The 278,350-nt window shown below is 45.8% G+C and overlaps 3 protein-coding genes and 1 long non-coding RNA gene across 6 annotated transcripts in view; 2 read left to right on the top strand and 2 right to left on the bottom strand.

Annotated features, from left to right (window-relative positions):
• C3H2orf42 (chromosome 3 C2orf42 homolog) overlaps nt 1-167 on the top strand; it is a 357,660-nt gene extending 357,493 nt beyond the window's left edge. The window contains exon 8 of the mRNA XM_078773889.1: nt 1-167. This exon is cut by the window's left edge and continues 188 nt beyond it. Within this exon, the coding sequence (XP_078630015.1) occupies nt 1-30 (30 nt within the window). The 3' untranslated portion in view covers nt 31-167.
• A 16,266-nt stretch (nt 168-16,433) lies between these two features.
• On the bottom strand, nt 16,434-85,961 carry LOC137423663 (SH3 domain-binding protein 2). 2 transcript variants are annotated; one of them, XM_068111048.2, is made up of 12 exons: nt 85,673-85,961; nt 58,202-58,380; nt 56,601-56,703; nt 52,984-53,101; nt 47,145-47,215; nt 36,922-37,022; nt 36,681-36,725; nt 35,932-36,146; nt 25,492-25,562; nt 24,698-24,764; nt 24,508-24,567; nt 16,434-17,182 (listed from the first exon to the last, which is right to left on the bottom strand). In XM_068111048.2, exons 2-12 carry the CDS (start codon nt 58,350-58,352, stop codon nt 17,045-17,047), a joined length of 1,140 nt encoding a protein of 379 aa, XP_067967149.2. In that variant the 5' UTR covers nt 58,353-58,380; nt 85,673-85,961; the 3' UTR covers nt 16,434-17,044. The 2 variants fall into 2 exon arrangements, with proteins under 2 accessions (XP_067967149.2, XP_067967151.2); XM_068111050.2 differs by lacking the exon at nt 85,673-85,961 and adding an exon at nt 80,777-80,820.
• Nucleotides 85,962-89,263: 3,302 nt separating this feature from the next.
• LOC137423673 (uncharacterized) lies at nt 89,264-186,796 on the top strand. Its single transcript, XR_010983772.2, has 3 exons — nt 89,264-89,324; nt 182,319-182,385; nt 186,731-186,796. It is a non-coding gene; the product is annotated as an uncharacterized LOC137423673 (long non-coding RNA).
• LOC137423671 (SH3 domain-binding protein 2) lies at nt 114,076-186,878 on the bottom strand. 2 transcript variants are annotated; one of them, XM_078773897.1, is made up of 13 exons: nt 186,572-186,787; nt 181,028-181,062; nt 180,884-180,923; nt 178,826-178,965; nt 159,542-159,644; nt 157,950-158,067; nt 137,705-137,775; nt 137,452-137,552; nt 136,717-136,755; nt 133,356-133,410; nt 127,149-127,215; nt 126,889-126,948; nt 114,076-115,259 (listed from the first exon to the last, which is right to left on the bottom strand). In XM_078773897.1, the coding sequence occupies exons 4-13, from the start codon at nt 178,959-178,961 to the stop codon at nt 115,131-115,133; spliced, it is 879 nt and encodes a 292-aa protein (XP_078630023.1). In that variant the 5' UTR covers nt 178,962-178,965; nt 180,884-180,923; nt 181,028-181,062; nt 186,572-186,787; the 3' UTR covers nt 114,076-115,130. The 2 variants fall into 2 exon arrangements, with proteins under 2 accessions (XP_078630023.1, XP_078630022.1); XM_078773896.1 differs by lacking the exons at nt 180,884-180,923; nt 181,028-181,062 and having other exon boundaries at nt 186,572-186,878.
• Between the last annotated feature and the right edge of the window lie 91,472 nt (nt 186,879-278,350).

The raw sequence follows: 278,350 nt of genomic DNA on the forward strand, positions 1-278,350 counted from the left end.
ACCTATGCCATACAGGTGAACCACTTTTAGTTGACACCAAGTGCACCACAAGAAGAGCAAGAGACACCTGCAGGGTTAGGGGTTGTCGCATTTATTTTTAATCATTGAACAATGGTGACTGCACCGATTGGTGGTGGGGTGGTGCTTTTGATGCTCGGGAAGGGTGCTCTGCACGTTATTAAAGGCCGTCGGCCACAGAGCACTCGTGGGTTGGTGTATCGATGTTGGCAAGCGCGCTCTCTCTATGCATAACATCTGCATGTGTTCCTCCAAAAACAGGTCCTGGATCGTAGTGTAAATAGCAGCGTAATCTTGTAAATAATGCTCCCTACCGGCTGTATGTTTAGTTTGAGAATTCTTTCCGGATTCGGTTATCCTGTGGGTGTGTTTCTGTGAGGAGAAGGGTGCAACGTCGCAGGGGGACATATTTACTCATTTGTGAATATCTGTAAAACTGTCGCACTCAGGGTAGAGTTAATAGTAGAGGGAACTACATTGCGTGCCACACTAAAGTAGGTAAAAATTTATCGGGTCGGGACGCCCCGAGGGTAGAGAAGGGTGCGATGTTGCGAATATGGAATTTGGCCTCCATATCCGCTTGTAAATATTCCCCTATTTTCTCCAATACTCCCCAATTTTCCCCGATCCCCCATTCCCTAGTCCCATTGCATGTAAATAACAATCAGTAGAGCCGACCTTCCCCTTATTCCCCCATTAAATGTCGTGCCCAGGTCCACCGCACCACACGTAGACAACTTTCGGACATCTTCCTAGTTATTCTTATTCTATGTCAGTTAAGGTCTCGTCTCCATTAATTATGACTCTTCGTTGCACCAGAATGTGATTATATGGCATCAGTAGTGAGTTTAGGACCTTTCCCATACCTCCTCCCATCTTCTTCCCCAAACAACAACAATAACAACAACTACAACAACAATTACAACAACAACAGAGGGGATGGCGGCGGAGCGGGGGAGGATGCGTCCTCACACCGGCTCGATTAGCTCCAGACCATGCGCTCCACGGGGTTACCCCGAAGGGGCTGGCTGTCAGCTCCTCGTCGGGGGCGGAGCCAGTAACCCCCCCGCACGCACCCAATGAGAAGCAACGTGCCGATTCCACGAGGCGGAGCTAACGAGCCGAGGGCGTGTCACTCCCCGCCGGATATACGCGGCCACGCGCCGGATGTGACGTGAGATTCGCCCCCAGCTGGAGAAAGACGGACCTGCGAGCGCTGAAACAGATGCGCCCCCAGCTTGAGACGACAAGGTCAGATGCGCCTCAGCTTGGAGACTGGAGAGAGAAGCCACCGCCACCCCCAGTGCGACGATACCTCCCCGCATCTCTGGACCGGACCGAGTCGATTCTGCCTTGAGCCAAGAGTGCACCTTGAGCCATCGCGACCTGCCTTTCCTTTTCATCAACCCCCGTGTGAGTCAGCATTTTGTCCCGTGTGTCTGTCGTCTGTCCGGGGTTAATATAAGAGTGTGTCTAAGTGCCCGTCTTCCTGTAATATACCTCTAGCCCCTGTAATCTAACCTTTTTCCGTACGAATATACTTGAGAATCGAAACGTTGGTGTCGTATTGTGTCATTGTAATCCAGCCGGGTGTCTTCTTTTTCTTATTGAGCCAGCGTGGCGCGGCTTCGTCAACGTCGAGTATAGTCGGGTAATTTGTGCGGACACGACGGCCATTCCGCTCGGCCCACCTTAACATCAAAGTCGTGTCTGTAACAATGACTGTAATGTCCAATGTCTGTAACAATAACGTGTCCGATAAATTTTTACCTACTTTAGTGTGGCACGCAATGTAGTTCCCTCTACTATTAACTCTACCCTGAGTGCGACAGTTTTACAGATATTCACAAATGAGTAAATATGTCCCCCTGCGACGTTGCACCCTTCTCCTCACAGAAACACACCCACAGGATAACCGAATCCGGAAAGAATTCGCAAACTACACATACAGCCGGTAGGGAGCATTATTTACAAGATTACGCTGATATCTACACTACGATCCAGGACCTGTCTTTGGAGGAACACATGCAGATGTTATGCATAGAGAGAGCGCGCTTGCCAACATCGACTTGGAGGCAGTACTAAAGGAGCAGCAACGGGACCCTGAACTGCGTAACATCATCCAGAATCTGGAGAAGGCAGATATTCGGGGGGAAATCGGAGACTGGGACTGCAATTGAAAGGCTGGCAGCCCGGTTTCACTTGAAGGACAAGATCCTGTTTCGCTCTGACTATTTTCTGGTAATCCCGAAGCCCTCCAACATCCTGTGCTTGTCGAATGTCATACAAAACCCACTGCTGGACATCTTGGCAGAAAGAAAACACTTAACAGGCTGAGAAGTATGAAGGTTTGTTGGAAGGGTATGCCCCAGAAGGTACGTAGCTTCATACGCAGCTGCTCAAGGTGCCAAGAGACAAAACCTCTGTTTCAGAAAAAAATCAGGAAAGATGTTGTCGACCAAATCTACTCGACCCTGGGAAATAGTGCGAGTAGACCTCATGGGACCATTTCCAAAGAGTTATGCTGGCCACGAATACATACTCGTGGCTGTGGACCATGACACCAAGTTAACAGAAATACTGCCGTTGAAGACAGCGTCGGGTCAGACAGTTGCATGCGGACTAGTACGACAGTTGTTTTGTCGATTATGGGGCCCCAAACAAATTCCCTCCTTTCTGGCAATGGTCCTCAGTTCAGGAGTAAGGCATTGGCAGCAGTCTGTCTAGAATGGGGTGTTGAGCAAGTCTTCATCACACCATATCACCCGCAGAGCAACTGGATGGAACGAGTCAACAGAAACATCAAGTCGATGATTCAAGCCTTCACTTCAACAGATCATCGACAATGCGATATCCATCTAGCAAAATGTGCCTTTGCCTTGAACACGGCAACTCATGACGCCACAGGTGTTGAACCTGCTTTCCTGATGTTTGGGCGTCGACTGAGGAGCCCACTTGTGAGCAGACTAGGTTTCGAGGAGGAAGGCGTAGCAGCTGTCCCAAGCAAAGAAGTGCTTCATGGTAACTCTCAACATACAAGGTCGATGTCTAAACTATATTACGACAAACGACGAAAAGATGTGGATGTCCAAGTGGGAGATCGTGTCATGGTGAAAACCTACCTACAATAATCCAATGCCAAGAAACACTTCAGTGTGAAGATAGCACCACGATGGATGGGCCCATTTGTCATCAAGCGACAACTAACATCTGTGAACTTTCAGCTCCTGAATGTGGATACGCCGCCGCAAAAATCAAGAATAGTGCATGTGGATCAATTGAAACCATGTCCTGAGGGATGAGGGCAAGGCAAATGACTCAACATCTTTTTTGTGCTAGAACGTTTGAGCATTGCATAAAATGTGATATTAAGCACCTGCTTGGGGACAATTTTATTTGAACTTGTGATTGATTCTTAACAGTGATCCTTAAATTTGAACTATGAACTATGAACTATGATCCTTAAATGACAGTTTAAAATTGGATTGCAAACGTTCAAGTTGGAAGGTTAAGTTTTGTTTGTTGTGTTTTCTTTGTCGATATGATTGAAAAGGTAAAATAACCTATGGGTTGATTTTGGAGGGGGGAGTGTAAGGGGATGTTGGGACTTCCGGATGCGTTGGATGGGCGCGAAGTGTTGGATTTGTGCAGGCCGAGCACTGTGTGGTGCGTTGGGCTGGATCGTTACCCAGATTGTGATTAAACCCAAGGCTGATGAATGCACCTGCGTCCTGTTTGAATACCCCGTTTCTTGGTCCTCACTAATGAATCCTTACAATAGCAGGATATCTCAAAAGGTTGTGGACGGATTCGGACGAAACGTGGTGGAGAGGTTGGGTGTGTGACAAGGAAGAATTGATTCAATTTTGGTGAAGATCCAGATCTGGATCCGGCTAGTAGAATTTTTAAAGCGATTCTTCACCATTGAGTGATAGGGCAAAAACCGATACATAGCAGGATATCTCGAAAAGTTATGGACGGATTTGGACGAAACTTGGTGGACAGGTTGGGTGTGTGACAAGGACGAATAGATTCGATTTTGGTGAAGATCTGAATATGGATTCGGATACGAGAATTATTTAATTATGAAGTGATTCTTCACCATTGAGAGATCAGGCGAAAAGCGATATATAACATGATATTTATAAAAGTTGTGAACGAGTTATGAATAAACTTGGTGGGTGAGTTGGTTAGGTGACAAGAACAAGCCGATTCGATTTTGGTTCAGGTCCGCATCCAGATCCGGCCAATCAGTGGGATACAAAACATAAACTGTTCAGCCTGGCGGAGGTATGTGCTCCACCCAGTGCCGTTCTAGTTACCCTCGCCATAGCAGAGGTAGGGTGATCCAAAATGCAAAAAAATCACTTTTTTATCTGGATTTTGATGCTCTATTGGATTATTGTTAGAAATGGTCTAAATCATTCACCCAAAAAATATTTTGCATCTGAGTCATCTATAAACTCATACACACTCAACATATACATTTGTCATTTTGGTCAATTTTAATGACTTACAAAGACTTTAGAAATATTTTTTTCCTAAATAATGTCATTGATGGTACATACCCCTGTGAAGTCCTCATGGTCGAAACATGAGTCAGACATGTATGAACATGTTTCAAACATGTTTCAAGCATTGTCAAACATGTTTCGACCATGATGATTTCACACTCACAGGCGCAAGCGCAAGCGCAAAAAGTCATGAACCACAAAATGGCTTATAGTGCAGTGCCGTATGTCTCCAAAATGGCTCCCGTGGGCCGTTCATGTTTATTTCCTAATTTCTACTGGAATCTAATCTACGATGACCACTGAATCAAAAAAACATTGGCGCCAATTTTTTCGAACACTTTTTCCCGCCTTTTTGTGCATATGAACTATGACGCCATAGAATACACATAAAAAATGCAAAAAGTAGCATTTTGGCTGTCATCTACAATGCTATTTTAAATTTTCCTGCTCTCATACATACATTATGGTGTCAATACCTCTAGTTTAATATTTATCACTTATAAACTAGGAAAAAAGCATGTCTCAATCATCGTTTTGCTTTCTATTCAAGTATGATATGTCATACCTTTTAAAAGCCTATGGAAAATGTTCATGCTTCCGTTTACATAAAGGTATTTCCTTTGCTTTTGTTACTAAAGTCTTGTGCTGGGGTTTTCAATATATCTTCATTATATTCAAGGGGACCTATCAAACCATCATATGCAAATTAGTTATGATGTCATAGTAATATAGTGTTCACCATGCATTTGATGTATGCAATAGTGCCATTATACATGAAATGGTTTTAAAACAAGGAAACCAAAAATAAGTACATGGACATATCTGGAGCTGACCGCATGAGCTACGTTTCAAGAACATCATCATCATCGTCACTGTCGTCACCTGCAGTATGTATGTTAACAATTCTGTTCTCACAAGCTACTTCGCAGGTACACATATCTGTGATGCATTTGAGATTGTGCTTCCGACATGAGCAGATCATCGTAGAGCAACTTCCTTTACATCCACATTTGACTAGTTGAAGCACAGCCTGAGGTGCTGGCAAAACTGTTGGTACGGGAAGAAGCCGGTCACCTTCCAGACGCCATCCATGAGAAGTTGGTGGAGGTAGAGTTGAAGATGCAGTGCCGCATTGTTTCCATATCATGGTGACATAATTTGCTCTGTTGATCTTCTGTACTAGGGTGGCCTTTATAGGGGGCAATTTCTCATCTGTGTACTGGCGCTTACTGAAGAGGAACCAACGCATCTCGTTCACAGAAGAGATTGTTGTGCCAGGAACGTAGAGTTGACATACGTAGCGCTCCAATTCACTGACGTCATCTTCCTGTATGCTTGGAGTGTTTCCAAGGTTGCCAAATGCTCTAACAATATCACCATCGGCTTTCTGCAGTGTATTCCAGCAGGAAATTTTTGATTTCCCGCAGAATGTGCCAGTCTGGTCACAACCACTTAAGACGTGGAAGCCAGGGAGTGCAGAAGCTTTCTGACTGCCCAGGGCATCATATATAGGACCTAAATCAATAGTTCGCCATAGACCACCTGTTCCAACAAGCATCGATGTTGCAGGACACAAGTCCTTGTAGCACCACAAGGCGAGAACTAACACATCTGTATCCGGACTCTGAATGCAGATCGACGTGGCCCCCCTCTGCGAAGCGTCAAGAGCATGAAGTAGCATTCTTGTATCTGCCTCCTCTTGTGTACTGTTCAGATGATCTAATATGAGCTTGTTTGATTTGCATTCCTCACTGAGTGTTGTCACATATATCTTCTCAGATTCCTTGCGATACTTCAAGATGTGTGATGCTAGATAGAGAGTGAGTCTTTGCTTGTTGTCTTGGTTGTTCAGCAGTTGCTTTAGCGTCACATTTTCAATGATTGCCTCATCGGAGATATTGTAAGCAAGGCTTCTATGATCTCCTAGGCGCATATTGCGTGTTCTTTCCTTCAGGGAGTTAGGAATGTCATTGTGGTGAAAATGTAAGTTGAACCCAGGTGTGACGCTCACTTAAACCACTGGGCGGTGTCTATAAGACCTCGGGACGTCCGCGACTCGAGGCCACTCCTGCGACTTTATACAATGACATGTAGAATTGAATGGTACGTACCCACTTATATTCTAGGCTTGCTTGCATTGACTGATATATCCAATCTTTCTCATATGATGCCTTGATCCTGACATATATGTTGCATGGTGTATTTTACAGGATGATGTTTCGATCTAATTGAAATTAAACCTATCTATGGGACGAGTTGTGGATTTGGTTGATTTTCACAACACTTAATTTCAATTATGATCTTCGGAAATGGCGGGACACGAGTCTTGCGATGGCCGGATGAACGCAGATCACAGACGAGCGTTCCCGACATTCTCCGCGCTCCTGCGAGGCCCACCTCGGAGAAGAATGACCGGCGGAGGACCCGTCGAGCTAGCTTCAGCTACGGAGCTCTGACTACTCTCGCCGCCGGTCTGCCTCAAAAGGACCGGATGCGATGGGGACCTCGCAAGCCTTTTGCGGGACCGCGTCGTCAAAACGCAAACTGCTCTCCTGAGGCCCGAACGCCGGAGCAGGCATGACGGACTCCGGCAAGGCGCCTGCTGAAGGAGGCCACTGGGAAATGTCCTGGGCCGCAACCCCGTCGGAACGACGGACCCGCTTGGCGCCGAAGGTACGAATCTAGCCTCGGTTGCTCGAAACGCTAACGGCTCCGTCCGAGAGAATCATCCTAGATTTGCGTGCCTCGGCCCGAGATGAGATTCCCACGCGAGTGATCACGACTCCCATGTCGGCCATGCCTCCACACGGCCGGCACACTCCGACCACTCGCTGCTCGGTGGAATCGCCTCCTCCGCGCGGGCCGGCACACTCCGACCACTCGCTGCTCGGTGGAATCGCCTCCTCCGCGCGGATCGCGCACTGCTCGTCGGGATCACGCCGTGCCTCACACGGCCGGCTCACCCTGACCACTCGCTTCTCGGTGGAACCACCTCCTCCACGCGAATCGCGCACTGCTCGTCGGGATCACGCCGTGCCTCACATGGCCGGCTCACCCTGACCACTCGCTTCTCGGTGGAACCACCTCCTCCGCGCGAATCGCGCACTGCTCATCGGGATCACGCCGTGCCTCACACGGCCGGCTCACCCTGACCACTCGCTTCTCGGTGGAACCACCTCCGCCGCGCGAATCGCGCACTGCTCGTCGGAATTACGCCGTGCCTCACACGGCCGGCTCACCCTGACCACTCGCTTCTCGGTGGAACCACCTCCTCCGCGCGAATCGCGCACTGCTCGTCGGAATCACGCCGTGCCTCACACGGCCGGCTCCCTCCGGCTGCTCGGGCACTGCGCCCTTCGCGGGCACCACTCTGCGAGGCCGGCGATTCGGATCGCGGCTCGTCGAAATCCCACCTACATGTGGCTACTCAACGAGGCCGGCGAACTCCGCTGCCCGGAATCGCCTCAATGGAGGCTCGCTTGGCACCATGCGAGGACTCGTCGCAGCACGGATGAGTTTCTAAGGACGTCGAGCGGGACCTTCATAGCCTTTCACGACACTCGGGCTTATGCTTATGATAGATGATCGTATACCATGTGTATTCTATATATATGACTATCGTATCGGCATGTATCGGCATGGCATGTATCGGCATGCCGGCATGTATCGTATACCATGTGTATTCTATATGACTAACTATGTCTAAAACTCCGGACAAAACACGGCCCGAAAGCTAAACAAACGAGACGCTACTTCAGGTCGTGCAGTCTATCGCTGCCAAGCATGCTCGCCCTCTCGACTCGGCGTGCTCACCCTCTCGACTCGGCGAAGCTGCACTGATTCAACGGGCCGAGCTCAACTTTCGGTTTCCCTCGTACGCGGTGCGCCCTAGATAATACTTTTCGCTCGTCGGCCGGGTTAGTATTCCGTACACCGATCTCGAGCCCGCTCGAATGCTGCTGCCCAATGGACGCGAGACTTTAGATTTCGGAGTGCTACTTTACTCCGTCTGGGGATACCGCTCAGCTGGAACTCGCCGTCAAACCCGCCCGCACGCGCCCGAACCAATTGATGACGTCATCGACTAAATCACGCGTTTGCTTTACAGCACCGCGCCCGATCGATCCCGATTTAACGGGATCACGCGTTTTGCTCACGCGTTCGCGTTTGCTTACAGCACCGCGCCCGATCGATCCCGATTTAACTGTTTCCCGCGCTTGCGTCATCAGAGTTCGTCTACCTGGGTACCTCTACAGATAGCAGAAATCGCTAGCATCGAAATACTCCATCTGACCGCCCTGCCTGACAGTGCGTGTCATAACGTGGCGGCCTTCGAGGGCGCCTAGCCAACATCGCGGACTTATGCCGTTAATCGATAAGGCATGGGGCATTTGGGGGTGCACGGTGACCCCATGACACGGTGACATTGAGCGTTGCGCCCGACTCCCTCGTCTCCTGAGCAAGCCACGTGGGCACCGGCCCGCCCTTGACTCTGGGCTTGTTGCTTCTAGGACACTTGGGGGGTGCACGGTGACCCCATGACACGGTGACATTGAGCGTTGCACCCGGCTCCCTCGTCTCCTGAGCAAGCCACGTGGGCACCGGCCCGCCGGATCGCCCTTGACTCTGGGCTTGTTGCTTCTAGGACAGGTGTCCTGGCTCGTCTCCACACATTTCGAGACTGCGAGATGCCTCGCCCGGCTCATCGCTGCCTGATTGCGTTCCCTCTGACCCAGACTGTGAAGGTCGCTCGACTTCGGTGCGCGATGCGCAGCTGTTATCTCACACTTCACGACGGGGGGGGGGGGGGGGGGGATGGATGTGGGGGGGGGGGGGTGGATGATGATCCATCCATCTGGGCCATCCTCTTGGATGTCGATCCATCCATCTGGGCCATCCTCTTGGATGTCGATCCATCCTTCCGGGCCGTTCTCTTGGATGTCGATCCATCCGGGACGATCTCTTGGATGTCGATCCATCCGGGACGATTTCCATTTCTCGATCTCGACGTTTTCTCTCCGGGACAATCCCTCCGGCACCCTAACCGCTAAGCCATCCATCTGGGCCATCCTCTTGGATGTCGATGGATGTCGATCCATCCGGGACGATTTCCATTTCTCGATCTCGACGTTTTCTCTCCGGGACAATCCCTCCGGCACCCTAACCGCTAAGCCATCCATCTGGGCCATCCTCTTGGATGCCTCGATGGCATCTGGGCCATCCTCTTGGCGCATTTCGGTCGTTTTGTGCATCGTCGTAACTGCCATGCCAGTCGTTCGGGCAGCCTACGGAGGGCACTCGTGGCGAACGTTTTGCTTGAAACTATTTGCCGGAGCTTGTAATTCGTACGCGCTGCCGTCAGAGAGCGCTCGAGTCTCGTGATTTCAAAACAGGGGGACTCCGGGGTATCGCGTAACTCTCGTTATGGCTCTCGTCGGTTCTCTCCCTCGGCATGCGCATTCCATGACAATTCCATGACATGGATCTAATGTGGATCGACCATGTACCCATTCCATGACAATTCCATTACATGGATCTAATGTGGATCGACCATGTACCCTTGGGGGCCAAGGCAGGTACAGACTTACTGTAATGGACTTACTGTAGTGGCCTCCTGTCATGTAATCTTACTTACTGTTACAACTCCTAGGCCGGTACAGACTTACTGTAATTGACTTACACTGTCGTGGCCTCCTGTCATGTAATCTTACTTACTGTTACAGCTTACTGTAAAGAGGCTTACTGATTAATCTTACTTAGATGCACGGTGACCGTGAGGCGTAAGGCTTACTGATTTACACATCTTCCACATCGACACATCTGCCTGAAATGCGTTGCGTTGCGACGAAAGGACATTCGCTCTTCGACAAGGTACACCTTATGTAATGAGTTGCATATCGCAAAGGTACACCTTATCCAGCACATAGGCCTGTGAGACTAGACTATTGGGACCCACAGGCTCATCGTCTGCCAGTATCGGACATGTTTGCTAACCAGGCTATGAGTGCGCCTAGAGAACATCTGCCGTCCCTCCCTTCGCCTGATACACCCCTGCCTGAAGCGGTGAGGGCACTGAGGTGCCCCTCCCACACCTGCCTCCAGCGGCTACTCCGAAGCAGGGGACTCCGGATTTGGGGACGACGTACCCGGTAGTTTCCGAACCTGTGCTGGCAGGGTAATTCGCCACACTGACCTCTACGGATGGACCGACTGACCTGTACTACTGATAATGGATTTGTTTCGTATAGAGCTTTCCAGGAAGCCCTAAAGACGCTTTGACAGACTGACCTCTACGGATGGACCGACTGACCTGTACTACTGATAATGGATTTGTTTCGTATAGAGCTTTCCAGGAAGCCCTAAAGACGCTTTGACAGTGTGCGAAACATAACACAATGGCGCAAAGACAAGAATCAATAGGGATATTTCTTTGACACCCTAATAATGATATAATGACTTCCTCTACCTATTAATGCTGACGCGCGCTCGCTTCCTGCCTAGTGGCAGCATAGTTCTAACGGCGGGGAGAATGTGGTGAAAATGTAAGTTGAACCCAGGTGTGACGCTCACTTAAACCACTGGGCGGTGTCTATAAGACCTCGGGACGTCCGCGACTCGAGGCCACTCCTGCGACTTTATACAATGACATGTAGAATTGAATGGTACGTACCCACTTATATTCTAGGCTTGCTTGCATTGACTGATATATCCAATCTTTCTCATATGATGCCTTGATCCTGACATATATGTTGCATGGTGTATTTTACAGGATGATGTTTCGATCTAATTGAAATTAAACCTATCTATGGGATGAGTTGTGGATTTGGTTGATTTTCACAACAGTCATATCGGTCAAAAACGACATGAACTTCATGAAATCCTTGAGATTTGCAATCGAGGACATGCAAAAAGTGATTGGCGAGATCGTAGCAAGTTTTCACCCGTGTAGGTTTCCCCATTGACTGGACCACGGCCATTCCATCAATGATTGTGACTCTGCCATGCTGTGTTTGCTCTCCTTGTGCAACAACAAGCTGCTGTTGGTCAGGCAAACGTTCCAAGATAATCAGCTTACTTTTGGCAACACAAGACCGCAAGATACCATCAAAAGTGAAGAGTAAATGAGGATATTCTGCAAACTCAAACTCACTGATGCTCTCCTTCAGGTCAATATCTGGCCGTGACAGTATCACAACAAGGAGGCGGGCGAACAGTGCTCTTTCATTCTTAATTGCTGTAACAGCGACAGCTTTCTTGCTCTTCTTAACCATTCTTGCTGTCTTCCAAGTCTTGAGATTTGCCTTCTTCATAGGACTCCAGATATTCAGCTCTAGGTTTACAAGACGCTCTTGAACAAATTTCTCAAACATCTCTTCTCCAACACTATCTCGCTGTATTACTGCCTGTTTTACTACCTCTGGCATGATCGCTTGTGTGACGATGTTGATTAGCTCATCATCTTCAATAATGAATGGATCATTCACTTTCAGCACCTCTCTCAATTTGCCTACATTATCCTCATACCGTTCCAACTTAGCATCTGACAAATCATGATGCCTTACTGATCTCTGGGAGACTTTACCCACCAAATGTTCAGCTTCATTGACCAAGCGACTTAGCTCAGGTGCAATCAGAAACCATCTGGCCATAGCTGCCGGTTGCTGTGTTAGCCCTTTCAAACCTCCAAGGATCTTCATGACTTTGTTCTCCTGTTCAATGCCATGATCTGGGCCTATTGCGCAGAAAGGGACTTCATTTTTGTAGACGCAGAAGTTGCCAGCCATGAATTCTGTATAGATATCGGGATCATTTGTTTCCAATTTCTCCATCTGTGCCAAATACAGTGGAACCATGCGGGCATAGTTTTGTCTATCATGTGTGAAGAAGTACTTACACAATGCTCTAAGCGATTCTAGATGCAATTTCCAATTGCCTTCCCGTGTTGCACGAATGAACATCCATATCCATTTTCACATTGAAAGTAGGATGTGAAATTTGATGTGATGTAGGATGTGAAAGTAGGATGTGAAATACATTGAAAGTAGGATGAAAGTAGGATGGAAAAGTAGGATTTCACAAAGAAAGTAGGAATTGAAAGTAGGATGACTTGTTTCCATCTTTGCATCAAATTCATTCAGCTTGTCCATTAAAGAGACATCTACCACAGCTAGTAATTGCTTGTGTCGGTTGTCTAATTTGTCATACTTGCGCTCTTGACATGCTGAATTGACCATTGATGCAGCCACTTGAAGGTTATCAAGAACCAAGGTTATCGTATCGGCCGTTAATCGGATGCTTTTGGGCCCCAACGTCGGCTAATTCAGATTTTTCGAGTATGGCTGTAGGTGATAAACAAAGAGCGCGGTTCGTAGATCGTAAATCCATTAGTGCCGTGGGCATCGGGTGACTGGGTGCGGCGTAAAAGGGATAACAAAGTCGTGTCCTTACGCTATTATTATATAGATATGATACTGAATACAGACAATGTCCACTAAAATCTATGCATAGGGTCCACAAAATTTAATTTGTATCATATTTTGCAAAGAAAATTTACATCGTTTAATTTTTATTTACGAATTATGACGTCATACCTAATTTGCATAAAAAAATATGCAAACATACTCGAAAAAATTGGCGCCAAATTTTTTTCCCTTACTCACATCATCTATCTATAATTCCAGTAATCTCTGTGTGTCTGTGTGTCTGTGTGTTTGTGTGTTTGTGTGTTTGTCTGTGACCGCTGTTTCTCGACAACCACGGGTCCGATATACTTGAAACTTACCAGGTATATTGCTGGGGACCCGAGGATGTGCCTTTTCAAGGTTTCATATTAATCGGACAAGTAGTTACCGAGCTATGGCGATTTCTTTACCAAACTCCGCAAGCCGTTCGCTTTGGACCAAACCATTTCATGTAAATAGAGGGGGGGGGATTGTCACCGTACTCGCAAGCCGTTCGCTTTGGACCAAACCATTTCATGTAAATAGAGGGGGGGGATTGTCACCGTACTCGCAAGCCGTTCGCTTTGGCTTTGCGAATGGACCAAACCATTTCATGTAAATAGAGGGGGGGGATATAATTTTAGATATATATATAGTACGGGCATGCCCTAGTAATTAATGATTTCCCGCAAAGAATACAAAATAAACATCAAAATCCCACGGAATTACATACGCTCCCGAACTATTAGTACAATAGTGCATGTACTTTTTCCACCTAGGTTGCTATTGGATTGTTCTCATTTAGCCAAATTTGGTGAAAAACGCCATATTTCAATTGAAGTGTGTATGAGTTTCTAGATGGAATTGAGCGAAAATATTTGGTGGGTGAATGTTTTAGACCATTTCTAACAATAATCCAGTAGAGCATCAAAATCGGAGAGATCGATGTTTTTTGGACCACCCTAAGCAGAGGGTATTGCATTTGAGTCCGTTTGTCTGTTTGTCCGCACAGAATAAATATGATTTTCTCTGCAACCGTTGGTCCGATTGAGAGGGAATTTGCACCATAGGTGCACCTCCTCTTGTAGAATTTTAAAATTATAATTATGACGTCATACGTTATGTGGTATGGGTGCCATCTTGGAAAATCTGAAAAACTGCACCTCTACATCTCCAAACGTGCTGCATAGAAAAAATTGAGACATGGCTCATTGTAAAGAGCTCTCCATGGGGAATAACACAAGTTAATGATGATGCCATAGGTGCCTACATTATGACGTCATAATTCGACAAGTACGAAACTTCATCCGATGAAGATGAAATTTATTGAGCGTCTAGGGATAAATTGGTGGAGAAAAAAAAAGTCATCGGTCATGTGGTTTGGCCGCCATATTTGTTTTAACACAAAAGCCTTACAACCACTAAAACACGTCCTGGTGAGGGTCTACAATCTCTGATTGTTCTTTCTTGTTTACATTTGCTATTATAAGGGGTGGACACTTTTCCAACCAAGATAATCTAGTTTTGTATTACCAATTAATTTCCTGAAATTTGTAGAATTTGTTTTTCACTTGGAAGTTGTGAGTTACGATGTGTAAATAAAGGTGGAAAAGTCTGATTGAATGCAATTTAATTCGAGGCTATAAGGCAACAAAAGGTGAAAATTTTGAAAGGAGATGTAGACTTTCTGTTGGCACTATACATCCTCGTCCACAGGGGGAGAACACATGGTGATTATATGATTAGGAGGATGTGATAGTTAACTTCATCGTCAATTAAATCTCTCCAGCCTCAAAAAATAATAAACAAAAAAAAACTCACAAACAGGACGAATGAAAATTTTCTGATGCGAAATGAAAAACAGTTCAAAGAGATGCTCCAGCCACAGATTGTGAATAAAAGCAGTTGCTTATACACATACAGTAAGATGAATTATTAGAGATGTTTATATATTTGTTGAGGGCGTTCAAAATGCGTATACAACTCCTTAATTATGCAAGGGGTACAAACAAAGTCTTCATACTTTGTATTATGTGACAAAAAGGGGAAACATAGTATAGTTATTTCATTATTAAATGTTCAGCATAAGAGTATGCCATGTGTGTACAAGTATCATAACACGTCGAAGTAGGTCTAGACAGATTTAACTGTGATCCTTCCATCCTCTGTTATCTCATTAAATGTTTGTTTTAAAGTCATACAAGGTCTTGAGAGTGATAATCCGGCAATTACCATCCCTGCAGGCAGTGGAAAGACCGTTATGGCAGCTCTTGAATGGAGCTATTGGTCACTGCTTGCTTCATCAACCACACACTGAAGCTGCTAAAACGACGGAGTGTAACAAACACAAGTGAAAAGAACAGACACAGATAGATTTGCTCCTTGGAGTCAAAAGAGGAGTTTTTGTTTTCCCCTCGGTGCTGCTAGATCATGGATGTGTCAAGCCTGCAGAGAGGGCTACTGTATTGTGCCTCACATAACAAGCTGCATTTATTACATCTGATTACATTCAATTAACTTACTGGTTCATGGTTCATAATTTGGCTATTAACCCCAGCAAATTTGAGTACCAGTTCACTGGTAATTCCCTGCTTGTCGTAAAAAGGCGACAAAAAGGGTTGGCGGCAGGAAGGGCATCCGGCCGTAAAACATTGCTTCAAAAAGGGGACCAAAAAACAACAACAACCACGGTCCCCGAAAAAGGCCAATCCCCGCTTGTGGGGAAAAATGGCCTCTAAAGGTGGTTTTTAAAAAACCCCAGCATGGTTAAGAAGCACGATCATGGGAAATTGGTGTTATCCTGGAGGCTTTATTGTCTTTATTATTTATTCAGGAGGTTATCTCACAGGAGGCTTTATTAAAATCACTGCTGGATCGTCCAAGCCACCGCTCGGGCTTCCATCCTGTTTATAGGATGATCCAGATAGAGCGTCAGGTTCTTGTTAGAGCTATCTGTATGCTGAAAAAAACAAAGTAAAGATCTATTGGGCTTTCCTCGCGGACAGCCTACGGTCTCTTTTGATGATCCGTCACTAAATTGGTGATCTGCGGGTGGAGCGAGGATTTTTACCCCAGAGTTTCGAATCGGGACACTGATCCAAATCCAGCGACCGCAACAATATAATGGCACCTCTTCACTGGAATGGTGACACTAAACCCAACCCATCTGATCTGCCACCCCAGCACCTGCTGCAAGGTTTCTGACAAACACGGGGCACCTGTTTCGGCATCCATTGCACCGTTGAAAGGATTTTGAATTTTACCAAGGAAATGAGTCATTAAAGTTAAAATGGAACTTCACGGCCGGAATACACTGCATTTTTGGCATTATGGTAAACAAATGCAAATGAAACCAAGACAAGCATGGGCTATTTTGTCATGGTGTGGGTGGTGAAGGCAATTTGAGATTGAAGACTTTGTGAAAGCACAATACAAAATAAACTTGCAAATGAAACAAACGAACACGAATGATCATTTATTTTGATCAGAGAAGAACAACTTTATGTGCATCATGGTATGTATGAACCCGTTGTTTTTAAGTGCTGCGACAGGAAAGTTTATTTTAATGCAAAATAGTTCAAAATTATATAGTACAACTTCTGTTGACTCGTTGCAGTTTTAGAAACCTGGTTTTGTGAAAGAATGAATGAATGAATGATCGTTTTAAGGCCATTTTCCCCGCTAGAGCGGGGGTTGGCCTTGCGGGCCCCATGACAATCATGGTTCCCTGTTTTGAGGCAATGTTTTTATGGCCGGATGCCCTTCCTTTTTTGTGAAAGGTGAGGCAATAAACCTTTAAGAGCCATAAAATGGTTGTTGATTAAGGTGCTCATTTTACAGGGTATTTAACAGACCAGGCCATTCCGTTGTAGTGGAGTATCTTTTTTTTCTTATAGGTTGCTGTCGTTAAAAATGTTTCGCCATATTGGCATAATTATGATCATCACAATAGTTCATACACAATTCAACTTATCCCTGTACAATGTCTCTATGCCTAAAATGTCCAATTTAAAAACATATATGTACATTGTACACGTGCTTGAAATTTTTGGATATAAAGAAGTGCGTGGGTCACGTTTGGTACGGCTGGTGAAGTGCGAGATCCTTTTGGTTGGGAAGGATATGGTGTTTGTAGTAAAACACCAGGTCAGCCAGACATGAGAAGCGGGCATCCTCTTCTTTCCTGTCTAGCCACAAGCATCCAGAGTCCTGCAGAGACAAACAAGCAGTGTCAGACAGAATGTTGGGGATTTTGTACTTACAGAAAAGATACCAGAAAACTGGATGTGGGTCACTAAAATACACCATTGATTCAAGAGAGATCTGAAGAATTCCTTCAGCTTACTGACTGCCTGATTCAATGGTCATCTCTGTCATTAGCTGGGAATGATCCATCATCAAGATTTCAATCCTCAAATCATAGAACCCCACTGAACAAAGGGACTATTGTGAGGATCTCATTCGTAGAACCGTTTGAACACGCCACTTAAGATTTTAAAAGTTTCAAGTTTCTGATCTGCCCTCATATTCACGCAAGATTTTTTTTGTACACCAAATATGCGACCCGCAATGTACTCTAGTCAAGTGAAGTCGTTGCAGGGTGTAATGGTGTGGTAGCGTAGTCGAAGATGTGAGAGGAAGTCTAAATGTGGAGCATCGACACTGCGAATTACGTGGATGTAGAAGTTTAAAAGAGGAAGAGTAAAAACGAATACTAGACAGGGTAGCACTGAATGAAGTGAGGAAGCAAGTTCAGAAAATAATATAAAAAGGAGAGAAATGATTACCATACGGTACTTCAACCACAAGGTTTATCAGGTTATAATAAACTTTTAAAATAGGGGCAATACCCCTGGGTGCTCAACTCTTAGAATAAAGCAGTATACTACACTGACCAAAGGTATTTTAAACAGTATCTCGGTATTTTATCCCGGGATTCCGCTTCCGGTCCGCTCGAGCAAGGAGGCTTGCTTCGATCTCTCCACAGCATCGAAGTCCTTTCCAAGGGTGTGGTGCTGACAGGGCCGCCGTGGTGTTCGCATTACAGCCCGACCGAATATCGTCGCTTCGTGGCTGCTTTTCGCCGCCGAAATCCAGCGCGGCTTGGGTGATTCTGCCCCTGTTTGGAGAACACCCAGCGAGGCCTTCATCGGGGCCGAGCGAGCAAGGGCGTGTCGGGACCTGGTTTGCGCCATTGACCGAGTGGTTCGCACCAACCGGAGATGTTTTCGGATGACGTGCTGATGTCCTTGGACTTCGCGCCAGGCTCTGGGCCGACCGGGCCAACGTGCATCGAAGTCCTTTCCAAGGGTGTGGTGCTGACCGGGCCGCCGTGGTGTTGACCGGGCCGCCGTGGTGTGGTGCTGACCGGGCTGACGTGGTGTGGTGCTGACCGGGCCACCGTGGTGTGGTGCTGACCGGGCCGACGTGGTGCGGTGCTGACCAGGTGATGTGGTGTGGTGCTCACCGGGCCGCCGTGGTGTGGTGCTGACCGGGCTGACGTGGTGTGGTGCTGACCGGACCGCCGTGGCGTGGTGCTGACGGGGCCCCCGCAGCCGTGATGCCCCCCCCCCCCCCCCCCAGAATTTCCATGTTTTAAACGTTTCCCAGTGTGTACCCTGGATTAGAATAGGTACACCGTATCCCTGCGTGTCGTAAGAGATGACTAAGAGGGTTGGCGTCAGGAAGGGCATCCGGCCATAAAAACATTGCCTCAAAAAGAGAACCATGACAATTACAACTACATATGAGCAGGGCACAGCCCGAAGTGGAGATCGGTTTCTGAGGTTTGGGACATGAAATGTAGGGACAATGACAGGGAGATCAGGAGAAGTGGTGGAAGTATTGGTCAGAAGAAGAGTGGACATATGTTGTGTGCAAGAGTCGAGATGGAAGGGAAGTGGTGTGACAATGGTGAAGGGTAGGCAGGGACAGAAATACAAGATTGTGTGGCAAGGGTGCCTGGAGGGTGTGAATGGTGTTGGTGTCCTGTTTTCTGAGGAGTTTGTAGACAGAGTGGTAAGTGTGACTAGAGTGAGTGATAGGTTGATGATGGTGAAAATGACGATTGGAAAGCTCTTGGTGAACGTCATCTCGGGATATGCTCCGCAGGTTGGTCGGAGCGATGAAGAGAAGGACAAGTTCTGGTGTGCGATAGAGAAGCTGATGGAAAACGTGAAAGATGAGGAAGTTGTTGTGGTAGAAGGAGACGTAAATTGACATGTGGGAAGGAGTATGGACGGTTTTGAGGGAGTTCATGGGGGTTACGGATATGGTGTGAGAAATGGAGAAGGTGAAAGGATTTTGGAGTTTGCTGATGGAGCTGATTTGTTGATTTGTAATACACAGTTCCAGAAAGAGGATAATAAGCTTGTTACATACACGTCAGGTGGGTCGACGACAACCGTTGACGATCTGATGGTGCGTAGGCGAGATAGGGGGCACCTCCGGGACACAAAGGTGATCCCGGGGGAGGAGGCTGTTTCACAGCACCACTTGGTTGTCTGCGACATAAGGGTGAAAGGTGCGAGGAGAGCTCGGCGGGTGAAGTACCAACCGCTAACGAAGGTGTGGAGGTTGAAAGAGGTGACAGTAAGGGAGGCATTAAAAGAGAGGCTGAGTAGGGTAGAGGATGATGTGGTTGAGCTTGAAAGTGGTTGGATGTCAATGAAAGCTAGTCTGTTGGGAGCCGTTGGTGAGGTATGTGGATGGACAAAAGGACCACCGAGGCACTCGGAAACATGGTGGTGGGATTATGAAGTTGGAAAGAGGCTTGATGAGAAGAGGAAGAAGTTCAAGGAGTGGCAGAAGGCAAAGGGTACGGGAGCAGAAACAGCAGAGCATGAAAGTTATAAGGCAGCCAAGAAGGCTGCAAAGAAAGAGGTAGCAAAGGCGCAGGAGGCATGTAGGAAAATGTTCGGGGAACCCTTGGATTCGGAAGAGGGTCAGAGAGCAGTATTCAGGATTGCAAAGCAGATAGCAAAAGAGAGGTGTGATGTGATGGGGGTGAGTTGCTTGAAGGATGAAGTGGGACAAATCGTTGTGGACCCAGATGGAATTAAAGGAAGATGGAAAAGATATATGGAAATGCTGTTGAATACAGAGAATGAATTGGATGGCAACATAGAGAGTAACCCAGTTTTAGGACCGGCAGAGAAGATAACTGAGAAGGAAGTTGAGGAAGCGATAAAAGCAATGAAGAGTAGAAAAGCGGGAGGGCTGACGGGAGTTGTGGGAGATATGTTGAAGGCAGCAGGAAGTTGGGGTGTGAAGAGAATGACAGAGATCTGTAATCTGGTGGTGAAAGAAGGCCGCATTCCAGAGGATTGGGAACTGAGTACCCTCGTCCCTCTATACAAGGGGAAAGGTGACCCTCTGGACTGTGGCTCGTACCGAGCGATAAAGTTATTGGAGCATGGAATGAAGGTATTGGAAAGGGTGTTGGCGAGGAGGATAAGGAACAAAGTGAAGATCGACGAAATGCAGTTTGGATTTATGCCAGGAAGAGGAACGACAGACGCGCTTTTTATTGTGAGGCAGTTGCAGGAGAAGTACATGGAGAAGAGGAAGAAGTTGTTTCTTGGGTTTGTTGATCTGGAGAAAGCATTCGATAGGGTTTCACGCAAAGTGTTGACATGGGCAATGAGGAAGTTAGGAGTGGAGGAATGGTTGATCAGAGTAGTGATGGCAATGTACAAAAGAGCGCGCACAGCTGTAAGGACGAAGGACGGGAACAGTGGTGAGTTTGAGGTGAAGGTGGGAGTGCATCAGGGGTCGGTACTAAGTCCACTACTATTTGTAGCTGTGATGGAGGTGCTGGCTCAGAACGTAAAGGAGGGTTTACCATGGGAGTTGTTGTATGCAGATGATCTGGTGTTGATTGCGGAAAGTATGGATGGATTGAAGGAAAAGATGAACAAGTGGAAGGAATATATGGAGACAAAAGGTCTGACGGTGAATATCAGAAAGACGCAGGTGATGGCAAGTGGTAAAGCATGTGATGAGGTGGAAATAACTGGGAAGTGGCCCTGTGCTGTGTGCAGGAAGGGTGTCGGAGTGAACTCCATTCAATGTACAATGTGCGCTGAGTAGGTTCATCAAAAATGTAGTGGTCTGAGAGGGTTATTAATCAGTGTGGCAGCTACATTCAAATGTAAGGTGTGCACAGAGGGAGCTGCAGATGGAGGAAATGTTGAGTTGGATCTTGGAGACGGCGTGAAGCTGGAAGGTGTGAAAACATTTTGCTACCTCAGAGACATGCTGAATGGAGAAGGTGGATCAGACTCGGCAACGGTTGCTAGAGTGAGATGTGCATGGAAGAAGTTTCGGGAACTGAGTGGCGTGCTGATGAGGAGGGGAGTGTCGTTTAAGCTGAAGGGAAAGGTGTATGCTGCATGTGTGAGAAGTGTTATGATTTATGGGAGCGAGACATGGGTAATGAACGCAGAGCAGCAACGAAGGTTGGAAAGGGTGGAAATGCGAATGGTTCGATGGATGTGCGGAGTATCGTTGAGAGAGAGGAAGACAAATGATGAATTGCGAAAGATGATGGGAATAGAGCCTGTGATTGATGCTGTGAAGAGGAACTGGTTGAGATGGTTTGGTCATGTGTTGAGGAAGGATGAAAGTGACTGGTTGAGAAGAGTGATGGAAATGAATGTAGAAGGAAGTAGAGGACGGGGAAGACCGAGAAAGACTTGCCTAAGATGGTGGAAGAAGAAATGCGGGCAAGGGGGTTAACAAGGAGAGATGCAGAAAATAGGGCAAGATGGAGAACATTGTCATGGGGACCGCAAGGCTAACCCCCGCTCTTGCAGGGAAAATGGCCTTAAAATGCATGTTGTTGTTGTTGTTGTTGTTGTATCCCCGTATTTTAAATCTATTTTAATGGTTGCTAGGAGACAGGGCAGCATGTAGAACCATACTAACGTAATCATAAGACTTTAAACAAACAAACACAAAATACCTATTTTGGAAGGCAACTCCACCTCCCTCCGCCCCTATAGAGCCCATTCGAGCCAGATTTTTCTAATGCCATGAACAAATTTTGGTACATCACGAGTGATGAAGGTTGTGATCAAGTTTCATCAAAATTGTGTGTGTAGTTTCGGAGAAGAGAGCGAATACCTATTTTGGGGGGTCCAACCTGGATCCACTTTGACCCCGGTGGACCCACTTAAACCCAATTTTTTTTTTTATGCCGTGAACAACCTTTAGTCACAACATACCAAAGATAATTTGTGCCAAGTTTGGTCACAATCCCATCAGCGGTTTTGGATAAGAAGTTGCAAGTGTTTACGGACTGATGGACTGACAGACTGACCGACCGACGGAGGACGCGCCATCGCATAAGCTCCCTGGAACTACCTTCCGGTAGAACTACGTTCCGGTAGAACTACATTCTGGTAGAACTACGTTCCAGGTGAGTTTAAAATTAGGAATGTGTGTGTGTGTCGTCGGTGTGTGGGTGTTGTTGTTGTTGGTGTGTGTGTGTGTGTGTGTGTGTGTGTGTCATAAGTCCAACCTATCCTCACAGTCGTGACCAGATTGCGTAGAACTGACCGGCTAATGGGGCTATGGCATTGCAGGCAAGGTCCATGATGTGCACATGCATTGAGTGCCACATGATGGCACCAGTTTTCTCATTCCTTTTAATGCCCACCTGCTGAGAGTTTGCAAGTCGCCCAGGCACGAATTTGACCACGTGCATACAGAGCAAAGTAAAGTTTTCCAATAACGTTTATGGGTTCATGGATCCAATTCATGCTGGAAGCTGAACTTTGTTGCCCTCAAGGCGTCCCATGATCATGAAAATGGCAGAAAAAAACAATATACAGTGTATTCACAAAGTATTCAGACCCCTTCACGTTTTTCACATTTTGTTATGTTGCAGCCTTATGCTGAAATCGTTTAAATTCATTTTTCCCCTCATCAATCTACACTCAATACCCCATAATGACAAAGAGAAAACAGGATTTTAGAAAGTTTTGCAAATTTATTAAAAAGAAAAAACTGAAATATCACTGACATAAGTATTCAGACCCTTAACTCAGGACTTAGTTGAAGCACCTTTGGCAGCGATTACAGCCTCGAGTCTTCTTGGGTATGACGCGACAAGCTTTGCACACCTGGATTTGGGGATTTTCTGCCATTCTTCTCTGCAGATCCTCTCAAGCTCTGTCAGGTTGGATGTGGACCATTGGTGGACAGCCATTTTCAGGTCTCTCCAGAGATGTTCGATTGGGTTCAAGTGAGGGCTCTGGCTGGCCCACTCAAGAACCTTCACAGAGTTGTCCCTAAGCCACTCCTGCGTTGTCTTGGCTGTGTGCTTAGGGTCATTGTCCTGTTGGAAGGTGAACCTTCGGCCCAGCCTGAGGTCCTGAGCGCTCTGTTTCAGGTTTTCATTAAGGATATCTCTGTACTTTGCTCCGTTCATTGTTCCCTCAACCCTGACCAGTCCCCCAGTCCCTGCTGCCGAAAAACACCCCCACAGCATGATGCTGCCACCACCATGCTTCACCGTTGGGATGGTATTGGGCAGGTGATGAGCGGTGCCTGGTTTCCTCCAGACATGACGCTTGGAATCGAGGCCAAACAGTTCAATCATGATTTCATCAGACCACAGAATCTTGTTTCTCACAGTCCGAGTCCTTTAGGTGCTTTTTTGCAAACTCCAAGCGGGCTTTCAGTCTTTCACTGAAGAGAGGCTTCCGTCTGGCCACTCTGCCATAAAGCCCAGATCGGTGGAGTGTTGCAGTGATGGTTGTCCTTCTGGAAGTTTCTCTCATCTCCACACAGGATCTCTGGAGCTCAGCCAGAGTGACCATCGGGTTCTTGGTCACCTCTCTTACCAAAGCCCTTCTCCCCCGATTGCTCAGTTTGGCCGGGCGGCCAGCTCTCGGAAGAGTCCTGGTTGTTCCAAACTTCTTCCATTTAAGAATTATGGAGGCCATTGTGCTCTTGGGAACCTTCAATGCAGCAGGAATTTTTTTGTAGGCTTCCCCAGATCTGTGCCTCGACACAATCCTGTCTCTGAGCTCTGCAGGCAGTTCCTTCGACCTCATGGCTTGGTTTTTGCTCTGATATGCATTGTCAGCTGTGAGACCTTATACAGACAGGTGTGTGCCTTTCCAAATCATGTCCAATCGATTGAATTTACCACAGGTGGACTCCAATCAAGGTGAAGAAACATCTCAAAGATGATCAAGAAAAATGGGAGGCACCTGAGCTAAATTTCAAGTGTCCTAGCAAAGGGTCTGAATACTTATGTCAATGTGATATTTCAGTTTTTCCTTTTTGATAAATCTGCAAAACTTTCTAAAATCCTATTTTCCCTTTGTCATTATGGGGTATTGAGTGTAGATTGATGAGGGAAAAAATGAATTTAAACGATTTCAGCATAAGGCTGCAACATAACAAAATGTGAAAAAAGTGAAGGGGTCTGAATACTTTCTGAATGCACTCTAGAGCAGGACAGGTGTGTATGGATGCGTACAATGATATTAAGAAAGATGCAGCTGCTATAACAAACTCACATTTTTGAATATCTTGAAATTCCGCAATTTCTGGCTGACGTCATCCCACACCACAAGAACCTGAGGGAAGAATTTGCGTTTCGTTTCTCCGAGTGAAATGAAGCCGAGACATGAATGAATGTCGAACCTTTCAAAATAAGCATACTTTGGTTCATAAAAAAATTTTTTCCCAGAGTTCCCAGAGGCTCACCTGTCCCCCTCGCGAACACTGTCGTACGCAGTATAATCCGTGCTCTATATGATTCCTCCGCAAAGTGCTGTTAAAGAGCACAGGTAGCAAGCATTCAGCATTAACTAAAACTTGTGTTTAGAACTTTTTGCGAAGCACATACCCACATCCCTCTATGTCATTTATGAACTTCAGCAGTTGTGGAGATGAAGGGCCCATATCTATATATTATGTATGCAAAGATGGCGGAATATTTGATCATCTTTGCTCCGTACCTCTATATTACTGCCTCTTTCCCTGCACTCGGTATATGTTGGAACTTTTTCCACAATTTAATACCACACTGCCAGAGCATCCCGTGCAGCTGTTAAAGATGGTGCGAAACTATTAATATATTTTAATGTAAAATAATATAATTAATGCAAACTATTTTAAATCAATGTATAATTTAAGAATTTCACACGCATAACCATCGCCCATGCACAATTTCATTGGAGGTTCAAATCATACTTTGTTCCATAATTTTTTTTGCTTTTTCCAAAGTAAAATTTCAGATATGAAATCGTGAATAAAAAATGGTGACTTGTTCCAGACTTCACCAGTGAACTCCACCATGTACAGACGGCAATCAACAATTCCCACATAATGCCTAATCAGTGGACGTGGTATGTGGTTGTCGTGGCGGAAGCGAGATAAGAGAATCCTCTTCCCCTCCATTTTTCCTTCTTCACATGTACATAATAAATATATGGCCCCAAAATATGATGCGTGGCACCTCTAAGCTTTTGGATCTTGGTCTGTTATGCTCGCAGTACCTTTCAACAACGGCGGTGTCAGCAGTGGGAAAAAACATGGCGGTCGGCACAAGGGTATCTGTTGATAACTCCTGCACACAGTCAAAAAAAGGGGAAAATAGTCTGTGCCATGTGCTGGTCATTCTGTGTTGTGTGCACATCATTCTGTGTTGTGTGCACATCATTCTGTGTTGTGTGCACATCATTCTGTGTTGTGTGCTCATCATTCTGTGTTGTGTGCTCATCATTCTGTGTTGTGTGCACATCATTCTGTGTTGTGTGCACATCATTCTGTGTTGTGTGCACATCATTCTGTGTTGTGTGCACATCATTCTGTGTTGTGTGCTCATCATTCTGTGTTGTGTGCACATCATTCTGTGTTGTGTGCTCATCATTCTGTGTTGTGTGCACATCATTCTGTGTTGTGTGCACATCATTCTGTGTTGTGTGCACATCATTCTGTGTTGTGTGCACATCATTCTGTGTTGTGTGCACATCATTCTGTGTTGTGTGCACATCATTCTGTGTTGTGTGCACATCATTCTGTGTTGTGTGCACATCATTCTGTGTTGTGTGCTCATCATTCTGTGTTTTGTACTCATCATTCTGTGTTGTGAACTCATCATCTTATGTTGTGTGCTCATCATTCTGTGTCATGTGTTCATCATTCTGTGTTGTGTGGCCATCATTCTGTGTTGCGTGTTCATCATTCTGTGTTGCGTGTTCATCATTCTGTGTCATGTGTTCATCATTCTGTGTTGTGTGGCCATCATTCTGTGTTGTGTGTTCATCATTCTGTGTTGTGTGGCCATCATTCTGTGTCATGTGTTCATCATTCTGTGTTGTGTGCTCATCATTCTGTGTTGTGTGCTCATCATTCTGTGTTGTTTGTTTATCATTCTGTGCCATGTGCTTATCATTCTGTGTTGTGTGTTTATCATTCTGTGCCATGTGTTTATCATTCTGTGCCATGTGTTTATCATTCTGTGCCATGTGTTCATCATTCTGTATTGTGTGTTTATCATTCTGTGTTGTGTGTTTATCATTCTGTGCCATGTGTTTATCATTCTGTGCCATGTGTTTATCATTCTGTGTTGTGTGTTTATCATTATGTGTTGTGTGCTCATCATTCTGTGCCATGTGTTTATCATTCTGTGCCATGTGTTTATCATTCTGTGCCATGTGTTTATCATTCTGTGCCATGTGTTTATCATTCTGTGCCATGTGTTTATCATTCTGTGCCATGTGTTTATCATTCTGTGCCATGTGTTTATCATTCTGTGCCATGTGTTTATCATTCTGTGCCATGTGTTTATCATTCTGTGCCATGTGTTTATCATTCTGTGCCATGTGTTCATCATTCTGTATTGTGTGTTTATCATTCTGTGTTGTGTGTTTATCATTCTGTGCCATGTGTTCATCATTCTGTGTTGTTTGTTCATCATTCTGTGCCATGTGCTTATCATTCTGTGTTGTGTGTTTATCATTATGTGTTGTGTGCTCATCATTCTGTGTTGTTTGTTCATCATTCTGTGCCATGTGCTTATCATTCTGTGCCATGTGTTCATCATTCTGTATTGTGTGTTTATCATTCTGTGCCATGTGCTTATCATTCTGTGCCATGTGTTCATCATTCTGTGTTGTTTGTTCATCATTCTATGCCATGTGCTTATCATTCTGTGTTGTGTGTTTATCATTATGTGTTGTGTGCTCATCATTCTGTGTTGTGTGTTTATCATTCTGTGCCATGTGCTTATCATTCTGTGTTGTGTGTTTATCATTATGTGTTGTGTGCTCATCATGCTGTGCCATGTGTTTATCATTCTGTGCCATGTGTTTATCATTCTGTGCCATGTGTTTATCATTCTGTGCCATGTGTTTATCATTCTGTGCCATGTGTTTATCATTCTGTGCCATGTGTTTATCATTCTGTGCCATGTGTTTATCATTCTGTGCCATGTGTTTATCATTCTGTGCCATGTGTTTATCATTCTGTGCCATGTGTTCATCATTCTGTATTGTGTGTTTATCATTCTGTGTTGTGTGTTTATCATTCTGTGCCATGTGTTCATCATTCTGTGTTGTTTGTTCATCATTCTGTGCCATGTGCTTATCATTCTGTGCCATGTGTTCATCATTCTGTATTGTGTGCTTATCATTCTGTGCCATGTGTTCATCATTCTGTGTTGTTTGTTCATCATTCTGTGCCATGTGTTTATCATTCTGTGCCATGTGTTCATCATTCTGTGTTGTTTGTTCATCATTCTGTGCCATGTGCTTATCATTCTGTGTTGTGTGTTTATCATTATGTGTTGTGTGCTCATCATTCTGTGTTGTTTGTTCATCATTCTGTGCCATGTGCTTATCATTCTGTGTTGTGTGTTCATCATTCTGTGTTGTGTGCTCATCATTCTGTGTTGTTTGTTCATCATTCTGTGTTGTGTGCTCATCATTCTGTGTTGTTTGTTCATCATTCTGTGCCATGTGCTTATCATTCTGTGTTGTGTGTTCATCATTGTGTGTTGTGTGCTCATCATTCTGTGTTGTTTGTTCATCATTCTGTGCCATGTGCTTATCATTCTGTGTTGTGTGTTTATCATTATGTGTTGTGTGCTCATCATTCTGTGTTGTGTGTTTATCATTCTGTGCCATGTGCTTATCATTCTGTGTTGTGTGTTTATCATTATGTGTTGTGTGCTCATCATTCTGTATTGTTTGTTCATCATTCTGTGCCATGTGCTTATCATTCTGTGCCATGTGTTTATCATTCTGTGCCATGTGTTTATCATTCTGTGCCACGTGTTCATCATTCTGTGTTGTTTGTTCATCATTCTGTGCCATGTGCTTATCATTCTGTGTTGTGTGTTTATCATTCTGTGTTGTGTGTTTATCATTATGTGTTGTGTGCTCATCATTATGTGTTGTGTGCTCATCATTCTGTGCCATGTGTTTATCATTCTGTGCCATGTGTTTATCATTCTGTGCCATGTGTTTATCATTCTGTGCCATGTGTTTATCATTCTGTGCCATGTGTTTATCATTCTGTGCCATGTGTTTATAATTCTGTGCCATGTGCTTATCATTCTGTGCCATGTGCTCATCATTCTGTGGCATGTGCTTATCATTCTGTGCCATGTGCTTATCATTCTGTGCCATGTGCTCATCATTCTGTGCCATGTGCTCATCATTCTGTGCCATGTGTTTATCATTCTGTGCCATGTGTTTATCATTCTGTGCCATGTGTTTATCATTCTGTGCCATGTGTTTATCATTCTGTGCCATGTGTTTATCATTCTGTGCCATGTGCTTATCATTCTGTGCCATGTGCTCATCATTCTGTGCCATGTGTTTATCATTCTGTGCCATGTGTTTATCATTCTGTGCCATGTGTTTATCATTCTGTGCCATGTGTTTATCATTCTGTGCCATGTGTTTATCATTCTGTGCCATGTGTTTATCATTCTGTGCCATGTGCTTATCATTCTGTGCCATGTGCTCATCATTCTGTGCCATGTGCTTATCATTCTGTGCCATGTGTTCATCATTCTGTGCCATGTGCTTATCATTCTGTGCCATGTGTTTATCATTCTGTGCCATGTGTTTATCATTCTGTGCCATGTGCTTATCATTCTGTGCCATGTGTTTATCATTCTGTGCCATGTGTTTATCATTCTGTGCCATGTGTTTATCATTCTGTGCCATGTGTTTATCATTCTGTGCCATGTGCTTATCATTCTGTGCCATGTGTTTATCATTCTGTGCCATGTGTTTATCATTCTGTGCCATGTGCTTTTCATTCTGTGCCATGTGTTTATCATTCTGTGTTGTGTGTTTATCATTATGTGCCATGTGCTTATCATTCTGTGTTGTTTGTTCATCATTCTGTGCCATGTGTTCATCATTCTGTGCCATGTGTTCATCATTCTGTGCCATGTGTTCATCATTCTGTGCCATGTGCTTATCATTCTGTGCCATGTTTATCATTCTGTGCCATGTGTTTATCATTCTGTGCCATGTGCTTATCATTCTGTGCCATGTGTTTATCATTCTGTGCCATGTGTTTATCATTCTGTGTTGTGTGTTTATCATTCTGTGTTGTGTGTTTATCATTATGTGCCATGTGTTTATCATTCTGTGTTGTTTGTTCATCATTCTGTGCCATGTGCTTATCATTCTGTGTTGTGTGTTTATCATTCTGTGTTGTGTGTTTATCATTATGTGTTGTGTGCTCATCATTATGTGTTGTGTGCTCATCATTCTGTGCCATGTGTTTATCATTCTGTGCCATGTGTTTATCATTCTGTGCCATGTGTTTATCATTCTGTGCCATGTGTTTATCATTCTGTGCCATGTGTTTATCATTCTGTGCCATGTGTTTATCATTCTGTGCCATGTGTTTATCATTCTGTGCCATGTGTTTATCATTCTGTGCCATGTGTTTATCATTCTGTGCCATGTGTTTATCATTCTGTGCCATGTGCTTATCATTCTGTGCCATGTGCTCATCATTCTGTGCCATGTGCTTATCATTCTGTGCCATGTGCTTATCATTCTGTGCCATGTGCTCATCATTCTGTGCCATGTGCTCATCATTCTGTGCCATGTGCTTATCATTCTGTGCCATGTGTTTATCATTCTGTGCCATGTGTTTATCATTCTGTGCCATGTGTTTATCATTCTGTGCCATGTGTTTATCATTCTGTGCCATGTGCTTATCATTCTGTGCCATGTGTTTATCATTCTGTGCCATGTGTTTATCATTCTGTGCCATGTGTTTATCATTCTGTGCCATGTGTTTATCATTCTGTGCCATGTGCTTATCATTCTGTGCCATGTGCTTATCATTTTGTGCCATGTGTTCATCATTCTGTGCCATGTGCTTATCATTCTGTGCCATGTGTTTATCATTCTGTGCCATGTGTTTATCATTCTGTGCCATGTGTTTATCATTCTGTGCCATGTGCTTATCATTCTGTGCCATGTGCTCATCATTCTGTGCCATGTGTTCATCATTCTGTATTGTTTGTTCATCATTCTGTGCCATGTGTTTATCATTCTGTGCTATGTGCTTATCATTCTGTGCCATGTGTTCATCATTCTGTATTGTTTGTTCATCATTCTGTGCCATGTGCTTATCATTCTGTGCCATGTGCTTATCATTCTGTGCCATGTGTTTATCATTCTGTGCCATGTGTTTATCATTCTGTGCCATGTGCTTATCATTCTGTGCCATGTGCTCATCATTCTGTGCCATGTGTTCATCATTCTGTATTGTTTGTTCATCATTCTGTGCCATGTGCTTATCATTCTGTGCCATGTGTTTATCATTATGTGTTGTGTGTTTATCATTATGTGTTGTGTGCTCATCATTCTGTGCCATGTGTTCATCATTCTGTATTGTTTGTTCATCATTCTGTGCCATGTGCTTATCATTCTGTGCCATGTGTTTATCATTCTGTGCTATGTGCTTATCATTCTGTGCCATGTGCTCATCATTCTGTGCCATGTGTTCATCATTCTGTGCCATGTGCTTATCATTCTGTGCCATGTGCTCATCATTCTGTGCCATGTGTTCATCATTCTGTATTGTTTGTTCATCATTCTGTGCCATGTGCTTATCATTCTGTGCCATGTGCTTATCATTCTGTGCCATGTGTTTATCATTCTGTGCCATGTGTTTATCATTCTGTGCCATGTGTTTATCATTCTGTGCCATGTGCTCATCATTCTGTGCCATGTGTTCATCATTCTGTATTGTTTGTTCATCATTCTGTGCCATGTGCTTATCATTCTGTGCCATGTGTTTATCATTGTGTTGTGTGTTTATCATTATGTGTTGTGTCCTCATCATCTTCTATCTTGTGATTCCTTTATTTTTTTTAAAAAATGTCTCCACAAAAATGAACAAATTAGCCGTAGATCATGAGTTGTGATGTCGGTTGTGCTTGGACATGTGAGCACACGATACACATATCAAAGGAATCTTTTTTGATTGTTGTACCAAGTATTTGTGTCACCATCCATGACAACATTAACAAAATTTCAACCAACTAAACTTGAAAACAAATTGGGTTCCCAAGAATTCGCCTTGAGTGTCATTTATTTATCCAATGCCATTGTTTGACGTTTACGTGTGATTTTTACTGCTTAATGATCGATGTGTGATTTATTCTGTAGTTGTTCAGATGAAATGTGATAATGGGGCAAAATTTAACCAACAACAATTCAACAATATCTGTTAATAATTCATACAAAAAGATACACGGATGCAGAAGGAACTTTGACATAGGAAGAGGTCATTTGGCCCATCATGCCTGTGCTGCACCAACCCCAACATAATCACCTATCCACACACAAACGTACCTACCATGCACTAACTACCAACACTGTCCACTCTGCGGAAAAATCCTACTGCAGAGCACCTACTTTATCTGTACCCTTCATTCTTTTTAATCATTTCTATCAGATCCCCTCACAATCGCCTCCTTTCCAAGACAAAAAGTCCTGGCTCCTTGAACCGCTTCTCATCGCTTAGTCTATCTAACCCTTGAGTCAATCCATTAACTCGACGCTAAAACCTTCTCTATGGTAACTAACTATATGTCCTTCCTTAGATGTGGTGACCAAAAATGTACACACTATCCTAGATGAGGACTCAATACATTCCCATTCAGTGTTAACACTTCCTTTTTGGATTCATTATTTATCCCCTATGAATACAACCTAAAACCTTAGTAGATTTACCTATACCTGCCCGGCACTGCCCTGTCTGCTTACTCCCCCCCCCCCCCCGCATCTATTTCCACCCCAAGATCCTTCTCCTGTGTGACACGCTCTAAGATTGTCCCTTCATCGCATGACATCTACTTCTATTATTCCGAGCCATCCTCAGCACCTTACATTTACTAGCAACGGTGCCCGCCCTAAGGGCGGGGCATCAATTGGGAGGCCCAAATGAAAAGGCAAAATATCAGAAATTGAAGACTTTTTTTATTTTAAACGATTTATATAAACATCCGTTAAATCATGTCACACGCAAATCATCAAAATCTAAATAGTATTTGTAGAATTTCAATAAAAGCCACATCACTGTTCATATCAGTAAATATTATTCCATCGTGTTTGGAAAAACTGGAAAATTGGACAAATTGGAAAAAAATTGGAAAAACAATATAGCATATTTTACTCCAGGGGGTCCCAGGATTACCCACCCAAAATATCGTTGTGATCGGTTCAGCCGTTTTTGCGGTACCTGGGAACAGACGGACGGACGGACAGACGGACAGACATTTGGTGAATTATAGTAAGTTTAGCCTGTCCCCTGCGCAGTAACAGACGGGATTTTTCAATCACTTCTGTGTGTGTGCGTGTGTGTGTGTGTGTGTGTGTGTGTGTGTGTGTGTGTGTGTGTGTGTGTGTGTGTGTGTGTGTGTGTGTGTGTGTGTGTGTGTTGGGCTCTCAACGTTTCCAGGTGGGCGTGGTGCTCTCTCGAACATTTATTGGTTGGTGCATGAGGAACGGAACGCGAGGACAAACGGTCGGAGGACGAACGATTGGAGGACCAGGTGCGTGTGTTTCTGAGTGAGGCGTTGCAAAGCGAGACTCATACGATTGCAAGCCACGTTGGAGGTGCAACTTTGCCAGCACAGGAAGACTCATTTGGACTGTGTGTCGGGTGGAATACTTGCGTCTCCGGAAGAGCGCGAGGACGCCTTTTGAGCGCTGATTAAACTGAGAGGCCTTATTAGAGGATTATTCGTGCAACTCGAAGTGGAGCTGGAATCCAAGGCTGACCATTGGACAGTCCCAGAGGAGACTCATGAGCGTCCAAGAGAACACTGCACGCGGATGCCGATTCGGATCGACCGCCAATGACAGTGAATATTGTACCTACGTTTGCTACTCTACCTTTGCTTCAATACAGTTATTGTTTGAGTACTGCAAGTGCTGTCGTGTTCATTGTAGTTCGCCCACAAGTCAGACACCGGCTAACAAGTTCCCCTGGTTGGAAGGCTGGAAACCCCTTACAAATATAGAGAAGGCAAATTAATAATTTGGTCAAAAGGTCAAAGGTCGGCATCATATAAAATCATCAATTTTCATCACATTGACCTGAAATTTAAAGATTTTGCATCCTGAATTGGTTCACCAATCAAAATATAAAAGCTGATTGTTGGTTCACCAATCAAAAGGTCAGAGTTTTTTTTTCCTTGTATCAAAAGGTCAAAGGTCAGTGTCACATAAAATCATTTTTCATCCAATTGACCTGAAATTTTAAGAATTTACATATTGGGTCACAGAATTGGTTCACCAATCGAAAGGTAGAAGCTGATATATATATATATAAACTGTTTGCGTTATTTTGAGCATACAGAAGAAGAAGAAGACATCTGAACACAAACTGATGTGGATGGACTTTTCATTTTCAGATGCTTTCTAGTTTATGCTCACAATTCTTTGCCAAATCTAGCAAAGTATCTCACCCTCCCTGAATCTGATCACTACCTCTTCTCTGTTATCTACCTTACCTACAGGCTTTTTTCATCTGTAAATTTAGAGAGTTGACTGTTAACCCCACAATCCAAATCATGGATGTAAATTATGAATAATAATGGTCCCAGTACCGATCCCTGATGGACCCCACAGCTTCCCTCTTCCCAGCCAGACATCCTCCCAGTCACAGCCATTCTTTGCTTTCTATCACTCACTAATAAGCCAGTTTCCAGTTAGTTATTCTTCCAGCCATGCCGCAAGCCATTACCTGAGCTAACACCCTCCTACGTGGTACCTTTTCAAATGCCTTCTGAAAGTCAGGATATACTACATCCACTGCACGTCCCTCATCCACCCAATCAGAAACGACTTCGTAGATCTCCAACACATTTGTTAAACATGACCTCTCATTGGTAAATCCATGCTGACTGCCTTTAATTAGTTTATATTTATTCAAATTTTCTTGATCCCTTCCCTTATTAATGTCTCCAACAACTTTCCCACAACTGAAATCAAGCTAACAGGTCTATAGCTCCCCAAATCTTCTCTGGATTCTTTCTTGAACTAGATGGGATTCATAGAATACTTACCCTGCACAGTCAACTTGGTGCGAGTGAACTCTTTTATTTTTGAAGGTTTTTTTTCTTTTGGTCCAATATGGCTGCCAGACCACGTGACGTAAATTTATATTCTCTAATATAATTGTTGTGTAGATCACGCTCAATAAATTTCAAATTGATCAGACTAAGCATTGTCCCTGTCAATTTATGACGTCATAATGAAGGCAACAATGACGTCATCATTAACATATCTTATTCCCCATGGGGAGTACTTGACAATGAGCCATGTTTCAATTTTTTCCATGGAGTGGTTTCGGAGATATAGAGGTACAACATTTTTCGATTTTTCCAAGATGGCGCCTGTACCACGTGACCAATGACGTCATAATTATCATGAGAACAATTCTACAGGAGGAGCCGCTCATATTCTGAAAATTTAGTGTTCGTCGGACTAACAGTTGCAGAGGAATTTTTTTTCATACTGATCAGATCAAGCGTTGTACTTGTCGAATTATGACGTCCTAATGAAAGTACCTATGACATCATCATTAACATATCTTATTCCCCATGGGGTGTACTTGACAATGAGCCATGTTTCAATTTTTCCCATTAAGCGGTTTGGGAGATATAGAGGTGTAACGTTTTTCCAAGATGGCCTTCGTGCCACGTGACCTATGACGTCATAATTATCAGCAAACAATCTACAGGCAGAGGCGCTCCTACGGTAAAATTTCATGTCAATCGGACCAATGGTTGCCGAGAAAATGAATTTTTAAAATGCAGACACGGCACACGTCCAGCACACGGCACACATACGGCACACGTATGTAACCGATTGCTTAACCCCGTTTTCGCTCCGTGAGCGCAGGGTAATAACATTGTTACATTTTCTTCTCTCAATTCCTCCGGTACCTCTCCTGACTCCAACAAGTTGTTAAGTTAAAAGTATCCGCTCACATCAAGTTTATCTGCTCTGTCCCCTCCCCAATACTCTAGGATGCATATTTTATGTGGCCCTGGAGCTTTATCATCCCTTATTTTCGAGCTGCTTCTTCACCTCATGTACTCCTACATGGACATCTTCTAAAAGCCCTTGCTCACCTCCGAGATACATACCCTCCGCTTTTAGAAGGTCCCTGACTGTTCCTGTATAAATGCAGTGGAAGCAAAAAAAAACTATTTAATAATCTTGCCATCTCACTCTCATAACTCACCAAATCTAGAGGTACGCACACTCAAATTGATGAAAAGCACCTAGGGATTCATCCAAACAGGAAGATCATTTCTGCAGCCTCTAAGGTAAGATCTTACCGTGCACAGATTTATTATGCACTAGCAAAGGTACAATTAGATGTACAACAAACACAATTTAAGATGTACAAAAAAGTTCAGTTTGAGATCAACTCACAGTATTTGTATGTTTGGGAACTGGCCCAAGAGAAGAGAAAGTGAAGGAGCTTTGTGAAGATAAAGTATGATTGTTGGAAAGTTTTGGACTCAAGCTTGGGCTGGTGTTGCGCCTTGGAGACCTGTACAACTCTCGCCTCGTGGAATTAAAAGATGAAAACCACAAGGAGTCTTGTCTCTCGAAGACCGGAGGAGGAGGTAGTCTCCTCTCGTCTTCTGCAACCAAACAGACAAGAGTTAGATCTGGTCTCACAGTCAATTTGTCCAGGATGCTCATGGCGATACCATGTCTACTCCTCATCAAAAGCCACTGTGGCATCTTTCACACGCACCAGATAATTACATCAGATAGTTCCCAGTCTTAAAAAGGTCACCCGAGGGATGGCACATTCATTGAGGAAAAACCTCGCCTATTGTACACCAGGGTGGCCAGAGTAGGTGGCTCATTGGCAGGTGATTACCTCTGCGTCATCCTATTGGACAGTCTAAATTTAAACTCAGTAGGAAGGAAAGGTAGCACAAAATCTCTCACATCCATCGCAATACAGGTACAATGAACAACCAGCTTAATGCCATCTCAAAATAAGACTTGGGTTGCAACACGTTTCTAACTTTACTCCTTGTGAATCACAATGTAATTACATTGAGAACACAAGAACCAATGATGCTGAAGCGGTACAGTGGTCTTCCATCCTCATTTAACTGGGTGTTGTACGGTTGAGTTAAACGCAACAAAATAACCAATCTCACCATCAAAATCTTCTTCGCTGTACTCAAAGTCTCCGTTGTCTTCATCTGTGAAAAACAATGACAGCCTTTGCCATAACACTTCACTCTTGTGATTTTTTTTGTCTCTACTCCACTTCATGGGTTATTTTATCCCTCTAATGATGCATGCAACTGCAAACAATTAGGATTCATCAATCAGGTTTTCTTGTTCATTATTATAGTACATGCAACATTATGTTCAACCATTTTTCTCTCCTCTCACCTGTAGAGATGAACTCTAGGCCACCATCTCGGCTGAGGCTGATCGACACAGGTTTCTCCAGAATTCGATACAGACTCTTTGAGTCATCAGAGTCATCAAAACTGATTGAAGACAGAATTTTTAATTTTCAAATGGTTATTGTTAATGACAACAAAACATGTGAGAACCTTGTACATGTACGTTAATATATATACATTGAGATCAATGTATATATATTAACCCCATCCTCTGATCAATGTATATATAGATGGGTACTCCCATCTCTACTGCCTCTGACATAAATTCTTCCTGGGAATTCTTCCAAAGCAAACTGCTCTCTCTCATGCACAGATTTATCCCATCTCGTCTTCTGTTGTCATACCCTTCCTCCCGTCCATGGTACACGGAATCTTGTGGTGAGGCTATTGCCCAGAAACAACTTGCTTTTGTCTCCTGGAAAGCAAATCCAATGGAAGGAAATCTCATTTCCTTTAACAAAGCCCGAAACAAGTGTGTGTCCACCCTCAGGAGAGCCAGGAAACAATATCTCTCCGTTCTCAGGACCGAACTCTCTTATCTGTCCCCCTCTTCCAAATCCTGGTGGCGTCTGGTCAAATCTGTTTCTGGTGTTTGTTCCCCCTCCATCCCCTCCCTCACCTCAAATGGCCACACGGCTGACTCCGCACGTGAAAAAGCTGAATGCCTCAACTCTGTGTTTGCCTCTAAATCTTGTGTCCCAAACCCATCCCTCTCTGTACCCACCGTACCCAGTCGTACCCAGCTGCTCCTGGACTCTGTGTCCTTTCCTCCTGACAAGGTGGAAAAGTTTCTGTCAACCCTCGACTCGGATTCTGCAACTGGACCTGACGGCATCATCCCACGGGTCCTAAAATCCTGTTCTTCTGCTCTTTCACTCCCTCTCTCTGTTCTCTTCACCCTCTCTTTTGCTCAAGGTCATCTTCCATCTGCTTGGAAATCTGCCAACATCACCGCTTTGCACAAAAAAGGGGCAAAAACAGATCCCAGCAACTACAGACCAATCAGCCTTCTCCCAATTATCAGCAAAGTCATGGAATCCATCATTGCTTCAGATATGAAATCTTTCCTCTTCTCCAATGGCTTGATCTCTGATCATCAATTTGGTTTCAGACCTGGACACTCTACTCTGGATATGCTGCTTCTGCTTTCTCAACAATGGATGGAGGTCCTCAATGCCAAACAGGAAATTAGAGCAGTCTCCCTTGACATATCACGTGCCTTCGATACGGTCTGGCACCCCGGTCTGCTCACCAAACTCTCCTCTTTTGGTATCCATGGAAATCTCCACGCATGGCTGGCGGACTTCCTCTCTAGTCGTAGTCAATGTGTGGCCCTGAATGGGTTTCTCTCATCTCCTCTTCCTGTTCAGGCTGGAGTTTCACAAGGCAGTGTTCTGGGCCCTGTGCTTTTTCTGGTCTTCATCAATGATCTCTCTGACTCTCTTGAAAATCCTCTGTATCTCTTTGCTGATGACTCTACTCTCTGTCGCTCCATTCTTCATCCCTCAGATCGGCAGTCTGCAGCCTCCTCACTCTCTGCAGACCTGGACAAAATCACAGACTGGGCAAACAAGAGGAACATGTCTTTCAATCCTGACAAATCTCACACTCTTACGATGTCTCTCCGAAAAGACCGACTGGACAACCCTCTCATCCACTTTCTGAATAATCCTCTCCAAGAAGTTCTGTCACTCAAGCTTTTGGGTCTCACTATCTGCCATGATCTTTCCTGGGAAAACCACATTTCAAATCTGGCCTCCAAAGCCAGTCGCCGACTGGGCATCCTCCGTCGTGCGAAGTCCTTCCTTGGCACACCTGAGCTCCTCACCACATACAAGGCTTTCATCCGCAGCTCAATGGAATACTGCTCTCCCCTCTGGGCTGGTGCTCCTGCCTCACACCTAGCTCGTCTTCACGCTGTTGAAACCAAAGCATTCAGAATCATTGGAATCTCCCGCGATGAAGCTAACTCCAAGGGCCTCTCACTCACTCACCGCAGGCAGGTTGGTGGTCTGTCCGCCTTCTACCGACTCCTGTCTGGCCTTGCCCCCCCAGCTCTCTCTGGGCTCTGTCCCGCAAATATTCCTACAGGTCGCACAAGATCTGCCTGCAACCCTCTTATGGTCAAACTGCCATAATCAAGACTCTCTGCTCACCTTCACTCCTTCATTCCTCTTTTCTCCTGCCTCTGGAACAAACTCCCTCACTCTCTTCAATCCCACTCCACCCTCCAGGTCTTTAAAACAGCTGTTCACCACCATCTCTTATCTTCCCCCATCCAAAACCTTGATCTTTTCTACCCCCGCTAATTTCACCCCAATTCCACTTTTTTGAAATACCAACTTCTGTCCTGGAAGTCCTTGGTGTCCTTGTGTTTTATACTTCTCCCTCCCCCCCCCCCCCCTTCCCACGCCTCCTCCCCCCAAGCCCTCTCCCTTCCACACATCTCCCTGCTCTCAAATGTTGTGTTTGTGTGCTTCCCCTTCTCTCCCCATCTTGTTTTCCGCTCCCTCTTTTTATATATTTTGTTTGTCTGGTTGATTTGTTTGTGAAGTAAATGTTAGCTCTTTCACGAGCCTCGATTCAGTATACAAAAAAAATAAAAAAAATACCGTAAACAGTTTCTATAGAAAGTCTAGGCTCTCTTTCAAATATTTCACCTTTTGTTTCCTTATAGCCTGAAATTAAAATGCATTAAATCTGATTTTTTTCCCACCTTTATTTACACATCATAACCCACAACTTCCAAGTGAAAATCAAATTCTACAAATTTTTGAAAATTAATTAAAAATACAAAACTAGAATATCTTGGTTGGATAAGTGTCCACTCCCTTGAGTTAATACTTGGTGGAAGCACCTTTGACAGCAATTAGAGCTGTGAGTATGTTGGGATATGTCTCTACCAACTTTGCACACCTTGATTGGGCAATATTTGCCCATTCTTCTGTACAAAACTATTCAAGCTCAGTCAAGTTGTGTGGGGATCATTGATGGACAGCAATCTTCAAGTCATGCCACAGATATTCGATTGGATTTAGGTCGGGGGTCTGACTGGGGCCACTCACGACATTTATATTTTTGTTCCTTAACCCCTTCAGTGCAGCTTTTGCTGTGTGCTTCGAGTCGTTGTCATGCTGAAAGGTGAACTTCCGTCCCAATTTCAGCTTTCTTGCAGAGGGCAGCAGGTTTTTCTCTAGGATTTCTGTATTTTGCTCCATCCATTTTCCCTCCTATCCTGACAAGTGCCCAGTTCCTGCTGATGAGAAACATCCCCATAACATGATGCTGCCATCACCATGCTCCACAGTAGGGATGGTGTTCTTTGGGGGGATGTGCTTTGTTGGGTTTATGCCAAAAAGTTCCATTTTGAGGAAACCTACAGGAACAGCTGATTTTATTCTGAAATATACAGAATAACTCCAATTTAACACAGGTGGAGGCCAATTAACTTAGTGTGTGATTTTGAAGGTGATTGGTTATGCCTGAACTAATTTACAATTGCAAGACACTTGATTTTGCAAGATTTTGAAATGCAAGATTGACACTTATTCAACCAAGATATTCTAGTTTTGTATTTTAAATAGATTTTCTGAAATTTGTAGAATTTGTTTTTCACTGAAGTTGTGGGTTACGATGTGTAAATAAAGGTGGAAAAGTCTGTTTAATGCATTTTAATTACAGGCTCTAAGGCAACAAAAGGTGAAATTTTTGAAAGAGTGTAGACTTTTGTATTGGCACTGTATCTAAATTCTAATGTAACGAAGGGAGCACACTTTGTTTTGGTGTTTTTTTTGTATACAAGATTGAGGCTCGTGTAAGAGCTAACATTAATCACCAAAAAAAAAAACGTACACACAAAACATACAATAAAGGGAGCGCGAGACAAGATGAGGAGAGAGAGACGGAAGCACACAAGTACAACAGCAGAGAACAGGGACATGGGGAGAACTGTGGGAGGGAGAGGGCTTGGGGGGAGGAGGCATGGGACGGGGGGGGGGGGGGTGGGGGGTGGGAGAGGTATGAAACACATGGACACTGCCAGGACTTCCAGGAAAGAAGTTGGTATTTTTTAAAAAGTGGATATGTGGTGAATTAACAGGGGTAGAAAAAAATCAAGGTTTTGGATTTTGGATGGAGAAAGATATGAGATGGTGGCGAACAGCTGTTTTAAAGACATGGAGGGATGAGTGGGATTGAAGAGAGTGAGGGAGTTTGTTCCAGAGGCGGGAGTAAAGAGGAATGAAAGAGTGAAGGTGAGCAGAGAGTCTTGATTTTGGCCATTTCACCAGAAGAGGGTTGCTAGCAGATCTTGTGCGACCTGTAGAAATATTTGGGGGACAGAGCACAGATAGAGCTGGGGGAGCTAGGCCGGATAGTGGTTGGTAGAAGTCAGAAAGACCACCTGCCTGCCTGCGGTGAGTGAGTGAAAGGCCCTCACAATTAGCTTCATCATGGGAGATTCCAATGATTCTGAAAGCTTTGGTTTCAACAGCGTGGAGCCGAGCTAGGTGTGAGGCAGGAGCACCAGCCCAGAGGGGAGAACAGTATTCCATTGAGCTGCGGATGAAAGCCTTGTATGTGGTGAGGAGCTCAGGTGTGCCAAGGAAGGACTTTGCACGACTTTGGAGGCCAGCTTGGAAATGTGGTTTTCCCAGGAAAGATCATGGCAGATAGTGAGACCCAAAAGCTTGAGTGACAGAACTTCTTGGAGAGGATTGTTGAGAAAGTAGATGGGAGGGTTGTCCAGTCGGTCTTTTTGGAGAGACATCGTAAGAGTGTGGGATGTGTCAGGATTCAAAGACATGTTCCACTTGTTTGACCAGTCTGTGATTTTGTCCAGGTCTGCAGAAAGTGAGGAGGCTGCAGACTTCCAATCTGAGGGATGAGGAATGGAGCGGCAGAAAGTGGACTCATCAGCAAAGAGATAGAGAGGATTTTCCAGAGTCGGAGAGATCATTGATGAAGACCAGAAAAAGCACAGGGCCCAGAAAACTGTCTTGGGGAACTCCAGCCTGAACAGGAATGGGAGATGGGAGAAATCCATTGAGGGCCACACGTTGACTACGACCAGAGAGGAAGTCTGCAAGCCATACGACGAGATTTCCATGGATACCATAGGAGGAGAGTTTGGTGAGCAGAGCTTGGTGCCAGACCGTATCGAAGGCACGTGACATGTCAAGGGAGACAGCTCTGATTTCCTGTTTGGCGTTGAGACAGCAGAAGCAGCATGTCCAGAATGGAGTGACCTGGTCTGAGACCAAATTGATGATCAGAGATCAAGCCATTGGAGAAGAGGAAGGATTTGATATCCGAAGCAATGATGGATTACATGACATTGCTGATAATTGGGAGCAGGCTGTTTGGTCTGTAGTTGCAAAGATCTGTTTTTGCACATTTTTTGTGTAAAGCGGTAATGTTGGCTGATTTCCAAACTGATGGCAGATGACATTGAGTAAAACATTGAGAAACCTCTCCACCTTGTCAGGAGAGAAGGACACAGAGTCCAGGAGCAGCTGGGTTTGACTGAGCAAGGTGGGTGCAGAGAGAGATGGGTTCGGGACACGAGATGTTGAGACAAACACAGAGTTGAGGCATTCGGATTTGTCACGTGCGGTGTCAACTGTGTAGCCATTTGAGGTGAGGGAGGGGATGGAGGGGGAACAAACACCAGAAACAGATTGGCCAGACGCCACCAAGATTTGGAAGAGGGAGACAGGTTTGAGAGTTCATTCTTGAGAGCAGAGAGATATTGCTTCCTGGCTCTCCTGAGGGTAGACACACATTTGTTCCGAGCTTGGTGGAAGGAACTGAGATTGCCTTCAGTTGGATTAGCCTTCCAAGAGGCAAAGGCAAGTTGTTTCAGGGCAACTGCCTCACCACAAGATTCAGTGTACCATGGACGGGAGGAAGGGTATGACAACTGAAGACAATATGGGTTAAATCTGTGCATGAGAGAGAGCAGTTTACTTTGGAAGAATTCCCAGAAAGAGTTGATGTCAGAGGCAGTAGAGATGGGAGACCAGGCTGCTTGAAGACCATGCCAGTTGGCCTTAGTGAAATGCCAAACTCATCGATGCTGAGGAAGGTCTCTGAGAATGGCCAGAGAGATGTCTACTTTAACAAGCACATGATCAGAAGAACCGATTGGAGCAAAAGAAGGGCAGCAGACATTTGCAGGAAAGTTTGTCATAACCAAGTCTAGAAGAGAAGATGCTCCGTTGACTGAGATCCAGGTCGGGAAATTGACAGATTGTGTCAGTCCCAATGATTCACAGAAGTCCTTTGCTGAGATGCCATGGCTGGTGAGAGAGGTACCCACACCCAGCCAGGTGGCATGATGACAGTTGAAGTCGCCACATATGAGGAAGAGAGAGTTGGGATGATTGGATAGAAGTTGGTCCATGTTGTCAGACAGCGAGATGTAGATGGAGTCATCACTGTTTGGAGGACGGTACAAAACACAAATGAACAAAAGGTGGGAGCAGAGAGGAAGCTGTAGCCAGAGGAACTCCTGGGGATGGGGTGGAGAGATGGTACTGACCCTAGATGTGACATGACATTGAGGAGGGTGGGTACAGAGAAATGTGGGTTAAATGATGAAAATGGGGGTTGATTTGTGTATATAAACTGAACATCAAAAGAAACTTGTCACTTTCATTTTTTGAAATGTGCAGCTTTACAAACACGTTTCTTCAATTGTAATGGCTGATTATGTAACGAGAACTTCCCTTCAATCACCTGGTTGATCAACAATGGCATGCTTAAGTGGTTCTGTATAGGGATCTTTCCCTTTAAATAATGACCCTCATAATGAAATCCTTCGGTTCTCGTGGTTAGACATTCATTTACTGCTGTCTATAGTCACTCTAAAGTCTAGAGGCTTCTGACAGGGAAAACAACAAGAAACTTCAGATGCCATGCCTGACATCTGAACAACGTTTAAGGGCAATTGAGATGCTTGAGGCTGCTGTAAGCCAGCGAACAATTGCCCAACGTCTTGGTTGCTCACAGCCTGCAATTTCCATCCTGGCCAGGCGTTACGGTGAAACTGGAACTGTGAATGATGGTCCACGAAGAGGAAGACCACGAGTAACCACCCCCAAACCAAGACCGCTGGATTGTGCTGCAGCATCTTTGTGGTCGTTTCCACCCTGCGTCGCAAACAGCTGCAGTGACAAAAGGTCGCCACAACAACCGCATCAGTGTCTCTACTGTGCGGAGGCACTTGAGAAGTTGGGGCCTGGTGGCAAGACGTCCTTGCAGAGGTCCAGTGTTGAACGCAGTGCATCGGAAGAACAGATGAAGATGGTGTCTGCAGCATCGCCGCTGGACACAGCAACAGTGGAGTGCGGTCTTGTTCAGCGATGAGTCCAGATTTGGCACAGAGGTGGGTAAAAGGTATGCACCATGCTGTATTCGCCAGATCAATCGTTGGGGAGGACCCAGTGTGATGGTATGGGCCGGCATTTCCACCCGATTCAGGACACCTCTGGTCGTCATCGAAGGCAATCTCACTAGTCAGCGTTATGTCAATGAAGTTTTGAGACCTCATCTGCTGCCATTTCTCCAGGCTCATCCTGACATCGCAGTTTCCAGCAGGAGAACGCTCGACCCCATGCTGCTCGCCTGACCACCAACTTCCTCTAGGAACAGGGTGTTGAAGTGATGCCTCGGATGCCTTATTCCCTTGACCTCAATCCCATGGAGCATTTATGGGATGAGCTTGTTCGACGTCTTGTATCGGGGAGATCAACGGCTCTCAATCGGCAAATGCTCATTCAAGGCTTGCAGGAGGAGTGGGACAGACTTCCCCAGGACCGCATCAGACGCCTGGTCCAGAGCATGCGTCGGAGGTGTACATCCTGCATCACAGCTCAGGAAGGACACACACGATATTGAGGACTGCTGTCATTCTGTCCTTGACTGTTAGGAGTGTTGTATCCATTCCTGTGTCATTTTGTTTTGACTGTATTCAGGTGCGTGCCTTTGTGTTGCAGTGCTGTGACTTTTGTTGCACCACACCTTGTGATGTTATTGCTTTTTGTTTTTTGTGATTGAGGCAACCTCTTGTTTATTGACATGTGTTTAGTAAAGATAACTGAACTTTACCTCTGTGATGAAATATTTTTAATTTTTGCTTGGAGGATTTCAATGAGTGTCCTTCTAAAGATTTGATAAGTTTTTTTTGATGTTGAGTATATATATACAGTCACGTGAAAAAGTAAGTACACCCCATGTAAAGTTTTGACTTTTTCAACATATTTCAACATACAGCTATTTGATCTTCATTTCAACAATATTGATAGATAAAGGTGATATAATATAACAAATATCATGAAACATTTACATTTTGTAGTCCATTGTATAATTAAAATAAACATAAATGCAAATTTCGCATGTGGAAAAAGTAAGTACACCCTTGGCTCTAATAGGTGGTATTGCCCCCTTTGGCAGAAACAACCTCAAGTAGCCATTTCTTATAACTGTCGACCAGTCTCTGACATCGACTGGGAGAAATTTTTGCCCACTCCTCCATGCAGAATTCTTTCAGCTGTGCGATGTTTGAGGGGTTTCTTGCATGCACAGCTCGTTTCAAATCCCCCAACAACATCTCAATGGGATTTAGATCTGGGCTTTGACTTGGCCATTCCAGAACCCTCCATTTCTTTCTTTTCAGCCATTCCTTGGTGGATTTACTGGTATGTTTAGGGTCATTGTCATGTTGCAAGGTCCACCTTCGGTTGAGCTTCAACTTTCCGACAGATGGCCTCACATTATCCTCAAGCACCCTCTGGTACAATGAAGAATTCATAGTGGATTCTATGATGGTGAGCTGCCCAGGCCCTGATGCAGCAAAGCTGCCCCAAACCATAATATTTCCACCACCATGCTTTACAGTTGGTGTATCAGGTTCTTGTGGTCAAATGCTGTCTTTGGTTTTCGCCAAACATGTCTTCTAGTACTGTGGCCAAATAGCTCTACCTTTGACTCATCTGTCCAGAGCACATTGTTCCAGAAGTGCTGGTCTTTGCCGAAGTGTTCATTGGCAAACTTTAGTTTTGCCCTGATGTTCTTTCTGGACAGCAAAGGTTTCCTCCTGGCACACCTCCCATGTAGATCAAATTTGTGCAGCCTCTTTCTAATGGTAGACTCGTGCACTTTGACATCAACAGTGGCAAAAGCTACCTGTAGATCCCGTGATGACATTCTGGGGTTCTTAGAGACTTCTTTCAGCATCTTGCGGTCTGCTCTCGAGCTGAACTTGCTGGAGCGGCCTGGCCTGAACAAGTTGGCAGTTGTTTGGAATCTTCTCCACTTGTAGATGAGCTTCCGGAAAGTCGAGTGATTGATTTCAAATTGTTTGGAGATCTTTTAAAATCCCTTCCCAGACTCGTAGGCATCTATAACCTTTTTTCTGAAGGCCTCAGAGAGCTCTTTTGATCTAGGCATGGTGACGCCGCACACTTCTACAACAAAGAGCAAACCAAACTAAATGTCTGAGGTTTAAATAAGACAGGTTCCTCCAAGATCCTCTCTGACAATGTTCTAATCATTTGCACCTGAGCTGGTGCACCTGATTCTAATTTTAGGTATTTGAAGTAGTGATAAATGTAGGGGTGTACTTACTCTTTCCACATGCGAAATTTGCATTTATGTTTATTTAAATTATATAATGGACTACAAAATGTAAATGTTTCATGATATTTGTTATATTATATCACCTTTATCTATCAATATTGTTGAAATGAAGAGCAAATAGCTGTATGTTGAAATATGTTGAAAAAGTCAAAACTTTACATGGGGTGTACTTACTTTTTCACGTGACTGTATATATATTCATATATTCATATACATCGGGGCCCATTTAATTTTGGGGACGCGTGATTGTGCTAATACATTCTCGTATATGGTATGGGGGTGGGGGACTGGGGGAGGGAGTTCAATATTCAACCATATTGGTGTACATAATAAATAAATGTCCCTTCAATAATATGGAACTGGGTGTAAGCAGGAAGTGATAAAGATCACAGTTGACAGAAGATGGCGGCGACGTGCCACCTCAGAGGTGGGATATATACTCTTCATTCTTTCCTCGAAAGTAAATTTTTTTTTTTTGCAGAATAAGCTTCCTGTATGCATTTTAAGCTTTCCCATCACACATTCCAAAGGAAACATCATGAAGGAGCTGCGACCTGTAACTGTTACCTTGTAACCTTGTATGCATCCATCAGGATACAGTGATGTTTGATCTCACCCCGAATGGCTGCCATCCATCTCTAAAAGGCACAGACCAGGTCCTATTATTTAGTGAGGAACAAATGACATTTCATGTTTATTGGCAATTTAGATTCCTTGAGTTAAGACAAGGAATCTTGTTTGAAAGGTTCTCACGTGCTTCCTTCTATAAATCAACTGATCACTTATCGATGGAATGACTCAAATGTTCACATAGGGCATGACTATATTATTGAATGGGAAGGCTGGTACATTATTGGTATTGTATTATTATTGATGGTTCATTATTGTCCTAAGTAAAATACATTATTACATTGTTGGTATTGTATTATTATTGCTGGTACATTATTCGTCAGTGGAAATTATTCACCTTTTTATTTCCTCATAGTGGTTCAATATTTATAGGACAAGCTGTGATGTTGAAATAACAGGTATTTGTTCGGTGTGAGATGTCATAATAGTGGCAACCAATGGTTCAATAAATTCACTTACAACTAGAACTACACTCGGTAGAGCACATGTACCCCCGCCAGGCTGAACAGTTTGTTTTGTATCCCACTGATAGGCTGGATAGGGATTCGGTCCTGAACCAAAATCGAATCGGCTTGTTCTTGTCACTGACTCAACTCATCCACTTCAGCTTTGTCACAAGTCGTCCACAACGTTTTGAAATATTGTAGCGGCTGCCGCTGGGTTTTCACAATCGCCTTGCACCTATCAAGGACGCGGAGCGATCACCATGCCGGGCTCGTCCAGGACGCCCGGGCAGGCCCGCGCTCAACTTGCCAGGCCTCGGTCGGGACGCCCGGGCATGCCCGGGCATGCCCGGGCAGGCTCCCCCTCAACTTGCCAGGCCGCAGCCAGGACGCTGGGCCACGCCCCCTGGCGCCGGGCCTGGGCAAACCCCCTGGGAGAATAGATATATATTGCTGACCGATAAACGGGTTTTCAGAGTGCCTGAGTGTTTGATTTCATTAAAGCAACTCGGATGAATTCTAGCTTTTTGTCGAGTCCATTCTTCCGATCGACGTGGGAGCCCCAGCTCCTACATTGGTGACCTATCGACATGGACATGGCAGTCGCCCTTAAACTGCCTACCTTCTGGGAGGCTCATGCGGCGGTTTGGTTCGCACAGGCGGAGTCCCTGTTCGCCCTGCGAGGCATCACGGCCGACGACACCCGCTTCCACCATGTGGTAGCTGCGCTCGGGTCGGCTACCGCGGCCCGCGCCCTGAGCCTCCTCGAAAGCCCGCCAGCCGCTGACAAATACGGCGCGATTAAGAAGCTGCTCCTCGATGCTTTCGCCCTCCCATCGGCGGAACGCGCACGGCGCCTGCTCGAACTGCCTGAGCTCGGCGACACGCGCCCTTCCGAGCGAATGGACTACATGCTTTCACTGCTCGGCGAGCACTCTCCGGCATTCCTGTTCCGGGAGCTGTTCTTCCGTCAGCTGCCTAACCCGGTACGCCTCGCCCTGGCAAGCACGACGATCACAGATCCCCGGGCCCTTGCCAGAGAAGCCGACAAGATCTCCGCCGCAGGACAGCGCATCGCAGCGGCGACATGGGACCCACCGCCGTCCGACGCAACACCCATGGCGCCCGAGCACCCGGCACGGTCGACGGCCGAACTGCCGACGCAATTGGCGGCCGCTCTACCGAGCCGACCACCTCCAGCACGACGACCGAGGCCTCCACCTGACCAAGCGTGGTGTTACTATCATGCCAGGTTCGGACAGAAGGCCCGAACATGCCGACCCCCGTGCACCTTCGGCAGGCCGGGAAACGGCCAGGCCGGCGTTCATTACCAGCCATGAGCGCCGGCCACACGGGCAACTTACTGTTCATCACGGATAAAGCGTCCGGACGGCGCTTCCTGTGCGACACCGGCGCCCAACTGAGCGTCATACCCGCCTCTGACCAGGACAGGCAATCCGCGGTTTGCGGCCCCTCCTTGGTTGCGGCCAACGGATCGACTATCTGCACCTTCGGCCCGCGCAACGTCACCCTCTGCTTCGGCGGCCAATGCTTTGCTTGGACGTTTGTAACCGCCAACGTGCCCATGGCTCTGCTAGGCGCCGACTTCCTCTGCGCACACGGACTGCTGGTGGACGTCCAACGGCGTCGTTTAATCAACGCTGAAACCTTCAGCTCCCTGGTATGCACATTGAGCAGCTCCGCGCCGACCGAGCTGGCATGCACCGTCCCGGCGGCGAACGAGTTTGCTCGCCTGCTCGCGGAGTTCCCGGCCCTCACGCGGCCGACGTTTTCGGCCGTCGCAGTACGGCATGGGATCGAGCACCACATACCAACCACGGGCCCGCCGGTCTACGCCAGGGCCCGCCGCCTCGACCCAGCCAAGCTCGCCGTAGCGAAGGCCGAATTCGACGCGTTGGAGCACCTCGGCATCGTGCGGCGCTCCGATAGCGCGTGGGCCTCGCCACTGCACATCGTGCCAAAGCCGGGGGGTGGATGGTGCCCGTGTGGCGACTACCGCCGTCTCAATGACGCTACCACCCCCGACAGGTACCCGATCCCGCATATCCAAGACTTCTCCGCCCGTCTGGCGGGACGGGTCATTTTTTCGAAAATTGATCTCATACGGGGATATCACCAGGTACCTGTCAGAGCGGCCGACGTCCCTAAAACGGCAGTCATCACGCCGTTCGGCTTATTCGAATTCTTGCGGATGCCGTTTGGTCTCAAGAACGCGGCTCAGGCGTTCCAGCGCTTGATGGACGGCGTGCTGCGTGACCTGCCGTTCCTTTTCGTTTACCTGGACGACATCCTCGTCGCCAGCACGTCCCGGGCCGAGCACCTCCTCCACCTCCGAACACTGTTCGGGCGCCTCAGCGAGCACGGCCTCATCGTCAACCCGGCCAAATGCCACTTCGGCACGACGGCCGTTGATTTTTTGGGCCACCACATCACCAAGAACGGGGCCGTGCCGCTGCCCACCAAGGTCGAGGCCATCACCACGTTCCCGCGTCCCCGCACCATAAAGGCCCTGCAGGAATTCCTGGGAATGGTGAATTTTTATCACCGCTTCGTGCCCCGCGCGGCTCAACTCATGCGGCCCCTCTACGAAGCCCTCCGGGGCAAGCCGGCCAAGCACGACATCGCCTGGTCCGCAGCAATGGATGCGGCCTTCCAACGCTCAAAGCGGGCCCTCGCCGACGCAACACTGCTCGCTCACCCGGTGCTCAACGCTCCCATCGCCCTCACCACGGATGCCTCCGACTACGCGGTGGGCGCCGTACATGAGCAATGGGTGAACGGGGTTTGGCAGCCACTCGCTTTTTTCAGCCGGCAGCTCCGGCCGAACGAGCTCAAATACAGCACGTTTGACCGGGAGCTCCTCGGTCTGCACCTGGCCGTCCATTTCCGCCACCTCCTGGAGGGCCGACCTTTCACGGCGTTCGTCGACCACAAGCCGTTGGTTTACGCCATGGCCAAGGTCACGGAGCCATGGTCGGCCCGCCAACAGCGCCACCTCTCCGCCGTGTCGGAGTTTACCACGGACATCCGGCACGTCGCCGGCAAAAACAACGCCGTGGCCGACTGTCTTTCCCAGGCCAGCGCGAACGCGGTCCACCTGGGCGTGGATTTTGCGCTTATGGCGGCGGACCAAACCACCGACACCACGGTGCAAGCCCTCCGGGCGGCGGACACGGGCCTCCGCCTGGCCGACATCCCCTTCGCGGACACTGTCCTGCTCTGCGACGTCTCCCAAGGCCAGCCTCGCCCCATCGTGCCCGTCACCTGGCAACGCCGCATCTTCGCCTCCCTCCACGGCCTTTCCCACCCGGGCCGGAAAGCTTCCCAGAAGCTGGTGTCGGCGCGTTTCGTCTGGCACGGCCTTCGTCGGGACGTCCGCGATTGGACCAGCACCTGCACGGCCTGCCAACGGGCCAAGGTCCACCGACACACCCAGGCCCCGCTGGCACCTTTCACCGTGCCCGAACGACGTTTCGACCACGTCAACGTGGATCTGGTGGGCCCCCTCCCCCCGTCACGGGGGTTCACACACCTGCTCACCATGGTGGACAGGACCACCAGGTGGCCGGAGGCCGTTCCCCTCATCTCCACCACCACCGCCGACGTGGCGCAGGCTTTCATCGCCACCTGGGTCGCCCGCTTCGGCGCACCGGCGGACATCTCGTCAGACCGCGGACCACAGTTCACCTCCGAGCTGTGGGGCGCGGTCGCCCGCAACCTGGGGGTCAAGCTCCACCGTACTACGGCCTACCACCCCCAAGCAAACGGGTTGTGCGAGCGTTTCCACCGCTCCATGAAGGCCGCGCTCATGGCCGGCCTTCAAGACGGCGGTTGGACCGACCGGCTGCCGTGGGTCCTTTTGGGCCTTCGCACGGCCCCCAAGGAGGACCTCCAGGCATCCACCGCCGAGCTTGTCTATGGCCAGGTGCTACGCGTCCCGGGCGAATTCGTGCCCGACGCTACCAGTCCCTGGTCCGCAGCTCACCAGCGCTCGGACCTCCAGGAGGCCGCCCGACGGTTTGCCCCCGTGCCAACATCCCACCACGGTGACCCCCAGTCCTACGTCCCCCCAGCACTCCGCACAGCGAAGTATGTTTTTGTGCGTCACGACGCACATCGGTGGCCTCTCCAGCCGCCGTACGACGGGCCCTTCCGGGTGCTGCGACGGGACGACAAGTCGTTCGTCATCGACATCGGCGGCAGGTCGGACCGGATTGCAGTGGACCGCCTCAAGCCGGCGCACGTGGACGTCGACCACCCACCACGGGTGGCCCTTCCGCCGCGGCGAGGCCGCCCCCCGTCCACGGTGCCCCCCACTCGACCGCCCACCACCTCACCGGACCCCCTCCCACGACCCGCCAGGGGTCGCTTCGGCCGGGTCATCAGGACCCCCCTCAAATTGACCCTGCCGGTGCAAGTCGATTCTGGGGGGACGTGTGTAGCGGCTGCCGCTGGGTTTTCACAATCGCCTTGCACCTATCAAGGACGCGGAGCGATCACCATGCCGGGCTCGTCCAGGACGCCCGGGCAGGCCCGCGCTCAACTTGCCAGGCCTCGGTCGGGACGCTGGGCCACGCCCCCTGGCGCCGGGCCTGGGCAAACCCCCTGGGAGAATAGATATATATTGCTGACCGATAAACGGGTTTTCAGAGTGCCTGAGTGTTTGATTTCATTAAAGCAACTCGGATGAATTCTAGCTTTTTGTCGCGTCCATTCTTCCGATCGACGTGGGAGCCCCAGCTCCTACAATATCGTACTAGTTTTAGCCCTCTTACTCAATGGTGAAGAATCACTTAAAAAATTTATCTGTTCCGGATCTGGATTCGAATCTGAATAAAAAACGAATCGATTCGTCCTTGTCACACTCCCAAACTGTCCACCAAATTTCGGCCGAATTCGTCTACAACTTTTTGAAATATGCTGCTATATATCGTTTTTAGTACTTTCTCTCAATAATGAAGAATGACTTTTAAAAATTCTCAGATCCAGATCCGGATCTTCACCAAAATCGAATCGTTTCGTCCGCGTCGCATACGTATTCTCTCCACCAAATTTCGGCCGAATTCGTCCACAACTTTTCAAGATATCCTGCTATATATCGTTTTTAGTCCTTTCTCTCAATAATGAAGAATGACTTTTTAAAATTCTCAGATCCAGATCTTCACCAAAATCGAATCATTTAGTCCGTGTCGCATACATATTATCTCCATCAAATTTCGGCCGAATCCGTCCACAACTTTTTGAGATATCCTGTTCACAAAAGCCAGACGGACAGACAGACTGGGCTGAAAACAAAACCTCCAACTACATACCCGTCTCTCCTCGTCACTGGCTGTTGAGAGATACCAAACACGTTTCTTTTCAGAGATGTGGACGATTTTAAATGGGAAGACAGCAGTGGGGGTGATTTCATCCTCGGCACGAAGAATCCTGCATGTGGATCACAACACACCAGCTTTATATATGCATACTTTTGTTTTAGGTATTACTTTTTCAAAATTGCAACTTAGTAATTTATAATAAATTATATTTTTATATTTGGTGCGGGTGAGATATTTGGCTGCCTTTTCATCGGTTGCTTTGTTGGTGTCCATTCCAAGTTGCCCTCAGGGTATGAAGAACCAACCACGATGTTTGTGAAAGGCCTCATATGGAGACCAGACTTGGTGGGTCAAGCAGATTACCTTCTCCATGAAGGTCATTTATGAGCAAGTTGGATTTTCTTTTAATTTCTCAATTTTTATGCCTCCGCTGAGAAAGTCGCCGGAGGCATTATGTTTTTGGGTTGTCCGTCCGTACGTCCTAAACCTCGTTTTTCTCAGCAACCATATGTCCGATTGAGACGAAACTTTCAGGGTAAGAGTGACACCCATGCAGAATGTTTTATGACAATTGTGATGTCATAGGTCACGTGGTATGGCAGCCATCTTGGATTAAAAGCGAATAATTAAAAAAGAGATTTCTCAGAAAACCGCTGAATGGAAAACTTTGAAACTTGGCACATTGTCAAGAACTCCCAATGTGGAACAAAAGCATGATGATGATGACATCATAGGTGAAGTGGTATACCAGCCAAAAATGTTTTAATCAAATTCCTCATCCGAAAAATCTGAAATTGCATGCACGTGATCTATGACCCACTTGTATTGAAATATTAAATTTATGACATCATAGGTCACATGGTTTGGCAGCCATATTGGATTGAAGGGAAATATTAAATAATTATTTCTCTGAAATCACTCACCCTATCGATGCGAAATTTTACAAATATCATCTAACACTAACACCATTGTTGCATATAGTTTGGAACTGATGTCATAGGTCAAGTGGTTTGGCAGCCATCTTGGATAGAAAAACGAACCTTATCCGATCAACACTAAACTTCACAAACGTGACCCCCTACCCATACATGTGCAGAGTGATGGCATCTACCCATTGTGGGCCAATGCGGAGGCATATTGATGACGCACTCGCATTTTTCTAGTTTATTTTTATTTTTATTTCTTTTAATTCACAGGGTTAATGGTGGTAGAAAAAAAAATCAGAGGTAGGGTTAAAGGCGGTAAAAAAGTCACAGGTCGGAATGGTAGCAGTGAAAAAGGAAATCGCAGGTAGGGTTAATAGCGGTAGAAAAATCAGAGGTAGGGTTAAAGGTGGTAAAAAGTCACAGGTAAGAATAATGGCGGTGGAAAAAAAAATTGCAGGGTTAATGGCGGTAGAACATCAAAGGTAGGGTGAAAGGCAGCATAAAAATCACAGGTAGGAATGGTGGCGGTGGAAAAAAAAAAAAAAATCGCAGGTTGGGTTAATAGTGGTAGATAAATCTGAGGTAGGGTTAATTGTGGTAGAAAAATCACAGGTAGGAATGGTGGCGTTGAAAAAAAAATTCGCAGGGTTAATGGTGGTAGATAAATCTGAGGTACGGTTAAAGGCGGTATAAAAATCACAGGTAGGAATGGTGGTGGTGAAAGAAGAAATTGCAGGTAGGGTTAAAGGCGGTAGAAAAATCACAGGTAGGAAAGGTGGCACTAAAAGAAAAATCACAGGTAGGATTAATAGCGGTAGAAATATCAGAGGTAGGGATGACGACATAATGGTGGTGCACCACTTGTGGCAATTATGAGTGACAATGTGACAGCAACAAGTTAATTCTCTTGATACAAGCTCAGTTTCTAGAATTTGCACATCAAGCCTATTTTCATGAGACACCCCTTACTTACAAGTATCTAATTCTGGCTACTCCAATAAACACAATGCATTGATACAATTATATACTAAAGATATAACCGAATCATGATTCAAAATTTGTCTTCCTGGACCCAGATATGTTTGTGGGAAGCAAGACTGCTTGTTTGACCTTTTGAGAATTTCTGGCTCTTTATAAAATTTGCTTTCTGAAACCTGCTATAAAATGTGAGCATGTGAACAAAGAAAGGCTCAAACATATTTGTGTGAATTATTTGTGGAGCATATAGACTGTGCTTAATAAGCACATATGGTCACCATGAGATCTGCACACTCAGTGAGCAAAAAATCCCCTAAATGTTCAGTAATTCCTAGAATAGGAACTATAACCAAAAAGGGAGGAAAGAGATGTGTAATGGCTTCTTAGAAGAAAATAAACATCTTCTGTCAACACCCAATCAACTGCGTTATGACGAGAGGAAAACCCCATGGGATTTCCCTGAATGTGGAATATAACTGAAGGTAGACCCATTTATGGTTGTTTAGAAATAATTTAATTGAGTGATGCAATCTAATTTGATCATGTGAATGATGATGTTACCGATGACATGCTAAACTAGAACGTCACTCGATAGAGCGCATACCTCCGCCAGACTGCAGTTTACATTTTGTATCCTACTGATAGGCCGGAATTGGACATGGATCTGACCCAAAATCGAATCGGCTTGTTCTTACAACCTAACCAGCTCATCCACAAAGTTTCGTCCCAATCTGTCCATAACTTTTTTGAGATATCGTGCTATGTATCATTTTGGCTCTGTATCTCAATTGTGAAGAATCACTTTAAAAATTCTGATATCTGGATCCAGATCGGGATCTTCCTCAAAATCGAATTACTTTGTCCTTGTCACACATCGAGCCAGTGCACCAAGTTTTGGCCGAATCTGTCAATAAAGTTTGAGATATCCTCCTCACATTCAAATACATACAGACAAACAATCAGGGGTGAAAACATAATGCCCCCCCTTCGGTGACGGAGGTAATATTACAAATGTGGATACCAAAGAATACCCGTCTTCATCTGTGTCAGCACATAAGTTAAGCAATGGATTTTAACAACTCAAAGTAAGGAAGAGAATGTTAACCGCTGTGGGGATGGAAGTGTATTTGACAATTTAGGTGTTAGCCTTTTGATCAAAGCAAACCACTGATTGCTGTCTTATTGGCTTTCAATTTATAAAAGTCATTGCTACACAAATGTGGATCCTGCCTCGCATTGCTTCCCGGGTACCCTCCCCACGTTGATTAATGTTAAAACAAATCAGCTGCATGCTTGACATTCCAAGGTGAAACTTATTTTACAGATGGGTCCCAAAGGCAAAAACACCTGTCACTATTTGGTGTCAGAAGTGGGATCCAGACGCCATAACCGTACCAAGTCTCACTGACGCTTTATTCAATCTCACGAGAGTAAGAAAACGAACAATAACAACAACAACAACAACAACAACCGGAAGCTTGCCCAGGATCATGGAATATGATCTGGTATCGACACACAAGACAGGTGCTTAAATTGCCTTGTCTGCTCCCCCAAACGCTCTCGATTAAGGAGCGAATGATAACGTTGTGGTAAAACCAGCCACGACGATCATAACAATCAGACCTTTGTCAGTTGGTGTTAGTAGGTAATAATATAAACATACTGCATATCACAGCCTGTTTTGTGTAGGTAATGACGAGTTACCTGTTGTATCCCTTGAGTGAGAAGGCACCTTGCGGCTGGGCTGAAGAGCTCGTTTTAAAGTAGTATATGCAGCCGCAATACACTACGATGAACCGGATTTGCCCTAAGGAAGAGTGCTAAATAAGTGTGCTGCCAATCTGTAAGCTTAAAAGCAAGAAAAAAACCCCCATTGAAATTCCACTCATGGATAAGCAATAAATCATGAATGTTCATGGCAGCAGTAGATATAAGAAATAATAATTTAAATGATCTCCCCCTCTGCAACAATCCGCAGGGCTGAAGCCAACTTAGCTTCTTTAATCCGGGAAAGAGTTAAGCATCATGTTGGATCGAATGAATTCCTGTCCGAACCAGCAGAGAGGGTATTGCATCAAAGTGTAGACCATTTCGAAAGATACCAAACTGAGAGCATATAATATCCAAACTGAGACACGACTGTGTTGTAATGTTTCTTTCCAATGGAGGCATACTCCACAATGTTCCAACTACTCTGCTCTGTTCTTTGAGTTCTTCCCTCTAGGTCTTCAGTTTCCCACCATCTCAGATCTTCCTCAATTCAAAACCATGATCTTTTCTTCCCTCGTTAACTCCTCCCCTTCTCACCTCACCCCAATCCCTCCTTCCAAATTGCCAGTTTTTCCTTCTGAAAGTTTCCTTCTGTATCCCTCTTGTCCACCCCATGCGTCCTCATTCCTCCGTGCACCCATTTTTTGTCCGCCTCTCTCTGTCCTGGCCTTTGGCTTGGCTGTTGGTATTTCCACCCTCTCTCTCTCTCTCTGCTGTTCCCTTTGTCCTGTTGCCTCCTGATCCGTTCAGTGTACTCGCACTAGCTCTTCCACGTCCCTCGGCTATTTATACCCCCCTCCCAATTTTTTTCCAAAACCTATCAATGGTTGAGCACACAGCAAAACCTATCCACCTACCTCAATAAATAAATGTCGCTGTATACACACAATACACAACAGGCATTTTAAGGCCATTTTCCCTGCTAGAGCGGGGGTTAGCCTTGCGGTCCCCATGACAATCTTCTCCATTTTGCCCTATTTTCTGCATCTCCCCTTGTTAACCCCCTTGCCCACATTTCTTCTTCCACCATCTTTAGCCAAGTCTTTCTCGGTCTTCCCCTTCCTCTACTTCCTTCAACATTCATTTCCATCACTCTTCTCAACCAGTCACTTTCATCCTTCCTCAACACATGACCAAACCATCTCAACCTGTTTCTCTTCACAGCATCAATCACAGGCTCTATTCCCATCATCTTTCGCAATTCATCATTTGTCTTCCTCTCTCTCAACGATACTCCGCACATCCACCGAACCATTCGCATTTCCACCCTTTCCAGCCTTCGTTGTGCTCTACGTTCATTACCCATGTCTCGCTCCCATAAATCATAACACTTCTCAAACATGCAGCATACACCTTTCCCTTCAGCTTCAATGTATAAACAAGGAGAATGTTTGAAATGTCTTAAAGAATATTTTTCATAGTTTTAGAAAGCTGTAGTCTGTGGTCACCTTATAGTAATATGAAAATAAGTATTTAAGTGTACAGAGACTTTTAGCTTCTATATCTCGAGCCTAATCAACCCCTTGTGGGCGTACAGCGGTTGCGCAGCTGGGAATTGGACTTCTTGTGTAAATATCCATAGGCACTGATGTTTGCAGGTATCGCCAGCAGATGCTGCGCACTGATGTAGGACATCGGGGTTGGCCAGGAGGCATGGGCAGGTTTCTCGAAGCTTTGATTGGCCATCAAGGTGGAGTCACCGTGTTCTCCAGCTCTGGAGAAAAGAACAGGGGAAAGGGAAGTCAAACAAAATGAAATATCGAGGAAATATTGATCAGACTGTAAACCACATGAATAATCTAACCACTTCATCTCTGCTCATGTTATTTTAAAGTTTCTTATTTTGGAGGAGGTGGGAGAAGGCGTGGGGGAGGTTTGGGGTAAATTATTTTTTTTCCTCTTCGACCAACAAGGAATGGTCTTGCACCTGCAAAACCCAGGATAGAATATAGTATAACTTCCAGTTAGTGTTGCATATTATTCCCAGTGATGGCTGATTTTCTTGTGACCTTCCTCTCCCCACCCATGCCAGCCCTATACTACACATGATACTGAATTTGAAGCACTTCCTTCACATGTGATTGGGAGAGAGGTAAGGCAGAATTGAGGAACAGAAGATATCTCCACAAAGCAATAACATGGATCCAAAATTGAAGAAGTATGCAATTATTGCATGGATTTCTACAAGTTTGAAGTTTATGTCAACACCAGTCATATTTCATCGACTTAAAAAATTGCCAATTAAAGTGTTACCCAGGAAGCTCATTCTCTAATGCAGGTGATATGAAAAAAAAACTTTCAAGTGATAATTTAGCATAATAACAACGCAGCCTTATTTGAACTCTTATTTCCTTAACTCAACTCTAGTTTCTAGTCCAACTAGAAAGGTACTTGGTAGAACGCGTACCTCCGCCAAGCTGAACAGTTTACGTTTTGCATCTCACGGATACGTCGGATCTGGATCCGGATCTGAACCAAAACCTAATCGGCTTGTTATTTTACCGAACCAACTCATCCACCTAGTTTTGTCATAATCTGTCCACAAATTTTTGAGAAATCCTTAGCCCTATTACTCAATGGGGGAAGAATCACTTAAAAAAAAATCTCCGATCCAGATCCGGATCTTCACCAAAATCCAATGAATTTGTAATTGTCACATACCCAACCTGTCCACCAAATTTCGTCCAAATCCATCCACAAATATTTGAGATATCCTGTTCACAAACAAATGGAACAAACGAAGAAACGGACAAACAAACAAACAGACAGAGGTGAAAACATACCTCCGTTCACCTTTGGTGGCGGAGGTAATAATAGGAGGGATTGAAGCAATGTTTAATATCCACCGAGGTGGATGAAGTTATATTATTCTTTAAAGGCCTCACAGCAAACAGAGGAGTTGAAACACGTGGAATGAAACCCAGAATGAATAAAGAAGAAAGATGATAAGTGAGGATTGATGAAGAGATGCATAGAATGAGGGCCTTGTTAGATTGTGGTGGCAGGATGGTGGCTCAAGGCTGTGCAATTGGGCTGTCCATACACAACGTGACTGGTCCCTGGTACTTAGAGTATATAGAACTCTCACCTCGTTTCTGAATCTGCTAGGGCTATGTAGGCCTACTGTATGGGAGCTTCGACACAAGTGGCCAGTTTCATATCAAATACAAATGCCATTATAAGGATATGCGCCCAGGCCTACGTTGTGCACAGGGCCTGCTCAAGACATTTTGCCCCATAATGATTGGAGAGTCTGCTCCGACTCGAGAAGTTCAAACCCTGGCCGCGTCATACCAAAAACTGTAAAAATGGTAGGTGCTGCTTCCTTGCAGACAAAACCCCCAGAGGTTGGCATCCATGGGTTACAGGAAATAACCCCTTGATTGACCCACTGAATGTGGAGAGAAAAGCAATGTCATAAATATGACGTCACTGGTACCCAGAGTGCTCTGGGAAATGGTGTCACTTCCTCCAATCTCAGCAGCTGTGTTTGTGTAAAAGTTGTCGAGTGTTGTCTCATGTATCTCATGTATCTGCCCGGTCAACAATATCGCAAGCACACCAATGGGAATGCGACACGCAGGGGTCAAACAGTGTTGCAGCGACCCTTGCTCCCTGAACCCGCGCCTCTCCCAAGGCAAATCCCAAAAGATGGAAAGCACTGAAGTTTGGGGCTAATTCACGCCCAGGAGACTGGAGAAAGAACCGAGCTGCCTGCTTGCTGACTAACTGCCCACCTGTTTGCTTCAAGGGACGGAACAAACGAGTTACATTGGAGTGAGGCATGGGTTCCCTGGGGGCGCATCGGCCTACATACTGATTTACACAATTTTTCCTTTCTGTTTCTACCTTCCTAATTTGTTGACCTGTGTTGCACAAAAGAGAATGATACAAAAGAGCTATCAACTATTAAACCTCTTCACCCATTTTGGCAAGGTACCGACATGCATATCACACCTTTCCTCTTCAGACGACGTCCATGGTTGACTGGGCAATTAACCCCCTGTTCTTCTAGCCAAAGAAAACTGCATAAAACAAAAAAGAAAAGCTAAACAAGGTCAGTCTTTTGCTATTTCAAACACTACCAGAGTTCCTTCACAGCTGCAGCCATTCACATACATGACACATACTGTACATGAGTAGCACATACATGACAATCCCAATGTTACATGCCCACTCAGCCACTGGACCAGTTTCTTCACTTATTGCTGAGTCGTCAGTGATAGTGTAGACAGAGACATACACACACCAGCAATAGCGTAGACCAGCAATAGGGGAGGGGAGGGTGGGGGAAGGGGAGGGGGGCGAGGGGGGGCGAAGGGGAGGGGGGAGGGGGGCGAGGGGAGGGGGGAAGCGGAGGGGGGAAGGGGATGGGGGAGGCAGGAGAGGAAGGGGAGTAGCTCACGTTTCTGAGTGAATGTGGCTCACGTTTCTGAGTTAAGTGTGATGCCGATCAGGAAGAGGAAGAACCCCTCTTGTCCACCCCATGGCAAAGACCGACTGGACAACCCTCCCATATACTTTCTGAATAATCCTCTCCAAGAAGTTCTGTCACTCAAGCTTTTGGGTCTCACTATCTGCCATGATCCTTCCTGGGAAAACCACATTTCCAAGCTGGCCTCCAAAGCCAGTCGCCGACTGGGCATCCGCCGTCGTGCAAAGTCCTTCCTTGGCACACCTGAGCTCCTCACCACATACAAGGCTTTCATCCGCAGCTCAATGGAGTACTGCTCTCCCCTCTGGGCTGGTGCTCCTGCCTCACACCTAGCTCGTCTTCACGCTGTTGAAACCAAAGCGTTCAGAATCATTGGAATCTCCCGCGATGACGCTATCTCCGAGGGCCTTTCACTTACTCACCGCAGGCAGGTTGGTGGTCTTTCCGTCTTCTACCGACTCCTCTCCGGCCTTGCTCCCCCAGCTCTCTCTGGGCTCTGTCCCCCAAATATTCCTACAGGTCGCACAAGATCTGCCTGCAACCCTCTTATGGTTAAACTGCCAAAATCAAGACTCTCTGCTCACCTTCACTCCTTCATTCCTCTTTTCTCCCGCCTCTGGAACAAACTCCCTCACTCTCTTCAATCCCACTCCTCCCTCCAGGTCTTTAAAACGGCTGTTCGCCACCATCTCTTATCTTCCCCAATCCAAAACCTTGATCTTTTCTACCTCCGCTAATTTCATCCCAAATCCACTTTTTTGAGGTGACTTTTGACTTCTTTCCTGGAAGTCCTTGGTGTCCTTGCGTTTTATACCTATCCTGCCTCCCTCCAGGCCCTCTCCCTCCAAAAACATCTCCCGATGTCCCTGCTCTCAAATGTTGTGTTTGTGTGCTTCCTCCCCTTCTCTCCCCATCTTGTCGACCGCTCCCCTTTTTATATACTTTGTTTGCTTGTTTGTTTGATTTGTTTGTTTGATAAATGTTAGCTCTTTCACGAGCCTCGACTCTGTATACAAAAAAAAACCAAAAAAAAAAAACCCATACTACCAAATTCGTACACTTCCGGAATAGTTTGATTTATTTGTATTAAAATGTCTGGTAATTGTTTTGTATTTATGTATGCGAATGTGTACTTGTATATAACTATCATTAATTTTAAAAGGCTTCGGCACTATCGAGGGATTTTTTTTTTTAACTCCAAAAAAACGAACTTTTTTTTCTACAATTTTTATTTTATTTTTATTTTTGCCAAAAACACTCCCAGGCACTCACTGATGAACCTCTGAAAGTTTGATGAAGATCCGTTCTGCCATCTCTGAATAAAACGCGGACACACAAAAACTGTCAAGATCTCGCGAGATCTTGGAGACGACGGCAGGGATTTTCGAAGCTCCACACGGTCTCCACGTTTTCAAAGTTAAGTCTGTTCACAATTGTATTTTGTCGAAACTGTATTTATCTTTCGGTGTGTGAACTTATAGTGTGCCCCTTGGAAGTTTATCGGTGTTTATCTTTCATAAATTAATCGTTTGTTTGCTGCGTCCCGAGCGAGGCCTTGCAGCCTCAGGCTTCCCCCGTCGAAGGTTGTTTCTTCCTTCGCTGTTTTGCTAGGTTTTTTGATTTTACCTTCTCCCCCAAACTTCGCCAAACATCTACTCTTTGTCTGACGTTGTAACCCCGCCCCCCACCACCCCAAAAAACAAAAAAACAAACAAAAAAACCCTTTTATTTCCCTTTCTCCTCGTGTGCTTTTGTTCCATCGTGCGCCTCTGTCCATGTGCGCTGTCCTGCCCCGCCCCCATTATCGCCCTGCCTTCCACCTTTTGCCCTGTTCAAGTGACTCGTGGTGTCCCTCTTGGCTCCCTCTCCCCGTTGGTATTTTTGTGAATATAAGATTGTTCTTCACGGTTCTGTTTAAATATGTTTAAACTTTCCCCTTCAGTGTTTTATTCAGTGGTTTATTACAACATGCTGTTTTTCTTCCTATTTAAAAGGCTCCTTTCAATTTCCTCTTCAACTCATTCCATTTCAAAAAAATATTCAATCTCTTATAATTCTTTCTCACTACATGCTCTAAATTCTCATTCATTCCACCCCTCCTCCATCGTTCTTAAACGGATCGCTAACTTGAAAATCACAACAAACCCAATTTGTTATAAATGTTCATCTTTCATTAATCATCCACTTTCTAAACGTCCTCCTTGCCCCTCCCCTCCAAATCTCCCCCTTGCCCCTCCCTTCCAAATCTCCCCCCTTGCCCCTCCCCTCCTAAACTCCCTCCTTGCCCCTCCCCTCTGAAACTCCCCCTTGCCCCTCCCCCCAAATCCCCCTTGCCCCCCCTCCAAATCTCCCCCTTTGCCCCTCCCCTCCTAAACTCCCCCCTTGCCCCTCTCCTCCTAAACTCCCCCCTTGCCTTTCCCCTCCTAAACTCCCCCCTTGCCCCTCCCATTCAAAACTCCCCCCCAACCCCTCCCCTTCAAATCTACCCCCCAACCATCCCTCCCAAATTCTCCCTCCTCCCACCTCCTTCTCAAAGCTGCCTCCTCCCCACTTCGTCTCCCTTCAATCTCATACCTCCACCTCCCCCAACCTTCGACCTTCCTCTGCCCCCCCTCAAACAACCCCTCACTGTGCCTCATCCCATCACCATCAAACCTTTCATCCTCCTCATCCTTCCCTTTCTTGTAACTCTTCTGTAATCTCTGCCACACTATCAACTGCTCTTCCTACCTCCCCCTCTCATCCTTCATCTGACCTTACCCCTCCCCTCCCCTGTCCTGCACCCGATGCTCCCCCTCTCTCCTCATTAACGGTATGGACCTCAATCATCCGGGGCCTTGGCTCAAACCTGATTGATCTCTCCATTCAGGTTGCTTCTGACAATCCAGACTTGATCTGCTTAACAGAAACTTTCCTCCTTCAAGATGTCTCTGATTCCTTGGTATCTCTCCCAGGTTACTCCCTCCTCTGGTATGATAGACCTGAGCCTCGTCCTGGTGGTGGGGTGGCTATCTTTATCAAAAACTCTCTTCCTCACTCTCCTTGCACTGCCCTCTCTCCACCCCACCCCCAGGAGTACCTCTGGCTACGGCTTCTTCTCCGCTCCCACCTTTTGTTCATATGTGTTCTGTACCATCATCCAAACAGTGATGAATCCATTTACATTTCGCTGTCGGACAACATGGACCAACTTCTATCAACTCATCCAAACTCTCTCTTCCTCATATGTGGCGACTTTAACTGTCATCATGCCAGCAGGCTGGGTGTGGGTTCATCTCTCACCAGCCAATGCACCTCAGCAAAGGACTTCTGCGACTCATTGGGACTGACACAATCTGTCAATTTCCCAACCCGGATCTCAGTCAATGGAGTATCTTCTCTTCTGGACTTGGTTATGACTAACTTCCCTCCAAATGTCTGCTGCTCTTCTTCTGCTCCAATCGGTTCTTCTGATCATGTGCTTGTTAAAGTGGACATCTCTCTGGCCATTCTCAGAGAGCCTCCTCAGCGCCGACGAGTCTGGCATTTCACTCAGGCTGACTGGCACGGTCTGCAAGCAGCCATCAATCATCTGGACTGGTCTCCCATCTCCACTGCCTCTGACATAAATTCTTCCTGGGAATTCTTCCAAAGCAAACTGCTCTCTCTCATGCACAGATTTATCCCATTTCGTCTTCAGTTGTCTTACCCTTCCTCCCGTCCATGGTACACTGAATCTTGTGGTGAGGCAGTTGCCCTGAAACAAGTTGCCTTTGCCTCTTGGAAGGAAAATCCAACTGAAGGCAATCTCAGTTCCTTCCACCAAGCTCGGAACAAGTGTGTGTCTACCCTCAGGGGTGCCAGGAAGCACTATCTCTCCACACTCAAGATTGAACTCTCAAACCTGTCTCCTTCCTCCAAATCCTGGTGGCATCTGGTCAAATCCGTTTCTGGTGTTTGTTCCCCCTCCATCCCCTCCCTTACCTCAAATGGCTACACAGTTGACACAGCACGTGACAAAGCCGAATGCCTCAACTCTGTGTTTGCCTCAAAATCTTGTGTCCCAAACACATCTCTCTCTGTTCCCACCTTTCCCAGTCGAACCCAACTGCTCCTGGACTCTGTGTCCTTCTCTCCTGACAAGGTGGAGAAGTTTCTGTCAAACCTCGACTCTGATTCTGCAACTGGACCAGACGACATCAGCCCACGGGTCCTAAAATCCTGCTCTGCCGCTCTATCTCACCCTCTCTCTGTTCTTTTCACCCTCTCTTTTGCTCAAGGTCATCTGCCAGCATCTTGGAAATCAGCAAACATTACCACTTTACACAAAAAAGGTGCAAAAACAGATCCTTGCAACTACAGACCAATCAGCCTGTTTCCAATTATGAGCAAAGTCATGGAATCCATCATTGCTTCGGATATCAAATCCTGCCTCTTCTCCAATGGCTTGATCTCTGATCATCAATTTGGATTCAGACCAGGTCATTCTACTCTGGACATGTTGCTTCTGCTGTCTCAACAATGGATGGAGATCCTCAATGCCAAACAGGAAATCAGAGCTGTCTTACTTGACATATCACATGCCTTCGATACAATCTGGCACCCAGCTCTGCTCACCAAACTCTCCTCCTATGGTATCCATGGAAATCCCCACTCATGGCTTGCGGACTTCCTCTCTGGTCGAAGGCAACGTGTGGCCCTGAATGGATTTCTCTCATCTTCCCTTATTGTTCTGGCTGGAGTTCCCCAAGGTAGTGTTCTGGGCCCTGTGCTTTTTCTGGTCTTCATCAATGATCTCTCTGACTCTCACTCTCTGCAGACCTGGAAAAAATCACAGACTAGTCAAAGAAGTGGAACATGTCTTTCCATCCTGACAAATCACACACTCTTACAATGTCTCTCGGAAAGGACCGACTGGAAAACCCTCCCATCTACTTTCTGAACAATCCTCTCCAAGAAGTTCTGTCGCTGAAGCTTTTGGGTCTCACTATCTGCCATGATTTTTCTTGGGAAAACCACATTTCCAAGCTGGCCTCCAAAGCCAGTCGCCGACTGGGCATCCTCCATCGTGCGAAGTCCTTCTTTGGCACACCTGAGCTCCTCACCACATACAAGGCTTTCATCCGCAGCTCAATGGAATACTGTTCCCCCCTCTGCGCTGGTGCTCCTGCCTCACACCTCGCTCGGCTTCACGCTGTTGAAACCAAAGCTTTCAGAATCATTGGAATCTCCTGCGATGAAGTTAACTCCGAGGGCCTTTCACTCACTCACCGCAGACAGGTTGGTGGTCTTTCTGTCTTCTACCGACTCCTCTCCGGCCTTGGTCCCCCAGCTCTCTCTGTGCTCTGTCCCCCCAATATTCCTTCAGGTCGCACAAGATCTGCCTGCAACCCTCTTATGGTTAAACTGCCAAAATCTAGGCCCTCTGCTCACCTTCACTCTTTCATTCCCCTTTTCTTCCGCCTCTGGAACAAACTCCCCCACTCCCTTCAATCCCACTCCTCCCTCCAGGTCTTTAAAACAGCTGTTCACCACCATCTCTTGTCTTCCTCCATCCAAAACCTTGATCTTTTCTGCCCCCGCTAATTCACCCCAGATACACTTTTTTTTTTTCTTTTTGGAAATTCCAACTTTCCTGGAAGTCCTTGCAGTGTTCATATGTTTTAACCTCTCCCACCTCCCCCAAAGCCCTCCCCCTCCCAAATTTCTCCCGTTGCCCCTGCTCTCAAATGTTGTGTTTGTGTCCTTCCCCCTCTCCTCTCTCCCCTCTCTCCTCTCTCCCTCTCTCCCTCTCTCCCCATCTTGTCTGCCGCTCCCCTTATTTTTTGTTTTGTGTGGCGGTTTGACTTTTTGTGTGATTAATGTTAGCTCTTTCACGAGCCTCGATCTTGTATACAAAAAAAACAAAAAGAACAACAACTCGCGTTTTAATATATATATATATATATATATATATATATATATATATATATATATATATGTATATATATATACACACATACATACACACATACATACATACTGACAGACAAGTTTAAGCTTTGTACACATGCCTTTGAGCTCTCTACCCTGAGTTCTCTACGCAACCCAGCTCCAAACTGTAACCCTCGTGTTTTCCATGCACGGCAAAGCCAGTGTGTGCGTGCTGTTCCCTGGAAGAATGTTAAGCAAGAGAATCCGTCTGTAAGCATTGGATGTTGGTGGGTGTTAACGTTCACATGATGTCTTTTGCGAAGAGTAGGCAAGTTGTCAACCACCGTGAACAAATTTTAAACGAGAACAGCACTCGGTAGAGAGCATACCTCCACCTGGTGAACAGTTTGTTTTGTATCCCACTGATAGGCCGGATTTGGATTCGGACTTGAACCAAAATCTAATCGGCTTGTTCTTGTCACCTACCCAACTCGTCCACCTAATTTTGTCAAGTCATCCATAACTTTTTAAAATATCATGTTATATATCGGTTTTCGCCCGATTCCTCAATGGTGAAGAATCACTTAAAATGAAATAATTATCGTATCCAAATCCATATTCAGATCTTCACCAAAATCGAATCGATTAGTCCTTGTCAGACACACAACCGGTCCACCAATTTCGTCTGAATCCGTCCACAACTTTTTGAGATATCTTGTTCACAGACAGCCAAACAGACAGACAGACAGGGGTGAAACAAAACATCCACTTCAGTGGCGGAGGTAATTATTGGCACCTTCAGTCAAACATTTAGGCCTTGTACCCACTTCCAGAGAGACTTCTGCCAAAAACGCTATCGCCGGCACCATGACCAAATTCCCAAAATGTTACCTAATTATCGACATTTTAACATGTTTCAGCATAACTTGATTAAGGTTTGTCTGATCGGAACCAAGTTGCCCTTTCTATGTATCATAGCGCAAGGTGAATTTATGATGAATTTACATCATACCCCTCCGAGTTAACGGTCAAGGTCAAAGTCAAATGGCGTTCTGAAAAAAATAACGTGTTTTCTGTCAGCTGTCAATTTTGCCAATGCGGATTCTCAAAAACCGCTTGGCCTTTCAAGATGTTCTTTCATCATAAGAGAGGACATACACTGAAGTTGCGCACATGATATCTGATTAGTGCCCTTGACGTACGTTTTATGGCTTGAAACGAATTAAGAAAAAACAATTTTTTGATCACAATGGATCGATTGTAGATGAGGACACATTTTTTTAAATATACACTCTGTCCATAAATGTTGAAGGTCAGGGTCATATGGCAGTCTGAAAAGAATATATAGCCATCATTGGATCGTGGGCACCGGGGAGAGGCTAACCATTGGTGATTGCAGATATCTAGTTTTTGTCCCAGAAACACAAAATAAATTACACCAGATTTTTGCATCTATTGCTAAAAGTAAAGTGTGTGTGTGTGTGTGTGTGTGTGTGTGTGTGTGTGTGTGTGTGTGTGTGTTATATTCATTGCCCCTGCTCGCGTGTACTAACCATTCATTGCCCCTGCTCGCATGAAATTGCCACTCTTTCCTCTAAATGCTGAAAATTATGTTTAAAGGACAATTTCAATTCCAGATTTTGTGTTGGTAGCAGCAATGAGAAGTGCCCGGCAAGCCGAACCGAGTCACTGTTTAACACATGCAGCACATGCACAAAACTCATTTAGCATTCGTACATCATTTTGAAAGTCCCGTCCTGAACAAATAGACCTCTTGAATATCCTTAATGATCACAACTCGCCTACGAGACTCCCTCTTCACCCTCAGGACTTTCGCACATCCTCTGATATAACTGTATACCCTCCCATAATCAAGACTACCATATCCAGGAACACTACTTATGACCTTTCATCGGATATTGGCTTGTGTGGATGGGTAACGACACTGGGGTTGGTATAGCGCAGGCATGGTGGGCCGAATGGCCAATTCTTGCCCCAAGGTTCCTTGTGTGCATCACCTTTACATTATCATCACACATCAATAAAACCCCAAATTCATTACTAAAGATCACAGAAGAACACATATCAACCTTAACGAAACCAACTACCAACTGGCTTAAAACCTCACTCAATGTATACACAAAGAATTAAGTTAAGCACCCCCCCCCCGTTTTTTTACAACCTCGCACATTACAAGTTTGTTGTCGTCAAAACAGTGTAATATACCCATGATATTGCTATATTTTCTGGAGAAGTGATATTATGGTCACATAAAAACATAACAATCATGCCGTTTTCAATATTTTATTCTGAATAATTTAAGGTGAAATTTTTTGGGAATTTTAGGCATATTTTCACCTCAATTTAAGTATGGAGCTATAGGTCCATCACGGACAGTGTGGATGACGTTTATGTTTTCTAACGTACAGTCATTGTTCTGAGAAGACCTCTAGCGATCTTTGCGTCAATAACGTGTGTAGGACCCACGTGATCGGATCACTGACTCAACCAATCACTTTTTTTCACTTTGATCACTCAATTTCATCAATGGATAATTGCTAATGTCATACCAATCATTATTTGATCTCACATACCTTAGAATATATGCCAATGTATACATATACACAAAGAATATATATTAGGGGGTGCTTACCTTAATTCGTTGTGTAGGGGTGCTTAACTTCATTCTTTGTGTATATATGTACATATATATATATATATACATATATATATATATATATATATATATATATATATATATATATATATATATATATATGATCTTTTATATAAGCTTTTGTACATTTTGATATTTTTGGCTTCAATTCAACAAATACAGTAGTAAAACATTTTAACAAAACAGTAACTGATGCATCCAAAAATTTCATCCATTTTCTAAATTTCAATCCCAACTTCACAACAGGAATAAAACAATTAATTTTATAAACAAATAAATATTTTCAAGGAAAAGGCAAACCTTCACCTTCACGATTAACCGTAAATTAGTACTGTACCTTAAACAACGCGTTCATCCCACTGATCAACAGCCAAAAAATAAAAGTTGGGAAAGATTCATCAGCAGTCTTGACTATAGATTAAACAAACAGTAGAAATTTCCAGTGGAATATATCAAACATACACAACTCACACAACAACCCACCCCATCACACAAATCAGTAATTGATCAAGGCGGCACAATCGCCAACAAAAAGCAGCGATCAATGCCATCAACTACTGCACTCTTCAATCAGTCATAAACACAGCATGTCCACAAACAGGTCAATCACCAAAAGGCTAAATAAATTGAACCTTTACAATGAAGCTCCATGATCACCTTTCAATGCGTCGGGCACCCAGATTTTACAAGTGCTTGGGTTTTGCTTGCCCGCGGTTGGGCACCTTCAAAATCGCATAATGAACATCACTTTTGACCACAGTGCTTCTTTAAAATCGGCCTTTTTGGCAAACAATGCAAACAATGCCATTGTATATTCGATTATATTCGAATTGTATATTTGAGAATTATATGAATGAATTCCGGTATCAGTGTATGTGCTCTGTATTTTTAACATCGTGATGAGGAAGTTCAATCTCAATAAATACTTCTACTGTTATTGAAGAAAAGAACATTTTCGGTTTCAATCGATTCAACAAAGGCTGGTTGGTGTGTTTTGGCCTTTTAAATGATCGGTTTTAAAATCTTATTTTTTGAAAAAAAAGTGTTTTTTTTGTTTGAAATTCTTTTCAAACTTGAATATCGTAGAGAACAAGTTTTACAGTTTTCTCTTTTTTTGGGCACCCAAAATTTGACTTCGGGCATATCCTCCAAAAAAAAGTGTTTTTGGCAAAGAAAATTAAAAAGAAAATTTTGAAAAGAAAAATTCGTTTTTTTGAGGATTCTTTAAAAAATCGCTTCATAGTGTATTCGCTATATTGCTTTATAGTGCCAACAACTCCGCAAAAAATCGCTTTATAGTGTATTCGCTATATTGCTTTATAGTGCCAACAACTCCGCAAAAAATCGCTTTATAGTGTATTCGCTATATTGCTTTATCGTGCCAACAACTCCGCAAAAAATCGCTTTATAGTGTATTCGCTACATCGCTTTATAGTGCCAACAACTCCACAAAAAATCGCTTTATAGTGTATTCGCTACATCGCTTTATAGTGCCAACAACTCCGCAAAAAATCGCTTTATAGTGTATTCGCTACATCACTTTATAGTGCCAACAACTCCGCAAAAAATCGCTTTATAGTGTATTCGCTATATTGCTTTATAGTGCCAACAACTCCGCAAAAAATCGCTTTATAGTGTATTCGCTATATTGCTTTATAGTGCCAACAACTCCGCAAAAAATCGCTTTATAGTGTATTCGCTATATTGCTTTATAATGCCAACAACTCCGCAAAAAATCGCGTTATAGTGCCTGAACCTTTGTAGCTATATGAAAGATAATATTAAATTATCCCCGATTAGTGTGCATGTGTGTTTGTAATATTGTGGCGGACACGAAAGCACTGACGTGGTGACATCACCCCGCACACCAAGTGGGGATGGGCCACGCCAGGGAGAGAGGCGTGGCCTCACGATATTCACGGGGCGCGCAGCCCTGAGCAGCTTAGTGCTGCAGTTTGAGTACTTTGAATAAAGACTCTTTTATGAACCGCGTTGTCCGCTTGCTCCTTGCGTAAGCATTAGTGCGCGCAGCATCGCGCTTTATATGGTGACCTCGACGTTGGATCTGCCATAGCGATCCTTCCGAACACGACGCCATTGCAATGGCAAACGACAAGGCAATGGCGATTAAACTTCCCGAATTTTGGGAGGCCCAGGCCGAAGTCTGGTTCGTTCAAGCCGAAGCCCAATTTCAGCTTCGGCGCCTCACCGGCGACGACACGCGCTACTGCCACGTCATCGCCTCCCTCGGGCCCGGCATGGCCGCTCGAATTGTGTCCGTCCTTCGCCACCCACCGGACGGCCACAAGTACGAGGCACTGAAGCGGCTACTCCTAGCCACGTTCGGCCTCATGGACGACGCACGGACCGACCGCCTCCTGGATCTCCCCGAGCTCGGCGACACGCGCCCATCGGTCCGAATGGACCATATGCTGTCACTGTTGGGCGACGAAGCCCCCGGTTCTCTATTCCGGGCGCTTTTCCGTCGCCAACTTCCAGCGCAGGTTCGCCTCGCGTTGGCCGGGACCGGGCTAACGGAACCCCGAGCATTGGCAGCCGAGGCGGATAGGTACTTTGCGGCTTCGGATACGCGGGCGAGAGTCGGTGCGGCCGTCACGGACCTCGAGGCTCATGCTGCTGATGATGCTGATCCACAGCATCAGCTTACACAGCATACGCAGCATGCTGATACGCCCCTCGTGAACGCCGCCACGCCCCGCCCACCGCCGCGGCGAAAACCGCCAACTCCACCGGCCTGGCGGAGCCAGCCACACTCCTCCAGCTCCACCACCTGGTGCTGGTTCCACGCCAAGTTTGGCCACGAGGCTCGGCAATGTCATCCGCCATGCTCCTTCAACAGGTCGGGAAACGCCCGGGCCGGCGCTCTATAGTGGCGATGAGCGCCGGCCGTTCGAGCAGCCTGCTGTTCATAACGGACACCTTATCCGGGCGCCGTTACCTGTGCGACACGGGAGCGCAGGTGAGTGTCGTTCCTGCCGGCACGTCAGACAAGAACGCCGCGGGCGGGGGCCCCGCACTGCTTGCCGCGAACGGGACGCCCATCCGTACGTACGGAAAACGCTGCGTCTCTCTGCGGTTCGGAGGGCAGGTTTTCCGATGGACGTTCGTCACCGCCGACGTGCCCATGGCACTGCTTGGCACAGACTTCCTGTGTGCTAATGGGCTCCTGGTCGACGTAAAGCGCAGACGTCTTGTCCAGGCCGAGACATTCAGCTCGCTCGCTTGTGCGCTGCCCAGCTCGTCGAGCAGCTCAACGAGCGGCTTGCCAAGCGGCTTGCCGAACGGTTCGGTTCCGGCCACGTTGATCTGTACGCTTCCGGCAGCGGACGCATTCACCCGCCTCCTCGCCGGCTTCCCGGCCCTCACGCGGCCCACCTTCTCGGTGGGGGCCGTCAAGCACGGGGTGGCCCATCACATCCCCACCGTCGGGCCACCGGTCTACGCCCGAGCACGCCGCCTCAAGCCGACGAAGCTGGCGGTGGCAAAAGCGGCGTTCGCTACTCTGGAGCGACTCGGCATCGTTCGGCGCTCAGAGAGCGCTTGGGCGTCGCCACTGCACATCGTGCCGAAGCCCGGCGGGGGATGGCGACCGTGCGGGGACTATCGCCGTCTAAATGACGCCACCACTCCCGACCGCTACCCCGTCTCCCACATTCAGGACTTTTCCGCCTGTTTGGCGGGCATGTCCTTCTTCTCGAAGGTGGACCTCATACGCGGCTACCATCAGGTCCCCGTCAGGCCGGAGGACGTCCTGAAGACGGCGGTCATCACGCCATTCGGACTCTTCGAGTTCCTGCGGATGCCCTTCGGTCTGAAGAATGCGGCTCAGGCGTTCCAGCGACTGATGGACAGCGTCCTGCACGACTTGGATTTTGTCTACGTCTACCTGGACGATATCCTCGTCGCCAGCGCGTCCCACGAAGAGCACCTACGCCACCTCCGCACGCTCTTCGAACGCCTGGGCCAGCATGGCCTGATTGTGAACCCCGCAAAGTGCCGGTTCGGCGCCGCCGTAATCGATTTTCTGGGGCACCGTGTCACCAAGCACGGAGCCGTCCCCCTGCCGGCCAAGGTGGAGGCGGTGAAGGGGTTTCCGCACCCCCGCACGATCAGAGGGCTGCAGGAGTTCCTGGGCATGGTGAACTTTTACCATCGGTTCCTGCCCCGTATCGCCCAGCTCCTGCGCCCCCTGCACGAAGCTCTCCGAGGTAAGCCGGGCAAAGGTAAGCAGTAAACTGCTCGAGGTAAAAAAAAAAGAAGTTTAGGTTAGCAAAAACGGGAAAATAATGTAAATTGCACAGTTATATTGTAAAAAAAAAGGCCTTCTTCAGGGAACAAGTAATGGGTTAACAACTTACAGCTGTTCTGCAGCAATGTAAGTAAATTAAGTCTTGAGAGTTGATGCAAACAATTCCTACAGGTGTCCCAACCTCTGCTGATTACTTCATTTCAAACCCCCTGTCTGTATAAAAGCAGTATTGGAACAGACTGTTATTACACCCTCTGAAGCATTATTTGCACAATATTGCACTGCAGGAAGTAGTATGTTGGAAACTGGAGGAAACTCTGACAGGAAGAGGTCTGGCAGACCCAAAGCAACAACAGAATCAGAAGACAAGTTTCTGAGAGTCAACAGCTTGCGTGATAGGCGGCTCACAGGACAACAGCTTAACACTGGTCGAAGTAAGCAAGTCTCAGTTTCAACTGTGAAGAGAAGACTTCGAGCTGCAGGTTTGACAGGTCGAGTGGCAGTAAGAAAGCCATTGCTAAGATGGCAAAATAAGAAAAAGAGGCTTGCCTGGGCCATGAAGCACCGCCAGTGGATTACTCAAGACTGGAAGAAGGTCTTATTGACCGATGAATCAAAATTTGAAATCTTTGGTTCATCACGCAGGGTTTTTGTACACTGTCGCGTAGGCGAAAGGATGGTTCCTCAGTGTGTGACACCAACTGTCAAACATGGAGGAGGAAGCGTGATGGTCTGGGGCCCTTTTGCTGGATCCAGAGTCGGCGACTTTCACAGAGTGACTGGCACCATGAACCAAAAGGGCTACCACAGCATTATGCAGCGCCATGCAATACTCTCTGGTATACGCCTCGTTGGTCAGGGGTTCATCCTACAGCAAGATAATGACCCTAAACACACCTCCAGGCTATGTCAAAACTACCTTCAAGGAAAAGAACAAGACGGTCGGCTTCAAATCATGGAATGGCCAGCACAGTCTCCAGAATTAAACCCCATCGAGCTGGTTTGGGATGAACTGGACAGAAGGGTGAAAGCAAAGCAACCTACAAATGCAACACATTTGTGGGAACTTCTGCAACTGTTGGGAAGAACTTCCCGAACAATATTTGATTTCCATTTGTTACATATTTATGTGAATGTATGTGAATTACTATTCAGGGCTTTGCTTATCAATGTGTAGTCGATTAAAGGTTGTTGTGATTAACGGGTCAGGAGCCCTTCTGAGGAAAAGGAGACCGGAAACGGAAGAAGAAAAGACACGAGGTCCTGGAGACGCGACGATTCTTCTTCTTCCTCGCTGAGCTCGGACGCGAGCGGTATCGCTATTGAGCAACGTAACAGAATCGGCGTTTAAAAGCCCGTCTGGCGAGAGGAGTTACCGGGACGTGTAACTACCCTTTGACACGTCAAGTCACCGTGGGTTCGTGCACGGAACCAAGCAGCTGGCACAGTTCGCCTCACCGTCTACAAGGCCGCATACGGGTCGCACCTTGGGCCGCGCGCGCTGGGCAAGCCGCGTGTTGCTTTGCCTGCTTGGCTTTACCCACTTTGCTTGGCCAGGAGGTGCGCGCTGCAGCCGTTGTTCCCGGTATGGGACGTGCCCGGTGAAAGCACGTCAGGAAGGGTCCGTTCAACCGCCCACGTGCGGAGATCGAACTACAGGAGTACGGAGACATTGAGAGAGACATTGACCATGGAGGGAGTCGGGAGTGGGGCTCACGTGAGGAATGTATAAGATGGCCATCTTAGAGTTATTATGGATGAGTTTACATCTTTGTACTATTGATTGCTGATTGTGGATGGTTGTTGATTGCTCGGGGAATATATCATTGATTATTCCGGATCCTTGGTGTGGGGTTTCTTATTGATTGGAATTCATATTGATTGCGTTACGAAAGCGCATAAATAATATATCTTTCTGGCGGAGTTCCTCTCACGGTCCGGGGGTTACCGAGACCAGGTAGTCACCGGGAGGACCACGTAACAGAATTGGGGGCTCGTCCAAATTACGATTTGCGGATTCGCAATTGGGTCTACGTCCGGGATCTAAAATTGTATAAAATAATAAAATAATATTTTTATTAATTAAAATTTATTAATTAAGTATTAATTGGTAAATTTTTGGGGAAATTGGGGGTAAAGTCTTGGGTGAAGGTTAACAGGTGTTAACGATAGGCACCATGGCATTTGTGGCACAGAACTTTGTGGTAACCCCGAGTGAGGCACAGTTCCTAGCGTTACTAAAGTCGGACCCCTTGAAATTGGCCAAACATTTTAACTTGGAGGTCCGAACTAATTTGAGGAAGGCAGAGTTGCAGACCACGGTGATACAGTCTATGGTGGGATTAGGAACATGGGACGAGTTAGCCTGGCAGTGGCTACCCGAAGAACCAGAAGACGTTGAGCTCCGGAAACTGGAGTTGCAATTACGGAGCCAGGAACGGATCAAAGAAGAAGAAAGGAAAGCAGAAAAGGAAAGAGCAGAAGAAGAAAGGAAAGCAGAAAAGGAAAGAGCAGAAGAAGAAAGGAAAGCAGAAGAGAGGAGAGAAGAGAAACAAGCAGAGGAAAGGAGAGTGGAACGAGAACTCCAGGAAAGGTTAGCAGAAGAAGAAAGGAAAGCAGAAAAGGAAAGAGCAGAAGAAGAAAGGAAAGCAGAAGAGAGGAGAGAAGAGAAACAAGCAGAGGAAAGGAGAGTGGAACGAGAACTCCAGGAAAGGTTAGAAGGGAGAAAAGCAGAGGAGAAGAGAGCTGCCAGGGAACTCGAAGCAGAGGAGAGAAAAGCCGAAAGGGAGTTGAAGGAACGTGATCTGGCGCTTCAGCAAGAGATTAAATTCAAGGAGCTGGATTTAATGAGAGAACGGGGAGAGGTACCACCCTTGCTGACGGGGTCGACACCTAGCCAGAACACCTGGGATGTGGGCAGACATGTGAGGCTGGTTCCACCCTTCAGTGAAAAGGAAGTCGCTAAATTTTTTCCACACTTTGAGAAAGTGGCTCGACAGTTAAACTGGCCGGAGGAGGCCTGGACCATACTAGTGCAAAGTGTGCTGGTGGGAAAAGCTCAAGAGATTTATTCGGCGCTACCAATGGACCAATGTGCAGATTATGAGGTATTGAAGAAGCACATCCTCAAAGCCTATGAGTTGGTTCCGGAAGCTTACCGGCAAAAATTCAGGAATGCCAGGAAGAGGGAGAGTGAGACCCATGTGGAGTTTGCCAGAGTGAAAGAAAATATGTTTGATCGGTGGTGTGAGTCAAAAGGAGTCAGGAACGACTTCGAAGCATTGCGTGACCTGATGCTGGTGGAGGAATTTCAACAGTGTGTCCACGAGGACATCAAAGTGTACCTGCAGGAAAAGAAAGTACCGAAGTTGTGGGACGCAGCCACCCTGGCAGATGATTATGCCTTAACACACTGGATAGGGGTCCACGAACCTAACTCCTCGCCTAGATCTCCGCAGGGGAGGTGGGGAACAGCAGGTGCGGAGAACGACAATACATGGCGGCGGCCTCGAGAGGATTATGGGGACAACGCGGATACCCCACCTGTTCGAAATCAGAGGGCTGCGGGCCCAAGACAAACTTATTTTTCGGGGGGCCCGAGGCAGACCACGAGTTTTTCCTCCGGGCCTACTGGCGCTTTTTGCAAGAAACCTGGACACTTGATATCCAGTTGTTACCTCATGAAAAGGGAAGACCCAGAGCGGAGTCCGACTAGTACAACTCCGAATGCGATGGCAAACGTAAGAAATCGCCCACAGAAGAGTTACCAACCATTTATTTATGAGGGGTTGGTCTCACTCAAGGGAGACTTGACTAACCCAAGACCGGTTAGGGTTTTGAGGGACACAGGAGCCCATCAATCCTTAATGCTTGAAGGCATTTTGCCATTGTCAAAGAGTACCGCAACTGGTGATAGTGTTCGGTTACAAGGGATCGGTGGCTGTGTTAGTGCCCCACTTCATGTCATCCATTTGGAATCCGATTTGGTGTCAGGACCGGTCACCGTCGGTTTACAAGCCACGCTTCCTGTAGAGGGAGTATCTGTGATTATCGGAAATGATTTGGCCGGGGGGCAAATTTATGGTAACCCGAGGGTTGGTAAAGAGCACAGCAGGGAAAATAACACCCCACCAGCTCGGGATGGCGACAAAAGTTCCAAGTTATTTGTAGGGGGACTGAACTTCAACACAGAGGAAGAAGTTCTGACCTCTGTCTTCAACAGATATGGGCCGCTGGTGGAAGTGCGGGTGGTAAAAGACAGGGAAACGCAACGGTCAAGAGGGTTCAGCTTTGTCACGTTTGCAAGCACAAGAGACGCCAGAGAGGCAGAGAAGAATTGGAATGGTAAGGATTTGGAGGGTCGGACCATAACAGTAGGGAAGGCATTTCGTAGGCGTCGAGAGGTCTACAGAAGAGGACCACTTGGCAGGAGTTTTGGGGTTGGCAGCAGCCGATATTACGATGGAGGCTCCCAGAGTTACGGCACCTCCCGAAAGAATGAATGTCAGAGCACTGGCCGAGAAGGAGACCGCCAGTCAGGTAACGGCTGGGACAAGGGGTCCCACCGTAACTGTTAGGAGTCTGGAGAAGTTGAAGCACTATATACGGGGGAGCCGCCGAGCCGAGGCTCCTACATGGACTAACCGTGAACGCCACGTTCTTAAAGGCGTCCAGGTAGTGAACTTTCCTGCACGGACTAACCGTGAACTCCACGTTCTTAAAGGCGTCCATGTAATGAACTTTCCTCCCCGGACTAACCGTGAACTCCACATTCCTTAAGGCGTCCATGTAGGAATACTCCGCTGGGCCTCCCGAAAAAGTGCTATAGAGAGGTTTAAATTTGGGGGCTTTGGGTCACCACCTCTTAACCGTCATTCAAGAGAAATTAGAAGGGGTTGACACTTGGTCCAGAGGGAATTAATCTAGGGGATTGTGTGAAATTTTGTTGCTTTATTTTTAAGTGATGACTGTGCCCGGGGGGAACTGATGAGTTGGGGGGGGGGGGGGGGGTGAGTTATCTGGTTTGTTTATCCAAGTTGGCCGGCAAAGAAAGTTTTCGCTGGGTTCAAACTTTCGTTCTTGAAGGGGGGGAGTGTTACATATTTATGTGAATGTATGTGAATTACTATTCAGGGCTTTGCTTATCAATGTGTAGTCGATTAAAGGTTGTTGTGATTAACGGGTCAGGAGCCCTTCTGAGGAAAAGGAGACCGGAAACGGAAGAAGAAAAGACACGAGGTCCTGGAGACGCGACGATTCTTCTTCTTCCTCGCCGAGCTCGGACGCGAGCGGTATCGCTATTGAGCAATGTAACAGAATCGGCGTTTAAAAGCCCGTCTGGCGAGAGGAGTTACCGGGACATGTAACTACCCTTTGACACGTCAAGTCACCGTGGGTTTGTGCACGGAACCAAGCAGCCGGCACAGTTCGCCTCACCGTCTACAAGGCCGCGTACAGGTCGCACCTTGGGCCGCGCGCGCTGGGCAAGCCGCGTGTTGTTTTGCCTGCTTTGTTTTACCTGCTTTGCTTGGCCAGGAGGTGCGCGCTGCAGCCGTTGTTCCCGGTACGGGACGTGCCCGGTGAAAGCACGTCAGGAAGGGTCCGTTCAACCGCCCACGTGCGGAGATCGAACTACAGGAGTACGGAGACATTGAGAGAGACATTGACCATGGAGGGAGTCGGGAGTGGGGCTCACGTGAGGAATGTATAAGATGGCCATCTTAGAGTTATTATAGATGAGTTTACATCTTTGTACTATTGATTGCTGATTGTGGATGGTTGTTGATTGCTCGGGGAATATATCATTGATTATTCCGGATCCTTGGTGTGGGGTTTCTTATTGATTGGAATTCATATTGATTGCGTTACGAAAGCGCATAAATAATATATCTTTCTGGCGGAGTTCCTCTCACGGTCCGGGGGTCACCGAGACCAGGTAGTCACCGGGAGGACCACGTAACACATTGTAGAAGGAATGCCACGAGTGTGTTCGGCGGTTATATCTGCAAAAGGTGGCCACTTTGCTGAGTCAAAAATTGAAATAAAATTTTGTGAAACAAAATGATTCTATGATTTCTTTTTATCTCCAATTGTTTATTTCTTCTCTGCTTAATTTCAGAGTACATTGAGACAAACTGCGTAAATTTCAATAAAAACTGGAAAAATTGAGGTGTTCTAAAACTTTTGACTCGTAGTGTATATTATAAGAATTCACTCTTCCAACAGCCACGGCCTGGTGTTAGGTTAATGGTTAGGGTGCCGGCTTGGGATCCAAGGATCCTGGGTTCGAATCCCGGTCGATCGCTGAATTAACGCCAGTGGGGTTGACTCAGCCTGTCATCCCTTCCGAGGTCGGCAAATTGAGTACCAGCTTGCTGGGATGAATGATCACTTGCTGGGATGAACGAGTCCCATGGTGTGTACCCCGATTTAGAATAGGTACACCGTATCCCTGCGCACCGCAAGAGCGTGACCAAGGGTTGGCGTCAGGAAGGGCATCTGTCCATAAAAACACTGCCTCAAACAGGGAACCATGATTGTCATGGGGCCCGCAAGGCTAACCCCCGCTCTAGCGGGGAGAATGGCCTTAAAACGTTCATTCATTCATTCAACAGCCACATCATCCACACGAAGCATGGTCTTATTTATATTTTAGGGATTCATTCTTCGAGCAGGAAGATCATCCACACAGAGCATGGGCTTATCTATATTTTAGGGATTCATTCTTCTAGCAGGGAGATAATCCACATGCAGGGATTACTCCACTCTTCCACATGGAGCATGGTTCCACATCATTCTTCCAGCAGGGAGATAATCCACACGGAAGAATGTCTTACCGATATTATAGGGATTCACTCTTCCAGCAGGGAGATCATCCACATGGAGCATGGTCTTGTCTATATTATAGAGATTCACTCTTCCAGCAGGGAGATCATCCACATGGAGCATGGTCTTGTCTATATTATAGGGATTCACTCTTCCAGCAGGGAGATCATCCACATGGAGCATGGTCTTGTCTATATTATAGGGATTCGCTCTTCCAGCAGGGAGATAATCCACATGGAGCATGGTCTTGTCCATATTATAGGGATTCGCTCTTCCAGCAGGGAGATATTCCACACGGAAAAAGGTCTAATCGATATTATTGGGATTTTCTCTTCCAGCAGGGAGATATTCCACACGGAAAAAGGTCTAATCGATATTATTGGGATTCGCTATTCCAGCAGGGAGATAATCCACATGGAAAAAGGTCTTATCTACATTATTGGGATTCGCTCTTCCAGCAGGGAGATATTCCACAGGGAAAAAGGTCGAATCGATATTATTGGGATTTGCTCTTCCAGCAGGGAGATAATCCACACGAGCATGGTCTTATCTATATTATTGGGATTCACTCTTCCAGCAGGGAGATATTCCACATGGAAAAAGGTCTTATCTATATTATAGGGATTCGCTCTTCCAGCAGGGAGATAATCCACATGGAGCATTGTCTTATCTATATTATTGGGATTCACTCTTCCAGCAGGGAGATATTCCACATGGAAAAAGGTCTTATCTATATTATTGGGATTCGCTCTTCCAGCAGGGAGATATTCCACATGGAGCATTGTCTTATCTATATTATTGTGATTCACTCTTCCAGCAGAGAGATATTCCACATGGAAAAAGGTCTTATCTATATTATAGGGATTCGCTCTTCTAGCAGGGAGATAATCCACATGGAGCATTGTCTTATCTATATTATTGGGATTCACTCTTCCAGCAGGGAGATATTCCACACGGAAAAAGGTCTAGTCGATATTATTGGGATTTGCTCTTCCAGCAGGGAGATATTCCACACGGAAAAAGGTCTTATCTATATTATAGGGATTCACTCTTCCACCAGCGAGATAATCCACACGGAAAAAGGTCTTATCTATATTATTGGGATTCGCTCTTTCAGCAGGGAGATATTCCACACGATTGGGATTCGCTCTTTCAGCAGGGAGATATTCCACATGGAAAAAGGTCTTATCTATATTATAGGGATTCGCTCTTCCAGCAGGGAGATAATCCACATGGAGCATGTTCTTGTCTATATTATGGGGATTCGCTCTTCCAGCAGGGAGATATTCCACACGGAAAAAGGTCTAATCGATATTAATGGGATTTGCTCTTCCAGCAGGGAGATATTCCACACGGAAAAAGGTCTTATCTATATTATTGGGATTTGCTCTTCCAGCAGGGAGATCATCCACACGGAGCATGGTCTTATCTATATTATAGAGGTTCACTCTTCCAGCAGGGAGATCATCCACATGGAGCATGGTCTTGTCTATATTATAGAGATTCACTCTTCCAGCAGGGAGATCATCCACACGGAGCATGATCTTCTCTATATTACAGGGATTCACTCTTCCACCAGCGAGATCATCCGCACGGAGCATGGTCTTATCTATATTATAGGGATTCACTCTTCCAGCAGGGAGATAATCCACATGGAGCGTGGTCTTATCTATATTATAGAGATTCGCTCTTCCAGCGGGGAGATATTCCACACGGAAAAAGGTCTAATCGATATTATTGGGATTTGCTCTTCCAGCAGGGAGATAATCCACACGGAGCATGGTCTTATCTATATTATAGGGATTCACTCTTCCAGCAGGGAGATAATCCACACAGAGCATGGTCTTATCTATATTATAGGGATTCACTCTTCCAGCAGGGAGATATTCCACACGGAAAAAGGTCTAATCGATATTAATGGGATTTGCTCTTCCAGCAGGGAGATATTCCACACGAAAAAGGTCTTATCTATGTTATAGTGATTCACTCTTCCAGCAGGGAGATCATCCACATGGAGCATGGTCTTCTCTATATTATAGGGATTCACTCTTCCAGCAGGGAGATAATCCACACGGAAAAAGGTCTTATCTATATTATAGGGATTCGCTCTTCCAGCAGGGAGATAATCCACATGGAGCATGTTCTTGTCTATATTATGGGGATTCGCTCTTCCAGCAGGGAGATATTCCACACGGAAAAAGGTCTAATCGATATTAATGGGATTTGCTCTTCCAGCAGGGAGATATTCCACACGAAAAAGGTCTTATCTATGTTATAGTGATTCACTCTTCCAGCAGGGAGATCATCCACATGGAGCATGGTCTTCTCTATATTATAGGGATTCACTCTTCCAGCAGGGAGATAATCCACACGGAAAAAGGTCTTACCGATATTACAGGGATTCACTCTTCCACCAGCGAGATCATCCGCACGGAGCATGGTCTTATCTATATTATAGGGATTCACTCTTCCAGCAGGGAGATCATCCACACGGAGCATGGTCTGATCTATATTATAGGGATTCACTCTTCCAGCAGGGAGATAATCCACACGGAGCATGGTCTTATCTATATTATAGGGATTCACTCTTCCAGCAGGGAGATAATCCACATGGAGCATGGTCTTATCTATATTATAGGGATTCACTCTTCCAGCAGGGAGATAATCCACACGGAGCATGGTCTTATCTATATTATAGGGATTCACTCTTCCAGCAGGGAGATAATCCACACAGAGCATGGTCTTATCTATATTATAGGGATTCACTCTTCCAGCAGGGAGATAATCCACACGGAGCAAGGTCTTATCTATATTATAGGGATTCACTCTTCCAGCAGGGAGATAATCCACACCGAGCATGGTCTTATCTATATTATAGGGATTCACTCTTCCAGCAGGGAGATAATCCACACAGAGCATGGTCTTATCTATATTATAGGGATTCACTCTTCCAGCAGGGAGATAATCCACACAGAGCATGGTCTTATCTATATTATAGGGATTCACTCTTCCAGCAGGGAGATAATCCACACGGAGCAAGGTCTTATCTATATTATAGGGATTCACTCTTCCAGCAGGGAGATAATCCACACGGAGCATGGTCTTATCTATATTATAGGGATTCACTCTTCCAGCAGGGAGATAATCCACACGGAGCAAGGTCTTATCTATATTATAGGGATTCACTCTTCCAGCAGGGAGATAATCCACACGGAGCAAGGTCTTATCTATATTATAGGGATTCACTCTTCCACCAGCGAGATCATCCACACGGAGCAAGGTCTTATCTATATTATAGGGATTCACTCTTCCAGCAGAGAGATAATCCACACGGAGCAAGGTCTTATCTATATTATAGGGATTCACTCTTCCAGCAGGGAGATAGTCCACACGGAGCAAGGTCTTATCTATATTATAGGGATTCACTCTTCCAGCAGGGAGATAATCCACACGGAGCAAGGTCTTATCTATATTATAGGGATTCACTCTTCCAGCAGGGAGATAATCCACACGGAGCAAGGTCTTATCTATATTATAGGGATTCACTCTTCCAGCAGGGAGATAATCCACACAGAGCATGGTCTTATCTATATTATAGGGATTCACTCTTCCAGCAGGGAGATAATCCACACGGAAAAACGTCTTACCGATATTATAGGAATTCACTCTTCCACCAGCGAGATCATCCGCACGGAGCATGGTCTTATCTGTATTATAGGGATTCATTCTTCCAGCAGGGAGATAATCCACACGGAGCAAGGTCTTATCTATATTATAGGGATTCACTCTTCCAGCAGGGAGATAATCCACACGGAGCATGGTCTTATCTATATTATAGGGATTCACTCTTCCAGCAGGGAGATAATCCACACGGAGCAAGGTCTTATCTATATTATAGGGATTCACTCTTCCAGCAGGGAGATAATCCACACGGAGCAAGGTCTTATCTATATTATAGGGATTCACTCTTCCACCAGCGAGATCATCCACACGGAGCAAGGTCTTATCTATATTATAGGGATTCACTCTTCCAGCAGAGAGATAATCCACACGGAGCAAGGTCTTATCTATATTATAGGGATTCACTCTTCCAGCAGGGAGATAGTCCACACGGAGCAAGGTCTTATCTATATTATAGGGATTCACTCTTCCAGCAGGGAGATAATCCACACGGAGCAAGGTCTTATCTATATTATAGGGATTCACTCTTCCAGCAGGGAGATAATCCACACGGAGCAAGGTCTTATCTATATTATAGGGATTCACTCTTCCAGCAGGGAGATAATCCGCACGGAGCAAGGTCTTATCTATATTATAGGGATTCACTCTTCCAGCAGGGAGATAGTCCACACGGAGCAAGGTCTTATCTATATTATAGGGATTCACTCTTCCAGCAGAGAGATAATCCACACGGAGCAAGGTCTTATCTATATTATAGGGATTCACTCTTCCAGCAGGGAGATAATCCACACGGAGCAAGGTCTTATCTATATTATAGGGATTCACTCTTCCAGCAGAGAGATAATCCACACGGAGCAAGGTCTTATCTATATTATAGGGATTCACTCTTCCAGCAGGGAGATAATCCACACGGAAAAACGTCTTACCGATATTATAGGAATTCACTCTTCCACCAGCGAGATCATCCGCACGGAGCAAGGTCTTATCTATATTATAGGGATTCCCTCTTCCAGCAGGGAGATAATCCACACGGAGCAAGGTCTTATCTATATTATAGGGATTCACTCTTCCAGCAGGGAGATAATCCGCACGGAGCAAGGTCTTATCTATATTATAGGGATTCACTCTTCCAGCAGGGAGATAATCCACACGGAGCAAGGTCTTATCTATATTATAGGGATTCCCTCTTCCAGCAGGGAGATAATCCACACGGAAAAACGTCTTACCGATATTATAGGGATTCACTCTTCCACCAGCGAGATCATCCGCACGTTGCTGCCTTCGGCCTTGTTCTGCTCAGGAAGTGAAGTTTTGATGCAGATCAAGTTGGTCAGGCAAAAGGAAGAGGAAGTGGTCGAATGGGCAAGCCTTCACCGTTTCTACTTTATACTGCACGTCATTAAATTTTACGGAAGAATAAGAATACTACAAAGGCGCACACAACTCCTGCACATACTGAAAATCCACAAAATTGTTCCTCGACATATTATACAGACAGTTGCACAATCGCCAAGTGAAACCAATTTGTTTGAGCGTTTTAACATCATTGGGTGAATACCATGTATGTGCAGTTTACGTTGTGACTCAGATCTGAAAAAATCATGTTGTCGTTTCCACATCGCCAACGCTGAGCAGTTCAAACCGGGCTCTGGAAGTGATCTGAAAGATTTGGAAGATTTGGAAGCTCTGGAAGATCCAGATCCAGATCTTCACCAAAATCTCATCATTTCGTCCTTGTCACATACCAAATGTCTCGTCCAACCTTCGTCCGAATCCGTCCATAACTTTTCGAGATATCCTGTTCAGAGACAGACAAACAGACAGTCAGGGGGTGAAAACATAACCGCCACCTACAGTCACGTGAAAAAGTAAGTACACCCCATGTAAAGTTTTGACTTTTTCAACATATTTCAACATACAGCTATTTGATCTTCATTTCAACAATATTGATAGATAAAGGTGATATAATATAACAAATATCAAGAAACATTTACATTTTGTAGTCCATTGTATAATTTAAATAAACATAAATGCAAATTTCACATGTGGAAAAAGTAAGTACACCCCTACATTTATCACTACTTCAAATACCTAAAATTAGAATCAGGTGCACCAGCTCAGGTGCAAATGATTAGAACAATAGAACATCGTTAGAGAGGATCTTGGAGGAACCCGTCTTATTTAAACCTCAGACATTTAGTTTGGTTTGCTCTTTGTTGTTGAAGTGTGCGGTGTCACCATGCCTAGATCAAAAGAGCTCTCTGAGGCCTTCAGAAAGAAGGTTATAGATGCCTACGAGTCTGGGAAGGGATTTAAAAAGATCTCCAAACAATTTGAAATCAATCATTCGACTGTCCAGAAAATTATCTACAAGTGGAGAAGATTCCAAAGAACTGCCAACTTGTTCAGGCCAGGCCGCCCCAGCAAGTTCAGCCCGAGAGCAGACCGCAAGATGCTGAAAGAAGTCTCTAAGAACCCCAGAATGTCATCACGGGACCTACAGGTAGCTCTTGCCACTGTTGATGTCAAAGTGCACGAGTCTACCATTAGAAAGAGGCTGCACAAATTTGATCTACATGGGAGGTGTGCCAGGAGGAAACCTTTGCTGTCCAGAAAGAACATCAGGGTAAGACTAAAGTTTGCCAATCAACACCTAGGCAAAGACCAGCACTTCTGGAACAATGTGCTCTGGACAGATGAGTCAAAGGTAGAGCTATTTGGCCACAGTACCAGAAGACATGTTTGGCGAAAACCAAAGACAGCATTTGACCACAAGAACCTGATACCAACTCTAAAGCATGGTGGTGGAAATATTATTGTTTGGGGCAGCTTTGCTGCATCAGGGCCTGGGCAACTCACCATCATAGAATCCACTATGAATTCCTCATTGTACCAGAGGGTGCTTGAGGATAATGTGAGGCCATCTGTCGGAGAGTTGAAGCTCAACCGAAGGTGGACCTTGCAACATGACAATGACCCTAAACATACCAGTACATCCACCAAGGAATGGCTGAAAAGAAAGAAATGGAGGGTTCTGGAATGGCCAAGTCAAAGCCCGGATCTAAATCCCTTCGAGATGTTGTGGGGGGATTTGAAACGAGCTGTGCATGCAAGAAACCCCTCAAACATCGCACAGCTGAAATATTTCTGCATGGAGGAGTGGGCAAAAATTTCTCCCAGTCGATGTCAGAGACTGGTAGACAGTTATAAGAAATGCCTACTTGAGGTTGTTTCTGCCAAAAGGGGGCAATACCACCTATTAGAGCCAAGGGTGTACTTACTTTTTCCACATGCGAAATTTGCATTTATGTTTATTTAAATTATACAATGGACTACAAAATGTAAATGTTTCATGATATTTGTTATATTATATCACCTTTATCTATCAATATTGTTGAAATGAAGATCAAATAGCTGTATGTTGAAATATGTTGAAAAAGTCAAAACTTTACATGGGGTGTACTTACTTTCTCACGTGACTGTACCTTCGGTCTCGGAGTTAATTACAGTACATATTGATCGATAAAAACAATTCGACCTTTTTTGGATTATTATAAATATCTCATTAAGAAAAGTTTTTGAAAGTTCCAAGTACATGTATGCGGAGCATGTTGTGCACGGTTAACGTGCAACCTGTGAATAGTCACATGTTGTCAAACTTCATCATTGTTACGTCACAGTGAAATCATTAACTAAATTCTTTGTAACTTCGTTTTCCATCCTAGAAGCCATGTATTTGAACTTTATCATTGTTACGTCACAGTGTATTCATTAAATAAATTCTTTGTAACTGCTCGATTTCCATCCTAAGCCATGCTTTCGAACTTTATCATTGTTACGTCACAGTGCATTCATATAATAAATTCTTTGCAACTGCTCGATTTCCATCCCAGCAGCCATATTTTTTAACTTTACCATTGTTACGTCACAGTGTATTCATTAAATAAATTCTTTGCAACTTCTGGATTTCCATCCTAAGCCATGTTTTTTAAAACTTTATCATTGTTACGTCACAGTGCATTCATTAAATAAATTCTTTGTAACTGCTCGATTTCCATCCTAAACCATGCTTTCAAACTTTATCATTGTTACGTCACAGTGTATTCATTAAATAAATTCTTTGTAACCTTTCAATTTCCATCCAAGCAGCCATGTTTTTGAACTTTACCATTGTTATGTCACAGTGTATTCATTAACTAAATTCTTTGTAACTGTTCAATTTCCATCCTAGCAGCCATGTTTTCGAACTTCAATTTCCATCCTAGCAGCCATGTTTTCGAACTTTATCATTGTTACATCACAGTGCATTCAATAAATAAATTCTTTGTAACTGTTCGATTTCTATCCTAGCAGCCATGTTTTCGAACTTTATCATTGTTACGTCACAGTGCATTCATTAAATAAATTATTTGTAACTGTTCGATTTCCATCCTAAGCCATGTTTTTGAACTTTATCATTGTTACGTCACAGTGTAATCATAAAATAAATTATTTGTAACTGTTGGATTTCCATCCTAGCAACCATGCTTTCGAACTTCATCATTGTTACGTCACAGTGTAATCATTAAATAAATTCTTTGTAACTGTTGGATTTCCATCCTAGCAACCATGGCATTGCGTAATCAGATATTTGGCCTTATGTTGCGTTTTTGACAATTTTCCATCCTGGCTATTCACTTCCTGCTGCCTGGAAATATCTCTTGTAAATTGTTTGTTCCTCTTTTCTCACAAAATTCTGCACTTGAATGCCTCAAAAGGTGGAACTCATATTTGTAATAAATCATTCTCCGAATTTCGTGAAAACATCAGTAAATCAACTTAAATGGCTTGAAACGGTGAAAAGGAAACATTGGGAGGAAACTTGGACGAATAAAAATGGTAAGAATCAATGTGCCCTCCCTTGATGTATGTTCCCCCAACTCATCACCCTCTTCATTCCCCAACTCATCAAATAAATCTTTTTAATAACAATTAAATTCCAGAAAATATTCACAATGTTATTTTACCTTTTTACCCTCGCTAGAGGAGAAGGTATTGCGTTTGAGTCCGTTTGTTACTTGGCAATTTCTTTCTTTTTCTTTGCAAGTATGTTGATCACTCCGGTTTGTGTGTGTGTGTTTGTTTGTCTGTCCGCTCACTTATACTTGCCCACAGGAAATTTGAATAGGATTTACACATCGGCTAACTGAATTCAACCACCAACTATTTTTGAGATCAGCGTAGGCCAAAAGGTCAACGTACCCCAAGGATCAACCACTTTTTTTTCAAATTTCAAAAATCTTCAATTTTCATCCGATTGACTTGAAATTTGAATAAGATTTACATATAGGCTAACTCAATTCAACCACCAACTATTTTTGAGATCAGCATAGGCCAAAAGGTCAACATAGGCCAAAGATGAACCACTTTTTTTTCGAATTTCTAAAATCTTCAATTTTCATCCGATTTATTTGAAATTTGAATGGGATTTACATATCAGCTAACTCAATTCAACCACCTCAAATATATCTCAATTCAACCAATTCTGGCCAAATTTCTAAAATTGTCAATTTTCATCCAATTAACTTAAACTTTGAAGACGACTTGTATATCAGGTCACTGAATGCAACCACTAATTATTTTTGAGGTCAAAAGGATGCTCTACTGAGTGCCATTCTACTTTGTTCTGTTTTGCCAAGTGTCGCTCTGCGAGTGATTTTTCATTTATTTGTCTGTTTGTCTGTTTGTTTGTCCGCCCACCATAAATATGATTTTCTCTGCAACCGTTGGTCTGATTGACAGGAAATTTTCACCATAGGTGCAACTCCACCTGTATAATTTTTAAATTATAATTATGACGTCATAGGTCACGTGGTATTGGCGCCATCTTGGAAAAACCGAAAAACTTTGCACCTATATCTCTGAAAGCGCTGCATAGAAAAATTGAGACATGGCTCATTGTAAAGAACTCTCCATGTGGAATAAAATATTGTTATGGTTTTGCAATAAAAGAACACCCCCTCTAATTAATTACACGACAACATGTAGCCTGCAGTAGTCAGTTATTTCTTATTAAATGTAAAGATTAGCTCCCTTCCCATTGTGTAGTCATTAAAGCAGATATGCGTTGAGTTAGGCAGGATTCCAACCCCTCGTATGGTTGAACGAAGACGTTGGTTCGTGGGTGGGGAGAAACAGTCCACGTGATCAACCGCGACAGTGGTAGGCGGGGAATGAAAACTTCCAAAAGGATGCAGGGAATGAAACATTCCAAAAGGAGGCGGGGAATGAAACCTTCCAGAATGAGGTGGGGGGGGGGGGGGGGGGTAATGACCGCACATGACCAACCTCGGCCAATGGGAGGTCATGGAACATTCCAGAGGGAGGCAGGGCTGTGTGACCGCACGTGACTAAAAGCGACCAATGGGAGACCGTGGAATCTTCGAGAAGAGGACACCACCTGATAAAGGTCCATGCCCATCATCCTTCTGGCTCTCGCTCCTCGTTCATCCTTCAAGCTGGCTGTCCTACGTGCTGGTTCATCCGTGCTGCTCTTCTCCTTCGCCCTCCAAGCTGGTTCTTCATCCATGCTGGGTCGTCCTCTGTGCTGGGTCATCCTCCGCGCGATCCTCCTTCGTGCTGTATGCCGGATCAATCTGTGCGCCACGCGCGGGAACTGCCGGACCCAAGTCATTGTCGGCCCGCCCACCGGTACGAGTCTAAACGAGTCTAACTGGTGTGTGATTCACCCCATGTGTGAGTGTGCCAGGTGCCTGTGTCGGGATTAGATAGGTAAGAATTGTTAAGTTTGCTTCTCGTCCGTTTTTCTGTGCCATTGCAAATAAAAGACGTGTACATTTTGTTTCCTTTCGACCTGCTCGTGTGCATCCTTTTCCCCATTGACCCAGGATAGTTCGAAACCAAATCCGGTTGCTCAATTAGGCCCGTCGATCACGCAGGGTAAAGCCGCAACCCACACTGTGCGATCCGCTCGGCGCACTTGATTGGAATAAGGTATGGGGACGCGAGGAGTTCAATTCCCGGTCGTCCCGGCCACGTGCTCTCGCAAGGTATTCGGGTCATGATCGATAACCCTTCGACCCGTGATTGGTGGATTGGCGATTGGAGTTGCTACGCAACCTGCCGACCGCGTGTTTTGTCATGGTCGACGGCCCGTGGACCCGGCGTCTGTGGAGAAACGGGGTCTTAACCCCACCCTTAGCACGTCGACAGACCCGGGATCTGCAACAATATGTTAATGATGATGTCATAGGTGCCTCCATTTTGACGTCATAATTCGACAAGGACAAAACTTCATCCGATCAAGATGAAATTTCTTGAGCATCATCATCTTGAGCATCATAAATTGGTGGAGAAAAAAAATATATAATGGTGATGTCATCGGTCATGTGGTTCGGCCGCCATCTTGAAAAAACTGAAAAAAATTGCACCTCTATATCTCTGAAAGCGCTGCATAGAAACAATTGAGACATGGCTCATTGTAAAGAGCTCTCCACGTGGAATAACATGTGTTAATGATGATGTCATATGTGCCTCCATTATGATGTCATAATTCGAGAAGTACAAAACGTCATCCAATCAAGACAAAATTTCTTGAGCATCATCTAGCGATAAATTGTTTGAGAAAAAAAAATAACAATGACGTCATTGGTTACGTGGTTCGGATGCCATATTTGTTTTAACACAAAAGCCTTAAAAACCACTGAAAACACGTCCTGGCGAGGGTTTGCAATCTCTGATTGCTCTTTCTTGTTTTTTTGACCATGTTTGGCCCTCTGTATCCATAATTACCTCCATCACCAAAGGTTTATGGATGTTGTGTTTTCACCCCTGTTTGTATGTCTGTCTGTTTGTTTGGTTGTGTAGTGCCGTTGTACGGCCGAGTGAGACTGCTGTGGGCGGGGCCGACTGAGGCCTGTGTTGCCGTTGCCTGTAATAAAAGATGGTGCTTGATCCTCTCTGCGTGTCCGCATCTTCATAACAAAGACACTATAGGCTGTTTGTCTGATTGTTTTGCTGTTTGTCTCTCTGTCTGTCTGTTTGTCTGTCTCCTGTCTGCTTGCTTGTTTTCTGTTTGTTTGTGAACAGAATATCGCAAAAAGTTGTGGACGTATTCGGACGAAACTTGGTGGAGAGGTTGGGTGTGTGAAACGGACAAAATGATTCGATTTTGGTTCAGATCCGAAGCTGGATACTAGAATTTTAAAATGATTCTTCACCATTGAGAGATAGGGCAAAAGAAGAAGAAGAAGAAGATATTTAACAGGATATTTCAAAAAGTTGTGGACGGATGATGACAAAACTGTGTGGATGAGCTGTTTCGGTGACAAGAACAAGCCGATTCGATTTTTGGTTCAGGCCCGACTCTAGATCGGGCCTATCAGTGGATTCAAAACATAAACTGCTCAGACTGGTGTTGGTAAACGCTCTACCGAGTGTCGTTATCGTTACCCTGCACTCGCGAAAAGCAGGGTTAGGCATTCGGGTGCGTACGTGTCTCATTTTTAAAATTCATTTTCTCAGCAACCGTTGGTCAGATGGACACGAACGTTTACCATCTGAGCGCCGCCCTCTGTATAAATTTTTTTGGTCACAACTATGACGTCATAGGTCTTTGACGTCACTATGACGTCATAGGTGGTACGGACGCCATCTTAGAAAAAGGTTACACCTCTATATCTCCGAAATAGCTCCATGGAAAAAATTGAAACAAGGCTGATTGTGAAGTACTCGGCTTGGGGAATAAGATATGTTAATGATGATGTCACCGGTGCCTTCATTATGACATCATAATTCGACAAGTACAATGCTTGATCTGATCAGTATGAATTTTTTTTCTCTGTAACTGTTAGTTTGCTGCACTCAATTTTCAACATCGGAGTGTTTCCTCCTATATATATTTTTTATGATAATTATGACGTTATGGGTCACGTGGTGCAGGCGCCATCTTGGAAAAATTGAAAAACGTTGCACATCTATATCTCAAACCGCTCCATGGGGAAAATTTCAACGTGGCTCATTGTAAAGAACTCCATATGGGGAATAAGTGCTGCTAACGATGACGTCATTGGCGCCTTAATTAATGATGTCATAATTCGACAGGGACAACACTTAGTCTGATCACTTTGAAATTCATTGAGTATGATCTATGCAGCAATTATATTAGGGAATATAAATTTATGATGTCATCGCTCACGCGGTCTGGCAGCCATATTGGATCAAAGAAAAAAAACCTTCAAAAGTAGAAGAGTTGGCACGCACCATGTTGACTGCATCGGGTAAGTATTCTATGAATAACATCTAGTTTCATTAAGACATTCTTTCTGTATTTTATACATTTAAAGGATGATCAATACCTTACTTACCCCACCTGCCTCCATTTTGCAAACCGCTCCACCTGCGCGTTCCCTCTGCTTCACCTGCATTAGGATTGCTGCTCTTACGATGGGAGTGCCACACAATCGTGATGGACCAAATGTCCATTCCTAGTTACATCCTTTTGCCTTTTTTGGGGAATCATGTATTTACAGAACGTCCATTAGCGAGCATCGGTGGTGTAATGGTAAGAGCGTCCACTCTAAGTCGGAAGGTCGGTGGTTCGAATCCTGGCGGAGTCACATCAAAGACCCTTTTCAAACGGAGAGAGCACGGACACCCATAGGTTTGTAATGATAGCGCAGGTTTTTATGGGACATAATGGTCTCTTCCTGTGTCTTAAGTTCGTTATATTAAAGAAAACATATTATTATTACCTCCGCCCCCAAAGGTGGATGGAGGTTATGTTTTCACCCCTGCTTGTTTGTCTCTTTGCGAGCAAAATATCTCAGAGTTGTGGACGAATTCGGACAAAATTTGGCAGAGATGTACCGACAAGGACGAAATGATTAGATTTTGGTGAAGATTCGGATCCGGCTACTAGAAATTTTTAAGTGATTCTTCATCATTGGGAGATGTGGCCAAAAACGATGCATAGTAGGATATCTCAAAAAGTTATGGATGGATTTGGAGGAAACTTGTTGGACAGATTGTGTGTGTGATCAGGAAGAATCGATTAAATGTTGGTGAAGATCTGAATATGGATTCGGATATGACAATTATTTAATTTTTTGAGTGATTCTTCACCGTTGAGTGATATGGCGGAGGTTTGTTCTCTACTGAGTGCCGTTCTCGTCACAGTTTATTTGGTTTATTATTAATTGGATTACAATGATACTTTATAAAAAATGAACAAAGCAGTTGCCTCCGATTTACTGGATCGTGCTCATAATAATAATCTTCTTCTTCATCCTCCTTATCTTCTTCTTAATCGTCCTCCTTTTCTTCTTCTTCTTCTTCTTCATCCTCCTCCTCATCATCAATGGCCCATACCCTTTACAGTGTCACTGCTGCCGAAACACTTCCCGGTTCGTGGGTTATGCGAGGTGGTTTCCACCTCGCCTTCCCAGCAATCGGTTCAGGCAGGGATTTGTCATTTGTTCAGGTTTCCGGTAAAAACTCACCTATTTTTCGTAGACACCGTGGGACAGGTCCACTAATTAATGATGTACTTAATTCATTGTGGGCTGAGAGGGGAAAGGCGAGAGGACAAAACTGGGGCAGGAACAGGGACATCACCATCAGGTGTTTTTTCTTCTATCTTTAGTCCTCAAGCAGGTTTCAGCCAAGATGGTGGATCACGGTTGTGTCAGCGAGTCAGTGTGTCCGTGTGGAGTGTCCACTCGAAATGAACTGGGCACATTATTTTCATATTCGGTAGATGTATTTCAGTCATTCACACTCTTGGGTCTCACGATCAGCCATGATCTTTCTTGGGAAACTACATTTCAAAGTTGGCCTCCAAAGCCAGCTACTGTGTGGGCATCCTCCGTCGTACAAAGTCCTTCAAATTGGCACACCTGAACTCCTATCCACCTACAAGGCTTTCATCTACAGATTGTTGGAGTACTGCTCTCCCCTATGGGCTGGCTCCCCTGCCTCACATCTTGCTCAGCTTGACGCCATGGAAACCAAGCTCTACAAGATCATTGGAATCTCTCACGATGAAGCTGAGTCGATGGGCCTATCACTTCACCATCACAGACAGATCACTGCATGTTCTCCCTGTCTTCTTCCACCTCCTTTGTGGTCTTACACCCTCCACTCTTTCCCTGCTTTGTCCCCTCCAGGTTTCTGCAGGGCTCACACGATCTGCCATGAACCTCTTTCTCGGTTCTGGTGAAACGACCTAAATCCAGAAACACTGTTCATCTCCCTCCACTCATTCCTTCCTCTTTATCCTGCCTGCCAAACCAACTTCCACACTCTCTTCAATCTCATTCTTCCCTCCAGGCTTTTAAGACAGCTGCTCACCACCATCTTACATTATCCCCAATCCAAAACCATGATCTTTTCTACCCTCGTTAACTCCCCTCCCTCCAAATTCCCAGTTTTCCCTCCTTGGAATTTCCTTCTACATCCATATTGTCCACCCCATTCCTCACCACACCCTTTGTCCAAGTCTTCCTCTATCCTGGCCTTCTACTCTGCTGGTGTTTCCCCCTCTCTCTCTTTCTCTACTGTTCCTTTTGCATCCTGTTATTCTTGATCCCTTCAGTGTACTAGCTCTTCCATGAGCCTCGACTACGTGTACAAAAAAAATGTATGCAATAATAACGTCAAATGATTTTGTAGATTGGAGCGAATTTGGAATTAATTTGGAATCTGGAATCAAATATTTTTTTAAGGCAAATACAACAGAATTGCTTAGGAGGAACCATTATTTATTTATATACACAACCGTCTGCACGACAAACACACAATTTTGAATTATTTATTTTATAAACTTTACCATCAGTACGAAGACACAATTGCGAATTAATTAATTTATCTTTGTACATTTTGCCATCACCACTACCTGCACACATACCAACACGCAACTTCGACTTATTTATTTATATACACTTTATCATCTTCACTACCAACACACAACTTTGAACTATTTATTTATTTATTTGTCTGGAAAATTGTAAATTGGGTCTAAATAAATTTAACGTAATTTTGGCGAATTTATTTTTCTTCAAATTTGGCATGAGGGGTAAGAAATGCCATGCACGAGGATTGTATCCCATGGAAGGCGTGCATTTATTGTATGCGACAGAACCATAGGTAGGCATATAGAGTGAGCACACGGACACAATACCTTCTTCCCAAGTAACATATGTTACGGATTCGTCACTTCCGTTGTGGTGGTTTGCATCCACTGTAAATATTTCTGATTCCATGTACTATTAGGCCAGAAAAAAAAAATGAGTTGGTGATCGTCCCCGCCCGACCCTACGAAACACACCCGACCCGAAACTTTTTTTATTTTTTATTTTGAAAAAAATCATTAAAAAACGATCTTTTCACAGTCAAATTTGGCGCCGTTCTGCACCTCATGCGCAGTGCGTGCTGCGCAGTGCATTGTGCGCAGAGCGTCGCAAGTGCCTCGGGCAACTTCACCCATTTTATGTTAGCCATTCATGGCGGCTATTGTGTGAGATTTTTCCCGCTGAAATCTATCGATTCGTGCTGCTATGGACACCATTCTCTACAGCTGTGGAAGTGTGTTCACGGAGATGAACAACAATGGTGATGACGATCCTGAACAGGATACCAGACTCGCTGATCTTTATGTTCGTGCCAATCTGAACTGTGCTTCCCCTATAGAACTAGCGTACTACTCTGCTGGCTATGAAATGCTCTGCGTCCACTGTGGTACTGAGGAGAATTTGGTTGAAAAGGCTGGGCAATACCCTCAATGTAACATTTGTACTGCAAAGCCAGTACCAAAGCGTGGCAGAAATCTTGTTCAACATGCTCAATAGTTTCAAGGTGCCAAGGGCATGGTGTTTATCTGTTTTTCCGATGTCATGGTGGATATACATGTACAGGTGTCTTGCCCTTTCACTACCAAGCTCAGCTAGGACATTCAACATCATCCAAAATCACACAAACACTGTTTCATAGAGATTTGGGCAATGTCTGTAAATCTGTGAGATGAATGAAGAAATTAAATCATTTTGAGGAGAAAGGAGTCTTTATTCATATTTTTCCATGTCAACAAAACTCAATGGAAAGTAGGAAAAAAAAATAAAAAATAAAAATAAAAACCTCCCTCCCTACCCGAACTTTTGAGAAAAAAGGACGATCACCAACTCATTTTTTTTATCTGGCCTTATTGTGTTCAAAAGGTTTATTGTTCATGAACTGTTTTCAAAAGGTAAAAAAGTTAATGTTAAAAGAAACAGGAAACCGGACCTGGAACCGGACAACGAAGAGGAAGAAGAGGGAGAAAAGAAGGCGGAGCAAGTGGAGTCGGACAAGAAGCGTAGCTGCTTCTTGGTATGGAGCGATCGTTGGCGAGCAAGAGTCACTAGCGAACTTTCGGGTAAGTGGATGAGGATGTGCAAATAATACTGTGTCATGTGAACGAGTGACGACAGGAACAAGACGGACAGCTGGAGAAGATGGAGGAGAAGTGCAATGAACTGATGGACAGGTATGAACGGTTTGAGGGAGGAAAGGCCAACATAAATAGGTAAAAGCAGCGGGTGCTGATGAAACTCCAATATAACTCTCTCTGTATGGTAGTTGGGGAAGAGTTGATCAGAATTGTAACTACTGTCTCCACACACATCTGGAGAAGGATTGCATGGCCTAAAAAGTGGAGGGAGTCAGTCCACATATCAATGGAAAAGAAAGGGAAAGCAAAAGAATGTTCAAATAACTGAACAATTACAGTGATTTTACATTCTAACAAGATATAACTGAAGATCTCTCAATACAGAATAGAAGACTTAATTAAGGAAGAATTACCCGTTGAGTAAGCGGGAAACTATAAAACACATGGACACTGCCAGAACTTCCAGGAAGGAAAGAAGTCGGTATTTCAAAAAAAAGAAGATGGATTTGGGTGATTTAACGGTGGTAGAAGAGATCAAGGTTTTGGATGGGGGAAGATAGGAGATGGTGGTGAACAGCTGTTTTAAAGACCTGGAGGGAGGAGTGGGATTGAAGAGAGTGAGGGAGTCTGTTCCAGAGGTGGGAGTAAAGAAGAATGAAGGAGTGAAGGTGAGCAGAGAGTCTGGATTTTGGCAGTTTCACCAGAAGAGGGTTACTGGCAGATCTTGTGCGACCTGTAGGAATATTTGGGGGAGAGCACAGATAGAGCTGGGGGAGCAAGGCCAGGGAGGAGTCGGTAAAAGACAGAAAGACCACCAACCTGCCTGTGGTGAGTAAGTGAAAGGCCCTCGGAGATAGCGTCATCGCGGGAGATTCCAATGATTCTGAAAGCTTTGGTTTCAACATCGTGAAGCCGAGCTAGGTGTGAGGCAAGAGCACCGGCCCAGAGGGGAGAACAGTATTCGATTTTTTTATTTATTTATTTTTGTTTGTTTTGTATACAAGATCGAGGCTCGTGAAAGAGCGAACATTAATCACACAGAAAGACAAACCGACACATAAAACATATAACATCGGGAGCGGTAGACAAGATGGGGAGAGAGGGGGAAGGACACAAACACAACATTTGAGAGCAGGGACCGAGAGACATGGAGACATCGAGAGAAATTGCGTTGCGGATTGAGTTGCGGATGAAAGCCTTGTATGTTGTGAGGAGCTCAGCTGTGCCAAGGAAGGACTTCACACGACGGAGGATGCCCAGTCAGTGACTGGCTTTGGAGGCCAGCTTGAAAATGTGGTTATCCCAGGCAATATCATGGCAGATAGTGAGCCCCAAAAGCTTGAGTGACAGAACTTCTTGGAGAGGATTGTTCAGAAAGTAGATGGGACGGTTGTCCAGTCGGTTTTTTCGGAGAGACATAATAATAGTGTGAGATTTGTCAGGATTGAAAGACATGTTCCACTTGTTTGACCAGTCTGTGATTTTGTCCAGGTCTGCAGAGAGTGAGGAGGCTGCAGACTGCCGATCTGAGATATGAGCAATGGAGCGGCAGAGTGTGGAGTCATCAGCAAAGAGATAGAGAGGATTTTCCAGAGAGTCGGGAGAGATCATTGATGAAGACCAGAAAAAGCACAGGGCCCAGAACACTGCCTTGGGGAACTCCAGCCTGAACAGGAAGGGGAGATGAGAGAAACCCATTCAGGGCCACACGTTGACTACGACCAGAGAGGAAGTCCGCAAGCCATGCATGCAAATTTCCATGGATAACGTAAGAGGAGAGTTTGGTGAGCAGAGCTGGGTGCCAGACCGTATCAAAGGCACGTGATATGTCAAGGGAGACAGCTCTGATTTCCTGTTTGGCATTGAGGACCTCCATCCATTGTTGAGACAGCAGAAGCAGCTTGTCCAGAGTAGAGTGACCTGGTCTGAAACCAAATTGATGATCAGAGATCAAGCCATTGGAGAAAAGGAAAGATATGATATCCGAAGTAATGATGGATTCCATGACTTTGCTGATAATTGGAAGAAGGCTGATTGGTCTATAGTTGCAAGGATCTGTTTTTGCACCTTTTTTGTGTAAAGCGGTGATGTTGGCTGATTTCCAAGCTGACGGCAGATGATCTTGAGCAAAAGAGAGGGTGAAGAGAACAGAGAGAGGGTGAGATAGAGTGGCAGAGCAGGATTTTTGGACCCATGGGCTGATGCCGTCTGGTCCAGTTGCAGAATCAGAGTCGAGGTTTGACAGAAACTTTTCCACTTTGTCAGGAGAGAAGGACACAGAGTCCAGGAGCAGCTGGGTTCGACTAGGTACGGTGGGTACAGAGCGGGATAGGTTTGGGACACAATATTTTGAGGCAAACACAGAGTTGAGGCATTCAGCTTTTTCACGTGCGGAGTCGGCTGTGTAGCCGTTTGAGGTAAGGGAGGGGATGGAAGGGGAACAAACACCAGAAACGGATTTGATCAGACGCCACCAAGATTTGGAGGAGGGAGATAGATTTGAGAGTTCAGTCTTGAGAGTAGAGAGATATTGTTTCCTGGCACTCCTGAGGGTAGACACACATTTGTTCTGAGCTTTGCGAAAGGAACTGAGATTTCCTTCAGTTGGATTAGCCTTCCAGGAGGTGAAGGCAAGTTGCTTCATGGCAACTGCCTCACCACAAACTACAGTGTACCATGGACGGGAGGGAGGGTATGACGACTGAAGACGAGATGGGACAAATCTGTGCATGAGAGAGAGCAATTTACTTTGGAAGAATTCCCAGGAAGAGTTGATGTCAGAGGCAGTAGAGATGGGAGACCAGTCCAGATGATTGATGGCTGCTTGAAGACCGTGCCAGTCAGCCTGAGTGAAATGCCAGGCTCGTCGGCGCTGAGGAGGCTCTCTGAGAATGACCAGAGAGATGTCCACTTTAACAAGCACATGATCAGAAGAACCGATTGGAGCAGAAGAAGAGCAGCAGATATTTGCAGGGAAGTTAGTCATAACCAAGTCTAGAAGAGAAGATACTCCATTGACTGAGATACGGGTCGGGAAATTCACAGATTGTGTCAGTCCCAGTGAGTCGCAGAAGTCCTTTGTTGAGGTGCCATGGCTGGTGAGAGAGGAACCCACACCCAGCCAGTTGGCATGATGACAGTTGAAGTTGCCAAATACAGTGCATTCAGAAAGTATTCAGACCCCTTCACTTTTTTCACATTTTGTTATGTTGCAGCCTTATGCTGAAATCGTTTAAATTCATTTTTTCCCTCATCAATCTACACTCAATACCCCATTATGACAAAGAGAAAACAGGATTTTAGAAAGTTTTGCAAATTTATTAAAAAGAAAAAACTGAAATATCACATTGACATAAGTATTCATACCCTTTGCTATGACACTTGAAATTTAGCTCAGGTGCCTCCCATTTCTCTTGATCATCTTTGAGATGTTTCTACACCTTGATTGGAGTCCACTTGTGGTAAATTCAATTGATTGGACATGATTTGGAAAGGCACACACCTGTCTATGTTAGGTCTCACAGCTGACAATGCATATCAGAGCAAAAACCAAGCCATGAGATCGAAGGAACTGCCTGCAGAGTTCGAGACAGGATTTTGTCGAGGCACAAATCTGGGGAAGCCTACAAAAAAATCTCTGCTGCATTGAAGCAGATCTTGGGAACCCAAGAGCACAGTGGCCTCCATAATTCTTAAATGGAAGAAGTTTGGAACAACCAGGACTCTTCCTAGAGTTGGCCGCCCGGTCAAACTGAGCAATCGGGGGAGAAGGGCCTTGGTAATAGAGGTGACCAAGAACCCAATGGTCACTCTGGCTGAGCTCCAGAGATCCTGTGTGGAGATGGGAGAAACTTCCAGAAGGACAACCATCACTGCAACACTCCACCGATCTGGGCTTTATGGCAGAGTGGCCAGACGGAAGCCTCTCCTCAGTGAAAGACACATGAAAGCCCACAAAATCTTGTTTCTCACTGTCTGAGAGTCCTTTAGGTGCTTTTTTGCAAACTCCAAGCGGGCTTTCATGTGTTTCCAAGCAGGCTTTCTACACACGCGGTGTGAACAGAAAAAGGTTTTAATTATACACAAGTTTGCAGGAATTGCAAACCAAGTTTAACTCAAAAACACACAGTAACACATACACAATAAAATAACGAGCGGAAATTTGACAAAGACACAAATTGGAAAAATACTAAAATATAAAATAAATACTAAGTTCTGTATTGTTGAGGAAAGAAGAAGAAGCAGCAGACTTGGTATGTGCTGGATTTATGGGCCACAGCTTCGGTCTTTGCCACAGCTTCGGGAGGTGGTGCGGGATAGGGATGATTGGAGAAATCTGACATTGAATGTCATTTGTACTGTCTGTGTTCGACATGCGTTGTACAATTTCCTGTTGTTGCAGATGTTTTGGTTTTGGATGGACAGTTCTAAGCGAGGCCTGTTCATAAAACTAGGTCAAAATATGAATTACAGATGCTTCACTAACTATAATAGTGACATGTTATAAACCCAAGGCACCGGCAAGTTAAACTGGTACCTGGAGCTGCCCATTAGTCTCTGGAAAGACGTTTCGACCACCGAGAGGTCTTCATCCGGGATCATACCATACAAGCGACATTTGCCAGATGTCGAACACCCTCCAATGAGCGTAGACTAAGGGACGATCACGTGACTGCACTGTGCAGAACAGTGAGACCACTTCCGATATTTTTTTTCCATCATCGCCTCCAGTTTTTCATACCCAAGACATGGCGATTACCATGTAACGCATATGGATGGCTACATGGCACAAATCGCATTAGATACAATGGGGTGTCATACTACATACAGTTCCACGTACTCATAACGCACGTGATAATATGTGGATAGAGAGCGTGCAGTTGGATGAGTCATCACGCTGTTGTTTGGTCAACCACCATGGATGATTCAAAGTCAGTTAATGCCTTGACGACAACAAGCTTCTGCTTTTGCGTGACAACAGTATGATGTGATAAACTCGTGACCATGAAAACATTTTTAATAATCACAATTTCCACTGGAAAATACATCTTCATTTTTGACTTTGCTAAAAACAAAACCAAATTATTAACTTATGGATAAAGAAAAACAGTCAAGGAAAGGTTTGCTCAATATAAACAGTCTTATGGGAAATCCCTCGGTGGTTAGGTTTAAAGGTTTAAAGACCACGTGAATAGGGACAGCGAGGTGAACACAAACTGAAAAAAAGTTCGGAAACTTTTTTCGCTGAAAATTGATAACCATACTGATTTGTTGATATTTGGGTTGAAAGTGTTCTCTTGTTTTTTTAAGAATCGACTTATAGTTCCTATTAACCCCATATATGGGTTAAATAGGAATAAATAGGATTTTTATGGCTGTCCCTATTCACCCCGTTTTACGGGTGAATAGGGACGGTCACTGATACAAAAAAAAAAAAATCAAGAAATACGGACAGTTTGGAGAAACTTTTTATCCCATATTTTTTTTCATTGGCACCGTGGTTCATATTATGGGTGCATGTTATGTGCATCCATCTGAGCGATCAATTTAGCAATAAGTGGGAAACTCAGGATTGTTTCTTAATTATTATTTTTTTGTATTAGTGACTGTCCCTATTCACCCATAAAATGGGGTGAATAGGGACAGCCATAAAAATCCTATTTATTCCTATTTAACCCATATATGGGGTTAATAGGGACTATAAGTTGATTCTTAAAAAAACAAGAGAACACTTTCAACCCAAATATCAACAAATCAGTATGGTTATTAATTTTCAGCGAAAAAAGATTCCGAACTTTTTTTCAGTTTGTGTCCCTATTCACCTTGCTGTCCCTATTCACCTTGCTGTCCCTATTCACCCCATTTCACGGTACCTGGAATGCTGAGACCTAATCCAGCATGGCAACACACTTTGATAAATGACTATTTTCGACTCGGCCAAAGGGAATGAATGGAGGAGTTTGAAATAAATTTAGATGCCATGAGTGGAATTGTAAGTCTGTCAAATAACTGCAAAGGTTTGGCGACTATGTATGAAGCGGTGAGAGGAGGAGGTAAAAAACCGGGCAGAGATATCGGCATCGTATTATTACCTTCGCCACCTAAGGTGTACAGGGGTTATGTTTTCACCCCTGTCTGTCTGCGAGCAGGATACCTCAAAAAGTTGTGGACCGATTCGGAAGAAAATTGGTGGACAGGTTGGGTATGTGACAAGGATGACATGATTCGATTTTGGTTTAGGTCCGGATCCAGATTAGTGGGATACAAAACAGTGCGTTTGCTTCTTTGACTGCTTCACATGAGCTTCAAGCAATTTCGCCCGTTATTTGACGATAATGCATCAAGTCCGTAAGGAACTGATCCTTCAGAGCGTTCTTCAAAGCCTCCCAACAGCATGGTTGAAGATGGAAGATTGAGATGGCCAATCAAGTAACCTTACCAGAAAGGTATTTCTTCCTTAAAATGAAGACATGGGAGGCGAGAAAGGTAGGTATGGTGGCCTAGTGTGGAGTACAGGAGCATTCCAGAAGGTTTAATTCCAGCTGGAAGTAACAGTATTAACGACCTAGACTCCAAGATTCAGAAACTCAGCTAGTTTCAGAAAAATCGTTCTATCAGGAAGTTGGTAGACTTCCTATGTAGGGATGGAATGGACACTCCATAGGTTTAATACACCACAAATCCTCAAAAACATCTACCAAGATAGAAACTTATCGACCTAAAAGGAAGGTACCTACCAGTCATCTGTGGAGGATTTCACATCCAACACTCGTGAAACTTTTGGACAGCATCGCTGAGCTACAAAACGGACTGTTTGTGATTCTTCTTATTATTCCCGCCAGGGAGTAATGCATTCACTCGTGTCCGTGTGTGTGTGTGTGTGTGTGTGTGTGTTCGTGTGTTTGTGAACAAGATATCTGGAAAAGTTCTGAACGGATTTGGATGAAAGTTGGTGGGATGATTGCCCTTGGGATAAGGAAGAATTGATTAGTTTTTGGTGAAGCTCAGGATATTATTCTGGATCCAGGAATTTTTTGAAGGATTTTTTTACCATTGGAAGATAGGGCTCATTTATTTTTAACATTATCTTCTATATATTATATATTTAACATTGTGATATGAAAATAGTTTTCATATTTGTTGTAAATGTAGTTTAGACTCGTGGTTATGTGTTAGAGCGGTGTATATTTTTTAGCAGCGTCGTCTTCAATGTTCATTTTTTTTTCTAATAAAGACATATTCTGTCATTTTAAAACCACCAAAGTGTGTATTCGGTTTCCCCGTTTCATAAAATGTATCGTTTGATACGTATAATGCTTTAAAACTGTTTTTTTTTTTTTTTTAACCTCAGAAGAGATATCAACATTTAGTTCAGCGAATGTCATTCGCGGTGTCAGTATTTGATGAACTTATAAAGACTTAGTTCCAGATTTGTCAATGGCTGAGGTATATTAACAAACGAATAAAACAGATTTGGCAAAATTCCAACTTTTTAAAAAAAGATCGCATATTCACCCAGGGTAGTGAGAGGCTGAAGAAGAAGAAACCTCGCATGGGCTTCCCAGACCAAATAAATAATTCTGGTTCTGGCTCTGCGATTTTCAGGTTTATTACTCCCGCCATGGAGTAATGCATTCGATCGTGTCCGTCCGTGTGTGTGTGTGTGTGTGTGTGTTCGTATGTTCGTGTGTTTGTGAACAAGATATCTGGAAAAGTTCTGAACGGATTTGGATGAAAGTTGGTGCGATGATTGCCCTTGGGATAAGGAAGAATTGATTAGTTTTTGGTGAAGCGCAGGATATTATTCCGGATCCAGGAATTTTTTTGGGAAAGATTTTTTCTGTTTTACTGCATTAAAGCTTTTATTCTTATTCTTAAATGATGTTTTTCTCCTCTAATTCCGAGATATATCAAAATAAATTCTCTGACAGTTAGGGCTTACTTTATTTTTCATTTATTGTTTTGGGGAGAAGGGATGTTAAACAAAACGTATTATTCCAACTAAACCCACGGCGGGAGTATGCGCTCTACTGAGTGGCGTTCTCGTTTTTTATGTGAATTTCAGACAGTCTAAATCCAAATTGGTATGAGCTCCATACCTGGTTTTCTGTTTCATTAAATACGAATCTACTGTATTTTAGAGTGGGGATGTCCATGACTGTCCATTTTCACAACTTGAAAGGATTCCATAAATTAAGCAAAGTTGCATACCTACATGTAGAGCAATGAAGGCCTAGGAACCAGGATGGGAGGGCAGGACAATGCCTGTCAATCAACCTGTTGGGGGCGGGCCTGCCCTAACACAATTGGCCGACGGATAATCATAACCATATGGGTATGGTTAACAGTGGAATGTTATTGCTGCCCATTATGTAATTATTATAATAGTACGACTATTTAATGCAAAGTGTTTTCACACATAATCGACAACATGTTTCAAAGGGAAATCGAAATAAAATTCTCCAGCATGTACTTGTAGCTGGCCATTAGGCTAAAAAACGACACAAACAAATAATAAAAACTTTTTTTTAATGTAAAGGGATGTATGTATGTTACTCCAAAAAGTATGTCAACAATGTAGGGATGGTCACAAGAAATGATCATGTGAAACCATCCATACATCTTTCTTTGAATAATGGTTGTGCCTACAAATGGCACTGTGTATCTCTCTCGATTTGTGTTCACAATCACCACAAACGTGTGTGTGTGTGTGTGTGTGTGTGTGTGTGTGTGTGTGTGTGTGTGTGTGTGTGTGTGTGTGTGTGTGTGTGTGTGTGTGTGTGTGTGTGTGTGTGTGTGTGTGTGTGTGTGTGTGTGTGTGTGTGTGTGTGTGTGTGTGTGTGTGTGTGTGTGTGTGTGGCCATGTATGAACGGTTTCATATTTTACTGGACAAATCTATACATAAGAACAATCAACATACACTCCCATTGCTAATGGAATCAGGGATGGTCAGGGATCAGGGTTTCCGGGTTGCTGCACCTGTATTGGTAGAAGAAGAAAGCAGCAAGGATGGCTGTGGATAAGGTGAGGGATGATATGGAAGATGAGGTGTACAACAAATTGGAAGAGGATGATTGGAGGAAGATGATCTATAAGTTGGCTCATGACAGGTATTAGGATAGCAAGAACATGAAGGGAGGGGGAGCTCGGGCGGTGATCAAGGATGGTGGTGGGAAGCTAGAGTCAGGGAGGGGCGCGGTATTGAAGGTGTGGGAAAGATATTTCAAGCAGCTGTTGAACCAGGAAGGTAGCAACGGCGAGCTGGAGATACCTAGTTATGTGGAGGGGAAAGTGGAGTTGGTGGAAATCACAGAAGAGGAAGTGCGGATGGCATTGAAGAGGATGAAAAAGGTAAGGGGTCAAGCATTGATGAAATATGTACATAGATGATAATTGCAGTGGGAGAAGTCAGAGTCAAGTGGACGAAGAAGTTGTTAAATGTATGTGTGAGAGATTGTTCAATTCCGAAAGACTGGAGGACAGGGTTAATTGTGCTGATATGGAAGGGGAAGGGGGATGTTTAAAATCTGGGGAAGTACAGAGACATTACATTCCTTAGTCATGTCATGAAGGTGCTGTAGAGGGTTCTGGGCAGAAGGATACGGAAGAGTGTGGAGAAGGAGATCGAAGTGCAGCAACAGGGGTTTAGAAAGGGTAGCAGAACAACAGATGGGTTGTTTGTGCTGAGACAGCTGGTGTAGAGGCTGGAGGTGTAAGGTGAAATGGAATTGGGATTTCTGGATCTAGAGAACGCCTATATGACACTGTTCTGAGCGAGATGGTGTTGGCGACACCGAGATGGATGGGAGTGCTGGTGGCAGAAGTTAGATTGGTGGAACGAATGTCCAAGGGAACGCGAAGGGAAGAGTTTTGGTTGGTCCTGGGATGTCAGAGGAGTTCAATGTGAATATCGGTTTGAAGCAGAGAAGCATGCTCGGCTCACTCATGTTTATCATGGTAATGGAGCTGGTAAGCAGGAAGATAGAAATGAAAGATATTTTGGGGAGAATATTGTATGCGGATGACCTGGTTGTTGTGATGGAGAGTGGGCGGGAGTTGCAGGAAGTACTGGGGGAGTGCAAGAAGGCATTTGAGAAACATTGGCTGAAAATGAGCAAGGAGAAGACAGGGCTGATTTGGGTTGGGCAGCGGAGAAAATAAATGAATATCAGGTTAGAGGGAAGGAGATCAGACAGAGAAATAGGTTTGAGTATCTGGTGGAACAGTGACGGGGGATGGTAAGTCAGAGGCAGAGGTGCGGAGGAGGATTCAGGTGGGTGCGAATGCATGGAGGAGGGTGTAATGGCAGACAAAAATATTCCAAGGAGATTGAAAGGGAAAGTTCTGATGGCGTGTGTAATACTGTACGGTCTGGAGATGGTGGCGCTGACAGAGAGACAACAGAGACTGCAGGCTTGCAAGAACAACTGGGTCAGGAGGATTGCTGGAGTGAAGAGGGTGGATCTTGCAAACCTGCAGCGTCTGTTGAAGGAGAATGGATGAACTGAGAGAGGAGATTGGTGTGCACATGAGCTTGATGGGGAGATTGGTGAAATGTCCGCTGAGATGGGCTGGACATTTGTTGTGGATGTGGGAAGAGAGAATGGCAAAGAGAGCGGATAGGTTGAGGGAACAAGGTAGGAGGAAAATAGGTAGATACGGTTGAGATGGGAGGATTGTGTGAGTGGGATATCAGTAAGGTAGTAGGTGTGGTTGGAGAGTGGAGAGATTTGGCTGAGGGCAGAAGGGAGTGGAGGAGGATCGTGGTCAAGGCTAACCCTAACCCTAACCCTGACCCTAACAACTCAGGAGCTTGGTACCACCAGGCCTCACCCCTTATAAAAGGGAAAAGGAGGAGAACAACAACTAACTTTTGGTCTATTTCATGCAAGTTTAAAAGTTTAACAGCTGTAGTTCAGGGATAGAGGTATTAGCCAGAATATTTTGAAAGACAGGAGGGAAATAACCGAAAAGGAAGTTCTGGATTTGTTTAGTCATTGCCTCACTTCTCCAAAAAGTTTTTTCGTCAAATTTCCCATCAGCATGTTTGTTGTGAATATGCTGAAGTGTAGATTTAGATTTTTTCCTTTTTGGGGCAAAAATCTTTTCTGGCCCACCTCATAATAAGGTGAGAATAACTTGGGATGTTGTACAACTAATACATTATGAGCAGAGGGATGTACAAACTGTCTGCCCCCACTAATTTTTCATCACTTTCTTTTGGAACCCTCTAATGACCACGTAGGCCATTATCACTCTCCACGAAAGACTTTCAGAAGAGGCAATAAATATTGTAGGCAGAAGACTGATGAAAACCAAAGGCACATCAAGAGAGGACATTATAAGCGGCTAAATGCCGACTTAGGAGGACACATTAGGAAAGACAAGGAGAGGTATTTCAAAGAGGTGTGCATAGAGATAGAAAGTGACAACATGGTGGGAAAAACAAGAGATCTTTGGAAAAAGATCAGAGATATCACAGGAAAGTTTAGGTCCAGGATTGGGGTCTGAGTAGAACAGGAAAGGATCCAACAGAAGAGACACAGGTGAATGAATGATGGAAAGACGATACCAAACTATCTATAGAAACGAGATATCAATGTAATGGCAACTTTCAAAGAAAGAGAATTATGAGGAAGAACCAATAGTGATAGAATGTGAGGTACGTAGGTAGAGCCACAAAAGAGCTGGCAGATGGGAAAAGCACCAGGTTCTGACGAAAGTTCAAAATAACTCTGTAAGGCAGTTTGGGAAGAGTTGATCAGCATTGTAACAGCTATCTGTAGAATAGAAGACTTCATGAAGGAAGAATTGGCCATTAAGCAAGCAAATTTCAAAAGAGGAAGAAGTACTAGAGATCAAATCGCAAATCTGAGATGGATCATAGAAAAAGCAATGGAATGTCAAAGGAAGGTATATCTCTATTTTATAGATTACTAGGGCATGCCCGTACTATATATATATATCTAAAATTATATCCCCCCCCTCTATTTACATGAAATGGTTTGGTCCAAAGCGAACGGCTTGCGAGTACGGTGACAATCCCCCCCCTCTATTTACATGGAATGGTTTGGTCCAAAGCGAACGGCTTGCGAGTACGGTGACAATCCCCCCCCCTCTATTTACATGAAATGGTTTGGTCCAAAGCGAACGGCTTGCGGAGTTTGGTAAAGAAATCGCCATAGCGTGCACAAACACGCAGGAAAGCGAAAGAATCGCAAATTAGTTTTAATTAGTTTTAAAACATAGTTTAACGCCAACATAGTTTGCCAACGTGAAATAAATGAATACGCTCTCAAATGTGCCGTCCGAGGCAGAGTCTGTTCGCCACGTTCGGCACACGTGATAACTCGCTGCTCTCTGATTGGTTGAATCGTTTTTTGGACATAGCTCGGTAACTACTTGTCCGATTAATATGAAACCTTGAAAAGGCACATCCTCGGGTCCCCAGCAATATACCTGGCAAGTTTCAAGTATATCGGACCCGTGGTTGTCGAGAAACAGCGGTCACAGACAAACACACAGACATACACACACACACACACACACACACACACACACACACACACACACACACACACACACACACACACACACACACACACACACACACACACACACAGAGATTACTGGAATTATAGATAGATAGCAAAAGTACCTGTAAAAGTTTAAATTAACCTATCAATTTAAATGATTTCATGGTCTTCAAAAAGATTAATTGTGTTGCACTCAAAAAATCCAGTCTTTTCAATCTGTCTATGCTGTCGCTGATTACTCGCCAATAGGTTATGAAACCGGTCTGCTGACTGATGGGGACATGTGGCATTGGGGTGGCTCATGCATGTGTTCCGTGTAAATGCATACAGCTGTGGAGGAACCTGAGTAGGAGTTGAAACTGCAAAGGGCTTACCTGATGTAGCTTTTCTGGGTTGTTTTATGCAGTTTTATTTGGCTGGAAGGGCAGAATGGGAAATAATTAATTATAAAGTTCAAGCTGCGGCCGGGGTTTATTGATTAGGCGAAAGCTGATGGGATGTTCCCTCCAATTACAGATGAGAAACGTGAATATATTTCAAAGAAATAGGTGCCGAGTTGGAAAGTAACCTCATCATATAACTGGTTCAGTTATGTCTATTCTTATTTTGGGACATGAAAAGGAAATCGAGATGAAGCACAACTCCATAAAAAATGGATTAGTCCAATAACTAAAGTGCATTGATTAAATGTGTGAAGTTTGTGATATTTTACAATTAAATTTCTACTTTTCTCATCTTCCACCACAAAATCACCGCACAGTAGGGTTCGTTGACGATTCCAAATGTCCACAAGTCAGTGTTGCATTGTAGCCGGTATCATGGCTAATGCTTCCTAGGAAATGAAGGTTGGTGGGGGTGCAGGGTGGGGAAGGGGTGGGGGTCTGGAGGTTGAGTTAATCTTGGGTGCAGCCGCAGCTTCCTGCATATACTGTACTGGTTAATACAGGTTAACTCATACAGTCACGTGAAAAAGTAAGTACACCCCATGTAAAGTTTTGACTTTTTCAACATATTTCAACATACAGCTATTTGATCTTCATTTCAACAACTAGGACGTGCCCGTACGTGGCGTACCCGTAACCGTACCGTACCCGGTACCGTACCCGTACCGTACCCGTACCCGTGACGTGCCCGTAATGAATATGTACAAAATATAAATATGTATGTACTACAATCGATCGTGCCTTACAACAATCAACACAGATTACAACGTCAAATAAATGAATACGCTCTCAAATGTGCCGTCCAAGGCAGTGTCTGCTCGCCACGTTCAGCATCAGTTCAGCGTCACTATGACTATCCGTAAGTCCGGAAGTGACGTCCTCACTTGACTGTCCGGAAGGTCGCATATCGCAGGAAAGCGAAAGAATCGCAAATTAGTTTTAATTAGTTTTAAAACATCGTTTAACGCCAACATAGCGCCAACATAGTTTGCCGACGGGAAATAAATGAATACGCTCTCAAATGTGCCATCCGAGGCAGAGTCTGTTCGCCACGTTCGGCACACGTGATAGCTCGCTGCTCTCTGATTGGTTGAATCGTTTTTTGGACATAGCTCGGTAACTACTTCTGCGATTAATTTAAAACCTTGAAAAGGCACATCCTCGGGTCCCCAGCAATATACCTGGCAAGTTTCAAGTATATCGGACCCGTGGTTGTCGAGAAACAGCGGTCACAGACAAACAAACACACACACAGACACACACACACACACACAGACACACACACACACACACAGAGATTGCTGGAATTATAGATAGATATTGATAGATAAAGGTGATATAATATAACAAATATCATGAAACATTTACATTTTGTAGTCCATTGTATAATTTAAATAAACATAAATGCAAATTTCGCATGTGGAAAAAGTAAGTACACCCCTACATTCATCACTACTTCAAATACCTAAAATTAGAATCATGTGCACCAGCTCAGGTGGAAATGATTAGAACATCGTCATAGAGGATCTTGGAGGAACCTGTCTTATTTAAACCTCAGACATTTCGTTTGGTTTGCTCTTTGTTGTTGAAGTGTGTGGCGTCACCATGCCAAGATCAAAAGAGCTCTCTGGGGCCTTCAGAAAGAAGGTTATAGATGCCTACGAGTCTGGGAAGGGATTTAAAAAGATCTCCAAACAATTTGAAATCAATCATTCGACTGTCCGGAAGATCATCTACAAGTGGAGAAGATTCCAAACAACTGCCAACTTGTTCAGGCCAGGCCGCCCCAGCAAGTTCAGCCCGAGAGCAGACCGCAAGATGCTGAAAGAAGTCTCTAAGAACCCCAGAATGTCATCACGGGACCTACAGGTAGCTCCTGCCACTGTTGATGTCAAAGTGCACGAGTCTACCATTAGAAAGAGGCTGCACAAATTTGATCTACATGGGAGGTGTGCCAGGAGGAAACCTTTGCTGTCCAGAAAGAACATCAGGGCAAGACTAAAGTTTGCCAATGAACACCTCGGCAAAGACCAGCACTTCTGGAACAATGTGCTCTGGACAGATGAGTCAGAGGTAGAGCTATTTGGCCACAGTACTAGAAGACATGTTTGGTGAAAACCAAAGACAGCATTTGACCACAAGAACCTGATACACCAACTGTAAAGAATGGTGGTGGAAATATTATGGTTTGGGGCAGCTTTGCTGCATCAGGGCCTGGGCAGGGTTTGGGGCAGCTTTGCTGCATCAGGGCCTGGGCAGGGTTTGGGGCAGCTTTGCTGCATCAGGGCCTGGGCAGCTCACCATCATAGAATCCACTATGAATTTTTCATTGTACCAGATAATGCTTGAGGATAATGTGAGGCCATCTGTCGGAAAGTTGAAGCTCAACCGAAGGTGGAGCTTGCAACATGACAATGACCCTAAACATACCAGTAAATCCACCAAGGAATGGCTGAAAAGAAAGAAATGGAGGGTTCTGGAATGGTCAAGTCAAAGCCCGGATCTAAATCCCATCGAGATATTGTGGGGGGATTTGAAACGAGCTGTGCATGGAGGAAACCCCTCAAACATCGCACAGCTGAAAGAATTCTGCATGGAGGAGTGGGCAAAAATTTCTCCCAGTCGATGTCGGAGACTGGTAGACAGTTATAAGAAACGCCTACTTGAGGTTGTTTCTGCCAAAGGGGGCAATACCACCTATTAGAGCCAAGGGTGTGCTTACTTTTTCCACATGCGAAATTTGCATTTATGTTTATTTAAATTATAGATTGGACTACAAAATGTAAATGTTTCATGATATTTGTTATATTATATTACCTTTATCTATCAATATTGTTGAAATGAAGATCAAATAGCTGTATGTTGAAATATGTTGAAAAAGTCAAAAACTTTACATGGGGTGTGCTTACTTTTTCACGTGACTGTAAGTGTTATGAAAGCATCATTAGATTGCTTGCCAAAACGACAACACTCCATTCACTTTTCAGCCAAAAAAGTACCAACAATTTTTGCTTTGACTTTGTAAAAATGAGAAGATGAACAAAAAGTTTAAAATGGCAGGCATGGAGTTCAGGGTAAGAGTTAAGATGTCCAATTAGAGGACAGATAATGACTGTATAATTACTTAAACACATCAGTAAGTTTTGAAAATCTGCTGTAAGCTAATAACAGGCAAAAGAAAGATAAAAACCTAGTTCTTCAAGATGGATCAAGTCTTACTCCAAAGTTGAGCGAGAATGGCTTTAATACCATCTTTGGCCTTTCCGACAGTGTGAACACTTTATGTGACTCCTCCAAACATCCAATCGTATTTTTGATCTAACCACAAATAAGAACTGTGTGTAGAATTTTTTGTAAAGGAAGTAGAGAGAGATAATTGAATAGAAGGGGAAGGTTGCAGAACATTGCATGTGGGGTTGCAGGGAGAGATGGTTAGAATCCACAATGCTCTAACTAAGGTGATCGAGCAGGGGGAGAGAATAGAGTTTGTAATTAATTAAATAAATATGTATAGGTCGTGTCAATAAATATGTATAGGTATTTAAAAGAAAATTGTTCAAGTTCAACACATGGTACATTTCTTTGTTTATATATTCCAGATTTGTAGATGCAATTTCTCTTTTGGTCACAATTGTCTTTTGGCAATTAATCATCGAATGTGCCTGTGCTGTGTAATGTGGAATTACATTAAAAGCATCAAAACCTTTAAGATGCTGTTTAGATGCATTTTATAAATACCCAAACTGTGTAAGTTTCAGTCAATTTGAAAATAGCAGTCACTACACAATTTCTATCCCAAAAGTTGGTGGAAAGGAAATGAAGTAACCACAGACCCTGGCCACAAATAAAAGGCACACACACACACACACACACACACACACACACACACACACACACGCACACACACACATGCACACACACACGTCAGGTGGTAAACCCGGCTAAGTATAAGCAGAGGAAAACAGGATTTTTGAAATCACTTAAAGTCTGAGCACAAAAACAACTGCTCAAGAGAAAAAGGTACCGTATCCATCGGTGTTTACGTAGCAAATAACCAGTTTACGCGTATCTGCATTAAGGACAGCAGTAAAGCATTGCAATTGCACAGATACGACACGACCTCTGTTCCTCATTCCCTACTTTAGTCCAACCAAAGGCATAGAAGTAGTGCTGTGTTGCATGCTGCATGAAGTTTGTCCAAGTTTCCCTTTTCTTGGTGCAAGCTTGCTTTCTATGTATCCTCCGTGCAGAAATTCCACTTGATGACACAAAACCTTTCTTTTAGAAAGGGCATTGCAGTCTCAATCTTTTCTGGTTTGGGAGTACATTTTCCACGTAGTAAGCAAACAGCTCAGGCAAGCAGGAGAACCTCTGGCTGCTGCTGTTGTCCAGTGACAAGTCTCCAGTGGTCTGTGAAAAGAACGTGAAACTTCAGGTGAAAACACATCCTCGCCCACGAGCGATGAGCATTCCTTGCATTGTTTTTGTTTATAAAATCGAGACTAGTGGAAGATCCAGTCTGAACAAGAGCAATAATTTATATGCAATGTATGTCCACAATGGATGTGCTATTTTCGAAGTCCAAAAAGGGCCGTGAAAAATTGACAAAATGTCCTGAAATTCGAACTTGTTCTGTAACATCATAATAAAGCCAGGTACCAAGTTTCAGTTGAAAATGTTAAAGGATATGGGGGAAAAGGCTGAAACACCACAGGTGGGACGGACAGACAGACAGACAGACAGACAGACAGAGAGCAAAAAAACCTATAGTCCCCTCCGGTGAAACTGGTACGGGACTAATAAAAGCGGGGATATATGTATGAAATAATAATGCAGTGGGGAGGTGGGAATAAAAAATAAGAGATGTGCAAGCAAACCTCATCTGAATGCAAAGTTCATAATGCTGGGATCCCATCTTCAAATTCAGAAGTTGGTCCAACACTTGGAATATGTCTTTCAACCCTGAAAAAACCCACATTCGCTCCTTCTCTCTGAAAGGACTGTCTGGGAAACCATCCCATCTACTTACAAAACAAATGACTTGAAGAGGTTGTCACTGAAACTTTTTGGCCTCACCATCAGCCTTGAGCTTTCTTGGCAGACCATATTTCTAAGATGGCCTCCAAAGCCAGACGTGAATTGGGCATCGTTCGTCATGCAAGGTCTTTCTTTTACCAATCTTAACTTTTGACAATATACAAGGCCTTAATTTGCAGCTTGATGGAGTATGGCTCTCCTCTTTGGGCGGGCGCCCCTGCCTCACACCTCGTCCTTCTTGACGCCATGGAAAGCAAGGACTCAAAATCATTGGAATCTCCCATGATGAAGCTGATGTTTAGGTCTGTTACATTCACATCACAGACACGTTGTTGTTGTTGTTGTTGTATAGCCCCAGATAGTTCTCTTGAACAAGCCTGCGGCATGGAGACAGCCGATTGATCTCCCAGGAGCAACCCAGAGATTGCCCACATCTAGGATGGTGTACCTCCGCCTTCACGAAGTCAGGGCCACGACAGAGTTAGAGGGAGAGAGAGAAAGAAGAGAGAGAGAGAGAGACAAGAGTGAAAGGGCCGGTCCATGGGGAGTGATCGGCACTCTGACGCTGCCCTGATGAATCCAGGCAGCAGGGAAGAATGGGGAAAATTTGGCCCCCGACTTGTGTTGGGGGGGTACAACCGGTCTGGTACGGTCTGGCACCCCGCTCTGCTCACCAAACTCTCCTCCTTTGATATCCTTGGAAATCTCCACGCATGGCTGGCGGACTTCCTCTCTCGTCGTAGTCAACGTGTGGCCCTGAATGGGTTTCTCTCATCTCCTCTTCCTGTTCAGGCTGGAGTTCCCCAAGGCAGTGTTCTGGGCCCTGTGCTTTTTCTGGTCTTCATCAATGATCTCTCTGACTCTCTTGAAAATCCTCTCTATCTCTTTGCTGATGACTCCACTTTCTGCCGCTCCTTCCTCATCCCTCAGATCGGCAGTCTGCAGCCTCCTCACTCTCTGCAGACCTGGACAAAATCACAGACTGGGCAAACAAGTGGAACATGTCTTTCAATCCTGACAAATCTCACACTCTTACGATGTCTCTCCGAAAAGACCGACTGGACAACCCTCCCATCTACTTTCTGAATAATCCTCTCCAAGAAGTTCTGTCACTCAAGCTTTTGGGTCTCACTATCTGCCATGATCTTTCCTGGGAAAACCACATTTCCAAGCTGGCCTCCAAAGCCAGTCGCCGACTGGGCATCCTCCGTTGTGTGAAGTCCTTCCTTGGCACACCTGAGCTCCTCACCCCATACAAGGCTTTCATCCGCAGCTCAATGGAATACTGCTCTCCCCTCTGGGCTGGTGCTCCTGCCTCACACCTAGCTCGGCTTCACGCTGTTGAAACCAAAGCGTTCAGAATCATTGGAATCTCCCGCGATGACGCTATCTCCGAGGGCCTTTCACTTACTCACCGCAGGCAGGTTGGTGGTCTTTCCGTCTTCTACCGACTCCTCTCCGGCCTTGCTCCCCCAGCTCTCTCTGTGCTCTGTCCCCCAAATATTCCTACAGGTCACACAAGATCTGCCTGCAACCCTCTTATGGTTAAACTGCCAAAATCAAGACTCTCTGCTCACCTTCACTCCTTCATTCCTCTTTTCTCCCACCTCTGGAACAAACTCCCTCACTCTCTTCAATCCCACTCCTCCCTCCAGGTCTTTAAAACGGCTGTTCACCACCATCTCTTATCTTCCCCAATCCAAAACCTTGATCTTTTCTACCCCCACTAATTTCACCCAAAATCCACTTTTTTGAGATGACTTTTGTCTTCTTTCCTGGAAGTCCTTGGTGTCGTTGCGTTTTATACCTATCCTGCCTCCCCCCAGGCCCTCTGCCTCCCACACATCTCCCGATGTCCCTGCCCTCAAATGTTGTGTTTGTGTGCTTCCTCCCCTTCTCCCCCCATCTTGTCGACCGCTCCCACTTTTATATACTTTGTTTACTTATTTGTTTGTTTGATAAATGTTAGCTCTTTCACGAGCCTCGACTTTGTATACAAAAAAAGAAAAAGAAAAGTGTCCCCAATAGTTGTTCACAGACAGGCTGGTGGCCTCTCTGTATTTTCCTACCTCTTTTTTGGTCTTCCTTCCTCTGCCCTCTCTTGGCTGTCCCTCCCAGGTTTCTGCAGGGTGCACCCGGTCTGCCGTTACAACCCTCTTCTTGTTAAACTCCCACAATCTAGGCTCACTGGTTACCTGCACTCATTTCTTCCTCTTTTCTCTCGCCTGCGGCACCACCTGCCCCAGTCTGTTCAGTGCCATTCTTCCCTCAGGGCTTCGAAACAGCTGTTGACCACTACTTTAGGTCATCTCCCATCCATAATCATGATCGCTTCTCTAAACCAAATGATCCCTTTTTCCACGTTATTGTGACCCCCCTCCTCCCTCACTCGTTTTTTTTTGTTTGATAGTTGTTGGTTGGTTTGTTCTTTCTCTGTTTCATCCCTGCCTTCCCCTTCTTATTGTGTTTCATTATCGCCACACCTTTAGAAAAAGAAAAAAAAACGAGGGAATATTGTAACCGGCTCCGTCTGTCTGACCGTCCGTCTGTCTGTCACGTAATCTCCTCCTCAACTGTTGTGCAGAAATTCACCAAATTTGGTCGATATTATCACCACATTCTGAGAGCAGTATCATTTTGGCTCCACCCCATTTTTTAAAATGAAACTTTGTATATGCAGATAAATATTTTGGGAACATGAAATATGTAACAATTTTTTGATTTCACCCCCTGTTCATGATCTAGGTCTAGGGGATGGGGACTTTGGGTCACAGAGGTCAAATCAGAAGATTTTTTAAAACTCAAAGTTTGATATTGGGTCATTCCTGGTGGAACTGTTTGACATCATTCAACTTTGCATTGGGTGGGAAGTTTGGAGATTTGCGATGATGTGCCATCAACTTCACTCTAGTTCGGTTTGTGTACGGATTGTGCTCACCCCATGTGTCCTTCTCCCCCTTCCCTTGATCTCACTTTCACTCTCACTTCTACTCTGCTGTTGGTGTTTCTTCCTTTCCATTCTGCTCTAGCACTGTTCACGAGCCCTGGTTATGTATACACAAAATGACTTATAAAAAAGCCAAAAAAAATGTCCAGGAGCAATGAGGGAGGACAAGGCATGGTGGAGTCTCCTCTACCTGGAGTCAACCTATTTATTCCTGAACCCATCAACTGATTGAGGTTGGATGTCTCATCATTGCACTCTGATATTAAGGAAGTTGTGGAAGTAAAAGGAGTTGAAGGTTGTGCTCAACATAAGTATGGATTTGATTTGGGAGGTGGTGGAGGTGGTGGGCATCAGAAGAGAGGTCGCAGCAGGAAATACTATGCAGGTTATCTATAGCTGTCTATAAATGGAGTTTATACTGAGCTTAGTCATGCTTAGTGGAGAAGATACAACATGCTGAATGGAGAAGGTGGATCAGACTCGGCAACGGTTGCTAGAGTGAGATGTGCATGGAAGAAGTTTCGGCAACTGAGTGGCGTGCTGACGAGGAGGGGAGTGTCGTTGAAGCTGAAGGGAAAGGTGTATGCTGCATGTGTGAGAAGTGTTATGATTTATGGGAGCGAGACATGGGTATTGAACGTAGAGCAGCAACGAAGGCTGGCAAGGGTGGAAATGCGAATGGTTCGGTGGATGTGCAGAGTGTCGTTGAGAGAGAGGAAGACAAATGATGAATTGCGAAAGATGATGGGAATGGAGCCTGTGATGGATGCTGTGAAGAGGAACAGGTTGAGATGGTTTGGTCATGTGTTGAGGAACGATGAAAGACACTGGTTGAGAAGAGTGATGGAAATGAATGTAGAAGGAAGTCGAGGACGGGGAAGACCGAGAAAGACTTGGCTAAAGATGGTCGAAGAAGAAATGCGGGCATGGGCGTTAACAAGGAGAGATGCAGAAAATAGGGCAAAATGGAGAGGATTGTCATGGGGACCGCAAGGCTAACCCCCGCTCTAGCAGGGAAAATGGCCTTAAAATGCATGTTGTTGTTGTTGTTGTTGTATACTGAGCTTAGTCAATTTATGGCAATGGAAATATGCTGTCATTGATGCTAACAGAGTTTTGAAGGAGTGTGTTGATATTGCAATGAAAGATGCTTGTGTTACTCTTTGCTGGCTAAAGGCGAGCAGAGAAACAGAAAGAGTTGAATTATACTCCAACACATCAATGATTCCAGAAAGAGTTGAATTGTACTCCAACACACATCAATGATTCCAGAAAGAGTTGAATTGTACTCCAACACACATCAATGATTCCAGAAAGAGTTGAATTGCACTCCAAAACATCAATGATTCCAGAAAGAGTTGAATTGTACTCCAACACACATCAATGATTCCAGAAAGAGTTGAATTGTACTCCAACACACATCAATGATTCCAGAAAGAGTTGAATTGTACTCCAACACACATCAGTGATTCCAGAAAGAGTTGAATTGCACTCCAAAATATCAATGATTCCAGAAAGAGTTGAATTGCACTCCAAAACATCAATGATTCCAGAAAGAGTTGAATTGTACTCCAACACACATCAATGATTCCAGAAAGAGTTGAATTGCACTCCAAAACATCAATGATTCCAGAAAGAGTTGAATTGTACTCCAACACACATCAATGATTCCAGAAAGAGTTGAATTGCACTCCAAAACATCAATGATTCCAGAAAGAGTTGAATTGTACTCCAACACACATCAATGATTCCAGAAAGAGTTGAATTGTACTCCAACACATCAATGATTCCAGAGAGAGTTGAATTGTACCCCAACACGTCAATGATTCCAGAAAGAGTTGAATTGTACTCCAACACGTCAATGATTCCAGAAAGAGTTGAATTGTACTACAACACATCAATGATGCCAGAAAGAGTTGAATTGTACTCCAACACACATCAATGATTCCAGAAAGAGTTGAATTGTACTCCAACACATCAATGATTCCAGAAAGAGTTGAATTGTACTCCAACACATCAATGATTCCAGAAAGAGTTGAATTGTACTCCAAAACATCAATGATTCCAGAGAGAGTTGAATTGTACTCCAACACATCAATGATTCCAGAAAGAGATGAATTGTACTCCAACATATCAATGATTCCAGAAAGAGTTGAATTGTACTCCAAAACATCAATGATTCCAGAGAGAGTTGAATTGTACTCCAACACATAAATGATTCCAGAAAGAGTTGAATTGTGCTCCAACACGTCAATGATTCCAGAAAGAGTTGAATTGTACTCCAACACATCAATGATTCCAGAAAGAGTTGAATTGTACTCCAACACATCAACGATTCCAGAGAGAGTTGAATTGTACTCCAACACATCAACGATTCCAGAGAGAGTTGAATTGTACTCCAACACGTTGAGGCCAAATGATTCCAGAACCATCAGATTCCAGAAAGAGTTGAATTGTACTACAACACATCAATGATTCCAGAGAGAGTTGAAGTGTACTCCAACACACATCATTGATTCCAGAAAGAGTTGAATTGTACTCCAACACATAAATGATTCCAGAAAGAGGTGAATTGTACCCCAACACGTCAATGATTCCAGAAAGAGTTGAATTGTACTCCAACACGTCAATGATTCCAGAAAGAGTTGAATTGTACTACAACACATCAATGATGCCAGAAAGAGTTGAATTGTACTCCAACACACATCAATGATTCCAGAAAGAGTTGAATTGTACTCCAACACATCAATGATTCCAGAGAGAGTTGAATTGTACTCCAACACATCAATGATTCCAGAGAGAGTTGAATTGTACTCCAACACATCAATGATTCCAGAGAGAGTTGAATTGTACTCCAAAACATCAATGATTCCAGAGAGAGTTGAATTGTACTCCAACACATCAATGATTCCAGAGAGAGTTGAATTGTACTCCAAAACATCAATGATTCCAGAAAGAGTTGAATTGTACTCCCAAACATCAATGATGCCAGAAAGAGTTGAATTGTACTCCAAAACATCAATGATTCCAGAGAGAGTTGAATTGTACTCCAAAACATCAATGATGCCAGAAAGAGTTGAATTGTACTCCCAAACATCAATGATGCCAGAAAGAGTTGAATTGTACTCCAAAACATCAATGATTCCAGAGAGAGTTGAATTGTACTCCAAAACATCAATGATGCCAGAAAGAGTTGAATTGTACTCCCAAACATCAATGATGCCAGAAAGAGTTGAATTATACTCCAAAACATCAATGATTCCAAAGAGAGTTGAATTGTACTCCCAAACATCAATGATTCCAGAAAGAGTTGAATTGTACATCAAAACATCAATGATTCCAGAGAGAGTTGAATTGTACTCCAACACATCAATGATTCCAGAGAGAGTTGAATTGTACTCCAAAACATCAATGATTCCAGAGAGAGTTGAATTGTACTCCCAAACATCAATGATTCCAGAAAGAGTTGAATTGTACTCCCAAACATCAATGATGCCAGAAAGAGTTGAATTGTACTCCAAAACATCAATGATTCCAGAGAGAGTTGAATTGTACTCCAAAACATCAATGATTCCAGAAAGAGTTGAATTGTACTCCAAAACATCAATGATTCCAGAAAGAGTTGAATTGTACTCCCAAACATCAATGATTCCAGAAAGAGTTGAATTGTACTCCCAAACATCAATGATTCCAGAAAGAGTTGAATGGTACTCCAAATTGGAAAATCCTCTCTATCTCTTTGCTGATGACTCCACTATCTGCCGCTCCATTCCTCATCCCTCAGATCGGCAGTCTGCAGCCTCCTCACTCTCTGCAGACCTGGACAAAATCACAGACTGGTCAAACAAGTGGAACATGTCTTTCAATCCTGACAAATCTCACACTCTTACTATGTCTCTCCGAAAGGACCGACTGGAAAACCCTCCCATCCACTTTCTCAACGATCCTCTCCAAGAAGTTCTGTCGCTCAAGCTTTTGGGTCTCACTATCTGCCATGATCTTTCTTGGGAAAACCACATTTCCAAGCTGGCCTCCAAAGCCAGTCGCCGACTGGGCATCCTCCATCGTGCGAAGTCCTTCCTTGGCACACCTGAGCTCCTCACCACATACAAGGCTTTCATCCGCAGCGCAATGGAATACTGTTCCCCCCTCTGGGCTGGTGCTCCTGCCTCACACCTAGCTCGGCTTCACGCTGTTGAGGCCAAAGCTTTCAGAATCATTGGAATCTCCTGCGATGAAGTCAACTCAGAGGGCCTTTCACTCACTCACCGCAGGCAGGTAGGTGGTCTTTCTGTCTTCTACCGACTCCTCTCCGGCCTTGCTCCCCTCCCCCAGCTCTCTCTGTGCTCTGTCCCCCAAATATTCCTACAGGTCGCACAAGATCTGCCTGCAACCCTCTAATAGTTAAACTGCCAAAATCTACGCTCTCTGCTCACCTTTACTCTTTCATTCCCCTTTTCTCCCGCCTCTGGAACAAACTCCCCCACTCCCTTCAATCCCACTCCTCCCTCCAGGTCTTTAAAACAGCTGTTCACCACCATCTCTTATCTTCCCCCATCCAAAACCTTGATCTATTCTACCCCCGGTAATTCACCCCAGAGTCCTTGGTGTTCATATGTTTTATACCTCTCCCACCTCCCCCCAAGTCCTCCCGATGTCCCTGCTCTCAAATGTTGTGTTTGTGTCCTTCCCCCTCTCTTCCCATCTTGTCTGCCGCTCCCCTTGTTTTTTGTGTTTTGTGTGTCGGTTTGACTTTTTGTGTGATTAATGTTAGCTCTTTCACGAGCCTCGATCTTGTATACAACCAAAAAAAACAAAAACAAAAAAAACACCAATGATTCCAGAGAGAGTTGAATTGTACTCCAACACATCAATGATTCCAGAAAGGGTTGAATTGTACTCCAACACATCAATGATTCCAGAGAGAGTTGAATTGTACTCCAACACATCAATGATTCCAGAAAGGGTTGAATTGTACATCAAAACATCAATGATTCCAGAGAGAGTTGAATTGTACTCCAACACATCAATGATTCCAGAGAGAGTTGAATTGTACTCCAACACATCAATGATTCCAGAGAGAGTTGAATTGTACTCTGTTACATATTTATGTGAATGTATGTGAATTACCATTCAGGTCTTTGCTTATCCATGTTTAGTAGATTAAGGGTTGTTGTGGTTGGAGGGTCAGGAGCCCTTCTGAAAAGTGTCCGGAAACGGAAGTGACCGGAAACGGAAAAGGAAAAGACACGAGGAAGAAAGCGACGAGTGGTATTCTTCCTCGCCCCGCTCCGACGAAAGGTGGGATCGACCTTGCGCTGCGTGGAAAAGCGGCGTTCCGAAGCCCGTCTGGCGAGAGGAATTACCGGGACGTGTACCTGCCCGGTGGAGACGTCAAGTTGACGTGGGGCCGTGCATCGACCCCGCGTCTGGCACCGTTCGCGGCACCGTCTAAACAGACGCGTGCGGGTCGCACCTTGGGGCCTAACGCGCCTTGCAAGCGGCGTGGGGCTTTTGGCTTGCTCTACCGTACCCGCTTCGCGTGGCCACGAGGGGCTGCAGCCACGGTGCCTGGTACGATACCTGCCCGGTGGAAAAACGTCCACCCGGGGTTCGTTCAACCGCCCGAGTGCGGCGACGCCGACCAGTATCTTGGTCAGGAGGGGCCCAGAGACATTGTGAGGAGCAGAGACCAAAAGGGGGTCGTGAGTACCGAAGTGAACACATATATATAAGATGGCCATCTTAATCATATAGGGGATTGATTGTGGATTGGGAATTGTTGATGGTGGTTTGCTATTGATTGCTCGGGGAAAATCTCCGTGGTTGTATCATTGAAATTGTATGGTGTCATTACCATTGAAATATATCCTTGAACATCAGTTTTCTCTTGGGTGGAATTCATATGGATTGCGTGGCGAAAGCGCATATATAATACAACTTTCTGGCGAAGTTCCTCTCACGGTCCGGGGGTCACCGAGACCAGGTATTCACCGAGGGGACCACGTAACAACTCCAACACATCAATGATTCCAGAGAGAGTTGAATTGTACTCCAACACATCAATTATTCCAGAAAGAGTTGAATTGTACATCAAAACATCAATGATTCCAGAGAGAGTTGAATTGTACTCCAACACATCAATGATTCCAGAGAGAGTTGAATTGTACTCCAACACGTCAATGATTCCAGAAAGAGTTGAATTGTACATCAAAACATCAATGATTCCAGAGAGAGTTGAATTGTACTCCAACACATCAATGATTCCAGAGAGAGTTCAATTGTACTCCAACACATCAATGATTCCAGAAAGAGTTGAATTGTACTCCAACACATCAATGATTCCAGAGAGAGTTGAATTGTACTCCAACACATCAATGATTCCAGAAAGAGTTGAATTGTACTCCAACACATCAATGATTCCAGAAAGAGTTGAATTATACTCCAAAACATCAATGATTTCAGAGAGAGTTGAATTGTACTCCAACACATCAATGATTCCAGAGAGAGTTGAATTGTACTCCAACACATCAATGATTCCAGAGAGAGTTGAATTGTACTCCAACACATCAATGATTCCAGAGAGAGTTGAATTGTACTCCAAAACATCAATGATTCCAGAAAGAGTTGAATTGTACTCCAAAACATCAATGATCCAGAAAGAGTTGAATTGTACTCCAAAACATCAATGATCCAGAAAGAGTTGAATTGTACTCCAACACATCAATGATTCCAGAAAGAGTTGAATTGTACTCCAACACATCAATGATTCCAGAGAGAGTTGAATTGTACATCAAAACATCAATGATTCCAGAAAGAGTTGAATTGTACTCCAACACATCAATGATTCCAGAGAGAGTTGAATTGTACTCCAACACATCAATGATTCCAGAGAGAGTTGAATTGTACTCCAACACATCAATGATTCCAGAGAGAGTTGAATTGTACTCCAACACATCAATGATTCCAGAGAGAGTTGAATTGTACTCCAACACATCAATGATTCCAGAAAGAGTTGAATTGTACTCCAACACATCAATGATTCCAGAGAGAGTTGAATTGTACATCAAAACATCAATGATTCCAGAAAGAGTTGAATTGTACTCCAACACATCAATGATTCCAGAAAGAGTTGAATTGTACTCCAACACATCAATGATTCCAGAGAGAGTTGAATTGTACTCCAACACATCAATGATTCCAGAGAGAGTTGAATTGTACTCCAACACATCAATGATTCCAGAGAGAGTTGAATTGTACTCCAACACATCAATGATTCCAGAGAGAGTTGAATTGTACTCCAACACATCAATGATTCCAGAGAGAGTTGAATTGTACTCCAACACATCAATGATTCCAGAGAGAGTTGAATTGTACTCCAACACATCAATGATTCCAGAGAGAGTTGAATTGTACTCCAACACATCAATGATTCCAGAGAGAGTTGAATTGTACTCCAACACATCAATGATTCCAGAAAGAGTTGAATTGTACATCAAAACATCAATGATTCCAGAAAGAGTTGAATTGTACATCAAAACATCAATGATTCCAGAAAGAGTTGAATTGTACATCAAAACATCAATGATTCCAGAAAGAGTTGAATTGTACATCAAAACATCAATGATTCCAGAAAGAGTTGAATTGTACATCAAAACATCAATGATTCCAGAAAGAGTTGAATTGTACATCAAAACATCAATGATTCCAGGGGTTCAAGGTGACCTTGGAAAGAAGAAAATACATTACTGGTACAAGATGAGGAAAGAGGTGAATGAAGGTAAAAGACAAGTTAACAGCCTTGATGGTGTCATGGTTAGAACATCCCCTCTGAGTTTGGAGGGTCAGTGGTTCAAACCCTTGATTGACGCTCAGCATTTATAAGGATGATGATGTGGATGAACAACCACAATTTGGCAACCCTAGTGTAAGCTTTGATTGGCCTGACGGCCTCCCCCTGCTTTTAATATCCTTGTGAGGGAACATATATTATAACAGTAGGAAGATGGAAAAACATGATGTATGCTAAGGAAAGAATGACAGAAATAGTCTTACATCTTTGTAAATTCTGAAGTTTTTCATTTTTTTGCTTGATTCTTCCCAGACCATCAAAACCTGCACACAGAAACAGTACTCTTGAAGAGTAAAAGACAACATGTGATGTCTTATCCATAAATATACCATCTTGTGAAACCAAGGAGGATGTGTTGTTGTTGTTGTTGTTGTTGTTGCTGTAATTGTTACGAAAATGGATGAATGTTTTTTTCACAGAGTTGTGGATGTGACAAGGAGCAGACCTTTGGCGACTCGCTCACCTGGCCACCATGTGAAGACCTCCGGATGCAATACAGTCCGTTCCTGGGATTACAGCGTTTCACTTTGCTGTCGAAAAACAGGTAGCAACTATTTCAACATTCACTTACTGAAAAAGTCACATGACCAGTTTTTAACAACTGGGGACGAAGAGATAAATCTTAGGAAGCTAGATAGTTCATAGATCGCCTTACCCCGCACAGTCTCGAGAAATAAGGACATAGTCAGGTTCACTCTGTTAACAAATAGAATTTCGTTCAAAAATTTGGGAGATTAGCAAACCTGTACATTTTTGGAATCGGAGCATGGAGAATCCGAAAATCAATGTTGGCATTTGCACAGACACCTGCATGGCCGCCATTTTGGATTTTCAAAATGGCCGCCATAAAATACATATTTTACGCTATCTCGGCTTCTAGTCAACCTAGAAACTTAATTAAATATGATAATTCTATGTTTTCTGGGCCAAGGAATCCAATAAAGGCCTCAAAATGGTGCTCAGGATTATAAAAAAGCAACAAACAAAGGTAATTGAAAACCATTGTCTTTATATTTGTGATATAACTGTATTACACAATACATGATATTGCAAGTCCTTTGAAGTTATAGGTATGGGTTTATAAAACAAGAAAGCAGCCTTGTTAGTATCAGATTGCACTATAAGTCCTATACACAGGATCTACTAGGTCTATACCGTTCAGGAATATGCTTTTACAGATCTTCATCACTGTCCTGAGTGTCATCTGGAAAGTCCTAAAAGTGAAGCAAGTGTTAGGATTAGAAGTCTAATGATCCCACCAATGGTTTTCTTGACCCAGAAAACATAGGATTAGCATATTTAAATGAGATTCAAGGTTGACTAGAAGCCGAGATAGCGCAAATTATGTATTTTATGGCGGCCATTTTGAAAATCCAAAATGGCGGCCATGCAGGTGTCTACACAAATACCAACATTAATTTTTGGATTCCTCATGCTCTGAATATTCCAAAAATGTATAGTTTTGCTAATCTACCAAAATTTTGAATGAAAAAACATTGTGAACCTGACTAACATGGCGAATTCTGCAAGTGGTAAATTTGATTGGTCGAGATGACGTAAAATGCCGTAATATTTTGTCCAAGTACTGCTAAACTGAACGGTACAATTAAACTCAAACCGCGAATAATTTTCGATGTTGCACAAATATGCCGGGTCGACGCATCCTTGGTGGTTGTAGTAATAAAAACTGAGACCATTTCATGCTACACCATATTTTTTGGTTATCCTCCACGATTGAGAGAGGATGCCACCTCTATGATTAAGCGGACAAAACTGTAGTCGTTCAAACTGTAACAACATCTCTACCTAGCTCCCAGCACATGTACACAGGTGATTCGAGTGGTGAATCGAACATCTGTATTTTTTTATTTTTTTTTGTATACTGAATCGAGGCTCGTGAAAGAGCTGACAACCGCGAGGGAAAGACAGTACAGGGGGACCACGAGGGAAAGACAGCACAGGGGCACCACGAGGGAAAGACAGCACAGGGGGACTGCGAGGGAAAGACAGCACAGGGGGACCGCGAGGGAAAGACAGCACAGGGCGACCACGAGGGAAAGACAGCACAGGGGGACCATGAGGGAAAGACAGCACAGGGGGACTGCGAGGGAAAGACAGCACAGGGGGACCGCGAGGGAAAGACAGCACAGGGGGACCACGAGGGAAAGACAGCACAGGGGGACCGCGAGGGAAAGACAGCACAGGGGGACCACGAGGGAAAGACAGCACAGGGGGACCGCGAGGGAAAGACAGCACAGGGGGACCGCGAGGGAAAGACAGCACAGGGGGACCACGAGGGAAAGACAGCACAGGGGGACCGCGAGGGAAAGACAGCACAGGGGGACCGCGAGGGAAAGACAGCACAGGGGGACCGCGAGGGAAAGACAGCACAGGGGGGACCGCGAGGGAAAGACAGCACAGGGGGACCGCGAGGGAAAGACAGTATTGGCCTGCTGGCGACAGATCTTACCTCGCCACCACCCCACAACCTTCCTCCACCACCCCTCCACTGAGGCGGGACATCGATACGGCATGGACACAGCACAGACACGGCATGACACAACATGGCCACAGTCACAAATGGCGTCCCGGGAAAGTATGAAACAGGACGATCCTGTAACATACAGGACACCGCTGCATCATGTACGTGTACGTGCTGCGCGTGTCCGTCCTGTGTCGTGCCCATAGTACATTGTGTCCATGCTGTGTCGTGTCGTTATATAACTGATCAATTATTACAAAATCCCTGATAAATTGTGAACGGAAAAACAAATCCTACCAATGTGCAGTGAACATGTGACCTGCATTGGTATCTACACTACTAACGCCTCCATTGTCGCCATCTTTGTCTGAATTGTCGCCATCTTTGTCTGAATCGCTCGCTCAAGACTCGAAGCAATACGGCTCCACAATTCCCCCGAAATCGTTTCCATCACTAATTTTGTCTCCAATAGTTTATTCGAAATCCCAATGATAAGTTTCAACATACCGAGAACACTCAGAGTTGTTATTGACTGTGAAATCAGCATCAGAATCCAAGCTCGAAATATACTGTTTCTCTATGTAAACCGCCATTAGGATCAAAGTGGATAATTATGAGTAATGACGTCACTGTCAAAATCGAAAATTGACACTTTGTGGCTTTTTTCTGGACTTTCTGATGGGCAAAGAAAAGAATTCAAAATTTTATTCCCTTCAAATTATACCGTGATTAATGCTTTTCAATAGTTTTCATAATAATAAAAAAATTACGTTTGGGTTCCACTAGGGCATTATTGGGAAGGGGAATGGAGATGGAATCAACTGACTACGAATCAAATGGGTTAAATTACACCTCTTTTGAAAGTGCCCTGTAGGATAATAAGGGGATATACTAATCTGGGAACTCACATCACAACAGCAGGTTTTTAGCATCAGATTTTCAACCTGAAAGTTTCAAGCTTTCAAAAGTCTTTGCTCGGATTCATAATTTTTGGCGATGTACCTATACCTACAGTATTCACCAATGTCCTCACCCTCGTCTTCCCCTTTCCCACGAAATGGATATCCAGTTGGTTTAGGTTTGCGGTGTCGGTAAGGTTGGTATTGTGGAGGGTGAGTGTGCTCATGGATTGTGTGATTGGGTTGTGATTGGAGAATAAGGGGCGTGGGAGTGGGGTAGGTGTGAATGTGGTGCAGCAGGAGCATCACCAGGTTAATGCAACTGCGCCCCTTCTGTTGTAGTTCCGCTATTGAAAAAAAGATATGGGACTTTTTTATTTGATGCATTTTATGCTGGAAGAAAATACCTCTACTTTCTCCAAGACCTGGGGGCAATCGGACCCAGAGCTCACATCACTCAAAGTTGTATAACTGTGCAATTCAAGCATTGAACAAAAGACGATTGCAGAATCATCTCGTTGTCCAGACGGAAGCATTATATATTATAACCATTATTTTTTAAAATCATTAACTGTGGCCAGCACTAATTTTATGTACTAATTGAATGACCAAAATTACTTTAATGACCCTCAATTTTACACCCTACAGTGCATTCAGAAAGTATTCAGACCCCTTCACTTTTTTCACATTTTGTTATGTTGCATCCTTTTGCTGAAATCGTTTAAATTCACGTTTTCCCTCATCAATCTACACTAAATACCCCATAATGACAAAGAAAACAGGGTTTTAGAAAGTTTTGCAAATTTATTAAAAAGAAAAAACTGAAATATCACATCGACATAAGTATTCATACCCGTTGCTATTTCACTTGAAATTTAGCTCAGGTGCCTCCCATTTCTCTTGATCATCTTTGAGATGTTTCTACACCTTGATCGGAGTCCACCTGTGGTAAATTCAATTGATTGGACATGATTTGGAAAGGCACACACCTGTCTATATAAGGTCTCACAGCTGACAATGCATATCAGAGCAAAAACCAAGCCATGAGGTCGAAGGAACTGCCTGCAGAGCTCAGAGACAGGATTGTGTCGGGGCACAGATCTGGGGAAGCCTACAAAAAAATCTCTGCTGCATTGAAGGTTCCCAAGAGCACAGTGGCCTCCACAATTCTTAAATGGAAGAATTTGCAAAAAAAATTCTTTTTAATAAATTTGCAAAACTTTCTAAAATCCTGTTTTCTCTTTGTCATTATGGGATATTGAGTGTAGATTGATGAGGGAAAAAATGAATTTAAACGATTTCAGCAAAAGGATGCAACATAACAAAATGTGAAAAAAGTGAAGGGGTCTGAATACTTTCTGAATGCACTGTATTTGGCCTCCTGGATCGTTTCTCTGGTATACTTTAATCCTGATCCAATTAATGTATTCATTTGCTAAATAAACAAATTATTATTATTTCGTATGCAGCTTATGGCTGCTGCCTGGCTACCGCTGATGCAGTGCCCCTATTACCAATAAGCTGGTACTCATTTTGACGACCAACCAACCTGCTTTTTGAGTCAACCCACCTGGTGTTATTTGACGACACAACAAGGGCTCAAACTCAAGACCCTAAGAGCTTAAGACAGCCACCTTAACCATTAACCCAACACCAGGTTTAATAAATAAACAAGAAAGGCGTTGTGCAGAGCATGATACTTGCAAAATCAACCATCACCACCCCAAAAGAAGTTGCCATGGATACTTCAACTTGTTCATTTCATTAATATTAAAATTAATGATCGTAATCAACGCTCAGGTCAATCGGATGAAAATTGATTACTTTTCAGATGAAAAATGATGATTTTAGAAGTTTGACCTTGAGTTGACCTTTGACCTTTTGACCTCAAAAGTAGTTGCTTCCTAATTCAGTGATGCACTATGCAAATGCTGTTGAATTTGCATGTTAACAGGATGAAAATGGACAATTTTTCAGATGAAAATTGATGGTTTTTGAAGTTTGACCTTGAGTTGACCTTTGACCTTTTGACCTCAAAAGTAGTTGCTTCCTAATTCAGTGATGCACAATGCAAATGCTGTTGAATTTGCATGTTAACAGGATGAAAATGGGCAATTTTTCAGATGAAAATTGATGGTTTTTGAAGTTTGACCTTGAGTTGACCTTTGACCTTTTGACCTCAAAAGTAGTTGCTTCCTAATTCAGTGATGCACAATGCAAATGCTGTTTAATTTGCATGTTAACAGGATGAAAATGGACAATTTTTCAGATGGAAATTGATGGTTTTTGAAGTTTGACCTTGAGTTGACCTTTGACCTTTTGACCTCAAAAGTAGTTGCTTCCTAATTCAGTGATGCACAATGCAAATGCTGTTTAATTTGCATGTTAACAGGATGAAAATGGACAATTGTTCAGATGAAAATTGATGGTTTTTGAAGTTTGACCTTGAGTGAGATTTTGACCGAAAAAAAAAATGTGTTTTTTTCCAATTCAGTGACTCAATATGCAAATGCTGTTCAACTTTCAAATCAATGGGATAAAAAATGACCATTTTAGAAATTAGACCTCAAGATAACCATTGACTTTTGACTTCAAAATCAATAATAGGCTTCTCAGTTCAGACGACCTTGGTAAAGGTAAAGTTTACAACTTGGAAAAGTTTCATGATGACCTGTTTAGAATTGTGACCTGTACGTGAGTGCCAAACAAACAAACAGACAGACAGACAGACAGAATAACAAAGTCAACTGACCAATATACTTGAAAAATCTTCGATTTCACAAGTAATAACAAGAAAGAGCAATCAGAGACTGCAGACCCTCGCCAGGATGTGTTTTCAGTGGTTTTTAAGGCTTTTGTGTTAAAACCAAATATGGCGGCCGAATCACGTGACCGATGACGTCATCATTATTATTTTTTTCTCCACCAACTTATCCCCAGATGACGCTCAATATACCTGTACCGATTCACAATCTTGTTTATTAAGCAGCTAAGACCGTCTCCTGGGACTTATGACTCACCCTGTAGGGTGAAGGCGATCCTGCAGTCCGATCCACATATGGAAAAGTTCAAAAGTGAGTTTTGCCAAACTGTGTAAAAATGGATCATCCTCTAGGGGACGCTGCTGCAGCATTATCACATTACAATGCTTTGTAATAGATACAGTACGTTATCTCAAATTATTGAAAGAAAGAAAAAAAGCTTCACTAGTTCAAAACAACTTTCAATTTCAATGCACCACAATTATATAGAAAATGCAACAAATGAAACAAGGTAACATTTGCTTTACCTTTCCACCTCTGTCATTTCTGATGTGTCAAAGAACAGCGTTGGAGGAGCCAGGTCTTTATATTCATTGAAACAATGGTGGAAGAAAACACACACACACACACACACACACACACACACACACACACACACACACACACACACACACACACACACACACACACACACACACACACACACGTTACTTTAATAAGAATATCCTGGTATTCCCATCTCAGAAGATTATATATATACACTACATGGCCAAAAGTATGTGGACACCCGAACATCACACATCTCATTCCAAAATCATGGGCATTAATATGGAGTTGGTCCACCCCCCCCCCCCCCCCCCCGACCCTTTGCTGCTATAACAGCCTCCACTCTTCTGGGAAGGATTTCCAATAGATGTTAGAACATTGCTGCAGGGATTTGCTTCCATTCAGCCACAAGAGCATAAGTGAGGTCTGACACTGATGTTGGACGATTCGGCCTGGCTCACAGTCGGCGTTCCAATTCACCCCAAAGGTGTTTGATGGGGTTGAGGTCAGGGCTCTGTGCAGGCAAGTCAAGTTCTTCCACACCGATCGCGACAAACCATTTCTGTATGGACTTTGCTTTATGCACGGGGGCATTGTCATGCTGAAACAGGAAAGGGCCTTCCCCAAACTGTTGCCACAAAGTTGGAGGCACACAATCGTCTAGAATTTCATTGTATGCTGTAACGTTAAGATTGGCCTTCACTGGAACTAAGGGGCCCAGCCTGAACCATGAAAAACAGCCCCAGACCATCATTCTTCCCCCACCAAACTTTAGAGTTGGCACAATGCATTCGGGTAGGTAGCGTTCTCCTGGCAGCCGCCAAACCCAGATTCGTCCGTCGGACTGCCAGATGGTGAAGCGTGATTCATCACTCCAGAGAACGCGTTTCCATGCTCCAGAGTCCAATGGCGGCGAGCTTTACACCACTACAGCCGACACTTGGCATTGCGCATGGTGATCTTAGGCTTGTGTGTGGCTGCTTGGCCATGGAAACGCATTTCATGAAGCTCCCGACAAACAGTTGTTGTGCTGACGTTGCTTCTAGAGGCAGTTTGGAACTCGGTAGTGAGTGTTGCAACCGAGGACAGACGATTTTTACACGCTATGCGCTTCAGCAGTCGGCGGTCTTGATGTCTTGCCCTGATCACTTCGCGGCTGAGCTGTCGTTGCTCCTAGACGTTTCCACTTCACAATAACAACACTTACAGTTGACCGGGGCAGCTCTAGCAGGGCAGAAATTTAATGAACTGACTTGTCGGAAAGGTGGCATCCTATGACTGTGCAACGTTGAAAGTCACTGAGCTCTTCAGTACGGCCCACTCTACTGCCAATGTTTGTCTATGGAGATTGCATGGCTGTGTGCTTGATGATATATACCTGTCAGCAATGGGTGTGGCTGAAACAGCCGAATCCACTAATTAGAAGGGGTGCCCTCATACTTTTGGACATGGAGTGTGTGTGTGTGTGTGTGTGTGTGTGTGTGTGTGTGTGTGTGTGTGTGTGTGTGTGTGTGTGTGTGTGTATGTATGTATGTATGTATATATATGTATGTATGTATGTATGTATGCATGTATATATATGTATATATATATATATATAATATATATATATATATATCAGTCACTATGCGATTTCATACCATCAGTGGTGAACCGCCATTAAGGTATCCCATCCAGCTATGCTGTACCTTAATGGGAGCGATAAGTGCCATCTGACACATGGCACATTACCTCTGGTATCCACTCATTATATGGAATCCCCTGGATGCAGCCGGGAGCAAACCAATCCAAATATATGTGCAGGTCTCCAGCTTTCAATGAGCGCAAGTAATGACGTCACTGCCATGTACATACGCTCTGCCTGTCAAGCTCTCAAGAGAACCCTCTGACAGAGCAGAATTTTGATCTTAGTTCAGATACTGTCATAAGTGTATGTAAAACTCACAGTTACCGACCTGGTTTCGCCCTTTTGGGGCTCATCAGGGCAACGCAGTGAGTACTGCATACACCTATGACTCTGAAACGAAAATTAAGGGCGAAAAGGGCGAAACCAGGTCGGTAACTGTGAGTTTTACATACACTTATGACAGTATCTGAACTAAGATCAAAATTCTGCTCTGTCAGAGGGTTCTCTTGAGAGCTTGACAGGCAGAGCGTATGTACATGGCAGTGACGTCATTACTTGCGCTCATTGAAAGCTGGAGACCTGCACATATATTTGGATATATATATATATATATATATATATATATATATATATATATATATATATATATATATATATATATATATACATACACAGTTCATTCAGAAAGTATTCAGACCCCTTCACTTTTTTCACATTTTGTTATGTTGCAGCCTTATGCTGGAATCGTTTAAATTCATTTTTTCCCTCATCAATCTACACTCAATACCCCAAAATGACAAAGAGAAAACAGCATTTTAGAAAGTTTTGCAAATTTATTAAAAAGAAAAAACTGAAATATCACATTGACATAAGTATTCATACCCTTTGCTATGACACTTGAAATTTAGCTCAGGTGCCTCCCATTTATCTTGATAATCTTTGAGATGTTTCTACACCTTGATTGGAGTCCACCTGTGGTAAATTCAATTGATTGGACATGATTTGGAAAGGCACACACCTGTCTATATAAGGTCTCACAGCTGACAATGAATATCAGAGCAAAAACCAAGCCATGAGGTCGAAGGAACTGTCTGCAGAGCTCAGAGACAGGATTGTGTCGAGGCACAGATCTGGGGAAGCCTACAAAAAAATCTCTGCTGCATTGAAGGTTCCCAAGAGCACAGTGGCCTCCATAATTCTTAAATGGAAGAAGTTTGGAACAACCAGGACTCTTCCGAGAGCTGGCCGCCCGGCCAAACTGAGCAATCGGGGGAGAAGGGCCTTGATAAGAGAGGTGACCAAGAACCCGATGGTCACTCTGGCTGAGCTCCAGAGATCCTGTGTGGAGATGGGAGAAACTTCCAGAAGGACAACCATCACTGCAACACTCCACCGATCTGGGCTTTATGGCAGAGTGGCCAGACGGAAGCCTCTCCTCAGTGAAAAACACATGAAAGCCCACAAAATCTTGTTTCTCACTGTCTGAGAGTCCTTTAGGTGCTTTTTTGCAAACTCCAAGCGGGCTTTCATGTGTCAGAGCAATAAAATAAATAAAAAAACACACACACACACACACACACACACACACACACACACACACACACACACACACACACACACACACACACACACACACACACACACACGTGCATATACGCTATTACACATTAAATGCTTCAACATGCAACATCTAATCCACATAGAATCAATCTTACCTTCTTCATTCTCATCATAATCGTAATCCTCAATATCGTCTGCAAAAGACCAAAATTCCAGATGAGGAGAAATCTCCCTCCACGAACGAACACAAAAACACCAACCCATGAGAGGAAACTTGCAAGCTCAAACTAAACTGCACACGTCTTCCCCTTTCATGTGCAGCACATGCATGTAAGCATCATTTTCTGGGGGGTGCTGGCAGTGTCAATGATGCAGTGCCCCTTGTCGGCTAGAGTAAGAATTTGTAATTTCTTCTGGTACCAGCGATGGTTCGCTTACTCTTCATGAATAACACTGTGCCATCTTTAACGTCCACCAAGTAATGTCATCAGATGGGACACCCAGTTTAACATTCATCCGAGGGATGGCATGCGTAATGATGTCTTGCCCTGTTTCCGAAAAAACAGAATGACAGTTCACAGCTGGGTCGAGATTCGAGCCCAGGCTAGCCAGCTCAGAGGTATAATGTATTAAATCACATAAAGGTATTCGTAGACATCAGTGTCGGCTTCTTTTATCTCGATGACAAACTTAATTCACCGATTTTGAGAGATCTTTCCATAAATTCCCAAAAACAACAACCCTTAAGGGGAGATGTGCAAGGTCAGCATTTTGAAGATCAGTCTTGACAGAGAAACAGCAAATTCATTCTGTAAACATGTCCGTTTCTAGAAACCAGGAAAATTAAAGTTAACCAACTTTTTTTTTTTTTTTTACATCTAGGTACACACCCAGGCCAATGAGCTGCAGCCCTGAATCTTGACTAAGGCGGATGTTCACTGGTTTCTCCAATGCACTGTACACACTACTTGAATCCTCCGAGCTGTCAATGCTGCACATGGATCAGGGGAACAAGAGGTCATTATTTAAGGGAATACGGTTGATATGTACAACTCCAGAATAGTCATCATATTTTATCTTCTGCTTTGTTGATACATCATCTCAGGACTAGAGTCAGAGTTGCTTCTTGGGCATGGTCCATACCTCGTCGCCCTGTACGCCTTCACAAGTATGCAGTACCGCTTGATCTCCTGTCGGATTCCCAACATCCATCTCTATACAGGAAACCACCCAGCACACAACAAGCATAGAAATTGATTACTTTCTCTCAGTGCAACATTTGATGATTTAAAGTGGGATATTTATGTTATATTTATATGAGCAAAAGTACCCGTCCTCAGTGCCAGCAAAAGTTTAAGTGAATCTATCAGTTAAAATGATTGTTTCATGGACTTTAAAAGGGTTAATTGTGTTGCACCCGTGGTTTCACTCAGAGCCAAAGCTCTAACATACTTATACCACCCATGGCGAAATGGTAGTGGCAGCATTGGGCGGTGGAGGTTCAATTTATCGAAAAAGAGAACAAAATATAAAGTGCCTTGAGAAAGTATTCACACCCCTTTTTGGAACTTTTCACATTTTGTAGTGTTACAGCCTGAATTAAAATGGATTTAATTAAGATTTCTTGTCACTGATATACACATAATACCCCTTAATGTCAAAGTGGATTTTATTTTTAGAAACTTTTACAAAATAATTAAAAATGAAAAGTTTAAATGTCTTGCATTAAGTATGCAATCCCTTTGCTATGACACTCCGAATTAAGCTCAGGTGCATCCAATTTCCTTTGATCATCCTTGATATGTCTCTACAACTCGATTGGAACCCACCTGTGGCCAATTCAATTGATTGGACATGACTTAGAAAGAAACACACCTTTCTATACAAGGTGCCACAGTTGACAGTGCATGTCAAAGCAGAAACTCTACCATGAAGTCCAAGGAACTGTCCGTAGAACTCTGAGATATAATTGTGAGGAGGCATAGATCTGGGAACAAATCTGGGGATCTGGGGGATAAAAATTAAATAGAATCTCCACTTTGACATTATGGGGTGCAAGCAACGGTACCCGCCCTATGGGCGGGGCTTCAATTGGGAGGCCCAAATGAAAAGGTAAAATATCAGATTTTGGTGAAGTTGTTGGTGTGCCTCCGAGACACACCGAGACTGGTGTGCAGCTGTCACGTCCTTGTTCACCAGATCTGTATTCCACCAGATCTGTCTGGTTGAAGGCTTTGGGTGGTGAGGGGGCTTGAGCCTTGAAGCCAGATTTTCATCTTCCAGCCGCCATATTGGTGCTCGCCGTCACTGCGATGCCAAGCGAAAGACGCCTCAGAGCTGTCACATTCACAATCGCTATGTCGTATGTACTCCCGATACGTGTACCAAATTCCCGATACGTGTAACTGTACCAAATCAACAGTTAAAAGGATTTTGAGCCGATAGCTGTTACGGCCTTGTGTTACGTGTTCCTCCCTGACCTCCTGGTCTCGGTATACCTCCGAACCCCGGAGGAGCCACGGCAGAAAAATATATGCTATTCCGTGTCGAAATCAATAAGGAAACCACACCGATGGTTATACACAAACCAATAATATATTAAAAATCACACAGGAATAACATCACCAATACCGATAGCAAATCCAGCCAATCAATATATCTTAGGATGGTACCACCACTAAGTCACAAAACTCACTGCGCTCCCAGTGACCGGAACAGAAACCCCTCAATGTCTCTATAACTCAACGGGGATGAGGCGAAGGGGCGATGGCGAGTAAGGAGGTGTAGGCAAGGCGTGGACCGTCACGTGATCCACACCAACAGCAAACGGGCAGTGGAAAGGGAACTCCCAATGACGCGATCCAGACATGCACATGCACCGTTCAATCAGCGAACCGCAGTGCAATCTTCAGACGCCGCTTTAGTGCACACTCAGCCCCGGCAGACCACCGGAGGGTGAGACCAGCGGACGCGGCAGAAACCTTTTCCAGGGAACGACGCGCGAGGGTCCCAAAATGGCGGCCGGCTCTTGCTCGAGCCAAAGCCTCTAGGCGAGGATTCTCCGGAACCTCACGCCTGTACCTGACCGCAGGCTTGTTCACTACTCCAGCGATAACACCAATCGCACGATATGCCTTTCCAGGACTCAAAGTTCGCTCGCGATGTACGCTCGACCACGCTAGGTACGGAGCTTCTACAAACGCGTCTTTCCACTTCTTCCTCACGCCCTCTTCTTCTTCGCTCAACGTCTTCCGGTGCACGATCCGATTTCCTGTTTCATTTTTACCATGAGTGCTTTTAACCTTTTAATCACAATAACCATTTCCTTTAAATAACAATAATCGCCGTTTCCTTCCAACCCCGATAAGAATAATAATACCTAACCAGAAATGTTTCACGTGGATGAAAACCACCACCAGTGAAGGGCCGAATCCATAACACTTGGCAAGATCGATGGAGACAGCGATCTGTTAGCGTATTCACCGCCCAAATCGCTATGTGGAATTCTCTCATGTTGAGATTAAACGTCGTTTGTACTTTGGCCGAGGTCGTTATTTATTTTTCATGATGTTTATATACGAATGATGTTTAATGATGTTTATATTGGTTTTGGGTCGTCCTTTCCGCATATCTCGTGGGATTGTGAGTTGGAGAGATGGCCGTGATGGCGGGGAGGGGGTTGGAATTCTCTCAAGCAGGGATTCAACCCGTGTCCTTATAAAAGGTCTTTGTCCGAGGTCACCGAGTCCGATCGGTGCAGCTGTGCAGCGATCGGTGCAGCCATTTGTGCGGCACCCGGGAAAATAACATCGTCACAATGAAAACATCATCACAATGAACGTTATGCGAACGTGAATGTTATGCGGGAGTCCAAACCTGAGAATACTGGAGACCAAAGCTGAAATTGGGAAAACTAAATACCCTATTTTACTCCTGGAGATCCCAGGATTACCCACCCAAAATATCGTTGCGATCGGTTCAGCAGTTTTTACGGTACCTTCAAACGGACGGACAGACAGACAGACAGACAGACAGACGGACGGACATTTGGTCAATTATAGAAAGATTATGTGTAGATAGATCAGTGACAAAAAAAATCTAAATTGGATCCATTTTAAATTCAGGCTGTAACACAACAAAATGTGAAGAAAGTCAAGGGGTGCGAATACTTTCTGAAAGCACTGTAGCCATTTTAAATTGAGTGTCACTCCATGAAGATCTGTATTCAATCTATATATTTTAATCCAGATGTTCATGATGATTTTAAAGGGGAACCCAAACACTCAGATCAGCTAAAAATGACCTCGATGATAATCTATCCCTCAATACCTTACAAAACATATAATGTGTCTTTTTCCTATTTCTGATTAAGAACGTAGGTAATTTTGTGATTAAAGTCAAAATCTTGTTCTTCATGCATAGCCTTGACGTCACTCTCAGAAGTTGACCGCCATATCCGTAATATCTACGGTTTACATTGGTATCTACGGTTTACATTGGTATCTACGGTACCATTCGGTATCTACCATTCGGTACCATTCGGTATTTGGTATCAATCGGTATCTACGGTATAAATAGTATCTATGGTACCATTTAACTCAAACGGCAAATAATTTTCGATTTTCCACAAATATGCCTAGCCGATACCTCCTGGGTGGTTGGAGTAATATGAACCAAGATGGGTTCATGCTACACCAATGGCCGAAGACCCTAGGTTTTCCAGAAATTGGACGAGGTTTGTCCAAAATACCCAAGTGGGGTTCAGGCCGACAAAATGTTTGCTTTTGTGCTCAGATAATTTTACAGAACACTGTTATAAAACAACAGGGATGGCTATCAATCTTGTGGTTATCCGCCATGATTGAGAGATGACGCCATCCCCACAATTAAGGTAAAGAAACAGCTGCCACTCGAAACTGTAAGACCATCTCTGCCCAGCTACCAGCACATGTGCACACGTGATTTTGAGTGGCGAATCAAACACCTGTGTTGGCCTGTCAGTGACAGATCTCACCTCGCTACCAATCCCCCACCCTCTCCATCAACTCTCCACTACTTCTACTACTACTAACCCTATTTGTGAACATCTGTTTGTTCAGTTGTGTCTCATGGACAGCCTAAGGAAGTGACTTAGAGAGGGAAGAGGGCGTCCATGGGAGGTAACTTTTCACGAAAAAAACATGGGCGCATCAGATTTAGATCAGGCGTGTCCATCAGGCGTGCCCAAGGGGCGTGGCAGCGGGGCGTGCCCAAGGGGCGTGGCTTCCTCTGACTATAAAAAGCCCACTACACACAAGTGACTGACTATTTATTTTCCGGGCAACGCCGGGTAACTCTGCTAGTATGAATATATACATTTAAAGCATATTTAATATTAAAATCTCCTTGTTCTGCCACCAAAGCCACCAAAGGTCGACGAAAGTTATTTTTCACCTCTGTCTGTCTGTCTGTGAACAGGATATCTCAAAACGTTGTGGACCAATTTCAACGAAATTTGGAGGACAAGTTTGGGTGTGTAAAAAAAAAAAAAAAAACACCTTTAGAGGCCATTTTTCCCCGCAAGCGGGGGTTGGCCTTTTTCGGGAACTGTGGTTGTTGTTGTTTTTCGGTCCCCTTTTTGAAGCAATGTTTTTTTACGGCCGGATGCCCTTCCTGACGCCAACCCTTTTTTCCGCCTTTAACGACAAGCAGGGAATTACCAGTGAACTGGTACTCAATTTGCCGACCTCGGAAGGATGACAGGCTGAGTCAACCCCCCTGGCGTTAATTTCGAAAGTTTGGGTGTGTGACAAGAAATAATTGATTAGATGTTGTTGAAGATACGGATTTGGATCTGGATACTGGAGTTTTTAGTCATTCTTTACCATTGAGTGATAGGCCTAAAATCGATCTATAGCACGATATCTCAAAAAGTTGTGGACAAGGAATGAGCGTATGACAAAACTTGGTGGATGAGTTGGTTAGTTGACAAGAAAGAACCGATTCGATTTTTGGTTCAGGTACCAATCCAGATCCGGCCTATCAGTCTAAAACTTAACTGTTCAGCCTGGCGGAGGTATGCACTCTACCGATTGCCATGGTAGTTTGATTCCTGTAATCTTTCTTTGATTGGTGCTTGTATGTACATAACTAGATGGTGTTCATTTACACAGCATCAGATATCTATATTATAAAACAGGAGTGTCCGTCCTTCCCGAAACTACTCCCTCAGTTTTGGGGTTAGCCCCAACAAACCACCTGTGGAACGTTTTGGGGTCCCAGTGGATGTGGTAAGGTAGGTAGGAAGTTTCATAAGTTTCTCAATAAAATTACGATTTTGAAATGCGATCGACGCAAACTTGCTTCACAATCTGGAAGTGAATAGATGACGACGATTCACTGGTTTGATAATATCTCAATACAATTGTAATTTAACATTGTATTTTGTTACACTCGTATTAATGCTATAGTATTAATTTGTGATTGTGATGATGCTGTTCAGGCTGGCCGAGGTATGTGGAATGAATATATAGAGATAATGAGTTTAAAGCAAAATGAGGAAATGAAGTAAGGGTTTCGATTTTCTACTCGTGACGTTCCCAGGATTTTGCCAATGACCGCGTGTCAACTCATTCAGACTGGGTACTTTTTTGCCCAAGTCCTTCACGAACCGGCTGTCAATGCCTGACGTTCGACTGAAGGTGGCACAGCAATGTGGAATTTATTGGTTCATCATTTGCCATTCACTGTTTCCTCATTATTTGTTTGCTTTCGGCGCCACACCCTGCATAGCACGGGTACCTTGATAGTAGCTCATAATGCTGAGATCCTGCAATTAAATCAATAAAATAATTTGTCTATTGCCGAATTTAATGTCATTGACATTCAGGTGAAAGTTCATGGACATCTGTTAATGTCACTGTCTTGCATGTGAGAACTTCATCAGTTTTACACTTTGCAGAAAGAACCAGAGCAAGCCATCAAAGATACTTTAATTCGAATCTATTTTATTATTGTATCTTCTATATTTATATATATATAAAAGAAAGTTTTTCTTTGCTTGTTTGTCTGCACGCGCTAATCTCGTGAACGGTGAAAGATAGGAGGAAACCTCTGAATCAAAAAATGTCGGGACGGGCCCCGGGAAGGTTGTAGGCTAGGTGGCGAGGCCGGTCGAGGTCGCCTCGGCCGGGCTGGGTCCATTTCGCAATTAAAAGCTGAGCTGAATTATGGTAGTCAATCTTCTACGGCCACGAGTAAAAGCTGAATTATAGTAGTAAATTCATTCAAAAAGAACCAAAAATGTCGGGACGGGCCCTGGGAAGGTTATAGGCTAGGTGGAGAGGCCGGTCGAGGCCACCTCGGCCGGGCTGGGCCAATTTCGCAATTAAAAGCTGAGCTGAATGGTAGCAGTCAATCTTATATGGCCGCGAGTAAAATCTGAATTATAGTAGTAAATTCATTCAAAAAGAACCCGGGCAACGCCGGGTGCATTCGGCTAGTTTTATATATATATCAAAGAAAGTTTTTGTTTGTTTGTTTGTTTGTCTGCACGCGTTAATCTCCTGAACGGTGAAAGATAGGAGGAAACCTCTGAAACAAAAAATGCCGGGACAGGCCCCGGGAAGGTTATAGGCAAGGTGGCGAGGCCGGTCGAGGCCGCCTCGGCCGGGCTGGGCCCATTTTGCAATTAAAAGCTGAGCTGAATTATAGTCGTGAATCTTCTACATCCGCGAGTAAAAGCTGAATTATAGTAGTAAATTCATTCAAAAAGAATCCGGGCAACGCCATACATACTTTATGGATGTGCTCACATTCTAATTATACATACTTTATAGACATACTCGCATTCTAATTGTACATACTTTATATACGAACGCACATTCCAATTGTACATACTTTATGGATGTACTCATATTCTAATTGTACATAATTTATAGACATGCTCGCATTCTATTTGCACATACTTTATAGACGTACTCAAATTCTTATTGTACATACTTTATAGACATACTCGCAATCTAATTGTACATACTTTATAGATATACTCACATTATAATTGTACATACTTGATAGACGTACTCGCATTCTAATTGTACATACTTTATCGAGGTACTTGGTTGAAAAACGATAACGTGTAAAAATTGTTGTCTACCTTGGTAAATGATGTGCAGACAGACAGACAAACAAAAAAATAGACCCAAATGCAATATCCTCTCCTCTGGTGAAGGTAACAAGAGAGTTTCTTGAACACCTTACCCCATGCTGTCTTGAGAAACAAGGACATGGGCGGGGTCTACGAGTGCCAAATTTGATTTGTCATGATCACAAAGAATGCCGTAATATTTTGTCCAAGTATTGTTAAACGGAAGGGTTGTGAAAGTGACAAAAATTTGATGTGTGTTCTATAGTGTCCAAGTATATAATTACATTGAAATAAAATAAAGATTGTAAAGGTCGTAGAAAAAAATCTGAAAGTTTTCTGGTGTTTTATACACGTTACGCATCTTATACACTGTAGCGGCTGCCGCTGGGTTTTCACAATCGCCTTGCACCTATCAAGGACGCGGAGCGATCACCATGCCGGGCTCGTCCAGGACGCCCGGGCAGGCTCGCCCTCAACTTGCCAGGCCGCAGCCAGGACGCTGGGCCACGCCCCCTGGCGCCGGGCCTGGGCAAACCCCCTGGGTTAATCGATATATATTGCTGCCCGATAAACGGGTTTTCAGAGTGCCTGAGTGTTTGATTTCATTAAAGCAACTCGGATGAATTCTAGCTTTTTGTCGCGTCCATTCTTCCGATCGACGTGGGAGCCCCAGCTCCTTCAACACCACCTTATTTAACATGTTGCATAAGTTATTCGTGCTTGTTGTTTGTGTTCTTTATGACATCCTTAATGATTCCTGTTTAAAATTATTTTCAATCTTATTTGACTGCCAGCCAGGCAGGCAGAGTATAAATATCACATATCTCACTCTTCTCCACACATGTGCGATTGGGATGAATTCAGAGAAAAGTACGGTAAAACGACAGACTTGTATTTCTATTAATGTTCTGATTCGTGTTCAAAATATAACGTTCAATTTAAATCAAGTTGTTCCTCAATAATAAACTGACGATTGTAGAGAGACAGACAGACAAATTAACCCGATTGCTTAACCTCGAATTTTACTTTGCAGGCAAGGGGCAACAATTAATTAAAAGTGGTTAGAATTGTTGTAGATCCAAACTAGAAGGGCACTCGGTAGAGAGCATACCTCCGCCAGGCTGAACAGTTTGTTTTGTATCCCACTGATAGACCGGATCTGGATTCGGACCTGAACCAAATTCGAATCGACTTGTTCTCGTCACCTAAGCAATTCGTCCACCAAGTTTAGTCATAAATACCTCATGTTATATATCGTGTTATATATATATATATATATATATATATATATATATATATATATATATATATATATATATATATATATATATATATATATATATATATACATATATATATATAAATATATATATATATATATATATATATATATATATATATATGTAGCGGTTCCCGCTGAATGTACACAATCGCCTTGCACCTGCCAGGACGCGGCCAGGGCGCGATCGCCATGCCGGGCTCGTCCGGACGGGCCCAGACGCGCCTCTCCTGGGCATGCCCGGACTCGCTGTTCCTGGGCACGCCCGAACCTCCCGGGCACGCCCGGTCTCGCCTTTCCAGGGCTCGCCCAGAGCGCCCGGGCACGCCCAGCCTCGACTTGCCAGGCCGCGTCCAGGACGCCCGGGCATGTCCAGACTCGCCTTTCCAGGGCTCGCCCAGAGCGTCCGGGCATGCCGGCTCTCGCCTTTCCAGGGCTCGCCCAGAGCGCTCAGGCACGCCCAGCCTCGACTTGCCAGGCCGAGTCCAGGACGCCCGGGCATGTCCAGACTCGCCTTTCCAAGACTCGCCCTTGACACCCGGGCATGCCTGGTCTCGGTTTTCCCGGGCAAACGCCCGGGCATAAATGTGTATATATATTGCTGCCCGATAAACGGGCTTGTGAGAATACCTGAGCTGTTTTGTTTCAATAAAGCAACTCGGACGAATTCTGTCTTTGGTCGCGTCAATTCTTTCGACTCGCGTTGGAGCGCAGCTCCTTCACTGGTGTCCTACCGACATGGACACGGCAGTGACTCTTAAACTGCCTACCTTCTGGGAGGCTCACGCGGCTGTTTGGTTCACCCAGGCGGACTCCCAGTTCGCCCTGTGAGGCATCACCGCGGACGACAACCGCTTCCACCACATCGTGGCAGCGCTCGGTTCCGCCACCGCGGCCCGCGCCCTGAGCCTCCTCGAGCACCTGCCGGCTGCCGACAAGTATGACGCGCTGAAGACGCTCCTCCTCGACGCTTTCGCCCTCTCACCGGAGGCACGCGCACGGCGCCTGCTCGACCTGCCCGAGCTCGGCGACACGCGCCCGTCCGAGCGCATGGACTATATGCTCTCGTTGCTCGGTGAGCACTCTCCGGATTTTCTGTTCCGCGAGCTGTTCCTTCGCCAGCTGCCTCACCCGGTACGCCTCGCCCTGGCTGGCACGTCGATCACCGATCCCCGCGCCCTCGCCAGGGAAGCCGATAAGATCTCCTCGGCGGGCCAACACATCGGCGCGGCTACCTGGAGCCTGCCGCCGTCTGAGGCGACGCCCACGACGCCCGAGCGCCCTGCGCGGTTGGAGGCCGAACTGCCGGTGCAACTGGCGGCCGCCACGCCGCGCCGACTGCTTCCGACACGACGGCCGGGGCCTCCCCCTGACCAGGCGTGGTGTTATTACCACGCCAGGTTCGGACACAAGGCTCGGACGTCGGGAAACGGCCGGGCCGGCGTTCATTCCCAGCCATGAGCGCCGGCCACTCAGGCAACTTGCTTTTTATTCGGGACAAAGCGTCCGGGCGGCGTTTCCTTTGTGACACCGGTGCCCAACTGAGCGTCATACCCGCCTCCGAGCAGGACAGGCGGGACGCCATTTGCGGCCCCTCTTTGGTCGCTGCTAATGGCTCGGCCATACGCACTTTCAGCCCGCGCGACGTCAGCCTCTGCTTCGGCAGCCAGCGCTTTCAGTGGACCTTTGTGACCGCCTGCGTCCCCATGGCTTTGCTGGGCGCCGACTTCCTCTGCGCGCACGGGCTGCTGGTCGACGTCAAACGTTGTCGCCTTGTCAACGCCGAGACCTTCAGCTCCCTGGCGTGCACGATGAGCAGCTCTGCGCCGACCGAACTGGCGTGCGCCCTCCCGACGGCGAACGAGTTCGCTCGCCTGCTCGCGGAATTCCCGGCCCTCACGCGGCCGACGTTTTCGGCCGTCGCAGTGCGGCATGGGATCGAGCACCACATACCCACTACGGGCCCGCCGGTCTACGCCAGGGCCCGCCGCCTCGACCCGGCCAAGCTCGCCGTGGCAAAGGCCGAGTTCGACGCGTTGGAGCACCTCGGCATCGTGCGGCGCTCCAATAGCGCGTGGGCCTCACCACTGCATATCGTGCCAAACCCGGGGGGCGGATGGCGCCCGTGTGGCGACTACCGCCGCCTCAACGACGCTACCACCCCCGACAGGTACCCGATCCCGCACATCCAGGACTTTTCCGCCCGTTTGGCGGGACGGGTCATATTTTCCAAAATTGACCTGATACGGGGATACCACCAGGTACCTGTCCGGGCGGCCGACGTCCTGAAGACGGCCGTCATCACGCCGTTCGGCCTGTTCGAATTTTTGAGGATGCCGTTTGGCCTCAAGAACGCGGCCCAGGCGTTCCAGCGCTTAATGGACGGCGTGCTGCGCGACCTGCCATTTCTTTTCGTCTATCTGGACGACATCCTCGTCGCCAGCACGTCCCGCGCCGAGCACCTCCTCCACCTCCGAACACTGTTCGGTCGCCTCAGCGAGCACGGCTTAATTGTCAACCCGGCCAAATGCCACTTCGGCACGACGACCGTTGACTTTTTGGGCCACCGCATCACCAAGACCGGGGCCGTGCCGCTGCCGACCAAGGTCGAGGCCATCACCACGTTCCCGCGTCCCCGTTCCATCAAGGCCCTACAAGAGTTCCTCGGCATGGTGAATTTTTATCACCGATTCGTGCCCCGCGCTGCTCAGCTCATGCGGCCCCTTTACGAGGCCCTCCGGGGCAAGCCGGCCAAGCATGACATCGTTTGGTCCGCGGCCATGGACGCGGCCTTCGCGAGCGCAAAACGGGCCCTCGCCGACGCAACGCTGCTGGCTCACGCACGCGCTCAACGCGCCCATCGCCCTCACTACGGACGCCTCCAACTACGCGGTGGGCGCCGTCCATGAACAATGGGTGGACGGGGTTTGGCAGCCACTCGCTTTTTTCAGCCGGCAGCTCCGGCCGAATGAGTTAAAATACAGCACGTTCGACCGCGAGCTGCTCGGTCTATTCCTGGCCGTTCACCATTTCCGACACCTCCTGGAGGGCCGCCCGTTCACGGCTTTCGTTGACCACAAGCCGTTGGTCTACGCAATGGCCAAAGTCACGGAGCCGTGGTCGGCCCGCCAGCAGCGCCACCTCTTCGCCGTGTCGGAGTTCACCACGGACATCCGGCACGTCGCCGGCAAAGACAACGCCGTGGCCGACTGTCTTTCTCGGGCCAGCGCGAACGCGGTCCACCTCGGTGTGGACTTCGCGCTCATGGCGGCCGACCAGACCACCGACACCTCGGTGCAGGCCCTCCGGGCGGCGGACACGGGCCTCCGCGTGGCCGACATCCCCTTCGCGGGCACCGTCCTGCTCTGCGACGTCTCCCAGGGCCAGCCTCGCCCCATCGTGCCCGTTTCCTGGCAGCGCCGCATCTTCGCCTCCATCCACGGCCTTTCTCACCCGGGCCGGAAAGCTTCTCAGAAGCTGGTGTCGGCGCGTTTCGTCTGGCACGGCCTTCGACGGAACGTCCGCGACTGGGCCAACGCCTGCACGGCCTGCCAGCGGGCCAAGGTCCACCGCCACACCCAGGCCCCGCTAGCACCTTTCACCGTGCCTGCACGGCGTTTCGACCATGTCCACGTGGACCTGGTGGGTCCCCTGCCCCCATCGCGGGGGTTCACCCACCTGCTCACCATGGTGGACAGGACCACCAGGTGGCCGGAGGCCGTGCCCCTCACCTCCACCACCACCGCCGACGTGGCGCAGGCGTTCATCGCCACCTGGGTCGCGCGCTTCGGCGCACCGGCGGACATCTCGTCCGACCGCGGCCCACAGTTCACGTCCAAACTTTGGGGCGCGGTCGCCCGCTCGTTGGGGGTCACGCTGCACCGCACCACGGCCTACCACCCCCAAGCCAACGGGTTGTGCGAGCGGTTTCACCGCTCCATGAAGGCCGCACTCATGGCCGGCCTTCAGGACGACTGTTGGACCGACCGGCTGCCGTGGGTCCTTTTGGGCCTCCGCACGGCCCCCAAGGAGGACCTCCGGGCGTCCGCCGCCGAGCTCGTCTACGGCCAGCCGCTCCGCGTCCCGGGCGAGTTCGTGCCCGACACTACCAGTCCCTGGTCCGCCGCACACCAGCGCTCGGACCTCCAGGAGGCCGCCCGCCGATTTGCCCCCGTGCCAACGTCCCGCCACGGTGGCCCCCAGTCCTACGTCCCCCCGGCGCTTCGCACAGCGGAGTACGTCTTTGTGCGTCATGACGCGCACCGGGGGCCACTCCGGCCGCCGTACGACGGGCCCTTCTGGGTCCTGCGACGGGGCGACAAGTCCTTCGTCGTCGAAGTCGGCGGCCGGTCGGACAGGATCTCTGTGGATCGCCTCAAACCGGCGCACGTGGACGTCGACCGACCACCACGGTTGGCCCTTCCTCCGCGGCAAGGCCGCCCCCCGTCTACAGTTCCCCCCGCTCGACCACACACCACCGGATCGGACCCCCCCCCCACGACCCTCCAGGGGTCGCTTCGGCCGGGCCATCCGGACCCCCCTTAAATTGACCCTGCCGGTGCAGGTCGATTCTGGAGGGGCGTGTGTAGCGGTTCCCGCTGAATGTACACAATCGCCTTGCACCTGCCAGGATGCGGCCAGGGCGCGATCGCCATGCCGGGCTCGTCCGGACGGGCCCAGACGCGCCTCTCCTGGGCATGCCCGGACTCGCTGTTCCCGGGCACGCCCGAACCCCCCAGGCACGCCCGGTCTCGTCTTTCCCGGGCATGCCCGCTCTCACCTTTCCAGGGCTCGCCCAGAGCGCCCGGGCACGCCCAGCCTCGACTTGCCAGGCCGCGTCCAGGACGCCCGGGCATGTCCAGACTCGCCTTTCCAGGACTCGCCCTTGACACCCGGGCACGCCCGGTCTCGGTTTTCCCGGGCAAACGCCCGGGCATAAATGTGTATATATATTGGTGCCCTATAAACGGGCTTGTGAGAATACCTGAGCTGTTTTGTTTCAATAAAGCAACTCGGACGAATTCCGTCTTTGGTCGCGTCAATTCTTTCGACTCGCGTTGGAGCGCAGCTCCTTTATATATATATATATATATATATATATATATATATATATATATATATATATATATATATATATATATATATCTATCTATGTATGTATGTATGTATGTATGTGTATATATATATATATATATATATATATATATTTATGTATATATATATACAGACTTGGCATTTAATATGGAATTTTTTTTTGTGGGGGTGAACTTACTTTTCAAGATGTCTTAGAACCAAAAGTTCATTGGAATTATGTTGAAATTATTCTAGATTTTGTTAATGTGACCTTTAAAAGAAACAAAAACCACATTTGACATGTCGAAACAAATAAATTGATCCTTGAAAGTGATGTAAACTGATATCGAACTCAATTCATGGACAGTACTGTGTTAAACTTCTGTACGTTTTACAGAAGTAACTCTTTATTTTGCACATTAGCCAAAAAATCTTTTAAACAAAAGTTAAATTATGACTGGGATTACGGACAGTAAAATTACAGTTCAGTACTTCGTGTAACCCCCACGAGCATTCAGGAGAGCACGTACATGTTGAGGCATGCTGTTCAGGAGATTTGCCAAGGTTTGGACAGGAATCGCTTGCCATGCAGTGACAATAGCCTGCTGCAATTCACGCACAGAGGTCGGCTGCTGGTCCAAGTGGTCGATTTGACGTGTTAATTCTGCCCACAAGTTCTCTCTCGGATTCATATCCGGGGACATGGCAGGCCACTCCATATGCTCTACACCACGGTCAGCAAGAAAGTGTTGGATCATGCGAGCACGATGAGGCCGTGCATTGTCATCTTGGAAGACAAAGTTTCCTCGAAAGGTTGCAGAAACAAATGGAAGCAATGTTTCTTCCAGAATGGCCCTGTGCTTGAACTGGTTCAGGTTTCCATTCAGAACAACCAGGTCAGTTTTGCCCCCTGCATGAAAAGCAGCCCAAACGGTCACCCCACCACCTCCAACTTGGACTCTTGGCACTATACAATCTTTGTTGTGGGCTTCATGCACTTGTCTGCACACTCCGACGTGGCCATCTTGACGATAGACCAGAAATCTGGACTCGTCACTGAAGATCACGTGATTCCAGTGTCCTGGCTGCCATTGACGGTGCTCTCTGGCCCACTGCAATCGGCGCTGGCGGTGTTGTCTGGTCAGGTGTGGCTTTCTCAGGGGACGCCTGGCACGATAGCCTGCTTGAACCAGTCGTTGGTTGACTAGCCTTCTGGATACAGGCACATTTGTCAGTTGCTGCCACTCAGCCCTAAGCCGATTAGCTGACTTGGTACGGCCATTGCGGACTAACCGGTGCAGCTGGCGATCATCCCTTCTTGTGGTTCTGCGGGGACGTCCTGGCCTCGGTATTGGAGTAAGGACACCCCTCTGAGCATTTCGTTTCAGGATCTTTGACACCTGACCTTGACTGATGCCATACTGCCGAGCAATAGCACGCTGTTTCATGCCATAATTTCGTAAAGCCACCACTCCATGACAAACAGCATTGTCGAGTTGACGGACCATCTCCAGAGGAAGCGGGAATAACTTTTGGAGACGTGCAGCAGTTGTTTTCCACTAATACAGAACGCAACAACCCTTGTATACCCGACTGTGAAGCCAATCATCAAATGCACCTGTCCGTACATTTTGCCACGCCACCTGTGATATAATCCTGTTGTTGACTTCTTGCTGCGACAGACAATCAGTGACATGGTTCTTTTAACAAATAAATCACCAAAGTGTAAAAGAAACTCACCAGATTGATATACTGAGTTAAGAAAGTAAACCCAAGTCAAGAAAAAAAAAAATTCCATATTAAATGCCAAGTCTGTATATATATATATAAAATATATATACATCATGTGTATATATATATATATTATGCATTTCTACGTATTCACACATACATACGCATGCATATACTTACGCTAACATTCGGGGTCTGCTTAGCAGGCACGTAAGACATCGGCCATGATAAAGCTCGCAGTGTTGAGTGTGGAAAAGTTCTGAGGAGATTGTGGCTGGCTCAATAGCGCAGTGGGCTGTTGACGCGTTATCAACGGAGGTCCGTGGTCCTCACCAAGCGTCGTTACTGAGGAACGGGATTATTTTAGCTGAGGATAATGACTGTACCTGAGTTGCTGTGTTGTCATGATTTACACCAATCATAATACAAACAATTACTTTGCACAAATGTATTTGTTGTGTTTGTGATATAACATTTTTAGAGGCAATTTAGGTTGAAGATTCAGGTTGAATCTTTTTTTTATTTTCAAGAAAGAACCCCTCAGCACATACATAGGGGAGGGGCAGGTGCAGACTGGAAGTTTGGAACGATTACCCCTCACCACCACGTAATTCAAAACACCTCACCACCACGTAATTCAAAACACCTCACCACCACGTAATTCAAAACACCTCACCACCACGTAATTCAAAACACCTCACCACCACGTAATTCAAAACACCTCACCACCAAGTAATTCAAAACACCTCACCACCACGTAATTCAAAACACCTCACCACCACGTAATTCAAAACACGTCACCACCACATAATTCAAAACACCTCACCACCACATAATTCAAAACACCTCACCACCACGTAATTCAAAACACCTCACCACCACGTAATTCAAAACACCTCACCACCAAGTAATTCAAAACACCTCACCACCAAGTAATTCAAAACACCTCACCACCACGTAATTCAAAACACCTCACCACCAAGTAATTTAAAACACACCTCACAGCCATAAAACACGTAATAAAAACACCTCACCACCATGTGATTTAAAAACCCCTCACCACCAAGTAATTTAAAACACCTCACCACCACGTAATTCAAAACACCTCACCACCAAGTAATTTAAAACACCTCACCACCAAGTAATTCACAACACCTCACCACCAAGTAATTTAAAACACCTCACCACCACGTAATTCAAAACACCTCACCACCACGTAATTCAAAACACCTCACCACCACGTAATTCAAAACACCTCACCACCAAGTAATTTAAAACACACCTCACAGCCATAAAACACGTAATAAAAACACCTCACCACCATGTGATTTAAAAACACCTCACCACCAAGTAATTTAAAACACCTCACCACCACGTAATTCAAAACACCTCACCACCAAGTAATTCAAAACACCTCACCACCAAGTAATTTAAAGCACCTCACCACCAAGTAATTCACAACACCTCACCACCAAGTAATTTAAAACACCTCACCACCAAGTAATTCAAAACACCTCACCACCACATAATTATAAATACCTCACCACCACGTAATTATAAATACCTCACCACCACGTAATTATAAATACCTCACCACCACGTAATTTAAAACACCTCACCACCACGTAATTCAAAACACCTCACCACCATGTGATTTAAAAACACCTCACCACCATGTGATTCAAAACCACCACAACGTTATTAAAAACACTTCACAACCACGGAAACAAAAGTTTGAGGGAGTCGTTAAGTGACAACACAGACACTGCCCAGATGTGTCGATATCTATCTATAATTCCAGTAATCTCTGTGTGTGTGTATGCGACCGCTGTTTCTCGACAACTACCGGTCCGATATACTTTAAACTTGCCAGGTATATTGCTGGGGACCCGAGGATGTGCCTTTTCAAGGTTTCATATTAATCGGACAATTACTTACCGAGCTATGTCCAAAAAACGATTCAACCAATCAGAGAGCAGCGAGCTATCGCGTGTGCCGAACGTGGCGAACACACTCTGCCTCGGACGGCACATTTGAGAGCGTATTCATTTATTTCACGTTGGCAAACTATGTTGCCGCTATGTTGGCGTTAAACTATGTTTTAAAACTAATTAAAACCATTTCATGTAAATAGAGGGGGGGGGGGGGGGGATTGTCACTGTACTCGCAAGCCGTTCGCCGTTCGCTTTGGCGTTGCGAATGAACCAAAACATTTCATGAACCAAACCATTTCATGTAAAGCGTTCGCCGTTCGCTTTGGCGTTGCGAATGGACCAAAACATTTCATGAACCAAACCATTTCATGTAAATAGAGGGGGGGGATATAATTTTAGATATAGATATAGTACGGGCATGCCCTAGTATAGATAAATGACAGTATCCGAGTTGCCGTTTTGTCATGGTTTAAACCAATCATAATTCAAACAATTATTTTGCACAAATGTATTTTTAATATACGTGATATCACATTTTATAAACAATTGAAGTTGAAAAAAAAAATTTCCCCAAAAATTCCCCCCCCAAAAAAAATTTTTGGAAAATATTTCAAAGAAAATACCCTTAGGACATACCGACGGGAGAGATATGTGCACACCAGAAGTTTGGTACGATTTCACAAAAGTTTGAGAAAGTAGTTCAGTGACAAGACAACACAACACAGACACTGCACAGATATATATATATATATATATATATATATATATATATATATATATATATATATATATATATATATATATATATATATATATATATTGTTACGGAACCCAGCGTCGGCCTTTCCCTTTAAGGAGGGGGGATTAATCCCCTCGCTGATGACTGACCGACGTGGTCCCGGGGGTATGACGTCACGCCCGGTCGGCGCTGGGTAGGGTATTAGGCCCAACCGTCCTATGACCTAAATACCAGCGCCTCCCGGTACGCAAGGAAATATTCCCCCCCGCTCACGGCCGCAGCGGAATGGATGATTTGCGCCGAGCGAAGCGAACTGCGGCGTGAGCCGTTTACCAAGACTAGACCCGATTTATATTCGTTGGCCGAATCGCGCCACGTACCCTCAATATGGAAACCTCTAAAGCGACCGAATGTGAAGAAGAAGACAAGGTAGGAAGAACAGATATTTATTATTATTTACACACAACTAAAGCAGAAAAGAAATGAAATACGATTTACAAGGCAATGGAAGGAGCAGTAGACACAGTGCAATTATTAGCTTACCTATACAGTCTTACTTATTAACCCCAAGACAACATGAAAGACGGACAAACGGGCAGACTCACACGATGGGGAAATTGCAGATGGATTGGCTGGAGGGAGAGGAAGGTCCAGCTCGGACCGAAGCACGGCCGGGCCAGGAGCGAGCAGCCGCCGTTCCTTCGCGGCCACGTCGGCACCGCTGTCAAAGCCCAAGCTGCGGTCGTGCAAGCTGCTACGGTTCGAACGGCGGCGGTGGCAAAGCTGCGTGGGGGATTCAAAGCTGCGTGGTGGACCCAAAGCTCAGCTCTCGTATCTCATCTGCTGCGTGTCTCATCTCCTCTCTCGTGGGGGCGTCCCGCCGCGGGTTATATTGACCACACCCCCGAACCTTCGCGAACCTCCCCGAGCGTTCTCTCCACGCCCTCTCAAAGCCAAACCCCTCGTTCTTGGTTGGTCGGCAAGGGCTGGCTCACTCCTCCCCTCTATGACGAGGTGGAGACACGCCTTTCTTCTCCGAGATTACCTCGCCTTAATGGTGGCAAATGTAGATGGTAAGGCGAATGGCAATGACGCAGTTGGAAATGGAGGTTTTTGGAATGGGAATGAAAGGGGATCTATCTTATTTAATTGATGCAACGCAATGAATTAGTGGACCACAGAGCCTTATACTGACATTTATTAAGGACATAACTACTGAGGGAATCTATGATTTGCTACGTGTGTGCGATGGATTAACTAAGAGCGACCTTGGATCTTTACAATTGGAGGGTGATATTTACAAGATTTACAGCATACAAAAGGGGAAAATTTACATCAAATTACACACACAATTCCCATATCCCCAACAATATATATATCGTGTTATATATATCGTGTTATATATATCGTGTTATAAATATAGTGTTATATATCGTGTTATATCTATTGAACCCTGGTGTTGGGCTCGCGGCTAGGGTGCCGGCTTAGGATCCTAGGATCCTGGGTTCGAGTCCCGGTCGATCGCTGAATTAACGCCAGGGGGGTTGACTCAGCCTGTCATCCTTCCGAGGTCGGCTAATTGAGTACCAGTTCACTGGTAAATCCCTGTTTGTCGTTAAAGGCGGCAAAAAGGGTTGGCGTGAGGAAGGGCATCTGGCCGTAAAACATTGCTTCAAAAAGGGGACCAAAAAAACAACAACAACCATGGTTCCCGAAAAAGGCCAACCCCCGCTTTGCGGGGAAAAATGGCCTCTAAAGGTGGTTATATTATATATATTTATATCGTGTTATATATCGTGTTATATATCGTGCTATATATATATATCATGTTATATATCGTGCTATATATATATATCGTGTTATATATATATATATTGTGTTATATATCGTGTTATATATCGCTTTTCACCCGATCTCTCATAGCAAAGAATCACGTAAAAATTAAATAAATCTCGTATCCGAATCCATATTCAGATCTTCACCAAAATCGAATCTATTCGGTCTTGCCACACACCCAACCTCCCACCAAGTTATATCCAAATCCATTAAAAACTTTTAAAGATATCGTGCTATATTTCATTTTTAGCCCTTTCACTCAATGGTGAAGAATCACATAAAAAATTATCTCATCCGGGTCTTCACCAAAATTGAATCAAGTCTTCCTTGTCACATACACATCCTCTCCACCAAGTTTTGTCTGAATCCGTCCACATCTTTTTGAGATATCCTGCTAGATATCGTTTTTGGCCCTATCTCCCAATGGTGAAGAATCACTTAAAAATTATACTAGCCGGATCCGGATCTTCACCAAAATCGAATCATTTCGTCCTTGTCACATACGCTACATCTCTGCCAAATTTCATCCGAATCCGTCCACAACTGTTTGAGATATTTTGTTCACATACAGACACACATACAGACAAGGGTGAAAACAACGTCCATTCACCTTCGGTGGTGGAGGTAATAAAATGCTGAAATGTTGTAAACTTATCTATCGGTCAAAATACCTTTCTTTCAAAGTCATTGGGAGTGGAGAAATGCCAGATGCGCTTCTTTTTTGAGAACGACATAATTTTGAAAGGAAAGACTGCACTGGGCGCAGATTCGTCATCTGAGCGTAGCACCCTATGACACGATGATACACCATGGGTAGGATTGAAAGACAACAAGGCAAAAAGTGAAAATGAAATCATCATGAATCAGGACACTGCACAGATAAAATAAATAAAATATAATAAAACTTGCGATAGGTAGACTGTATTGTGTGAGGCCAAGTGATCATTTATCGCTAGAACATTTCCTCATGTAAAAAGTTTACGCCTGGGCTCAAAGTTGTCTGTGAATATAGTCCTTCATTATTGGAGGTGGTGGTTTCATGTTGTGGTAGACGAGGGTATGTACACCTGTCTGTGCTCACCCTCGTCTGATCCATGTTTCTCGCAAGATATCTTGGACCCTTTTCTTTACAGACACGGAAGTAAGTAAGGGGAGTAAGGATCGGTCAGGAAAGGCCTCACGGGGGTTTCGCAGACCATTGCTCGGGTGCTTCTTGGAGTTACCCCTTGTCACAATTGCTTTGAGAAGATGTTTTGTCTTCAAGGTAATGTTGATTATGACTCATTTCACATATACTGTATATACATCCCAATCAGTTATACAGCTCAATTACTGCTTCAACACTCACTTGACGATAGTGGCCTAACATTGAGGAGTGATAACCAAGCGAGATAATGCACGACTAAGGTAGTCTCCCTGTCTTCTACGGCCTCCTTTCTGGTCTTGCACCCTCTGCTCTTTCCGTGCCTTGTCCCCCCCTCCGCCAGGTTTCTGCAGAGCACACGCTGTCCACCATCAACCCCCTTCTGGTGAAACCATCTAAATCCAGCCTCCTGGATCACTGCTCACCTCCACTCATTGTGTTCCTCTATTTTCCGGTCTGTGGAATCAACTTCCACATTCTTTTCAATCTCATTCTACCCTCCAACTTCAAGATAGCTGTTCATCCCCATCTCAGATCATCCCCAATCAAAAACCATGATCTTTTTTACCCCCGTTCACCCCACCACCCCCAATCCCTCCTCCTTCCAAATTTCCAGCTTTTTCCTTCCTGAGAGTTTCCTTCTGTATCCATGTTGTATACATGGATCCCCCCTTCCCCTCATCCCTCCCCACACCCATTGTTTTTCCAATGCTCCCTCTATTTTATCCTTCCACCCTGCTGTTGGTGATTTCCCCTCTCTCTATTGTTCCTTTTGTTCTGTGACGTCATGATCTGTTCAGTGTTTTAGCTCTTCCGCGAGCCTCGACTCCGTATGCCAAAAAAAAGGCATTCCCTATTTTTTTAACTGATGAATGGGCACAGTGACCGACACAGAAATCATGTAAACAGTTATACACGATACCGAACAGAAGGACGCCAGGAGATTAACAGGCACAGAAGGCATTTTCCTGGGTAAGTGCAACTCCTGCCATAATCAGATAGACGTGTTTCAAGACTGAACGGAAAGATTAGAACATTGTGTAATTGTTGGGTTGAGTGGGGAGGTAGGATAACTTGTATTTCCTGTGGTCAGTCTGTAGTATAGGTTATCGCACCAACCTGTTGTATCCCTTGAGGGAGAAGGCTCCCTGAGGCCTTGGTGAGGAACTTGACTTGTAGTAATAAATACAGCCGTTGAACACGACAGTAAACCTTATCTGCCCTGCAGACAAACGCACAGAGTGAAATGAAGTCATTCGCTATCACAGTCACTGGTCACAACTTATCATTCGTTTCTTTTAACCACAATTCTCCAACCTATTTTTTGACTGACTGCGGTGTTATGTTGTTCTCCTCCTCTTCTCTTTATAAAGGGTGAGGTCCAATGGCACCAAGCTCCTGCCTCCCTTGACCACAATCCTCCTCCACTCCCTCTGTCCTCAGCCAAATCTCTCCACTCACCAACCACCCTCACCTTACTGATATCCCTTTTCACACAATCCTCCCATCTCAATCACAGTCTACCTCTTTTCCTCCTATCTTGTTCCCTCAACCTATCTGCTCGCTACCATTCTCTCTTCCCCGATCCACACCAAATACCTAGACCATCTCAGCCGGCATCTCACCAATCTCCTCTCGCAGTTCATCCATCCTCCTTCTATCCACCCTCTTCACTCCCGCAATCCTCCTGACCCAGTTGTTCGCACAAACCTGCAGCCTCTGTTGTCTCTCTGTCAATGCCACTGTCTCCAGACAGTAAATGTAAGCCAGCATTACACAAGACATCAGAACCTTCCCTTTCAATCTCCTTGAAATATTTCTGTCTGCCATGACACCCTCCACCCTCCATGTATTCGCACCCACCTGAATCCTCCTCCGCACCTCTGCCTCTGACTTAACATCCCCAGTCACTGTTCACCCCAGATATTCAAACCTATTTCCTTGTCTGATCTCGTTCCTCTCTAACCTGATATTCATTTATTTTGTCTGCTGCCCAACACATATCACCTCCATCTTCTCCTTGCTCATTTTTGGCCCTTGTTTCTCAAATGTATACTTCCACTCCTCCAGTACTTCATGCATCTCTCACCCACTCTCCACCACAACAGCCAGATCGTCTGCATACAATATTCTCCCCAAAAATCTCATTTTAATCTTCCTGCTTACCAGCTCCATCACCATGATAAACAGGTGTGAGCCGAGGGTGCTTCCCTGCCTCAAACCAATGTTCACATTTAACTCCTCCAGCATCCCAGGATCAACCAAAACTCTTCCCTTCGTTCCCTTGTACATCCCTTCCACCAACCTAACTTCTCCTTCCGTCACTCCCATCCATTTCAGTGTTGCCATCACCATCTATTTTTGGACAGTGCCGTAGGCCTCATTAAATCCACAAATCCCAATGCCATTTCACCTTGCACCTCCAACCTCTTCTCCATCAGCTGTCTCAGCACGAACATCCCATCTGTCGTTCCATTAACTTTTCTGAACCCCTGCTGCTCTTCACTGATCTCCTTCTCCACACTTCCTTAACCTTATCCTTCTCCATACTACCTCTCATCTCCCCTTCTTGTTCAGACTGAAGTTCCTCAGGGCAGTGTTCTCGGCCCTGTGCTTTGTTTGGTCTTCATCAATGATCGCTCCGACTCTCTGGAAAACCTCGCTATCTCTTTGGTAATGACTCCACTCTCTGCCGCTCCATATCTCAACCCTCACATCGGCAGGCAGCAGCCTCTTCACGCTCTGCAGACCTGGATAATATCACAAACTGGTCAAGCAAGGCCCTGTGCTTTGTACCTCTCACCAGCCATGGCTCCTCAGCAAAGGACTTCTGCGATTCACTGGGACTGACACAATCTGTCAATTTCCCGACCCGGATCTCAGTCAACGGAGCATCTTCTCTTCTGGACTTGGTTATGACTAACTTCCCTGAAAATGTCTGCTGCTCTTCTTCTGCTCCATTCGGCTCATCTGATCATGTGCTTGTTAAAGTGGACATCTCTCTGACCATTGTCAGGGAACCTGCTCAGCGTCGACGAGTCTGGCATTTCACTCAGGCCAACTGGCACGGCCTTCAAGCAGCCATCAATCATCTGGACTGGTCTCCCATCTCTACCACCTCTGACATCAACTCATCCTGGGAATTCTTCCAAAGTAAATTACTGTCTCTCATGCACAGATTTATCCCATCTCGTCTTCAGTTGTCATACCCTTCCTCCCGTCCATGGTACACGGAATCTTGTGGTGAGGCTGTTTCCCAGAAACAACTTGCCTTCGTCTCCTGGAAAGCAAATCCAACGGAAGGAAATCTCATTTCCTTTCACAAAGCCCGAAACAAGTGTGTGTCCACCCTAAGGAGAGCCAGGAAACAATACCTCTCCATTCTCAAGACCGAACTCTCTTATCTGTCTCCCTCTTCCAAATCCTGGTGGCGTCTGGTGAAATCTGTTTCTGGTGTTTGTTCCCCCTCCATCCCCTCCCTTACCTCAAACGGCTACACAGCTGACTCCGCACGTGAAAAAGCTGTATGCCTCAACTCTGTGTTTGCCTCTAAATCTTGTGTCCTAAACCCATCCCTCTCTGTACCCACCATACCCAGTCGTACCCAGCTGCTCCTGGACTCCGTGTCCTTTCCTCCTGACAAGGTGGAAAAGTTTATATCAACCCTCGACTCTGATTCTGCAACTGGACCTGACGGCATCAGCCCACGGGTCCTAAAATCCTGTTCTTCCGCTCTTTCACTCCCTCTCTCTGTTCTCTTCACCCTCTCTTTTGCTCAAGGTCAACTGTCATCTGCTTGGAAATCGGCAAACATCACCGCTTTACACAAAAAAGGTGCAAAAACAGATCCTAGCAACTACAGACCAATCAGCCTTCTCCCAATTATCAGCAAAGTCATGGAATCCATCATTGCTTCGGATATTGTTACGGATTTATGTGAATTACTATTCAGGTCTTTGCTTATTAATGTGTAGTCGATTAAAGGTTGTTGTGATTAAAGGGTCAGGAGCCCTTCTGGGGAAAAGGAGAGACCGGAAACGGAAGGAAAAAGACACGAGGTCCGGGAGAAGCGGCGATTCTTTTTTTTCTTCCTCGCCCAGCGCCGAGAAGAGCGGTATCGATATTGAGCAGCGTGGGGAACGCTGCGTTTGAAAGCCCGTCTGGCGAGAGGAGTTACCTGGACGTGTAATTACCCATTTACACGTCAAGTCGCCGTGGGTTCGTGCACGGAACCAAGCGTCCGGCACAGTTTGCCTCACCGTCTACAAGGACGCGTACGGGTCGCACCTTGGGCCTCGCGCGCGTTGCAAGCCGCGCTTGGTTTTGCCCCGTTGCTTGGCAAGGAGGTGTGCGCTGCAGCAGCTGTCCCCGGTACGAGACGTGCACGTTTGGAGCACGTCCGCCCGGGGTTCGTTCAACCGCCCGGGTGCGGAGAAGAGAGACATTGTGAGGGACAGTGACCCAAGTGGTCGTGAGTGGGGACAGGGGGGGACACATATGTAAGATGGCCATCTTAGTGATTGATTGTTGATTGTTGATGGTTGTTGATTCCTTGGGGGAATATATTATTGATTACTCCGGATCCTTGGTGTGGGGTTTCTTATTGACTGGAATTCATATTGATTGCGTTACGAAAGCGTATAAATCATAGATCTTTCTGGCGGAGTTCCTCTCACGGTCCGGGGGTCACCGAGACCAGGTAGTCACCAGGAGGACCACGTAACAATATGAAATCTTTCCTCTTCTCCAATGGCTTGATCTCTGATCATCAATTTGGTTTCAGACCAGGTCACTATTCTGGACGTGCTGCTTCTGCTGTCTCAACAATGGATGGGGGTCCTCAATGCCAAACAGGAAATTAGAGCTGTCTCCCTCGACATATCACGTGCCTTCGATACGGTCTGGCACCCTGCTCTGCTCACCAAACTCTCCTACTTTGGTATCCATGGAAATCTCCACGCATGGCTGGCGGACTTCCTCTCTAGTCGTAGGCAACGTGTGGCCCTGAATGGGTTTCTCTCATCTCCTCTTCCTGTTCAGGCTGGAGTTCCCCAAGGCAGTGTTCTGGGCCCTGTGCTTTTTCTGGTCTTCATCAATGATCTCTCTGACTCTCTTGAAAATCCTCTCTATCTCTTTGCTGATGACTCCACTCTCTGCCGCTCCATTCCTCATCCCTCAGATCGGCAGTCTGCAGCTTCCTCACTCTCTGCAGACCTTGACAAAATCACAGACTGTGCAAACAAGTGGAACATGTCTTTCAATCCTGACAAATCTCACACTCTTACGATGTCTCTCCGAAAAGACCGACTGGACAACCCTCCCATCTACTTTCTGAATAATCCTCTCCAAGAAGTTCTGTCACTCAAGCTTTTGGGTCTCACTATCTGCCATGATCCTTCCTGGGAAAACCACATTTCCAAGCTGGCCTCCATAGCCAGTCACCGACTGGGCATCCTCCGTCGTGCGAAGTCCTTCCTTGGCACACCTGAGCTCCTCACCACATACAAGGCTTTCATCCACAGCTCAATGGAGTACTGCCCTCCCCTCTGGGCTGGTGCTCCTGCCTCACACCTAGCTCGTCTTCACGCTGGTGAAACCAAAGCGTTTAGAATCATTGGAATCTCCCGCGATGACGCTATCTCCGAGGGCCTCTCACTCACTCACCGCAGGCAGGTTGGTGGTTTTTCTGTCTTCTACCAACTCCTCTCCGGCCTTGCTCCCCCAGCTCTCTCTGGGCTCTGTCCCCCAAATATTCCTACAGGTCGCACAAGATCTGCCTGCAACCCTCTTATGGTTAAACTGCCAAAATCAAGACTCTCTGCTCACCTTCACTCCTTCATTCATCTTTTCTCCCGCCTCTGGAACAAACTCCCTCACTCTCTTAAATCCCACTCCTCCCTCCAGGTCTTTAAAACGGCTGTTCACCACCATCTCTTATCTTCCCCAATCCAAAACCTTGATCTTTTCTACCCCCGCTAATTTCACCACAAATCCACTTTTTTGAGGTGCCGACTTCTTTCCTGGAAGTCCTTGGTGTCCTTGCGTTTTATACCTATCCTGCCTCCCTCCAGGCCCTCTCCCTCCCTCACATCTCCCGATGTCCCTGCTCTCAAATGTTGTGTTTGTGTGCTTCCTCCCCTTCTCTCCCCATCTTGTCGACTGCTCCCCTTTTTATATACTTTGTTTGCTTGTTTGTTTGATTTGTTTGTTTGATAAATGTTAGCTCTTTCACGAGCCTCGACTCTGTATACAAAAACAAAAACAAAAAAAACAACAAACAAACAAGTGGAACATGTCTTTCAACCCTGACAAATCTCACACTCTTACTATATCTCTCTGTAAAGGCCATCTGGACAACCCTCCCATCTACTTTCTCAACAATCCTCTCCAAGAAGTTCTGTCACTCAAGCTTTTAGGGTGTCACTATCTGCCATGAGATTTGCTGGGAAAACCACATTTCCAAGCTGGCCTTCAAAGTCAGTCGCCGTCTAGGCATCCTCCGTCGTGCGAAGTCCTTTCTGGGCATTTCTGAGCTCCTCACCACATACAAAACGTTCATCCACAGCTCAATGGAATCCTGCTCTCCCCTTTGGCCTGGTGCTCCTGCCTTCCACCTAACTCTTCACGCTTCACACGGTTGAAACCAAAGCATACATAATCATTGGTATCTCCCATGACGAAGCTGAATCTGAGGGCCTTTCACTCGCTCACCACAGGCAGGTTGGTGGTCTTTCTGTCTTCTACCGACTCCTCTCTGGCCTTACTCCCCAGCTCTCTCTGTGCTCTGTCCCCCAAATATTTATACAGGACGACACATAAGATCTGCCAGCAACCGTCTTATGGTGAAACTGCCAAAATCAAGACTCTCTGCTCACCTTCACTCTTTCATTCCTCTTTTTTCCACACCTCTGGAACAAACACCCTCACTCTCTTCAATCCCACTCCTCCCTCCAGGTCTTTAAAACAGCTGTTCACCACCATCTGTCTTCCCCCATCCAAAACCTTGATATTTTGTACCCCCGTTAAAACACCCCAAAACCACCTCTTTCAATCTCAGATTTAATTCCTGAAATTCCTCGTAGTGTTCATTTACTTTATACCGTGTACCCCTCCCTCCCTCCCCCCAAGCCCTCCCCCTTCCACAGATCTACCGACGTCCCTCTTCCCTGCTGTTGTTGTGCTTGTGTGCTTTCCTCTCTCTCCTCCTCTTGTCTCCCGCTCCCTTCATTGTATGTTTTATATGTCTGTGCATGTTTTCGTGTTTAATGTGTTAGCTCTTACACGAGCCTTGACTCTGTATAAACCACCTTTAGAGGCCATTTTTCCCCGCAAGCGGGGGTTGGCCTTTTTCGGGAACTGTGGTTGTTGTTGTTTTTCGGTCCCCTTTTTGAAGCAATGTTTTAAACTCTGTATTAAAAAAAAAAAAAAATCCTCCCATCCAGAACCCTCTACAGCACCTTCATGACACGACTAAGGAGTATATTGCCCCTGTACTTGAACATCCGCCACCCCCTTCCATATCAGCACAATTAACCATGTCCTCTACACCTCTACAATTGACCCATCTCTCACACATACATTCAACAACCTCTTCGTCCTCTTGACTCCGACTTCTTCTGCTGTAATTATCATCTCTATATCTCTATATCATCTCTATATCATTTCGCTCTTTCACGAGCCTCGATCTTGTATACAAAAAAAAAAAAAAATAAAAATAAAAAAAAATCTCTGTACACATCTCATCAATGCCTGACGGCCTTCCCCTTTTCAATGATGTCCGCACTTTCTCTTCCGTTGTCTCCACCAACTCCCACTTTTCCCTCTACATAACTCGGTTTCTTCAGCTCGCTGTTGCTACACCTTCCCGGTTCAACAGCTGTTTGAAATATCCTTCCCACACCATCAATACTGCACCCTTCCCTGACACTAGCCTCCCGTCTCCTTGTAATGTATTCAGGGACAGGGACGAGCCAGCCCTTGCAGTGAAATATTCCGTTGTATGATGGAAATTTGATTAAAGAGAATTGTCTTCTTTTGGAGTACCCACTCGAGGTGGTTTTCACTTATTGCATTACTAGAAGAGCCCACCCGTCGCTTCGCTGACCGATCCATTTTGTGTTGGGTGGTGGGAGTAAAGAAGGTAGGGGAGTGAGGGAGTAGGTGGGAGGATGAGGGGAGGGGCCAGGGGCAGGTGAAGGGGAGCAATTGGGGAAGGCAGAGGGGGAGAGGAAGGGGGAGGGACGGTAGGTGGGAGGGGAGGGAGGAGAGGGAGGAGAGGGCAGAGAGGAAGGAGGGTAAGGGGAGTGGGGAAGGGTGAGTGAGGTTGAGGGGAGGAGGTGTGCCATCATCAATGTGTGTGCCGTCCCTCAAATGGAGGTTAAACTTGGGGTCCTGTCTACAGGCCTTAGTTGGTGGACATTAAAGATTCCACAATGTCTTTCGCAAAGAGTATAGGCGAGCTGTGGCTGGCACCCTGAACAAATTCCAAATTCCTGCTCTAACCTACTGAGGGCACCACATCAGTGGCACAGCCATACCTGTAGCAAATTATGCTAACCTCAGCCATGTGTTGCATAAGAAAGAAGCCTCGACCTTGTATTAAAAAGACCTCACACCACTTCCTTCTTGGAAAGTCATGCTTCCTTGAGCCAAAGTGAACCACCTCTTCAAGCTGATGTTCGAAAGCAGAATCATTTCAGATTCATATTGGTAAGAAATAAGTAACACAATCTAAATCACATTGTACTCAGAGTCTAAAAATTAATTAATACTTTGGATAAGATGGCCAAAAGATGCAATGATCTTCTGAACTCAAGTGTGAACTTCACTTCCAACTGATAGTATAGGCATATTTGGAATTTCGTGTATTTTTTTTGTTAAAAGCAAAAACTCAATTGATTTTGTAAGAAGGTATCATAAGCTTAAAAAAAAATTAGGGTGGCATTTTTTCTGAACATTCTAAGACTATGAAATCCAAGATGGCGTCCAAAATGGCCACCGAACACTAATAATGCGATATCTTCGCGAGTACATGTGATACAATTACAAATAAAGTGTCTAAATATATGTTTTCTGAGACCAGGGATCGAATGGAATCATCAAATTTATGTTATATGTATGATCTACATGCCAAATTCCAAAATGGCCACCGCGCACCCGCAATGTAAACTATACCTTCTCCCTTCGCATGTAATTACAAACAAAGTATCTATTTAAAGACATGTATTTTTCACAAAGAATACATAATTAACAAGCCAACAAACAGATCTAAATAAAATGAAATACGTACTTGAATTACTGTTCAATCTCTTAAATCGTTTAAACAGGAAGATGCAAAAAGTCATACTGATTAAATGCCTGGCTTTCATTTAGTATTTTTAACAATGGATATCAAGTGAATTATAATTTTGTGAATGTCATAGAAAGTAACACCTCAATCTTCACAGTCTTCATTTATCCCTGGTTGGACAGTTTTGTTGTTGCAGCTGAAAACCCAGCATCCACAAACTTCCGTACATGGGATATTGTTCTTGCGACAGCTGCACCTTCCTTCGCATCCACGTTTGCACCCGCACTTTATGAGGTGCAATACTGCTTCAGGAGCTGGTGGATTCAAACAGCGAACTGGAGAGAAGTGACTTGAAACTGCATCAAATGTCCAACCAAATGCAGGTGGTGCTGGGAGGCACGGGTGAGTTTCACAAGCTTTTCTCCAAATCATGGATATGTAATGTGCCCGACGAATGTGTAAGTCCAGTGAACCAGAAGTTGGTGGTAGGTTTTCTCCTTCGGCTGCACGATTTGAGTAGAGGAACCAACGGAGCTCATTCACTTTTGTGTAGATTTTGGATCGATACAAAATACAGACAAAGCGTTCCAACTGAGAGCATACATCAGCGGGCAGATCAATGTCATCATTCCCGAGCATTGCTAGTGCATCCAGGATCTCATCATCACAAGACATAAATGCCTTGAAGCACGAGTCTTTGGTTCTGCCAGCAAATCTACCAGACATATCGGAATCTGTCAGAGCATGAAAACCTAACAGTGCAGAAGCGCGCTTTGGTCCTAAGTTGTTGTATATGCTCCGCACAGAAATGTGCCTCTTCAGCCTGCCCTTTCCCGTAAGGAAGGTTGTAGACGTTGGTAAGTTTGGATACATGTAGACAAGCAACAAAAAGACGTCTGTGTCTGGGGAACTGACAACAAGTTCTGCTTCATTGAGAACAGTTAGAGCATGCAGTACAAGCAAAGTGTCTGCCTCTTCTTGGCTGTGAGTGAGGAGCGAATCTGGGATATCAACATTGCCCTTGGTTTGTGTTCCTGAGGTCACCATAAGTTGTTTCAGTCTGTTGTTGGAGCTCTTGCTGTGACATACAACTTTGTCAGCCAAATACTCGGTCAGTTGTCCTTTGGCGCGGATATCTGATAAGAAGTCCTTCAGGGAAATATGTTGGATTAAAGTGTTGTCCTTCACGTGGTAATATGTTGACTTTCCCTTGGTCCTCTTTGTCCTCATCTGTTCCTTGAGCGATGTTTTGATGTACCGGTCGAACACCAATCTGACCTCATCATATTGTGCTGCCATGTTACAGATTATCTGGAGAAAGGCATCTGCAAAGTCTTGGCATGTTTTCATTTGTTCCGTTTTGATAACTGAATTTACCACAGCCATCCCATCAATAATGATCACTCGGTGTGCTGACGATTCATCTGTTGGGTCAACATTTGTATGTTCCACTGCTGTGTCTGCCACCTGCAAGGGTACTTGGATTGCTTGGATTGCCTCATTTCTGTCAGCTTGAACATGTTGTGTGTTACTGTCCAGCTTCTCAAGATGATGAAGTATTGATGCCTTATCGTATGCCAGCAGGAGGGATCCATCTGAAGCAAATAGTGATCGAGGCACAACACCAAACTCATAAGTTCTGATGCATTCCTTGAGATTCAGCTCTGGTCGACTTCTTGAAATAACAATGAACCGTTGCAACAGTCCTCGCACTTCTTTGATTTTGACCACCTTGTCTCCCATTCGGACCACCCATTGGCACTTTTGAAGGTACCCAGTTTCTTTTTGGTCATTTTGTCCCACACAGAAAGTTTTCCTTCCGTTAGGCGTTCAGTGACGAAACCTTCAAACATCTGTTGCCCAATCTCATCACGCCGAAGGATGTCGTTGGTAGCAGTTTCATTCATAACTGCTTTGGTGAGCAGGTTGTAGATCTCATCCTCATCAGCGGATTCAAATGGGTTTCCATGCTCGTGAAATACTGCACTGAGTTTGACAGCATTTTGTGTTATTCGGGAGAGCTTTCCCCCTGTGAGCTCATGGTGCTGTGTTCTCTTCGCCTTGCTGCCAGTGAAGTACTTTTTCTCAAATTCATGTTGCAAGTTTGAGAGTTCAGGTGCAATAAGAAAGTACTTGTCCAGTACTTTCGCGGATTGTCGGGTAAAGGGAACCCATTGGCTTCTAGCAAACCAACATATGATTGTTCAATGTCGTTCATATTCAAAGCTGAACTGTTAGATGGGTCATTGATTTCAGTTTCCACCATGTCGAGCATCTCCAGGTCAGACACTAACTGTGCAAAATGAACATGCTGTTTTGGAGGTCTGTTAGCTTTTTCTACGTCTCGTTTTGCATGGCCTAAGCACAGAAGGTGATACTTCATGTCCTCAGCAACTGCTGTAAGAAGATCAGATGAGCCTACAACATTGCTCAGTCTAACTTTCAAAAGTTTTCTGTCTGTTTGTTGACCAATGGCTTTGAGCTGAGCTCCCATGTTTTCAGTTGAGACGTCGTGTAATTTGTCTGCTTTGTCTTCCTGACAAATGACACACATCTCCTTGTCGAAAGCCTGACTTCTGGTAGATCGCTGTGATGTGGAAGCACTTGTAGATGCAGCATCAGATTTTTTCGGTCGTCCTTTTGTCTTCTGTTTTATATAACTGACGCTGCCTGTCGCTTGTCCTTTCTCATATCGGGTCTTGGCTCGTTCAATGCATGTTTTATGTGTGAGATCCTTATAACATGTCTTGTGGTATGAAAAACCATTCTGTAACAGTTCATGAGCTGACAAACCTTTTATGCGATTCTTTAATGTAGAGAATTCTGTTTCCCCATATGAACATCGAACATCAGTTGTTGTAATTACTTTCTCTACTGAAGGCAAAGCAGGACGAAGCACATAGTTTATATAATCTGTTTGCTTGCTGCTCAACTGGCAAATAAAGCATAGTTCAAAATCCACCGTTTTTGACTTCTTGTTAGATGAAGACTCTGCCATTTTGGTTAATCTAAGGTCTCTAAGCTATGTTATCCTGGGTGATGGTTGCTGTGGGTACCTGCAGCCTGCAAAAGAAGAAAAGAATATGTTAGTACACCATAAAATGGACAAGTGGAACCTTAACACTATAAAGCGAACAAACTGCTGCGAACTGGATTCGAACGTCAATTTTCCGTCCGCCATGTTGAAATAAAAAAGGCAGCCTCTGTCTGAAATTGTGCAAAATAAAAAGATTAGTAGTCAGGTGGAAGTTATTGTTATTATAGTCACCTCTATATACAAGTTCCAAGCAGTTCATGCTGAAAACAAAAATATTTAAACTACATTAAGTTAATTTTAGCGTCAAATTTAGGGCGTTTTGCTACGGGGGCGGCCATCTTGGATTTCAGGCCGTTAGAATGTTCAGAAAAAATGCCACCCTAAATTTTTTTAAAGCTTATGATACCTTCTTACAAAATCAAGTGAGTTTTTGCTTTTAACAAAAAAAATACACGAATTTCTATTTTCATGACAAATATGCCTACAGTATGAAGAACAAGATGGTAGCCAGTGTTACGTAGTAGGTACAAACCACAACCTACTCTTCTTCTCTTCCAAGATTCCCTTGAATGATGAATTTGCCACTATTGCTAAACCTTGTTTACGCCATTTGTCTACACCACATTTTATCAGGTCATCTAAATATTAGGTGCAAGACAGGTAAATGAAAAAAAGAAAAGGAAGAGGAAGATAGGATAGAAAACGAGGTAGGTGCACTTATGAATTAGGTGCAAGCAATTAGGTGCAAGCACCTACAACTTTTCATACCACGTGACCGACAACTTTTCAGGGTTGTGGAAACATATCTGCAAGAAAAAATGATTAAAGTGTTAATAAAATCTATTAACCCCCAATTTGGGAAGTTTTTTTTTTTTTGTATCCAAGATCGAGGCTCAAAGGGAGTGGGAGACAAGATGGTGAGAGAGGGGGAAGCACACAAGTACAACATTTGAGAGCAAGGACATCGGGAGATCTGTGGGAGGAAGAGAGCTTGGGGGGAGGAGGCGTGGGAAGGGGGGGAGAGGTATAAAACACCATGGATAGTGATGAAATCATTTGGATGAGGTTTGCCCTGAATTGATTGCAGATCAATGGCTCTCTCCAAGTTCTTTCATTTGATACCAAATATGACCGACCATATGCGTGCTGAAAAATAAAGGAAATTGGTTTGCGCCCTTGGATTTTGGCTCCTGCCACATTACAAATATTCATCAACCTCTAGCATTCCTGCCCACTACTGGGGAACCGTAAGACTACGAGGTAGGTGTTTTGAATACCCAAAGGGTAGGTCCATATGAGAAATACCAAACAAACTGTTGGTTATTTCAATCCTCGTCAAATTGCACTTTGTGCCTGTTGGTGAGTGTTCTGAATGTGGACACTTCCCTTTTCCCTGCCACAAAGCCCTCCCCCTTCCGCACAGCCTCAGCACGTGCATTTCTTTATCGGAGCAAACAGTTTCAGCAGGAAATTGTGTTATCACAGTCAGCATGAAAGTGGTGCTTGCAGAGTTCAATATTTAAGCCAGTGACCTCACCAGCAACTGAATTACGTACCAAGATCTGGAAACGTTTGTAAAATGTCTCGTGACTATACCATTGTTGTGGTGGTTTGGGATCCCATTGTTGGGTCAGGGTTACTTTTATTCAAACTAGTCATGCCTCCCGTCATTTTGCTGACTGGTTTGATCAAAAGAGACATTGATTTTGAGGATTTTGATTTTTACTTGTCACAAACATATTGCATGTCCATCTATGAGTGTCACCGAGAATGTAAAAACAAGTAAAATGCGCAAAAAAAGGTATTTTATAAACACGTAATTGTTGTCGTTGTTGTTTGTTGTGCTCCTTAGTGAGCTCTTATATATATATTATTGCCTAAATAAGTAATTACTACATTTCCTTTTGTGTGCTCCACCTGTATCCTTGTAAAGTGTTCCTGTTGCAGAATAATAAATGTTACCGTTGCAAGCGCTATATTAAAGCTCAAGGCCCCGCTTCTTCTTCCTCAATCCCGAAACAGGCTTTTAAAAGAAGCAAATAAATGTGATTAAACGAACGATTTTTTTGTACCAAATAAATGGATTATTACCGTTCCAACGGTACCTTTTTGTATTATTGTATGACAGTAGAAGCTCTTTAGAATAAAGCAGTACGGACGGAGAAACTCGGCCCCTTTTATATAGTACAAATGGGGCCAAGAATCCCATGATTTGTTATGATATATTTGTCATGTCTCCTGTCTTGTTAGCTCTTGCCACGTTACAAATATTCATCAACCAGATATTACTCATCAACATGCATTCACTTCTGTGTGTGTGTGTGTGTGTGTGTGTGTGTGTGTGTGTGTGTGTGTGTGTGTGTGTGTGTGTGTGTGTGTGTGTGTGTGTGTGTGTGTGTGTGTGTGTGTGTGTGTGTGGGTCTGTCCAGGCCGTAACATTTTTTTACCATTGAAGTTTTGTCATCATATTTTCAACAAAGCTTTATTATGAGAACTAGCAACAGTACCCGCCCTACGGGCGGGGCTTCAATTGGGAAGCCCAAATGAAAAGGTAAAATATCAGAAATTGAAGGCTTTTTTTATTTTAAACGATTCATATAAACATCCGTTGAATCATATCACACGCAAATCATCAAAATCTAAACAGTACATGGACGATCACGTACTACGTACGTCTCGCGTCTCCCTCGCTCTCATGTTGTCCCGATAATGATCCTTCCGCAGGATCACCTACGGAAACCTTGTTACGACTTTTACTTCCTCTAGACAGCCAAGTTCGCTCATCTTTTCGGTGCACCGGCACGAGCCGAGAACGGCCCGCGCAGGGGCTGATCCGAGGATCTCACCAAACCGTCCGATCGGTAGTAGCGACGGGCGGTGTGTACAAAGGGCAGGGACTTAATCAACGCGAGCTGATGACTCGCGCTTACTGGGAATTCATCGTTCGTGGGACACTGTCTCAAGCCCCAGTCCCCATCACGGATGGGGCTCAGTGGTTTACCCGAACCTGACGGCGAAGGGCAAGGTACACGCTGGCCCGTCCAGTGTAGCGCGCGTGCGGCCCTGGACATCGAAGGGCATTAAACGTGCATTAAACATTAAACGTTCATTAAACGTTAAACGTTCATTAAAGGATTACGAAACGAAAAACATTACGAAATTACGTTCACACCGTCACGTCAAATACTACCGTGAACACACACATCGCCACAACATCGTCACAATGAGAACATCGTCACAATGAACGTTATGCGAACGTGAATGTTATGCGGGAGTCCAAACCTGAGAATGCTGGAGACCAAAGCTGAAATTAGGAAAACGAAATAGCCTATTTTACTCCTGGAGATCCCAGGATTACCCACCCAAAATATCTTTGCGATCGGTTCAGCAGTTTTTATGGTGCCTTCGAACAGACAGACAGACGGACATTTGGTGAATTATAGTAAGATTGTCACAATGAGAACATCGTCACAATGAACGTTATGCGAACGCGAATGTTATGCGGGAGTCCAAACCTGAGAATGCTGGAGACCAAAGCTGAAATTGGGAAAACTAAATAGCCTATTTTACTCCCAGGGGTCCCAGGATTACCCACCCAAAATATCTTTGCGATCGGTTCAGCAGTTTTTACGGTACCTTCGAACAGACAGACGGACATTTGGTGAATTATAGTGAGATATAGAGAAGACAAATTAATTATTTGATCAAAAGGTCGTCACATAAAATCATCAATTTTCATGCAATTCATGTGAAATTTTAAGAATTTGCATTTTGGTCACTGAATTGGTTCACCAATCAAAAGCTAGAAGCTCATTGGTTTTATTTTTAAGACAAAAGGTCAAAGGTCAAGGTTGCATAAAATCGTCCATTTTAATTTGATTGTCTTGAAATTTTAAGAATTTGCATGTTGGTCACTGAATTAGTTCACCAATCAAAGGTTAGAAGCTGACTTTTTTTTTTTAAAGATCAAAAGGTCAAAGGTCATGGTTGCATAAAGTCATCAATTTTCATCCGATTGATTTGAAATTTGAGCAGGGTTTGCATATTGGGTCACTGAAGCATATTGCTTTTGAGGTCAAGATTGCCAAAACTCATCAAATTTTTGTATTTTTTGTAGCTGTTTTTGTCATGTTTAGCATACAGAAGAAGTCTGAATACAAAGCGGACAAGGACGGGCTTTGCATTTTCAGATGCTTTCTAGTTTTCTGTTGTGATGGATGCAAGGGAGGTCAGATTGAGGCCTTCATTCACAGCTGGAAGGAATACTGCTCTCCACTTTGGGCCCTGCTTCACCCTTTGCCCTTATTGATGTCCTGGAATGCGGGGCCCTCAAAATCATTTGTATGTCCCAGGACGAAGCTGAGTGTCTAGGCCTGTTACTTCACATCGCAAACACAGTCGTGGCCTCTTTGTATTATACATGGTCTTGCACCCTCTGCCCTCTCTTGGCTCTGTCCCTCCTAGGTTTATGCAGGGCCTTCATGGTCTGCCAGTACAAACCTCTTCTTTTTAAACTCCCTAAATTCCAGGCTCACTGCTCTCCTCCACTTATTGTTTTCCTCGTTGGGAGGAGGGGATACAATTCTCTATGTAAATGTGTATCGTGTAGCGCTACCTCCTGGTGAGAGAGGGTATTACAAGTCTCCAACCATTAAAATACAGTATTGGTGTCCCCACGTTTTCCAGTCCATTGCGGTGTTTTGAATTATAAGCAGTAGGAATGCTTTGCTTCATGCACGTAATATGGGGGTTTTTTCCGGGTGCAATTGAGGCAGCTATCAGTTGCCTGTACACCGCCCAATAAATATATGTGTCAGAAGACCGTGTTGCATGCTTTGACAGAACAAAATGTGAAAAAATTCAAGGGGTGTGAATACTTTCTGAAGGCTCTGTATATGCATCAGGAAGTAGGATCATTGGTTTCGGGTTATTTATTGTCGTATATCTTTTCTGCATATCTCGTGGGATTGTGAGTTGGACAGGCGACCATGGTGTCCATGATCTGCTCATGTCAACATTCTATATTTTCCATTTTCCACATATCTCACGGGATTGTGAGTTGTACAGGCGGACATGATGGGCCATGACATGTCCATGGTCACATATCTTTTCTGCATAGCTCATGGGATTGTGAGTTGGACAGACGACCATGACGGTTCATGACCTACTCATGGTCACATATATTTTCCGCATAACTCGCGGGATTGTGAGTTGGACAGGCGACCGTGATGGGCAATGACCTGTTTATGGTCACATATATTTTCCGCATATCTCGAGGGATTGTGAGTTGGACAGGTGACCGTGATGGGCAATGACCTGCTTATGGTCACATATATTTTCCGCATATCTCGAGGGATTGTGAGTTGGACAGTTGACCGTGACGGGTGGGAAGGGAGTTTGAAGCTGAAGCCTTGGAGTAGGCAGAGGATTGATGCTTTAGGGATGGGAGTGAGAGGGTGAGCACTTGGAGTTGGGAGATGGAGGTTGAGGACTTGGGGTTTCTGAGGGTGTTTGGGGGCAAGGTGGGGAGAGTTGAGGACTCGAAGTCATATTTCACACTAGGTGGAATATTCCACGGGTCCCTGCTAGTTACATTATATTTTAGGAAGAGCTGATACTATACAAATGTAAAATTAATAACCTGTGTGTGTGTGTTAGAATTGTGAGTAACAAAAACAAACAAAAAAAAGATATGTGTGTTATATACACTGCCGCTGCTCACTTGCACCAATAGGAAATGGTACGAACCCGACACCTCTTATCCACGGATGTTTTCGTATTTCTATATTTTTGTGAGTCGATTTGCATTTAGGAACAGAACAATTATGGTTAACCAAATTGAAATTGCCACTTTTTCGTCTAAATGCTGAAAATTATGTTCAAAAGACTATTTGAATCATAGATATTGTGCTAGTAATGGCGTGTTAAAAGTGCCTGGCGAGCCAAACGGAGTGAGTGTAAACACAGAGCATGTACGCAAAAGGCCTCCAGCTTAATCTTATACTCAAAACTGACTTATCTATGATTGCAAGAAAGAAAAATGGGGATATTAGCCAATTACACTCATACTCCTTATCAACTTATTGACTGAAATATACGGTATTACTAAATATCATCATTTAAAACTTATCCTGTGCATTAACAAGCTCCAGATATGTTTTCTGCACAGTAAATCACTTAAACATTGAACACAAAAGAAAAGTCAAAACATACACAAAGGGAACCTTTACCTATGCCTTCCTTTCTTTTCATGGATTTTTAAGAAGCTACAAAACATTCTTTCCAAATATGGGAATGACCTCGGTCTTGGTGAGGGTGACAACCACCACGAATGCAACAACAACAAGAAAGAGCAATCAGAGATTGCAGATTCCTGCCTCACACCTAGCTCGGCTTCACGCTTTTGAATCCAAAGCTTTCAGAATCATTGGAATCTCCTGCGATGAAGCTATCTCTGAGGGCCTTTCACTCACTCACCGCAGGCAGGTAGGTGGTCTTTCTGTCTTCTACCGACTCCTCTCCGGCCTTGCTCCCCCAGCTCTCTCTGTGCTCTGTCCCCCAAATATTCCTACAGGTCGCACAAGATCTGCCAGCAACCCTCTGATGGTTAAACTGCCGAAATCTCGGCTCTCTGCTCACCTTCACTCTTTCATTCCTCTTTTCTCCCGCCTCTGGAACAAACTCCCTCACTCCCTTCAATCCCACTCCTCCCTTCAGGTCTTTAAAACAGCTGTTCACCACCATCTCTTATCTTCCCCCATCCAAAACCTTGATCTTTTCTACCCCCGGTAATTCACCCCAGATCCACCCTGTTTGAAATGCCAACTTCTTTCCTGGAAGTCCTGGCAGTGTCCATATGTTTTATACCTCTCCCACCCCCCCTTCCCATGCCTCCCCCCAAAGCCCTCTCCCTCCCACAGATCTCTCGATGTCTCCATGTCTCTCGGTCCCTGCTCTCAAATGTTGTGTTTGTGTCCTTCCCCCTCTCTCCCCATCTTGTCTACCACTCCCGATGTTATTTGTTTTATGTGTCGGTTTGTCTGTTTGTCTTTCTGTGTGATTAATGTTCGCTCTTTCACGAGCCTCGATCTTGTATACAACAACAACAAAAAAAAAAAAACCCTCGCCAGGGCGTGTTTTTGTTAAGGCTTTTGTGCTAAAACAAAAATGACGGCCGAACCACGTGACCGATGCCGTCATCATTTTTTTTCCTCCGCCAATTTACCCCTAGATGACGCTCAAGAAATTTCATCTTGATCGATGAAGTTCTATACTTGTCGATTTATGACGTCATAATGGAGGCACCTATGACATCATCATTACCATATTTTATTACACATGGAGAGTTCTTTACAATGAGCCATGTCTCAATTTTTTATATGCAGCACTTGCAGAGATATAGAGGTGCACATTTTTTGTTTTTTTCCAAGATGGCCCCTGCACCACGTGACGCATAACATGATAATTATAATTAAAAAAATTATACAGGTGGAGTTGCACCTATGGTGAAAATTTCCTGTCAATCGGACCAACAGTTGCAGAGAAAAGCATACTCACGTTCTGTGCGGACAAACGGACAGACTGACAAACAGACAGACAAATGGACCCAAATGCAATTCCTGCTCCTCTGGTGAGGGTAACAACTCAAGACATTCCTTATCGAACCTCCCATTTACATTATTTTGTTGATTTATAGAAATGGTGATCTCTCAAAGTAGAATCGTATTAGAAAACAGAATACGCATAATGTAAAGGGAGGGGGGGGGGGGGGGGAGGGGCAAAATGTATTAAAAAAGGGGGTGGGAAGAAAAAAAAAGGGAAAACCACAGAGGGCACAACAAAGTCTGTTTGTCGCGAACGAAATCTCAAACATGAAATATTCAAGTAATGTCGGGATGATAAAGCACAGGTATGATGAGCGAGCCTATTGGCCTTCTGCTTTCACGTTTACCAAGTGTTAATGAATTAGGAAGGAGACGATCAAATTGAACATCTACATAAAAAAATGAATGCAAAAAAAAAAATACAACAAATTCCAGGTACTGCAAATCTAAGGGTGCAGGTAAAAATGACTCACATCGGGCTAGTGCGAGTGAAGAGAGACTTCTCTTTTCCAGGTAACCGGAGATGCTCGTGCTGCCAGGCATACTTAGCAAACACTGGCAACTGATGTAGGGCATTGGAGCGGGCCACAAGTTTGGCATGGATGCCATGAGGCTGTGGGGCAGCACGTGAGACAAGTGTTACTGCAAAATCACACTTTGAATCACCAAAGGTCCATCTATTTATTACGTACGCACGAGATTTGCGAAAGACGATTGGGAAGAGATAGGAGCAAGGGAAGGGAAGGGACAAGTACAGTATAGAGTGTATCCAGGGATTGGAAATGGGGAGGTTGAAAATCCCGATATACTTGTGTATGTAATATTTACTGCAGATGTTCCCGAATATTATTTGAACACCACGCAACAGAACTACACACATCACCTACATATGTTGCCTTGCTTTTGTTCGAGTTTAAAAAATCCATCTTTTAAGTAATGTTACGCAGGTAATGATTCGCTTGACGGAATCTTGGTTTCGGGAAACGATCTATGGAAATTCCACTGATGAAAAGGACATTCGGCCCAGTATTCCCCTGTTGCACCCAATGTCCAGATTTTGTATCCCACACTTTATCTACCATATAAAACACAGTCAGTTTGTGTATTTGCACAGATGTCTGTCGGCAAATGTTTTAACACAAATGTGTGTTCACTACAGTCTATATTTGAGGATAAAACAAACTCGAAAAATATTCTCCATAAAAGAGTAATTCTGTCTCTTCTATTGGAATTGTAGATGGTGGTTTGCAAATCGAGCCTCAAGGGCGGTGTACAGAAGCGTTAAAAAACCCAAAAAACAATAAATACAAGGCACAGGAAGGTGAAATTTGCTGCACGTAATGTGTAACGTGCGCAGACGAAAACGAGTGTTTTACATTCGTATGATGTCTAATAAATAAAAAAGATATAAGCACACTGCACACCTGACACTAGGCCGAGGCTTCAGACTTTGGCACACTCACGAGGCTGCACCGTCGAATAAACAGTTCCAACCCATCATTTTTGACGGCCTTTTTACTCGTTATTCATACTCCATGTCCCAATTCCATGGAAGCAAAGTAGCACAAAGTAATTTTGGAAATAACTTGGAAGGATATAGAAAAAAACTGTTGAAGGAATTTCTAAACTTTTATTTCTGAATATTTCCATTAATCATGGCATACTTCATCTCAGTCGAGAAAGCTTTCGATGACTATTACTCTTTAACCTCCCCTATTATTCGCACCTTCGGGAACCTTTTTGGCCATGCGAACCGGCTGGTCAAGCCTGACGTGCAGAATGAAGGTGGCAGGATTTGTAATTTGTTGAGATTGCCAACAATAACTTCTTCACTATTTGAGAAAGACACGGTAGGATCATTATTGTCCACTAACGACCAATATGGGCAGATGGGATGTCAGCGATCTAATGATGGGCATATTCATTTTGGACCGCCATATGACCTTGACCTTCAGCATTTAGGGATAGAGTGTAAATTAAGAAAATTTGTCTCCATCTACTATCTATCCATAAAACTCAACATCATGAAAATCGGAGAAAAAATATTCAACTTATGATCAAAAAAGTGTTTTTTGAGTGTAGGTCAAGGTCAAGGACAATATAAAAAGTGTAGGTCAAGGACGTATCAAATAAAAGGTGCACAACTTCAGTGCTGGGACACTGTTATGATGCAAGAACATCTTGGAAGTCCAAGCGGTCTTTAAGATTTTGCAATGGCAAAATTGAGCAATGACAAAAGACGCGTTATTCCGTCCGATCGGACAAACCTTAGTCGAATTATGGTAAAAAATTGTAAAATTGTCTATAATTAGGTCATGACCTTAAAATTATGTCGAGGTAAAAAAAAGATTGTGCCAACCCTGCATTCTTTGTACTCCCAATATTGAGGCAAAATTTCATTCCAAAACTCCCAGTTTACATGAAATTACATGAAGGTCGAAGCTGCACATGTTACATGAAGCTCCGAGATACAGCCCGGAAATTGGCAAAAAAGAAAACCTTAAATAGTGAAAAACCCCTAAAACGCCTGCCTTTCGATGCTCCCTTGCCTCTCCGCTCCTCTTTCCAAATCTGAAAAATATTTCAGGTTAGTGAACATTAGTTCCTACAGATTAGCAATGTGAACACAACTTTTGGGTAAGCTGTGGTGGTGACCTAGCGGAACGACACAATACCATTGAGGCTTGCACTGGGGATATACTCTTTGAGGCTGTTGGGGAACAAAACAAAAAAACGATGTTGGCAAACCTACCTATCACTCACCTGTTGAATGACAGATACAGTATTTGGTACAAATGTGGTTTTGTATGTATTACAATGATTTTATGACAGATTTTGAATTTTTTTTTTTGCATACATGTAAAAGAGGTAGGCTGTGTTTTATAACTATTGCCAGAATTTTATAACAATCAATTTAAGAAAGAACCAGTTGATGAAACAAGATTTGTGGTCACGCCAATTATGTGTTTTCAATTTTCTCTTTCTTTGGTTCGAGTGAATACCCACAGAGGTTTCTTTCCATTAATTTTATTATTAATGATCCAAGTTCTTAAACCCCTCTGTTCCAAGTCCTTGTTGTAGTACTCCCATCAGAAACTGGCTCATGATGCTGGGAACCTCAGTTCAAATTCCATATCCCATGTGTTTTCCCATTGTCTACAAATGTCAACGTGAGATGTAAGTCATGTAAACGTACACTCTCTATATGAATGTCTTTGTTCTGCATGTGATTAATATACAAGCTCCTCCATGAGGCTGATATCATTGTAAACAAGAACGGCACTCGGTATAGAGTGTATACCTCCGCCAGGCTGAACGGTTTACGTTTTGTATCCCACTGATAGGCGGGATCTGGATTCGGACAGGACCAAAATCTAATCGGCTTGTTCTTGTCACGTAACCAACTCATCCACCAAGTTTTGTTACAAGTCGGCCACAACTTTTTGAAATATCGTGATATATATCGTTTTTTGCCCACTCTTTCAAAGGTGAAGAATCACTTTAAAATTATCAGATCTAGATCCGAATCTTCACCAAAACATAATCATTTCGTTCTTGTCATATACCCAACGTTTCCACCAAATTTCGTCCGAATCCGTCCACAACTTTTTGAGATATCCTGTTCACAAAAAAACAGACAGGAGGCAAAACATAGCCTCCATCCACCTTCGGTGGCGAAGGTAAAAAGAAAATGTCAATTGAAGAATGTACGAGGAATTTTAAAAACGACTCGGAATTTCAAGTCTTTAGGTCCATCAAACGTGTCCACGATCTGCATCCCACCACTGGAATAATACTGTTTTTAAAAACAAAACAATTGCTTTTTTTCATTGCTTTGATATCCTCAATTGTAAAAATGATTGTTTATGCATTCACCCAGAAACGTTTAAGGTGCGTTTTAGGTGACCTTGCTCAAGGTGCGTTCTTACATCCATCCCCATTTTTTCTCGCCTTTGGAACCATCAGATCTCCCCATGTTTGTTGTCTCATGCCCTTCCATCAAGGACTTCAACTCCGCTGCCTGCCATCTCATGTATGTTCTCTCCCATTTCTATCTCTGAGCTTTGCTATACCTGGGTATCTACCTTTACCCTGCAACTCCTTTAATCCCTCTGTTGTACATCCGTACATACTTGTCCTCCTGTATTTATTTTGCATTACCTGTGTATGCCTAAAACATCAATGTAAGGTGTCCTAGCTGTCCATTGGATGGAAGTTAAGCCAGAGGACTCATCTGCCAGCACCAATGAATATCCCACGGTACCTTTCGTTAAGAATAGCTGAGTTATCACTGGCACCCTGTTTAAATTCCAGATAGAAAATGGTCTTCTTGGACATTCCTTGATTGTGCAGCAACTATGACAAGAAAGCTAATTCATGTTCCCATGTTGTTTGCATTTCACATGTGTAAGGCCCTCTGGCTACCAAGGGCAATCATGAATGATGATTACGTGTATTGCTACAGCAGTTACTTATTGATCGGCAACTCACACAAGACATTAAAATGATAAATACAGTATGTGTATATATACACAAAGAATTAAGTTAAGCACCCCCCCCGTTTTTTTACAACCTCGCACATTACAAGTTTGTTGTCGTCAAAACAGTGTAATATACCCATGATATTGCTATATTTTCTGGAGAAGTGATATTATGGTCACATAAAAACACAACAATCATGCCGTTTTCAATATTTTATTCTGAATAATTTAAGGTGAAATGTTTTGGGAATTTTAGGCATATTTTCACCTCAATTTAAGTATGGAGCTATAGGTCCATCACGGACAGTGTGGATGACGTTTATGTTTTCTAACGTACAGTCATTGTTCTGAGAAGACCTCTAGCGATCTTTGCGTCAATAACGTGTGTAGGACCCACGTGATCGGATCACTGACTCAACCAATCACTTTTTTTCACTTTGATCACTCAATTTCATCAATGGATAATTGCTAATGTCATACCAATCATTATTTGATCTCACATACCTTAGAATATATGCCAATGTATACATATACACAAAGAATATATATTAGGGGGTGCTTACCTTAATTCGTTGTGTAGGGGTGCTTAACTTAATTCTTTGTGTATATATATACAGTGGAACCTTGACTTACGAGTTTAATTCGTTCTGTGACCGAGCTCGTAACTCAATTTGCTCGTTTCTCAAATTAAATTTCCCCATTAAAATGCATTGAAATGCTATTAATCCGTTCCAGCCCGCCAAAAACCACACCAATTTGTTTTTTAAATATACAGTATATATAAAAAATATCTCGCGCTTTATATTTCACCTGTATGCAGCATACAAGTTGGCAGGATGGCCTGGACTGGAGGTACGCACACTTGACTCTAAACTGTCCAGCCTGGGTTTGAATCCCGACCCAGCTATAACCTGTCATGTCGGTGTTTCACAGGCAGGGTGATTCATCAATGTGTGTACCGCTAAACTGGGTGCCCCGTTTGCGTCCCATTAGTTGTTGGATGTTAAGGATCTCATCGTGTCTTCCACAAAGAGAAGGCGAGCTATCGCTGGCACTCTGAACAAGTTGTGGCCTGGCATGCTCTTCTCCTCTGCCGTTATATACGTCCTCCTCGGCATCTTTTTCCAGAAGAGCCCTGTCTCGTCACAGTTGAAGATTTGCTGGGGGATGTATCGTTCGGCTTCTATCAGTTCGGCAAAAGTTATAAAATCTTCAGCTGCCTTCACATCCGAGCTTGCTGCCTCACCATGCCTGACGACGGAGTGAATGCCGGTCCTCTTCTTAAAATTATCAAACCATCCCCGACTGCCTTTGAATGACTCTTCCGATGCCTCGTCCGTTGATGTTCCCGCCGCCTGCTGCACCAAATCCCCGTAAATGTCTCGGGCCTTCTCACAGATGATGCTCTCGGTCACGGTATCTCCTGCGAGCTGCTTCTCCGTCAACCACACAAACAACAACTTCTCCATCTCTTCATGGATAGAGGTCCGGAGCTTTGAAATAATCGTAACGCCCTTGGCTGGCGTTATAGCCTTTATCGACTCCTTCTGCTTCAAAATCGTACATATCGTAGAAGTACTACGATCGTACTGCCTCACCAAGTCGACAACACGCACACCTCGCTCATGTTTTTCGACGATTGCGTGTTTTATATCCAAGCACATCATCCTCTTCTTCTTCTCAGTACTGCCCTTGGCACTCAATTTCTTAGGACCCATGGTTAAAACTAAGAAATTTTCCAAAATAACCAAAATGCGAAAACAAAGCAGCAGTGATATACGGCAGAGATGCTTGCACGGCAAGATAACCACGTGACCTGAACGCTCGTTGGGCCACCTGGTGGCGGGTGGCGTAAGCTCCAAAATAACCAAAATGCGAAAACAAAGCAGCAGCGATATACGGCAGAGATGCTTGCACGGCAAGATAACCACGTGACCTGAACCCACCTGGTGGCGGGTGGCGTAAGCTCCAAAATAACCAAAATGCGAAAACAAAGCAGCAGCGATATACGGCAGAGATGCTTGCACGGCAAGATAACCACGTGACCGGAACCCACTTGGTGGCGGGTGGCGTAAGCTCGTAACTCAGATCTCGGCTCGCATCTCAAAGCAATAAACCGCCCGAGCGACGGCTCGTATCTCGGAAAACTCGTAAGTTGGTGCACTCGTAAGTCAAGGTTTCACTGTATATAGTTTAAATATATCATGTATATATATGTATATATATATATATATTAAATATATGTATATATACATATACATATATATGTATATATATATATATATATACTGTATATATATATATATAGTTTAAATAACAGGAATAAATTTGTGCATGGGGCTAGTATGAAAAAGCTGGGCTCAACCAAAGGACGTCATTGCTAATGTTGTGACAGCCCACTGAGATATTGAGTCTAAAGAATCTAGCCTCAGAAGTTTCTCACATGAACACTCCAAGTTTTTAAATGATAATACTTGGTATCGGCCATTGTAAAACTTGCAGTGTTAGTGTGACAAATTCCTGAGGCCATTCCGAAGACTCAGTAGCTTAGTGGGCTGTCGTCTGGTTCGCGATGAGGTCCCTGGGCTTAAGTCCTGCATCGAGTCAGGATTTTTTCACACAAGCCCCATGCATGTTTACTCCTGTTCATATATGTATATGTATACGGCCATATTACTTAATATTGTTGGTGAAAGCCATGGGGAGAACATCGCCAAGCAATGCCGTCTCCACACCAAACTTCTGGAACAGACCGAAGTGACCAAGGCCCATTTACAGTTCAATCATCGCTGCTTGGAGCAGGACGTACTTCCGAAATCCCTCCGCTTCAGACCCCCATGGCAGGTTGGAAATCTTCACAGATCATGCAGCCACAGGGCAGAAATTCCTCCGTCTGCACATATCGACGTGTCATCATCGCTTTACGAAGCTTGCTGACCCGGTACAACAAGTTTCGGATTCAATTCACGCCATAATATCTGGTGAGTTATGGTTTCGGGTAGAACAGAGAGGCCACACTATCGCTGATAACACCAGAACATCGGTGGGTAAGCAACATCGGAACAGGTTCGGAACTTCGGAACATCGGAACAAGTTTGGAACATCGAAACAAGTTCGCCGCTTTGAGGGCGGAATCCAGACGTGACACAAGCACCTTCCAGGACACAAACTACATACAAGACGCAGACTCCATCCAGAACCTATGGGTGATTAACCTTTCTAGTAAACAATTAACGGAAGCACAAATCAATTTATTACAGAAAGGTTTAAACTTTGCGATCACACCACGGGTTATTCCTAGTGATATATATATATATATATATATCGATATCAATTTCATGACTCAATTATCAAACAATTTCACGAAATTTTAGCACTCATTCTTTCTACTGAAATACATGCATGTACATTGATGTATTGTACATTTATACATTGTGTACAAGAATGTCAGACATACCATGATGAATCAAGCCAAACTATATACCTACAGTATTATGTAGAGCACACTAACGACTCTACATACAAGCAAGTCTACAAACTACAACAGAAATATTAAAAGGTATTTGTCACATGGAAGAAAGAAAAATGTTACATCAACCTCATGACTAACTGATTCCAGTTATATAAGTTGCAAAGTCCAAATCACTGAATCGTTGTTATTGTGAGTTGAGTCTTGCGCCAAATATAATTATTTTTTGCATGAATCCCACTATGTCGAATAAACATAAAACAACTTACCTGTCTATGCAAGTTGCACATACATAGGATGAACGTCTCTGAAGGTAAAACAAAAAAGTCCAGGCTTACAAAAAATATTGTAAAAACTGTGAAATATTGAAAAGTTACAGGTTTCTTGACTATCCTACCAACATATTTTTGACTCTACTTTAACTCAAGGTTTGCGGAGGACATTACAGAAGAAGCAAGAATCGGAGTAAGGACATCTCATAATGTGAAGCGAGACCAGGAAAGGAAAACATTTCTGCTTAAAAGTTGGGCTGGAACTGCACACGTCACCCAGCTGATGTAAAACCGCAAGAAATACATCTGGCCTGTGATAATTTTACCCTTGATTAAAAATCAAACGGATGTGGCCAAGTATTCCAGCATTTCTGGAAATCGGTGAGTTGTCGTAATTTTTTTTTTTTTTTTTTTGTATTGCTAAGTACTTTACATATGCGCACTTATTTTCTTCTCAGGCCTCTTCTCCTTCTTTGTCATTCTGTATCCTCTTCTCAAAATGGGATACATGCATCTACGTTAAGTTAACATGTTTTGCACACCATGAGTGGTAAATAAAGTTCCCATGAGACTTTCTTTCGGAAGTGAAGAATTGGTTAATATATGGACCATTGCGGAATAAAGTCCAAAATAAACAAGTCCTTGTCGTAAAAAATACTTCAGATAATATCTTTGAGTGGTTTCATGAAATTATATTTGAGGTCGAGTGTATGCACTTGCCTGACAACATAGATGAATAACCCACTGACAGAATATTTCATAGACTAAGCTCAAGTATGAGAGAATTAGGGAAGTCCTTATACCGGGTGTATGGTAAAAATACCACGATAGAAAAAGACCGATCGTCTAACAACAGCGTAGCCAGGCTTGTTTGATACTAGTCAGGTTCACTATGTTTTTTCGTTCAAAATCATGGTAGATTGGCAAACCTATACATTTTTGGAAACGTTATTACATGGAAAATCTGAAAATCAATGTTTACATTTGCCAATTCCGACCAATTCGATTCGACCGATTCGACCAATTCGACCAATCGACCAATTCCATTCGACCAATTCGACCATTCGACCAATCGCTTCGATCGACCATTCGACCAATTCGATTTGCCAATCAATTTGACCGACCTTTGCTTGTGTGGAACGGACTGTGAAAACGATGCGGACTATATTGTCGGATACGACACACAGGACAGTGATGACGAACTCTAAATGGCATATTCTGTAATCGTGTATGTTTGATGCCATTGACTGCCTGTGTATATTTTGTCATTGACTGCCTGTGTAGATGTGAAGTTATACTGACTGCATGTGTATATATGATTTTGCTGACTGCCTGTGTATGTTTGGTGATATGAATTATTGTGACACATTTTGATGTTATTAACTGCCTGTACAAAATGATAACATGTATTTGATTATGCAACTTATCGCGAATATAAAGACTGTATTTTGCAATTCAAAACCTTTGATTCGTGTCTTACCATTCCCCATAGCACTAATTTGATACTTTCATTGGATTCCTTGTCCCTGAAAATATAGGTTTAGTATATTTTAAAAAGTTTTTAGGGTAATTAGAGGCAGAAATAGAACAAAATATGTATTTTACAGTGGCCATTTTGAAAATCCAAAATGGCCGCCATACAGGTATCTCTCCAAATGTAAACATTGATTTTTAGTTTCCTTATGCTATAACCTTTCCAAAAATGTATAGGTTTGCTAATCTACCATGATTTTGAACGAAATATAATTTATTGACATAGTGAACCTGACTATACCTTAGTTGAAGAGGATAGTATGACCTGGGTGGGGATACCAGTTAGCAGTTAGCAAATAATGTATTACATTTTTATGCCTCCGCCGACGAAGTCGCCGGAGTCATTGTGTTTTCGGGTTGTCCGTCCATCCGTCCAGGCTAAACCTCGTTTTTTTTCAGCAACCATATGTCCGATTGAGACGAAACTTTCAGGGTAGGAGTGACACCCATGCAGAATGTGTTTTTGTTAATTGTGATGTCATAGGTCACGTGGTATGGCAGCCATCTTGGATTAAAAGCAGATTAAAAAAAAAATTTCTCGGAAACCGCTGAATGGAAAAATGTGAAACTTGGCACATTGTCCAGTACTCCCAATGGGGAACAAAAGCATGATGATGATGACATCATAGGTGAAGTGGTATACCAGCCAAAAATGTTTGAATCGAATTCCTTATCCTAAAAATCGGAAATTGCATGCACATGATCAATGACACATTTGTATTGAAATATTAAATTTATGACATCATAGGTCACATGGTTTGGCAGCCATATTGGATTTAACCTAAAACCTTAAAAAAGCATCCTCTCCAAAACCACCAAATCGATTGACTCAAAACTTTACGTGTGTCATTGACTAGGCATGGCGATTAAAAGATGACCACGAAAATGTCATTGGTCACATGGTGTGGCAGCCATATTGGATTGAAGGAAAATATTAAATAATTATATCTCTGAAACCGCTTACTCTATCAATGCGAAATTTTATAAATATAATCTAACACCATTGTTGCATATAGTTTGAAAATGATGATGTCATAGGTCACGTGGTTTGACAGCAATCCTGGATAGAAAAATGAACCTTATCTGATCGACACGCAACTTCACCAACGTGATCCCATACCCATACATATGCAGAGAGTACATTTTTTCAGGTCATGTCACGTGGTGTGACAGCCATATTAGCTTGAAAGCCAATAATTAAAAAAATCCTTTATCTGAAACTGCTTCACCGATCGATGTGAAACCGGTCATTTCTGGTGAAAATGTGATACTTGAAAACAGCTGAAGGGGTTTAAATCAAACTTGTTTATTTTTAGGACAGTAAACAAGGGCATCTACCAGTTGTGGGACTATGCAAAGGCATATTGGCGACACAGTCACATTGCTCTAGTTCTTTAATGCCGTGAACAAACTTTGGTACAGCACGGGTGATAAAGGGTGTGTTCAAGTTTCATTCTAATTGCGGGTGTACTCTCTGAGAAGAAGGCAAATACCTATTTTGGGGGGCAACCCCCATCCCCACCATAACATCACTCCCCCCCCCAACTCACCCCCCATCAACCGCCTTACATCCCGATTTTTAAAAATGCTGTGAACAGGCTATCAAACCTTGACTCTGATTTTGCAACTGGACCAGACGGCATAGGCCCACGGTTCCTAAAGTCCTGCTCTGCCGCTCTATCTCACCCTCTCTCTGTTCTCTTCACCCTCTCTTTTGCTCAAGGTGATCTGCCATCTGCTTGGAAATCAGCTAACATTACCGCTTTACACAAAAAAGGTGCAAAAACAGATCCTTGCAACTACAGACCAATCAGCCTACTCCCAATCACCAGCAAAGCCATGCAATCTATCATCGCTTCTGATATTAAATCCTTCCTCTTCTCCAATGGCTTGATCTTGGGTTAAATCAATTTGGGTTCAGACTAGGCCACACTACTCTGAACATGCTGCTTCTGCTGTCTCAAGAATGGATGGAGCTCCTCAACGCCAGACAGGAAATCAGAGCTGTCCCCCTTGACATATCTCGTGCCTTCGATTTGGTAGCACAGCCTTTTGGACAAAATAACTGCAGTCAAGCGCTTCCTATAGTCGTGAATGAGCTTTCTACACCTCTCTATTGGCAGTTTGGCCCAATCTTCTTATAGTGTAGCAGCATAGCAAACCTGTTGTGCATTTTGTGATACAAGCACCAAATTTGGCACAAATGTACATTAATATGTTGCGAACATTTTCAGATATTGGGCCACTTGAAATTCCGTAATTTTTTTTTTCAAATTTTTTCAAATTTCGTAATTTCAAATTTTTCGGGTGACACCGTCACAATTTCGGTCTTCGAGGCCGGCCGATATAGTGGGGCGGCTTAGCCCAAATATTCAAAAGAATTGTGCATTTTGTGATACAAGCACCAAATTTGGCACAAATGTACATTAATATGTTGCGAACATTGTGTGGTCAGCAATGAAGACGAGAGTCTGAATTACATGTATGCAAAAGACCTTGTGAAGCAAATACACGGGTAAGCATGAATGAAATCTAGGGCATGATATAATTTCCATGATGTTTACCTCTACACTCAATGGTGGAAGGAGGTAATGTTTTGATCCCAGCTTGTCTGTATGTCTGTTTGTCTGTTAGTCCACAAAATTCCAGACAAAGCTTGTAGTAGTGGTAGTTGTAGTGGTAGTGGTGATAACAGAAATTGTTATATAGAACTGAACTTATATTATTATTATATGCAGAAAATAACTTCATTTCTATATGCCCTGCAGTGGACAGGTTAATTGGTTTATGCACTGAAGGGGTCACCCTGGTGTGCACTGCTGTGTTCTGCCTCACTGAGTTGTTCAGGTATGATGTACTCAGCACAAGCTTCCGGTCGGCCCGGAGGTGGGGGTGCGGGGCCTGTCACGGAACGTCAAAACAAACGGCCTGCCGGGGCCGCCCAAAAGTCGGGCGTGAGGGGCGCGTCCACTAATGGAACGCCTCTCGCTTCCCAGATCGAGGGCCACGTGGTCAGGAGAACCTCGTCCCTTCCGGTCACACTTTGCCTATCGGCCGGCCTCGAAGACCGAAATTGTGACGGTGTCACCCGAAAAATTTGAAATTACGAAATTTGAAAAAATTTGAAAAAAAAAATTACGGAATTTCAAGTGGCCCAATATCTGAAAATGTTCGCAACATATTAATGTACATTTGTGCCAAATTTGGTGCTTGTTTCACAAAATGCACAATTCTTTTGAATATTTGGGCTAAGCCGCCCCACTATTATGCAAACTGCTCCAGTTCTCCCAGATTTGAAGGGTGCCTTCTCCCAACTGCTCTTTTCAGATCTCCCCACTTGTGTTCAATGGGATTTAGATCTTAACTCATTGCTGGCCACTTCAGAACAGTCCAGCGTTTTGTCTTGAACAATTCCTGGATGCTTTTTGAAGTGTGTTTGAGGTCATTGTCCTGCTGCAAGACCCATGACCTTCCCAGCTTCCTGACACTGGGTTGAACATTGCGCTCCAAAATGCCTTGGTAATCTCCTGATTTCATGATTCCATGCACACATTCAAGGCACCTAGTGCCAGAGGCAGCACAGCAACACCAAAACATCACTGAACCTTCTCCATGTTTGACTGTAGGAAAGGTGTTCTTTTCTATGAAGGCTTCATTTTGTTTTCTGTAAACATAAAGATGATGTGCTTTACCAAAAAGTTCTAATTTGATCTAATCTGTCCACAGGACAATCTCCCAGAAGGATTTTGGCTTGTTCAGGTGTGTTTTGGAAAACTCCAGTGGGGCTTTCTCAGCAGTGGGGTCTCACCTGGGTCTCCTACCATAAAACCCCCTTTCATTGAGTTGGCGACGGATTGTGCGAGTTGAAACTGTCGTACCTTGTGTCTGAAGGTCAGCTTGAATTTGTTTGGCAGTTCATCGAGGTGCTTTCTCCACCATTCGAACAATCATTCGCAGCAATCTTCGATCAAGTTTTCTCTTGCCGCCACGTCCAGGCGGGTTGGCTACAGTGCCATGGGCCATAAACTTCCTGATAACATTGCGTACGGTGGACACAGGAACATCAATATCTCTGGAGATGAACTTGTAGCCTTGGGATTGTCCATGCTTGGCAACAATCTTGTGTCTGACATCCTCATACAATTCTCTGGTTTTCTTTCTTTTCTCCATGCTCATTGCGGTACACACAGTGACACAAAACAGCAGAATGACTCCTTTTCTCCATTCAAACTGATTGAATGAGTGATTTTTATATTGCAGGCACTTGCAACTCACCACAGGTGAGCTCAATTCCAAAGCAAAGGAGAATCACCTGCTTGATATCTAATTATTTCTAAAAACTTCTAAAAGGTGCCAATTAATATTATGCGGGCCATTTTAGGATTTCTGTATGGAATAAGCTAATATTTAGTAATTTTCCAGCTTTTTTTATTTTGTTCCACTGCAAGCAAAAGAGATACATATGTGGATACCAAAATATTTTTTTATTTCAACAATTTTCAGGAAGAAATGGCGCATTATTTGAAAAAAGTGCACTGGTGCCAATATTTTTGGCCACGACTGTATATATTTATATATATATATATAATTTAAAAACACACCTAGTCACAAGTGTGCCTCACTGACCGGATCCTCAGTCGACATCCTCAGCATCATCCAGTTTCAGCCCTTCAACCTCAATACTGACAGCTAAAGTGGGCCAGCAGGGGCACATACGCCTCCACATGCAGCAGCTACACCTGGATGCGTACATACCCCCACCTCCAGCTAGTGAGAACACAGACTACTACAACAAAACTGCCTCCACTCACAGAATCCACAGCCCCTCATCCACTCACTCACAAACCAAAAAAAAACCCAACCGACCACCTACCCTTACAACATGCACCACTCAAACAAAAACACATTCATGCAAAACCACACCCACTCCTGCAAAAAAAAAAACACACACACACACACACACACAGACACACACACCTCCATTTCTCTTCCACGCACAGTCACTACCCCTTTAGGCTGAAATGAAGCACCACCCACAACCTCAACCAAATCATTTGACGTACCTCCATAAACTTCCCTCAAATCCAAAGTGAGCCTTTCAAGGCAATCTTGGTCACTCTGTCACACATCCTCCTTCTTTCTGTCTCACACACTCCAAGCCAAGCAAGAAATGCGGAAATGGAATTGCCAATATGTCCTCTACATCCCACCTCAAATGGCTGGCAAGAAACTCGCCAACCCTTCTCCCGGCACTGTGCCTCCAGCTCACTGTACTTTCCTCTCTTCCCCTCGTGCACCTCCTCAATGTTCTCTTCCCAAGGTACAGACAATTCCCCTAAGATGACCTCTCTTGTTGCAACTGACCAGATGACAATGTCAGGCTGCAACCTTGTCACACACATCTCCTCTGGGAATACCAATTGTGGCTTTAGGTCTGCCACCACCTGCCAATCACAAGCATCTGACAGCCCTCTTGCTTTCCACCTCCTCTCTTTCCACCTCTTACCTCTTACCACTTGGCCTTATTTGACAAACAATGCCTCTCCCCCATCGGTCTCCTTCTCCACTCTTCTCTCTCTCTCTCTCAGCACCTCTTGTTGCACCATCTGCACTACCACCACCGTATCACGTACCACCGCCAGCACCTGATCATGCCGCCACTTGTATTTTCCTGCTTCCAATGCTACTGAGCATGCACTCAGTGCATGCTGCACCGTTCCCAAACCTCCACACAAAGAACATCTCTCCCCCTGCAACAAACCCCACAATAGCAATTTTACTGGTGACGGCAGCACATCATACGTTGCCCACAACAGGAAACTTAACAATATTGGCTCCATCCTCAAAATCTCTTGCCACTTCAATGTCCTCACCCGCACACCTTCCCACCGCGTCCAAGCACCTTGTTGTGCCAGTCCGACTGCTTTCACATATCGCCCCTCCTCCTCCTTTCTTCTCACCTCCCTCTCAACCATCTTCCTCCTCTATTTCACACATGCCTTTCCCCATCGCTCATGCTTCATCCACCCCAATCATTCAACTCCACTGTATACCATCTTCCCAAACTCTTAACAGGGACTCCGTCAATGATAGATTGATGGAACCACCTCCCCTCCAAGCTCAAACCTGTGCATGCTATCCACGACTCCTCGTCTCACCACCACACTCCTCGACTTTCTTGCTTTAAAGCCCATTCTTGCCTACCGCATCAACCTTTCCAGTCGTCCCAGTACCTCTAATGCTGCATCAGCCGACTGTTGGACAACTGTCAGGTCATCCATGAATGCAAACATCGCTGGCAAACTCTGACCAGGGGCTAGCTCCACTTCTTTCCCATGTTCACTCACCGCACGTATCAACAACTCCATAACCAGCACAAACAAAATAGGGGAGATGGTACATCCCACCGGGATACCCACTTCCAACTTCTGCCACTCTGTTACATAGGACTGTGTCGCAAACCGCACCCAAAACCGATCATAATATGCCATCCAAAAAATCCCTAAATCTCCATGGCACCCAAATGAAATCCATGGCATACCTGATCAAGGCATGAGGCACTGACCCATATGTATTCTCTAAATCCAGCCATACCACCGCAACATCCTTCCTTTGCCTCTTGTAACACTTGCCAGATCATTGCCGAGTGTTCAATGCAATATATATATATATATTGTTAAGGTTTTCGCCACCCTTCCTGCCCTTACCAAGGGGAGGTTAAGCCCCTTGTTCTTCTTGGGTCGGCGCAACCGAGACTTGAATCGCCCCTCCCGGGCAAACGCAAGGTAGGGTTTCGGGACAAGTCTCGCACGTACCTAAATACCTGCGCCGCCGCGGAAGCGGGGAACCAAGCCTCGCACGAGCCACGTGTAATTTGGGTACACCGAGCGGATTGCGTACCACGTGGTCCGTGCAGTTACCGTTGGTATTGGAACCCGATTAGAGCGGTTCTATTCGTACCACGCTTAGTCAATGATGGAAGGGACGAGACGGTCGAATAAAGGTAGAACACTATTTAATTATTATTTACACAATGTACAATGATTCGGTAGAGGGCAGACACAGGGCAGAACTTAAGCAGTCTTATATATAATTCCCAGACACGGGCCCGATCACACTCACAAAGGGGAAATGCAGGTAGGATGGTGTTCACGCGCTGCCTTGGTCGTCCAGGAACGGCCTCGCCCGGCGTGGCTCTCCCCGATCACAGCACGTCCCACGATGAAGGCAAGCAGGCGGTGGAAGGGATCCTTGTAGCACGTCTTTCGAACAAAGGGCAGATGAGGCAGGAGGGAAATGTACGCGTCTCTCAGCGCGGCTGGGCGGTTTTCCACAGCGCGTTTAGTTGCCGGCGCGCTATCACTCGCGTAACCCAATAGAGGCTCGGCCTCAAGCTCAACCAAGCGTCCAATTTGGTAAGAGCGCTTATAACTTAGTTCATGCACGTCTTCTCTCTTGTTCAACACTCAACTCTCACAGAACTTAGTCAAGCGCCTCCCTTCGCAGAACTGCCGTGGGGGCTTCGTGCAACGGGTTTTATTGCCACGCCCTGAGCCCTCTCGAATGTTCCAACCACACCCTGTGACGCAGTGCCGCAGCCACTCCCTTTGAGCCCTGATTGGCGGCTCGCGCTTACCGTCAGCTTCTCCGCCGCCCTCATTCGGTCCTGCCTCGATTTGCCAGGCCTGCCTCGTGTTAATTTGCGCGAAAAAGTCAAAGGCGGCATAAGGAGGCATAAGGCAATAGAGGCAGCATAAGGCAATGAAGGACCTACTCTCATTATTCTACTCAACGCAAAACTAACACAGGAAAAGGACTATGCTCACACATACTAAGAAATAACTGCAATATCACGAGGCTACATGTTGTTGTGTGACTAAACTATGAGGGGGAAATTTAACCTTCATTGTACAAACTCAAAACCGCAACACTACCCCTCTCCCTTAGTACATGGTGTTATGTAGAATTATTATATGTATGTGCAAAATTTGCTACACTAGTGGAACCAATGTTTTTTTGCATCTACATACCCTTGGCAACAAGACCTGAGTTGGTTCCATTTTTTTCAATGGCGTCTTCGGCGGCCATTTTGAAATTCAAAATGGCCGCCGTTTTTTGCAATTTTGTATGTATTCTAATTTCTACAGTCTTAAACTACACATAGATAACTATAATTACAATAATGAAAGAAATATGAACATTTGCTTTATTCTTTTTTATCTTACAGGTATTCATAGACAAGTTGGATTTCAGCTTCACCGCCGCATAATGTCATCGTTTGAAGAGCCGCCTTCTAAGAAGCAATGAACAAGTTACGAACTTTGTGTATTCTGCCAAGAGAGAACTCCTGAACCTTTGGTTGACGTTGCTCATGCCAATTTCAAATGTGCTTCATATGAAACATTTCTTAGCAGCTTACACAAAAGAGTGCAACTTGGCAACTTAAGCTTTGCATCAGCTAGTAAGAGACTATGTGATGTTTCTTCAGTAGTACTTAAAGAAAAAAGGCTACATGGCACAAGCAATGTTACAAGGCAGTGACAAATCGTGCTCATATCAAACGTGATGAAGTGAACTTTAGTAAATCTTGTAAATCAAAGAATATTTCAAATCTGACGAACCGCAAGAGGGGACGACCGTCGAATCCTCAAAACCGAGCAGCACCGTCAACTTCAGCAACAACTGTGTCAACAGTTACAAGATCTCAAAGCAAAAGTGACTCATTCTTCAGAGATAAATGTTTCTTTTGCCAGAAAGATACTAATGAGGTTCTCCATCCTTGTACTAGTTATAGTAGAGGCTCGCATTTCACAGATATTGTCAATAAGAGTGGAAACAAGACTTGGCAGGTAAACCTAGGTGATGTGATAACTTCTGGTGATTTACTTGCTAGAGATATTGTGTACCATCACCTTTGTTACACTCGTAACTGGGAAAAATATGTTCAACGTCCACATCGTAAGGGTGGTGAGTTGTCCTTTGAAGCCAAACAGGAAGAGAACCTGAAATCCATAGCAGCTGAAGTAGAGTTTACAAGCATCATACAGCAAAGGATTGATGAAGGAGAGTTCATCCCCATGCCTGATGTGCACCTTCTGTATAAATATATCTTCCAGAACCACAACGTTCCTCGTTTTGATCCCAACAAGAGGCTATACTTAAACCAGAAACTGAAGAACAACCTGGATAATGTCGAAATCACAGGCATATCTGGAAAACTATCAACAGTTCATTCCAGTGATGCTGGTGCTGCAGCTATTCGGGCAGCTTCTGCTGAACAAAAGGATATGCAAGCAAAGTTCAAAATTCTCTTTCAAAGTGGAAAGATTATAAGAAATGCAATAACACAGGCGAGGCAAAATCCTTGGAAATTTGAGGGGTCGGCTAAAGGACAGTATTGAAGTTGGAATACTGGAAAAACTGTTCTGTATGATAAGATGGATCATCCAGGGAGCAGCCACCACCAAAACACAATCACGCAATGAAAAGATAAATGGAACATGTGCACTTATTGGACAGCACATCATCCAGGAGTTCAAATCTGATCGGCAGGTGCAATATCAGCCAAAGTCCTCAACTTCAACCTTCAGGTTCACAACTGAAACGCCATTAGGGGTTGGACTTTCACTCCATAGCCATCATGCACACCGCAGTCGCAGAGACATAGACATGTTGTACCAGAGTGGCGTTGGTGTTTCATATCAACGCGTAAAGGAGATCACTTCAAAGATTGCCACCACAGTCCAAGAGAATATGAATGAATTCAATGGCGTTTACGTGCCTCCAGGACTGTTGAAAAATCTGCCAATCAGATGCTCAGCTGATAACATAGATGCCAAGGTAGACACAGCTGATGGACGGAACACATTCCATGGGACTGCTCTTGCTGTCTATCAACGAGTTCCCCCAGATGTATCAGAATACGAGACTGTAGCTGAACCACTGAAGCTGCATGACAACACCTCAACAAAACTTGAGAACATCCTGCCAACTGTGACTGAAATGTCTGACTGTACAATTACTGGTAACCCCAAGCCAAGTAGAAGTCCACGCTATGAAAACTTTAAACTTGGTCAGTATCAAGATAAAGTTGTTAATGCAACACAGCAAGACTTTGCATGGCTACTTTCACGGTATTCACAGAGGCACCATGAAGAGACATCAGACGGTATACCAGTTTGTTGGTATATTTCTCAAAAAACGTCTGTTAACTGGATATAAGTGTTCTGGTGGATTTTCTGTACAAGGAATGACAAAAATGCCAGAAAAAATGGTTAATCAAAGTGTTTTATGTGAAAAGATATACAAAATTGAAAAAAATGGAACCAACTCAGGTCTTGTTGCTTAGGGTATAAGGATTCCAAAAAACATTGGTTCCATTAGTGTAGGAAATTTTGCACTACAATGACACAACACCAAGTACTACCTCGTCATACTCGTCCCCGAGTCGAACCCAACAAAAATAGAACGACCGGTTTTGAGAATGATCTGGAAAATTACTTTTACTTTTACATGTGACATATAGATGTGGTTCCCTCCATCATTTACTCTAACCCGTGTATGCGACAGTTTTAAAACACTAACTAGAACGGGCACTCGGTAGAGCGCATACCTTCGCCGCAGCTACTGTTCTGTACTTGGAATGGGAGTGTAGGGAACAGAACAGTGAACAGTTTGGTGCTGATTTCATGCAAATCGGATAAGAATTGACCGAGTTATGACAAAAAACGCACATTTTGCAAGGTCGTGACCCCCCTGACCTTTGACCCCCAACCGCTAACAAGGGTAATGTCTTCACTGGGTCATGTCGTATATCACAAGATCGGGCATTGAATTCTGAACATTTTGGCATTAGTTGCATGCCAATTGGATAAAAATTGACCGCGCTATGGTAAAAATACGATTTTGACCTTTTCGTGACCTTGACCTTGACCTTTGACCCGATTGCTCCCAAAATCTAATCAAATGTGTCCCGTATAATAACCAATCATCCCACCAAATTTCATGCAATTCGGTTGAATACTTTTTGAGTTATGCGAATAACATACACACACACACACACACAGACATACAAATAAATACACAGCGATCAAAACATAACCTTCCGCTTTTGCGAAGGTAATTATGTCCCCCCTATTGCGTTGAGTAGCTATCTAACAGAATCACGCCCACAATTAACCGAATCCAGAATTTGTCAAGTTAAACACATAGCCGGTGGGCAGCATTTTTATATACAAGCACAGAAAAACTTACTCTTATTTACAGTTCTATGACCCAGGACCTGTCCTTTTTGGAAGAAGATTGGAGGGGAGAGAAAGCACAGCAAAATCACAAAAATACTCATAAATTCACATTTGTTGCTTGCTTCTTGCATCTTGCTTCTTGCTTCTTCTGTGTGCATATATCAAACCGGATAGCCCCCGGACCGGCATACAGGCCATTCCTGATCTTCAGGGCTAACAAAACTTACAAATCTTCTCATCCCTAGCACACCATAATAAAAATGCACAACAAATGTGTTTATTGTATGTCTTTGCCAAGCAGGGCCAAACTCATGTGGTCCGACTGCTTGACATTGATGCCACTCAAAACAAGTGGTCCGAAGATGCAAGGTGAATTTGCAGCAAGGTGCTGCACAGCAGAGGTGCAAGGCCACAAAACTTGTGGTCCATAAGTGTAATAATGTGCAGCAAAGTGTTTGTGGCAGCAAAGTGCTGCACAGGTGCAGCAAAGTTATAACAAAAGGATATGGCAGCAAACGCTGCGCCGTTCGGCTGCACAGGTGTAGCAAAGTGCAGCAGGGATACTGCACAGATGTAGCAAGGTGCAGCAAAGAATGCTGCACAGGTCGATGGTGCTGCACAGTTCCACCTCCAAAATGGTCCTGGGGTGGGGTGGAGAGACAAAGCACGACCAGCAAAGCAGAAAGGGTGCAAAGGTACACAGCAAACCAAGATAATGCAGCACAAGGGGCGCGGAAGAGCGAGCAGAGCAGGCTCGTCCCGAGCCGTGCGTACCCCCCATCGTCGGCTGACGCTACCCTAGCCCTTCCTTGTATTTACAATTTGTCCCTACGTCCTGTCTCCCATATCCCCCTCTAATCCAAATTAGTCTCCCAATCCCTCCCAGGAAGGAAGGAATGGAACAAACACAATGTCCTCTACGTCGTGATGCGTCTTACACTCAAACAGTTCACTTGGTCCTGGTGTGGAGCTTCGTCCTCCTTGGTGAATGGCTGTGGATGGTGCGAAGGGATTTCTCTTCCTAACTACTCTAATGACATTTACCTTTAAACTACCCGGGGTCGTACCCTGCCAATCGGCCCTCTTTAAACTATGTGGTTCTAAAAACCGAATTCCCATTGTCCACTCTGCGGTGCCCTTGAAATTTGGGTCTCACTCCCACAAATTTTCATACTGTGCCCTTGCACAATTTCGGGGCTGGTTCGTGTGGCTCCACTAGCAGGTCCAACTACCTGCGCCCCTCCGCCACTGAAGTCGCCACCCGAGCTTACCTGCTCCTGTGACTACCTAAACTGGGGAAGGCCCCTCCTGGCGCTCTCCCCACTTGGTGCCCTCTGGCACTGGGCTACCCGGGTCCGTCTTCCGGATCCTCGGGCCCCATCCACAACTCTAACGGCTCCCAGAGCCCACCTGCGGCCTCACCTGGCCGACATCCTAACAGTGGTGGAGTGCTCAACCAACTACACACACTAACAGGCCACACGCCCAGCCATTTCCACGACACTAATGCACCCATCCAAACACCATTCTTCCACCACGCACCACAGATGCCAATATCCAACCACAATTTACCTATACCCTCTACCTAACACTTACACTACCCTCCCCGGGTATTCGTGATAGGGGTCCACTCTTCCCCCATTTACACCTTCGCACCATCCACTCCACTCCACAGTTTCCACCATACTCACTCCATACCATCCATTCCATACTCCATATATTCCATACTCCATGTATTCCACACAACCATTCTCCATACCTGTAGTTGCACACCTGTGCCATCGCACCTGGTGCCACCTGCACCCTCCTTCCTCCCAGGCCCATTTGCTCAATATCAGTACTCACACACACGGCATCATCTGCTCTACCTGGTTTCCCGCTAACTTGGTGCTCCCTGTCTTCCCTTTAAACTAAGCACATACCACGTCATTATCATCCAACTACCCTTTCTATGTCCCCACTACCTGTCCACTGTTGCTACTTAACCTTACAGTTGCCTATGGTCATCTTCTCTAGATCCCTATCCTTATCATAACCCTCCCGGGCTAGTTTTCACTGCCATAAACCCCATAAAACTATTGCTCCTTTGCCCCCGTTGTGAGAGATGGCAAAGTTGCCATCCCACCACATCGGGTATCTCTCACTACTGTTACGTGGTCCCCTCGGTGAATACCTGGTCTCGGTGACCCCCGGACCGTGAGAGGAACTTCGCCAGAAAGCTGTATTATATATGCGCTTTCGCCACGCAATCCATATGAATTTCACCCAAGAGACAACTGATATTCAAGGATATATTTCCAATGGTAATGATACCATACAATTTCAATGACACAACCACGGAGATTTTCCCCGAGCAATCAACAATACACAACCATCAACAATTCTCAATCCACAATCAATTCCCTATGATTAAGATGGCCATCTTATATATGTGTGTCCCGGTGAGTACTCACAACCCCCTTTTGGTCTCGGTCCCGCACAATGTCTCTGGGCCCCTCCTGACCAAGATGATGGTCGGCGTAGCCGCACTCGGGCGGTTGAACGAACCCCGGGTGGACGTGTTTCCACCGGGCAGGTATCGTACCACTACCAGGCACCCCGGCTGCAGCCCCTCGTGGCCACGCGAAGCGGGTACGGGAAAGCAAGCCAAACCCCACGCCGCTTGCAAGGCGTGTTAGGCCCCAACGGGCGACCCGTACGCGTCTTTTTAGACGGTGTCGCGAACGGCGCCCAACGCTGGGTCGGTGCACGGCCACACGACAGTTTGACGTCAACCGGGCAGGTATCCGTCCCGGTAACTCCTCTCGCCAGACAGGCTCAGGAACGCCGCTTTTCCACACGGCTCAATCAATCCCCACTTTCGTCGGATCGGGCGAGGAAAAAGAATACTCGTCCTTTTTCTTCCTCGTGTCTTTTCTCTTCCGTTTCCAGTCACTTCCGTTTCCGGACACTTTGCAGAAGGGCTCCTGACCCTCCAACCACAACAACCCTTAATCTATTACACCTGGATAAGCAAAGACCTGAATGGTAATTCACATACATTCACATAAATATGTAACACTCCCCCCCTTCAAGAAAGAAAGTTTGAACCCAGCGAAAACTTTCTTTGCCGGCCAATTTGGAGAAACAAACCAGATAACTCAACCCCCCCCACATTATCAGTTCCTCCTTGTTTCTCTTCTCTCCTCTCTTCACAGTTATCACTTAAAAATAAAGCAACCAAAATTTCACCACAACCCCTCCAGATTACTCCCTCTGGACTAAACACCAGCAACGACATTGTCCCTGTCAAATCAAACTCCCTCTCATGACCCTCTGACTTTGACCGTCAGTTTCTTGTGAATGAAGGTTAAGGGGTTGATCAAAGATCCAAAGTTAAGCAACTCGATAGCACTTTTTCCGGGAGGCCAAGCCGAGTATTCACTACATGGATGCCTTTAGGAACGTGGAGTTCACGGTTAGTCCGTGCAGGAAAGTTCTCTACATGGGCGCCTTGAGGAACGTGGAGTTCACGGTTAGTCCGTGCATGAAAGTTCACTACATGGACGCCTTTAGGAATGGCGTTCACGGTTAATCCGTGTAGGAATCTTGGCTCGGCGGCTCTGCCGCATTCAGTGCTTCAACTTCTCAGAACTTCCCTAATAATTATGGTGGGACCGCTTGTCCCTGTAGTCCCATGAATAGCGGTCTCCTTCTCGGCCACTACTTTGACAATCCTTCCTTCGGGAGCTGCCGTAACTCAGGGAGCCTCCATAATAATATCGATTGCGGCCACCACCAAAACTACCGCCTAGTTGTCCTCTCCTGTAGACCTCTCGACGCCTACGAAATGCCTTCCCTACTGTTATGGTCCGACCCTCCAAATCCTTGCCATTCCAATTCTTCTCTGCCTCTCTGGCGTCTTTTGTGCTGGCAAACGTGACAAAGCCGAACCCTCTTGACTGTTGCGTTTCCCAGTCTCTTACCAACCGCACTTCCACCAGCGGCCCATATCTGTTGAAGACAGAGGTCAGAACTTCTTCCTCTGTTTTGAAGTTCAGTCCCCCTACAAATAACTTGGCACTTTTGTCGCCATCCCGAGCTGGTGTGGTGTTATTTTCCCTGCTGGGCTCTTTACCAACCCTCAGGTTACCATAAACTTGACCCCCGGCCAAATAATTCCCGATAACCACAGATACACCCTCTACAGGAAGCGTGGCTTGTAAACCGACGGTGACCGGTCCTGACACCAAATCGGACTCCAAATGGATGACATGAAGGGGAGCACTAACACCGCCCCCGATCCCCTGTAAACGAACACTATCCCCCGTTGCCGTCTCCTCGGACCATGGCAAAATGCCTTCAAGCATTAAAGATTGATGTGCCCCTGTGTCCCTCAATATCCTAACCGGTTTCCGGTTAGTCGAGGCTCCATCCCGTGACACAAACCCCTCTGAAATAAATGGTTGGTAACCCTTTTGATGGCGATTTCTCACAATGGCCATTGCATTTGGAGTCGTAATAGTCGGACTCCGCTCTGGGTCTTCCCTTTTCCGGAGGTAACATTGGGACATCAAGTGTCCAGTTTTATGGCAAAAAGCACAAGTAGGCCCGGGGGAGAACCTCGGGGTCGGCCTTGAGCCCCCCGAAAAATAAGTTTGTCTTGGGTCCGTAGCCCTCTGATTTCTAACAGTTGGGGTATCATAGTTGTCCCCATAATCATCTCGAGGTCGCCGCCATGTATTGTCGTTCTCCGCACCTGCTGTTCCCCACCTCCCCTGCGGAGATCTAGGCGAGGAGTTAGGTTCGTGGACCCCTATTCGGTGGGTTAAGGCATAATCATCTGCCATGGGGGCTGCGTCCCACAACTTTGGTACTTTCTTTTCCTGCAGGTACACTTTGATGTCCTCGTGGACACACTGCTGAAATTCCTCCACCAGGATCAAGTCACGCAATGTTTCGAAGTCTTTCCCGACTCCTTTTGACTCACACCACCGATCAAACATGTTTTCTTTCACTCTGGCAAACTCCACATGGGTCTCACTCTCCCTCTTCCTGGCATTCCTGAAGTTTTGCCTGTAAGCTTCCGGAACCAACTCATAGGCTTTGAGGATGTGCTTCTTCAGTACCTCATAATCTGCACATTGGTCCATTGGTAGCGCCGAATAAATCTCTTGAGCTTTTCCCACCAGCACACTTTGCACGAGTATGGTCCAGGCCTCCTCCGGCCAGTTTAATTGTCGAGCCACTTTCTCAAAGTGTGGAAAAAATCTCGCGACTTCCTTTTCACTGAACGGTGGAACCAGCCTCACATGTCTGCCCACATCCCAGGTTTTCTGGTAAGGTGTCGACCCCGTCAGCAAGGGTGGTGCCTCTCCCCGTTCTCTCATTAACTCCAGCTCCTTGAATTTAATTTCTTGCTGAAGCTCCATGGCACGTTCCTTTAATTCCCTTTCCGCTTTTCTCTCCTCTGCTTCGAGTTCCCTTGTTTTCATCCTTTCTAACCTTTCCTGGAGTTCTCGTTCCCCTCTCCTTTCTTCTTCTGCTTGTTTCTCTTCTCTCCTCTCTTCTGCTTTCCTTTCTTCTTCTTTTAACCTTTCCTGGAGTTCTCGTTCCACTCTCCTTTCCTCTGCTTGTTTCTCTTCTCTCCTCTCTTCTGCTTTCCTTTCTTCTTCTTTGATCCGTTCCTGGCTCCGTAATTGCAACTCCAGTTTCCGGAGCTCAACGTCTTCTGGTTCTTCGGGTAGCCACTCCCAGGCTAACTCGTCCCATGTTCCTAATCCCACCATAGATTGTATCACCGTGGTCTGCAACTCTGCCTTCCTCAAATTAGTTCGGACCTCCAAGTTAAAATGTTTGGCCAATTTCAAGAGGTCCGACTTTAGTAACGCTCGGAACTGTGCCTCACTCGGTGTTACCGCAAAGTTCTGTGCCACAAACGCCATGGTGACTATCGTTAACACCTGTTAACCTTCACCCAAGACTTTACCCCAATTTCCCCAAAAATTTACCAATTAATACTTAATTAATAAATTTTAATTAATAAAAATATTATTTTATTATTTTATACAAATACACTTTTAGATCCCGGACGTAGACCCAATTGCGAATCGTAATTTGGACGAGCCCCCAATTCTGTTACGTGGTCCCCTCGGTGAATACCTGGTCTCGGTGACCCCCGGACCGTGAGAGGAACTTCGCCAGAAAGCTGTATTATATATGCGCTTTCGCCACGCAATCCATATGAATTTCACCCAAGAGACAACTGATATTCAAGGATATATTTCCAATGGTAATGCTACCATACAATTTCAATGACACAACCACGGAGATTTTCCCCGAGCAATCAACAATACACAACCATCAACAATTCTCAATCCACAATCAATTCCCTATGATTAAGATGGCCATCTTATATATGTGTGTCCCGGTGAGTACTCACAACCCCCTTTTGGTCTCGGTCCCGCACAATGTCTCTGGGCCCCTCCTGACCAAGATGATGGTCGGCGTAGCCGCACTCGGGCGGTTGAACGAACCCCGGGTGGACGTGTTTCCACCGGGCAGGTATCGTACCACTACCAGGCACCCCGGCTGCAGCCCCTCGTGGCCACGCGAAGCGGGTACGGGAAAGCAAGCCAAACCCCACGCCGCTTGCAAGGCGTGTTAGGCCCCAACGGGCGACCCGTACGCGTCTTTTTAGACGGTGTCGCGAACGGCGCCCAACGCTGGGTCGGTGCACGGCCACACGACAGTTTGACGTCCACCGGGCAGGTATCCGTCCCGGTAACTCCTCTCGCCAGACAGGCTCGGGAACGCCGCTTTTCCACACGGCTCAATCAATCCCCACTTTCGTCGGATCGGGCGAGGAAAAAGAATACTCGTCCTTTTTCTTCCTCGTGTCTTTTCTCTTCCGTTTCCGGTCACTTCCGTTTCCGGACACTTTGCAGAAGGGCTCCTGACCCTCCAACCACAACAACCCTTAATCTATTACACCTGGATAAGCAAAGACCTGAATGGTAATTCACATACATTCACATAAATATGTAACACTACCCATTTTGCTCTCAAAATTCCAACCAATCAAAAATTTTCCAACCACTGCCAATCACAAATTTTGCTTTTCCAAATTCCCTATCCCTACCAAATGTCCTTTACTTGAGCCTCTCGGTGCGCCAATTCATCTCCAAAGCCCGGCTTCGTAAAGCCGAGCAATGAATTTGGGTGGTTTGATCGCCTGCAGTTGGATCCGTCCGGCATTCACGATTCTGGGGAGGAGGCATGCTCGGGTCGAGGTTCCACGCATCATCGCGGCTCGGAACCTTGCGGTCTCCGGCCCGACGACCGAGGCTCGCCCGGTCGGAACCCCGTCCCCGCCAGGGGGCGAAGGTCCGACCCGGCTCCCTTCCCCCGGAATCGCGCCGATCGCTGCTCTGACGCGGCTCCAACCATTCAGTGCGGGGCCCGACCCGAATCGTGCGCGACGCTCCGTAGCGGGGCGAAGCAGCATCGATCCACGCGAAGCTTCGCATCCAACAAAACGCGATCCGCGCGAAGCTTCGCATCCAACAAAGTGCGATCCGCGCGAAGCTTCGCATCCAACAAAGCGCGCCGCGCACCGAGCGCCCGCGTCAGTTATCCGTCACCCTATACGCTACCCCGTTCAACGTCGATGCCTTACTCGCATGCTCACACGCACACGCGACCCTTTCCACACTCACCAAGCCCGGCGTTCCAACGCCGCCCGTACATTCCACACACTCCGTCCATTCCACCAACGCACTCCCTGTTATACACCACACCTCTCGCGCACCCTCTTGCGCACACTTGCCGTTCGCACACTTCGGTCCACACCTCTCCTCCGTTACGTCCTCCGTAACACTCACCATGGGCGTGCACTCTTGCATCCACCCACTAACGCGCTCCGATGTGCCCTCCCGCACACGCGCCACAACCAACTCAGGTGTGCTTCCTCGCACACGTTCGACCATTCCAGGTGTGCATTCTCGCACACTCTTGCCGTTCATCCCATACGTGCATCCTCGCACCCGTTCCACCACCAACTCACTCTCCGTGTCACACTCCGTACACTCCGAAGTGCATTCTTGCTCGCACTCGGTATCACTCCCACACTTTATAACACGCTCACTCTTTGACGCACACTTTTTCCTCACATGCGCGCCATTTCCACTCACACGGGACCCTTCACCAACACCCGGATGCCATATCGATCCCAATCGCGTGACAATTCTCTTCGCGCCGAACACTTTTCTACAAAATCTACCCACACAACATACAGCACGACTCACCTGGGGGATCCTTTTCTCCACGCGCACCTGCAAATAAGGATTAGCAAGTACGGCATCAGGATGTGTATTCAGACTTTGAGCAATATCCATCTCTCCCTTTAATTCCCGGGCTACCTCCGTCGTCTTTTCAATTTCAACCATAACTATTGCTCTTTCTTTATTCACCTCAACGACCGCTGGCTTTATTAAAATTTCCACTTGTACCTCAGCGGTCGGCCTGTCATCCTTCCGAGGTCGGCAAATTGAGTACCAGTTCACTGGTAATTCCCTGCTTGTCATTAAAGGCGGCAAAAAGGGTTGGCGTCAGGAAGGGCATCCGGCCGTAAAACATTGCTTCAAATAGGGGACCGAAAAACAACAACAAACCACGGTTCCCGAAAAAGGCCAACCCCCGCTTGCGGGGAAAAATGGCCTCTAAAGGTGGTTTTTTTTTTGGTTTTTTTTTACCTCAGCGGTCGCCGGCTTCCCCATACCCCGGGTCGCGATCTCTATACCCGTCATTTTACCCGTGCTTTTCTCCACTTCGCCCAACCAGTGCTCCCCGACCCGCTTTACCTCCTCGTGCACCCGTGGGACCTGCTCGCCCAACCTGCGGTCTCTGTCCCTCTCCAACCCCTCATTAATTTATTTGGCTTGGCCAACCATGCCCCCCAGTTTTTCCCCAAATCCGCTTCCGAATCCCTCAAATTTGCTTCCGAGTCCCTCAAATTTGCCTCCGAGTCCCTCCAATTTTCCTCCGAGTCCCTCCAATTTGCCTCCGAGTCCCTCCAATTTGCTTCCGAGCCCCTCGATTTGGTTCTTTAATCGCTCCCCCAATTGCTTACTATTTCTTTCCATCATTTGTCCCAGTTTCAACAGCCGCCAAGCTCCTGAAAGTACTCTTTGGGACGCCAAGCTAAGTGCCGGCTGAAGGGGTTTATTTTCATTTTATCTTTCCCTTGACGCCGCCCCCTCCCCCCACCCCCCAGAATTTCCATGTTTTAAACATTTCCCGGTGTGTACCCTGGATAAGAATAGGTACACCGTATCCCTGCGTGTCGTAAAAGACGACTAAGAGGGTTGGCGTCAGGAAGGGCATCCGGCCATAAAAACTGCCTCAAAAAGGGAACCATGACAATTACAACTACATATGGGCAGGGTACAGCCCGAAATGGAGATCGGTTTCTGAGGTTTGGGACATGGAATGTAGGGACAATGACAGGGAGATCAGGAGAAGTGGTGGAAGTATTGGTCAGAAGAAGAGTGGACATATGTTGTGTGCAAGAGACGAGATGGAAGGGAAGTGGTGTGAGAATGGTGAAGGGTAAGCAGGGACAGAAATACAAGTTTGTGTGGCAAGGGTGCCTGGAGGGCGTGAATGGTGTTGGTGTCCTGTTTTCTGAGGAGTTTGTAGACAGTGTGGTGAGTGTGACGAGAGTGAGTGATAGGTTGATGATGGTGAAAATGATGATTGGAAAGCTCTTGGTGAACGTCATCTCGGGATATGCTCCGCAGGTTGGTCGAAGCGATGAAGAAAAGGTCAAGTTCTGGTGTGCGATAGAGAAGCTGATGGAAAACGTGAAAGATGAGGAAGTTGTTGTGGTAGGAGGAGACCTAAATGGACATGTGGGAAGGAGTATGGATGGTTTTGACGGAGTTCATGGGGGTTACGGATATGGTGTGAGAAATGGAGAAGGTGAAAGGATTTTGGAGTTTGCTGATGGAGCTGATTTGTTGATTTGTAATACTCAGTTCCAGAAAGAGGATAATAAGCTTGTTACATACACGTCAGGTGGGTCGACGACAACCATTGACTACCTGATGGTGCGTAGGCGAGATAGGGGGCACCTCCGGGACACAAAGGTGATCCCGGGGGAGGAGGCTGTTTCACAGCACCACTTGGTTGTCTGCGACGTAAGGGTGAAAGGTGCGAGGAGAGCTCGGCGGGTGAAGTACCAACTGAGAATGAAGGTGTGGAGGTTGAAAGAGGTGACAGTAAGGGAGGCATTAAAAGAGAGGCTGAGTAGGGTCGAGGATGATGTGGTTGAGCTTGAAAGTGGTTGGATGTCGATGAAAGCTAGTCTGTTGGGAGCCGTTGGTGAGGTATGTGGATGGACAAAAGGACCACCGAGGCACTCGGAAACATGGTGGTGGGATGATGAAGTTGGAAAGAGGATTGACGAGAAGAGGAAGAAGTTCAAGGAGTGGCAGAAGGCGAAGGGTACGGGAGCAGAAACAGCAGAGCATGAAAGTTATAAGGCAGCCAGGAAGGCTGAAAAGAAAGAGGTAGCAAAGGCGCAGGAGGCATGTAGGAAAATGTTCAGAGAATGCTTGGATTCGGAAGAGGGTCAGAAAGCAGCATTCAGGATTGCAAAGCAGATAGCGAAAGAGAGGTGTGATGTGATGGGGGTGAGTTGCTTGAAGGATGAAGTGGGACAAATCGTTGTCGACCCAGATGGAATTAAAGGAAGATGGAAAAGATATATGGAAATGCTGTTGAATACAGAGAATGAATGGGATGGCAATATAGAGAGTAACCCTGTTTTAGGACTGGCAGAGAAGATAACTGAGAAGGAAGTTGAGGAAGCGATAAAAGCAATGAAGGGTAGAAAAGCGGGAGGGCCGACGGGAGTTGTGGGAGATATGTTGAAGGCAGCAGCAAGTTGGGGTGTGAAGAGAATGACAGAGATCTGTAATATGGTGGTGAAAGAAGGCCGAATTCCAGTGGATTGGGAACTGAGTACCCTCGTCCTTCTATACAAGGGGAAAGGTGACCCTCTGGAGTGTGGCTCGTACCGAGCGATAAAGTTATTGGAGCATGGAATGAAGGTATTGGAAAGGGTGTTGGAGAGGAGGATAAGGAAGAAAGTGAAGATCGACGAAATGCAGTTTGGATTCATGCCAGGAAGAGGAACGACAGACGTGCTTTTCATTGTGAGGCAGTTGCAGGAGAAGTACATGGAGAAGAGGAAGAAGTTGTTTCTTGGGTTTGTTGATCTGGAGAAAGCATTCGATAGGGTACCACGCAAAGTATTGACATGGGCATTGAGGAAGTTAGGAGTGGAGGAATGGTTGATCAGAGTAGTGATGGCAATGTACAAAAGAGCGCGCACAGCTGTAAGGACGAAGGACGGGAACAGTGGTGAGTTTGAGGTGAAGGTGGGAGTGCATCAGGGGTCGGTACTAAGTCCACTACTATTTGTAGCTGTGATGGAGGTGCTAGCTCAGAACGTAAAGGAGGGTTTACCGTGGGAGTTGTTGTATGCAGATGATCTGGTGTTGATTGCGGAAAGTATGGATGGACTGAAGGAAAAGATGAACACGTGGAAGGAATGTATGGAGACAAAAGGTCTGAAGGTGAGTATCGGAAAGACGGAGGTGATGGCAAGTGGTAAAGCATGTGGTGAGGTGGAAAGAACTGGGAAGTGGCCCTGTGCTGTGTGTAGGAAGGGTGTCGGAGTGAACTCCATTCAATGTACAATGTGCGCTGAGTGGGTTCATCAAAAATGTAGTGGTCTGAGAGGGTCATTAACCAGTGTGGCAGCTACATTCAAATGTAAGGTGTGCACAGAGGGCACTGCAGAGGGAGGAAATGTTGAGTTGGATCTTGGAGACGGCGTGAAGCTGGAAGGTGTGAAAACATTTTGCTACCTCGTAGACATGCTGAATGGAGAAGGTGGATCAGACTCGGCAACGGTTGCTCGAGTGAGATGTGCATGGAAGAAGTTTCGGGAACTGAGTGGCGTGCTGATGATGAGGGGAGTGTCGTTGAAGCTGAAGGGAAAGGTGTATGCTGCATGTGTGAGAAGTGTTATGATTTATGGGAGCGAGACATGGGTAATGAACGTAGAGCAGCAACGAAGGTTGGAAAGGGTGGAAATGCGAATGGTTCGGTGGATGTGTGGAGTATCGTTGAGAGAGAGGAAGACAAATGATGAATTGCGAAAGATGATGGGAATAGAGCCTGTGATTGATGCTGTGAAGAGGAACAGGTTGAGATGGTTTGGTCATGTGTTGAGGAAGGATGAAAGTGACTGGTTGAGAAGAGTGATGGAAATGAATGTAGAAGGAAGCAGAGGACGGGGAAGACCGAGAAAGACTTGGCTAAAGATGGTGGAAGAAGAAATGCGGGCAAGGGGGTTAACAAGGAGAGATGCAGAAAATAGGGCAAAATGGAGAAGATTGTCATGGGGACCGCAAGGCTAACCCCCGCTCTAGCAGGGAAAATGGCCTTTAAAATGCATGTTGTATTTGTCCCATTTGCTCTCCCATCCTGTCCATACCGTCATTCTTTTTCTGTATTTCCACCATGAATTGGGCCATGAAGGCTTGCATTTGGACCACCCCCATTGACGCAGCGGGCGCGGCTGCCGCAGCCATGTGCGAGCCGCCATTTTGTGCCTCTGCACCCACGTGCGCGAGGGTGCCATCTTGCGCACCTGATTCCCCCTCAACCACATTACCATTGCTCTCCTCCTCCATTTCCCCCATATACATTTCCCCGAGATCCTGGGTCGGCTCTACCCCCTCTAATTCCCCCACCGGCATCCCGTCGCCTTGACCATCCATGGCACGATTTTTTAATTTGGAATATTAAACAAAATTTCGGCCGCTCGTAATTTCGACCAAATTTTTCTAGATGTTTAAAAATTTGGTTCGGGCCTCGAATCTCACGCCCAGACACCAATTGTTATGGCCAATAGCACAATTGGTGTCCAAAATTTGGGCTAAATAAATTTAGTCCCAGGTTCGAATCCCAACTCCTGACTACCAATTGTTACGGATACGGGGGACGGCTCTCCCGTTAGCAAGAGGTGATTAGCCCCTTGTCCTGTTAAGCTGGCCGTCTCCCCGGTCCTGGTACTTGTAACGCCCTCCTGCGGGATGGAATGGATCAGGGTTATGGGTCCAGGGTTTATCCCGAATACCTTTATCCGTCCCTCCGCAGAACAGGGAGACAAGTACCGCTCGAACCCCGGTTTTAGATGGACTAGTTGCCGAGCGGTTTTAGCAACCCGAAGTTCGAGCCATTAACAGTACTAAACCCGATCCTAAACGTTGGCCGAATCGTGCCACAGGTATTCAATGAAGGAAATCACTAAAGCGACCGAACGTGAAGAAGAGAAGAAGAAGAAGTAGGAAGAACAAATATGATTTATTGCGAACTATTAACAAGACCAAAAATAACCAAGGAGAATGGGAAGGATAAGAAAATAACTGAACAGAAAGGAGCAAGGAGACACAGTGCAATATTATTAGCTTATCTATGAACAGTCTTACTTATAACCCCAAGACAACATGAAAGACGGACAAACGGGCACACTTACACGGGGGAATTGGCCGATCTGGATTGAATGCCAGCAGGACGGGGCACTGTCCAGGGAGGTCGCTTCGAGAAGGTGTCAGGGCCGGTGGCGTGATGCTGGTTTTTCTCGCGTCGATTCCGCAGTCAGCAGGGCCCAAGACGACACGAGGCGGTGCAAGCTCCAGCGCAAGGGGGCAGCACGTTGAGGCAGTCCGCACACGTAACCATTCGTGTCCGCTTCTGTCCTATAAAACCCCACGCTTGCCCTTTTATGACGTGCTTTTGGGATCAACCCGCATGCGTTGGATCCGCCCCTCGGTGAGCTCGCCTCGGCCTTGATTGGTGCGAGGGCTCACCGATCCCGCCCCTCTTGATGAGGCGTTGGCAAAGCCACGCCTTGTTCCTCGCGCTTGGCTGACTCCTCCCCCCCCGATGACGAGGTGGAGACACGCCTTTCTTCTCCGAGGTTACCTCGTGCATAATGGAGTCAAATGCAGCAAAGTGGACGGGAGATGAAAATGCAGCAAAGTGGCTAAAGGAGTCAATTGCAGCAAACCTGGCAAACCTGGCACTTGGAAGATGCCATGGGGTGTCGGAGGGACCTGTCTTATTTAATTGATGCAATGTAATGAACTAGTGGATCACAGAACCTTCAACTACATTTACTAAGGACATAACTAATGAGGGAAATCATAGATTTGCTACGTGTGTGCGATGGCCTAACTACAGACGACCTTTTATCTTTGACACTACAATTGGAGGGTGATATTTACAGGGAATATTTACAGCATACAAAAGGGGAAAATTTACATCAAATTACACACACAATTCCCAAATCCCCAACAATATATATATATATATATATTGTTACAGACGTGGCTTGGATGTTATTTACCGAGCGGTTTTATGGTATGACCACGTCTGCACAAGTTACCCGATTGTGCCCGAACGTTGACTAATCGCGCTATGCTAGACCAATGAAGGAAAAAGAAGACACACGGCTGGAATTAATACGACACGACACCAGGGATACGGTTCTCAAAGGTTGTTATTACAATAATGCGGAAGGTTTAGATTACAGGGACAAGAGGGAAACATAGGAAGGTGGGCACTTAAACACACTTATATTAACCCCAACGGACGACAGATAAACGGGACAAGGCTCACTCACACGGGGTTTGATGGAAAGGACAGGCGGGTAGCGATGGCTCCAGGTGCACCTGGGCTCAAAGGTAGGATCACGTACGGTCCAGTTTAAGAGATGCGGTGGAGGTATTGCAGCGCTCGAGGGGTGGCGACTTCTCTCTCCAGGCTGGGGGCGCATCTCACGTCACATCCGGCGCGGGGCCGCGTATATCCGGCGGGGAGTGACACGCCCTCGGCTCGTTAGCTCCGCCTCGTGGAATCGGCACGTTGCTTCTCATTGGGTGCGTGGGGGGGTTACTGGCTCCGCCCCTGACGAGGAGCTGACAGCCAGCCCCTTCGGGGTAACGCCGTGGAGCGTATGGTCATGGCGGGTAACCGAGCCGGTGTGAGGACGCACACTCCCCGCCCCTCTGTTGTTGTAGTCGTAGTTGTAGTTGTAATTGTTGTTGTAGTTGTTGTTATTGTTGTTGTTTGGGGAAGAAGATGGGAGGAGGTATGGGAAAGGTCCTAAACTCACTACTGATGCCATATAATCACATTCTGGTGCAACGAAGAGTCATAATTAATGGAGACGAGGCCTTAACTGACATAGAATAAGAATAACTAGGAAGATGTCCGAAAGTTGTCTACGTGTGGTGCGGTGGACCTGGGCACGACATTTAATGGGGGAATAAGGGGAAGGTCGGCTCTACTGATTGTTATTTACATGCAATGGGACTAGGGAATGGGGGATCGGGGAAAGTTGGGGAGTATTGGAGAAAATAGGGGAATATTTACAAGCGGATATGGAGGCCAAATTCCATATTCGCAACATTGCACCCTTCTCTACCCTCGGGGCGTCCCGACCCGATAAATTTTTACCTACTTTAGTGTGGCACGCAATGTAGTTCCCTCTACTATTAACTCTACCCTGAGTGCGACAGTTTTACAGATATTCACAAATGAGTAAATATGTCCCCCTGCGACGTTGCACCCTTCTCCTCACAGAAACACACCCACAGGATAACCGAATCCGGAAAGAATTCTCAAACTACACATACAGCCGGTAGGGAGCATTATTTACAAGATTACGCTGATATCTACACTACGATCCAGGACCTGTTTTTGGAGGAACACATGCAGATGTTATGCATAGAGAGAGCGCGCTTGCCAGCATCGATACACCAACCCACGAGTGCTCTGTGGCCGACGGCCTTTAATAACGTGCAGAGCACCCTTTCCCAGCATCAAAAGCACCACCCCACCACACAGTCAGCACCATCCGGTGCAGTCACCATTGTTCATTGGTATAAAAATAAACTCGACAACCCCTAACCCTGCAGGTGTCTCTTGCTCTTCGTGTGGCCTTCAGTGGTGTTAATTAACAGTGGTTCACCTTTATGGCATAGGTGCCACGTTGACCCATAGGTCCATCCCCGGGTGGTGCTTGGCCGCAAACGAACTGCGGTCCATTGTGGGTGGCCACAAACATTGCGGTCCATATGGTGTATCGATCCCGGCAGCAAACAGCGAAAGTGCAGGCCCACAACTGCGCAGCCAGCACCTCTCTCTCCTCTCTCTCTACCCCAAAGCCAGATCCTCGGAGGTGGGAGACAAAAGAAGAAACAAGTGAGTAAGGTGGTAAGGGCGCAAAAGTGCACGCAATGTAAGGTGATGCACACTGGGGGCACATGGGAACCAGGTGAGACAGGTACGTTCCTATCGTACGCCCCCCCCCCCACCAGGTAACCTACATGGCCCCTCCCTTACCCCTTACTGTATCCACACAACACAACACTACCCATAAACATCTACTTTACAAATCAACAAACATCCCTACTGTCTTCCCCGTTCCTCCCATAAACCAAATTCGTCTTCTCTCCCTCCTAACCAATCAAATTTGCCATTTTCAACTCTCATCAAAATTTGCCATTTTCAACTCAACATCAAAATTTGCCATTACCAATTCATCATCAGTCCCTCCTAGGGAGGGAGAGATGGAATCACCCCAATGTCTCATCCACGTCGTGATGCGTCTCACAAATCCTCACAGCAATCTCATTTCCTGCAACACAAACAAAGAAAACACAGGTGTGGAGTCACCATCATCACCACAGGTAAGTGGCTGCGTATGGTGCGACAGGTTCATCAATCCTAACTATTTCCTAAATGACTTTAACAACTTTACACTACCCGGGGTCTCTCTCCGGCCAAACCATTGGCCCTCTTACACTATGGGTTCTAAAAACCAATTCCCATTGGCCAACCTGTGGTGCTTTTCAATTTGGGGTCTCACTCCCCCGATTCATCTCCCGGTGCCCTCGCACAATTTCTGGGCTGCGGCGTGTACCTCTCCCAGTGGGTCTACCCACCTGCACACCTCCACCACTGCAGTTGCCTCCGAGCTTACCTGCTCCTTGCCCTAACCTAACTACCTGGGGAAGGCCCTCTGGCACTCTCCCCACTCGGTGCCCTCTCTGGCACTGGGCTGCCCGATCCACACCCGGGATCCTCAGGCACCCACTCACAACTACCGGCTCCCAGAGCCCACCTGCGGCCTCACCTGGCCGACATCCTCACAGTGGTGGAGTGCCCAACCAACTACACACACTAACAGGCTACACGCCCAGCCATTTCCACAACACTAATGCACCCATCCACAACACCATTCTGCCACCGCACCACAAATGCCAATATCCAACCACAATTTACCTGCACCCTCTACCTAACACTTACACTACCCGCCCCGGGTATCCGTGATGGGGGTCCACTCTTCCCCCATTCACACCTTCACACCATGCACACCACTCCGTACCACTTACTCCAACTCTCTCCACACACCTGTATTTGCACACCTGTGCTCTCACACCTGGTGCCACCTGCACCCTTCTCTCCCCAAGCGCATTCGCGCTGATCCACACACTCACTACTCATACACTGCTCCACACACCTGTCCAGTTGCACACCTGTGCAATCACACCTGTTCAATTCTCACAAACACGGCATCATCTCAGCTAACTACTCCCTTCTGAAACTTGCGCTTCCCAGTCGTCCCTTTAAACTATTGCGCTCCCACGTCATTATCATCCACACTAATCTACCTGCGTCCCCACTACAGGTATCAGTCACTAACTAATCTTAACGTTACCTAATGTCATCTTCTAGATCCCTACACACAATATCCTAACCCACCCGGGCTAGTTTTCACTGCCATACACCCCATAAACTATTGCTCCTTTGCCCCACATGGGAAGGGTGGCAGGGATGCCACCCTCTCCCACCGGGCCTATCGCTCCTCAATCCCCCAGTCCTCTGGCACTAATAAGCCCCCCCTTATTCAGAGGTACTGGGTCCCGCCTCGGCATCTAAAGCCGAGGCAATCCACGGGGGCGCCTGCTCGCCGGTGTAAGGTCTTATCCGGTCGGCGTGGACGATCCGAGGGAGGGCTCGTGGCCCCATTTTGATCTTAAAGACCACGTCACAGATTTGCGACAGGACGACTCCTGGGCCTTGCCAGGGGGAGGTGAGTTTTGGGCACCTTCCCTTCCGCCTCCGGGGATTAAAGAACCAAATCTTCATCCCCGGAGCGTATTGACTCCCCTGGCTCCGGTCGTCGTACCTGCGCTTCATCTTTTCCCCCGCCAGATGGAGTTGGCGGCGGGCGAAGGCATGGACTAGCTCCATGCCTTCCTCTAGGTGACGTGCGTACCCCCCCCTCGGCGGGTTAACCACTGTGTCTGGCACGGGACCGCATAGCAAGTCGGCGGGAGCCCGTAACTCCCGCCCATACATAAGCAACGCTGGACTGCATGCGGTGGCCCCGTGCTGGCTGGTTCGGTAGGCCATGAGCAAATAAGGGAGATGTTCGTCCCAGTCATCCTGACGGGTGGTGGTGAACAGTGCCAGTTGTTGGATTAGAGTTCGATTGAATCTTTCCACCATCCCGTCAGATTGAGGTCTTAAAGGCGTTGTTCTGGTTTTCCGAATTGACAGGAGACTGCACACATCTTTTAGCAATTTGCTCTCAAAATTTCGTCCCTGGTCGGTGTGCAACTCCTGTGGAATCCCATGCCGGCACACAAATCCTTCCACGAAGGCCTGCGCTACCACCCCTGCTTCTTGGTTGGGGAGGGCGTAGGCCTCCGGCCACTTGGTGAAATAGTCCATTACAACGAGGATATACTTATTACCTTGGCGGGTGCGGGGCAGCGGTCCTAGAATATCCATAGCCACCCGCTCAAGGGGGGCCCCCACCTGATGTAATTGAAGGGGGGCCCTCATCCTCCGTGCTGGTCCCTTTTTGGCAGAACAGGCGTCGCATCTCCGACACCAGCCCTGTATGTCGCGCCCCATATTCACCCAATAGAACCTCCGGCGGACCCGAGATATTGTCTTTGTCCTGCCCAAATGGCCGCCGGAGCGGGTACCATGCACCTGTTGCAATATGACGTTCTTGAATTTGTCAGGGACTATCACCAGCCAGGAAGTTCGATCAGAGGGAACCTCCACCCACTTGCGATACAAGATGTTGCCTTTCAATTCCAGGGTCTGCCACTGAGCCCAATATGCCTTTGTTTGTGCCCCGAGGGGGGTGACCTCTTCCCCCTTTGGTCTTTGCCCCAATTTGACCCATTGGAACACCGGCCCCAGAACAGGATCCTCCTGCTGGGCCGTGCTCCAAGCCAACTCTCCAAATTCCTCGTCCGCGGTTAGTGGCAAAATTGGCCCTCTCACCCGGGTTGCCCGGACGACGAGAATCGGGGCGGAATCGCCCAATTGCTCCCTCTCCTCGTGTCTCGCACAAAATTTACAGTTTTCCCCCAGACAAGGACGCCGAGAGAGTGCGTCCGCATTACCATGGGCCTTCCCGGCCCTATGGGCCACATCAAAATCGTACTGCTGCAACTTTTCCAACCACCTTGCAATTTGGCCCTCCGGTTCCTTGAACCGAAGGAGCCATTGCAAGGAGGAATGGTCAGTTCTAACCAAAAATTTCCGCCCGTACAAGTACGGGTGGAAATGGTTCATGGCAGCCAGCATAGCCAATAACTCTTTGCGAGTGACGCAATAATTTCTCTCGGGCCTACTTAAGGCCCGACTATAATAACCAATCACTCTCTCCACGCCCTCCTGTGTCTGAGACAAAACTGCGCCCAATCCTTCCTGGCTCGCATCCGTGTCCAGGGTAAATGTCCCGTCACTAGTGGGGTAAGCTAGAAGGGGTGCGGATGTTAGACACCCCTTCAATTTTTGGAAGGCCTCGTGGCACTCCCGTGTCCAATTAAATCGCGTCCCCTTCTCCGTAAGCCGGTGGAGGGGACGGGCCAACTCCGCAAATTTCGCCACAAAGCGCCGGTAGTAGGAGCAGAGTCCCAAAAATCCCCGCACCTCTTTGATGGTACGTGGTGCGGGCCACTCCTCTACCGCTTTAATTTTGTCTGGGTCTGTTTTTACCCCCTCGCGGCCAATCACGTGACCTAGATAGGCCACCTCTCTTGCAAACAAAGTGCACTTACTCGGGTTCAGCTTCAACCCTGCCTGTCTGAGGCACCCGAACACCTGGTCCAAATTAGCTAGTGCCTGGGGGAACGTTTGGGCATGTACCAGGACGTCATCCAGGTACACCAGGCATGATTGCCATGGCATGCCGCCTAGTACATGCTCCATCAATCTCTCAAAGGTGGCGGGGGCGTTACACAAACCAAACGGCATCACAGTAAACTGATACAGTCCCTTACCTGTGGAAAATGCCGTTTTCTCCTTCCCTGCCCTATCCATCTCCACCTGCCAATACCCACTCTTGAGGTCCAAAGTTGTGAACCAATTTGAGCCCGCAACGGCATCGAGGGTGTCATCAATCCTTGGCAGGGGATATGAGTCCTTGAGTGTCACGTTGTTTAGCTGGCGATAGTCCACGCAGAACCGCGTGGTCCCATCCTTCTTTTTGACCAGCACAACAGGTGACATCCAAGGACTTCCCGAGGGCTCGATCACACCTGCGTCGAGCATTTTTGCAACCTGCTCGTCAGCTTCCGCCCTCTTGCTCCAAGGGAGCCGTCGGGCGGCCTGACGAATAGGCCGGGCCTCACCGGTGTGGATCTGATGTTTCACCAGGCCCGTACGTCCAATATCCTCGGTGGACAAGGAGAAGAGGTCCAAATGGGACCCAACCAGTTTGTGTAAGGCCTCCCTCTGGGTACCTCCCAACTCTACGCTGCTACGATTTACCATCTCGCAAATGGGATCGGGCCAATTCCTACTTGTCATTGAAGGCTCCCCCCGGGGTCGGCTCGGCTGGACGTTCTCGCCCCTCACTGTCGCGACTTCCTCAACGGGGGTGCAGCCAGCTACCCTCGTGCCCCTTACTATAGTGCGTGGTTCTGTACTCATATTTATTACTCGGACGGCCACTACCGGTCCGTTCGTTTTTACAAGGGTGCGGCCCACGATTAAACCCGGTATGGACTGCGCTGCCACCGGTTCGACCAGGCCGCAGGACTCCTGCCATGTTGGGCGAGCTGCCCATCGGGCCGGCACTATCGCCTCGGCCCTTGGGGGGATGGTCACGGCCTCGGAAGCCTCCAGCTCCGCTCTCTCGGCCGTGCTCACTCCCCCTAACGGCAGCTCTTCTACTCCCACCTGCAGGATCCCCCGGCACAAGTCGATTTTACAACCGCTGGCAGTCAACAGGTCCAACCCTATTAAACATGGGTCGCACACCTCCGCCACCCAAACATCTATCTCCCTCCTTACCGACCCTAACTTGAGGGTCACAGAACCACGCCCTATGATCGGGGCCGTTACCCCGGTAGCAAGCTGCAAACTATAATTTTGCAGGCGCTGGATCTTATCCCAGCCACCTGCACTCGAATCAAGGACCACAGGGCTGATGATCGTGGCGCTAGCTCCTGTGTCCACTACGGCGTCTACCCCCACGCCGGCAATTTTGCATCTAATTGTCAGGCTACCGGTTCCAATTTGGCCACAATAAATGACCTGTCGCGTCAATGAGGGCTCTCCTCCATCCTCTGCTGCCGAACACCGCCCTACGTGCCCGACACCTTCTAGTTTCCCGGGGTCTGGCGGGGGGGTGTCTGGGGTCGGCTAACCCGCTCCCCCCTGGGCGGAGTTGAGGACCTCAACTGCCGGGGATCATCCCGGCGCGCGTTTCGACAGTGCCGCGCCAGGTGACCCAGGCGGTTGCAGGTATAGCACCTCACCTGGTAAGGTGCTTGCCTCCGGAATTCCAAATTCCCCCCCCTGTAGGTCCGAATTGGATTACCCGCTCGTGGTCCACCGCGGGCCACCTCCGGGGCCGCCTGCCATGGTCCAGGTCCTGCCAGGCGCTGGTCCACCAGCCTCCGGACCATGCCCGCCAGGTCAGGACCCACGTCGGGGGCGGGCCCCCTAAGGGGTCCGCCCTCCATCGGGGGTCCCATCTGGCGGACCGCCATTGCGAGACGCTCGCCCCCCCGGGCCAGGGGCCTCGCTGCTTCCCAACGGGCCGCAGCGTCAGCCGCCTGGCTCAGAGTCTGCGGGCGCCACATGGCGAGCTGTTGCCGGAGCTCAATATCCGGGAGGGCCTGGATAAAATGGTCCAGCGCCAGGCTTTCCCGGGAATCCGCTGCCATGCTAGCATGTGCGATCCCCACTGCGCGGCGAATGTCGTGGGCAAGTTCCCCGATGGCTTCCTGGGGCTTGCGCTTTCGCAGCGCGAGCTGAGCTTTAACAAGCTCGCTCTGCTGTTCTATTCCAAATCGATTAATTAGGGCGTCGCGGAGGGCTGGCAGGGTGAGAGCACCCGCTGGTAATGCCGTCAGCACCTCCGCCGCCGCGCCGCGCAATGCGGCCACCAGGTGTACTCCACCTTCGTCCTCACCCCAACCGTTACCCTTACACACACAGTCGAACTGCGCCAGGTACGCGCGTAGATCACTCTTGCCGTCATACGGCGCGAGTGGGACCTTGTGGGACCACCTCGTATGCGAGTCGTTGCCCGCCGGCCGGACCCCGTGCGTCGCCCCTTGCGGGGTCAGCGCGGGGCCGATCCGGCCGGGCCCCCACAGTACATTACCCCCAAGGGGCTCTCGTGCCTCCCCGGTCCCTCCAACAACTACCCCTGTTGGTGTCGATGCATGGGTCACACCTCCGCAACCCGCTACCCATTCCATACCACCACAACCTTGCTCACCCACACCTCGCACCTCTCGTTCCATACCCTCCGGACCAGCCATACACCTCACTCTTGGCCTCTCACGAACATCCGGGTCTATCTCGACCCCCAAGCTTATTAAATCACCTGGCGCATCATACGCACGACCATATTGGTCACCACTTACACCGGGTCCTCTTTCTCTTCGCTTCTCCTCCATCACCTGCGAATCCCTCATCCGGTTAATGAGCACATCATCACGATCCGAACACAGACTTTGGACCAATTCTTTTACTTCCTCCTTTATCTCTTTCTTATCCTCTCTCCGTCGCTTCTTAATTTCGCTCACCCCTTCTTCCACTTCTTCTAATTTTTGCTTCATCTCCTTCATCTCTTCGTGCGCCCCTTTAAGTTCTTCCTCTAACTCCACTTTATTTTTTTCTATGTGCTCCCGCACCTCCCGCTCTTTAACCTCCATTACCTCTACCACCTTGTCCATTTTCCTCGTCAGGTCCTCATGTACCGTCTGGCACTCTTTTTTAATTACCCCTACGTCCTTTTTCATCTCCTTCTGTGTCGATTTTAAACCCTCTATTACCGCTGTGTTCTTCTTTACCTGGTCCCCCAACTCCTTTTGTCCCACTGTCAGTTGTTCTACTCCCAGCGTCAACTCCTCTATACCACCTTGCAATTTTACAGTCCCCTTTCTCACCTCTTTCTCCATGCGCTCCTTACAGTGCCTCACCTCCTCGCGCACTCCTCCGACCTCCTCACTCACTCCTCTTCTGATCTCCTCTCCCATCACTTGCATCTCCTGCCCAGATGCCACCCTCATCTGCTCCATTTCCTCCCTGTGAGCATCCAGTTTGGTTTCTACCCCCATTCTGACCCCCTCTATCTGCTGCCCCATTTGGTTAACTTCCCTTTCCGCTTGGGCCCTCATGTCCCTCAATTTGCCTTCCATGGTGTTTTCCAACCCCTCTAACCCTTTTTGCATCCCTTCCATTTGATTCTCTTGAGCGGCCATTCTGTTTTCTACCCCCGTTAACCCATGTTTCACTCCCTCTATCTGATTCTCTTGAGCGGCCATTCTGTTTTCTACCCCCGTTAACCCCTCCTGTATTTCCCCTAATCTATCGTCTAATTTCCCAAATTTCATGTCTAATCCCTTAAAATTATTGTCTAATCCCTCTATTCTACTCCCTAACCCTCCGATCTGCGCCCCCATGTCCTCCCTCAATTTCTCGCTATTGGACCCCATTCTTTGTTCTAACCGTTGGCTATTGGCCCCCATTTGGCCCTCCAATCGCTCACCCTGAGCATCCATCCGGTTCCCCATTCTGTTTGCCATTTCTTCATTATTCTGGGCCATAAGGGCCTTCATTTGTATAAAAAAAAGGCCCCAATCCATCGGGGGCGCTGCCACGGTCGCTGGCGCGGTGATCAGCGAGGCGCCATTTTGCGCGCCCGCTTCTTCGTGCGTGACGGCGCTATTTTGCGAACCTGCCGCCCTCACTGCTTCGCTCTCCTCCTGTCCCTCATTTTGGTCCTGGATCGACCCTACCTCACTCTCCTTTACCGGACCCCAGCTGTCTTGATCCGCCATAGCGCGACTTTCAAAATTCGGTTTTTATTTTTTATTTTCGTAAAACAAATTCAAATTTCGCCGTTATAATTTCGCGCGGGAAACGCGCTCCGAATCGATTCGGTCGAGCGCCGTACGCGCTCCGGCTCGATTTTCCCTCCCAAAATTTGGGCCTAACTAATTTAGTCCCGGGTTCGAATTCCACTCCTCGACACCAATTGTTACAGACGTGGCTTGGATGTTATTTACCGAGCGGTTTTATGGTATGACCACGTCTGCACAAGTTACCCGATTGTGCCCGAACGTTGACTAATCGCGCTATGCTAGACCAATGAAGGAAAAAGAAGACACACGGCTGGAATTAATACGACACGACACCAGGGATACGGTTCTCAAAGGTTGTTATTACAATAATGCGGAAGGTTTAGATTACAGGGACAAGAGGGAAACATAGGAAGGTGGGCACTTAAACACACTTATATTAACCCCAACGGACGACAGATAAACGGGACAAGGCTCACTCACACGGGGTTTGATGGAAAGGACAGGCGGGTAGCGATGGCTCCAGGTGCACCTGGGCTCAAAGGTAGGATCACGTACGGTCCAGTTTAAGAGATGCGGTGGAGGTATTGCAGCGCTCGAGGGGTGGCGACTTCTCTCTCCAGGCTGGGGGCGCATCTCACGTCACATCCGGCGCGGGGCCGCGTATATCCGGCGGGGAGTGACACGCCCTCGGCTCGTTAGCTCCGCCTCGTGGAATCGGCACGTTGCTTCTCATTGGGTGCGTGGGGGGGTTACTGGCTCCGCCCCTGACGAGGAGCTGACAGCCAGCCCCTTCGGGGTAACGCCGTGGAGCGTATGGTCATGGCGGGTAACCGAGCCGGTGTGAGGACGCACACTCCCCGCCCCTCTGTTGTTGTAGTCGTAGTTGTAGTTGTAATTGTTGTTGTAGTTGTTGTTATTGTTGTTGTTTGGGGAAGAAGATGGGAGGAGGTATGGGAAAGGTCCTAAACTCACTACTGATGCCATATAATCACATTCTGGTGCAACGAAGAGTCATAATTAATGGAGACGAGGCCTTAACTGACATAGAATAAGAATAACTAGGAAGATGTCCGAAAGTTGTCTACGTGTGGTGCGGTGGACCTGGGCACGACATTTAATGGGGGAATAAGGGGAAGGTCGGCTCTACTGATTGTTATTTACATGCAATGGGACTAGGGAATGGGGGATCGGGGAAAGTTGGGGAGTATTGGAGAAAATAGGGGAATATTTACAAGCGGATATGGAGGCCAAATTCCATATTCGCAACAATATATATATATATATATATATATATATATATATATATATATATATATATATATATATATATATTTGTCGGGAATCGAACCAGGTTCCACAACAATCAAAGTGTAACAAGCGGTTTATTAAAAGACCAATCACAGCTGTGGAGAGAGATCAAGACACATCAAGCTCAAACAAGCAAAGAAGGTGCAATACACTCTCTGAAAGTAACTCGGCAAGGCGTTTCTTATATACATTTCAAAGTGAGATAGACATCTCCGCTAATTCTGCATTTCTCAGCGATTTTCACACCACACAAAGAGAGAGAAAGTGGACTAACAGCCCCCACCCTTGTCCTATCTTATTTGGCATGAGCCAAGGGAAAGATGTAGGAGAAGAGCATAGATGTTAACCCAAACCTTGGTTTGAACAAGGGTGGGATTGTGAAAGACATGTCCTCTGGGGGAGGCTTTCAACAGAGCGAGCAGTTTCGGAAAGTGTAATCAACAGCATTTTTTTCAAACATGAAGCAAGTGAGCTTGGCTGTAAAGCACATTTGAAGCCAAGAGGAACATAGGAAGCTTAATTCTATATTTTCTTTTATAAAGTAAACACTAATTAGATGCAAACATTAATTAGATAAGTCAAAAGGTTATAATAAAAACATGTTTCCGACATCACCCCAATTTTGTCTCGTAGAGACAACGTATCTAAAGAGACAATTGCCACATCGGACTTTATTCATAAGCAAATGAGAATCGTGTTGTATGTGTGTCCTTCCAAGGGCATGCCACGTGCCCATAGCGCCACGCATGCACGCTTGAAAGGTATGTCGCGCGACCGCGTGTGTTTCAGAACATGAAAGTCCATTAACGTTTCAGATCTGCAACGAAGGCGTCTGGTCCGAATGAGGATGTGCTCCACAGAGGGCGCGTCAACTCCCCTGCGGAACTGGCTCCCCCCACCTCACACAAATGCAGTACTTGCAGATTTTCAAAGTTAATCGAGGTCCATGTCCATGAGAGCCCGTACATGCTGTTGTTCTGGGAAATACATAACATCGTCAATATTTTGTGTCATCTGCTCCTGGTCAGAGTACAGAGCATTACAATTCAAAGTAAAGAGAGTCGTCCTTTGTGTCAAAGTCGTCCATGGACGCGTACTCGGCGTCGGGATCCAGAGTATCAGGTCCTTCGACAGCCAGACCCAGCATCGCAGTCAGGTGCAGAGTCGGATCGATCGGGGTTGTGCAGCTGTGAGCTTGTAATACATAAGAAGCATTAGCCAATTCCCGCAGGGGATTTACAACAAAATCATCACAATCTTCAGCAACAAAATCATCACAATCTTCAGAAGCGACGAACACATCAGCATCGCCCAGGGGCTTGTTCAGGTCGACGGCCCTGGACCCGTTCAGCTCGGCGGCCAAGACCATGTTCTTCACCGGCGGTTTCTTCGTCGTCCATCCTGAAAAGTACTTCCTTACACATATGACCACTAAGGCCTTTATTAGTGCCCCCCAAATTACTACCCCGATTACCACCGCTAGTGCGGTCAACAACCACTTCACTATCGTGCCTGTCCATCCTGAAAACCAATTGGTAAGCCAATCAACGTTCAAAGAGTTTTTGCGTGCTATCCGTTCAACAGTCAATGCGTGGCTAGTCTTTCTCAATCTTACTATCGCGGCTGACACCCCTTCGGAGGGATCTGGTATGTATGTGCAACATTTTCCTTCTACTACCCCGCATACCCCTCCCTTCTCTGCCAAAAGCATGTCCAAAGCCACCCGGTTCTGCTTTACCATCGTGCACATATGAACTACTGTGTCCAATAATTCATCATGGCTGTGGCGGTGTCGTTAGCCACCTTTTCTAAAGCAAAGGCCAACTTATCTATCCGGAAGCTATTCATAACTGTGCGTGCTCCTGGGAAGAAGAAACCCATCACCTTTTCCCATCCTGCTCCGTGTAGTTTTGTGGTTCCGTCTTCGTTCCACACTGCCCTCTTATGTCGCGTATTCAGAGACCTTGAATCTAAATCGTCCAGTATCTCGACGTCGGGAAGAACCGAGCCAAGATAACATGTGCCACCCCAATAATTTGGTAAATAGGGGTATGCCTTATCATCGCATATAAACTTTGTCCCATGGGGTGGGACCAGGTGGGTGGATAAACACTGGATTCCCGTTGTCACCCCATTGATCCTACTAACTCCCCTCGAAAATGATATAGCCATTATATTGTGGTTGTGTTTATCTTGCAGTACTATTCGTAGTGTAATCCCGGTGCTCCCCTTTTCCAACTTCCCGGGGAGAGTGTAGGCACATTCTGATTCCCCCATAAGCAAGTGGCCGGAGCCCTGGAGGCAGACCATCCCTTTTTGTGGTTTGACCCAGACGGGGGCGGGCCTCTTAGCCACATGGAGGACTGTTGACTGGGCAGGGAGAGGGACGAGCAATACCACCAGCGGGAGGGACTCGGCCAATGGGGGGGCGCGCCGAGACCGACGTGACAGGCCAGGTTATAAAAGGGCGCGCGGCACGACATTTTCAGCAGCTCTCCTGGCTTCCTCGCGCTCCTGGCTTCCTCTCTGGCTTCCTCTCTAGGCGCTGTTCTCCCTGTCTCAGCTCTCTCTCTTTGCGGTGGACCTCGTGTGGGGATCGCTGGCCCTGCGTGGACGTGTGGTGCTTTTGGGTGCTTTTGGCTCTGCGTGGTGCTTGGGGCAGTGCTCGGTGCTTCGGTTGATGCTGAACAGGAGCGAAGGACCTCGTGGTGAGCAGCGGAGCGAGTCGCTTCGGGGCATTGGCTCGGGCCTGGCGGAGCGAGCGTGCGAGGCGGACGGAGGGTTTCTCCGCGCCGGAGTTTGGAGCCGCGTTGAACGGACACTGCCCTACGGACAGATAAGGATGCACCACATTTCCATTACATGACGATTTCTTTTATTTATCGATTCCTGTGTGGCGTATTTGAAGTGAGGTGTGTGGGATCCCAATATAGGACCATTATTTTATTACCGTCGCGTTCCTTGTTCTCGGGTTCCAGAATAAACGTGTTTCTTTTTGTACATTCTAATTGGGTTTTCGCTTGAGTTAATTCCCCTGCAGGATCGGAGCTGCTGTCGGTTCGCTAAAGGTAAGCGCTTTTGCCGCACCCCTCTTCCCTTCTTCCTCCCGTGGGTTTATAGCAAAGTCCGTGTTTGATCGTCACCTCCAGTAAATCCGTTTGGTCCATCTGCGGTCCCTGGTATTAACCGGAGGGATTCGCACGACAACTGTTGTCAAGGAGTGGGATTTGAGCCCTGGAATAAATTTGGTGTCAAGAGTGTGGAGAATTTGGAAACAAATTTTTTAGTTGGAGGCGATAAATTTGGAATAGTCGATCAGTGCGCAGGACGCGAATAGTGCATCATTAAATTTAGAGCCAACGTTGAATTTAAATTTAGACCACCTATTAGAGCCAAGGGTGTACTTACTTTTTCCACATGCAAAATTTGCATTTATGTTTATTTAAATTATACAATGGACTACAAAATGTAAATGTTTCATGATATTTGTTATATTATATCACCTTTATCTATCAATATTGTTGAAATGAAGATCAAATAGCTGTATGTTGAAATATGTTGAAAAAGTCAAAACTTTACATGGGGTGTACTTACTTTTTCACGTGACTGTAACTGTATATGGGATAGAAAAAGAGGTCGAAAACCAAAACATTTTAGCACTTTGAAAAGGTATGTATGAGAAACACAGTCAAAAGATTTCTCCTGGTCTAGGAAGATCAAGCCACAACTTCAATAGTTAATCTCACAGATTTCAATTATATCTCAAACAACAGAAATATTATCCTGAATATTACGACCAGGAACACAGTAAGTTTGGTCCATGTATATAATGTCATTTAGTAGGGGTGAGAGACGCAAGGCCAAAGCCTTTGAGAAAATGTTATAGTCCGTACACAATAAGGACACTGTCTCCACTGGGAGATGTCTCCACTGGGAGATAAACAATGAATTTCCTTTTTTAGGAAGCAGAGTCCCTGGTGGATATTGTGGATGGGAATGTATTTAGGCTTCTTAGAAGTCCCTGCCTTCATCCACAGCTGAGTGCATTGCATCTTATCAAAAAGTGCAATTAGCAAGACAAGCACATCAGTGTCACGTGCTGAAACCACAACTGTTTCGGCATTGGTGTGAATGCAGTGCAGAACAAGCGTTACGCCTAGGTCCCCCGTCGGGGAAGTGATGTGAGTTGACAAAGTGGAAGACGCAGAAAACATGCTATGATATGATATTCCGCTCACAAGGTTCAGACATACATAGCGGTGGCCATCTTGGATTTTGACGTGGCGACCCAATTTTCAATAGCGTTCTTCCTTATGCCTATATACACCCACACACCAGATTAGAAGTTGGTACTTCGCTTATTTTTCAAGATATTCCGCTCACAAGGTTCAGACATACATGGCGGCGCCATCTTGGATTTTGACGTGGCGACCCAATTTTCAATAGGGTTCTTCCTTATGCCTAGATACACCCACACACCAGATTAGAAGTTGGTACTTCGCTTATTTTTCAAGATATTCTGCTCACAAGGTTCAGACATACATGGCATCAGACATACATGGCGGCGGCCATCTTGGATTTTGACGTGGGTTGCACCCACACACCAAATTCGAATGCGGTCCTTCGCTTACGCACGCATGTACGCATGCACGCACGGACGGACGGAGGGGAAAACCATAGTCCCCCTTTCGCTCCGCGGTGCGACGGGGGACAATAAGGCGTGTATCCGCCTCCTCATGTGTAGCCTGTAGGAGCGATATGTCCATCCCTGGATCTGAATATTTCAAATCTGTTATCTCCTTGAATCCTCCAGCCACTACAAGTGTTTTGGATACAAGAGAAGAAGCATGTGCCATGAGCTGCTCAGAAAGAAACTCTGCCAAATTTGCTTTATTCTCTCCAAGTGACAGAAAGTTGGACCATTTGTCCGGTAGAGGAACAGATTCATTTTCTATTACCCTGCGTATGGGCCGAATGCCATGTGTTCGTTTCATTCTGGTGCCAGTCTTGATAGAATCCTGCTGGTATCTGTCAAAAGTTACATCAATCCTGTCAAACGCTGCACCCATGTCAAAAAATGACTTCACGAACACATCTGCATATTCACCAAAAGTAGTTACTCCGTGGGGCTTTCCAAGGGCCATCACTAGTACTTGGCCATTGATCACTAAGCAAGTAGTTCCACTAAGCGTTACCTTTGCAGGGGTTGAGACATCTTGTGTCAACACATCTGCTGGAAGAGATGTATTGCCTGTGTGAAGACTTCCATTCATTGCAGCAAGTGAAATTGGCACAGGCATTAGTTCATGCTGTAGTATCTGGTCGAGGTTTATGGGGCGTCCTGCCTTATAAGCTGTCACAAGTCGCTGTAGAATGTTTCTATCAGCTTTGATGGTTGTCTGCTATGCTGTGGTTTGTTTGGAGTCGACAGCATGTAGCGATGAGAAGGTCTCTACCTTGTTCCTATGCAATGGAGCATTGAAATCAGTTTGCTGTGCATTATCAGGAGGCTCAATGAGACATTGCTCAACAAACTCATCCAGCTGCTTTTGCCCAAGTTTCTCTGCATTAAGCAAAGAATGCTCGATGCTCTCAGATCCCAGATCCTTGGTAGCGATATTCTGCAGTTCAGGAGAAGCCACGTCCTTGCTGAATACATTGAATCGCCGGAAAGCTGCGACTACTTTGTCTTCATCAAGATTGTCACGGTGTTTCCCGGATGGTGTGAGCTCATTGTGTACATAGTCATTGTCCAATTCAATCATCAGCATTCGGTGAGTTAGACTTGATATGCAACTTCTCAAGTTAAACGACAGAGCCCATCTGCTTAATGCAGTGATTGTTCTGGTTATCCCCACAATGCCTCCACTCTTCTTCCCGGTGCCATTCAGCCATTCTTGACTGTGATCGGGATCCACCTGGTTGAACTTTCGGTCTGATTCCTTCACTACAAAGTTTCGATTCTGGAATTCCTGAAGGACTTCTGGTGGAAGGCGGTTCATTTCTGTCAGGTAAACGGTTCCCCGTCTAGCATAATGAGTGCGATCATATCTGAAGAAGAAAGGGAGCATCCTTTGGAAGGCATACATGTGCAGGTCCCATATACCATCATGCTGTGCTCTGATAAACATCAAGAGGATGCTCACCATATCCATACATTGCCACCAGAACTGTGCATTTGGATCGAAACATATTGGAATCCTTGGTATCACAAACCTGTGTATTACCATGCACTTTTAAACTTCCTCTATTGCTTATTCCTATAGGCTGGGCTCATTTATTACTGTATTGGTTTAAATTATGGCGGCCATCTTGGAATTCAAGATGGCACGCAAACCAAACTAGTAACTTCGGTAACAGTATATCTGGAATCCTCAGTATCACAAACATGGGTATTGTCATAATTTTAAACCTCCTGTGATACATATAAGCCGAGCTATTGTGCAAAATATGGTAAAAATGGCGGCTATTTTGTTTTTTTGGAATTTGAGGGTCGAACCCCCAAAATTCAGCCTGGCGAACAATTTGTTTGAATTCAGCACCCTCAAATTACCCTAAAAAACCTGTTTGCCGACTTTTAACACGAAATGCCGACAACACTTTTTTGAGGCACAAATATTTGCCGATTTGCCGATTTGCCGACAAATATTTGCCGTTCTGGGCCCTGTGTTTTTTTCTTGTCTTCATCAATGATCTCTCTGACTCTGGAAAATCCTCTATATCTCTTTGCTGATGACTCCACTCTCTGCCGCTCCATTCCTCATCCCTCAGATCGGCAGTCTGCAGCCTCCTCACTCTCTGCAGACCTGGACAAAATCACAGATTGGTCAAACAAGTGGAACATGTCTTTCAATCCTGACAAATCTCACACTCTTACTATGTCTCTCCGAAAAGACCGACTGGAAAACCCTCCCATCTACTTTCTCAACAATCCTCTCCAAGAAGTTCTGTCTCTCAAGCTTTTGGGTCTCACTATCTGCCATGATCTTTCTTGGGAAAACCACATTTCCAAGCTGGCCTCCAAAGCCAGTCGCCGACTGGGCATCCTCCGTCATGCGAAGTCCTTCCTTGGCACACCTGAGCTCCTCACCACATACAAGGCTTTCTTCCACAGCTCAATGGAATACTGCTCTCCCCTCTGGTCTGGTGCTCCTGCCTCACACCGAGCTCGTCTTCATGCTGTTGAAACCAAAGCTTTCAGAATCATTGGAATCTACTGCGATGAAGCTATCTCCGAGGGCCTTTCACTCACTCACCGCAGGCAAGTTGGTGGTCTTTCTGTCTTCTACCGACTCCTCTCCGGCCTTGCTCCCCCAGCTCTCTCTGGGCTCTGTCCCCCAAATATTCCTACAGGTCGCACAAGATCTGCCAGCAACCCTCTCATGGTTAAACTGCCAAAATCTAGGCTCTCTGCTCACCTTCACTCGTTCATTCCCCTTTTCTCCCGCCTCTGGAACAAACTCCCCCACTCCCTTCAATCCCACTCCTCCCTCCAGGTCTTTAAAACAGCTGTTCACCACCATCTCTTATCTTTCCCCATCCAAAACCTTGATCTTTTCTACCCCCACTAATTCACCCCTGATACACTTTTTAGAAATTCCAACTTCTTTCCTGGAAGTCCTTGCAGTGTCCATATGTTTTATACCTCTCCCACCTCCCCCCCCCCCCCCCCCAAGCACTCTCCCTCCCACAGTTCTCTCAATGTCCCTGCTCTCAAATGTTGTGTTTGTGCCCTTCCCCTCTCTCCCCAGCTTGTCTACTGCTCCCCTTATTTTGTGTTTCATGTGTCGGTTTGTGTCGGTTTGACTTTTTGTGTGATTAATGTTAGCTCTTTCACGAGCCTCGATCTTGTATACAAAAAGATTTTTTTTTTTTTTTAAATCTGAACCTGTCTAATGGCCAAAGTTCCCACAGCCAAAACATTTTAACGTTTCCGTGGACGCATATACCTGGTACTCGCGATTATCCACACGAAATGTAAATACAGCGTTGAGCGCCTTGTCCACATTGGATGCAGGTAACACAATGTACACCTGCCGCCGGAAGGACATGATGTGTTTAGCCTGCTCGTTGTGACACCCCAGAGATAACATCGTGATCTGTACCATAACTGTACCACACCGAGAAAGCTCCTTAAAATTAAATCGTTTTTCAGGAATGGGGGACAACTTGATATTAAGACTTTCACGGCTGGGGTGTCCAGTGGGGAGACCAGGACAAAATGTCCATTCTCGGTAGACAAACCGGTCGCCACAATTTCATGCACAAGCTGCTCTTCAGCCACGAATATAACCAGACGTTTGTTCATCCGTGAAGCTGCACGGATTTTCTCGAGCCCGATTATATTACCAACCGCAATGACGATGTCTTCCACCCCTTCCTCCACCCTCGTTAGGGGGAAACGCAAACCACGCCATGTTTCCACGTCAAGGCCTCAAAGCCGGCGGAGCGGGAACGTGCCGACATTACTACGATCAAAAAAATCCTCGGCCCAAGCCGAGTTGGATTCGGGGATGGTGGAGGGGCAAGGGGTACAGCTTTCTGTACAAGCAGGGAAAAAGCGCTACTCGGCTACACCAGCATGAGCGAAACTATCGCGAGGAGAAACACATCTCTGAATGAGGAGAAGAGTGAGAAACCACGACAACCCGACGATGGAATAACACTCACTAGACCACAATACGTCCGTATCTAACTCGCTGTTTCGTGCAACATTACTGGGGGCAACTTTATTCTTGATCAATAATTCCAAAAAGATTATAAGCATTCAGAAAAGGTGTGTCCCCAATCCTCAAAATTGCTCATAAAAGCGTAAAAATCGAATAATTTCGGTAAATAATGCCACATTAAATTTTGCTGACCAGTCGATGCACGTGATGAAATAGGCCAATCAGCGTTACCGTATTTGACGCTCAGTGAAATTTCTGACGTAGTTTCCCAGAATAATCCAATCACGGTCGCCGTGCCATTGCACTGCGAACTAAAGATGGCGGCGCCCACGGAATGCAGTTCTGCGGCGGATCGTACATTTTCTTCAAAATTTTGCGTTATGCACGTAGATTCTACAACAAAAAGTAACTTCATCGTGTTCAATATAATGAATCGTGGAAACGATTTGTCGATTTCGCTCGCAAATGGGTGAGGCTGTTCACCACCATCTCTTATCTTCCCCATCCAAAACCTTGATCTTTTCTACCCCCACTAATTTCACCCCAATTCCCCTTTTTGAAATACTAACTTCTGTCCTGGAAGTCCTTGGTGTCCTTGTGCTTTATACTTCTCCCCCCCCCCCCCCCCCCCCTTCCCATGCCTCCTCCCCCCGGGCCCTCTCCCTTCCACACATCTCCCTGCTCTCGGATGTTGTGTTTGTGTGCTTCCCCTTTTCTCCCCATTTTGTCTTCCGCTCCCTCTTTTTGTGTATTTTGTTTGTCTGGTCGATTTGTTTGTGAAGTAAATGTTAGCTCTTTCACGAGCCTCGATTCAGTATACAAAAAAAAAAAAAAAAATTACAACTGCAAAGAGAGTGATATAGTTACCGAGATTGCAACAAAGCTTGGTATTGATTTTCACGATACTGCGACATGCATTGCGGCTCAGCCCTCGCCGTCGAGTAACATTGGCTACTACTACAATTGCTACAAGCGCTTCTGTGACATCAGTAAAATCAGAAGAAAAGAGAAGTCATTTGCAAAGAAATCTACTTCTCAAGGATGAGGTATGTGTAAACTCATGCACCATAGTATATCGCTCTCTTTGCAGTTGTAATTCACCCATTTGCGAGCGGATCGACAAATCGTTTCCACGATTCATTATTGAACACGATGAAGTTACTTTTTGTTGTAGAATCTACGTGCATAACGCAAAATTTTGAAGAAAATATACGATCCGCCGCAGAACTGCATTCCGTGGGCGCCGCCATCTTTAGTTCGCAGTGCAATGGCACGGCGACCGTGATTGGATTATTCTGGGAAACTACGTCAGAAATTTCACTGAGCGTCAAATACGGTAACGCTGATTGGCCTATTTCATCACGTGCATCGACTGGTCAGCAAAATTTAATGTGGCATTATTTACCGAAATTATTCGATTTTTACGCTTTTATGAGCAATTTTGAGGATTGGGGACACACCTTTTCTGAATGCTTATAATCTTTTTGGAATTATTGATCAAGAATAAAGTTGCCCCCAGTAATGTTGCACGAAACAGAGAGTTAGATACGGACGTATTGTGGTCTAGTGAGTGTTATTCCATCGTCGGGTTGTCGTGGTTTCTCACTCTTCTCCTCATTCAGAGATGTGTTTCTCCTCGCGATAGTTTCGCTCATGCTGGTGTAGCCGAGTAGCGCTTTTTCCCTGCTTGTACAGAAAGCTGTACCCCTTGCCCCTCCACCATCCCCGAATCCAACTCGGCTTGGGCCGAGGATTTTTTTGATCGTAGTAATGTCGGCACGTTCCCGCTCCGCCGGCTTTGAGGCCTTGACGTGGAAACATGGCGTGGTTTGCGTTTCCCCCTAACGAAGGTGGAGGAAGGGGTGGAAGACATCGTCATTGCGGTTGGTAATATAATCGGGCTCGAGAAAATCCGTGCAGCTTCACGGATGAACAAACGTCTGGTTATATTCGTGGCTGAAGAGCAGCTTGTGCATGAAATTGTGGCGACAGGTTTGTCTACCGAGAATGGACATTTTGTCCTGGTTACCCCACTGGACACCCCAGCCGTGAAAGTCTTAATATCAAGTTGTCCCCCATTCCTGAAAAACGATTTAATTTTAAAGGAGCTTTCTCGGTGTGGTACAGTTATGGTACAGATCACGATCTTATCTCTGGGGTGTCACAACGAGCAGGCTAAACACATCATGTCCTTCCGGCGGCAGGTGTACATTGTGTTACCTGCATCCAATGTGGACAAGGCGCTCAACGCTGTATTTACATTTCGTGTGGATAATCGCGAGTAACAGGTATATGCGTCCACGGAAACGTTAAAATGTTTCGGCTGTGGAACTTTGGCCATTAGACAGGTTCAGATTTAAAAAAAAAAATTTTTTTTTTGTATACAAGATCGAGGCTCGTGAAAGAGCTAACATTAATCACACAAAAAGTCAAACCGACACATAAAACACAAAATAAGGCGAGCGGTGACAAGATGGGGAGAGAGGGCGAAGGACACAAACACAACATTTGAGAGCAGGGACATCGAGAGAACTGTGGGAGGGAGAGGGCTTGGGGGGAGGTGGGAGAGGTATAAAACATATAGACACTGCAAGGACTTCCAGGAAAGAAGTTGAAATTTCTAAAAAGTGTATCTGGGGTGAATTAGCAGGGGTAGAAAAAATCAAGGTTTTGGATGGGGGAAGATAAGAGATGGTGATGAACAGTTGTTTTAAAGACCTGGAGGGAGGAGTGGGATTGAAGGCAGTGGGGGAGTTTGTTCCAGAGGCGGGAGAAAAGGGGAATGAAAGAGTGAAGGTGAGCAGAGAGCCTAGATTTTGGCAGTTTAACCATGAGAGGGTTGCTGGCAGATCTTGTGCGACCTGAAGGAATATTGGGGGTACAGAGCACAGAGAGAGCTGGGGGAGCAAGGCCGGAGAGGATTCCGTAGAAGACAGAAAGACCACCAACCTGCCTACGGTGAGTGAGTGAAAGGCCCTCGGAGTTAGCTTCATCGCAGGAGAATTCCAATGATTCTGAAAGCTTTGGTTTCAACAGCGTGAAGCCCAGCTAGGTGTGAGGCAGGAGCACCAGCCGAGAGTGGAGAGCTGCATTCCATTGAGCTGCGGATGAAAGCCTTGTATGTGGTGAGGAGCTCAGGTGTGCCAAGGAAGGACTTCGCACGATGGAGGATGCCCAGTCGGCGACTGGCTTTGGAGGCCAGCTTGGAAATGTGGTTTTCCCAAGAAAGATCATGGCAGATAGTGAGACCCAAAAGCTTGAGAGACAGAACTTCTTGGAGAGGATTGTTGAGAAAGTAGATGGGAGGGTTTTCCAGTCGGTCTTTTCGGAGAGACATAGTAAGAGTGTGAGATTTGTCAGGATTGAAAGACATGTTCCACTTGTTTGACCAGTCTGTGATTTTGTCCAGGTCTGCAGAGAGTGAGGAGGCTGCAGACTGCCGATCTGAGGGATGAGGAATGGAGCGGCAGAGAGTGGAGTCATCAGCAAAGAGATATAGAGGATTTTCCAGAGAGTCAGAGAGATCATTGATGAAGACCAGAAAAACACAGGGCCCAGAACGGCAAATATTTGTCAGCAAATCGGCAAATATTTGTGCTTCAAAAAAGTGTTTTCGGCATTTCGTGTTAAAATTCGGCAAACAGTTTTTTTAGGGTAATTCGAGGTTGCTGAATTCAAAAAAATTATTTGCCAGGCTGAATTTTGGGGGTTTGACCTTCAAATTCCAAAACAAAAAACAAAATGGCCACCATCTTCACCATATTTTGCACAATAGCTCAGCTTATATGTATCACAGGAGGTTAAAAATTGTGACAATACCCATGTTTGTGATACTGAGGATTCCAGATATACTGTTACCTAAGTTACTAGTTTGGTTTGCGCGCCATCTTGAATTCCAAGATGGCCGCCAAAATTTAAACCAATACAGTAATAAATGAGCCCAGCCTATAGGAATAAGCAACAGAGGAAGTTGAATAGTGCATGGTAATACACAGGTTTGTGAGACCAAGGATTCCAATATGTTGCGATCCAAATGCACAGTTCTGGTGGCAATGTATGGATATGGTGAGCAACCTCTTGATGTTTATCAGAGCACAGCGTGATGGTATATGGGAGCTGCACATGTATGCCTTCCGAAGGATGCTCCCCTTCTTCTTCAGGTATGATCACACTCATTATGCTAGATGGAGAACCGTTTACCTGACAGAAATGAACCACCTTCCACCAGAAGTCCTTCAGGAATTCCAGAATATCTCACCGAATGCTGATGATTGAATTGGACAATGACTATGTACACAATGAGCTCACACCATCCAGGAAACACCGTGACAATCTTGATGAAGACAAAGTAGTCTCAGCTTTCCGGAGATTCAATGTATTCAGCAAGGACGTGGCTTCTGAACTGCAGAATATCGCTACCAAGGATCTGGGATCTGAGTGCATCGAGCATTCTTTGCTTAATGCAGAGAAACTTGGGCAAAAGCAGCTGGATGAGTTTGTTGAGCAATGTCTCATTGAGCCTCCTGATAATGCACAGCAAACTGATTTCAATGCTCCATTGCATAGGAACAAGGCAGAGACCTTCTCGTCGCTATATGCTGTCGACTCCAAACAAACCACAGCATAGCAGACAACCATCAAAGCTGATAGAAACATTCTACAGCGACTTGTGACAGCTTATAAGGGAGGACGCCCCGTAAACCTCGACCAGATACTACAGCATGAACTAATGCCTGTGCCAATTTCACTTGCTGCAATGAATGGAAGTCTTCACACAGGCAATACATCTCTTCTAGCAGATGTGTTGACACAAGATGTCTCAACCCCTGCAAAGGTAACGCTTAGTGGAACTACTTGCTTCGTGATCAATGGCCAAGCACTAGTGATGGCCCTTGGAAAGCCCCACGGAGTAACTACTTTTGCTGAATATGCAGATGTGTTCGTGAAGTCAGTTTTTGACATGGGTGCAGCGTTTGACAGGATTGATGTAACTTTTGACAGATACCAGCAGGATTCTATCAAGACTGGCACCAGAATGACACGAACACATGGCATTCGGCCCATACGCAGGGTAATAGAAAATGAATCTGTTCCTCTACCGGACAAATGGTCCAACTTTCTGTAACTTGGAGAGAATAAAGCAAATTTGGCAGAGTTTCTTTCTGAGCAGCTCATGGCACATGCTTCTTCTCTTGTATCCAAAACACTTGTAGTGGCTGGAGGATTCAAGGAGATAACAGATTTGAAATCTTCAGATCCAGGGATGGACATTTCGCTCCTACAGGCGACACATGAGGAGGCGGATACACGCCTTATTCTGCACTGCATTCACACAAATGCCGAAACAGTTGTGGTTTCAGCACTTGACACTGATGCGCTTGTCTTGCTGCATTGAGAATGACTTTAAAATTAACTTATGTAACGTTAGATTGGACGTGTGAATGATGATGATGATTTGGTGGAAGACTAAGTTAGTGACTTTGTATCATGTTCAACTTGCTGTAGTACTAGTAGTACAATTTTACTGTAATTTTGGAATCATGGTTATTCAGGGAATTATAAATGTCAATGATTTGATATTAAACTTAAAGCCATTATTGGAGGGGGCGGACATAGACTACCGGAACTTTTGCAAATCTGTTAACTGGGGATCAGCGAAGCAGGTGCATACAACAGCTTTCCATGTGTGTTTCCTTCAAATTCACCTCATATCTCTTTGTAGCCTCTATAGTGAGGCTATATATACTTTTATGATATTGAAAGAATAAATTTCACGGAAAAAAAAAGTGAGGAAATATTCGCTTGGTTACAAAGAAATCCTACGTAAACAAACATGGAAATACTGTTGTTTTAACCGGCATCGCTGGTCCCTCTCTCACAAATGCACAAAAATTACTTATGTCCGCCCCTCCTATCGCATGCTGGCTTGTATTGTAAGCAAAGGAGAGAATGAAAAGATTTGTTGGGAGATATTACACAACACAAAGTCCAGTTCATCTAATTTCATCCAGTTTTCCAGAAAGTTATGGAAAATGTTGACTTTCTAAATGCCTGTCTAATAAAAGGCATTTATACTATATTCTGGCTACAAAAGAGGTGTTTGGAGATAAAATTGTACAACACAATATCTATCTATATATATAAAACACAGTTTGTGTGTGTGTGTGTGTGTGTGTGTGTGTGTGTGTGTGTGTGTGTGTGTGTGTAATGTTACCGATAGACTCCTAAACGGAGAGGCTCACATACTTGATATTTGGCACAGACATGGCCATTGAGCCTAGGAAGAACATGGCCGACCTAAAAATTTATTTAATAATATTTTTTTACCATATTTTTACCTCAGCGCATTTCAGCGAGGAATATTATGCACGGAATCTGACTGGTGGCAGAGCAGCGCGCTGATTCGCTCAGAGCGATCACGTGATGTTCCTTGCCGCCATTAACTCAGTTACGCGTTCGCACGTATTTCAGAGCGAAAAGCGATTGCGTTTTTTCACATTTCAGCGAGGAACATTGCCATTCACACCACATAGGTTTTTTTTCTTTCATCTTTAGATCCATTTTTTTTTTGGCAGAGCAGCGCGCTGATTCGCTGATTCGCGCTCATTGATGACGATCACGATCACGTGATGACGTGATCACGAATGATGTTCGTGACGCGATCACTTGATGTTCCTTGCCGCCATAAACTCACAGCAAGTAGCATAGATTTTAGCATGATTAGCATTTAGCATGATTTAGCATAGATAGTAGCATGTTTCACATAGATTTTTTTTCAGCGAGGAATATTATACACGGATTCTGACCGGTGGCAGAGCAGCACGCTGATTCGCTCAGAGCGATCACGTGATGTTCCATGCCCGCCGCCAGTTGGCTTCACTTTTCACGGAGTATGAGCGTTCTATATATTTTCAATTCAGTGCGCCCGACTCGCTCACGTACTTGATTTGTGGCATAGACATGGCCATTGGGCCTTCACGGTGTAATTTGTGCGAGGCTTTTGTCCGAGTGAGCTTGAGTCGAGCGGGCGAATGTACGGGTTGGGAATGTACGGGTCTCCCTTCCCCCACCCGGCAACGCCGGTACTGGAGGGCGTCACAGGATCGGTGAGTCTCCAAAATCCGCTTCGTGCTGTTGCGAAGATTCAGGACGATGTCGCGATTATTGTGCTGCTCTCCGACCATGAGAACTGCAACGTCATTGTTGACTGGCCCTCCCCTTCCCTCCCCCCTCACCTCCCTTCCCCCTCCACCCTACCCCCTCCCATTCTCCCCTCCCCCTCCCTTTTCCCCCTCCCCCTCCCCCTCCCCCCTACCCTTCCTACGAAATTCATCCTGACCTCGCCCCTAGGAGGGTAGAGGGGTATCTGTAGGTAACGGGGACCTTTATTTGGCGAAGATTGGGCAAAAATTGACCGAGTTATTCAAAATATGGAGTTATATAAAATTGAGTTTTTAAGGCTGAAACGCAGTGACGTCACCACGTCCCGCGGCACGACTTTCGATTCTGAGGAGATTTTGTTTCATTGTGCACGCCTTCATTTTATTTCCAAATTAGAAACTGTTTCAATTTCTGCCGCAAACATGACATCCGTGCATCGAGTGCGGTATTTTATTTGGTAAAAATCGGTCGATTTGAAGTGGTGAAAATAAAATGCGATCGTGGAAAGTCGTAGCGAGGGGCCATTTTGAATCGGTTTTCGATTACCACACCGGGTTACTTGTGGGGGATAGGAAATTTATTTCATAATATTTTTAAACCATATTTTTACCTCAGCGCATTTCAGCGAGGAATATTATGCACGGAATCTGACCGGTGGCAGAGCAGCGCGCTGATTCGCTCAGAGCGATCACGTGATGTTCCTTGCCGCCATTAACTCAGTTACGCGTTCGCACGTATTTCAGAGCGAAAAGCGATTGTGTTTTTTCACATTTCAGCGAGGAACATTGCCATTCACACCACATAGGTTTTTTTTTTCATCTTTAGATCCATATTTTTTTTCAGTGAGGAATATTATACACGGAATCTGAATCGGTGGCAGAGCAGCGCGCTGATTCGCTCACATTGATGACGATCACGATCACGTGATGACGTGATCACATGATGTTCCTTGCCGCCATAAACTCACAGCAAGTAGCATAGATTTTAGCATGATTAGCATTTAGCATGATTTAGCATGATTTAGCATAGATAGTAGCATGTTTCACATAGATTTTTTTTCAGCGAGGAATATTATACACGGATTCTGACCGGTGGCAGAGCAGCGCGCTGATTCGCTCAGAGCGATCACGTGATGTTCCATGCCCGCCGCCAGTTGGCTTCACTTTTCACGGAGTATGAGCATCCCCCTCCCCCCCTCCTCCTCCCCCTCCCCCTCGCCCACTCCTCTCCTCTCCCATCCCTCCCCCTCCCCCCCCTCTCCTCCCCTCCCCCCTCTTCTCCCTCACGTTTATACACGGAATGCCGGGTACTTCCCCCCCCCTCTTCTCTCCTCCCCCCCTCTCCTCCCCTCCCCCCCTCTCCTCCCCTCCCCCGCCCGGCAATGCCGGGTACTTCTGCTAGTTATCTAATATTGTGATGTTACATTTTAAATAAATAAGCAATCTAATTGCATTCTCTTTGGTTGTCTTTGCATCTTCTATCATTTCATCAATGCAAATACAGGAACAGACATGAACGTACTGGATAACCAACCAAATGACTTACACTGAGGACAGCCAAGCCAAAAGCATGTGCGTCGTTCAGATGGCAAGGGCAGCCAACGAGAGTGGAGAAAACGTCACATGTTTCCAGAGGAGCGCATAATTTGCCACTCAAACAAGTACAAACGTAAATACTATAACTGGTAAAAGTTATATTGTAAGGTTAGTCAAATGTGAGATTATTTGTGGTGGGCAGCTCCTGGAAGCTGCAAAGCTAAAGGAAGACACTGCACTTCTACACCAGACACAGGGTGAAGATTTGGTATTGCAGTACCATCGTGACTGTCACAGAGCCTACACAAGGTTCCTGAGTAAGCCGAGTAAGCCTTTGACACACATTCAGAGTGGCTACATGAATGCTTTCATTGTATTCAGTGAAGAAGCGTTGAAAAAAAGATTAATTCAAAATAAAGAAATCTTGACTTCGTTAAGATTAAACCGTATATTTATCCACGCGATCAAAGAGGTTGAAAATGTAGATGCTCCTTATAGGACCTGGAATTTAAAGACACGTCTGCAAAGAACATTCCCGCAATTTGTGTTTGTCACGCCCGCCAATAGAGGCATGAGTGACATCGTCTTCAGTGAAGGACTTTGTGCAGAATACCTAGCCCAGGAACTTGTTGATGACACTGACACTACTTCTGCAGAAAGTTCAACAGATGATGCAGAACCAATTGAAAGAGGTAGCAATAGATCCCAGCCAAACAGTCTGCGAATGTTATTCAATGCTGCCTTAACATTGAAGTTATCAATTGACAACAAGAACCTCACAGTCCCATGGCCACCTGTGGCAGATGACTTGACGCTGGATAAAGTTAAAACCCTTGTCCCATATCAACTGTTCAACTTCCTAGCGTGGGTGGTTGGTGGTTCAGACAGCCCCGAAGAAGAGCAATATGTTGCGGTTACAGCAGACACTGAAAAAAAACTCCTGTCAATCGCCCAAGATATCATCAGTTTGGCAAAGAAAGGGAAAAAACCGATGCCAAAGCATTATGCCAAAGCATATTATGGGTTTTGATTAAATCTAAAACATCTGTTCCAGTCAGGACTTTTCCCAATTTCCATGCCTCTTTTTCTTTCGGTGTTGGTGTTGTGTGTGGTTTAGTTTATGGCTTATGTTTCAGTTTGTGTGGGTGCTTACTGCTTATGGCTCAAACGAGATTAAGCGCATAAATGTTAATAATAATAATAACAATAATACTTAATAATAACTTAATAACTTAATAATAACTTACTTTTTCCACATGCGAAATTTGCATTTATGTTTATTTAAATTATACAATGGACTAAAAAATGTAAATGTTTCATGATATTTGTTATATTATATCACCTTTATCTATCAATATTGTTGAAATGAAGATCAAATAGCTGTATGTTGAAATATGTTGAAAAAGTCAAAACTTTACATGGGGTGTACTTACTTTTTCACGTGACTGTAAATGCACGTTATTAATTTATGAAGCCCAACAGATAACATGTTCACTGAACAATCTGATTAAAAAGCCAGGAATCCATCATGCACTTCATGTACCATTTGTTAATATGCATTTTCATCAACTGCTCGTTATAAATTTTTGAGCACCCCTTGTGCGTGGGGACATGGATATTCTTAATCAGTGACACATTTCCTACAAACCCATTAAAGTTTTAAGTTGCCCCCATCGTTGTTGCACGAAAATTGAAAATTAAGCGTATATATACTGCATGCCCTATGTTGTAAGCCTGGTGTTGGCTTAGCGGTTAGGTTACTTAGCAGCTACTGTAAGCCTGGTGTTGGCTTAGCGGTTAGGGTGCCGGCTCGGGATTCTAGGATCCTGGGTTCGAATCCCGGTCGATCGCTGAATTAACACCAGGGGGGTTGACTCAGCCTGTCATCCTTCCGAGGTCGGCAAATTGAGTACCAGCTTGCTGGGATGAATGATCACGGTGTGTACCCCGGTTTAGAATAGGTACACCGTATCCCTGCGCATTGTAAAAGGCGACCAAGGGTTGGCGTCAGGAAGGGCATTCGGCCATAAAAGCATTGCCTCAAACAGGGAACCATGATTGTCATGGGGCCCGCAAGGCTAACCCCCGCTCTAGCGGGGAAAATGGCCTTAAAACGATCATTCATTCATTAATTTTGTCAAGCACTCAGATAAAGAAAATGGGGCTTCTGGGGACGTGGGGCGTTCCCGACCCCCCACCGGCCTATGCGAAATATGGAAACTGTTATAACTTTTGATTGGATGATCCGATCTGAACATATGAGGTATGTATGGATTCAGGATCAGGAGTAGCAACTTGTATTTCAAGCATATTGCCCATATAAGCAATAATTCTGCAGGTATCGGCACATATCCACAAAAAAAGACCAAGGGTCATAGGCCCGGTAAGCTGAAACATAAAAAGAAAAAAAAAACTGTACAATTATACTCGGACCCAATCATATAGTGACATTTTTATTTATCTTTTAACTGTGCTGCAATATGGTGGTGAGTAACTGCTTAGAAAATTGTTTGAATAACTCCTTGAACAAGAGTTTTAATAAGAAAGTGGCTAACAAATCGACCATATATACATGTCAGTATTGGAAATTGTTCTGGTCCAGCTACTTCTCGCATTTGCACTTGCACAGACGTGTGCACTTCAACTTTGCCCTCATGCACTTGCGCAGAGCGCAGGTACATGTGCAAGTGCACTTCACATCCAGGTGGAATACATCCTTGGCGAGGGGCAGCGAGGCCCAAATGGGAAGCAGCTTGCCGTCCTCTTCCTTCCACCCATGATTAGTGGGGTTGTTGACAGGCATCATGGACCTTTGGGCTGTTGTCAAGAATGCTCACTTGGAAGACACTCCTTTTGAGATGTTGATCCAAAGCATCACTCGTTGGGGAAATTCTCTCCACATCCCTAGTCTTCTGTGAGAACACCCTCATTTTGACGAGGTCAACGTCATTGTCTTCGTTTGACTCATTGGAGTACAGCCTACAAACAAAGTTCGTTGCCACTTCTTTCAGCCTTGGCGATGTTTGGAATGGAGTGTCGACGATAGTTGCAAATTCCTCCATGAGGGATGGCACTTCGTGCATCAACTTGCAGCAGTATCGCTTACCCTTAAACTTGAAGGAAGACGTGCTGTCTGATCCAGTGAATGCGTGGAAGAAGGCCATGGCTTTGCACGTTGTCGTGCCCAGGTTTGTGGCGATAGTGTTCAGGGAGATCATTCTGGCTGTCTTTCTCGCTTTGAAGGACATCCAGATTTCTGCGGCCGGATTCAGAGCCTTGATGTGATGGCAATTACTCAGAAGGATTACGACAACATCTGTGTCTCCAGTATGAACCATCCCAAGTGACGATATTTGGAGGGCGTGGAGGAGATGTACTAGGTACACGAGTGTCAGCTTCCTCATGGTTGCATTGATCCATTGGTGGACTGTTTCCAACATGGTGGACTTTATCACCTGCAGTGATGTAGACATCCTTGTCATCTGGGAACTGTCCTTCTGTTATTGTTTTTTGACAGGAATGAGAACAGTTCCTTCTTGTTATCAACGTTCACCAGAAACTTCTGCCAATTTCCTGGGATTTTGGCAGTACCAGATATGCGTTGTCGGGTGCCTGTTCCTCGTTTTTCCCTTGTGCCTCCTTTGATTGTCAGTGCACGATACTGGTCCCAGACAATGTCTAATCTTGTTGATCTTTTCAAGTCGTGGTGAACTCTTGGGCAGAATACCTTGTTGAAATATGAATCAAAGGTGTTTCCTTGGACAGTTGTACCAGGAAGTGAGTATCAGTACACCACCATCAATAACAATGAAGTCGTAAACATCTGGCGCAACTAGCTCCTCGTCGACAGAAATGGCGCTACTCGTACTGGCTTCCACGATGTATACCAACAAGTGTACAAGAGTTGAGGGACCCTTCAAATGACAATGCAGGTGGGTATGGGGAAGATTAGTGACGAAAAAAAAGAAGTTTATATGAGTATATAAACTTGAAAAAATGTTCTTTTGTGTCCGAACATATACACAAAGAATTAAGTTAAGCACCCCCCCCCGTTTTTTTACAACCTCGCACATTACAAGTTTGTTGTCGTCAAAACAGTGTAATATACCCATGATATTGCTATATTTTCTGGAGAAGTGATATTATGGTCACATAAAAACATAACAATCATGCCGTTTTCAATATTTTATTCTGAATAATTTAAGGTGAAATTTTTTGGGAATTTTAGGCATATTTTCACCTCAATTTAAGTATGGAGCTATAGGTCCATCACGGACAGTGTGGATGACGTTTATGTTTTCTAACGTACAGTCATTGTTCTGAGAAGACCTCTAGCGATCTTTGCGTCAATAACGTGTGTAGGACCCACGTGATCGGATCACTGACTCAACCAATCACTTTTTTTCACTTTGATCACTCAATTTCATCAATGGATAATTGCTAATGTCATACCAATCATTATTTGATCTCACATACCTTAGAATATATGCCAATGTATACATATACACAAAGAATATATATTAGGGGGTGCTTACCTTAATTCGTTGTGTAGGGGTGCTTAACTTAATTCTTTGTGTATATATGAGTAAAAAAAAAAAACGAAAAAAAAATAAATTATATGAGTGCTTGACACTCGAACCGAAATTGTTCTATAGGCCCTTATCTTCAAATTGGTACTGAAAACGAAACTTTTGCATCAATTTCAAATGACTGAGTGTCCAGGCACCCCACTAAGATGCCAACACTGTGGTAAAGATCTTAACCATGCATGGAATCACGGTGAATGTCCAGCATTTGGATCCAAGTGCTCTTACTGCAAGAAACCGAATCATTAGCTTGCAGTTTGCCGTCGACGTGTTAGCGTACGTTCGGTTGAAACTCATTTGGACGGTGCTTATGCTGATACAACTGAATATATGGATGAAACTCATGGGAACATTCTGTGGATCAGTGCACTGCAGACAATGGCTGCATGTTCTGGTGATAAATGGAGGCAATCTCTCTTGGTATCAGGAAGGCAAGCGACCTTCAGAATTGCTACCAGAGCTCGCTGCAACACAATTACACTATCTGATTATCAGCGTCTCGCTCACACTGGTGAACTCCGTCAATCAGCCAAGGTATTGTGTACCAACTCTAAGCACAGGATAAAACCCGATGCAGCCATGGATCTTCCTGTTCAGTACAGTGGTAAGACAGTCACCACAACGTTTGAAGGGGTTGCACTCACACAGGAAAACATAATATCCGGAGATACAGCTGAAGTTCTGTGTCTGATCATCAGACTCTATTCCGTTGGAACTGAGGTGGACTTTGGTGACGTTCTTAGTGAGCTGAAGGAGTATCCGGATCTAGTGCAAACTACTGGAACTCTGCCAGGAATGTATACAATCAAAGTGCAATCTGGTGCGAAGGGAGTAGTACATGCTTCGCGGCGACAACCAGCTTCCCTCTTGCCACGGATTAAAACCCGACTGGAGGAGATGGAATCCGATGAATACATTGCCAAAGTTAATGAACCAACTGAATGGGTCAGCTCAATAGTGGTTTCTCTTAGAAATGACAAACTGAGATTCTGTCTTGATCCGTCTGATCTGAACGAGGTCATCAAGAGGGAGCATCATCCCATGCGCACTGTTGAGGAGGTCGTTGCAAGTATACCTAATGCCAAGGTGTTCTCAGTGCTTGATGCAAAGTCAGGATTCCTACAAATCAAACTGGACGAGGAATCATCTTATCTGATATGTTTCAATATACCGTTTGGTAGGTATAGGTGGCTTCGTCTTTTCTTTGGATTGAAATGTGCACCTGGAATTTTTCAGAGGATTATTGACCAGATGATTGAAGGCATTGATGGAGCATTTGCAATCATGGATAACATTCTTGTAGCTGGTCCAGGCGTGGAGTTGCATGATCGAATCCTTAAAAAGGTCATCGAGAGACCAACAAATTACAATCTGAGGTTTTATCTGGAGAAGTGCAAAATCCACCAGTCACTGGTACAGTACACGTAGGGCATGTAATGTCTGCTGATGGATTATCTCCCGATCCGGCCAAAGTAGAGGCAGTTCACAGTATGCCGATTCCAACCGATAAAGAAGCTGTGAGACAGTTCGTCGGATTTATCACGTATCTGTCAAAGTTCATCCCTCGTTTGAGTGACGAGTTAGCTCCACTCCGAGAGCTGTTGAAATCGGACGTTGAATATTAATGTCAACCAGCTCAAGTGAGAGCATTTGAGAGACTGAAGGAACTTTGCTGTCATCCACCTGTTCTTGCATACTACGACGTCAACAAACCAGTCGAGATCCACTGTGATGCTAGCCGAAGTGGACTTGGTGCAGTTCTCATCCAGGACAACCGACCCATTGCATATAGTTCCAGGACTCTCACAGAGACGGAGACACGGTATTCATAAATCGAGAAGGATTTGCTATCCATAGTCCATGCCTGCAAGAAGTTTCACTGTTATATATTTGGGAAAACGGTCACCGTCTACAATGACCATAAGCCACTGGAAATGAGCGCCAGGAAGCCATTGCTGTCTGCTCCGATGAGACTACAGAGCATGCTACTACGATTGCAATGGTATGATCTCACCATTCGGTACAGAAGAGAGGAGGATATGCAGCTTCCAGACACCCCTTCTAGAGCCTATCTGCCAGATACTCGTTCGGAACTGGACAACTTTGAGCATATTTCAATGTTGGACTTTCTATCTATCTTTGACGAGAGGTATGCGGATCTTCAAAAAGCTACTCAGTCAGAACTCACTCAGTTGCAGTGCATGATTCTTGACGGATGGCCAGACACCAGGCAAGGTGTATCACCCTGTCTACGACCATACTAGGATTCCCGGAGTGAACTTTCAGTTACGGATGGCATCCTATACAAAGGCATGCGAATTGTCGTGCCACCTACTCTGAGACCCCGCATGCTGAGCCTGATTCACGAATCACATCTCGGAATAGTCAAGTGTAAGCAACGAGCTAGGGAAGTTACTGGCCCTCTATGAATGCAGACATTGAGCAAACTGTTCAGAACTGTTCCAAGTGTGCAGACTATCAAAATCGCCTGCCTGCCGAGCCCCTGAAACCAACTCCTACACCAGATCTACCTTGGAGTGAAATTGGGACAGATCTGTTCCAGTTTGATGCCAAGACATACCTGATAACGATTGACTATTACTCCAGATGCATTGAGGTGGATGAAGTGAAGGATTTACGCTGTAGTACAACTCTTGAGCGACTGAAAGCACAGTTCAGTCTACATGGTCTACCGGAGACTCTACGGAGTAATAATGGGACTATGTACAACTCACAACATGTGAGAAAATTTTGTCAAGATCACGGAATCATTCTTAGAACTTCTAGTCCCAGATATCCACGTTCAAATGGAGAGGTCAAGAGGGCTGTACAAACTGTTAAACGACTCTGGCGAAAATCTACACACAAACACCTGGCCTTGCTGGATTATCAGACAACACCATTGGAAGGCATTCACCTATCGCCGACTCAACTACTGATGGGAAGACATCCGAGGAATACCCTTCCCATTGACCAACGTCTTCTGGTGCCTATGACTTACGACCGTGATGCTGTGAAAAGACACTTCGACATAGAAAAGGCGAAACAGAATTTCTACCATGATCGTCACATGCTCAAAAATCTTCCACCATTACATCCGAATGATGAAGTTAGAATGGAGCCTCCTTAGGGTTCCAAACGGTGGATACCAGGTGTGATTGTGAAGCAGCATTCTGAGCCACGTTCGTACATTGTTCGGTCCAGAGAAACGGTTGATGCTTATTGCCGTAACCGTCGACATTTACGTAAGAGCACCAGTGTAGCCAATGAGGGTGCTGCTCTCTATCAGTCTTTCGTTGATACTGATAACGCTACCAGTGAGGTCCGTAATGGCTCAAGCTGTTCATCAGACTTGAAGCCTCCGGCTTGTGATACTGCACCTGCTGTAGATCTGGATGAGCTTGGCAGAGCAATCACCCAGCCAGTGTCTACAGCTCGCTCAGTTACCCCGTGCGTAACTCGGACACGAGGTGGTCGTATCAGTCGTCGACCAGACAGACTCGACTTGTAGTGAACTGTAAATATTGTCCTTACTAATATTGGATGTTTGCTAACACTAAGTTGGATTTGATTTGTTGCAATGTTATGTGCATTTACGAGTTTGATCTGTTGTTTATGGTTTTGTACTAAGTTGGACTTTGCAAGCGATCTATGCTTCTACTTTTCTTAATGCATTGGTTTGCATCTGTACTATTTGCTTGTGCAACAATAACTTGGTCACTGCACTTTTCTATCTTGAGGGGAAAGATGTAATGTATGTTTGAAGTGCCTACAATTGAGAAGCAACTACATGGTTGTTGTTGTTGGTTGTTGTTGTTGGTTGTCACGAGGGACCCAGAAAAATAAACAGACTTCCTGCGTGGACCGGATGGCCTAACATTGGAGTCCTGCTTATGTTACATCAGGTTTGATGAAAATGGAGTGGTGGGGGCCGACGGAGAATAGGCAATGTGAAGATACACAAAAATGGGAAAGAAAGGGTGAAAACGACGAGAAAAAGGGGTAGAAAGATCGATGGTCAGAGCAGCTCGTACCTCACCACACATGCGCAGCCGCCATCTTGCCACGCCCAAAGCCGGTCCATGGGGACCGAGCAGCACACTGACCGTGACAGCATTGCCCTGACAAATCCGGGCAGCGGGGAAGGATGTGGAAGATTTGGTCCCCAACTTGAGTTGGGGGGGGGGGGGGGGGCGTACAACCACCGTGAAGAGGTGGCCTCTGTTCCAAGAGATAGCTGTTCCAACAAGGGGTTGATGGTGATGGTGGACCGATGTGAAAGTGAGAGGCCCACAGAGCATAGACTTAGCATAATGATGGGATATTCCAATGATCCCGAAGGCCTTGGTTTCCACTAATCAAGGTTTGAGGCAGGGGATCCAGCACATAGAGGAGAGCAGTACTCCATCAAGCTGCGGTTTAAAGCCTTGTAGGTGGATAACTCTTGCTAAGAAAACTACTTCGGCAGCACTATCACTCTGTAAATAGTATTGTCCAGTACATCAAATCAAATCTATGCATTTACTGTTAAATTGTCAACTGTGCATATTAAAACATTCTCGACCCAACTGTCGGATTGGTACTTCGCAGGCAAGACGTTGCGTCACAAAGTGCGCTGTCACACCCGGATGTTAGGCTGGGTATCCGGTCTGCCAACATTAGGTAGTGGGTCACATTAAAGATTCCACGGTGTCTTTCGCAAAGTTTAGACAAGTGATCATCTGAGGTTCCTGCCCTAACATACAGGGGGCACTGTATCAACAGAACAACCACAGGTATTTTTAAATTATGCACATGGAGGACCAAACCGATTACAAATTAACTCGAGTGGTACAGTCCTGGTGGATGCAGATAAAGCAGGCATTCACAATCCATGTAGCAAGCAGATATACTCGGCAATGGGTTTTATCAACCAAAGGTTTTAGGGGTATCTTCATCACCATTGGAAACTAGGTGCATCTGACGTTTTGAGCATTTTTCTTCTCTACAGGATCGAGGCTCATGGAAGAGCAAGGTGACAGAGTGTTTGAACTGACAATATGGCAGTGGGGCAACTCTTGGGTACTAAGCAAGGGAATAAAAAAAAAAAGAGAGAGAAGGAAACACTACAACCTGCACAAAAGGGCATTGGGATAACGGGCCTTAATGAATATCGAGGTAATGATGGTGGATGGCACATGATGACTGCGCAGAACCTGCTTGAAACTCTGGAGGGAAGAGTGGGATCGCACGGTCTGTGGGAGGTGGTTCCGAGCGTTAGCACTTGCTCCGATGAAGGGTTGATGATGTGTCCCAAGTACACAGTTATTTTGTGAGCATACAGTAGAGACCTTGCCCTCAAAAAAATCCTTTTACTTTGGGATGCTGTGCATACCTGTCTTCAATAGTTATTTGCTCACAGTCTAAGAATCCCAAGGGCTTATAAAGGTCTATCATATTCAGGAAGGGTAATGAGTCTCGTTTTTTGCCATAACTATGACTGTTTTGTGAATGCAAGATGGGAAGGAAGACTTTGAAAGTGGAAAACTATGCCAACCTCAGGCAAGCAGACAAAGCACATGGAATTGAGGAAGGATGTAGTGAGGATGTAGGAGAGTTATTTCACCTTTGGTATGCGGGTGTCTTCTGATACCTCATGGAGATGGATGCCCCCAGCCTGGCATAACCCCAGGTCACCTGTGGGCAAGGTGTAGTACCTGTCAGCCCCCTTTACCAGGGTAACGGTCTGCAGCCATGCGGTTTAAATGGCAGATGGCTCTGCACATCTGGTGGATGAGAGTCCAGTCGACTCCAACAGCACGGGCGGAAGAGGGTGAATTCCCCAACGGCCAGCAGAGGGACGGAGAGGAGTGGCGACCCCCGTCTATACTACACACTTACTGATGTGTACCAGCCATAGAAAGGCAATATGATGGCAAACACGGCATCATTGCCCGAGGAGACTCGACATCATCATTTCACCTTTAATTCCACTTGTTCTATTTAGTGAAAGCATTGTTCAGGTGTAGCTTCATCGATTTTGCTTTCTTCCAGTACAGCTGAACAGACTTGTCTGCTTATTTGGTCCTCTATCTTTCCTTGATTTTATTTTAACTTTCCCTTTCCTGTCTCCACTTTTATTAAGGAACTAGTATATAGCCCGTCAAAGATGACGGGTTGGAACAGTTTATTTGAAAGTGCAGCTGCGTGAGTGTGCCAAAGTCTGAAGCCTGGGTCTAGTGTCAGATGTGCTTATATCTTCTTTATTTATTAGACATTCTACAGACGTAAATGAACACTCGGTTTACTCTGCGCACTTTGCACGTCACGTTCATCGAATTTCACCTCCCGACACCTTGTATTTATTGTGATTAAAAAAAACAAAAAAAAACGCTTCCGTACACCGTCCTTGAGGCTCGGTTTGCAAGCCACCATCTACATTTCCAATATAAGAGACATAATTACTCTTCATTTGGGTCTTCAGAGTCCTCAAGCTCTTTTGGGTCATTTGTGTCCTCTGGATCCTCGGGGTATTTTGGGTCATTTGGGTCTCATCTGCATCTTTGGGGTCCTCGGGTCTTTTTGGTCATCTAGGTCTTTGGGTCCCACTGGGTCCTCAGGGTCTTCGGGTACATTTTGGGTCTTCTGGGTCTTTTCGATTTTTTTTTCAGTCTTTGGGATGTTTTGGGTCATTAAGGGTCTTTGGGCTATTTTAGGTCTCTGGGGTCTTTGTTGTCTTTGATGTATATTGAGTCTTTGGGATATTTTGGGTCCTTGAGGTATTTAAGGGTCTTCTGGGTCTTTGGGGTATTTTTTAGTCTTCAGGGTCTTCTGGGTATTTTCAGTGTTTTGGGTCTTTGGGGTCTATATGGGTCTTTGGGGAATTTTGGGTCTTCATGGCCTTTTGGGTTTTTTGGGGTCTTTAAGGGTATTTGGGGTCTTCTGGATATTTAAGGGTATTTGGGGTCTTGTGGTCTTTAAGGGTATTTGGTGTATTTTGGGTCTTTAAGGGTATTTTGGGTCTTTATGGGTCTTCAGGGCCTTTTGGGTAGTTAAGGGTATTTAACGGTATTCAGGGTCATTTGGGTCTTTGGGGTATTTTGGGAATTTGGGGTCATTTAAGGGTCTTTGGGATCTTTAACGGTCTTAAGGGTCATTTGGGGATTCGGGGTATTTTGGGTGCTTGGGGTCTTCAGAGTCCTTTGGGTCTTTTGTGTCTGACAGTCTACAGGGTATTTTGTTTCTTCAGGTATTTTGGGTGTTTGGGGTCTTTTGGGTCCTCAGTCTTTTGGGTCCATTGGATCTTCAGGGTCCTTTGTCTTTTGGGTCTTCTATGTCTTTAACAGTCTACAGGGTATTTTGGGTGCTTGGGGTCCATTGGGTCTTCTGGGTCCTTGGGGTCTTTGGGGTCCATTGTGTGTATATATTGTTACAGACACGACTTTGATGTTAAAGTGGGCCGAGCGGAATGGCCGTCGTGTCCGCACAAATTACCCGACTATACTCGACGTTGACGAAGCCGCGCCACGCTGGCTCAATAAGAAAAAGAAGACACCCGGCTGGATTACAATAACACAATACGACACCAATGTTTCGATTCTCAAGTATATTCGTACGGAAAAGGTTAGATTACAGGGGCTAGAGGTATATTACAGGAAGACAGGCACTTAGACACACTCTTATATTAACCCCGGACAGACGACAGACAAACGGGACAAGGCTGACTCACACGGGGGTTGATGGAAAGGACAGGCGGGTAGCGATGGCTCCAGGTGCACCTGGGCTCAAAGGTCAGAATCGACTCGGTCCGGTCCAGAGATGCGGGGAGGTCGCAGCGCTCGGATGGCGTCTTGTCTGCTCAAGCTGGGGGCGCATCTGACTCAGCGCTCGCAGGTGGCTTTCCTTCTCCAAGCTGGGTGCGCATCTCTCTCAGCGCTCGCAGGTGGCTTTCCTTCTTCAAGCTGGGTGCGCATCTCTCTCAGCGCTCGCAGGTGGCTTTCCTTCTCCAAGCTGGGTGCGCATCTCTCTCAGCGCTCGCAGGTGGCTTTCCTTCTTCAAGCTGGGTGCGCATCTCTCTCAGCGCTCGCAGGTGGCTTTCCTTCTCCAAGCTGGGTGCGCATCTCTCTCAGCGCTCGCAGGTGGCTTTCCTTCTCCAAGCTGGGTGCGCATCTCACGTCACATCCGGCGCGTGGCCGCGTATATCCGGCGGGGAGTGACACGCCCTCGGCTCGTTAGCTCCGCCTCGTGGAATCGGCACGTTGCTTCTCATTGGGTGCGTGCGGGGGGTTTACCAGGCTCCGCCCTTGACGAGGAGCTGACAAGGAGCCCCTTCGTGGTAACCCCGTGGAGCGCATGGTCTGGAGCGCATCGTCTGGAGCGCATTGTCGATGGCGGCGAACCGAGCCGGTGGGAGGACGCACACTCCCCCCCCCGCGCAGCGCCGTGCCCCTCTGTTGTTGTAGACGGGGAAGAAGATGGGAGGAGGTATGGGAAGGGTCCTAAACTCACTACTGATGCCATATAATCACATTCTGGTGCAACGAAGAGTCATAATTAATGGAGACGAGGCCTTAACTGACATAGAATAAGAATAACTAGGAAGATGTCCGAAAGTTGTCTACGTGTGGTGCGGTGGACCTGGGCACGACATTTAATGGGGGAATAAGGGGAAGGTCGGCTCTACTGATTGTTATTTACATGCAATGGGACTAGGGAATGGGGGATTGGGGAAAGTTGGGGAGTATTGGAGAAAATAGGGGAATATTTACAAGCGGATATGGAGGCCAAATTCCATATTCGCAACATTGCACCCTTCTCTACCCTCGGGGCGTCCCGACCCGATAAATTTTTACCTACTTTAGTGTGGCACGCAATGTAGTTCCCTCTACTATTAACTCTACCCTGAGTGCGACAGTTTTACAGATATTCACAAATGAGTAAATATGTCCCCCTGCGACGTTGCACCCTTCTCCTCACAGAAACACACCCACAGGATAACTGAATCCGGAAAGAATTCTCAAACTAAACATACAGCCGGTAGGGAGCATTATTTACAAGACTACGCTGCTATTTACACTACGATCCAGGACCTGTCTTTGGAGGAACACATGCAGATGTTATGCATAGAGAGAGCGCGCTTGCCAACATCGATACACCAACCCACGAGTGCTCTGTGGCCGACGGCCTTTAATAACGTGCAGAGCACCCTTCCCGAGCATCAACAGCACCACCCCACCACCAATCGGTGCAGTCACCATTGTTCATTGGAATAAAAATAAATTCGACAACCCCTAACCCTGCAGGTGTCTCTTGCTCTTCTTGTGGTGCACTTGGTGGTGTTAACTATTAGTGGTTCACCTGTATGGCATAGGTGCCACGTTGACCCATAGGTCCATCCCCGGGTGGTGCTTGGCCGCAAACGAACTGCGGTCCATTGTGGGTGGCCACAAACATTGCGGTCCATATGGTGTATCGATCCCGGCAGCAAACAGCGAAAGTGCAGGCCCACAACTGCGCAGCCAGCACCTCTCTCTCCTCTCTCTCTACCCCAAAGCCAGATCCTCGGAGGTGGGAGACAAAAGAAGCAGACAAGTGAGTAAGGTGGTAAGGGCGCAAAAGTGCACGCAATGTAAGGTGATGCACACTGGGGGCACATGGGAACCAGGTGAGACAGGTACGTTCCTATCGTACGCCCCCCCCCCCCACCAGGTAACCTACATGGCCCCTCCCTTACCCCTTACTGTATCCACAAAACACAACACTACCCATAAACATCTACTTTACAAATCAACAAACATCCCTACTGTCTTCCCCGTTCCTCCCATAAACCAAATTCGTCTTCTCTCCCTCCTAACCAATCAAATTTGCCATTTTCAACTCTCATCAAAATTTGCCATCTCCAACTGAACATCAAAATTTGCCATTACCAATTCATCATCAGTCCCTCCTAGGGAGGGAGAGATGGAATCACCCCAATGTCTCATCCACGTCGTGATGCGTCTCACAATCCACACAGCAATTTCATTTTCTGCAACAAAACAAAGAAAACACAGGTGTGGAGTCATCATCATCACCACAGGTAAGTGGCTGCGTATGGTGCGACAGGTTCTTCAATCCTAACTATTTCCTAAATGACTTTAACAACTTTACACTACCCGGGGTCTTTCTCCGGCCAAACCATTGGCCCTCTTACACTATGGGTTCTAAAAACCAATTCCCATTGGCCAGACTGTGGTGCTCTTCAATTTGGGGTCTCACTCCCCCGATTCATCTCCCGATGCCCTCGCACAATTTCTGGGCTGCGGCGTGTACCTCTCCCAGTGGGTCTACCCACCTGCACACCTCCACCACTGCAGTTGCCTCCGAGCTTACCTGCTCCTTACCCTAACCTAACTACCTGGGGAAGGCCCTCTGGCTCTCTCCCCACTCCGTGCCCTCTCTGGCACTGGGCTGCCCGATCCACACCCGGGATCCTCAGGCACCCACTCACAACTACCGGCTCCCAGAGCCCACCTGCGGCCTCACCTGGCCGACATCCTCACAGTGGTGGAGTGCCCAACCAACTACACACACTAACAGGCTACACGCCCAGCCATTTCCACAACACTAATGCACCCATCCACAACACCATTCTGCAACCGCACCACAGATGCCAATATCCAACCACAATTTACCTGCACCCTCTACCTAACACTTACACTACCCGCCCCGGGTACTCGTGAAAGGGGTCCACTCTTCCCCCATCCACACCTTCGCACCACGCACACCACTCCATACCACTTACTCCAACTCTCTCCACACACCTGTACTTGCACACCTGTGCTCTCACACCTGGTGCCACCTGCACCCTTCTCTCCCCAAGCGCATTCGCGCTGATCCACACACTCACTACTCATACACTGCTCCACACACCTGTCCAGTTGCACACCTGTGCAATCACACCTGTTCAATTCTCACACACACACGGCATCATCTCAGCTAACTACTCCCTTCTGAAACTTGCGCTTCCCAGTCGTCCCTTTAAACTATTGCGCTCCCTCGTCATTATCATCCATACTAATCTACCTGCATCCCCACTACAGGTATCAGTCACTAACTAAACTTAACGTCACCTAATGTCATCTTCTCTAGATCCCTACACACCATATCCTAACCCACCCGGGCTAGTTTTCACTGCCATACACCCCATAAGCTATTGCTCCTTTGCCCCCCACATGGGAAGGATGGTGGATTTGCCATCCCACCACATCGGGGGTCTCTCACTATCAATTTTGCACGTCAAATTTCAACAAATTAAAAATTTGCCAATCACTGCCCATCATCTGCCAATCACTACTGCCAATCCCTTGCCAATCATCAAATTTTGTTTTTCTCTAATTTTGGGTCCAAAACACTAACCTCATCACCCAGTCTACTCACTAATACCTCTCGGTGCGCCAATCCCTGTCCAAAGCCCGGCTTCGTAAAGCCAAGCAATGGATGCTGGTTGTTTTGTGCCAGCGGCTGGATGCGTCCGGCACTCGGTGCAGGGACGGGGGCTTACCCGGGCCGAGATCCCACGCATCACCTCGGCGTGGAGCCATCCAATGTCCCGATCTCGACCTGCCGGAATGCCTCAACAAAAGGTGGTCGCCATGACGACTCTTTCTATCGGGCCGCCCGCTCCGCCTAGTGGAGCACAGACGCGGCCGTTCAAAGCGAGGCCCAGCACGCACCGAGGGCCCGATTCGGCTATAAGTCGTTCTCAACTCTACCCCATCTAACGTCGATGCTTCACCTGGACGCTTACACCCCGCAGCCCGTTCCTTGCTCACACATCCAGCCGTTTCCATGCCCCTCGTACCTTTCCTTACACACCTCGGTACACCCATTCCACTCACAGCCTTGGTCACACACCTGACCACCGAACACTTTGGCACACATTCGTTGCTCGCACACCTCACCAATACACCTCTTCGCGCCCCCTCCTCGGTCACCTCCTCTGTGACAATCACAGGTGTGCCCTCATTCGCACACCCAACCACGTGCCTCACCACCAACTCCAGCGTGCATTCCCACTCACGCTCTACCATTCCAGGTGTGCATCCTTCCATCCCAGGTGTACATCCTCTCTCACCTGTCACAACTAACTCACGCTCCATGTCACTCTCACTACTCTCACCCTTACTCTTGACAGCGCACTCTTTCCTCGTGCACCTGTCCGTCACACACCTTTCTCGCGCACACTCTCCCGTTACACCCTCTGTAACACTCACCACAGGTGGACACTCTTCCTTACTTCTGACAGCGCACTCTTTCCTCATGCACCTGTCCGTCACACACCTTTCTCGCGCACACTCTCCCGTCACACCCTCTGTAACACTCACCACAGGTGTGCATTCTTCCTTGCCTTTGACAGCGCACTCTTTCCCCATGCACCTGTCCGTCACACACCTTTCTCGCGCACACTCTCCCGTTACACCCTCTGTAACACTCACCACAGGTGGACACTCTTCCTTACTTCTGACAGCGCACTCTTTCCTCATGCACCTGTCCGTCACACACCTTTCTCGCGCACACTCTTGCGCACACTCTCCCGTCACACCCTCTGTAACACTCACCACACCGCGCTTCCATGTGCTTCCTCGCACCTGCGCTACGACCGACTCACTCTCGCCAGCACCCTCACTCCTTGGCACGCACTTTTTCCTCACACACCCCAGAGTCGGACTTTCTCGCACACCTCCTTTTTCGCACACCAGACCTGTCGCACACTTCACCGACGGCCTCTCACGAACACCCGGGTCCATCTCGACCCCCAAGCTTCTTAAATCCCCTGGCGCATCATACGCACGACCATATTGGTCACCACTTACACCGGGTCCTCTTCCTCTTCGCTTCTCCTCCATCACCTGCGAATCCCTCATCCGGTTAATGAGCACATCATCACGATCCAAACACAGACTTTGGACCAATTCTTTTACTTCCTCCTTTATCTCTTTCTTATCCCCTCTCCGTCGCTTCTTAATTTCGCTCATCCCTTCTTCCACTTCTTCTAGTTTCTGCTTCACCTCTTTTATTCCCCGGTACGTCTCCTCAAGCTCATCCTCTAAGGCTACCTTGACCGTTTCCAGGTGCGTCCTCACCTGCCGGTCCTTCGTCTCCATTACCTCTATCACCTCGTCCAACCTCGTTGTCAGTCCCTCACGTACCATCTGACATTCCCTCTGTGTCGCTATCAAGTCGTTTTTAATTTCTTTTTGTGTCGCCTTTAAACCTCCTAATACCGCAGTGTTCCTTTGAACCTGCTCCACTAACTCCGTCTGTCCCACCGTCAGCTGCTCCACCTCCTGCGTCAGGTCCTCTATGCCCCCTTGTAACTTTACAGTCCCCTTTCTCACCTCCTTTTCCATGTGCTCCTCACAGTGCCTCACCTCCTCGCGCACTCCTCCGACCTCCTCACTCACTCCTCTTCTGATCTCCTCTCCCATCACTTGCATCTCCTGCCCAGATGCCACCCTCATCTGCTCCATTTCCTCCCTGTGAGCATCCAGTTTGGCTTCTACCCCCATTCTGACCCCCTCTATCTGCTGCTCCATTTGTTTAACTTCCCTTTCCGCTTGGTCCCTCATGTCCCTCAATTTGCCTTCCATACTGTTTTCTAACCCCTCTAACCCATTTTTCACTCCCTCTATCTGATTCTCCTGGGCAGCCATTCTATTTTCTACCCCCATTAACCCATTTTTCACTTCTTTTATCCCGTTGTCTAACCCCTCACCGGTACCCCTCGCTTCGTCCCTCATTACCCCCATTTGCTCACTCTGAGCATCCATCCGGTTCCCCAACCGCTCACCCAATCGCTCAATTTGGCTCCCCATACTCATCTGTACAGCTGCCTGTAGCTGCGCAATGAGGGCCTGTATGTCAATCGGCTGCATGTTAAAGCCCGTTGATACAGCGGGCTCGGCTACCGCGCGCTCTTGCGAGGCGCCATTTTGCGTGCCTGCTACCCTCGCTGTTTCGCTCTCCTCATGTCCCTCATGTCCCTCAATTTGGTCCTGGACCGACCCTGCTTCACTCTCCCCTACCGGACCCCAGCCGTCTTGATCCGCCATGGCGCGACTTTCAAAATTCGAGTTTCGTAACACAAATTCGAAATTTCGCCGTTATAATTTCGTCGAGCGCAGTAACCGCGGGACCGCGCTCCGGATCGATTTGGTCGAGCGCCGTACGCGCTCCGGATCGATTTTCCCTCCCAAAATTTGGGCCTAACTAATTTAGTCCCGGGTCCGAATCCCACTCCTGACACCAATTGTTACAGACACGACTTTGATGTTAAAGTGGGCCGAGCGGAATGGCCGTCGTGTCCGCACAAATTACCCGACTATACTCGACGTTGACGAAGCCGCGCCACGCTGGCTCAATAAGAAAAAGAAGACACCCGGCTGGATTACAATAACACAATACGACACCAATGTTTCGATTCTCAAGTATATTCGTACGGAAAAGGTTAGATTACAGGGGCTAGAGGTATATTACAGGAAGACAGGCACTTAGACACACTCTTATATTAACCCCGGACAGACGACAGACAAACGGGACAAGGCTGACTCACACGGGGGTTGATGGAAAGGACAGGCGGGTAGCGATGGCTCCAGGTGCACCTGGGCTCAAAGGTCAGAATCGACTCGGTCCGGTCCAGAGATGCGGGGAGGTCGCAGCGCTCGGATGGCGTCTTGTCTGCTCAAGCTGGGGGCGCATCTGACTCAGCGCTCGCAGGTGGCTTTCCTTCTCCAAGCTGGGTGCGCATCTCTCTCAGCGCTCGCAGGTGGCTTTCCTTCTTCAAGCTGGGTGCGCATCTCTCTCAGCGCTCGCAGGTGGCTTTCCTTCTCCAAGCTGGGTGCGCATCTCTCTCAGCGCTCGCAGGTGGCTTTCCTTCTTCAAGCTGGGTGCGCATCTCTCTCAGCGCTCGCAGGTGGCTTTCCTTCTCCAAGCTGGGTGCGCATCTCTCTCAGCGCTCGCAGGTGGCTTTCCTTCTCCAAGCTGGGTGCGCATCTCACGTCACATCCGGCGCGTGGCCGCGTATATCCGGCGGGGAGTGACACGCCCTCGGCTCGTTAGCTCCGCCTCGTGGAATCGGCACGTTGCTTCTCATTGGGTGCGTGCGGGGGGTTTACCAGGCTCCGCCCTTGACGAGGAGCTGACAAGGAGCCCCTTCGTGGTAACCCCGTGGAGCGCATGGTCTGGAGCGCATCGTCTGGAGCGCATTGTCGATGGCGGCGAACCGAGCCGGTGGGAGGACGCACACTCCCCCCCCCGCGCAGCGCCGTGCCCCTCTGTTGTTGTAGACGGGGAAGAAGATGGGAGGAGGTATGGGAAGGGTCCTAAACTCACTACTGATGCCATATAATCACATTCTGGTGCAACGAAGAGTCATAATTAATGGAGACGAGGCCTTAACTGACATAGAATAAGAATAACTAGGAAGATGTCCGAAAGTTGTCTACGTGTGGTGCGGTGGACCTGGGCACGACATTTAATGGGGGAATAAGGGGAAGGTCGGCTCTACTGATTGTTATTTACATGCAATGGGACTAGGGAATGGGGGATTGGGGAAAGTTGGGGAGTATTGGAGAAAATAGGGGAATATTTACAAGCGGATATGGAGGCCAAATTCCATATTCGCAACAATATATATATATATATATATATATATATATATATATATATATATATATATATATATATATATATATATATATATTCCTTTTTCTTTTCTGAAGATCTAAAACACCGAAAAACACTTTTCGGTGTTTTAGATCTTCAGGGTATTTTGGTATCCTCATAGTCCTTGGGGTCCTCTTTGTCATTTGGGTCCTTGTGGTTGTTTGGGTTTTTTGGATCCTCAGGATTTTTTGGTCTTCAGAGTCTTTTCAGTCTTTGGGGTATTTTGGGTCTTTAACAGTCTACAGGGTATTTTGGGTCCATGGAGTCTTGAGTCCTCAGAGTCCTTTAGGTCTTTTAACCAGTGGACACAGTTGTGCTCAAAGATTGCCCATTAAACTCCCCCTCCCCCCCCCCCCCCCAAAAGCACTACTCAAAGCCATTAAAACCTACCCTTATGAAGGGGGACAGATACACATACACACACACACTGTGTTTTATATGGTAGATTTTTATTCTGCAACTTTGCCATCATGAATCATCAAGAGTTGAAGTAAATGGGTCACATGAAATTATAGATGAAAATACCAGTATCTTTATCAATAGCTGTCATTGCAAAAAACTTTCCACTATCTTGTGAAACACAAAAGGACAGACAGACAGGATGATGAACAGCACATTCTAGAGGAGAGGCGAGAGGGGTGAAGATTCCGTCATTTTTACATATGGGCAGAGAGCAACAGATGCACATGCCTGCCAGATGAGAAAGTTGAGTCAAAGACATGAGTTCAGACATGAGACAAAATACCTTCGCTCTTTATGATTCAGGATTCTCCTGATGACTCCAAAAGTCAAGTACACCTGGACACGACAGGTATTTTCAAGAAATAAAACAGGGAATTTGAAGAAGCTCGGTTTGGGGTGGATTAATGGGGGTAGAAAAGATCCTGATGTTGGATGGGGGAAGACATGAGATAGTGACGAACAGCTGTTTTGAAAACCTGGAGGGAACAGTGGGATTGAGGAATGTGTCAGATTTTGTTCCAAAGGTGGGGGGAAAAAAACAAGAGGAATGAAAGAGTGAACGTGAGCAGCGAGTCTTGATTTTGGCAGTTTCACCAGAAGAGGGTTGCTGGCAGACTTTGTGTGTCCTGCAGGAATAGTTGGGGGACAGAGAACAGAGCAGGGGGAGCTGGGCCTGAGAGGAGTCGGTAGAAGACAAAGACCGCCAACTTGCCTGCGGTCGGTGAGCGAGTGAAAGGCCCTCAGAATCAGCTTCAGCGCAGGAGAAAGCAACGATTCTAAAAGCCTTGGTTTCTACAGCGTGAAGCCGAACTAGGTGTGAAGCAGGAGCACCAGCCCAGAGGGGAGAGCAGTACTCCATCAAGCTGTGGATGAAAGCTTTGTATGTGGTGAGGAGCTCAGAGGTGCCAAGGAAGGACTTCACACGATGGAGGATGCCTAGTTGGCGACTGGCTTTGGAGGGTAGCTTGGAAATGTGGTTTTTCCAGGAAAGATCATGGCAGAGAGCAAGACCCAAAAGCTTGAGTGACAGAACTTCTTCAAGAGGATTGTTGAGAAAGTAGATGGGAGGGTTTTCCATACGGTCTTTTTGTAGAGACATAGTGAGAGCGTGAGATTTATTTGATCAGTTATTTAATTTTTGTCAAATTTTAAATGATCTAATTTTCTCAATTATTTATTTTTTCAGTTGTTTTTTTTAAAATTAAAATTACTTTTATTACTATTTAATTTAGTTTCATAACAAGGCAAAATTTTAAGAGCTACCTAATATTACGAGTTGTCTATACTGGGAACCATCAGCAATCGCAGACCACTGTCCTGTCGTTCCACATTGCAATTGGCGACGTGGGAAAAAAAAAATCACAAGGTTATGCATCTCTGCTACACAACAAAATTTCATTTCAAGGTAAACGATCAATTAGTTCACTTTAAACTGCAGCAAAATGAAACACTTTCAATTTAATTTGATTGATTCTCTCAGTAAGTGACAACCAATACATTTTTATACTTCAGAATCACAACAACACTTGAAACACAAAAAGGTGAGTCAGTTATAAATGACATTACGCCACAAGAAGTCAGGAGGAAAATTAAATAAAACTCTGGAATAGATATAAACACATTTGTACGAGGGCTGGTCAAAGTTGATGTGAATTCTTTTTTTATTGTGGAAAAAGGAAAAATGATAGTTCAAAGCCGAAGTGTTGTGCAATTATATTGTCTACCTTTGGATTGGATGCTGTTAATTTCATTTTGTTTAATAGTTTTGTGTCCTTTTGTGGGATAATGTTTAAACAGGTTTAGAGTATTCCCATGGGTGGGAATTGCATCTCCCTGCATTGGCAGCCACCTCGCGGACATTTTTCTTATTTTCTGTGAATTTTCAATTTATGCAAAAACTGATGAAGGAGAAAAAAAAAATTAGGATTCGCTAAAATATTGGCTCATACGTGTCGTTATATGGATATTTGTGTGGTTAACTATAACTTTTTTGGTAGGCTGCTTCCACAAGATTTATCCAGGTAGTCCGATTGCAAACAAGAGTGGTAATGATTGTACTGTTGCTATATATCTGGACGTGTTGGTTGGAGTGGGAGAGAATGGCTTTAGTACAAGTGTGTGTCATAAAGTTGATGATTTTAGTTTCTGTTACGTGGTCCCCTCGGTGACTACCTGGTCTCGGTGACCCCCGGACCGTGAGAGGAACTTCGCCAGACAGTGGTATTATATATGCGCTTTCGCAACGCAATCCCTAGGAATTCCACCCAAGAGAAAACTGATTTTCAATGATATATTTCAATGGTAATGATACCATACAATTTCAATGATACAATCAAGGATATATTCCCCGAGCAATCCACCATCCACAATTCACACTCAACAATCAATCCCCTAGATGATTAAGATGGCCATCTTACATACGTGTGTCCCCTTTTGTACTCACGACCCCCTTTGGTCTCTGTCCCTCACAATGTCTCTGGGCCCCTCCTGACCAAGATGATGGTCGGCTTCGCCGCACTCGGGCGGTTGAACGAACCCCGGGTGGACGTTTTTCCACCGGGCATGTATCGTACCGGGAACCAAGGTTGCAGCCCCCTCTTGGCCACGCGAAGCGGGTACTGTACAGCAGGCAAAATCCACACGCCGCTTGCAACGCGTGTTAGGCCCCAACGTGCGACCCGTACGCGTCTTTGTAGACGGTGCCGCGAATGGTGCCAGACGCTGGGTCGGTGCACGGCCCCACGGCAGCTTGACGTGTCCACCGGGCAGGTATCCGTCCCGGTAACTCCTCTCGCCAGACGGGCTCGGGAACGCCGCTTTTCCACACGGCTCAATATCGATCCCACCTCTCGTCGGAGCGGGGCGAGGAAGAAGAATCCTCGTCGCTTCTCTCGACCTCGTGTCTTTCTTCTTCCGTTTCCGGTCTCTTTTTTCCAGAAGGGCTCCTGACCCTCCAACCACAACAACCCTTAATTGACTACACATTGATAAGCAAAGACCTGAATAGTAATTCACATACATTCCCATAAATATGTAACATTTCCCTGTAGTCTTGTACACCTTCCCAGGTAGCAATGTACCAATTAAAATAGGTTACAATGTCTTCTCATGTCAGCTACTAAAGCCGCTGTCACACCTTGACGTTTTAGCCAGCGTATGCTGACGTATGAAAAATTTGGCTACGTTAAGAGCACGCTGAAGCACGCTGGCATACGTCGTAGTACGCCGAGCTCGTCGACAAATTTTGTGCATGCACAAAATTTGTCGACGTATGCCAGCGTATGACTCACACCAGCACTCAATTTTGATACGTCGGCATACGCTGGCTAAATCGTCAAGGTGTGACAGGGGCTTTAGATTTGCAAGAATTTGTTCAATAAAGGATGATTTTGTGGAACGTGCTAAGAAGGTATTTTCCATAATGTTAAACAGGGGATATTTGGCTGATAGTTTGATCAGGTCTTGTGAGAACGTCTTTAGAATCCATCATCACCTTTTGTTTAAGTTTGGTTGGTTTTCATGTGAACAAGTTCCTATTGCATTTGATACAAGTATTAAATAATGGAGGTATTTAGGCAAAGATAATATGTATCAAATGTATTACAAGTTAGCATTAATGTGATGGGTTGGTGGTTGCTAGGATACACAGCGCTGCGTGGTGGAATCAGTTGTAGATGACAGATTGAATACTTGAATGGCAGTTTGAGTCGATGGTTGGACGAAGGTGCTGTGTAATGGACATGTCTGTCGGGTAGAGTATTTATCGCTTAGTATATTGTTATATAAAGTAACTTATGATTTAAGTTATGAGTTTATGTTAATACTTCAAATAAAAGTAGTAATTGTAGTAAAAAGTAGTAATAAAAGTCGTAAACTAATAACGTGATCATAAGTTGCTTTATATAACAATATACCAAGCGATAAATACTCCACCCGACAGACATGTCCATTACACAGCACCTTCATCCAACCATCGACTCAAACTGTCATCTATAACCGTTTGAATAAGGATATCGCATTTCTGTGTTGACCGACTGTCTGGACACAACTTTGAGGTTGTGGGTCCATTGATGTTGAGTAATCTACTGATGTGGACCTGCAGTCAGGGTTGTGGATCCGCCGTTTGGAGAGGTTCTGGGCTGAAAGGACTGAAACCTCGATGAAAAACGGTGCCCAGCTGATGATCTGGGCAGTTGGAAAATTTAGTCAATTGCTTAAAGGTTAAAACTTCAAATATAAAATAGCTTTTACAAGTACTTACAAGTGCATAATATATCTATGTATGCGTGTGTGTGTGTGTGTAAAGGTGCGTTTATATGTAAGTGTTTACTGTGTGTGTGTGTGTGTATATATATATATATATATATATATATATATATATATATATTGTTACGGACACGACTTAGATGTTGCTTGACCGAGCGGAATGGCCGCCGTGTTCGCACAGTTTACCCGATTACACTCGAACGTTGGCCGAATCGCGCTATGCTAAATCAATGAAGGAAAGGACACAACGGCTGGGATTAAGGCAACGACACAAGGGGTACAGTTCTCAAGACCTCCGGAGGAGGATATAATATTGGTTATGCAGAACGGTTAGATTACACGGCAAGAGGTAAAGCACAGCAAGATGGGCACTTAGACACAGTCTTATCTTATTCCCGACAGACCACAGACAAACGGGACAAGACTGACTTACACGGGGATTGATGGCAGGGAAGGGCAGGCAGTCGATAGCTCAAGGTGCACCTTGGCTCAGGGGCAGAATCGACCCGGTCCGGTCCAGAGATGCGGGGAGGTATTTCTCAGCGCTAGGAGGTGGCGTCCTTTCTTCTCCAAGCTGAGGCGCATCTGACGTCACCTCCCTCTTCCTGCGCATGTCCAGCGGGGAGTGACACGCCCTCGGCTCGTTAGCTCCGCCCCAGATGGAATCGGTCCGCCGCTTCTTATTGGGTGCGGGGGGTTACCGGGCTCCGCCCTTGACGAGGAGCTGACAGTGAGCCCCTGCGTGGTAACCCCGTCGGAGCACATGTTCAATGGCGGCTAACCAAGCCGGAGTGAGGACGCACACTCCCCGTGCCGCCGCCGCTGTTGTTGTTGTTGTGGTTGTAGTTCCATGAGGAAGAGCTGCGGGGAGGTATCGGGAGGTCCTAAACTTTCTAACGGTGCCATACAATCACATTCTGGTGCAACGAAGAGTCAGAATTAATGGAAACGAGTCCTTAACTGACATAGACTAAGAATAACTAGCAAGATGTCCTATAGTTGTCTACGTGAGATGCGGTGAACCTGGGTACGACATTTAATGGGGGAAAAAGGGGAAGGTCGGGGCTACAGAGTGTTGTTTACAGATAATGGGACTAGGGAATGGGGGATTGGGGATAGTTGGGGAGTATTGGGGAAATAGGGGAATATTTACAAGCGGATATGGATGGAGGCCAAATCCCATATCCGCAACAATATATATATATATATATATATATATATATATATATATATATATATATATATATATATATATATTGTTGCGGATATGAGGATTGTGTTTTTTTTTATTGTGTGTTTTATTATTATTATTGGTTATTCTGCGCCTCCTGCCTCCGGAGCTGTGTAAAGGTCAAAAGGGCGTCCCATAATTAGTCCACAAGCATACACGTCAGCCAATCATAGAATACCCCTGTTCGATAGTTATATCTTATTCTGTGTTTTAGGGTAAGGCTGTGTCTCCCATTAATAGAAGTACTCCATTGCATCAAGTGAAAGAGATAGATTCCCTTCATTCCCATTCCCAAAACCTCCATTCCCCCTTTTCGTCGATTGGAAACTACCTCCGCTCCAATTGCCGCCATTGACCACGAGGCAGGGTTGGGGAAGAAAGGTGGGTCCCCACCTCGTCATAGAGGGGAGGAGTGAACCAGCCCTTGCCGACCAACCCAGAACGAGGGGTTGGCTTTAGAGGGCGGAGAGAGGACGTTTGGGGGAGGTTCGCAAAGGTTGAGGGGCGGGGCCTATATAACCCACGGCGGGGCGTTTCCAAAAGGAGATGCGCTTTGAGTAGAGTCGAGGAGGGAGGAGATCAGAAGACAGAAAGGCCTTGAGTTGGACTAAGCAAGAGAGGAAGTTGTTGGACTGGGTGGGACTAAGAAAGAGAGAGAAAGAGTCCTGAAGCTTGTGAGGGAAGGAGAGAGAACCCGTCACACCAACCCCCCACCAGCCGCGTTGGCTCCACCAAGCGTTCACCTCCACCAAGGCTCCACAAAGCTCCACATTGGCTCCACCAAGCGTTCACCTCCACCAAGGCTCCACCAAGCGTTCACCTCCACCAAGCTCCGCGTTGGCTCCACCAAGCGTTCACCTCCACCAAGGCTCCACCAAGCTCCGCGTTGGCTCCACCAAGCGTTCACCTCCACCAAGGCTCCACCAAGCTCCGCATTGGCTCCACCAAGCGTTCACCTCCAGCCATCCACCTCCTGCCATTCCTGTCATTCCCCGCGTGAGTCTGTCTTTTGTTTGTTCTGTCCTGGGTTAATTAAGACTGTAGGTAAGCTAGTATTTGCACTGTGTCACCTGCGTCTTATGTGTTGTAAATAAACGTGACTGCTTTCTTTTTGCTTATGTGTGTAAATAGTAAATAAATTTAGTAGTATTTCCAAACCTTTCTTTGCCTTCGTCTTCCTCTTTGCATTCGTCGTTTTAGTCTTTTCCCTCATTGAGCAGCCGCGGTGCGATCCGGCCAACGTTTGGGTGGAATCAGGTTCTAATCGGGGAATAACTGTTCGGTCACGGTAATACACCACCGCTCGGTCAAAATAACATCTTAATCGCGTCCGTAACAATTGGTAGTCAGGAGTTGGGATTCGAACCTGGGGCTAAATTTATTTAGCCCAAATTTTGGACACCAATTGTGTTATTACCGCAACAATTGGTGTCGGGGAGTGGGATACGAGGCCCGAAGCGCGCTTAACGCGCTCAAAATTACAAAGTGCTGGAAATTTGTGTTGTTGTAAAGGAAAACCCGAATTTTGAAATCGCGCCATGGCTGGTCAAGGCGATCGGATGCCGGTGGGTGAGCTAGAGGAGGGGTTAGGAGTAACCCAGGATCAGAGGGACGAAGTAGAGGAGAACATGGGCAATGTGGTTGAGGGGGTATCAGACGCACAAAATGGCGTCCTCGCGCACGTGGTTGTAGCGGCACCAAATTTTGCCGCGCCCGTGACCGAAGCAGCACCAAATTGCGCTGCGCACGTGGTCGCAGCAGCCGAGCCCGAGATACCAGGGTACATGCGATTTTTTATGGACCAATTAATGGCAAAAATAGACGAATGTGGGGAGATCATGGATCGCAGGATGGGCGAAATGAGGGCCGAAAGGGAGCAGAGGGACAGAGACCGCATGGTGGGCGAGAGGGTCCCAGGGGTGCACGAGGAGGTAACGCGGGTCGAGAAGCGCTGGTTGAGCGAAGCGGAGAAAAGCACGGGTACAATGACAGGGGTAGAAATCGCGACCCGGGGTTTGGAAAAGCCGGCGACCGCTGAGGTAGAGGAGGGTGTTTTATTAAAGCCAACGGTCGTCGAGGGGAACAAAGACAAAGCAGTGCTGGGAATTAAAATTGAAGATATGACTGAGGTAGCCCGGGAATTGCAGGAAGAAATGGAATATGTACAAAGTCCCTGCTCAACTCATGATGATGTACTCGCTAATCCAAATGGAAGTTTGCAGGTTCGCGTGGAGAAAAGGATCCCCCTGGTGAATCGTGCTGTATATTGTGTGGGTAGATTTTGCAGGAGGATGTTTAGCGACAAAATAATTGTCGCGCGCTTGGGATCGAGGAAGCATCCGGGCGTTGGTGAGGGGTCCCGTGTGAGTAAAAATGGCACGCGTGTGAGGAAAAAGTGTGCGTCGGCGAGTGGGTGTGTTATAACGCGTGGGAGTGAAACCGAGTGCGAGCGAGAATGCACGTCGGGGTGTACAGAGTGTGACACGGAGAGTGAGGTGGTGGTGGAACGTGTGCGAGGAAGCACACCTGGGTTGGTGGTAGCGCGAGTGTGGGAGAGCCCATCTAAGCGCGTTAGTGGGTGGATGCAAGAGTGCACGCCCATGGTGAGTGTTACGGAGGACGTAACGGAGGAGAGGTGTGCACCGAAGTGTGCGCAAGAGTGTGCGCGAGAGGTGTGGTGTGTAACAGAGAGAGCGTTGGTGGAATGTACGGACGGCGTTGGAACGCCGGGTTTTGTGAGGTTGAAAGGGGTAGCGTATGCGTGTGAGCATGCCGGTGAAGCATCGACGGTAACCGGGTTAGCGGTTAGGGCGACGGATAGCCGATGCGAGCACTCGGGGCGCGGTGTGCTTTGTTGGGTGCGAGGCCCGGCGCGGATCGAAGCTGCGTCGTTTCTCTTCAAGGCGTCGTTGCCGATTCAGGCTTGGCCCCGCCCCGCACGGTCGAGTCCGGGCCTTGTCGGGCCAGGCGACCGGTCCGGTTCAAGGGCGAGTGGGAGGAAGCGGAACGGTGCCCCCTCGTGGGGACGGGGTTCCGACCGAGGGAGATTGAGCCATCGGGCCCGGGACCGCAAGGTGCCGCGCCGAGATGGTGCGAGGAACCTCGGCCCAACCAAACCACCTCCCTTGAACCGAAAGCCGGACGGATTCAACCTGCAGGTGACCAAACCACCCGAATTCATTGCTCGGCTTTACGAACCGAGTTTAATGATGTCACGACGCACCGAGGCTAGGATATAGTGGACTGTGATGATGGTGATAGTGATAGTGATGGTGATTTGATACGAAATTTATAATAGTGGGTAGAATTGGCAGTAAATGGAAAATTTTTGAATTGGTTGGAATTTGGACGAGCAAAATTGATAGTGGGACCTCCCCGATGTGGTGGGATGGCAACTCTGTCATCCCTCACAACGAGGGGGGCAAAGGAGCACTAGGTTTATGGGGTTTATGGCAGTGAAAACTAGCCCGGGTGGGTTAGGATATTGTGTGTAGGGCCCTAGAAGATGACATTAGGTAACGTTAAGATTAGTTAATGACAATGACACCTGTAGTGGGGACGCAGGTAGGTTAGAGTGGATTATAATGACGTGGTATGTGCTTAGTTTAAAGGGAAGACGGGGAGCACTAAGTTAGCAGGGCAACAGGTAGTTTAGATGATGCCGTGTGAGGATTGAAAGTGTGTGAGGAACAGGTGTGATTGAACAGGTGAGGATTGCACAGGTGTGCAACTGAACAGGTGTGTGGAGCAGTGAGTGAGTGAAGGTGATTGTGTATTGTGCTGACCCAATGGTCCAGGAAGAGGAGGAGGGTGCAGGTGGCACCAGGTATGATTGCACAGGTGTGCAACAACAGGTATGACACCAGGTGTGTGGAATAAATGGTAGTGTGGAATATCTGGGGTATTGGAATGGATGGTCGTGGAGTGAGTATGGTGGAAATTGTGGAGTGGAGTGGATGGTGCGAAGGTGTGAATGGGGGAAGGATGGACCCCCATCACGGATACCCGGGGCGGGTAGTGTAAGTGTTAGGTAGAGGGGATAGGTAAATTGTGGTTGGATATTGGCATCTGTGGTGCAGGTGAGAATCGTATTTGGATGGGTGCATTAGTGTTGTGGAAATGGCTGGGCGTGTAGCCTGTTAGTGTGTGTAGTTGGTTTGGGCACTCCACCACTGTGAGGATGTCAGCCAGGTGAGGCCGCAGGTGGGCTCTGGGAGCCGGTAGTTGTGGATGGGGCCCGAGGATCCGGAGGACGGACCCGGGTAGCCCAGTGCCAGAGGGCACCGAGTGGGGTGACAGAGCCAGGAGGGGCCGTCCCCAGCTAGATAGGTTAGGGTGAGGAGCTAGGTAAGCTCGGGTGGCAACTGCAGTGGTGGAGGTGTGCAGGTGGGTAGACCTGCTGGGAGAGCTACACGTCGCAGCCCAGAAATTGTGCGAGGGCACCGGGAGATGAATCGGGGGAGTGAGACCCCAAATTGAGAAGCACCACAGTTTGGTCAATGGGAATTGGTTTTTCGAACCCATAGTGTAAGTTGGCCAATGGATTGGCAGGGAAAGACCCCGGGTAGTGTAAAGTGTGTTAAAATCATTTAGAGGATAGTTAGGATGAAGGATCTCCTCGCACCATCTGCATCCACTCACCTGAGGTGACAGGTACTCCACACCATGCCATGTTTTGATTATTTTTTATGATGCAAATGTTTGGATTGTGAGACGCATCATGACGTGGGTGTGACATTGTGCTTGATGTTCCATCTCTTCCTCCTTATGAGGATTGATGATGAATTGGGTGATGGCAAATTTTGGTTAGAGGGATTGTGGTGACGAATTTGGTATAGAGGAAATATGGGGAGACGTGACAGTAGCGACGGATTGGTAATGTGTAGATTTTGTACATATGGGGTAAGGGCAAGGGTAGTGTAGGTGACAGGGGGGTGACGTACGGTAGGGACGAGCTTTCTCACTTCGCTCTCCGTACGCATTTCGCCTTGCATTGCCTTATTGATGTGTACCCTTGTGACCTTACCCCTCGCTCATTTGTCTCTTTTGTCTCCCACATGACCTGTGCGCCATTGGGCGCCGAGGGGAGCGTGCGTGAGTCGGCCATTGTGCGCCCGGCACTCTCAGAACCAGCTGTCTGCATCGATGCACCACATTATGGACCACATGCCTGTGGCCGAGCACCACTGATGGACCCCATGGGTTGGGGCATGGCCCCTCTGCTGGAACCGGCCATGAGGGCCCGAAATCTTGCTGGCGGACCTTGGCCACAGGGCACCGATGCCCCACAGGTGAACCACACTAGTCGGCCCTGTGGGGCATAAATAAAATAAAATAAAAAGGACACATTGGGTGCATTTTTCAGTTCAAATAGGCCGCCAGTAAGAAAATGAAAGAATGACAACATCTGGAAGAACAAATAATAATAACCAGCAGAGGGAGCCGAAGAGCAAGAGATCACCTGCAGGGTTAGGGGTTGTTGATTTTTATTTTATTGTTGAACATTGATGAACAGTGATGAATGCACCGATTGGTGCTTGGGTGTGTATTGGTGTGTTTTTGGGTGCTTTAATGGTGCATTGATGCAGAGCAGACTGTCTCCCCCCCAGAAAGAACAATTACAGGTCCTGGGTTAGGGTTGTAAATAAAAGCAGAGTCATTGTAAATAATGCTCCCCACCGTCAGTGTGTAGTTTGAAGACCATTCCGCAATTCGGTTAACTGTGGGCGTAAGTCTGTTAGGCAGGGTGCAATGGAGCAGCGGGACACATTTATTTATGTTTTAAAAACTGTCGCACTCAGGGTCAGGTTAAAAGTAGGGGGAAATACACCTACGTGTCACACTAAATAAAAAGTTGCAGGCCCGGGCCGTGCCTAAGAGGAGGAGGGTGCAGTGTTGCGGATATGAGGATTGTGTTTTTTTTTATTGTGTGCTTTATTATTATTATTGGTTATTCTGCGCCTCCTGCCTCCGGAGCTGTGTAAAGGTCAAAAGGGCGTCCCATAATTAGTCCACAAGCATACACGTCAGCCAATCATAGAATACCCCTGTTCGATAGTTATATCTTATTCTGTGTTTTAGGGTAAGGCTGTGTCTCCCATTAATAGAAGTACTCCATTGCACCAAGTGAAAGAGATAGATTCCCTTCATTCCCATTCCCAAAACCTCCATTCCCCCTTTTCGTCGATTGGAAACTACCTCCGCTCCAATTGCCGCCATTGACCACGAGGCAGGGTTGGGGAAGAAAGGTGGGTCCCTACCTCGTCATAGAGGGGAGGAGTGAACCAGCCCTTGCCGACCAACCCAGAACGAGGGGTTGGCTTTAGAGGGCGGAGAGAGAACGTTTGGGGGAGGTTCGCAAAGGTTGAGGGGCGGGGCCTATATAACCCACGGCGGGGCGTTTCCAAAAGGAGATACGCTTTGAGTAGAGTCGAGGAGGGAGGAGATCAGAAGACAGAAAGGCCTTGAGTTGGACTAAGCAAGAGAGGAAGTTGTTGGACTGGGTGGGACTAAGAAAGAGAGAGAAAGAGTCCTGAAGCTTGTGAGGGAAGGAGAGAGAACCCGTCACACCAACCCCCCACCAGCCGCGTTGGCTCCACCAAGCGTTCACCTCCACCAAGGCTCCACCAAGCTCCGCGTTGGCTCCACCAAGCGTTCACCTCCACCAAGGCTCCACCAAGCGTTCACCTCCACCAAGCTCCGCGTTGGCTCCACCAAGCATTCACCTCCACCAAGGCTCCACCAAGCTCCGCGTTGGCTCCACCAAGCGTTCACCTCCACCAAGCTCCGCGTTGGCTCCACCAAGCGTTCACCTCCAGCCATCCACCTCCTGCCATTCCTGTCATTCCCCGCGTGAGTCTGTCTTTTGTTTGTTCTGTCCTGGGTTAATTAAGACTGTAGGTAAGCTAGTATTTGCACTGTGTCACCTACGTCTTATGTGTTGTAAATAAACGTGACTGCTTTCTTTTTGCTTATGTGTGTAAATAGTAAATAAATTTAGTAGTATTTCCAAACCTTTCTTTGCCTTCGTCTTCCTCTTTGCATTCGTCGTTTTAGTCTTTTCCCTCATTGAGCAGCCGCGGTGCGATCCGGCCAACGTTTGGGTGGAATCGGGGAATAACTGTTCGGTCGCGGTAATACACCACCGCTCGGTCAAAATAACATCTTAATCGCGTCCACAACAATATATATATATATATATATATATATATATATATATATATATATATATATATATATATATATATATATATATATATATATATATACAGTGGTACCTCGGCTTACGAGTTTAATCCGTTCCGTGACGGAGCTCGTAAGCCAAATCGCTCGTAAGTCAAAGCAAATTTTCCCATTCAAATGCATTGAAATGCTATTAATCCGTTCCAGCCTCAAAAAAAAAACACCAATTTTTTTTGTTAGGTGCTTTTAAATAACAAAAATGTACTTTATAAATAACAAATAATGTATAAACAAGCACGACCTCGTATATACTGTACATAATACAAGAGAATGTAAAGAAATAAACTGGTTTTATTAAGCAGAGGAGAAGAGCATGCCAGGTGAGGTGTGCGTGTTGTCGACTTGGCGAGGCAGTACGATCGTACTCCTTCTACGATATGTACGATTTTGAAGCAGAAGGAGTCCATAAAGGCTATAACGCCAGCCAAGGGCGTTACGATTATTTCAAAGCTCCGGACCTCTATCCATGAAGATATGGAGAAGTTGTTGTTTGTGTGGTTGAAGGAGAAGCAGCTCGCAGGAGATACCGTGACCGAGAGCATCATGTGTTTGAAAAGATTGAAACTCGGATATCGAGCACGGACCACGAGGTGTTTTTTCTTTTTTCTTAATCTCGGTTTCAGTGAACTTTTGCTCTGTGCTCACGTGTACTGTACCTGTACCTGTAATGGTACGTCAGAGGATGGCACCTGTTGTCATCATATTAAGTGCAAGATGTTCTGCATCGTAAGTTGGTACACCGTGGTCTTTCGGCGGTGTTTAAGCCGGCCGTCTTGGCTTCTGTCACCATTGGCATTGAGTCTTTCGATGTAGGTAGGTCGTTGTGTGCCGGTGCCTTGGCCGAATTCCTTCATTGCTGCATTGTTAGCTCACCTGGTTTTTTATACCACATCTTTGGTTATCGGACCAGCGAATGACGTCATCTCCAAAGTATGGCTTATTCTCACTTGTCTTGGACGATCTTCTACTTCTAGCCTTCCACCGTGCATTTGGTGTCCACTGTACTTACTGTACAGTGCCTGGTAAAATTGATGTAATGGGTTTTTGACCGTCAACGCCATGAACCGTCATGAACCGTCATGAACCGTCATGAACCGTCAACGCCATGAACCGCTAACACTCAAAAGCCCATTTATCGCGCCTTATAAAGCAAAACGCAAACCGAAAGCCATGCCTCTCAAGCGAGGCGTGCTTCCGTGGTCACGTGATCCACAGGTGTAGCTCATTATACCCGCACGCGCGACACGCTTTGGCGGTCACGTGACCAGCCACTCTGGAGGCGGGGATCCCCGCCGATGACGTCACCGGCTGGAGCAAGGAGATTCCTCGCTCATGTATTTCGACGATTGCGTGTTTTATATCCAAGCAGAGATGCTTTCACGGCAAGATAACCACGTGACCGGAACCGGAAGCCACAACCGGAAAATTCAAAAAAATAAATTTTTTGAGCTCGTACATCGGATCTCGGCTCGTATCCCAAAGCAACAAACCGCCCGAGCGACGGCTCGTATCCCGAAAAACTCGTACGTTGGGGCACTCGTAAGCCGAGGTACCACTGTATATATATATATATATATATATATATATATATATATATATATATATATATATATATATATATATATATAGATATATATATATGTGTGTGTGTGTATGTGTGTGTGTATGTGCATGTATGTATGTGTGTTTATGTATGTGCATGTGTATGCGCATATGTATTGTTAATGTCCGGCTTCCTTCTTGTAACTACCGTGCCGTAATTGGTCTTTATTTTGATTTAACATTGGTTATAAGAGTAAGTAACAAGACCATTGGCAGTGCATCCTGGGTAAAACCGAGATGGTGGACAACAACAATGCGAGCTGTGGAGCAGAAGTGTATTAATTCACAGGAGACTGGTTGAAGAATTTGGTGATGCACGACTTTCATATAGTTGTGTTATATTTGATATTCTAGGTCTCAACCACAAACATTTTCAAGGTTTAGCAATCAGCCAAAACACTGATGGCAGGCCTGTTGATACCTTAATTGGTATGGAATTTGGTAAATGTGTAAAAACCCTGGAGTAAGGGCTTATCTATCTATAATTCCAGTAATCTCTGTATGTGTGTTTGTTTGTTTGTTTGTCTGTGACCGCTGTTTCTCGACAACCACGGGTCCGATATACTTTAAACTTGCCAGGTATATTGCTGGGGACCCGAGGATGTGCCTTTTCAAGGTTTCATATTAATCGGACAATTACTTACCGAGCTATGTCCAAAAAACGATTCAACCAATCAGAGAGCAGCGAGCTATCGCGTGTGCCGAACGTGGCGAACACACTCTGCCTCGGACGGCACATTTGAGAGCGTATTCATTTATTTCACGTTGGAAAACTATG

The sequence above is a fragment of the Myxine glutinosa genome, chromosome 3, assembly GCF_964187855.1.
Source record: "Myxine glutinosa chromosome 3, kmMyxGlut1.1, whole genome shotgun sequence".
Lineage (NCBI taxonomy): Eukaryota > Metazoa > Chordata > Myxini > Myxiniformes > Myxinidae > Myxine > Myxine glutinosa.

Coding starts and splice junctions, on each gene's coding strand:
- LOC137423663 (XM_068111048.2), bottom strand. CDS start 58,352: ATGGCCAATCAAAGCTTCGAGAAACCTGCCCATGCCTCCTGGCCAACC. Junction 36,726..36,921: donor CCTAGAGTTCATCTCTACAG/GTGAGAGGAGAG, acceptor TGTTTTTCACAG/ATGAAGACAACGGAGACTTT. Junction 24,568..24,697: donor AGTGTTCGCGAGGGGGACAG/GTGAGCCTCTGG, acceptor TTCTTCCCTCAG/GTTCTTGTGGTGTGGGATGA.
- LOC137423671 (XM_078773896.1), bottom strand. CDS start 178,961: ATGGCATCCATGCCAAACTTGTGGCCCGCTCCAATGCCCTACATCAGT. Junction 159,645..178,825: donor TTCACTCGCACTAGCCCGAT/GTGAGTCATTTT, acceptor GTTTGTCTGCAG/GGCAGATAAGGTTTACTGTC. Junction 127,216..133,355: donor GAAATGACAGAGGTGGAAAG/GTAAAGCAAATG, acceptor GTTTTTCGACAG/CAAAGTGAAACGCTGTAATC.